Below are 283,042 nucleotides of genomic sequence, written 5' to 3'. Positions count from 1 at the left end.
CCATGGCAGTTCTTCTCTAAATAGTGACAATCATTGCTGAGCTATTCCACCACAGGTGGTAACATTTTCCAGTTTTATTTTCCCTTGTTGATCATTTGTATGTTTGGTTTTTTTTTTGCCCTCTCTCATTAAACATTGTTAATAATGATGGATGCAGATCAAAGCCAATCACAACAACTAACTAGAATGTTAATAATAGAGTGGTGCTGGCACCTCTCATATTCATTTGCATCAATCACCTGCTCCTGCATCACTAATTACATCTCCAGTGTGAAGAGGTAGTATGGCAGTACTAGAAATAAGAATGTTTTCCTGACTATAAAAACCTGGTACTACATTGCTTCCTTGTTAATTCACGATTTGATAATTGTCAAATGTTGTAAATTCTTGGTTAGGCCATGTACTACAATTTTTACTTAAGGGACTTCACTAAATTAATTATCTTCAGTATCTCGCAGCGACATTGTATTTCATATTTCTTGACTGTTTCCAATGGATATATGTAAGGAACTGTTGTACAATGTTCATGGTATGGTGTGGAGAAGTACACATTCTTTGCAGAGTATCGCTGTGCTTTGTTATAGTGACTGTATAAGGGCTGAGCAGTATGGTAATTATTGCTGTGTGTTTAAGGGTGGACTTATTTAGGAAAGTTGTCAGAAGCCTCTTCTTGGTTTATAATTCTCTATGGGTAGAGCATAGATGGCGAGTGAAGGCTTCTTCATTTTGGATAAATGAGTGCGTTTGCCATTTGTTTAGTTTATGTTGGTTAAGTTTTTCTAAAAACATTATCCTCTAGTCTCTCTCTCATTTTATTTGGATGTTTTGTTTATTATTTGCTTACATCGTATGCATTTATTTGAAGACATTGTGAATTCAAGGCCCCAGTATCAGATCTCCCATGTGATTTTTAAATTACAATCCCTGAATCAATTTAAATTAATGCAGGTACTTGAGAGGATATACTGATGGTAATCAAGGATCCAGTTCATAACATAAAGGACTTAAAATCAATGAGAAAAACTCTTAAAGTACAATTAAATTAACTTTGTGGGTGGAGGGATGGGGATTTGGAAAGCTGAAATGTAGTGCTACAAAAATCACCTACATTTTAAAAAGCTAACGTCACAGATTTGTGTAAACTAAGTAAACCTAAACCGTTGTTGAACACCAATTTGATTAAATGTATTGGGTTACCGTCGAACTATGATTGCATATAAGGTGAGTGCAATCTGAAGTGTATATCAAGAGGTTCAATAAGACCCCTAGCACATTTTAGAATTTTGAACCATTAAGAATTGCAGCTGAAGGCATTGCTCCGTGGTTACGGTTGTGAAGGCGCTGCTCCGTGGTTACGGTTGTGAAGGCGCTGCTCCGTGGTTACGGTTGTGAAGGCGCTGCTCCGTGGTTACGGTTGTGAAGGCGCTGCTCCGTGGTTACGGTTGTGAAGGCGCTGCTCCATGGTTACGGTTGTGAAGGCGCTGCTCCGTGGTTACGGTTGTGAAGGCGCTGCTCCGTGGTTAGATCCGCCACTTTTTTTTTTTTTCCGGCTTCTCTCGGCTCCTATTGGTCTCACTCGACCATTGAAAGGTTTTCTCGGCATTTTCCGGAGAAAAAACGACTAGAGACCTGTGCTTGACGTCTTTTCGATGATGTCAGACAGGGTCCAACATCGGACTGGAAAGGGAAAATTGTAATGTCGGACCAGGTCCAACATAGGACAGCAAAGGGTTAAATAACATGAAATCAAAACATATTTGCATTTTCTAGAAGCTTCTTTTGTGCATCTTTAAATAGCTATTATTGCAGTGTGGGTGAAGTTCTTTCAACAGCTTTTCAAAGAAAGAGCTTGTGCTCTGTATTTCTTGACTTTTCCTACTTCTCATTTTGTCCTTTTTTTAAGTGCAATCTTTTTTCTCTGCAAGTGGAAGGATACAGTAGATTCATAACATTCACTTTGATTGCTCATGAGTTTATCATTCACTCTGGTAACCTAATATGTATTATTAATTTCCCATTTTAAATTCGCAGTTAATTCCAGTTAGACATTATTATTATTATTATTATTATTATTATTATTATTATTATTATTATTATTATTATTATTATTATTATTAATTTCTTAGCAGACGCCCTTATCCAGGGCGACTTACAATTGTTACAAGGTATCACATTATACATTATACAGATATCACATTATTTTTACATACAATTACCCATTTATACAGTTGGGTTTTTACTGGAGCAATCTAGGTAAAGTACCTTGCTCAAGGGTACAACATATACATATATATATATATACACACAGTGCCTTGCAAAAGTATTCAGACCCCTGACCAATTCTCTCATATTACTGAATTACAAATGGTACATTGAAATTTTATTCTGTTTGATATTTTATTTTAAAACACTGAAACTCAAAATCAATTATTGTAAGGTGACATTGGTTTTATGTTGGGAAATATTTTGAAGAAAAATAAAAAACTGAAATATCTTGCTTGCATAAGTATTCAACCCCCACACATTAATATTTGGTAGAGCCACCTTTCGCTGCAATAACAGCTTTAAGTCTTTTGGGGTAAGTATGTACCAGCTTTGCACACAGTGTCGGAGTGATTTTGGCCCATTCTTCTTGGCAGATTTGCTCCAGGTTGTTCAGGTTGGTTGGACGACGCTTGTGGACCGCAATTTTCAAATTGTGCCACAGATTCTCAGTGGGATTGAGATCAGGACTTTGACTGGGCCACTGTAGGACATTCACCTTTTTGTTCTTGAGCCACTCCAATGTTGCTTTGGCCTTGTGCTTGGGATTATTGTCCTGCTGAAAGGTGAATTTCCTCCCAAGCTTCAGTTTTTTAGCGAACTGAAGCAGGTTCTCTTGCAGTATTTCCCTGTATTTTGCTCCATCCATTCTTCCTTCAATTTTAACAAGATGCCCAGTCCCTGCTGATGAGAAGCATCCCCACAGCATGATGCTGCCACCACCATACTTCACTGTAGGGATGGTGTGTCTTGAGGCATGGGCAGGGTTAGGTTTGCGCCACACATAGCGCTTTGAGTTTTGGCCAAAAAGCTCTATCTTGGTCTCATCTAACCACAAAACCTTTTCCCACATTGCAGCTGGGTCACTCTCATGCTTTCTGGCAAACTCCAGACATGCTTTCAGATGGTACTTTTTGAGTAACGGCTTCTTTCTTGCCACCCTCCCATACAGGCCAGTGTCATGCAGAGCTCTTGATATGGTTGACTGGTGCACCATTACTCCACTCCCAGCCACTGAACTCTGTAGCTCCTTCAAAGTGATTGTTGGCATCTCTGTGGCTTCTCTCACAAGTCTCCTTGTTTGAGCGCTGAGTTTTGAGGGACGGCCTTTTCTTGGCAGTGCCTGGATGGTGTGATGCAGCTTCCACTTCCTGATTGATCCAACTGTGCTCACTGGGGTATCTAAAAACTTGGATATTATTTTGTACCCTTTCCCTAATCTATGCATTTGTATTACTTTATCTCTTAACTTCTGAAGAATGCTCTTTGGTCTTCATTTTCCTTCAGATTCACAGCCTGACCAATGATCCTTCAACAGTGGGGTTTTTATCCAGAAAATGTGACAGCAACTTTAATGGTTCACAGGTGGAGGCCAACGGTAAGGTAATTGTGTCCTCGTTAGGGCAATTTCTTTCATCGGTGTAAACTGGTAGCTTCCACAGCATAGGTGTTGAATACTTATGCAAGCAAGATATTTCAGTTTTTTATTTTTACACCTTACAATAATTGATTTTGAGTTTCAGTGTTTTAAAATAAAATATCAAACAGAACGAAATTTCAATGTACCATTTGTAATTCAGTAATATGAGAGAATTGGTCAGGGGTCTGAATACTTTTGCAAGGCACTGTGTGTGTGTATATGTATGTGTGTGTGTGTGTGTGTATATGTGTATATATATATATATATATATATATATATATATATATATATATATATATATATATATATATATACAGTACTGTGCAAAAGTTTTAGGCAGGTGTGAAAAAATGCTGTAAAGTAAGAATGCTTTCAAAAATAGACATGTTAATAGATTATATTTATCAATTAACTAAATGCAAAGTGAGTGAACAGAAGAAAAATCTAAATCAAATCCATATTTGGTGTGACCACCCTTTGCCTTCAAAACAGCATCAATTCTTCTAGGTACACTTGCACAGAGTCAGGGATTTTGTAGGCATATAGTCAGGTGTATGATTAAACAATTATACCAAACAGGTGCTAATGATCATCAATTCAATATGTAGGTTGAAACACAATCATTAACTGAAACAGAAACAGCTGTGTAGGAGGAATAAAACTGGGTGAGGAACAGCCAAACTCAGCTAACAAGGTGAGGTTGCTGAAGACAGTTTACTGTCAAAAGTCATACACCATGGCAAGACTGAGCACAGCAACAAGACACAAGGTATTTATACTGCATCAGCAAGGTCTCTCCCAGGCAGAAATTTCAAGGCAGACGGGTTTCCAGATGTGCTTTCCAAGCTCTTGAAGAAGCACAAAGAAACGGGCAACGTTGAGGACCGTAGACGCAGTGGTCGGCCAAGGAAACTTACTGCAGCAGATGAAAGACACATCATGCTTACTTCCCTTCGCAATCGGAAGATGTCCAGCCATCAGCTCAGAATTAGCAGAAAACAGTGGGACCCTGGTACACCCATCTACTGTCCGGAGAAGTCTGGTCAGAAGTGGCCTTCATGGAAGACTTGCGGCCAAAAAGCCATACCTCCGACGTGGAAACAAGGCCAAGCGACTCAACTATGCACAAAAACACAGGAACTGGGGTGCAGAAAAATGGCAGCAGGTGCTCTGGACTGATGAGTCAAAATTTGAAATATTTGGCTGTAGCAGAAGGCAGTTTGTTCGCCGAAGGGCTGGAGAGCGGTACACGAATGAGTGTCTGCAGGCAACATTGAAGCATGGTGGAGGTTCCTTGCAAGTTTGAGGCTGCATTTCTGCAAATGGAGTTGGGGATTTGGTCAGAATTAATGGTCTCCTTAATGCTGAGAAGTACAGGCAGATACTTATCCATCATGCAATACCATCAGGGAGGCATCTGATTGGCCCCAAATTTATTCTGCAGCATGACAACGACCCCAAACATACAGCGAAAATCATTAAGAACTATCTTCAGCGTAAAGAAGAACAAGGAGTCCTGGAAGTGATGGTATGGCCCCCACAGAGCCCTGATCTCAACATCATCGAGTCTGTCTGGGATTACATGGAAAGAGAAGCAACTGAGGCTGCCTAAATCCAGAGAAGAACTGTGGTTAGTTCTCCAAGATGTTTGGGCCAACCTACCTGCAGAGTTCCTTCAAAAACTGTGTGCAAGTGTACCTAGAAGAATTGATGCTGTTTTGAAGGCAAAGGGTGGTCACACCAAATATTGATTTGATGTCGATTTTTCTTCTGTTCACTCACTTTGCATTTTGTTAATTGATAAATATAAACTATTAACGTCTTTTATTCTTTTATTAAACTATTAAATGTCTATTTTTGAAAGCATTCTTACTTTACAGCATTTTTTCACACCTGCCTAAAACTTTTGCACAGTACTGTGTGTGTGTGTGTGTGTGTATATGTGTGTGTATATATATATATATATATATATATATATATATATATATATATATATATATATATATATATATATATATATATATATACTTTTTTAAAAACAATTCTCAGTATCTCTATCGTCTGACAAGCATGTTGGTGACATTCATTCCAGCCTGTCAACTGGATACGTGGACCTCTAGATAGATAATGTAAATAAGAAATAAATAGTTGTATAGGTGCAGCCTCCATACATTGCCAGTTTATGATGCACCCCATAACATGGGCTAAAGAAGGTCTTAAGCAACTTTCATCACAGTAGAAGATGTGGTTCTCTAGATATGAGAAGTGTGTGATACATCTGTAATTAGTAATCTGAATCTGTAGACTGTTTCAAAAGGATACAGTGCAGTGTAGACTTGTAGGTAATCCTAATTTGAAGAGAGAGAACCATTCAGGGCACTGAATGCATGCTGGGTAAACCTATATTTTTTTCATATTGCATCAGGTTATGATTGTTGCCCTCCTTGTGATGGCTTTCGTGTGCAGCTATGACCTATGATGATTACACTACTTTGTCTGCTGCAGTGTTGTATTGCTCTGAATTGCGATGTAGTAACTGGACTTGTTAAACCCACCAACCTGAACCCATTGCTGCTACGCAAATGCATTTTCTAATTTACTCTGGGTAAGGCCCTGTTGTCTTAGTCTTTTTGTTGATGTTTTTTAACTTCAAATTATTCTTCATGATGAGTGGCTTAGCAAATGGTAATTTGCTTCCCTTTGAAAAAAAATTATTTACACTGCATATCTTGCTGCATCAACTTGCTTACTGGTACTCACAGCTGTAATTTCACAGCTGGATAGGACTCTAATATTGAAGGAAGGTCAAATAATTTGTCCCCTTAGACACTCAGTGAGTCATGTGGCTGAGCTGAAATAAAGTACAAATTAGGAAGAAATGTTTTAAGTGGCATAAACAACTCAAGTATTGAATCGGTAAGAAAATAATCCACAGCTTCTCATGCCTAACGGCACTCGAAACTGGATTGTTTTTACAGATTTCAACACTTGTTGTTTATCCTGTACTGAATATTTGAGAATTGAAAGAAATTTAGTATGCTTAACTTTTTGTGAGCAGAAAATATTCTAGACCTCAGAAAATATTCTAGACCTGTGGTTACCAACTTTGGCCTTTTGAGATTCATTCCAGTAAAGGTGTTTATTTCAACCAGGTCCTAAATTAGTCCATTGAACATGCAAAGTGTTAATTAACTCATTTTGGACTTGATTGGAACAAAGACCTGGACTGGAGTAGACCCTTAGGCTCTAAACCGTTTGATATTCAAAAGACCTGGACTGGAGTAGACCCTTAGGCTCTAAACCGTTTGATATTCAAAAGACCTGGACTGGAGTAGACCCTTAGGCTCTAAACCGTTAATATGTCTGCCAGAATATAAAGCCTTTGTTTATTTTGTGATTCTCTCCAAGTTTAATCATGAGTCTCGTACGAGAAAAATAAACCCTTTTTGTGGCAGTAATTTTACTAGACTGCACTGTCAAAACTGTTTCTTGGAGACTATTTACAGTAGTGGCTTGTTGGAACAAATATAGCATTTCTTTTTTAATCTGCTGTGTGATAGCAAGAGTCCACAAAATCCAGAACGTGTTTCCCACCCTTGAGCATTCAATTTGCAAGTCATTACTGAAAAGAGGTTAATCGTGTGCCAGTGATATGCATTTAAATTAAATTGAATCTACATAAGACAATTAGCCATCACATGCATTTAAATGTTGTATTTATCTCCGTCTTATCACAAATTGGAAGTTACTTCAAGCTTACCTACTCATAAATGGTCCCCTCACACAATACAAGAAGAAATTATACATACTGATATGTTTTTATTATTTAAATCTATAATAGTTGTGCACAAAATTAGTACCTGTATAATAAAACCTTGACAGATGGACATTTCCACTTTCTTAAATCAGACACCTATATAAGACTTTTGAAATAAGCACTAAAGTACAGTAAGAGGTGGATTTGGACATTTATTTCAGCTTGTGAAATGCTGAAGTGATGTAACCAAAGCTATATATATGGGTGGGTGGGTGGAACAGAAAAGCGCATCTATCGGTGCATTATTTCATTTGATACTTAACATGGAGGAAGCAATCTCTCTGAAGCCATTTCTTTGTGTCCCATTTGATTAACCCCTGAGTGCAGCAGAATCCCATTAAAATGGAAATTCAGGAATCATTTTAATAAGTGTGGCTGCCACATGCCGCCAGTAGCCAGTCCAGTGGTCCTTTCATTTGTGCTTTAATGTTTTCTTAGATTTCTTTTTCTTTTTTATTATTATTATTTTTATCTGCACTAGTAATTTGTAATTCACCAGCCCAGTCCCTGCTGCTGCTGCTGCTTCAAAGCGCTTATCTTGCTGCTCTCAAAAGAGACCCTTCAGTCAAGCAAGGTAAGGTTACTGGCAGCTCCATTCATTACAGGGGTTATGTTGCAGTTTCTGCACTTGACCTGGATTTGTTAACCCAGCATTTTAGTTACCCTATTATAGCAGAGGGCTCCAATTTAGCAAAGGTGTTTAACTGGTGTGAAAAAAAATAAAATAAAAGGGAAATAAACTGGTCAAAACAGCCATGTGCCAAAACATAGTCATAAATATATACTGTAGACCAGGGCTGGATACCTAACCATTCTAATTATATCAGGCAAGAGGTGGGAACTGTATATGGAACCACCAGCTAACATCTTTTTGTTAAAATGCTGTCAACATATAACATATTGCTCATAGTCATATAATGTTATCGCAATAGTATACCTACTCTCTAAGGGTCAGCCTTAAAATGCACAAGGCACCCTAAAGCCAGCACACACAAGGAAACTTCCAGAAATTATACACATTTTGGGAAACCTTTTTAAGCAACTCGCAATCATTCCTGCTGCACTGTCTATTCTTTGCTTTTCACACTGAACAGATATGGTTTGTCAGCGTACAGATCAATAGAATGCTTTAAATTCAAAACCATGTCATCTTCTGTGGAAGTTGCCTGCTTGCATAGTCACATGATCGATGAGTCACATGCTCAAAGACTGCAGATAGGCCCAAGGCAAAAAGTAGAAGCCAGGTCTACTCCAGGACATGTTTCCTTGTTTCTGTAAACACCTATCATCCAGCATACATTCTCAAAAGTTTTCTTGTGTATGCTGGGGTTAAGAGTAGATGTTTTGACTCTAACCTTTTTCAAGAACAGCTTAAAAATAAAAAGCACATAGTTACAGTTTCTGTTGGTGATTTGATTAATTATATACAGGCTGGAACATAAAGGTGATTGGAAGCCGGCTTAGATGGGAAGATGAGTGCACATGTGTACATTATTAGTCCAGGCTGCCTGGCTCATGCAAAATCCCATTTCCAGTTGAGCCTCTATCCAATTTTACAGCTGGGAGATCTGAGACACAGGTGTGTGACTGGCACAGAGATGCAGTTCCGTAAAGGGCAGTATAATGTAAACGTTACATAATGAGGCTTTGCTTTGCAAAGAAACTGGAGAACAAGGATATTTTATTTTTTATATTTGTTGGGTATGACATTGATTACAACTAAGCTTTGAACAAAATATAATGGATTCAAATATGGTCCTACACGTGAACTCCAGGGATGAAGACAGTTGCCAAAACATTGATCTTCTTAGTTCTTAACGTGGCTTTAATTTATGAGTTAGTTTTTCTATTTAGTAGCCAAATTAATACAGTATATGAAATGTTGGTTTTACCATTTACCTGCTACATAACAGAAATATGTAAAGTATATGTAGATTCAATTTAAATGCATACTATAAAACGTGCTTGCAGCCCTCAGTATATATCAGATTTGTATTGGACAGTTACACCTGCTTTAAACCCAATAAATCCAACCAACATTATCATATCAGAATATTAGTAAGCTACAGTATCTACAATACCTTGACCCATTAGAAATGGGCAGAGCAGCCAGTGCAGTCTCTAAAACTTAACCAATTTCAGCAATGCCATATCATCACTTTTTTTTTTTTTTAAACAATTATTTGTATTAATTTTCCAATTTTCTCCCAAATGTCCAGTTATTATTCAACATGGCTCACCGCTGCAACCCCCGAACTAACTCGGGAGAGATGAAGACGAGCACTCATGTCACTCTACAAGCCTTTGGTACGGCGTCGGAGCACCACGCAGTTCTGAATAGCGTACAGGCTGGCCTGCAGGCGCCGGCCAGCCACAGGGGTTGCTGGTGTGTGGTGAGCCAAGGACTTCCCAGCCAACCTAACCCCTACTCCTCATGGGCAGCGCTTGGCCAGCCCCTGGGAACTCCCGTCCACGGTCGGCAGTTGCATAGCTTGGATTCAAACCGGCGATCACTCGGGAGCCCCAATCACTTCACTCTTTTAATCTTTTTAGCGCTTCATGTTTATATGGTGGGAGATGATGATGATGATGATTATTGTTTTTTTTTTTAAATGTATCTTAACTAGGCTTGCTCATTTTAGACAAACTTTTCAGGTGTTTACAAAATACACTAATAAATCAATCAAATTATTTGGACACCTGTTAACAGGTGAGTTTATGAGTCGTTTCTGACCAGCTTCATTAATGACATGCTGTGATTGAGTTGGGTGGAAATTCTGGCATTCAATGTCAACAGTAGGAAAGCATCAGGTATGATTGACACATGTTTCATTTGCTATAATTTCAGTAATGAGCTGCCAGAAACACAGAACATGGCAAATATATAATCAAGCTAAAAAAAATAGATTCCCTTTAACCATTTAAAATAAGTAACATAAATACACCAACCACACCGATCATTTCCATAATACAACACAGTAGAAAACAGATTTTTTTTTTAAACACCATCTTCCGCCAACAGAAATATACTTGCTTGCAAATAGTGCTAAAACGTTATTCAAAATAGAAATACAACCACAGTATATATAAATCATAAAATTGGCCTATTGTATAAACATTACATGATGGCCTTCCGATTGTTATCACTGTTAACTCCACTTGTTATGAAAGGCCTTAACACTAACTCTTGGCTAACACCACTCATTAGTGTAGGTCTTTCATAATGTGTGGAGGTAACAGTGATACCAATCCGAAGGCCATTGTATATCCTTTATTTATAAAACTTTCTATGCAGTTGTTGCAATGTTCACTAAAGGTGAGATCAAATGTGTGACGGGGACATCTGTGTACTACAGGATTGTACAGATGTTAAATCAGGCATACAGTAATAAGACTCTCATAACAGAGCCGAGGGGTTTAGTGTAAGCAGGGCTTGAATACATTAATTATCCAAAATCAGTCTAACACTGGCACATCAAAATACTCATCCTTAGCTCTGCATTTAATCTTGCTGGTGTTCTCCCCTCTGGGGTGAATTACTGACCATCTTATCAAGAAAATAAAAACACAGTGGAATGAGGGCCACGAAAAAGTAAGTAGTTTAAAATATAATTTAATTTTTTTTTTTTTTTTTTTAACCAATTAACGATGCTTGCAATCTTTCTGAGTGGTCCTCTCACGCATAGGGAGTTATTATAATTTGTCTCTAAATGTGTCTTTATCTGACTTTTTGCTTTTGTGCTTGTCTGGAGAATCCTAAGTGCTGGCAAAGAATAGGTTTTCCTCATTCCATTCAAATGATCTGAGAATGAGAACTTCAGCCCCACCTCATCTCCATCTATGTACAGGGTGATTAGAAAGTAAGTTTACCACATCAATGCACCATATCGTCAACTTGTATATGTAGAGTGGGGGGGAGCTGGCAAAGTTGAAAGGTCATATTGTCACAATTTGAATGGGATGAGGAAGGCAAAGAGCCAAGTAAAGGCAGATTTACAGAAACATGTCAATAACTAAATAATGAATCAACAGAAACCAGCACCACTCAGAAATATTGCAAACACTGTAAAACAGTAAGGCAAATGACAGAGGTCCTTGGTTTCCCTGCTTGTAGTCAATGATAGAGGGTGTCCTGATTATTTTGGCGTCCATTATCACACCCCTTTCAAATACTGTCTTCGAACACTCCATGTGTGATTCAGCTTAATGGTTCCTAATAAAGTGGACAAGTGGTTCACTTTCATTTGGTATCCTTTGACCATTCCTTTTTTGTGTTTATTTCCTAAAGCCTGAGTTGACAACTCCCCCTTAGCCCTGAATTCTTAATACATCTGCACCTCTCTGACTTACTTTGGTTCTTTGTATTATCGCTTAACATTCTCAATTCAACACTTACAGTACGCTACAAACACATTCGTCCTTCTTCCACACTCCAGTTGCAGAGGGACTGGATTACAGAACTTCTGGAGCTGTTCACTGTGAGGCACAACTCTTCAGAGATCTGAGTGCTTCAAACAAACTGAAACTTCAAAGAAACTATTAAAAAGCAGCAGAGGACAAACAACAAGAGAGTCTTGTTGGATGTAAACTAAGAGTAGTCTTTAAATTGGGTTTACATTGAAGACCCTTAAGTGTAGCCATTTTATTACAAAAAATGAAAATGCAATTGTATATATTTTATAATATTATTTTATATAATAATACATACTGTTGCAGCATATAGTCTGTTCAACATAAACTGACTGGAACTGACTTGAAATCAGACTTGTTCATTCCCATCAGAAGCAGCTCGAGGTTAAATAGTTTTCAGTGTGGACTCTGTCAACCCCAGTCAGTATTGCAGGCTGGCAAAACTCGATCACTCCAACTTTGGCTGATGGTGGAAGTTACCTAATAAGCGTCCAATGCAAAAAAATGTGTAGGCAGAAAATGAGGGCTAGGAATATATTCTACTGTCAGAGACATATTGGAGATTTCTTTTATAAATACATATGGTGATTTGTGACTTTTGTGTAATGTTCGGTTTGCAGATTTCTGTAGATTGCAGACAAATACGAATCCAAGGCAGAGGGTATCAGTTGTGGATATCAATTGTACTAGTACATCCTAATCTAGATTTTTTTTTTTAAACCAAATAAACTTAAATACCCATTACGGTGGATTATTCTCCTGTAGCTGTATTCATGCAGATTATAGTAATTTTCTAACAAGCACCAGTGTCTACTTATGTGTCGGCTGTATCTGTATTAAAATGATAACAGGAGTTAAATGTAGCTGTGAGGCACACTGCTTATCTGAGGGTAGAAGTATGAGGGATGACGATCACAATAAATCAATGCAATGTACTCCAGTAAATGCAGCGTTAGTGTCTCCTTGACAGTAATTACAGGAGATGCAGTGATCTCATAAGAAGACTTGTATTTAAAATCTAATAACAATTTACAGGATTGTTACTTATTCAAAACTTTTGCTTGTGTGGGTTTGAGTTTGTTTTTGTATTCTTCTTTATTATTTTATTAGGAAGACCTACTCAGCTTCAAATCTCTTTTTACATTGGAGTCTAAGATAAAATCATAAAAACACACCAGCATTAGAGGTGCAGTGCTGGTAGAGCACAGCTGTAGCCACTCACACTGTGCAAGGTCTGTTTCATTTCTTAAGACTATCAGTGGTTGACAGGACGCTCAATGAACAAGATTTCTATTATTTTCTGTATTTCACTGGACATCTTCTGAAAACTAATCTGTCTTCTTACTAGAGTTTTTTGTCTTTTTTTCTGGACTGGAAAAACAAAGAAAGATCTTATCAAACCCAACAGTATCTGAAGGACCTCTATATATCGTGTTTCAACTCGTTACACAAGCTATACACCTCTCGGGTGCTTTTATAAACCGTTTTCCTGGATAACAATTGTATTGCTTCCCTTCACCAAGAATGACACGTCCATATACGATCCTGAAACAGACAGGAGAAGCAGTGGCAAATAACCAAGAGGATTGTTACTGTAGTTCTCTGAGAAGGAATTGCAAAATGAACCCCTTGCCTCCCACCATTCCTTAAAGGAGTAACAACCAAGGCTTCTTACCTTTTGTTAGCACTGACAACATTATTACTGGCCCCCATTATTTTGTACTAAGATTCCTGGTATAACTTCCAGTGCTGGAGGTCACATAAATAAAAGCAGACCACCTTAATGATGCTGTTTGGAGAAGTAACTAGTCAACCTGCATATCTCTTGTTGAACTTGCAAGTACAAGTCACAATAGTTGTTGTTATTTTTATATTACAAAAAAGTTAAGTTTAGAAATATAGAGCCAATGTCATTTTTTTACATGAGCACTTTACCATTTGTGCCTTATCATGATAGTCAATTTTCTAACCTCTTGTGGTGTTCCTTGCTTACAACATGTGTTTAGTGTTTATTATGCTTTTCTCTATGCTTCACCACACTGATATCAACATATGTGACATATTTGAACATTTACAGTAAACAACTGATAAAGGGCTGCATATTTTAATTTCAAGTTTATACAAGTGTACGAGTGTAACTTCCACCTCTCCTGTGTAAAAGCAATGACTTTTCCTGTTTACCAGTGATCCATGCTATTCTTTAATGCACCATAACAACATGCAATAATGGGGGGGGGGAAGGATTAATCACAAGGGCAAGCCTCTTTGCTCACGCTCATGAGTGTGTATGTGTGTATGTCAGTGTAGAGTGTATCTCTGTGAGTGCCCGGTTTCATTCTATAAATGATCTCTCAGCCTTTTCCCTTTTCTTTCTCTTCAGCACTGCTTTTTCTCTGTCAGTGAAATGGATATTAGCCACCTCAAGATCAGCACCAAGCACCCTAGCTTCGGTACAGCTGTGAAGACATGATTTAGACCCACTACAACCCTGAGCAACAATGATGACAGCAGGACAGATGGATTGTTAGAGTGATTCCCTTCTCAGATTTACAGTTTTATGTGATCAAGCCATAATAAAATTAATGCGATTGTGAGAAGTGCTGATCACTCACAAAAAAAGAAATTTATTGTTTGAGTGGCATGGTGCAAAATTTAAAATATCGTACTATATACTATATGTCTTGTGTGTACATTTACTGCATTGTAAACACATCAGCAGACTGTAAATCTCTTTTCACATGCTTGGCACTGCAATGTTTGTGCTAACATTTGATTCTTGCTTATTATCACTTTTAGGGCCATATGATAATGCCCTTTTTATTAACAGTAATAAAATGTTGTTGTTTTTTTTTTTAATGAACCACATATTGTGGTTAATTCATTTAGTAAAATCCAAAATATGTAGTAATTAAAGTAACAAAAATGACCTTCAAGTTTAAGTGAGTGAACAATGCCTGTGAGGTTTCACTTTGACCCTGAGATACTGCAGTGCAAGGATAAGATATAAAATAGAAACGAAGAGACATTTAATAATGAAGGGGCTTGCATCTTGAGAACAGCTGTTTACGCTCATTTCCCTGCTATCTTCAAGGAGGCTTTCAATTGCCAGGCATGCGAGGGCTGCTTTTTGAAAATATTTGGTAGTTAACTACGGGTCATTAAACCTGCGCTTTCTCCATCTCAGAAAGAAGTTTGAAAGAGATTTGAAACTGGTACAGAATGCAAGGAGACAAAGACATTATTATTCTGATGATTAGTATTGTTTGGACCTACTAAGGCAGCATAGTGACTCGTACCAAAAGAGGCTTTGCCTGTCACCTCCTCAAAAGGCGATGAACCTGCTCAGCAGAACCAGCACTCGGACTACATTTCAATGATGGAACCGCTATCATTATAGTGGCTTTTTAAAAAGTGCAGTATAACAAAACAAATAAGAATTGCAATGAAGATATGGGTTTGGTACTTGCAACATTAGCAATAAATAATTGCACACAGCTATCATAGTTTTTGTAATTTGGTATATTTTAAAAACTGCTATACAGATAATTGGCACATAAGTCAATTGAATCCAATGGTCAGCCAAAGTCACTACCTGGAAACAATAGCCCTAGTGCTCTTTTACAAGTGCCATTGGGTCTTTATCATTGTTAAAGCAAAAGGTAGAATTATTTTACTTTTTACTGTAGGCTGAAGGGTGATGAACTACAACACTGCCTACAGCTTACAAGAGAGAGAGAGGAATTTTGCCATTACTTTCTGTATGTTGCTCACTCAGAAGTCCACTATGATTTTTATGCATATATAATTGAATGGTTGTCTTTCCATATGGATGTTAAGTACCATAAAACCAAGTACATCATCATAATCATCATCACCATCACCCTCCTCGTCATCATTTAAATGTGTATAGCGTAATTCATGCCAGGGCATCAGAGCACTTTACAAATATAAGCTATATATATATATATATATATATATATATATATATATATATATATATATATATATATATATATATATATATATATTAAATTGAGTTGACACTCTTGGGGTTTGTTCTTTGCTTCCATTGACAACAGTGAACACTGAGTGAACTCTTCCAAGGACAGTGCTGTGCATGCCGTTTTGGCTGGGTGTATGACAGTGATCAATAACTAACCTGAGCAGTAGTTTGCACACCAAGCTCCCCAATGGATTGGAACCTTGTGGGTCTGAACCCTGCTGTCATCAATGCTGAGTTGCTGCCTTTTAGAGGGCAGGTATGTATTGCTTGGTTTGGTGCCATACCAGTTAACAGAGTTAACAGAACTGTATTTATTTAGTTTAGAACAAAGTAGAAGAGCAATCTTTAAAATGTTAACCCTAACCAATACTTGCACAGCACAGAAAGCACAACACAGAAACCAGGACCAGAGGACAGCTGGAAATTAAGTGCACTTAGGAGAATGGGTAGGAGCTACAGAAAGAGGAGAGGATATGGAATGGGTTAACTAGCCACCTTGTTGATGCTGAAGTCTTGGGATACTTTGAGATCAATCAAATGTTCTTATGTTGACCACAGTGAGACACCATATTGAATGGCATACAAATGCAGAAACCTAATGTGTAAAATAAAAAAAAACAAATGTCCAACCTAGTTGTTCTGCATTGCTAATAACTGCAGTCCTGTTGAATTTGTAAGAAGGGTAATTATAAATTCAAGGGTGCTAGGATATACAGTATACTGTAGTAAGCAAAGTGTCTAAGTAAAACAGGCAACAAATGCTCCACCCCACATGAAAGTACACCATGTTTGAAAACATGAGATTTTGTTACATTCCTGGTACTAAAATATATGTCAGCACATATAAGTTGTATATAGAGAAGATCATATTGGTATCCTCTTTAATTGATTATTTTTGAGTTACCCACAAAGAAGCATTGTGTTTTCTGTTTATACCACACATAATTACTGTTTTGCTTATGCTAGATTTAATTAAGTCTTTTCTTTTTTTCTATGGATTAAAGATTGTCGTTGCTATGGGAGCTGTGATTTAAAATCTGAACAAAGACGCTATTGTGATGTCACTGCTACAAGCTGGCCATTGAAATAATGACAAATAAATAAGCTTAGGAACACCGACACAGCACAGGTGTGAAGTCGTTTTTTTTTATATGAAAATGCTGTTAAAACACACACTTATAGTTTTGCAGCTGAAAACATTCTTGTTTCCGGTGTAGGGCCAGAAAGTGGTACATTGTCAGAATGTGGTAGCGTACCAAAACGTGACCCATGTAAGGTCAGAAAATGGTGCGCTGTCAAAAAGTGGTACGTTTGTATTTCAAGACTTTTAATACATGTGCCAGTTTATGTACCAGTTCTTTTTTTTCGTTTTCAATATACCGGTATACACTGATAGTGGTATAGCCTACAGTACAATGTGAAACAAGAAAGTATTGAATAGGCTACTGATGTATGCTTGCTTTATAAATATATACATTTCAGAACCTTTAGTTGTGTTTATAAGTTGCTACAGACCTAAAAGGGGAATTGTACTCAAAATAACAAGGCTCTCTAAATGCTCTGTATACATAACAAATGCATGTCACTGCACTAATTTTGTTAAAAAGTCAAGCGTTCGGCCAGTATTTCAATTTTTTTGTCAGCTTTCTGGATCAGCTGGAAATGCAGGCCGCCACCATATTGGAACCTTTCTGGCGCCGCTGTTACATCATATCGTTGACAGCCCCCCCACACCAGTGAACGCCGGCACGGTGAATTATGTCAGAATGCAAAGCGTTCGGGTGCAAAAATAACAAAAGGAAAAACAGTAACAAAAAGTATTTTTGTGTGCCTAAGCCTTTAAACCAACAAAGTGCGGCCAGGACAAAACAATGGCTACATAATATAGGAATGGGACATTCGCTCAATAGAATACCATGTGTGACTATAGAGCGAGTCAACGACAGGACGTCACACAAAGAGCGACGGAAGAGAGCTCTAATACATTCAATGTTAATTTAATGGTTTTTATACGATATACTGCTCAAGGAGAGGCTGAAAATGCGTCAAACGCTTTAGTTAACATGTTTTCTATTGAAATGGTTATATATTAATTTGCATTACAGTTCCCCTTTAACATTGCGTTAAAACAATATGCAGATTTAAGCTCATGGAACCTACATTATTTTCAGATTTTTACATGTGATTGTGTTCCCTCATTTAAACAGATGGATAAAATATATAGCAATCGTATTAAATGAGGTGTATATCCATGCTGCCTGTGTGCACTGTATATCAAGGACTCAACATTGGATATGTTATGTTGGCTATAGCTAGATAATAGAGTTTGGAGAAATAGTGTTTGTAGTGTACGTATTCACTCTATATTGGAATGTTACCATGTAAATGTAAAATACATTAATTTGTTGACCCTGGCTCTAATGGTATAACAGTGCCATTTAGTGCGACAAAGTGCCATTCGTTTTTCATCAGGGAAGTCTAGTGGGTATATTTCCTGACTCCCCTCACAAGAGATTATGTCATAAACATGACTGAGGCGAGTCATCAAAATTTGACTCCAAATCAAATTACCATCCTTTTTCACCTTTTACGGACCCTCCCTTTATGAAGCCTAATCAAAATGTTTGCACTACAGTATACTTGGCGGTGCGTTCGTAAACTCAGCCTGAAATGGTCTGAAAATGGAAGTCGTCAGGCAGAACACAAAAGTTATGGTTTTCTCAATGATTGAAAACACTTTTGGTAATGTTTTACAAGACCTTTAAAGGCCAAACTAGGGTTGCCACCTGTCTGGGTTTGACCAGGACAGTCCGCGAACTGGCACTGTTGCAGACGCAGATCTTTTTTGCTGGAAACTATTGGTTTTGTTGACAGAAGTCTTTATTTGAAGATTGGAACACTATTATTTCCTTAATGGATAAACAAACTGGCAGTTCACACATTTGCAAAATTATAATAATAGGCTAATAATAATTACATGTAACTGCCCCCAATACAAAACCAATATGACGACAGTCAAAAGTTAAGTGTCTTGAACTGAAGCCGAGGGGCGCATTATATATATATACATATTTATAACACGGCTTGGAAAAATAACAACCTCTGACTGGTTAAACAGCATCACATGACCGTGCATATATAGCATATAGCATGGCTTACATACTAATGAGCCGCTTCACACGGAATAAATCACTACGCACAACATCATAAAAATTCCACGACAAAATTCCTTGACAAACTGCCATTTTATTTATTAGCTATAAAACCACTGCAACAAAATGAGTGACATTCATCCCATTTCCTTTAATATATTTGGGGATAAAACTCTGGAGAACTAGTAAAGCACGAACTTTCCCAGTGAAGACTGTAATTCACCTGAAAAAAATAGAAATAAAGTGCTACAGAAACTGTCAACGACACATATGATTAAATGAGGCACAGCTAAATGAAATAGAAGAAAACAAAGATGAAAAAAATTCTAAAAAGACTACAACATGGGGCTGTTAATGTATTTAAAGACTGCTTAAAGAAAAAAATATGGATATTAATTTTAAAGAAATAAGTCCAGAATACTTCAACAGCATTCTGAGTGAATTTTATGCCAGTGTCAGAACTTCAACTGGTGACCAGTATTCAGTCTCCAGTTTTATAACACTGAGAGCTGGAATAAATAGATTTTTTTAACAGTAGGAATTTAAACATCTGTGTTAACTGCGAGTTTAACCAGTAATAACGTCTTTCTGTCAGTAATGAAAACTTTCAGAATAGCCGGTAAAGACAAAGCCAAACACCACCCACGCATTACCGACCTGGGTTTAAATCGCCTGCGGGTATCTGAAGCACTTTCATCGGACACCGCGATCGGCTTGGTATACAAGGTTTTGATCTTCAACTTTGAGGTACGAAAAGATGAAATCGGACTTGAATATGTATGCCTCGTATATAACCAGGACACAAAGAATCATAAAAAAACTAACTGATCCCGACAGTGAAAACCTACGGGGTTTCATGTTCGCCAGACCTGGCGACCCCAGTTGTCTGGTGCAGAGCTTTAAAAAATATTTGTCAAAATGCCCTCCCGATGTAACAGCCTTTTACCTGCACCCATTCCTCAGCAAATCCTGAACACTAGACCATATTGGTACTCCCATGAACCGATGGGAATACATTTCCTCGGCGAAATAATGCCTAAATTAAGCAACAAAGCCAGTCTCTCGAAACGTTATACAAACCACTGCTTGCGAAGTACAGCCGTGCTCCTACTTGCAACAGGTAGCCGTGTTATAAGCGGTAAACCACTTCGGGCCGTGCGGTTCCGATGATATATACCACATCTGGGGTGGTTAAAGGCCCCAGGCGTGGTATATATCATGGGAACCGCACGGTGGTTTATTCCTTACATATTTTTACTATGCTACTGTTATTATTCTAAGCTTAGCATACACCTACTAGAAGGATAACTAAGCAATCTACTATGAACTTGATTTTTTAATACACTTTAGAAGTTATGTGTGTGTGTTTCATATGTCTTTACTGTACACTACCCCGCCCCCGTAGCATGATTGCAGTCTGCGTTCTTTGCTTCCTTCTTAGCACTGAGATAAGGTATTATTAGCTACACGCAAATCACCAAAGCAGTTACAAAACTGTGATTGGATTATATTATTGAGGAGGCCACAGAACACACAATGCTCTGGTATTTGAATGCGATTTTAAAATGTATTTTTTCAGAGTAATTCTATTGGCTGCTGGCATTTCTGCCTCTTCCTTGCCTAGTCTGAAGGTCATTTCACACCCACTGACCTTCATTTCTCCTGAGCTGTTGTGGGGATTGCTGCAATGAGGAAACCTAAATGGACATTCTACATTTTTAAAAAAACAAACAAAACATCCCATGAATGCTGTTGCTGTCTCCTGTGAAATAAAGTTGTAGCAAATTTCTTTTTCCACACAATCAGTATTAGTTTGATATTTTCTAGCCACAAGTCCAGAGTCATTTATCAACATAGTGGTAAATGCTCCCAGAGCAATTTCACTGCCTATCAGTCGAACAGTCTTCAGAGAACATTTCCATTTTGTTGTCCAAACAAACACAATTTTCTCTTCATCTTGTTGCTATTTTCTCTGTTTCAGTAATATTGTAAAATGTCTGTACTGGTACTATATAGTAATGGAAGAGAAGTGTCCAATGACACATTTCCATAAATCATTTGTGTGCTCAGTGCATTGCAGACCAATGCATGTTCTGAGCATGTACCCTTGAACATATCTCCAACCATTTTAAGAACAGATTGTACATAATTTACAGAAACAGATCATGTGGACGGGCTGTGCCATGATTAATTGTGTGTCATGTAAGGCTCTGTCAAATTAAATTCAGTTGTGTCATTTTTTTTTGAGATTTTATGTAAATTAGACAAAGTGTGAGTTTTTTTTTTTTTTTTTTAATGACAGCTACTTGAGACATCCTTATCTTAATGCAGTGGCCTTTCAGTCAATTACTTTATTGCATGCAAATTATAGGAAATAGAGAGCGCTGAATGTGGCTAATATTATATTTTTATATTATATATTATATATATAATATATATTTTTTAATGGCTAATATTATATTGACCCTTTACATACAGATCCAACTGTTACAGGTCAATGTCATCACCCACACCTTCAGCAGCACAGTAACAACCTATTTACTAGCATAACATGCACTGCAACCCTCAGCACTAGAAGCCAGTGAAACAGTGATACAAGTAAGTTGTACATCCATAGTGGCTAATATCAAAAGCCACCTCGCTTCAGAAACGCAGCTTTCAGAAGAGGGTGAAAAGGGAAATGTTGTATCACTTTATATTACAGGGCATGAAATAGCCATGTAATTATATTGTATTAAATTGGGTAACTACTGTGTAATTACATGGAAATGGCCTCATGAGCAACACCTTGTTTTCTGATGGTATTATGTGGTACTGGAATAGTTAGTAAGCATAGTACAGTATTTAATGATCTAAGCAGCATAAAGAAAACTGTAGTTGATACAATGCTTTGCCACACTTTTGTATAAAAAGTACTATATAAATGCAATAAATAAATATAAAGTACTCCTTTAACCTTAACAGTACAAATGTGAGATCATAGGATTCATTAATGCAAAACCAGATTCAGTTATGTTAAAATGTTATTGTGAATCCGGTAGAACCACAGGTCTCAGTCAATAAGCACCTTGGATGATAAACAGCTGGACAATTCCAGACCTTTCCCTGGCAGTACTCTAAAAGACATGGCAATATAGGAATGCTAGAGAGTCGTTGCCTTGGCATGTACAAGAATGGCACGACCGAGGACTTTTCGAGCATTAAGCTTTAAGCAGCTTGTCACAAAGCCAACCTTGATGGTCACTATGTCCAGATGGCATGTGTTTAATATTTACAGGGCTCAAGGGGGTGCTGGAAGAGCCACATGTTAGAGTCAGGGTCTTCTTCTTATTCTCTTGTGTCGTGGTACATTTTGATCTGTCTCATTCAAAAGTACCCCTGTATTTTCTTTAACGGCATGCAAACTGTTCAAATGTGAAACATTAAAAATAAATTCAGGGAAATTTCGGGATTATTAAGATACTTGTCGTTATTCATTTAAAAAAAAAAACAATTAAAAAATGATATTTTACGGGTTGGTGCTGTGTTGATTGTTTTCATTCATAGCCAGCTGGTACAGAACCTACAGCTCTGGTCACAAGTTTTGCATCATCTAGAATTTTATGATTCAGACATAATTAAAACAAAACAAACAAACAAAAAAACTATATTAACATAATTTTATCTTTTATTTAACATCATGTAATCATAGAAACTACAAAATAATATTGCCAAAGTGTACCGGAAGTCATTTTGTGTTTTCTGGCAGTTTTTCGTTAAGTATATGTAAAACTACAACGTGGTATGTAATTCAATATGTTAACATGACGTTTATGAAGTAAAATGTGTTAATTCTATAGGGTGATGCAAAACTTTTGGCCATAGCTGTATATAATGTGTACAAGTTTTGGATTGTTTTTTTTTTTCATTAACCAGAAGGTGTGTATGAGTCGGGGAAAGGGAAGGGGGGTTATAAACTGCAAACACACAATAGGATTTTTCATGCTGCAAAAAATGACCCTTTGTTGTGTCTGCCTTAGTCCGAGATTAGAGTTTATCAACATCTAGCCAATATTCATCCTCAGCAACATTACAGAAAACCCTACGCTGAATTTTTATTGTGTACTTGGTTCCCTCAAAAATGTATCAAATGAAAGGCCATTTTGGCCTTGCCCCCTTTTTAGACAATTTAGAGCCCTGTTGTTCCTTATGATACTGGTAAATACTGTAGGTTTTTATAACACGACAGCAATGCTTTCAAATCAGCAAGAGGTTGAGAGAAAGTTGTTCTAGAGTTTAACTGGCTGCCTTTGTGTGAAGACGTGAATTGTTGGGGCTTCAATGATTTACTTTTCATTAGGACATTAAAGCCTTTGAGCTATTAAATGGTTGACAGTCAGCTATAGCCTGGCTAATGGACTGTTCATGCGTGAAAAATTTGTAGATAATGGGAAAAAAAGAGGGTGTGACCCACATGCTCCGTCTTTTTACCTGGCCGTGTATTTAATCAGTTCCGCATTCATCAAGTGAAATCGAGCGGAACACTTTCATTATTATGGCTAGGAAAAAAAAAAGTCCCCCCAAGATAATTGCTTATTCAATATCAGACAACAACAACAAAATAATTGATATGTTTAAAGGACAGCCCGTAGAGATCCATACAAGCCCAGCACTGCTTTGCCAAGTCAGATCACTTACTGTTGCGGCTTTCTGTGCCCTCTACTTAAACATTAAAGAACAAGAAGGTGTTCTCACATAATGGCACACCTGGGTTCCCCCTCAGATGAGACATTTCAATATGTACTTAATGCGCTCCTTTAAAGAGATTGTAGCTAACAACACATTTTCACAAATCTTCACTACTGTTTTTCACTACTCAGCTGGCACACTACAGGAATAACTGCTAATCCACTAGTGCTGCATTTGTGGTCATTATTTTAAAGTGTAACCTGGAGAACAAATCCGCTCCAGGCTTTATTGGTATCATTAAATAATTAACTGTTTAAACCTAGAAGGAGGCTAAATTGGTTCAATTAGGTAATTTAGAATACAGGTGTAACAAAGACCAGGAGGGCTCCGGACCTCAAGGAACAGAATTGTGCCCATTTTACAAACAAATGTACAAATAGAGAATTTCAGTGCATCTATTCTCAAGCCCTGTCACTGAGTGGAATGCCTTGCTCCCCGACGGGTTACGGTGCAGCTGTGCTAGAAGATTACCTTTGAGATCCCCTCCACAGCCCCTGGACACAGGCACTGCAGTGACAAGCAGCTATCAGCCAGAGGAAAGGAGCTCCAGGCTACTGATTTACTGTACCAGGAGGAAAGGGATGTTCTGTTTTATAGCATTCATTTTAGTTTATTTATTTATGTATTTATTTACCTAGTAAGACTATGGACTATGGAGTGGTGCTTTGAAAAAATTGAATAAACTAATAATCATCCTTTTAAACATTTGATCTACAAACTTGACTTAATCAAAATGGGCTTAAAATAATCCTTGAATTAAGCATTCCTTAAAGAGTATGTAGAGGGGTTCCGAAAAATATAACGTTACACAGGCCAATGTGTTGCTACAACTGTTTAAATAATGTACCTGTATTTTTTCCTTTTCATTGTTAACATCCTAACAACTTTTTACACTTATAACTTTAAAGTCTGTTTCAAAGCTCCTTTCAAAATGGCTGAAGTGTACACATATACACCCACTTCATGTATCCATTCCTACAGCACCAGTGGACCATGATGATGGGTGTCTCTTGTGTCATCTGGAAAGAGTTGCATGTTCTATGTCTTACCTGATGACGGCAGTCTGCGGTTGCTTGTGTTGTCTGGTTCCTTTGGCTGCTTGTGTGGGGGTGGGAATGGCGAGTTAGGGTTAAAAACCCTAACGCCACATTTCCTTGCTTTTGTGACAATGAGTTCAACGCTAATTCTGGATTAACATTGTTTTTTGTAATGAATATATATATATTAAGGACAAACACAGCGGTTCCGAATAATTTTCCTTTAAGGTTTCCCTGAACCAACACATTTCAATTGAAAGCCAGTTAAATTTTTAAATCACACAATTAGGTTATGATAAAAACAAATTGTCGCCTTTTAATCTGTAAACAGGGGAATTTCTTGTGGCCAGTGCAGATCCACATAATAAACACATAAGCATAACAATAGTGCGTAACATCTTCAGGTAGGGTTTAAAAAAACCCAAAAAAAAACACACATTTAATTTGAACATGGTGACGCTCTTAAATGATGTGGGTTCTGCAGAGTGCTTTCTATTCAAAGGGAATTGTCAGCTTTTAACTGGCCAATTATCATCATGTATGTTTTACCTCATCTCAATTTAAAATGTTTAAACCTCAACAGCAATAGATCGAAGAATTGTAACAAGAGGGATTTTTTTAAACCTAATTGTGTGATTTAAAAGTTTAACCGGCTTTCAATTGAAATGTGTCGGTTCAGTGAGACCTTAAAGGAAAATTATTCGGAACTGCTGTATTCATCCCATCCCTATATATATATTAACAGGGGGGACATTTTGGGCTGCGCATGCAATAACCTGGACAGCTGCCACTGACCCTAGCAACACATTGGATATGGTGACACAGTGGGGTCATATGCACAAAGCACCAGCCTACCAAGAAAAATCATGTCAGTCCTATTGATTTTCCAGTGTGCCAATGCTGTAGTAATATAGTTTACAGCTTTCAAATACTGATAACTGAACCTGTCTGCTTTCAATCCCCCCTCCCAACCCCAGCCCTGACATTCAATTTCATTATCACAAACTTGCACCAATCTAAACTGAGCAGGGATTTTTATTAGATACAGCTTATTAACTTGAAAACCAACCAACTGTGAACCCTGTCAAGGTTTAATTCTGTGTAATAGCTATGCTGATTAATTGTGACCTGTTGCAAATTGTTTACCACAACGTTCTGTTCTGGCTCGTGCCTTGGCCTTTGTAGATAGTGTGAAACTAAATTTATAGCACAAAAAATGGTTTATATTCCACTGATCCAACTGAATAATTCAGAGAGGAGATTGTTTAGTATACACAGTATACAGTGGGAGAGAGAGCGACAGAGAGAGAGACTTGAAAACCTTTTCTAGTGTAGAATCGGAAATGCAAAATGTATCAAGCGCAAAAAACGTCGGAGACAAAACATATTTTAAACAACAACAACAACTTCAAAATGTTAGTGCCTCCCAGAGCCCTGCACCGTGGCACGTGAGCAATTAAAAATACAACAAAAAAAAAATAATTTAAAAAATTAACATTCAACACACTATGAGTAAACTATTACAAAAACACACAACGCATCTATGCATCAGTTATCGTGCTGAAGAGAAAAAAAACAAACAAAACATTAATCCTATGCTCTAAAGTCTGTATCAGGGACAGAGCAGCCAAACACACCAGCCATCCATTTAAGTGTGGAATGTTTTATTTGTTGAGGTTTACTGTGCATGAATTTAATGAAAATGTGTGTGGGGCATTCCTCTTTGGGCTGCACTGACAGTGCACGGTGGTAAGGCTGTTTTTTTGTAAAATGTTACTGTATTATGAAAACAGAGGCCCAAAGTGGGGTAGTGGAAAGCTGGTTTCAAATGGAAGAGAAACTTAATGATAAGCTTCTTACAGGCAAGATTATATGGGGTATGTAAAGTAACTCGGCTGTCAACGAGGTATGTTTCCTGATAACAAAGCTAAACTAATACTTCTAAAATGGAAATAACTTTGAAAACAGAAATGGAACACTTTAGTGGGCGGGTGCTAGATAGTGGAGGAAAGCTGAATTGTGATTGGCGTAAGAATCACTCAATTAATGTGATCTTGGACAGCGAAGTGCATTGACTTTGCACAGACCTTGTTTTTATTTTTCTTAACAGAAAATGAGAATATAGTATTTTAAGCAAAGCTGAAATGGTATCGAGAGTGTCAAACTTTTCAGTCTAAAAATATTTTGATTATTATTTGTATTCAAAACTTTATTTATCCATCCCTCCCTCCACTACCTAGCACCAGCCCACTTAAGTGTTCCATTTCCGTTTTCAAAGTTATTCCCATTTCAGAATTTGCACTTATGGGCCACCTTTTGCTTGCATGTCGCAGATTTTTTTATTTGCTTGTGTTTTGCACTTCAGGGCCACCATACAAATAAACATTATATTTTGATTATTATTGTGGGACATGCTTTTCAAGTTGCTATACTGTAAAAAGCTGCAGGCAGTTGACAGCTGTCTTCAAGTGAATGTATCCTTAGAAGAAAGCAGCTGCTGTAAAACTGTGCTGGGATTCCATTAACCAGCTGTGTGACCAGCATGGGACCAGTAAGCAGGGTTTCAACTCCCAGCCAGAGGTGCTCAACACAGTGATCGGGGCCAAATACCAACCCTGCATTTGCATTCATAATGCATTCTTTTTGCAGTCTTGGTCAATTCATTTTACTGGTAGTACTCATTTATCTAAATTGTTTTGCAATGTTGTAGTATTTTCATTATTTTTTTATTGGTAAATTAAAAACATTATTTTGCCTCAGTAAAAAAAAAAAAAAGATAAAATGCATTTAAAAACACTTACTGGAGCTAAAGTGCATATTTTGTTTTCCAGGCACGCATTTAGATTGTTAAAATAATCCCTTTGTTACGAATTTGAAATCCAGTTATGTCTTCCTTATGCTTACATTACTTTTCTTAGACGTTCGCTTTTAATCTCTTTAATGACTTTCTGTATCGGCGCACTGCCCCCACCAGCTCCACTTACTTCTCTCAAGCTTTCCTGTGCTCTGCCTTCCTGTATGCTGTCTCTGCAGCTCTTTGGCTCTGCTGGTAAATCACTTTGCAATTCCATCTTGTGAAATGTGTTTTCACCATGATAATGTGATTTCAACAGTCTCAGGCCAGTCTGCCTGTTCTGTATTGACTGAAAAGCCATTTTCGAAATTACATTCCCGAGCTGCAGCATGACCTCACATCACTATTGTTGGACTTTTTAAGTGCAGATTTCTTCAAAGTCGCATATTATTTTAAATAATTTGGATTATTTAGAATATTTAAGGCTTTTTTCTAACATCAATTTCATATAGATTACTGCCATGATTACTGCAAATACTGGTCCATGATTACCGCAAAAAACTGTATTGATAGTAAATTAATATTATTATTAATGCCCAGGCGATATGCATTTATCTGTCTGTCCCAGTACATTGAAAGTAGTGCATACAATACAAAAGATAATGTATTCAGAAGGTTTACTCCAGTCTTTTATGATATTCTACTTTTTTAAACAACCAATAATGTATCTAAATGTATTAAGGATGGTATCAAAAATATTTGACAGTCATTATATGGATAAAAGACTGCATCAATACAGTGTTATAAGAACATGTTACATGTTATAAGTAACCTTGTAACTATCTAATAACACAACATGAAGTTTTATACTCACGCATCATTGTTATTGTATTAAACTGTTTGTTAATAAACATTATAACCTTTAATAACATATTTATAGATGTTTTCTAAATAGATTAACTAAAATAGATTAACTTAAACTAAATTAACTTACATGAGAAACAAAGAACCTCAGAGGGTTTATGATAAATTATATTACTTAGTTGTTTGGTTATAGTTCTATAACATTAACAGGTATTTTTTTTTTCCTTCCAAAAAAATATGCATTATTCATTCAATGAATTTAGGGAAAAATGCAGATTTTTACTTTTACATTAAAAAGAAATACCATAAATGCAAACATGGTAAACATACTGTAATGCACTGCACAGGTAAGAGTGCCACATATTTACCACGTTCTTATGCCAGCTTCCATAATACAGAATAAGGAACTCCAGACCTGCATGTAACTTTTAGCAATTAGCTTCAATGAATATGCTAATGAACAATGTGTCGTTTCATAAAATCAATAAAAAAACAACCACCATAAAGTAACATATGCATTAATTTATACATAAGATAAACTATGGTTCATATGATATTGATGAGAAGTATATACTGTATTCTACAAGTTTTACTGTACGACACAATTTATAGCATTTTCAATATCCTTGTTGGTAAAAGAAAGCTTTCCCTGTTCAGAAAAAAAGTTGTATGTAATTTATTAAATGGTTGAATTAAACAATCAATTGTGCCTAAGTGTCCCCAGTGCTGTTGATATGGATGTAGGTAATCAGAAGATTAATGCATAGTGCTGATGTATGGTAATGTTCAATAATACATTCTCCAGCAGCCAGCTCTATTCATCAGAGAGTTTCTCCCGGGGAAGACATTTGTTATTGGTTGTCTGTGGACCTCAAGGATAACAATTCTGTCCTTTTGATTGGCTGTGCCATTACTGCAAGATTCTAAAGCCTCTGGTTTTGACAAGGACTATGAAGCTGCTTTGCTGTGCTGTGCTCTGCTCTGCTGGCTTCGCACAGCTTTCTCTACTTTCCCTCTTGGTCTGGTTCAGAAGGGCTGGTTGCTAGTTGGTTAGTGGAGGGTTGTGTGTCCTGTTTCCAAGAAGATTTTTTTTCTTAAAGAAAGTTGTAATGCTCTTCTTCACCCAGTGTTTTGGTATCTTCACGGACCTCATACACCTCAGGTTTCAGCACACCTTCAAACATAGGGGGGCTTTCTCAGCTGCTGGAAAACATGTGTGTGTTGTGACCCCGGCCAATCCCCTCAGGGTAAGTTTCATATTGTTTTCTGTTAAGTGTGCATGTCAGACAATATCTGACATTGCTGGATATATAAATCACTATGCGGTTTTTGCATTATCTAAGGGGAAAAGGTTATTTTTTAAAATGTGTTTTATTTTATTGACACATGGATAAAACATCCTTTATACACTCAAACAAGAAGACGACGACGAGGATGAAACGTTTGGCCTGTGTAAATATATATTTGAACTGTTAGTTCAATAAAAAGAATCACACTTAAAAACTTCTTGGTAACTTTGAATATGAATTTAATAGAAAAACCTATGTTAGTTTGCACATAATTACATTTTAAATATCTCTGCATATGCATTCCAAGTACAAAGATCATTTAATGTTTTTCTTTTTGAAAGAGTTTAAAAAGCACAAGAATAATACAGCCAGCATTTAAACATAAAACACAAATAAACAATAATACTTTTAAAACAGACCCTTTTACATACTGGCATTCAATAACTGTTACCAAAAAAAAACGAAAAAAAAACGATTTTATTTTCTTCTGTGGATGACTAAACTCACACAGATGCAAGTAGTTGACAGAAATTAAGTAGATGTATTAAAGGGAGGTGAACAGTGAATCCTAAGGACAGGGTGGAGGTAAATAAAAGAAGTTAAAGAATTTAATATAGCCAGCTTTTTAATAGTTCCAGCTACAAGCTGTTAAATTTGGCTGAAGTAGAATTCCACATTCCATTGAATGAAACATATAGACATAAAGCCACACATGGTTGAGCTAATCCCAGTGAAGTATGCTGTCACCACAGTTGTCAACTTAACCATTGCAGTTCAACGTTCAAAATATGGGATGGAGCTGAGCTAAGCCTTCTTTTTTTAACCGGAAACTTTACATTAATTGGAGTCATTCCCTCACCTTGTAATAGGGCAGAGCATGAGCTGCATATTGGATCATTATTAAAGACTGGAATGTGGCTTTCAGAGATAATACAGGGTCATTGTAATCTACTCCCAACCAGCTGTACACTGTAAATGACATTGTGCACAGTACTGCCCTGGAGATACTGTTCTATTAAGGTTAGAGCATATATATATATATATATATATATATATATATATATATATATATATATATATATATATATATATATATATATATATATATATATATATATATATATATAGTTTATTTGTTGCTTTTTGTCACATTTCTTTTGCCACATCCCCTAGAAACGTATTAGTTTTGTGGAGGGAAGTTAATTTCAGAGGAACTGAGTTGGGCTGAATTGGAAAAAATAGTGATAGTGATAGCCCGTCTGCTTTATAAGCTGGGGTCAAAATATCACCAAACCGCCCCGTCAATTTATAATCTGGACAACATCTAGCTTTAGTAAATGTTACAAACTGGAATTCAGCTCACTTGATGCTCTTGTGTATTGAGTTTGAGATACTGTGGACTATAATTAATTAATTAATTAATTAATTAATTAATTAATTAATTAATTAATTAATTAATTACAGTTCTAAAAATCTGAATGGGTTTCTAATGGCACATTCATTATAATAATATTTATTACAAGAACATGTGTGGCTTGTGTAAACATATATTTTTGTTAATAAAACATTTTCTTTTGGGAAGACCATCTGTGATATAACAATAAATAAATAAGCAAATTAAAAACACAGATGACCATAGTTGCTCTTTTAGTTTGAGTAGTAACAAGCTTGCAGTTTGTACCACCTCACTTGGAATACTTTGTGGAGTTACCTTTAAATGAACCAATAACTAATAAATACAGCTCCCTACCTTTCCTTGAATTCGTGATCATTTGTAACCCACAGCCTCCCCCCTATCTGCTCTTACAGTTTCCCTTTGATCTAACTCATTTGCCAAAACAATATGTTGAGGGGTTTCAGTTGTCTTGTCCAATGGCCATGCAGCATGCACAAGCAATGCATTTAATATGCTCCATACTTATTCACTCAAGTTGTGGGGGTTCGTCAGAATTACTTAACAAGTGACTCTTGGTTCATTTCATTGCAATCTTCAGTAGTTTAGGGAAGGTTCTTTCTATGCATTTTGATTATCCTGTGTAACTGTGTAAGCGTTTGGTTGCTGTCACTTTGACTGTAAATCAAGGTGTTATTGCCTTAACAATGACTGCTACTAATGAATCAGAGAATAGGTCCATGTTTGCTTTATAAAGAAAACAGAAAATTGGTTCCTGGAGTTGCTGAAAATCACATCACTGTAACCATTTATTTTGTGTGGCATAAATACATTTAACTGATACACCATTACCCATATATTGCAATGTGCAATGATATTGCATTTCAGTTCCTTGTAAATAAACAGTCAACATATGAAAAGGGACATGTAACCAAATGAAAGTGACAGGATACAAGTATTATTCCAAAACTATATAACCAATGTTAGACATATGTCTGAAAAATGTGTTGGGACAGAAACCCACCAATATAATTGACTATTGCAATGAGAGTGTAATGCTGGATACAAGCACCACTGGTGCATAGGTATTGCTTTTTATAACATATCATGTCAACAAGCGGTTAATTGCATGTCAAGCAAATACGTTTGCCAAGCAAAATTCCTAGAAAAGAGATGGAAATTATTTCATCGGCCTAGTCCAAACATTGGCGCTCATGTTGTGAAAACATCAAATAGGTTGCTATGGAAACAATGTTAAATAAAGAAGTGTATCAATTCCCCAAATGGTTCAAACCCAAATGTTTGCATGGAGGAGTGCATCCCAACAAAGCAGCTCCATTGTTTCCATATTGAGTGGCTTACTCCAGGATCCATCCATCAAACAGATAGCATCACCGTGATTCAGAATCTTCTGGTGTCATGACACGGAATATTTCAACTGAGCTCTGTTTGTGTTTGGAGAGCAGTGTTACAGAGTGTTTTGTAGTTAAAGCTGTTGATACATTTAAATGAAATCTGTACAGTAGATCTTTACCTTTTTCACAATGCAGTCTGTAGCTGTGAATCAGGTATCTATTAGGTGATTCAGGCTGGCAAGCCACCATTTAGATAAGTAGATAACATATTTTACAGACAGTATTATACTGTGTCTAAATGTCTAAATAGTAAGTACATCAGATACTCCAGAGTTTAATTGTTAACCTATAGGAGGCTGTGTGGTCCAGTGGTTAAAGAAAAGAGCTTGTAACCAGGAGGTCCCTGGTTCAAATCCCACCTCAGCCACTGACTCATTGTGTGACCCTGAGCAAGTCACTTAACCTCCTTGTGCTCCGTCTTTCGGGTGAGACGTAATTGTAAGTGACTCTGCAGCTGATGCATAGTTCACACACCCTAGTCTCTGTAAGTCGCCTTGGATAAAGGCATCTGCTAAATAAATAAATAACCTGTCCACACTTTGCCCCTAGAGGCTGGAAGACATTCCACATACAGTACAGCATTTCCTACCCCTACCAAGTTGCTTTTTCTGTTGGATCTGCACAAAGAATTATAGAAACCAAGAGATGTGATCCAGATTTGTATTCTGGAAGAATCAAGAGGTTACCTAACACCAAAGTCCTGTGCAGTTATTTTTACACACATGTTTTTTTCTTAAATTAAAAATGCATGATGGAAATTACTTCTGCAGGCAGGATTAGTTCATACAGGAGTTAGGAGAACTCACTCCAGTTTTCCACTGCTGTGAAGGCAGACAGTAGCAAGTCTAACAGAGGACGTTCTTACTACCATATTAGCCTGGTCTGAAAACGGTATTAGATTTGGTCACAAAGTCTTTGACAAATGTTAGAAGCATTGCGGCACGCTATGCACAGGGTGCATATTGTATTCACGGGGCATACTTGACTGCATGATATATCACAACCTACAGCACATGAATATGGACCGATTTATCTTGCAGCTGTCACTAAAAACTGCTATGCCTTTATTTATGTTTGGGACCAGAGATTTTATATTGGGAATGTATGAATTTATAACAAGTGTAAAATAATGCACAATTTATATGTTTATAATATATAATGTATAAACACAGCTTAAATTATCATTGATCCTACTAAGTATTGTTTTTTGCTTTACCCTTCTGCTCTATACTTACCAGAACAGCACCTTTTACAAGGGGTGTGCATTAAACAAGGGTGGGGGTTCACAAGGGATGATAAATGAAATGGCTCAGGCATGCTCACAATGTGTTATATTCAGAAAATGATCAATGAAACAGATAAAAACAACATTTTAATAAATAGAGACCCAGACAGATATTTTTAACAGTGTAAAATGTTGCCTGTCTACTGTAGTATCCTGGAGTCCTCATGGTTAACTTTTGCATTGCTTATTTTTGTACTTAGCCGTGTTGAAACATGTCACATTGAGCTATCTATTGCCGTTCCTCTTCTTAGTTTGTGTTGTGCAGCTCTTTTCTCCATCTGTCAGGACCATCCCATGCAGAGTAAGAGGTTGCTGCTGGTCTTATCTAAGTCATTTGTCTTTCTCTTTACACATCCCAGCCCACACATACACTCATGTTTACAGCTCCTCAGCCATACTCAATTATTCATGTATTCAAGCTCAGGGTTTTGCAGCTGCAGAAAAACAATAGTTAAAGTAGGTATGTGTCAAAACCACAGCTAAAACACGCTTCATAAACACACACACACACACACACACACACACACACACACACACACACAGGTTTAAAAAGTCGATTAATATAAATATGACAAACAAGTCATTGTTACACTGACTGGACAACACATTGTAGAATGGCCTACTTACCTAACAACGCATAGCTCTTGGCATATTGTTTGGTATGTCTTGTCCAGTGTTGAATATTTCCATGATTTGAGCCACTGTAGCTCACTGTCTATTTCACATGTCTGCGAGCTTGATTTGTCATGACCCACTAGAGTTGTGCTTTTCAATGATGGTTTTCTGCAAACGTTAGGAACACCCAGTATTCTGTATTGCTGGAAGGTTATTCAATGCCACTGTATTGAGGAAGGAGCCAGTTGCACAAGCACTCACTATCATTCCTGTTGAGATCTTCCTGATTTCCTGTACTCTCACACTTAAATGTTTGAATCCCCTCAATGTGTCCCTAAATTCTCCATGTTTCATGCCAGTGTAGCAGAATGCATTTCCCATAAAGTTTGCTTTATGGGCATGTGGCTTGTTTTTATACTGTCTTGCACCAGTAGATGGCGCTAAGGCCTAATCCTCCAAGCTTTGCGAATGATCGAATGCAGCATTCAACTACAGAACTTGCTCTTTAGTTGAATGGTAAGATGTTCATTTGGTTGGCGGTTCACGTCCAGTCCTTGTTTTTCTATTCAATTGAACCTTCTGAGGTGCCAATTCATTACAGCAGCACCCTATGGGAAAGAATCCTGATCCCTGCTGTTGAAACAGGTAATGAAATGTCAGTGCTCTTTGCATTATTATAAGCAAGACACGCGATACTCTGAAAAAGTCGCTCTGAATCATTGAGGACATCAAGTGGTCATGACCCACGCAAGACAATCAACTTCCTGAGACTAGGTGGATGCCCATTTGTGTTTACGTTCAAGGGCAGGTTTTGATTAAGTGGGAGGAGAATGCAATGGATCTCATTCCTAGGGGCTGATGAGTTAATTCTGACATCAGCATATTTTTATTTGTGTAGTGATGTTAACAAGTAGGGGTGTGCAGAAACTTGTTACTCGTACTCAGAATTGTCTTTAAGAAGTTATTTATCTGCAGGTATTCAATAAATCCATTCATGAGCGTACTGATTTTAAAACAAGAAAAGCTATCCTTCCTCACGTTTACAAGTGTCAGTTTACAGGCTTGCTCAATCAAGTTAATTGCCATAGATTTCCTTTTTGTAAAAACAGATTGATCAGCCAAAGGCATAAAACAATGAAAAGTCGATACTTTTCATTGTCAGTTTACGGCCTTGGTACAGCAGTAAAAATGGGAGCACCAATATTCTTCCAATAGGCTTTTATAACACTCAATGCGGAAGTTAATTGCCATTGATTGGTACTCAATTTTAAACATGAGGGAGGACAGCTTTCTTGTTTTGAAATCAACATGTTAAGGAATGGATTGGATTTATGAAATACCTGCCGATAAGTACTTCTTAAAGACAAGTACGAGTAATGACTTTCTCCACACCCTTACTAACAAGACTGATAGAGAGGAAAAAGGGAGCTGTGTTTAGATTTGTTACTGTTAAGATCACTAAAATAGATCCCAAAACCTACATTTCAAAATCACTGGAAGACATTTTATTTTGTCACTTGAGCTGCTATCAACAAGGGCAGGGATACTCAGTACAATGACAGTGTGACCAGCAGGATGCATAAAGTGTGAGCTTCAACCAGGTGGATTTTTTGAAGTTTCATTATGGTATTTACAACCTAATAACATAGTACTTCCTTGGGTATTACACCCATAACTTTTTAGGCATTTGCCAATTTTTAGGCATTTGCCTCTACTTGACTTAGTTTTCAGGACCTGTGTTTACAAACATTTTTAGGCATTTGCCTTTACTTGACTTAGTTTTCAGGACCTGTGTTTACAAAAATGTACACAACATGCAATTGCATGCGTAAGAATGCAAGTAAAATAAGAACATCCCCTGGTCCGCCTGCATGCAAATTAATGTGGTCACATGACGTGACACATTTAGAAGCTGTGCGAGAGTTGTATGCAGCTATTCAGCAACAATCACTGGAAAGCAGAAGGATCTCATTGACTTCACAAGGAGCATGATAGCTGGTGCCCGTGCATTGGGTTCATTACTCTTGTTTCTAAGATAGACTCCTGGGTGTTCCTGAAATGTCAAAGTTTGTAGGAAACTAGGACCAGGAAGCACAAACTCCAGTCACAAGAGGGTCATGACGGATCAAGACCACAGATACAACAATATGTTGTGACAAGCAACAGATGTGCTACAGAAACCTTCAACACTGAACAAGCTACATCTGTTTCCACATTAAAGCTATTCATCAATTGTTTGCCCAGTCAGTGTAGAAGCTATAACTTGTTCAATGAGATGGCTGTGAAGGATTGTAGGGGAATCCAATATCAACCATTTAGCAAGACTGAGTACTAATATATTCAAATTAGTAATAATGATATTATTATTATTATTATTATTATTATTTATTTCTTAGCAGACGCCCTTATCCAGGGCGACTTACAATTGTTACAAGATATCACATTATACAATATTTTTACATACAATTATGTTATGTTATGTTCAACTTCCATCAATGTCTTTGAGCCTGGTGACCAACACTTATGAAACCATAGCGTAACTGATAACCAAAATTTGAAATGTGTAATCCTCCCTTGATATGCCATGGAACCGAATGTGAAATATTTTCATACTGTAGAGTGTAGTTGGAAATGCTGTAATTTGATGAGGCCCACTCACTGTCATTTTCAAGCGGATCAATTGATCTTGGAAAACAAAGTTACTGTCCACTGGCTCAGTTTATCAGCACTTAAGTCAAACCTGCAGGGACCTATTAAACTGTTACCTGCAATGGAGAGGAAAAGGCGGCCTGATTGGTATCCTCATTTTTCATCCTAATCAGTTTGAGATTATACATCATCAGAGAACTGTATCTCCAGAGCTGTAGAGGTTATGATATGACCTGAGTACTTCTGTTTTGCAAATTTTTTTTTTTTTTTTTTTAAAAGCACTAAACCTAAATGATGCTGGTATATTTTAGTGATGGATAGCCTGACAAGATAATTATAGGTCAGCCTTGGGACCAGGGAAGATTTCCTCAGTGACAAAGAGAGATGTGCCACTTTGCGTCACTTTACCGTTTGAAAGTACTTAACCTCAACCTCATATCAGACTCTCTCATGAAGTATCAGCTGGTTCTTACATTCAAATACTTACATTTTAGGCGTTACAGTATAATTACAAAAAGTAATTTCCAAAAACATTATTCCTAATCACACAACAATGGGCTACATTCCCAAAGCAATTTACTTCAAATGGCCATGAAAATAAACATTTCTTTAAAAGGACAGAATGCACTCGATTAAATTACAAAACCAGGGGCTTATAAGTAGTCTTCAGTTGATTTATAATTCATTTAAAATAATTGTAGTTATTTCCTGCACTTTTTTAAAAATGGACACGTTTTTACAGTAAGATCTCTCTTTAGCTTGCTGTATTTGACAAACAACAGTGCCGCTCATGTTGCACCCTTAAAAAGAAACACGCGGCAGTCCGCTTACTTCTTCTTTTTGCAACTTTATTAAGCCACGGTCCGAATCAGTTTTTAACAAAGCAAGGCGTATCACTTCTTTTGTACATACAACTCAGTATTTTTCTGCTCACAGATCTAGCATTTTTAGTTGTATTTTCTTATTTTTTCCCCATATGTAGCCGTTCACTGTTATCACATGCGCACACTTCTTTTTTTCGTTCGTTTTTTCACGCTGTGACCTTCAACCTCTCTACGTTCAAAACCGTCTACGTCTTAAAGGTACAGTGCTCCATTACAAACTAATGCTCAACATTCATATTTTTATTCCAAGCATTTTCTAGGGCTCAACACTCACATGTTCAACTAGTGGCTGTGTGTAGGGAGTAAGCTCAGTGAGCTGGAACAGGGCTCACCACCATTTGTGGAGAAGGGGTCATTTAAGTTGCCTAGTAAGTCTATTTCATACTGAGAATGCTTGATATGAAAGCAAAAAAATTGAATTTTGCTCACCCAAACTCTGAACCCCACATGATGGAAGCCTCACCTGAATATGTGTTTTGTGTAAAGGCTACATTCTTCTCACAGTGTAGTATTATAATGGAATAATAAGTATATAGACAGGCAAGGACAGATAGCTGGAGACATGTTCAGTTTGAAAACTGTACTAATAATAAAGACCGTCATGGTTCAGAAATTTGTAATAATACTCAAGCCAAGAAAATGCACTCTTTCAGTCCCTTGGATAGCGACACACACTAACAAGAGTCACAGTCTTCTTCCATTTAGTGGAAGTGGGTGGGTATCCAATTAGTGTTCAGAGATTTTCTTTAGTCTTTAAGCCAATAATGCCTGATATTGTATGGTTGGGCACCTGTTTAAAGCAATTTTCCTCACTATATTTAAATTGCTGTATGATGTCGTGCTCTGGTGAACTACAGCTCAGACATTACATAAATAAAGACATTTTGAAAGATCAAGTTCGTTGAAAGTACTGGTACATAAATCACATTAATGAAGAGGAAAATCCATACCTAATAATGATAATTGTTAAATACAAGTATATAAGTACTGTTTTAAGGGACTAATCTCATTTTTTTAAACACGACAAAGAATACTATGAAAATAAAAATGTTTTTTTAAGTAAAGTAAACACAAAGTTAAAAGTTAAAAGAGGTATGGCTAATTGGGAAAGGCCTCAAGATTTAAATAGCTAATTTTAGGTTACTTGATCAGTATACACTACAGCATAAGAACAGTCCATGTAAGTGCATATTTGATGTATGTTTTAATTGCTCTTTGATATATCTGAAGCCATGATGACATGGGTGACTGTGCAGTATTGCGATATGTTACATTCTATTAAAAGGCCTGTATACAGCACTGTATGATTAATTCACTGTAACTGAAATATTGATTGTCTTCATAAATCATGACATTCTTAGGTGCTTTGAGCTTTTAGTTTTATTGGCATTTATGCTTAGACCAAGAAAAAAAAAATCAATCCTTTAAGAAACAGCCAAGAAAGTAGATCTATATCAGCTTAAGTCAAGCCATTGGGATTAAATCAACAGGTGAAGCTTTTAGACAATAAGATTATACAATTTCACAAAGATTCTGTATCGCATGCAAATACATCAAGCGGCTAAATGTCATTCTACATTTGTAATAAAGCCTTGGGGGGCTGGCATTTCTAGACAGTTCAAAGAAAATAACCAGCAATGCTAAAGTATTGTTTTGGGAATCTGATGCTGTGTGGCTGGGAATGTCTAATTGACCACTGGTATTTATTGATCGCCTGTACAGTGCTCATGTACATTTAAACTCAGTAACCTCTAGTCTATATAGAACATAAGAACATAAGAAGAACATTTACAAACAAGAGGAGGTCATTCAGCCCACCAATGCTCCTCTGACTGGTTCTTAGTAGTTGACTGATCTCAAAGCTTTGTCAAGTAGGGTTTTAAGGGCAGCAGTGTGGAGTAGTGGTTAGGGCTCTGCGCTCTTGACCAGAGGGTCGTGGGTTCAATCCCAGATGGGGGACATTGCTGCTGTACCCTTGAGCAAGGTACTTTACCTAGATTGCTCCAGTAAAAACCCAACTGTATAAATGGGTAATTGTGTGTAAAAAAATAATGTGATATCTTGTAACAATTGTAAGTCGCCCTGGATAAGGGTGTCTGCTAAGAAATAAATAATAATAATAAAGGGTGCCATTGATTCAGCATCAATAACATGGCAAAGTAACCCATTCCATACCCTCTGTGTAAAACAGTGTCATAGGCTATCTACACATCATTTCCAGCTTTGTCCTCTGGTCCTGATTTCTGACCCCTCCAACAGAAAAAAATGACTTTCCACTTTGAATTACTATTTTACAGGGAACAAAACCATTTTATATAACTTTTTCAAGAACACAGTATTTCATTAATTATTTTTAACTTGTTGTTATTATTATTATTATTATTATTATTATTATTATTATTATTATACTGACCTCCAAATAACATTATATAATGAAAAACAAGAAATACTTTAAACAACGCATTATGCATTAGGATGTATCACAGTTCTAGTTACAGCAACACTGTAGCCGATGGCAAAATAAAACAAGCGAAATATATAAACCGTCTCTCTTGTCAGAACCATTTAATAAAACAGAATAACCCTGTATTCTAATAATCCAGTAAACTGACACATCCTCTTTCAAATCAGTACACCCCTGCATTTAGCAACCATGTCACATACATAACAGCAAGTAACAACTTCATAGTGACTCCAACATGGTTTCAATTAAGTGGGTGGCTTGCCCCAGGGGTCAGAGAAGTGACTGACAGTTATAGGGCATTATTATCTACTGTCAGTCACTCTTATTACCCAAGGGGCTGATAATTCGCTGTAAACAGATGAACTGCAGTGCCATTTTATGTTATTAAACTATTTTAAAGGAACACTTACCTTAACTGTCTGTTTGCTGTAAAAAAAATCCCTCTGATTTATTTTTGAGCATTAGCATAATTACACTGATTGCTACTCACCTACTGTCCCTTTTAAAACTACACCAGGGTAGAAGCATAGAAAAGTAAAGTAAAGCATAGTAATGGTAAAGCACATACAAGCATTGCCATAGTAACCAACAGTTCACAATGGTGAATTACTGGTAACTTGGTAATGCATTGTAAAAACCTTGGTACAGCCCAGTAAAAGCATGGCCAACTGCAAAATTGCCATTCCAATATACCTTGATAAACTAAGGGTTGGTTTATCAACTATGGAATGAAACTGTACATATATTTGAAGCTAACTGCAGCTCAGGCAGAATGTCATATTTAAATACCTGTCAACCCTTCTGTGGCTGCTGATTTTGTTTCTACACTCTGCCACATGTTCAGCATGGTTGTAAGGAGACACAGTGTATGTGAATAATAAATATCAACCATGATTATGGTAAGAAAAGATAATGTAGGGATGTATTTAGCACAGGAGACCGGTACGGTAAGTAGTGGGTTTGCTCTAGGGTTGCACACAATAATTCTTCACCAGTATTTGGTTTCCAATCCTTATATTGCTTCTGTTTTTCCATTACATCCTTGTCTGAGGACAGCACACATGTTTTTTTACTAAAGATAATTAAAACATGCTTCTAGTTAGTTCCCCACAGGGACTTTTTGTGTCATCAATGTTAGACTAAAGGTAAGCGATTGCGATTCATTGGAGTATTAGTCTCACTTTATTAGTCTTTCCATGGCAAAATAAATACATAATTTAACACAATAATTTAGCCGCAAAGGTGATAATACATAATGGCTATTTGCAATGCCAATTCCTATACTTGTTTAATTTTGGCAATCTTTTTTCTTTAGTGCTGCTTTCAGTTCATTGCAATCAGGAAAAGCAGCTGCTTTAGCGAAGAGACAATAATTCAATTTAGCTTGTGAAAGCTGGTAGAGATTTTCACTATAGGTATTTGCCCCTTGCATTTGTCATAGTCACATAGCCCTCACCAAACTATGACTTCTGTGGTATTCTGAAGATTAGTTTTTGAATTTGCCAATGAACAAGACTGTGGGTTCTGCAGCGCAGCATTCAGGCTGCAATAGCAATGTGAAAACAATCTCACTCCCTTCACAGCAGTTTTCAAAACCCTTGCCTGCCAGTTATGCTAAACATGCAATCTATAAAGGATCATAAGACTGCGGGATAGTAGTGACCTTCTCAAAGATTACTGAGAAGGTCACTACAAAGATTACTGTGGTAAACTGGTAAGAAGATATTTGGTCTTTATAATAGCACCTTTTGTGTGTTTTTTTCTAGTAGAACCAATTTTAGTTGGAAGGAAAAAACGACGGTGACAGGACAGCATCACTGGCCATGATGTTCCGACCAGGAAGCGAAACAGACACAGATGTTGCAAGTTTTGAAGCACTAATGCGCGCATTTAATCATATAAACAAAAATAACACGGACAAACATTAGACAAAACACATTAATCAAATAAAACGACACAAGGGCCAAAACAAAAGGTCTGCAAAACACTCCACCTCCACCTCTGCCTTCACCTCCTCCACCTCCACATCCACCTCCACCTCCACCTTCAGCTCCTCCATCTCCACCTCCACCTCCACCTCCACATCCACCTTCACCGCCACCTCCACCTTCAGCTTCTCCATCTCCAACTCCACCTCCACCTCCAACTTCACCTCCACATCCACCTTCAGCTCCTCCATCTCCAACTCCACCTCCACATCCACCTCCACATCCACCTTCACCTCCTCCTCCTCCTCCACCTCCACCTCCACATCCACCTTCAGCTCCTCCATCTCCAACTCCACCTCCACTTCCAAATCCACCTTCACCTCCACCTCCACCTCCACATCCACCTTCACCTCCACCTCCACATCCACCTTCACCTCCACTTCCACCTCCACCTTCACCTCCACCTCCACATCCACCTTCACCTCCTCCTCCTCCTCCACCTCCACATCCACCTTCAGCTCCTCCATCTCCAACTCCACCTCCTCCTCCTCCTCCACCTTCTCCTCCACCTCCACCTTCTCCTCCACCTCCACCTTCACCTCCACATCCACCTTCACCTCCTTCTCCTCCACCTCCACCTCCTCCTCCTCCTCCACCTCCACCTCCACCTCCACCTCCACCTCCTCCTCCACCTCCACCCCCACCTCTACCTCCACCTCCACCTCCACATCCACCTTCACCTCTACCTCTAATACCAACATCAATCGTAATCATTCCTAACTAACACCCGTGCTCACCCTATTTATACACCTACATACCCATGCTTCGGCAGAGCTTTCACCCTGCCACACAGCCACAAGCATGTACAAATGTTAACACTGTTTTAAGTTATTAATACTGTTTGGAATGAAAAGCTCTCCCCATAAAGCACCCTCCCCCCCCAAAAAAAATAAAAAATAAATAAATAAATAAATAGATGGATACATTAACTTTATATTAGAGAGGGTATTTTAGTGCTTGTCTGAAAGAAAAAAAAAACTGAGAGTGGTTTTGGATTTGGCCCAGATTTTGTTTTAGCAAGTAATTCCTTTTTACTCATTTACTGCAAGCCATTAGGGCACGGCACCACTGGCTGTCAAAACAAGGCAAAGAAATGTGGGTGATATTGAATGCTTGTTCCATTACAACATCTTTTAAATTAAAAAAATAATTATTAACAAAGGGTGTACTATTTAAAATATATAAAATAAAATAATGCACACTTACTAGTGGTCTTAAAAACATTTTGGATTTTCTTAATCAATGTTGTATGCTGAAGTATTGCAACAGTAGTGGGATGCACTGTTCCAATATTTTGTGGGTCTATATAATTGATCTAGATGGCTAATAGAGTAAATACTCCAACTGTTTAAATAATAATAATAATAATAATAATAATAATAATAATAATAATAATAATAAAGCGGCCAGTACACTTTAGTCTCTTTGGCTTATTTCTGCCTATTTAAAAAATATCTGGAAGGTTCATCTTAGAGGAAAGCATAATTATTGAGTGGAGACACATATATACAGGATACCCCATGAACTTTCAGAGAGTACCGTAGTAATGCCACAAATTAATAACCACAGCGCTATATGATCGTATATATACTTTGACAAAAATATTTGAGCAATCAACATATTTTGTATGAAACCCATTTGTTGCTAATTATTGACAATTATCATGATTGAAAACCAACACCTGATGATAATTATAGAACTAATAAATACTTAATCATCAAGTGCTGTAAAATAAATTCGAAATTTGTGATTCAACAAAAATGGTTAAAACTAAAGAGTACAGCAACGATCTCAAAATGGCAGTGATACAACAAAAAAAAAAAAAAAGACTTGGTTTATCGAAAAGCACTGTGTGGGCTATTATTGACAAACACAGGAGAACAGGAACTACTGCAACTAGCTCCAGGTGTGGAAGACCAAGAAAGATTTCTGAAAAATCTGGAAGAATAATCATTCGAGCACCCGGCAAAAGACACAAGAATTGAGAGAAGATGGTCAAGAAATTCACAAGCGAACAATTCTATAATATTAAACAAACTGTTTTATAACTTATTAGTGCATTTCCTTATTTTATTTACCTGGATGGCTTTATATTGAAGTTTTAATTATTATTTATTTCTTAGCAGACGCCGTTTTCCATGGCGACCCATAATTGTTACAAGATATCACATTATTTTTTACATACAATTACCCATTTATACAGTTGGGTTTTTACTGGAGCAATCTAGGAAAGTACCTTGCTCAAGGGTACAGCAGCAGTGTCCCCCATCTGGGATTGAACCCACGACCCTCCGGGCCCTAACCACTACTCCACACTGCTGCCCGTATAGTGTAATGAATATTAAAATATAAGTAATATAATTCATTTGCAGAGTCAGTGATACCTCGAAAAAAATGCGCTGAGCCGATAAAGGACCTTGTAGAACACATGCGTGGTTGTACCGTAGCTCAAAGTAACATTGAAGTTAAAATGGAAGGCTCAATTTTAATGCCTACCCCATTACCATTAAAGATTGTACAGTATTGAATCGAGATTACTTATGACTTCAAGGTAATGTTGCATTTTACCCCCTGAAACTACATTTTACTCTCTCAGTGTTAAAATTAGAAGGTAAGTTACTCCCAGACCCAAAACCTTATCTGGAGCGCTGATTACAGTTATGGATTGGCCATCTCAGTCCCCAGACTTGGATCCCATCGAGATGTTGTGGATTGACTTGAAGGCTGCTGTTGAAAAAAGGAAACCAAAGTCGATTGCAGAACTCAAAGCTGTATGTGTTGAAGAATGGACAAAAATATCTCCAGAAAGATGACAGGAACTGGTTTCAAAATACAAAAAAGACTGCAAGCTGTAAAGGAAGCAAAGGGTGGGCAGACAAAATACTAATGTAAGGGTGCCCAAATACTTTTGTCAAAGAATGGAATTAGTTTTTGCATGTTATTTTTCATTTTATGCATGTTATGTAATAATTTGATGTTTTATTGAATGTCTACTTTAATTGACATCTTTCAATAGAACAATTAGAAATTATAGAAACCACTTTCTTTGTGGTTTTTCTCATTTTTTTAACTGCCCAAATACTTCTGTCTGTGACTGTATATACTGTATATATATATATATATATATATATATATATATATATATATATATATATATATATATATATATATATGAATTGTATGCATTGAGTCTCCTCAACATAGAGAAATACCTCTTCTAAGATCGCAAAAAAACCCTGCTTTTACATGAACGTTCATTCATTCAGAATTCCTTGCGCTCATATGCCATAGCCACCTAGATAAACCTTAAGATTCAATTTTTTTACCATAATTTGCTGTAATTGTTTTTTTTTGCTGTTTTTGGTGCTTAAAATTTGAAACCATTGCAGTTGTGTGTGTAGTTTGTAATAAATATGTAAAGACTATTGCTTGCCGACTTTTAAGAATTAGACCTCAAGGGACCTGGTTAAACAAATAACTCAAATAGATTGTATTTCCTTTAAAGCCCTAGAAATGATCCTCGCCAAAGTGTTTAATGAAACCAAATTAATCACAGATGCATGCAGAGAACAGTTATTTTTTTAAGTTAATGAACAATAATAGCACTGCGCCACACACTGGTTTATTGTTCATTCCAATTTTACAGCCTTGGACTTCAAGGTATTCAATCTTGTGCATTAATATCTGGAAATATGCACAACGCATTAGTTAGCAAAGCATCTGCGAGAAGTAATGTTGTTTTTCTTTATCATTAATTGAAAGGCCTCCTCCTATGAAAGCCAATAACTGCATTAGTAGAACTTATTGCTGCTGATTACCATTTTCCAAATGTTACATTTGAAAACAAAATACAACTTTTCCATTAAATGAATTCTGTTGCACTGAATTTGAATCACTCTGTGTTCAGTAGAATATGTTGTTTACTATGACTATTAACATCAATACAAATCTGTTGGTAAGTGTGAGCTCTCTGTAGTGGTCATCTCACATAACAAAGTTCAATTGAAGTAGGACCTTAGGTACATGTTAGTAAAAATGATTTTACCATATATCTAATGAATTAAAGCCATGCATTTTACCTGTCTTGCATTTCTATTCACAAGTATCTAGGTCTTGCATGTGCAGCTTTGAAAGAAACACATTTCATTTTAAGTAATTATATCTATACTAGGTTAAAGAAAGCTTGCTATCATGCCTTACTTTTAGGTAGTCTGTTCTACTTGCACTTCCTAGGTCACCTAGTGTGACACTCTCAGATATCAAATAGTATATTTTAGCAAGTATTCTCCGTTTTGATAACTTATATTCAAATTACAACTTAAAAATAAACTTTGGGGACACAGTGGAGGTAGCACTCTCCATTAAAATATGTTTTTCTGTATTTCCCAGGATGCATCAGCCAGGAGTGGTCGCTACAGTTCTAGTTCCAGTGCGGGTCACACTGAGAACAGAGCCTCTCATCCCTGCGATGCAGGAGTAGCCAGCCCCTGCCCCTGCTCCTGCCCTCTGCTCTCCTGTGGGTGGCAGGGGGACCTGGAGGTGGTGGCGCTCCACCTCAAAGACACACACAGGGCCTCCACCCTCCAGGGACAGCGCATCATGTTCCTGGCATCAGACGTCCACCTCCCGGATGCAGAGGACTGGGTGACGGTGCAGTCCTGCCTGGGGCAGCAGTTCCTGCTGGTGCTCAAGAAGCAGGAGCGGCGACAGGGACACCAGCAGTATTTTGCTGCCGTCATGCTGCTGGGGCCCAGTAGGGTGGCTGAAATGTTCACCTACAGGCTGGAGTTGAGCAGCGAACGCAGGCGACTGAGCTGGGAGTCTGCTGTGAGATCCTTCTCCGAGGGGCTCAGCACTGTGATCGCAGAGAGTGACTGCCTAGTGCTCAATGCCTCTCTTGCTCACCTCTTCTCAGACAAAGGGAAACTGGGGATCCATATTTCAATATCTGCTGACAAACATAACACATCTTTTACACTTTAACCAAAAAACTACAGGCAGTATGGATCTATATGCTAATCCTTTACCTGGTACTGAAATGTTGAAGATGGAAAGCTGGGGTTGTGACTTGTCAGCAGGCTTCAGAGTCAATCCATACCTTGCTTTCAAAGTGTTAAAACCTGAAGAGAAAAAAACACTGCCCCTGTGAGATTGACAAATGTTGCATAACTTAGCACCGCATTGAATAACTCTTCAGTTACATTCAGTCCTGAAGAATTATGGGGAAATCTTTCAAAAATTAGGAAAAAGAAAGACTTGTTATTTTTTTTTAAATTTGTCATTACAGTTATATCGTCATCAATTGCTTTACATTGAAGAACTTAGATTTGATGTGAAAAAGGGGTGGTGTTTTTAGTGCTGCCAATGAAAAAAAAAATCACTGAAAAAGAAAGCTTCATAAAAGCAGAAGCACTTAGGTTAAGTACATCCAAGAGGAGGCGAACAGAAGCACTTCAGATCAGAAACTAGCTACTAAAGGACATTACCAAAGCACATGCAGATTGGGCATTTTGTGTAAATCTCCATGTTATTGCTGGTATAAAATGTATCTCCTCCCTTATTTTTATCACAGATCATTTGCACATTCATTTAGCAGTTTCCCCATGCTTTTCCCATGGTTACACTGTGCATTTACCATAGGTTTACCATGGTTTACCACATTTTTTTTTTAATATGGTTGCTTTGTCATTCCTGTGGTTTGTTATACTATGCTTTTACTATGGCAAACTTGTACAGGGGCTATTGGGGTCTATTCAATTCATCTAAACAGTGGCTAATTACAGCCATAGAGATTATTCAAACTGATACCAATTTATAAAAATCAAACGTGTCAGAGTGCATCTTTGGTGCTGTTTGGTATAATATACCTATTTGTTGAGTCAAAGTATTTAGCGAATTTAGATCAAATAAAATCACCCTACTCTGCAAGACCTACATGTATTGTTCCATGTATCATACAAACAAGGAACAGATTTTGATTTTGGGTCTGCAATAAGCTTTGCTTCTACTATAACACAGATGTGTTAATAAAACATATGCACCTAAAAAATGGAAGGTGTAGTTGAGAAGACTTCCCATTGACAAGAAGGGGGAGGCTTAAACCCAACTACAGTAGCTGAAAAGCTGGGTACAAGCAGGACTCTAGTGGAAACAAAATATTACAACTCAGTCACGCTCTCTGTTGCATGTATCGCACCTCCAGAGTCAGTACCGAGCATACATGCAGCAGTCTGGCTCTAGGGGTATCATGTGCACTACTTTTAAATGTGTGTCTTGTATTGTATAAAAGTATTTTTTTATATAATGAAAGGTCAAGCTTCTGTGAGGATGTCTATGATGTACTTCTGGACTGCACTTTGGTCTATTCTGTTCATTTTCTTTCCCGTTGTTCACAGAGCAAACTACTTACTAGCTCAATACAATGAGAAAATTAAGATGAAATAAAGTAAATCTGATTTCAGACTTGTAAGAGAAATGGGATTCAGAGGTGTAAGTACATGTTTTTCCTGCCCAGTGAACACAAATGGACTGTGCAGCTGACCTTAGTAAAATGTGATGGGACTGAGAGACGGCGTGCCAGCCAAATAGTTTTCTGTTAAGTTGCTCTTGGCAATGTAGAGATTTGGATTATGTTTTACATTTATTTTCTCCTTATGACAAGCCATCTGTAAAACAGGATCCACAGCAGTGAAGTCCACTGTGAACAATGACTGTGACAGAAATACAGAGCCAATGAGAATGTTTTTAAATTCCTATGAACTGTGAATGTTTTACCCCTAAGACTGTCTGTAATAAATGTTTAAAACCCTTTGCTGATATAAATGTTTTTGATGTTTTTTGATAAAGTGTTGCAACGATTAACATTTCTTAAGAAATAATTAACATATCTATCTATGGAAACGGTTTATCAAAAATGTATCTATGTGTTATATAATGTGTTATAAATGGTTTTTTTTTTTTTAATATAATATTAGACAGTTATTAATAATATAGTGTTATAAGAACATGTAACTAAGAAACCTTTATAACATAATCGTGTTTACACTCGTAAGGTATCATTAAAATGTTATTGTAATAAACTCCTTGTTAATAATCATCAGAATCTTTAATAAAACATGTATAGATGTTTTATATAAATGGATCCCTAAAGTACTATAAATCAAGTATGAGGAATCAACCAATCATCATTCGTCAAAATTCCTGTACATCTCATTCTGTGTATAGATCTCATCCTGTACACAGTTCTCTAATTAAAAAAACAAGACCAGTTTTTTAATGTTAAATAATAGCTTCTGAGCACATTGTTTTTTGTGATTTCTAATACGTTAGTATATCGTGTGTTGAATGTCTCTTATAACAGAAATCATTATGTACAGTTTGAGCATCTTCACTTGGCAGTCTTTTCATACAAACTGCATGAGTCTCTTACAATAAAAAGTCACATGACACTACACACGGCATAATAACTTATAAAGTGTGACCCTCTCGGGTTGGTAAGATAAATGTTTTTTCAGTTTCATACTGTAACTGTGGGCCCAAAACTCCATGTTAACATCCTGACAGCTTTTTACACTTATAACTTTAAAGTCTGTTTCAAAGCTCTTTTCAAAATGGCCGCTGTAGTGCACTGATAGTGTAAGGATTATTGCCCACATTGTGAAACAGGTAAAACCGCAATCATGATCCATGATGTGGTGCGGAATAGAAAAGCCAGAGCACTTGTTGTTATGTTTTTTTTTTTTTTTTTATTGCTTTATCTCAAACCCCAGTGCACTAGAGTAGCCATTTTGAAAAAAAGCTTTGAAACAGACTTTAAAGTTATAAGTGTAAAAAGTTGTAAGGATGTTAACAATGAAAAGAAAAATTACAGGTACGTTATTTAAACAGTTGTAGCGACATGCTATATTTTTCGGAACCCAACTACTTACTCTTTAAGGTTTATTCACATACACTGTTTTTGATGTTTAATTAGGTAGAAACAAAACACAACACATTTTGGTTTGTTACAAAATTGTATTAGATAGACATAGTTTTGGGGCAGTGGCTAAAAGATGTGTGGATCAGTGAATGAGCCATACGTTGTAAAAAACATATATACTGTCCCACCAGTCAAACACTTGTGGAATACGCTTGGTCATCTGGTCATCACCAAATTGATCTTTCTTCTTCGCTCTCTAGAGCAATTAATCTTGACTTTGCAAATGTAATTTAATTGTTGTGCAGTGTATTCCTCTTAATTAAGTAGCCCTTGGGACGTACAAGTTAAACAGAATAAAATAAAATAAAAGATGCTTTTATAACATGTCAAATGCAGTTATCAGAAACGTTTGTTTTTTTTCTTTTTTGAATCTTAATTTAATTACAGTATGTAATCAGTTGCATTCATCCATCAAGTATGCAAATCAGCAAAAACCATGATTTTCAAGTCCCAAACATCTGCACCTGTGTTGAAGATTTGGAATTCATATTAAGATTCTTATTTTATTTTTTTACAAAAAGACTGTAATTATCAGTAATTACAGATCATTTGCATTCACACATTAAGTGATGAAGAATCTTAGTCAGACAAATATATAGGAATCCAACTCGTTGATTAAATACTAAAGTCTGAGTAATGGGCAGTGTTGTGTGATGCACTGCCATTACAGATTCTGTCCCCAGTCAGTGAGATGAGATGAGATGAAATGCTCTAAAACCATGAATGCAGACGTGGTTAAGATGCTTGCATGCTGTGTACGAGGTCAGCAGTTTGCATCCGCCTCCACCCTTCTACATTTGCACTGACCATTTAAAGTGGCTTCTTTTTTATACACAGACAGATACAGTCTGCTTTTTATAATCTAAAATGCGACAGGTCTAAATATCATCAACTATATTAATCCAGCTGGTGTTTATTACCTCGTGAAATTCTATAAAAGCACAGTGAAATTGCAGCTCTATATTTGCAGGTTACATCATCAAATTAGACCCCATTATCTTTCTTGTGCTGAAAAACTGTCTCACTATCCTTCTAAAAATTCACATTAACATTTCCCCCCTGTGATATAATTGTGAAATGACATTTCTATTAGCACTTGGGTTTCATCTAAATTGGTCTGAATACAAGGCTTTTAGATAAAAAAAATGACAATAAAATTAGCAGCACACTCTACTGAAAACATATATGGTTCAATAGTCTCCCTTTTACAATCCTTTTTAAGCATTGTGTTTGTTTTTGAAGCCATAAGGACATTACAGATTCAGAGCAGTGTTTGCACTGAGTAAGCAGCTTTTCCATTTTTCAATAAAAAGACTCTAGATGCAAAGGTTGCTCACTCACACAGACATGACGACAGATAACCATCACAGGATTATTCTGAGTGCTGCTTGATAAAGCCCTCAGAAAACAAAATGATGGGTTTAATCATAGGATGTCAGAGTCACCATCATTATTATTACCCAGAATTGTATATTAGGAGAAAGGGTAAATCAGTAGAGGTTAGGACAATCTTTTAAAAAGGATTCTGGTAATCCCAATTTACCCTCATTTACTAACTGAAGTGACACTACAGTTGCAATGATTCTGGAGTAAGGAGTAAATGTAGCACAAGGAAAGTTACAATAGTATTAGGAATTGTACCACAATGGAACATTCTTTTGATATTACAATGGTACCATAATGGTATGAGCCAATACAATATCTGGACTGGTGTCCTAGAATAATATCTCAATGGTTCAAACATTTGACTGTTGCCAGGAGCCTGTCCTTTAATGTTGGCTCAGATGCCTCATTCATACACACACATCTAATTGGATTCAAGCTATTTGAGGAATTGATCCCCAAAGTATATATTCTGCATGTATACCAGTTTGGAGCTGGAATCAGGTTAGGGTTTTAATGGGATTTAAGTGCATGGGCTCAGAAGAGATTGCTATGGCCACCTCCCCACCCCCAACTTGTTTCCACAGATACATTAATCAGTACCATTGCTTAATAATCATTGAATAAAATGTCATGTTTCTACACTACTATTGTGCCATCAAGGCCTGGATTAAATCAAATAATGGTATTTATAAAGTATAGGTATGGTAGCACCATAGTAATTATTTCATTTGTTTTGGGGTAGTTTTATGTCCTTGCCAGGTGTTATTCAAATTGACCGTGTTGCGTTCATGTCAAGTAAAAAAAAGCTTTATCACACAGCTCATGAATACGTTACTATACTCCATGGGAATTACCTCTTTTGACGCTTAACCAGATCCTCATGAAAGTCTATAACCAGACCAGTCATTTATTTAATTAGCATGATTGACATTTTTATAAACCATACATTTAAGAGTGAACATCAATCGTGAATGGAATACATGTTGTCATTCAATCCTAGACCTCCATGAAGTCGAGACTGCTGATAAAGTCATTAACCAGAAGATATTAGAGAAAACCAACAGCACGAGGCAGCACTCATTGGATTTCATACTGTAATGTATGTGAAAACTTCTCCCCATTAGTCTGAATTTATCTCAACACCTCCCTAGCTGATGCTCTTCAGAACCCACCCCTCTTTAATCCCTAAACTCCCCTTTTAAACCCTGCACTGTCAGTGGCCGCTGGAGACTGAACTGAGAACAGTGAGACTGTCACACTGTTTACCTTTTTCTGCTCTACCTGCCTTAATAAATCGCTTTGATTCAGTATGCAGGAAGGGAGAGATTCTTATTGCAGTTCTCCTCTCCAGTTCATCAGTCTTAAGGCTATTTTTTATCCTCTACTCACTAGTTTATGTGCAGCACAGCCCATGCTCCAATCTGTCCTGTGTGGAATTAATCTTTATTTTGCTTGTTGTTAGTTATAAAAACCATTGCAAACCTTTCGTAATTTAGCAGACCTCCTCCCCAAAGGACATCAGATTAGAACAGTGTGGACGTGCAGCATGGAATTTTCATTTTTACACTGGCCAATCAGAGCACTCCAATTTTTCCAGTCCATTCTAGAAGTAGTTGGAATTTTTGTTAATTTAACCCCTTATGGCTCAGTGACCACTCCAAAAATAAGTGTGATTTTGAATTGTGTTATCTATAGGCTGCTTGAAAATTATGCTTGATGGTTTAGAAAAAATAATTCAGCAGTCAGTTCTGAAAAATGTATTTTTTGTTTTTTAAATGGTACTTGAAAGCACTGAGTAAAAACAAAACAGAAAGAAAAAGCTAAAATAACTACCAGGTAGGTATGAGGCAATTACAGGCAGAGTTGACCTTGGCCAGTCCATTATCTGCAGATTGACTGGCACTGACACCAGTGCATGGCTGTCAAGGAGACTCCAACACAGTGGCAGCTTAACCCCAGGTGATTATACAGCAGTCCTGGGTTCACTGGCATAAGGCAGAGCTGAATCAAGGTGCTTCAGGGTCCTGGCATAACACAGCCACTGCAAGGCTTTGACCTTTCTTCCTAATTCAGCCCAAGATATATTTTTTAGAAAATATCAAACAGGCAGCGCTGGCTTTGATATCGCATTTCAGGCTATTTACCGAGGACACTTCTAGAATAAAAATGTGTGTGGTGGGGGAGGGGTTTGTGTTTCAAGGTGTTTTGGAGGGAAGATGCTAGTGGACGGTTGAAAGTAATATTTCAATCAGCCCTTTTTATCAAGATTTTACATTTACACTTTTTTGTTTAGTGCATTTCCATACCACAACAATGTCTGGTCTAGGCAACACAAGTTAATGTATTAGGCCACAAATACTGTAGAATACAGCTCTTTTTTTACATCAACTATCTGAATGTTTTAAAAAAAGCAGTGTACATTTGGAACTCCTGTGCATATTGTAGATCCTCTTATATTTGTGTGCCATTCATTTTAGATAACTTCAAAATGACCATACAGTAGCAAACCATAAATAGGTCAAAGGAGGTTTACATTTCACTGTATATCTTGTACATTAAACAATAGTGAAATATTGAAAACAGTGAATCAGTGAAGGGCCAGTTTACAGGAAAATACAGGTATAGGACAATTTACCTTGATAGTAGGTCCAGCTATACAGTAAGGTCTTATCTTGGTGCCTTTTCAAAGCTTGACATGGTTAAAAAAACCAAAAAACATAATGCCCACCAATCAGGGATCTACTGATTCATTATATAACTTTTTATTATTATTTATTTCTTAGCAGACGCCCTTATCCAGGGCGACTTACAATTGTTACAAGATATCACATTATTTTTACATGCAATTACCCATTTATACAGTTGGGTTTTTACTGGAGCAATCTAGGTAAAGTACCTTGCTCAAGGGTACAGCAGCAGTGTCCCCTACCAGGGATTGAACCCACAATTCTCCGGTCAAGAGTCCAGAGCCCTAACCACTACTCCACACTGCTGCCCTTAAGAACTTCTTTCTGTGCTTCTGCTTGTTGATAAACGATAGAAAACATACACTGGCAGTACATTAAAAATTGTTTCATGAATTGCATGGAGTGAATAGTCTGACCAAGGGAACACAGTTTATTTGAATTAGAAATTAGACAACATAAACAAGGAATGAAAAGCTAGGCTGATGTCTAAACCATGACTGACTCCATCCTTTAGATTCTGGTAGCTCTGTTGCTGATCTATCCAGCATGAATGCCTGCTGATCTTTTTAAAATGCAGAAGTTTAAAAGCACCTCTGTGGCCTCAAATGCTTACGATTGTAAGTCGCCCTGGATAAGGGCGTCTGCTAAGAAATAAATAAATAATAAAATAATAAAAATGGGCTCTCAAACATGGCTTGTGTTTAAGAACAGCTGGTACTCCAGGGTGTCCATCTGCAACACTGCCCTAGCGGATGCAAGAACTACTTCAATGAGAAATTTCTTACAGGTTACTGGTTACATGGAAGACGTGTTTGACAGCCATTTGAAGGTCGTAGTGGTGCTTTAAACTTCTGAGTTTTAAAAAGTCACCAGGATGTGATGACTGAAACCAAAAATTATATAAAATGTGATTTTAAACAACAAGAAAAACACATTAGTCAAGATAACTGGGAAATGTTCAACCCTGTAGCAAGTTGCTGTGTAATTTGAGTTGGTATCAGATGATACACAGCGGCCCCCTGAGGGATGAGATGCTTAAGGTCTTGGAAAGCCTGGTTACACTATTTCTTGTTTATTTGTTTTTTTATACAATATTTTTTCATGGCTGCCAGATCATATCAATATAGTTTCTCTTTATCTTCAGTGCAAGGCTGGAAGACACAGCAATCTTTAAGACTGGCTTTAGAATAATTCCAAAGGGTCTGCCTTCAAAGACTTATTAAGAATATATATTTCAGGCAGTGCTGAAAGCGAATGATTTAACATTATACATTTCAGAAATTGGATGGTGAGGAAAGTTTGGTTCCGCATCATTGATTAACTATGCCATGCTATATAGAATGCTGAAAAGTTCTATATACTTGAGGCCATTTCCACCCCCTGGCGTTTACAGTTTCGATTGGAATTCATAATTGTAGTTATTAAGGCAATTTGATGAAGTATGGAAAAACATACGTTAAATTGTTTCTTGCAGTTGGAGGTATAAAATAAACATTGGCCCGTCCTGTCACAAGATCCAGAAACAACATGCATGATCAAACCTGTATGAAGTTGCTGTTTAATATCTGCAAATAGCTTGGGTTGCTATCAGAAGATACACAGCGGCCCCCGGGGTGATGAGATGCTCAAGGTCTTGGAAAGCATTTTTACTTGTTTATTTGTTTTTTTTAATTAATTTTTTTTTTTAATTGACAGCCCTTCTGATGAAAGAAATTAATAAAACGACTAAATCACCATTGATTACTCTATTTGTGACATCTGTTTGACAATCCAATGTGACATGTTTAATTTCATGGAGGAAATTCATTAAAATGCATGTGTTAGTCTGCAGTCCAGAGGTGACCAATTAAGACTTGTCTAGCTTGATTATTTATTGTTTATTTTTCATTTTATGAAAAACACTCTTATCTCGGTGATGTTGTCCCAGCATAATGAGGAACGTCATCTCGCACAGGCGAAGTCAGTGAAGCGCAATCTGTACAAAAACAAACATTATAGTGATTGTGGCTATCAAAACAATTCCATAAATCTTACCTGTTGTGCACTTTGGTTTGTTATATAGATCTCACATGTCCAGTTTTGAAAAAGTGTTATAAGTGTTATATTCATTTTAAAACATGATATGTTAAATAAAGCTCTGTTTCCAAGCTATGCTTGCTAATTTGAATGGCTTCTTTCCTGTCATTAACCAGTCAGCTGCTTCCTCTATGGACTGAAATGCTTCCAGACAGTAACATGCTTTGGCACAGAAGACACTGCTGAGGTGAAATGGCCCAGGAAGTGTAAAATATATACTGATAAAAGGCATAGAAGCTGAGAATGTTCTTTAACCTAATATAGTAACAGATATCATATTTTCAAGGGATAATATATGTTTGCTATAACATGTGACCTATGTACAGCTATAGCCAAAATTTTTGCATCCCCTAGAATTTTAGGATTGAGACATAATTTTAAAATATGTATATGAACATAATTCAGATAATTTATTTAACATCATGTAATCAAAGAAACTACAAAATTATATTGTAGAAGTCTACCAGAAGCCATAATTTCAGTATTTCATGTTAGATTTAGAAATGTCCCATGTTTCATTGGTATGGAAAACTACAAAGCGGTATGTAATTCAATATGTCAACGTAACATTATTCAGCAGGTTCCATCCGACTTTATGTTGCAAAACTTTTCGCCATAGCTGTAGTTAATGAAAGTGCAAAACAGGTAAAATTTATGGAATTATTTTGTTAGCTGCAATTACTTTAATGGTTTTACACCCTGGGCCTTTGTGACTAAGGCCACCTCTTTCCTGACAACCACATTTTTTATTTTTTATTTAAATGTCATTACTGTGTGGATTGTTTTGCTCTGGAAGTGTTTCTGACTCGGACACGGATCTTGTAGACACCTGTCAAGAAGGGATTACTCTGGAAGTATGCAAGAGTTGCTCTTTTACCCAGCTGTGCCTCAAAACTGTGAAAACCACGTGTGCTGAAAAGGTTGTCGTGATGTAGTGTTATAAACAAACAATAATGGCCCATTGACTTAGATTTTTGATGGGTGAACACAAAATCGAACTAACCAATCTCCCTCACGCTCATTATTTGCGTGATGACATCAATAAGAAAGAAGAAAATGCCTGTGCATCCCACTGAAGTAATAAAAGAAAATCAGAAGCATGCTCCAGTGAATAACAATACTCATTCATACAGAGAGAGAACTGTTTTTACCTTTCCTCCACAGTAGAGAGCTCCCAAAGTGCATAGGAGCCTGCAAGCATTATGTCCTCAGAGTCCAGCCGAGTCTCAAGTATTTTATAGAGATGCAGTACAGAGTTGAGGCTTCCAGCAGGTTTAGTCTCTAAAACAAGACACCTACTCTCCATGCTAATCCCTCCCGTGAAAATGAAACATTAGAAGAAACTGTGGAGCGAGGCAGTTAAGGGGAGAATTGAAACAACATTTTTTCCTGACTGCCAGATCACATCAATATAATTTTCTCTTTATCTTCAGTGCAAGGCTGGAAGACACAGCCATCTTTAAGACTGGCTTTAGAATAATTCAGGACTGCCCAGTCCCTGACCACATTCCGGCGCCTCCTTAAGACTCACCTCTTCAAAGAGCACCTGTAGAACTCCTCTGTTTGTATCCTGGGACACTATCACCCTTCATGTAAATGTGCTTTATTTTGCTCTTATCAGCCCCTATTTTACTGCATTTAATCCTGTACTTCAGAATACTGTAATCTGCCAAGTTTTTAACCTGTAGTACTTTGTATTTAATCACATCCTGATGTAACTATCACTATTTAATCATATCCTGATGTAACTATCACTATTACCTGCTGTATTATTGAATTGTGGTTTGTCAAACTTGTACTTTACTTGAACAAAAGTTATTGTATTTCTTGCTCTTATTGTATTACTTGTATTGTAACGCTTGAAATGTTTTTGCCTACGATTGTAAGTCGCCCTGGATAAGGGCGTCTGCTAAGAAATAAATAATAATAATAATAATAATAATAATAATTCCAAAGCATTTGTCTTAAGTGGCCTTAATACGGTACAAATCAAAACACTTCAGTGCTTACTAATATGTCTATTTTAGGCAGTGCTGGAAGTTAATGATTCATCATTACAAATTGCAAATAAAGTAATATAAATTGGAATAGTTTGGTTCAGCAGTATTAACTGTGAGTTATATTGGTTTGCTTTATAGAATGTTTAAAAAGTTCATTAAGTCTGTGTCTCTTCGCTGTTGAGGCCATTTCCACCCCCTGACCTTTCTAGTTTTGATTCATATCTTTTGTTATTAAGGCAATTTGATGAGGATGGTAAGGTATGGAAAAACATATGATACATTGTCTCTTGCAGTTGGAGGTATAAAATAAACATTGGCCCCTCCTGTCACATGATCCTGGAACAACATGCATGCTCAATCTAGCTACAGTCTGGTAGGTGAAGTGTTGCATTGCTCTGAGGGAGCAAAATGTTCATAAGCTTGTCATTTCAAAGATAGGATATTGAAGTAACAAGAGTGATTTTTTTAACATATTAACACATGGTGAAGTTTTTCATGCTGGATGCAATCAGTCATTAAAGTAGTAGTGAATTATGATTCATAAAACATTACATCCCTATACATATAGAGTGCTGCAATGCTAATTCTTTATGAATACAGTACCGCCTTTAGAGTCTCTACTAAACTCATCTTGTTAGTCTCATATCTTTTCTGAAATGAGCAGTCCTTTATAAATGTCAAGCCCTGTATATACTGTAATAAGCATAGTATATGCTTATTACAGTATATATTTGTAAAAAAGACTGCACTAGATAATAAATATCAAGAGTAAAGTAAGTTGGTATGTGACCCACAAAATCCCACTTTAATTGTGGTTTAGTTAAACTGTTATTTCAATCGACAAATAATTTCCAAGTGTCCAGTTTCAATACTTTCAAGGATTTTACATCTTGTATACATGCGTTTGAATCAAAAGGTCAAACTGGAAATGCAGGAGTGCCTTCAGTTTGTTAACAAGAAGCTACTTAACTAGTTCAGTCCACACTGAGAAGACGTTCCCAAAGCCTTTTTAACACAACACTCTCCAGAAGACTTCAGAGGCATCCATTTTTAACATTGTAAAAAATAAAACTGGAGACGTGAGAGGTTCTCCGTGCACGTCTGCGTTTCAGTTGTCTTGCTGCTTATCTGCACAAAGACAGCTGCAATTGTATGTGTGAGTGCTAGAATGGGGTTACATTCTCAGATCTTGAAAGGGTTTAATCCGCACACACTGACTGGTAAGCCATTGTTGTATCATCATACCATATCTGGCTCAGTGTGTATCAGAAGCACAGTGCAATATTTGTTATACTGTGTTTTATTCTCCATATGGGTATGGTTTTCATCACCTGCTTTTAAAAAACATACCATAACTGTAAATTCAATTGAAAACATTGACATCACAATCGGCACATACCTCAGCCGTTTAACGAAATTTGCTTCATCAACCTTTTGACTGAATGAAAGTGCCAAGGTTAAAAAAAATGCAGGGGTGTCACAAAGACGGCCGGAGTGGGTGGCGTCAGACCAGAAGCAGGAAGTAAATAAACAGAGAGATGTGGTTTGGTATAAGCTGGGCGCGTGATCGCGCTCAGCATTTAATAAACAGAAAATAAAAGGTTTGAACAGACAAAAACACGGGACACGGCACTTGCGCCAAAATAAACAGACAAACAAAACAGACTAAACAGTGAACAGACAAACGGACAAACACGGTGAGTGAAAACACTTCTTTCCTTATTATTATTCTTCTTCTTATTATTACCTCCTTCTCCACACTCGTTCTCCACTCACCGAACACCTAACCCCCAGTGACTAAAACGTGCATCTATATATACTGTTGTGCTGGGATTCAATTACTAATTATTTACTCACTTGAATCCCAGCACGTGAATTCATTACGTGCAACACATTATACACATTTTATCTGCACGTGAAGTGATGTGCCATCCTCGTGCCTAAATATAATTATACACTTTAAACACACGTGAAACACAGACCCGTTTATATCCCGTGTACCAATCTATACACCAACATTAACATACGCACGCATACATACACATAGATCACACAAATGCACACAGGGGCGGGGCACTTTGCCACATATACCCCCCCTTGTGCGCAGCACACATGGCCTCAACGGCCACCTCCCCCCTTAAAAACCCAGCAGTCCAGAACAAAGTCTCGGGCTGGGAAGGGAGGCTTCAGTGGGCCCTTGGCTGGCAATGCTGTCAGCACCCCTGCCGGTAGTGGCACGGCTGACAGCCTGTTGGTCCCATCCTGTAGCGAAAAAGCTGCGGGGGCAGGTGGTCCCCCGACCTCCCCCTTCTTCGTAGCCGGCAGCTCCCTCCTGTGGGGCTCCGGCCACAAGAACTCCTGCAGCGAAACTGCTGCTGGGGAAAGTGGTCTCCAGACCTCCTCCCCCTTCTTCGTGGCCGGCAGCTCCCCTTTCTGGGGCTCCGGCCACCGTACTCCCTGCGGAGGTACGGGCAGCAGAGGCAGCTCCTGCTCCTCTGCTCCGGGCGGTGGCGGAGGCAGAGGCAGCTCCAGCTCCTCTGCTCCTGGCGGTGGTGGAGGCAGAGGCAGCTCCAGCTCCTCTGCTCCTGGCGGCGGTGGAGGCAGAGGCAGCTCCAGCTCCTCTGCTCCTTGCGGTGGTGGTGGCGGAGGCAGAGGCAGCTCCTGCTCCTCTGCTCCTTGCGGTGGTGGTAGCGGAGGCAGAGGCAGCTCCTGCTCCTCTGCTCCTGGAGGTGGTGGAGGCAGAGGCAGCTCCTGCTCCTCTGCTCCTTGCGGTGGTGGTGGCGGAGGCAGAGGCAGCTCCTGCCCCTCTGCTCCTGGAGGTGGTGGAGGCAGAGGCAGCTCCTGCTCCTCTGCTCCTGGAGGTGGTGGAGGTAGAGGCAGCTCCAGCTCCTCTGCTCCTGGCGGTGCTGGCTCCCTCTGCTGTGGCGGCTGGGCATGTGCATGCCGTGCTGCCTTCAGCAGCATAGCGAGAGGCTGCTGGGGGACACCAGCATCCTGCCCTTCTCCCCCCAAAAAATTTTCAGGGGGTTGAGCCTGTAACTCCTCCCCTTCTGGCTCTTGGGGCTGAACCAGCAGGCATTTTCCCTCTGCTGGTGGCTTTGGTCCCAGGGCTGTGGAAGCCCCGACTTGCCTCCCTTTGGGCTGTGGACGCCCCGACTCCTCCCTTTTGGGCTGTGGACGCCCCGACTCCTCCCTGTTGGGCTGTGGACGCCCCGACTCCTCCCTGTTGGGCTGTGGACGCCCCGACTCCTCCCTGTTGGGCTGTGGACGCCCCGACTCCTCCCTGTTGGGCTGTGGACGCTCCGACTCCTCCCTGTTGGGCTGTGGACGCCCCGACTCCTCCCTGTTGGGCTGTGGACGTTCGGGCTCCCCCCACTCAGGCGTAGGACGTTCGGGCTCCTCCCACTCAGGCGTAGGATGTTCGGGCTCCTCCCACTCAGGCGTAGGACGTTCGGGCTCCTCCCACTCAGGCGTAGGACATTCGGGCTCCTCCCACTCAGGCGTAGGACATTCGGGCTCCTCCCACTCAGGCGTAGGACATTCGGGCTCCTCCCACTCAGGCGTAGGACATTCGGGCTCCTCCCACTCAGGCGTAGGACATTCGGGCTCCTTCCGCTTGGGCTCCTCCCATTTGGGCTGTGGATGCTCAGGCTCCTCCCATTTGGGCTGTGGAGGCAAAACCAGCAGGCATTCACCCTCTGCTGGTGGAGATGGGGACAGCAGGTACTCACCCTCTGCTGGTGGAGATGGGGACAGCAGGTACTCACCCTCTGCTGGTGGAGATGGGGACAGCAGGTACTCACCCTCTGCTGGTGGTCCTGCTACCTGGGCTGCTGTTCCATTTATGGTTGCCTCCAGGTAGTTGAGGACAAACTCCACACCTTCCTCCAAGGTGTTTGGGGTGTGTTCCTCCTGATAGGCCTCCCATCTCTCACTGTCCATCATCCACAGGGCCTGGACGACTATGGGCAGAGACTGGGCCTCCAGCCCAGCATTCTCCAGCATCCAGTCCCGCACTTTGATGGCGTCTTCTGCCATTTTTTTTTTTTTTTTTTTTCCTTTTTTTTTAAATCCAAACTGCGGTTCCTGCTCTGGCCTGAGTCCCGGAGGCGCTGTCGATCCCACGCAGGACACCACGTGTCACAAAGACGGCCGGAGTGGGTGGCGTCAGACCAGAAGCAGGAAGTAAATAAACAGAGAGATGTGGTTTGGTATAAGCTGGGCGCGTGATCGCGCTCAGCATTTAATAAACAGAAAATAAAAGGTTTGAACAGACAAAAACACGGGACACGGCACTTGCGCCAAAATAAACAGACAAACAAAACAGACTAAACAGTGAACAGACAAACGGACAAACACGGTGAGTGAAAACACTTCTTTCCTTATTATTATTATTCTTCTTCTTATTATTACCTCCTTCTCCACACTCGTTCTCCACTCACCGAACACCTAACCCCCAGTGACTAAAACGTGCATCTATATATACTGTTGTGCTGGGATTCAATTACTAATTATTTACTCACTTGAATCCCAGCACGTGAATTCATTACGTGCAACACATTATACACATTTTATCTGCACGTGAAGTGATGTGCCATCCTCGTGCCTAAATATAATTATACACTTTAAACACACGTGAAACACAGACCCGTTTATATCCCGTGTACCAATCTATACACCAACATTAACATACGCACGCATACATACACATAGATCACACAAATGCACACAGGGGCGGGGCACTTTGCCACAAGGGTTACAGTTTTGTTCAATGGCTTTCAGCACCCCCACTTAAAAAATGGTTCCAGTGCCACTGCAAGTGAGTGGATTCAACCGTAAGTTTAATTTAATTTAATTTAATTTAATTTAATGAATTTATTATTATAATTGTTTTTATTTAATTGAAAACCCTGACTTATTGGTCTCATTCTATGATCTATTAATTTGCTACCGCGTGCAGTTTATTCACAATTGACTATTGAGACGCCGGGAACCAACGAAGTACAAGAAGCTTGATAACATGCAAACTCAAGCTGTGCAGCAAAAAAGCTATGCGCATTCTTTACGCATTAAATTTAAATATCATACGTAATTTATATTTTTTACAATGCGTAAAACAGCCTGTACACAGCTTATCTGGAATACTGGTTATATGGTTATACTGACAGAGTGTAAACAACAGACCTTCCATTTCTCTTCCATCATACCCTATATTAGATTTATGAGAACACGCTGGTCTTTAAATAGCTTATAATACAGGTGTGAATAGGACCTGCAGTATTTAATTATCATATAACATTTACTGCAAAAAACCTTTGTATAAGTCTATTTTCTAGGTATTTTTAGGGGTGACTTATACACCAGTGTGACCAATAAGGTTTTTCCTGAAATTATTATCTCAAAGGGGGGGGCACTTATACACTGGTGCGACTTATACACTGTTTTTTACGGTAATTCGGAGAGAACATCTACTAATATTTTCTGTTTAAACACAGTTCCATTTATCTGGTTCAGTAGACATTTGCTGTTGTGGAAAACTTTGCAAGAAAATAAGCTTTTTTATTGCTTTAGATTAATTTAATTTGAAAGGTTAACATCTGCTCGAATCAATGAAAGAGCGTCTGTGATTGTAACTGCCTCATTAAATCTGGCTTGAGAACATTTTATTGAGAAGATTTTATTTTGTGAAAGCTAGTGGCTCTAGCTTTTCTGTAGCACAGATATTAATGATTCTTATCTGTGGTGGAAACACAACAGACTGCAGGATAGGGGTACAGCAGAAGAAGGTTCTTCGTTTGAACACAACCTTACATTTTGATTGTAATTGATTTTAAAATACAAAAACATAACAAAATAACTCCAGTAAATATTACATTTGTCAGGTCTCACATTTGCCTATATGAAAGATATACACATTTGATTTTGTGAAGAAACTGTATTGCTCGCTCCCTGCAGATATTTCAATGCTACCCTTCTCCTCTGTAGTCTGCTTCCAGAGGTTGCACAAAAGACTGCTTTCCAACAAAAAAAAGGTGATGGCAGTAAGTGTAGCTTGTGTAAAACAACAAAAACATTATACTTAAGTTGGTGGTCATTAAGAACATATTGCCATAATGGATGGACAGGAGTGTTTCTAATAATGTATCTGAGGCAGGGAATGATTATTAGCACTTTGTATTTGTGACAGAAAATCTCAACCAACAACATGTACAGCTATAGCCAAAAGATTTGCATGACCATATAGAGTTAACTGATTTTGCTTTAGAAAGTCGAATGAAACCTGATGAATATTGTTACGTTAACATGTTGAACTACATACTGCTTTGTAGTTTTCCATATACTTCTTAATGAAAAACTGACAAAAATGGGAAAATGTGGTATTTCGAAATCTAACATGAAATACTCTACAGTACTGCTATTATGGCTTCTGGTAGACTTTTGTGATATCATTTTGTAGTTTACAGTCTTAATGATTTTATTTGTATTTTTAATTATGTCTCACGCCTACAATTCTAGGTGATGCAAAACTTTTGGCCATAGCTGTAATCATTCAGTGGCAGTTCATACTATAGAAACTCACTTTGTCTCAGAGAGGCACAAAGAAAGCGCCAGTGCATCACTTACACTACTGAGATCACTTACCGCAGAACCTATTTTCTGTGTAATGGCATTGCTTGAGCAGCACAGAGTTTTTCAGGTAATCAAACACTTAAGTTGAAAGCAGTGCCTTTTCATCTGACAAACATTTTGGAGAGAAGAGAGAAAGGTTGACGTGGGCCCCTGTCTTCAGTGGCAGGAATCTCTGAGGCAGGATGTGATTAAAAAAAAAATAAAGTGTATTGAAAGCGAAGGTGAAGGACATTGATGCTGTCAGCCTGTCAGGACCCATCAGCTTTATTAACACACACACACACTCCACTCAATGGAGTGTCTCTGTGCAAAACATTTGTGTTTCTGACACTCCACTGGCAGCTCCATTGTGCAGGAACTCCATAGAATGGATATTTAGACAAACTGTTGAAAATACAGTCACTAAAAACATGTCCAGGTAAAACGGCTGTTTGGTAAAGGATACATCAGGTATACGACTGTCTTTTAAACCTGTTTGGATCAGTAACTTCAGTAACATGACGCTTATAGATCAACATCTTTTGTTCTTTAACAGCTTTGGAAGCAAGATAAGTGGGGTTTGGAGGAATCAACATTTTTTTTTTAATAATTTAGTCGTTGCTAATTATTTTTTATTATTTTCTCACCAATTTGAAATGGCCAATTATTTTTAGGCTCAGCTAACTGCTACCACCCCTGCGCTGACTCCTGAGGGCGAAGACGAACACGCGCTGTCCTCTGAAGCGTGTGCCGTCAGCCGACCGCTTTTTTTCACACTGCAGACTCACCATGCAGTCACCCAAGAGCTACAGCGTCGGAGGACAAGGCAGCTCTCGGGCAGCTTACAGGCAAGCACGCAGGAGCCCGGCCAGGCTACAGGGGTCGCTGGTGCGCGGTGAGCCAAGGACACCCTGGCCGACCTAGCCCTTTACTGGATGCGCCACTTGGGAGCCCTTAGTAATCAACATTTCTGAACCTATGCGCTTCAATTGGACTAAAACCTCTGCCCGATTCTAGTTCGAAACTGATGTTAACACACAGAACATATAGAGAATTTTAGAATCAATTCCTGAAAAAGGTAGCTTGAATCCAATTAGATTGTGCATATATAGACGGGGCATATAATACAGTATCTCTACACAAAGACACAAAGGCAATGAGACAGGAGAAGCTTTGGGGTTGATTTCTCCAACTGGTCAAAATTTTTAAAAATACTTAAAACCTTGAGCAAGTGAGTCTTGTTATGATGTAATGTGTTTTCTGTGCTACAGTATTTAGTTATATTTTTAAGTTAAGCAGGATTGGTTAGTGACAATTTAAAATTACGTAATAAAGTTACTTCAAAAAAGAGACAAATATTTTTAGGGCTGTAAACATGTATTCACTTACTGTGATTGCATTCTAGTCCTATGCATTTACCAGCATACTAATGTTTTTTTTTTGTAATACAGCCATTTGAAAGCTCACTTTTTGAACACTACTGTAAACAGAAAGTTTAATGTAAGATCAGAGTGTGCAGTATTCAGATTTGGAAATGGGCGTGGTTACCTTGAAAGTGGGCTGAAGTAAAAAAAAAAAAAAAAAACTCTATCCTTTACCCAGCTCCAATGAGAAAAGGCTACAAACTGTTCTCATTTTCTTTAACTGGGTTCCAGTTATTGTAGCCTTTTGCTTAGCAACACTGCATTTGAGTGCTTTTTTGTAATTGACTAACTGTCTTCCTCCCCTGAATCCTCATTATTCTAAGTGACTGGAAGGGTATTCCACCATCAGCTAATAGGAGTTATCCTTCTATCTTCTGGAACTTCATGGGTACTGTGAATGAGCCGACTCTCGCACACTGCACTGTGCACAGCCATCTGTCACCTTCTCTACAGCCATGATCAGAGCGTCCATTAATCCCTCTTCACTGTTACCACACCTGACTCATGTAGGGTTGCTGTGTGAGTGTGAGTGAGCAGGGAGCAATGAAATTAACAGCGGCCTTCTTGGGGTCCCATCACCAAACTGTATCATTCAAACACTGTACACAGTCAGCCCTACCCTACTCTGGCATCGAAAGTCAAGGAGCTATGGCCAGAAGATGTTTTATGTCCAACGCAAAAACTTCTAATAAAAGTATATTGGATTTATCCAAGTTGTAGGCAGTTTTTATTTATTTATTTTTTTATTGTCCAGGGTCAGGTCTACTACACTTGCCCATGCTCAATATCTGCCAACTACATGGAGCTCCCATAAACTTTTGAGTCATGGGGGTCAGTTAAAGGGGGAACAGTAATTTACAGTTAGCATATAGTTAAGTAATTCTTAACGTGATAACAGCAATATATATTAGGGTTTGTTACACTTGGTCGTAATGATATTCTATTCTCTAGCACAGACACCCAAGATGAAAGTACAGAAGGCAGTGGTGGATATATCTAACTGATACACATAAGCAGCCCTCAAGTGTTCAGTTTGATTTGTTTTACTGATGACTCTGCTCTGAGCCTGTTCTAATTTATACAGCAATCTTGGTCTTGAGGATTAAGACGTTGACATTCAGGTTTCATCAGATTAGTTTGATTGAAACACACCACAGGATCATTGCTATGCCTCATCTGCTGGAAGCGCACAGATAGCACAAACAGGACACACTCTTGTCATCTTTATCTCCGTTGTTTTTTTCTAAGCAGAAACTCATTGAAAATGCCTAATCTTATCATCAGATCATAAGTGTTTGGGGGTATGAATGTACAATCATGTTACTTGGAATTTCAATAATATAGCCCAAATATTGGATTATTAACACATGTTTTGAATTCAGTTACTTAATCTTCACTTCCAGTGTTATCACAGATAAGCTACTCTGAAAACAGGATTGTAATCAAAGTTTCGATTGCGTTCTCCGTTTATTGAATAGACTACAAGATCTAAGAGTTAGCATTGGTAGATGCTAACAATGCTAACCATGCTCTTGGCTGAAGAAGGCTGCAAAAGCAACTTTGAAGCTACTTATTTGTTTGAACCTATTTAGATTTTCAGTAGTTCCTTCATCAACATACACACTGATGCAACACCCCATTTTGGGCCACAATTATGAAGGTCTTTCCATCAAAATTGAATTTTAACCATTTTTGGTCAAGAAAAATCAAAATGTTAATGTTACAGAACTGAATTCAGAAACCCTTCTTCAAATTAACCTTCTGAGTTGACAAATGCAGCCGTCGTAATTTCAGCTCCCTCAAAAGTGGCCTGCTCCAGAGGGTGGTCTGTTTTTTGCTCTACTGTGAACGCATCGGTCCGTGAGCCGACTCACACAGAGGTATGCTGTGAGCAACACCCCCAGTGTCAATGTGACTCAGCCGTCTCCTTGGCAACACGACGCAGAAACTCACAGCAAAAGCAACAGACATGACAGGCTGGAGTGATCAGAGCCGGTGGTCAGAATCTTTTTTTGTTCATTCTCGACAGTTTCAGGCACAGGAACCTGGATATTTATTTTGCTAACTGCTAATAAGAGGCTACTAGTACTAGCACAAAAAGTACACTTCTGTCTGATAATATGACATTGAAATCAGAACCAACAAAATAATAGGCTCACAGTAGAGCAAAAAAACAGACAAAGCCATTGCAAAGCCACCTTCTGGAGCAGGCCACTTTTTGAGATGGCTGGAATTAGAAAGGCTGCATTTACACTATAAAAACAAATAAATAAACCAATACTAAAATCCGTCCTAAGAGCTAAGCCACCTCAAAGCTGGTTTAAAAGTGGCTTGTGTATTTTCCACGGACTGACGAATTGAAATCAGATTGCAATATACTGTTTATGAGGAGCACATACTGTGTAATTATTTTTTTAGCCAGGTATACAGCACCACAATAACCCCCCAAGGCAACTCATCACATGTACTGTAGATAATGACAACTCACCATTGGAACAACAACCAAACAGTGAAACGTGCATCCATATACACAATTGTGCTGGGATTAAATTACCAATTAATTATTCACTTGAATCCCAGCACGTGAACTAATCTGTGCACTCCTGTGCTCACATACTAATACACTTTTAATTTGCACGTGAAGTGATTTGTGCCACCCTCGTGTCTAAATACAATTATACATTATAAACACTCGTGCTTCACAGACCCATTTATATCCCGTTCAGCAATACCTATACACCAACATTTACATACAACCTGCAACATAAAACACAAAAATACACACAGGGGCAGGGCACATTGCCACAATTTCTGATTCTTCACTCACATGGCAAAGGCAGATGGCCCTGCAATGTTTGTCAGTTTAATGGTTTAGGAACCAGGATGTTTATGGAAGGCACGTAAACAGCATGGTAATTTAGAAAATGTACAGAATAGAAACTCTTCTGTGTCAAAAGACAGTATTATTGAATCCGTGGTGTTTTCACACCAGTTTCATGCAGATGCACTAAGCCCAGGCAGCATGGCAGAGGTTTGCTTTTCTACCACAGTAGATATTATAATATTTGATTTTTAAACTAAAGCATACTTTGCTTCAGACAAAACGCGAGGTGTCCTTAAGTAACTTTTTTTTTTTTTTTTTTTTTTTTAATCTGAAAAGTACCATATGGAATTATTATTATATATAAATCCTATAGTTTTTTTCCAGAAAATGCATGAAGAAATCTAAACAACATGCTGAACATGTATTGATGCTGCAGTCATATAGCTCTGAAAATCACCAGCATACCATCTTAAAAACACTAGAGAAGCATGTTTTTCATCAGTTACTATTTGTGGGTAGACTTCATTCTTTTAACACAGCTGAGTAAACTTGTGACCAGCCTATCTCCCTCTCAAAATAGCATATCTGTCACAGATGCATTGACACTTCCTTTTTTTCATTCTGCACATTAGCTTGGAAAAAACTTTTATCGTAGGCCCAGTCAGGAATTGAGAAATGAACATCTTCTTGTACTGAAGTGAGCATCCAAGAGCTTTTAAACTAACTGCTTTCATTCTGAGGAAACCCACTGAGGTGTGTGAGAGGTATGTGACCCGTCTTAACCTCTGTTTAATGGTGCACAATTCCAAATGGTTTCATTTGTGTTCAGTTTTTTTTTTTAACCTCTAGGCTTGTGCTGAAAATAAAAACAGCTTGTAGGCTTCTCCTTTAATAGTAAAGCAAAAGCACTACTTGGGAAATAAGGTGAACCATTTTTTAATTTCTCAGAACTACAACAGTGCTTGAATGTGTTGATAATAGCCTTCTACTGGTATAAATCGTAGCCGATCGATTGGGACAAATAGGGAGACAGCTTGTTTCCCCACATTCATCCATAACTCCCCTCTGTAGCAGTCAGTAACAGGATTGCCGTTTTGTTCACAGAGCAAAGTGTGGCCAGTAAGCTTCAAGGAGAGAGGAAGCTTGTGTGCCTGCAGCTAAATCTCAGGCAATGTAAACAAACTTGTAAGCCAACACAGATGGGTAATGAAAAATGAAGTAAACATTCACCCAGGAAAAAATATTTTAGTGTAAAATTGGAGATGCTTGCGGGACAGTGCAGCTTAAACAATCTAGTTACCAAAGATCTGCTTACCGAAACAGTAGAATGCACAGGAGGCTAACTGCAGCAGACTTTTGGAAACAAGAGGAATTAAGTGTGAATTAAACCTGACAGCAAGACATTGCACTTTTAAACTCTCAGATCTGTGTCATATAATCACTGGGCCATATATAAATCCTATAGTCATCTCCTTTTTGACATGAATTGCAATGATACTGGAAAAAAACATTCCTTCTTACAAGTTCCCATCTTCTGTTGCTGCTATTAGTTTTTAGTTCCAGTTATCTTTTACTTTAAACCCCCTTGTGATATTTGATTTTTTTTTTTGTTCTTGTTAACATATTAGCCATGAAGAGGAAAAAAATAATCTTGGCTGACTTTTGGCAGATGGATGCGAACTGCACATTTATTTACAGAACCGAATTAAATCATGGCAGAATGACAATGTGCAATTTACATAATCGGCTTTCTTCAGAGCTGCTGAGCTGGTTTGGAGGCTTTTGGGACCCCTTAGTCACAGCTGCTTTAAAGAGGCAAGGAGATTAAACAATTTCCTAAAGCTATGAGCCTTGATGAGAATCTATTATCCCACGTTAGAAACCTCTGATTTCTCCTGACGCTGGTAAGGGATCAAAGAGCTAAGCTTAAATTCTGGCATAGCCCACATCAAACGAAAGTGATGGCCAATTTGCATTTCCAATACATTTTTACCATTTGCAATTTTAGTGAGAAAAAATAACTCTCCAAATCATTAGGTATAGGCACAGAGCTATTAAAAATGCTATCGGCAGTAATACATGCTCTTTAAGAGATATTTCTAACCTAAATGAGTTTTTAATAAACTTTTTTTCCTAAGGGAAATATACTGTAAATAGATTTTTTTTAAAAAATCTGAATGTAGAGAACAAACTCAACCAATTGTAAGCTAGTGTGCAACCGTTTATACATAAATATGGTTTATGCCTTTGTAACAGACGTTGTATTCAGTCATAATATAAAAGCCTTGTTATTCAAACCTGGCTCTGGTGCCAAAGACCTGGGGTCCTGGTGTATTGCAATTCCCTTGCTTATTAAACCTAGATATCCGTGAATAGATCATGTTTCCCTCTTCAAATACATAACATTCTAAATATGGAATGAGCAACACATCCCCACAAGTGTAGCACTACCCAAAATATTATTAATTTACCACAAATGCATAGCAAATGGCTGGGAATTTTTTACTTTTTCAAAAAAAAAAATTCTTCCATGTTAACTGTCAAGATTGGTATACTATTGAATGTGGTGCCTACTGTAGTCATGATGTCAGTATCCATAGTGTCGATATTTAGGGATATTAGGGATATTTAGCACTTGTGTTACAGAATGCTCATTAAAATGTTGTAGAAAAGTATTAATATCTGCTTTTTTCTGAAATAGAAACCATTTTTTAAACCAGACTGAACACTCGTTCTTTTGATGGTGTAATCTGTTCTCCTTTGCATGCATTTTGTGTTTTACAATTTGAATGGTTCTTACTGAGTTATTTGGGATTTGTTACAGATTATTTAGCATTTTAAACAGGTCAACCAAACTTAATTTCATTTCACTAGCTCCGGTTTTTCTTACCTGTTGTCACAGTGAGGAATAATACTTTCTTTTAAACCAGATTTATTTTACTGAACAAATGACAAATGTGATGGACTTTCCCCTGTATTGGGGGGATTTGGCAGTGCCGTCTTTTGATTGTGTTGACCAAGTAACAAAGCAATATCTGTCATTACAAATCTCAAAATGTTTTGTTCATGCAAACCAGCATAGACTTCTAGGCAAAGGAGAAATACATTAGCTTAATGTAGTATGAATACAAGAATTGACATTTTGTATGAATGAGATGATGAGTTTTAAAATGGCATACCACACTGACTTAATAGATCTAATCACTACTGCAGTACAGAATGTGGTTGAGGCATTAATACTTTTAGATGGAAATTACAACTTGTACATAAGGCTGTGTGGTCCAGTGGTTAAAGAAAAGGGCTTGTAACCAGGAAGTCCCCGGTTCAAATCCCACCTCAACCACTGACTCATTGTGTGACCCTGAGCAAGTCACTTAACCTCCTTGTGCTCCGTCTTTCGGGTGAGACGTAGTTGTAAGTGACTCTGCAGCTGATGCATAGTTCACACACCCTAGTCTCTGTAAGTTGCCTTAGATAAAGGCGTCTGCTAAATAAACAAATAACATATAAACAGCTCTTTCTGGGATGACATGATCCAAAAACTACTGATATCTGACAATTCTACCCTATAAATGCAATGGCAAGTCGATGTACATATCAAGTTAATGGTTATCTAAGGGTCCATATAGTAAAACAGTATAGTATACAGGTCTATACAGATATACATGAAATAGAAAGCTGCAGTGTCCTACATTGATATTACATTTTATATATTTTCAAACATCTTTATAAAGTAAGAGCTAGAACATAGAAAACTTCTGTTTTCCTGAGATAATTTAAATGACGTGATCACGAGATAACAGAATGGTAATATTGTGATCTTGAGGTAAATGATGTCGTGATTATGAGATAACGGAATGGTAATATCGAGATCTTGAGGTAAATGATGTCGTGATTATGAGATAGCAGAATGGTAATATTGAGATCTTGAGGTAAATTATGTTGTGATCATGAGATAACGGAATGGTAATATCGAGATCTTGAGGTAAATGATGACATGATCACGAGATAACAGAATGGTAATATCAAGATCTTGAGGTAAATGATGACATGATCACGAGATAACGGAATGGTAATATCGAGATCTTGAGGTAAATGATGACATGGTCATGAGATAACGGAATGGTAATATCGAGATCTTGAGGTAAATGATGTTGTGATCATGAGATAGCAGAATGGTAATATCGTGATCTTGAGGTAAATGATGACATGATCACGAGATAACAGAATGGTAATATCGAGATCTTGAGGTAAATGATGTTGTGATCATGAGATAACGGAATGGTAATATCGAGATCTTGAGGTAAATGATGACATGATCATGAGATAACGGAATGGTAATATCGAGATCTTGAGGTAAATGATGTTGTGATCATGAGATAACGGAATGGTAATATCGAGATATTGAGGTAAATGATGATGTGATCATGAGATAACGGAATGGTAATATCGAGATCTTGAGGTAAATGATGACATGATCATGAGATAACGGAATGGTAATATCGAGATCTTGAGGTAAATGATGATGTGATCATGAGATAACGGAATGGTAATATCGTGATCTTGAGGTAAATGATGACATGATCACGAGATAACAGAATGGTAATATCGAGATATTGAGGTAAATGATGATGTGATCATGAGATAACGGAATGGTAATATCGAGATCTTGAGGTAAATGATGATGTGATCCCGAGATAACGGAATGGTAATATCGTGATCTTGAGGTAAATTATGTTGTGATCACGAGATAACGGAATGGTAATATCGAGATCTTGAGGTAAATGATGACATGATCACGAGATAACAGAATGGTAATATCGTGATCTTGAGGTAAATGATGACATGATCATGAGATAACGGAATGGTAATATCGAGATCTTGAGGTAAATGATGACATGATCACGAGATAACAGAATGGTAATATCGTGATCTTGAGGTAAATGATGACATGATCATGAGATAACGGAATGGTAATATCGTGATCTTGAGGTAAATGATGACATGATCACGAGATAACGGAATGGTAATATCGAGATCTTGAGGTAAATGATGACATGATCATGAGATAACAGAATGGTAATATCGTGATCTTGAGGTAAATGATGACATGATCATGAGATAACAGAATGGTAATATCGTGATCTTGAGGTAAATGATGACATGATCACGAGATAACGGAATGGTAATATCGAGATCTTGAGGTAAATGATGATGTGATCATGAGATAACGGAATGGTAATATCGTGATCTTGAGGTAAATGATGACATGATCACGAGATAACAGAATGGTAATATCGAGATATTGAGGTAAATTATGATGTGATCATGAGATAACGGAATGGTAATATCGAGATCTTGAGGTAAATGATGATGTGATCACGAGATAACGGAATGGTAATATCGTGATCTTGAGGTAAATTATGTTGTGATCACGAGATAACGGAATGGTAATATCGAGATCTTGAGGTAAATGATGACATGATCATGAGATAACGGAATGGTAATATCGAGATCTTGAGGTAAATGATGACATGATCACGAGATAACAGAATGGTAATATCGTGATCTTGAGGTAAATGATGATGTGATCACGAGATAACAGAATGGTAATATCGAGATCTTGAGGTAAATGATGACATGATCACGAGATAACAGAATGGTAATATCGTGATCTTGAGGTAAATGATGATGTGATCATGAGATAACGGAATGGTAATATCGAGATCTTGAGGTAAATGATGATGTGATCATGAGATAACGGAATGGTAATATCGAGATCTTGAGGTAAATGATGACATGATCACGAGATAACAGAATGGTAATATCGTGATCTTGAGGTAAATGATGTTGTGATCACGAGATAACAGAATGGTAATATCAAGATCTTGAGGTAAATGATGACATGGTCATGAGATAACGGAATGGTAATATCGAGATCTTGAGGTAAATGATGACATGATCACGAGATAACAGAATGGTAATATCGAGATCTTGAGGTAAATGATGATGTGATCATGAGATAGCAGAATGGTAATATCGTGATCTTGAGGTAAATGATGACATGATCACGAGATAACAGAATGGTAATATCGAGATATTGAGGTAAATGATGATGTGATCACGAGATAACAGAATGGTAATATCAAGATCTTGAGGTAAATGATGACATGATCACGAGATAACGGAATGGTAATATCGAGATCTTGAGGTAAATGATGACATGATCACGAGATAACAGAATGGTAATATCGAGATCTTGAGGTAAATGATGATGTGATCATGAGATAGCAGAATGGTAATATCGTGATCTTGAGGTAAATGTTGATGTGATCACGAGATAACGGAATGGTAATATCGAGATCTTGAGGTAAATGATGATGTGATCATGAGATAGCAGAATGGTAATATCGTGATCTTGAGGTAAATGATGATGTGATCACGAGATAACGGAATGGTAATATCGAGATCTTGAGGTAAATGATGATGTGATCATGAGATAACAGAATGGTAATATCGTGATCTTGAGGTAAATGATGTCGTGATCATGAGATAACGGAATGGTAATATCGTGATCTTGAGGTAAATGATGACATGATCATGAGATAACGGAATGGTAATATCGAGATCTTGAGGTAAATTATGTCGTGATCATGAGATAACGGAATGGTAATATCGAGATCTTGAGGTAAATGATGACATGATCATGAGATAACGGAATGGTAATATCTAGATCTTGAGGTAAATGATGATGTGATCACGAGATAACAGAATGGTAATATCGAGATCTTGAGGTAAATGATGTCGTGATCATGAGATAACGGAATGGTAATATCGTGATCTTGAGGTAAATGATGTCGTGATCATGAGATAACGGAATGGTAATATCGAGATCTTGAGGTAAATGATGTTGTGATCATGAGATAACGGAATGGTAATATCGAGATCTTGAGGTAAATGATGTCGTGATCATGAGATAACGGAATGGTAATATCGTGATCTTGAGGTAAATGATGTTGTGATCACGAGATAACAACGTTTTTTTCTTTTTCTTTTTGGATGGCCTCAACGAGCCGCCAAAAGTATGGAACAAATTAAAGTTGGCCGTGCTTTGGCTCTGGAGCCCGGAGCCAGCTTCAAGACTTGGAGCCGGAGCAGAGTTGGAGCTGGACTGCTGGAGCCGGAGCGGACCTGGATTCAGGCTCACCAGAGTGCTCCAGAGCCTGGAGCCGGAGCTAAGATCCTGGAGCTTCTCCACTCTCTCCTACCTTACTTTAAACACTCTGATATAGTAAGTCCAATTTACTTGAATTAACAGAATATGTAACTTCATAGGTATTGTTATGTGTTGGGGGTGATGAGATAAAAGCAGTTCTCACACCAGCTATTAGTAAATAACTGTGGCAAAGTGGTTAATAGTGTGCAGGTGCAGGTGATCAATGAACAGTCAGACAATTATAATCCAGGTGCAAAGTTTGTTTAATGATATTTTTATGTCCAGTGCCTGATGGCAAAACAAACAGTAAACAATACATGATGTTAAGTAATACAGGAGCATGTATTACTTAATTTGTAATCCCCGGGTTTGTCCCAAAATAACAGTCCAGTTTTTATTATACACCCACACAAAACACAAAACACATAAACAAGTCCGTTAGTGCATGAATTAGTGCTCATGGTGCAAATACAGTTATTTGTGATACAAGTGCAGTGCTGTTCCGAGTTTGTGCTGGCCTCTGACGACAGCTCCGGAAGGTGTTAGCTGTCTAATGATAACAAGAAACAATTAGACAAAACAAACAAACTCATGATACGGATACACAAAACACAGGTCTTTCTGGGTTATTTTCTATCAACCAAAACAAAGGAACAGATTACGTCGCTTCGTCCCTTACTTATATCGTCCCTCATGACCCCTTGGTAAATGATTGCAGCCGCTCCTCCCATCCGCGGCTGCCACACCATTTCCCTTCCGGGTCGATGAGTTAGTGTACTGAAGATCCGCCCCTTTTCTAAATGACCGACTTACTTTAAACCCTAGGAACGAAGTGTCAGGCCAAGCAGTCCAGGGTACTCTGTTCCCGTTACTTAGCACCCTCACAGGTCGGGTGGGAGATTTGCCACCAAGAATCATTGTCTTTCTGTCACAGTTACACATTATTTTCTATTTATTTTAATTATATGACACCTTCCCTTTCTTAGTTCCAGAACTGATTCTATCATCTCAGTGCACATCTCTTGTTTTCACTCTACATTCTATACTCTTCTAAGTATTTTCAAATGATGTCATTTTAACCAAACCTGACTTTTGATTGGCTAAAAGTTGGTTGTCGGGGAGTTAAGGTCACATGCTGGAGTCATGGGGCCCCTGCACCTGAATTGCCACAGAAATAAAGATAAGGCCTCTTTCTGACCAACCCAAAAATCGCCTGACTCCACAGACAACTTCACTACTTGTTTACTTAAGATGACAAACCTGTTTTTCAACTTTTGAGTGACACTCCCATTAGCCCCACCCCAAGATGGTCCAGTTTAACATTTTGCATCAGTACCACTTCAGTATTCTTCATATCAACATGGCTGAGGCACAGGGAGAGCAAACTGAGGAATATTATAAAGATGTTGCCAGTTGTTTTCAACATTTACAGCAGGGCAAAACACAATGCAAGCTGTGCCATGAGAATCTGATTGAGAAGTCTTTCAATCAGAAAAGGCACCTGGAAAGACATCACTCAAATGTTTACAAAAAAATTCTTAAGGAGCAAGAAAAAAAGAAGAAAAAAAAAGTAACCTCAGCTAAAAGATTTTTTTGGAATGCCATTTGGGAGTTTGAAAACGTCATCAGAAAAACAACGAGATGTTGACAAAGCTATACTGGAGTGGATTGCTCTTGATCTGCTGTAGAAACACCTTCATTTACGTAAGAAATTGTAAATCATCTCACTTTATTATGTTAAAGATCTTTTTTTATGTAGTAAATATGCCCAGTTATGTAGAAATACATATTGTTTATAGAGACATATTAATTATTCTATTACAAGATTAATTAATATTGAAATACTCAATCTACAATATTGTTACATTAGTGTATTAATTGTGAACAAGTCTCCAAAGCTTACTTATTTAATAACTAAAATTGAGATGAAAAAAGTTGCATTTTTATTACATTTTAAAAGTCTTTAAAGGTATGAAATCTGATTCTAAACACTGTACATTAGTAAAAGTAAACCAACTGAAAAATACAACACAACATTGTGTTTGTAAATATAAAAAGGATACAAGTTACATATTACTTAGTTTAAAAACTAATATGCACACAATTTACTGTATTTGCTGAATTGTGTAAGTAGTTTAATTTTACATTAGAACTTAGAACATAAGTACTTTATTAAAGATGTAAAACACGGCAGTGTGGATACTGGTTTAATGTTCTGCAAAACAATATATTTACCAATACTTTAAAAGTTATTTCTGTAACTAATCAGTAGTTTTGGAATATAAGTGTTTTTAAATGTTTACTGAAAAAAACGTTCAGCATTATTATTAACTAGTTGTTAATTAGAAAATGATCCATAAATATTAATTGTGAAAAACTCATTTTCATTTGTTATTTTCATCTTTAGATGAAATTAAGATTTTTTTTGTTTATTATCTCTTTTTTGTTTGCTTTAGAAGGGTAGAACTAGACTGTTGAATATTTTATCATCACATTTATTTATTTATTTTTTATAAAATTTACAAAGCTTTTCAATAGTAATTGTATTGTTAAGCATAGTAATATTGCATAAAACAATTCTAAGTATCACCTTTTAATATTTAATGTATTACTGTTACTTATGAAAGCATTGTTTTTAAAGAACAATTTTTTTAACTTTCATTTTGCATAAGAGATTTTATATAAAGTGTTTGATTGGAACTTTAATCTCAGAAAGATCCTGAACCTGCTTTGTCCAGGATACCAACCACTCTCAAGAAAAAATAGTTTCTGGAACACTGTTGAGCAATGCATACTCAGGCATTGTGGGTACTTTAAAACAAGAACCAATGTCTACATCACATGCTGCCACTACTTTTGATATGTGGACCTGTACCAAAATTCAGAAGCATTGTCTTGCAATGACATGCCACTTTGTTCACCAGGAGTGGAATTTAACTGTAAAATGCATGGGCTGCATTCCTGCTGATGAGTCCCATGTAGGGGAGAACATTGCCTCCTCTGTGCAAAATGTGCTGGACTCCTTTAACTAAAAGCAAGTGGTATGTGCTGTCACTGACAGTGGAGCCAGTGTTGTATGTGTCTGCAGTCTCTTGAAGTTGAAACGCCACTCTTGTTTGGCACACAGCTTACACCTCTGCCTACAGCAAATTATTTTTCCTAGGGAAGGAAAGCAAGTTTCAGTACAATAAATATCTTCAGTGATTGGAAGATGTCGGTCTTTAGCTACCCTTTTTAAGAAGTCACTGAGTGCTTTGCATGCTTATGCTAAGGTGTATCTGACTAAAACTGGATCTGAACCACAGATAATTCCAAGGGGCTTTGTTACAAAACGAAAACTCAAGGTTGCCAATGATTGAAAAAGTGGCCCAGCAAGCAGAACAGTTAGAGATTGCAGCTGTGAAACTGAAGAGGCCGGCACTAAACATTACTGCTGAACATAAGATGCTCCTAGAAGAAGTGTGTGAGATGCTTAAGCCATTCCAGGAAGCCACCACAACTCTCTCTGGAGTAAAGTATCCAGCTGCATCTCACATTGTCCTGACAGTGGTTGGAATTCACAGACCACTTAGAAAGCTTGAAACTAAATCTGAATCTGGCTTGAAGGTGAAAGACTGTCTTTTGAGTGAAATCTCAACAAGGTTATCAAGCTTAGCGAATGACCTTGATTGTCAGATATCAACCTTCCTCAATCCACGGTTTACAACCCGGCTCTTCGACAATAAGCAAAAAGAAGGTGTGACCAAAGGCTTCTCTGTTCTATGTGGACCTACTGAAAGTGATCCAGTTCCACCCAAGAGAGCATGTACATCTGAAAGCATCTATGCGCAGCAGCCCTGAAGATGATGATAACATGGAAGGATCTGCTATGCACAATGAGCTGAAGGTGTATGCAGCAAAGAAGAGGGAGCCTTTGGACTCCTGCCCTTTGGCCTATTGGAAAAATTGCAAAGATGCATTGCCTTTGTTGGCACAGCTGTCACACTGTTTCTTTTGTGTGCCTGCAACATCAGTGGAAAGTGAAAGACTGTTCTCCAAAGCAGCGGACCTAATCACGGATCGGAGAACAAGACTGAATTCTGCAAATTTTTATTTAAAAAATCATTCTGATAAACCGTAACCTATCCTTGAGTAAGGACTGAGAATGGGGAAACTGGAAAAAGTCACTCAGTGTCAGACAAAGGGAGTAACTGCTAGAAGGCACCATAATTGAACATGAGTGCAAAAAAATAATAGGTCAAACTAAATGGAAAAAAAAAAGTTTAATGTTAGTATTTCCAATTAATAATCTCATATAAATATGTTTCTTTCTCCAGCATTTAATATTTTACTTCCCTAACAGGAAAAATATTTCACTGTTTTTTGTTTCTTAGTAGACACCCTTATCCAGGGCAACTTACAATAGTTACTAGATAACACATTATTTTTTACATTAAATTACATTATTTTCTACACACAATTACCCATTTATCAGCTGGGTTTTTACTGGAGCAATCTAGGTAAAGTACCTTGCTCAAGTGTACAGCAGCAGTGTCCCCCACCTGGGATTGAACCCACGACCCTCCGGTCCAGAGCCCTAACCACTACTCCACACTGCTGCCCTATTTATTATACTATTTTCTACTTTCTTATGTTTGAATGGTTAAACAGATGTTTTAGGTACCTAAAAAAGTTGCACAAGAAAATAAAACAGTGAAGCTTTAAAATCAGATTTCTATATATATTTGTCTATTTTATTCAAACACATATTTAATCTTCTTGGAATATTTATAGACAAGCAACATCAATTAAAAAAAAATTATAAATAATGATACCACCCTCATTTGCACTATTTTTTGTGGCTCCGGAGGCGGAGCCAGGTAAAAGCAGCTGGAGCTGGAGCAGGGGTTGCCAGAGCCAGCCTGGAACTGGAGCAGGGGGTCTCTTTCAGCTCTGGAGCCAGCCTGGAGCAAACCCAGAGCACTGCCAACAATTCAAACCTAATTTTTTTTAGATAAAGACATAAAATAATATACAACTGCTATTGTTATTTTTATGTTATTTTTTAGTAGTTTTTAATATATGTATATATCAGTCATTCTACAGAAAGGGGACAAATTGGGGTTCCAAAAATTGAGAAATTTATATGATATTTTTTTAGCGAAACAACCGAAATTAAATAAGAAAAAGTCTTATAACATAACTCAGCCAAGCTGAAATTGTAATGTATTTTTTTTTTAAATATTTTTGTTCAAAAATGTTTTAGCACATAATAAATCATTACCATAACACAACTAAAAGCTGCTGACAACTCCAACTCCAAAGTTGTATTTCAAATATGTTTATTTATAGCAAATGCAGCACTCTGACTAAAACACTTTACAGCATGTTGATGCAGAGTCGTTATCGGCATGAGATGAGATGGGATGTCGGTGTGGTTCAGTTGTGCAGACCATGTGAAAGATTTCTGGAGGCGCGCCTGGATATATACATACATTTTTTTATTGTTTTAAGTGGCAAGCAAGCAAGTGTAAGGCATTGCAAAATAATATGGCAGGGGCGGTGCTATGATGCGCTATAAACAGATATGCTATGGTTTGAACTGTAAGATTGCACTGTGTCTATGAATTCGGGACAAATGCTGCTCCGGAGACATTAAGGCTGGGACCGGGACTTGAGCTTTACATTTCGGGATTGTCCCGCCCAATTAGGAACAGGTGGTCACCCTATGTGTCTGCCCAGTTCTGAATGCTGTCTAGATCATTTTGAATGACCTTTCCTGATGCAACGGTGTTTGCCACTCCTCATACTTTTGTGTCGTCTGCAAATTTAACATGTTTGCTTACTATACCAGAATCTAAGTCATTAACTTAATGTAGGTTCGGAAGTGCAGAGGACCTAATACTGATCCCTGTGGGTCACTATTAGGAAGAGCAGAGGACTTAATACTGATCCCTGTGGGTCACTATTAGGGAGAGCAGAGGACCTAATACTGATCCCCGTGGGTCACTATTAGTAAAGAGCAGAGGACCTAATACTGATCCCTGTGGGTCACTATTAGGAAGAGCAGAGGACCTAATACTGATCCCTGTGGGTCACTATTAGGAAGAGAAGAGGACCTAATACTGATCCCTGTGGGTCACTATTAAGAAGAACAGAGGACCTAATACCTGTGGTACTCTAGTGGTTATCATATGTCAGAGGAAGGGCAGCAAAGTCCTCTTGACACACGGAAAATAATAGTGTTTTTTTTTTTTTTATTGTCGTGGTGCGACACATTCACTTGTCGCATTGTGTCCGGTGTGTAGAGGCCTTTAAAAAATGTGTAAATACAGTAAAGCATTAGGATATGCAGTGCCTGGCCACTTTATTGTGTCTTATTGGATTTTGGGGGGTTGAGGCCTTTATTGATCATTTCGCCTTACATAACCCCCTTACTGACAAAATATCTTGGCATTGTTAATAGAGTAAAATATTTATAATGAAATTTATAATTAAAGTTCGGGAGGAGGGTCAGACACCAATCTCCGCATCACCAAATTGAATCATTCAATTTACACATTAGCTCATTTAAATTGTTAGCACTATAAATACCCTCTTCACTTATCTCTCAGTTGCGTTTTGATTTCATCGTACATGCACGCATCATGGTCTGCAGTCTGGATTATTCCGTTTCGACGGATGACGATCTGTTTGCTGTTTCCCCGGAGCCGAGATCCACGCAACCAGTTCAACCAGCCCTTCCCGGGCCAACTCCACCACAACTTCGGTCGGCGGTATTACCACTCCAAACTTCTCTGCCCAGATGTCAGCTTCTCCTGTCTGCTGTGGCTCCCGCCTGGCCACTCGTTCCTCCGCAACTCCTGAAATCAGAGACTGGACGATCTCCCGGCTCCAGCTTTATCTTCGTAGCAACAACATCCCATTCAAATCTACAGCACGTAAGGATAATTTGTTTACTTTATTTCATCCTTCCCGTCGCAGGCGCTATGACGTCAGCACTGATCGTTGCTTTACCCAGTGTTGCCAAGTATCACAAAACAAGCCCAACCCATGTCAGTATGGGTGTTTTTACAAATTCCAACCCGCGACTCAAGAAGCAAGCCCAATTTCCGCGTATTATAAGCGGACTTGAAACACCTCCCCTGCACCGACTGCATCTCCACGAAGCGCTTCTACTACCGGAAAAATCCGAAAGCAGGACCATCGCACCTGTCAATCAAAGGCTCATTTAGCAGTTCCTGAGCATTCTGGCTCCAACTATAACCTTTCAGGTTACCTCCCCTCACTGCAGGCGTCCAGCAGGCCCCTGCAGTGACCTCTTTTGCCACTATGGGCGTCCAGCAGGCCCTCATAGTGATCCTTTCTCTGTGAAATGCTTTTCTTTCTGTGCTTCAGCAGTTTTGAGCATTTGTATCCAGAGATTGTTATTACAGTTAGGAGCGGCTGCTCCCGCGATCTATCCTGGGGTTTCGACACCCGCCACTGTTGTATAATATGCATCTGTAACCTTCTGGTTACACCCCCTCATCACTGCAGGCGTCCAGCAGGCCCCTGCAGTGATCTCTTTGGCCACTATGGGCGTCCAGCAGGCCCCCATAGTGCTCCCTTCACCTCCAAATATAACCTTTCTGGTTCCTTTCCCTCACTGCAGGCGTCCAGCAGGCCCCTGCAATGACCTCTTTGGCCACTATGGGCGTCCAGCAGGCCCCCATAGTGCTCCCTTCACCTCTAACTATAACCTTTCTGGTTCCCTTCCCTCACTGCAGGCGTCCAGCAGGCCCCTGCAATGACCTCTTTGGCCACTATGGGCATCCAGCAGGCCCCCATAGTGCTCCCTTCACCTCTAGCTATAACCTTTCTGGTTCCCTTCCCTCACTGCAGGCATCCAGCAGGCCCCTGCAGTGATCTCTTTGGCCACTATGGGCGTCCAGCAGGCCCCCATAGTGCTCCCTTCACCTCTAACTATAACCTTTCTGGTTCCCTTCTCTCACTGCAGGTTCCCTAACCTTTCTGGTTCCCTTCCCTCACTGCTCATCGGCAGTTTTGAGCATTTGTATCCAGAGATTGTTTTGCCAGATTTGTAATAACTTCATTGAAGGAACCTGTGCTATTCTGCCTGTAACTTCCTTCATTTTCGCTCACCGTAACTCCACCACACCCAGCATCAACAGTCCCTCACGAAGATTGCTCCCTGCAATATGCAAATCGACCACGCCATATTCCTAAATCAAAATTGCTGGGAAAAACGCATGACTGGCTAAAGCCAATATATCAAACACATTTAAAATCATGCCCATTGAGCCTGTCCTCAGGGGATTGTATTTTTTATATTTCCACTTTTCTGTCCGGTCCGGTCCGGTCCCCCCCCCCCCCCCCCCCCCTACTAAACGCAATCTTCTGTCCCTCCTAGGCCATTTAAACTACATGGGAGCATGGGAGGATTTGCAAACAAGAGGATGCCATTCAGCCCATCTTGCTCGTTTGGTTGTTAGTAGCTTATTGATCTCAGAGTATCATCAAGAAGGATCAAGAAGGATCCCAGGGTGTCGGCTTCAACATTACTAAGTTGGTTCCAGACCCTCACAATTTTCTATGTAAAAAAGTGCCTCCTATTTTCTGTTCTGAATGCCCCTTTGTCTAATTTCCATTTGTGACTCCTGGTTCAAAAAGTCTCCTGGGTTGACGTTGTCAATACCTTTTAGGATTTTGAAAGCTTGAATCAGATCACCGCGTAGTCTTTGTTCAAGTCTGAATAGCTTCTTTTCTTTTGGCCTGTCTGCATACGACATGTGTTTTAAATCCGGGACAGTTCTGGTTGCTGTTCTTTGCACTCTTTCTGGAGCAGCAATATCCTTTTTCTTTTAATGAAGTGTCCAGAACTGAACACAGTATTCTAGGTGAGGTCTTACTAATGCATTGTACATTTTTAACATTACTTCCCTTGATTTTAAATTCAAAACTTTTCACAATATATCCGAGCATCTTGTTGGCCTTTTTACAGCTTCCCCACATTGTCTAGATGAAGACATATCTGAGTCAACATCTACTAGGTCTTTTTCAAAGATTCCTTCACTTTCAGTATCTTCCATATGATATTTATAATGCACATTTTTCTTGCCTGTGTGCAGTACTTTACACTTCTCTATTAAATGTCATTTGCCATGTGCTTGCCCAGTTCTGAATGCTGTCTAGATCATTTTGAATGACCTTCGCTGCTGCAACAGTGTTTGCCACTCCACCTATTTTTGTGTTGTGTGCAAATTTAACAAGTCTGCTTACTATGCCATAATCTAAATCATTATGTAGATTAGGAGTAGCAGAGGACCTAATACTGATCCCTGTAATACACCACTGGTTACCTTGCTCTATTTTTGATGTCTCCTCTAATCAGTAATTACAGTTGGGTGCGGCTGCTCCCGCATTCCCCACCCCCCATCACTGCAGGCCCCTGCAGTGACCTCGCTGGCCACTATGGGCGTCCAGCAGGCCCCCATAGTGCTCCCTTCTCTGTCAAACGGTTTTCTACCAGCTGCGAGCTTCAACAGGGCCCCACTGCCCCCTTCTATTCCTTACCTCCGCGGTCTTCCAAATGTAACCTTTTAGGCTACCCTCCCCTCACTGCAGGCATTCAGCAGGCCCCTGCAGTGACCTCCCTGGCCGCCATGGGTGTCCAGCACGACCCCATAGTGGTCTCTTCTCTGTGAGATGCTTTTCTTCTTTCAGCTTACCGGCAGTTTATTCAAACACTTTCAAAACCATTCCCATTTCTTTGAATATCAGTCAGGGCCGCAATACTGCATACTCTGGAGGCCTTCTGTTTTCTACATGTTAACTACTCCCTAATCCACGTGCATGCATTTCATTGAATCCCTACTGCGTTCAATATGAGAAATTAATCTTTTATGTGGGACTTTGTCAAAAGCTTTCTCGAAATTTAAATAAACCATGTCATATGCTTTGCAATTTGTACGCAATGAGGATAAATCCTCGAGGCAGAGCTTTTATCTCCTACCTTCTCTCTATTTGATCCTTTCTGTCGATTCCCTCAATGATGTCGTACTTATGGTTTGGTTCCTTTTTTTTTCGCAAGGAACTCCGCCTGTGGGAGCTCCTACTAAAAGAAAGGAATGGCAGTACTTTCTTTTACGACAACTGTCTCCTGCTGCACAAAGACATTCAGCCGTTCAAAGATGCAGCTCCCTCTCTTGGCTTTGGAGGATACTACAAGGGAAAATTGGTTTTCTGCTCCATGGCCCAACGAATTCAGCATTATTCCTATAACCGATCACTCCTCGTCATTGCGCAAAGTGTGTCCATTTGCTGTAGCCGCACTCCTTTTGGGGGTCTTCCTGGGCTCAAAATCCATTCTTCTCCACTCACAATTCACCTTCAGTCTAAATTTTTAACAAGATCGTTCATTCTCCCACCATATAATGAGAATATTCAGAAGGATTACCTGTTTATCTGTTACTCATCAGTTCATTTTCAGAGCTCAACACATTCTCGGCCACCTGAATATAATTGATTCTCTTTCTCGTTTCCAAACGCAGAGATTCAGAGCATTGGCTTCCGAAGACTACCTCCTGCAAACTCAGATTCCTCATTTTTCAGACCTGACATTCATGTGAGCCACCTGCTGCATTTCCTGATTTCTGCAGGCTCAAGAAACAACTCTTCTCAGCATCACTCCCCGCTCACTGCAAATGTACCGGTCATCCTGGAATTGCTTTAAAATTTCACTTTGCATTCAACATTCCTTTCCATCATTTTCAGTGCCCGTAGTGTCATCCTGTTTTATGTCCCTTAAGAACAGAGCTATAAGATTTGAATTTCCGGCATCAAGTTTTTCTACAAACTCAACTCAATTTCAGTGTCCCAGCTCTACACTCTGCAACTCACAAATTTCACTAATCCTGAAAGGGCTTCAACTATCAATCTCTTTCTCCTCCTGCTTGCCTACCTATTGCCATCAACGTACCCTCTTGGTGCCTCTCATCTGCTCCAGCTACTCCTGCCTGTTTTAGGTAAAACCTTACAGCTCTTTCTCTTAGCCTTCTTGGGTTCCCATAGGTGCTGGGAGGCTACATCGCTCTCAAATTCAACCCCCAGATTCACCCCTTAATCTCTGACCTAGCAATCCCCTCATCTGATACCCTTTCCTTCCTGCTCAAAAGAAGTAAAACGGACCAGGAAGATTAGAGAAAGCTTTTCAATTTTGTTTATAAATTAAACTCCCATGTTGGCCCATATGACCCCTTTCTCTCTTGTCCATCTCCATCTTTCTCAGGACGCATCACCCTCAGGCCCGCTGTTTATTAACGAAAACTGAACAATCGTCACCCAACATTTGTTCTTCTTTCACCTGATTTATTTCCAGGTCCGGATTCGCAGCTGAGCAGTTTTCCAGTCCTTCCTTCAGAATCGTAGCAGCTTTTTCCCACTGAGTTCCAGACTCTCTTATCAAACGGTTAGGTCGTTGATCCTCCAGTGCTTACCAAGTTTACATTATAACAAATATTATGGAGCCTAAAAATGCTTTTACAGAAATGTGCTCTTAAGCGTTAGTAGCCTGCCTGGAGGAAGGGCAATCGAATCAGCCATGGATTCCCAGAGGTTTATTTCCCAAAAATGGGTTTTGTTTTCCTCTCCTGCGTGCTGATGATCATTTGTTAAAGGTTGGCTAAACCTTCAAGTGGGCTATATTCAATTCTAATTGTGGCATTGAGACTGGCTTGTTCTTTTTGGGGGTCTCAGCCTCGTCCAGTTGGCCAGGCAGCAAACCCTCAAACCAAGTTAGGTTTGATGCCAAATGAATGTGTATATACAGCATACTTTTCTGTTAAATCGCATACTCCGCATTCTCTACAATAAATATTTGTACTAAAACATTTTGTGATTGGTGTTTGTCCCGAACTACTGAAATGAAATTTATAATTAAAGTTCGGGAGGAGGGTCAGACACCAATCTCCGCATCACCAAATTGAATCATTCAATTTACACATTAGCTAATTTAAATTGTTAGCACTATAAATACCCTCTTCACTTATCTCTCAGTTGCGTTTTGATTTCATCGTAACCCACCACCTCCCCATCTCCACCTTTCTTAACAGTTTTTATGTTTTATCAAATGGGGGTCTCAGCCTCGTCCAGTTGGCCAGGCAGCGAACCCTCAAACCAAGTTAGGTTTGATGCCAAATGAATGTGTATATACAGCATACTTTTCTGTTAAATCGCATACTCCGCATTCTCTACAATAAATATTTGTACTAAAACATTTTGTGATTGGTGTTTGTCCCGAACTACTGAATTATATGTTAATTATTATTAATAGGCAAATATTTCAATCACAAGGCCATCTTACAAGGGAATATGTACCCCAAAATACAATCAATTTTCGAGTAATGCAGATGGGAGTAGATATACAGTATATATATTAATTCTATACACAGCTAATAACTCCCCATTACAGAAACCCGTGACCTTTAATGGTTTATTACCTTTAGCCATAGTACAGGTAGGTGCATAAATATTTATATTGGGAACAGCTCGGAACAACAGTACAGAGAAAAATATACGTCACACTGACTTTAGAGATTGTCTGCAATAACATAGAGGTCGCTGTTTTGACAGTCCGGTTACCTTGGAGAACTATTAAACAACAAGCACGTTTTCTTCTTCCGCAGTTTTTCTTCTTTCTTTCTTTTTTCTCGATCAGTAAACTTTGGATTTACTGTAGAATGAATGAATACCAAATGGTAAGCGTTTGACAATTATGAGACAAGATTATTCTTATTTAATGTCACAAAGTTCAGTCAAAAACTAAATCTGTGTGGAAAATACTGTATGTAGCTGGTACTTTTTCTGCATAGCAAAAAACAGATTACGGGGAAAGTTACTACACTATGTAATTTATGTTCAGTACGTCGATGAACGTGTTAGTGTTATATTTTATTAGGAATGAATAATAAAACAAGCAGAGTATATAATATATGATAAAATATGCTACTTGTTTCAAACTACTCAAAATGTACAATTATGTTCTGTTTTTTTTTTTTTTTTTTTTTTAGCATGCCGTAGCAGACAAAAACGCAAGCCATACGAACAAGCTACACTTCCCTTTAGCGATTGTGACGAAATAAAGATATCGGTGTTGTCATATCAACGTAATAATGCTTATGCTATGATAGTAATTCCGTTTGAAATTGTATATTTGGTTTAATTAGAGTAAATTGCCATCATCTGAGTCTTGTGCTATACACTGGTCTAATTGATGAGAACCGTACTAGAAGAAATCAAGTCACGTTTTACTACGTTTGTTTACATGTTGCGTTGATGTGGTAATCTTACTTTGTAATCCCCCTGGATATTGTTTTATGATTTTTAGTGGCTCAGTGATGATAATGCATTACTTGCTGTTGACGAGGTATTTGAAATGTGTTCAAGCCTAATGAAAGCTGTGTCCTAATAGTATACAGTGGCGATTATATTATTATCGATAACAAGGTACCAGATAGTCCTCACTTGAAGAACTGCAACTGTCTGAATGTGTTATTGGTAGCTACCTACAGAAGCTCATGTGTACCCGTCGATATCAACGTGTCAGAGTGAATGCAGTGGCATATCTTTTATTGACGATTATTGACCTTGTTACCTGTAGCACTAGCATTTGCTTGCATGCTCCTATGAGAAATAATATTGAAAGAATCTGAGAGGGTATTGCTAACCTATGCTTTACCATGTTTCTATTGTGCTTTATTACGCTTTGCCATGGTCTTACTATATTAAACTTTTATAAGGGTTGCATGCACTAATATTAAAGGGATTCAACATTACACAAAGTATGTGTCCTCAACACGTACTGGGTTTGTCAAGAGCGGTGGTCTTTAACACGGGGTTGACTGTATTTATAAACTAGCGCACGATTTGCTTTTTAAAATCTGTTTATGATGCAGTTCACACTATAATATTAATCCGCTTGAATCTTGCATTCTAATCAGGCTGCAACTGTGTTGAAGTGTAACTAATAAGAGTATAGCAATCATGTTGTAGCGTTTCATCTGTTTATTCCGCAATATTACAGGACGCAGCAGGAGACATTTTCAAAGCTTTTTTTTATACTTGACAGTGAAACTTCACAAAGCATTACATTGATGACCAAGCTTTTTATGTTAATAGTTTGGAGCTCAAATACATGTTTGGTCAGTCAGCTTTCCCTTCTTCGCCTACAGCAATGGCTCAGTTTTTAGTATGAATCATTATTTTTCCACTCAACAATTGAGGGTACCTCATTGGATTCCCCTGTATTTTATTATTGATGTTTTAACAACTAGTGATGCTCTGCATGTTTTGTTGTGGGAAAAGAATATCCAGAGTTGCAGTATATATTCAGGTCAGCGTCTTCAATCCGGAACATTCTGTAACCAGGGAGACTGCTGGATTAACATTAACTGGAATAAGAAAAGGCTAGACATTGCAGTTTGTAGTCAATGAGCTTATCAGTCTCTCACAGTTGAGAAATACTGTATGAGGGCCTTGTTCTGGAGAAAACTTTGAAACCACCTAGGCCTGGGAGAGCCAGGCATTCACTAGGAGCATCACAGCTTTCTTTCAACAGTTATTATTAATGTTTTAAAAGCTTATTATTTCTCTTTTAATTTGTGTCTTAATAGTAGGTTTGGTATACCATCTGCTTAATAATGGCCAGTTCAGTAGTTCGGGACAAACACCAATCACAAAATGTTTTAGTACAAATATTTATTGTAGAGAATGCGGAGTATGCGATTTTACAGAAAAGTATGCTGTATATACACATTCATTTGGCATCAAACCTAACTTGGTTTGAGGGTTCGCTGCCTGGCCGACTGGACGAGGCTGAGACCCCCATTGATAAAACATAAAAACTGTTATTAAGAAAGGTGGAGATGGGGAGGTGGTGGGTTACGATTAAATCAAAACGCAACTGAGAGATAAGTGAAGAGGGTATTTATAGTGCTAACAATTTAAATTAGCTAATGTGTAAATTGAATGATTCAATTTGGTGATGCAGAGATTGGTGTCTGATCCTCCTCCCGAATTTTAATTATACATTTCATTAGAAGTTATTACCCTGTAAACAGCTTATACGTGAAAACAACAAGTTATTTTTTATCTATCTAAACCAGACAGCACAAATGTTTGCTGTTTGAAAATCTAAATCCATTAGGATGTATACTTTGGGGGAAAAAAAATGAGGTTGGCGTTTACATGGTTTCTGTTGATTGAATATTTAGTGTCACATGACATGGTTCAGCTCCTTTACCTAAAATGTCCTAATGAGCTAAACAGCGGTGCATCGAAATACCACTGCCCTTTATTTCTATAATCCTGCTGGTGTTTTTCTCCTTGGGGTGATTTATCATTAACATCACTAAAGCAATAAACAATACAGTAGAAAGAGGCCTGGGATAGAGCAGAGATACAAGACTGAGGGGAACAGTATTGAGAAGCCCCGTTCAGAGCATTAGTGTCCGCAAGGGGTTCCTAATGTTTTTTTGTTTTGTTTTGTTTTGTTTTGTTGTCAACAGAAAAATATGTCTTTATAAAGGAGAAATTCAAGGCAGAAAGCATTCCGAGATGAGTAAAGAATCTGGGCACTCCAGCTGTAAAGGGCGGCAGTCTGCAGGGTCAGAATCTCCTCAGCCATGTCCCGTTCCTGAGAGCCTCACTGTGGAGAATGTGCAGAGGCTGGAGCGGCAGTATGAAGCAGATGGGCGGTACAGCCCAGAAAAGGCTGTGGAGGAGTATATCCGGCAGACACACCTGTACTGCACACAGCAGAGAGCCAAGAGTGGGAGGACCGAGCAGCGGGAGAAAGAGGGGAGCCAGGGCAGTGCCAGAGCACAGTCCCTGTCAGGAGCCATCTCAGTGGGAATTGAGAAAGCCTCTGATGGAAGCTGTGATGCTGCTGTGGGAGGCTATGGTACATTGACAGGTACAGATGAGCCTCTTCTGTCGGAACATGTCTAACTTCGCAAAGTGTTTCCTTTGTTTCTTTAACTATAGAATCTTATTTTTCCAATAGCACCAGTGTCTCTCCCTGTTCAGGAATTGTCTGCTCCTTTACTGCTTTCTGATCCCTTGTAGTTCCATGTAGTCTGGTAGAGTTTCACTTCCAAGGTCACCTCAGCAGTGTCTTTGGGGTCAAAGCATGTCACTGGCTGCAAAATCATGTCAGTCATTAGGATAACTAGCTGGTTGGTTAAAGACAGGAAAGATGTTAGACTGGAGACAGTTTGTTCAGATTATCACTTTGCTGTCAGTAAAGATTGACAGAAGGTTGTTTATCAGTGGCTATTGCAATCAACTCTCTCTATTTATATATATATGTAAAATATAAGTACTGTATATATATGTTTTTCAGAAGCAAAGATATTGAGCTGAAGAGAAGATTTAACAGTCCGCATGTCAATTTACACATGATAATATGCTTTATTTCAGATGTCAGCGTAGCAAGTGCTTACAAGTTGCAGGTTTCAGACCCAAACCAGAGTGGAGCACCTTCATCCACCAGTCACAAGAAAATGTAAGACATTTTTAAGATGGGCAAAAGAAATGTGGCCTTATTCTTCTACATCAGGCATTCAAAACACTGTCTAGTTACCTACAGTATTTGTGCATTTTTAATACACTGCTGAAATATGTGCGGACTGACTTTTCTTGTCTTTTTTATTTATCTGTTATATAAACTTTGCACTTTCCCTTCATGTGGTTGGTCCTAGTAGAGGCATACAATGTATTTGCCAGGATTCAGTCAAAAACACAGCCCTGCCTAATGATCTGTGAACAGTATTTTCCCTGTTTTATCCAGTTTTCAAGAAGGATGGTTTATTCAGGGTCCAGGTGTCATTTGATCAGTTTAGATATCCTGCAGATATAGCCATACACCAAAGAGCAAGATCATTTGGTGGTAGAGCAGAGGGTGGTATGACTAGGACCCTGTGAAAATCGCGATTTCACGGGCTGCGTGGAAATCGTGAAATTAGACCAATACTGTGATTTTTACTATATTCTTAAGAAATAAAAATAATTTCATAATTATTTGTATTTCATACAAAAAAAAAAATCACATTGACGAAACTGTACAGCTCTGATATGTGCCTGCGTGTAATATTCGCCATACACACAGTGCTGTGCAGTGATTATGTCACGTGACTATATGGAATATAAGCGGGAAATTAAAATACTACACACTGTAAAAAAGAAAATGGATGTCTCTAAAAAGGCTAAAAATGTGTCTGCAGCAGATCACGTAAAGCAGTATCCAGCAGGATTTCAGTGATTTTCACAGGGTCTTAGGTATGACATGGGATCTGAATCATAGCATCCTCTTCTCTATGGCTTACTGTTACTTCCTGCCAAGCATCCAGGGCATATTATTCTGTTCCTGGTTGATGATTAACTAGTGCCACAGAACACAGAAATAACACATGCTCTGTATTTTTTAATCCACCCAAAGAAGATACATGTAACAGCAGGGTTGACAGATCTAGGGCAGTTGTACCTATTTGCACAGTGGGGCCTAAAATAGTTTCAAGCTTGCACTCATCTGTGTCTCCTTGGATACACCCCCTATTAGGCTTCAGTGGCTCCATGTGTCTGGGCCCACAAAGAAGTCTCGAGAACCGCAAGGTGCAAGGATTTGCCAACATGCATTTAATCTTTCCATTGCTTTGAATTCTTTGGCCGATCACTTGAGTTTCCTTTACTTTCTACTTAAAGTTTATCCTGTCTCTGCTTCAGTAAACTCTATGGATTTAGAGTCAACCCTTTTTGCAGTGAGCAAGAACCTTAATAATATCTTTCACAGAGTGTCACCTTTGCAAAAGATCAATGACATGCCTCACTGTTCCTTAACCATTGTATCATACTGGAAGTGAGTTAGCCAACAAAAAAAAAAGAAAACCGCACTCTTAATTTCTCTTCATTCAGGCTTTCACTCGACCCCCCCAGTGATTGCTCTATTGAAAGTCGAAGGACCTCTTTACAGGGCTATGGATTGTTGATTTTGGCTGTAAACATGATTGATTACACAGGTCTGCTCTGCTGGTGTGTAGATGCTATCTACTGGATTGAACACAGTTGCATCACTATGAAGAATTACATTATGTTCCCACACAGCTGCAAATCATATGTGTGTAATGAACATACTTGTTTGCAAAAGACTTAAACAAAACATGTGCACTGATATTTCCATATAACAGTGACAGAGGTTGTCTGTTTCTGTTTTTGTGCTGTATATAGCCAAAACACTAACATTTTGATATTTCAGTGTGCTTATTTATCTGTAAAATATCAATATTGTTTACTTTGCTTATTTCAAAAAGTTATCTAACAGATAGTAATAAATAAGTAATTAGTAACAGACCTTGGTAGGGCCTGTGCAGCATTTCGACAGTCCTCTACATTTCTTTATTATAATATCATAAATACAGAAGAATAAGGGTAAGGCCTATTCTTCAATTTGCACATAAACAGCTGAATCTCAGACCTCATTATATGTTTCATTTTGTATTTTATTAGCTGCAATAGTTTATTTTGCCCGTACAGTTTTAATTAATCAAATTTACCATCCAGTAAGGCCCATCTCCTGCAGTTAAATGTGATCGCACATTATTTAGGTATTGCAGATAGGATATTTGTTCTACTTTTTAGATAACACAGTTTCACAATACCAGTGTTCGTAGCTTCCCGTTGTACATTTTGCTGCAGATCTACTTGTCAGAAAGCAGTAAAGCTTCCTGCCAACCAGTCCTTTTTCATTAAACTGGGGTTAGTCAACAGGGCTTCTTTAATTTGGAGTGTATTTCTTAATAACATCAAGTCATCCACCATCCCCAGCTTTGCTGTTGGGCTGTGTGAGACTAACAACGATGCTTCCACAATGACAGCAGTGTAACTATTACATTCGGATTGATTTTTAATTCATTTCTGATGTCTCCCAAGGCACAGGAAATGAGATGGTTCATGCCAGTGAAAATAATAAAATCTCTCTATTTCTGTGTTGCTGGGTCTGTGCAGACAGCAACAGTACGCAACCCAATCCCTATCAAAATGGGAAGATGCATTTAAAAAAAAAAAAAAAGAAACAGTGGACTTCCACTAAATACTTTTGGAAGAAAAGGCTTTTCTTTGAGCTTTTCGTTAGACGTTTTCATAATGCTAGGGAGCAGCTACATTATGAATGCAGGATGTTTTTTTTTTTTTTTTTGCTTTGCTTTGCTTTTTAGCACCTGAAGTTGTATCCGGTTTTTGCTACTGCCTGATCACATTACAAAGTGGTTTAACATGACAATTTGCATAATAACTTTATTTTTAATGTCGCTGCACTGTATCACCTTACTGTAGGTTTCCTGCTGTATTGTAGCCTATAGCCTACACATTGCAAGACACGCCAGTATGTATGTGCAGCATTACATTTCAATTAAGTGTTTGTACATAAAAGCACAAGTCGAGGCATACTTGATATCCCTTGGCAGAATGTTCCAGAGTGGGTGCAGATTGGCTGAAAGAATGACCCTACCAGTAGAACAGAGAAGTCAGCGTCAGGTGACTTCACTTGGCACTTTGCGGTGTAGGAGGGTCCAAATCTGAAAGATGGCAGCTAAGTGTGTTGGTATCTCACATGCTTCAACATGGACATGTAAAAAAGATACTGATGGATCGCAGTATGGACTATTGTTCCCACAAGTGCAGCAATTTAAAATTCCAGTTGATCCTTTTTTTATGCCTTTCATATTTGCCTTTTTTTAGACTGGCATCAAATGTGCCTTAAGTGAAGGGGTATTAAACACTTTACAGGGGGCAATGACATTTCATAAAAACATTCACATTTTTACGTTCACAACCACAAAGCCAACATTACAAAACCCCCATAAAACATACAAACAGTACTATAATTACACAGTATCCCATTTTAAATATCATTATTGAAGCGTCTAATTGTATTAACTTATTCCTAAATCATGTATAAGGAATAAACCAATGACACCAACTTTTTTGATATATTAAATAAAACTTCCTATTCATAAAACTGTTATAGACTGTTGTTATAACTCAGGAGTTAAAGCTTTTGTAAAACAGTTATAGTAATAAAATACAATAAATACCTATTATTTTATAACATATACTGCATTAAAAAATGTATACCATATTTGCATGCTAAATCTCTGTTTACTAGACTATTTCAACTGGAGAGTAAAATGTTCCCCACTCCTTCATCATTTTAGACACCATGTAGAAGTCTGGCTGTGGAAATATAACTTAAGGTTCTCATAGTGCTTTATTCAGTGTTGTTTGCTTACTGTCCATGCTTGAGTTAAGCAGTGTAATAAAGTCCTTGAATCTCTCCACAGAACATCTCCAGGTAGTGGAAGCAAATGTACATCTCCAGAGGATATTGGGGGCCAGGCACATGATAGCAGGGAGTGTGCTGCTGTGTGCTCCAAGACCCAAACTGGCATGGACTGGAACTGGCATCAGAAAACAGAGCCTGACGATGGTAAGCTTTCGAATCCTCACATAGCATGGAATTCACAGGTTGACTATTTGATGTGATAAGAAGATTTGATGCTGTTTATTAAAATAACTAAAATAACTATGTCAATGATTATAAAAACATATATACTATCACTCTGCTAAATCACTCTACTAACCTTAAATAATACATAAAAAATGAAAACTAAAACCAGTTTACCAGACTAGAAATGTCTTGTTTAAACAGCTGTTCTTTATCCAACAGAATAACGGCTAGTTTAAATTACCAGTGGGTCGTGTAGCTGGTTATCACTTCATCCTGGTGGCTTCTGTTACATACCCTGTCTGGTATTAACTGAAATGAAGAAAAAAACAAATAAAAACAAAACTGTATCCTACTTGAAGCTTTTGACGGCAAAACTATCAGCCTACTTTATTTGTATAGAAAGAAATAACATGGGATAGAGCTTGCTCTGTGGGGGATACAATTAATGCCTTTATTACCTCCTAATATTACCAGCATGAAACTGACGATGATTTATTACACATATCCTTATCAACAGCAGCAGCATACGGGCAATAAACAAAACAACCAAAAAATAAAAACCCTCCACCAGGGCCAGGGAGTTTGGAATGTTTATTTTAGGAATCGTCAGGGAGTAATGCAGTAATAATGAAGGCAATGAGGCAATAATACACAAAGTAACTGAACCCAGTATAGATCCGCTGTCTGGGACTCCTTTCATGTAATCACTGGAGCATGCTGTTCAGATCTCAGGCTGTGTATTTAGAAAAGGAGTGAGTTAAACTGACTCGACAACACCAGAGATGAGGCTAGGGGGAGATTACCAGCCAAAAAGCTATACATTTAGCATTTCCTTATTTTACTCCCGTACTGTAAGCACCCAGTCTTAATATACTCAGTAGAACAATGCTTAAAAAAATCAAACAAACCTTTCGACAATAAGCCGTTACCAGTGTATTATATAATATTAATATTATTTGGAAAGACATTAACAGAATTGTCTAGTCGAAACGTGTGAGACAGTGACGTTTTTGGCAGGTGAAATGCTCCAAATGTTTTAACTCAATATTATTGGTACAAATGGAATCTCTGTGCCATTGACTTCAATTGGGATCCCAGATCTGCATATCCTGCCATACACAGGACACTGTCCACTTTGATATACAGGGACAGCACAAAGACTTCCGTTGACAGCATAGCACAGCAGCCTGTTGCCGAATGACTGGTTGGGTTGAATCTTGGTTAAAAAAAACAAAAACATCCACTTTCAGAGGTTATTCCCCAGCATCCAAGCGATTTGTTTTAAACAAATGATGTGTCTTTCTGACTGCCTGCAGGTAACGTAATGAAGGAAGAGTCCCAACCTGACTCTACAGAGTTGGAAATCCAAGAATTAGAAAATGAAATTCAAGGACTAGTTGCCAGCCCCAGCTTCGAGGTTAGCGATAATGCATTAATAAAATATTAAGACCTTGCTCAATTTGACATGGTTTGACAGCTGACAGACTATTGCTGAAAAGTATACACTCACTTTGTAGTCGGCTCTGCCAGACTGAAGAAGGCCGAGTCTTGTTCTAGTCTGCCAGATCAAAATAGAGGCCAGTGCATAATGAGGAGTGTGAACGTGGGTTTCAAACATTCTAGGTGCAACGTTTTTTATTTAAACTGAAATATATTTTGCAGTAAGGTCTGGTCATAAGGGAGCCTCTTTACCCCCATATTATAAGCACAGTTATCTCTATGCGCACTATTTAAAGGTTCTAAAATATTATAGCTATTGCTATTTATTCAAAGAATAGGTTACAGTTCTCCCACCTTATTTCCCAATCGGATAATTCAAATCCCTAAGAGAATGATCATTTCATTGTGCTTCCGTCCCCCTCAAGTATGAAGATGTTCGATCTGAAAAGCTGGTAGCAGATGGCTTATACCTTTTCCCAGATGTTGGTCCGCCAAGTGTTCTTGCCTACCATCCAGAGTCCAAACAACTTCCACCTGGTTATGATCCGGTAATTATTATTGTAATTTATTATATACTTTGGATTTTAGATTTTGGATTTTAGATATATGCCCATTGTTACGGCTGGATTGTGAATGGATTATGAGAAGTTCAGGTACTTGACTGACACCCTGAAGTCACCCAGAGGGTCAGTGGTTAAGATGGGATCAGAACCCTTGCTCCTTTCAGTCTATCCTTTAGACCAAGGGTTTTCAACCGAGGGTACGCGTACCCCTGGGGGTACTTTTAAGGGTCATAGGGGGTACGCAGGACAACTCTTTCTGCATTTTTTAGAAGTATAAATGCTCCTGTAAACATAAATAATAATCAATACTCATACTTTGACAGTTTTTGTCTTATTTATTAGGCTCGTCTGCATTTTATTAACAGCAATAGCAACTGGTTGAATTTGTTTTCGAGGAGTACATTCAGATTATACTGTGTATCGTTTATCTAGTGGATACATTTCTTACTTGCAAAGGAAAAACGAAGGAAGAAAACACAAAAGAATCTACAGAAAGTGCAAAGCGACAGAAAGATATAGCGAGTCCCTATGGATTATTTTTATGTTGGCATTAATAAAAAGGTTTATCACTGTTAGTTATTATAGTTTTATCTTGAGGTTAATGGTTTTGATGTTGCAGTCGTTTTAAAAGGCACACATAATTATGCTGAGATGGGAAGTAAATGGCAACGTAAACGTTTACAGTGCAGACTCTTGTATTAATTATAATAACGTTGCTGAATGGAAAGTGAATACGAGTGTTTCTGAAGAGATTCACAAATACAGTCTTTTGATTCTGTGCATCCAAAGACTTAAAAGTTTTAAGAATTACTGTTTGGCATTCTGTCCTAAACCAGCAGTTTGTCAGTTCCAAACAGTTGTGACATAAATTATATACTAAATAAACAGGGACAAAAATTGGTACCATTCAGTACAGCGAAAAAGGGGTACTTGAGGTGAAACCTCTAGACTGAAGGGGTACGGTTTTTTAAAAAAAGGTACAAAAGCACTGCTTTAGACCAATCTGTGTTCTAAGCCTGATAATTCAAGGTTGGAACCTCTGCATTGTATCTGTTGTGATTTTGTGGAGAGATGTCTTTCCAAAACAGGATCTGAACTTGTAAGGGTGCTCCGATATGTACTAAGACAAACCTGCACACCCACGTAAATCACCCCACAGGTGAATATTTCATTTTACCAGAAAGTCAAGAGTTTCTATTGTGTGGATCAGGGAGTAAACTCTAATGCACATACTGAAAGAGCTCTTGTGTAAGGCAGTGATGTATTTATTTTATATGACAGGCGTCCGTCAACTTACTGACCTTGACAGAATGATTTCGAATTACAGATAACCTCCAAGACTATGAACAATGCTCTTATTAAAACAGCAGTGATTTCTTTTCACTAGTAACCTCGTGTTATCACACCTGGATTTAAAGCCATATTAGAATCTTACGGTTTTATAACATCACTAAGATAAGAAAAAAGGGTCGGGTTTATCAGTGAACAACAGTGGCTTTGGTTGTAACATTTTACAGGGAATGTAAAATAGATCACTCAGTGAATGGGTAATGGTATGTTGTTCTTCCTTTGATGTCATCACTTGTGTGAATGGACAGTTCTTACTAGTCACTTTGAAATGAAGAAATCAGAGGGGACGCATGCCTTTACTTGAGTGTTGGGGCTTGGATGTTGGAATGGAACGCGGGGGTCAAAGGAACCAGCACTCTCTATTCTAATCACCAAGTGCTTTATAGACAGCTGGCCTGACCTGGTCTTCAGTAGTAATATTAAAAAGCTGTGGTGAATGTAGGTTATGGTGAATTTTTCACGGTAACTGATACTGAGCTGTTAAAAGCTATATCTTCAGACCAACTTGTCCGATATTAATTAATCTCTGTATGGGAATTTGCTATTTGCCAGAGAGTAATAGTGTCAAAATCATTTCCATGTGTTTGATTGCTTTTCAGCATAAGCATACGTGACACAGGATATTGTTGTAAAAGGCAGCGCTGTCTAGTGAACAGGTACTATGAATTAACAGCATTACAAAAAGAAACTTGATTCACTAAATGGTGTTGGCTCTTAAACCTAAAAAATATATAAACACATCCTCTGACCTAATATGGCTGCAATATTGAGGTCATATATTTAATTTTTTTTTAAGTTACAGCAACATTGAGACAGTACACTGTGTTAATGTTTTGTACACAGTTGTATTTTTTGATTTTCCTACTTATGTTCCATGACCAGAGTTGTCCAGTGAAACCGTAAAACTTTCTCAGCTGCATTGCTTTAACTTCTGGCCATATCAATGATACAAACCACATGTTTTGACATAGGGTCTTTATAGTTGGTACACAGTTGTATTCTTTGATTCTCTCAATCAAGTTACAGGTGGTGTCCAGTGAATAGTAACCACTTCAGTACCAGATTCTTTTAACCTTTCGTTCTCTCTCCTCAGTCTTATGCAGAGTCGTCTATGGGCAGTGATATGGATGTCAGTATCTGTGAGTTCTGCCAAATGGAGATCAAGCCCTTTGTGACGAGGGAGCAGCTTAACACAGACCCCAGTCCAGAACATGTGAGTGCATCAGAATCTACTGGATACTTTTCATGCATGCCATGCATTCAAAAGATACAGCACTGGCTTAGAAAAAACACTGGTGCTGGTGCTTTAAACATTTGCATTTAATAATATAGACCGTACTTGTTGAAAATTGTTTATTTTATCATATCTGGTGAAAATCTCGCCCTCTGACTGAGGATACCTTGACTGACACCCTCCTGAGACAGACCAATGGATAAAGCAGTTGCCATCCGCTAGTCAAGGAAAAATTTACAGGTACTAAAAGTTTACCGTAGTAAAGTATAGCAAAGTGTCTGTCCCGTCACCGTTACGCTCTGAATGGCTAGGGGTCGCTGTCAGTCAAATCAGTGGTTCCTTAATAGGCTATTGTAGTTTCACCGTCAGTCATTTCATCCTGTCCTGACAGATCTTGCTGGCTGAAGCAGCACTAGACTGCTCTCAGTCGTTTAAATGATCAGACCGACTGCATTTTCATTTGCCAGCTATAGCCTGTCATTCAAAGTGCCTACTTTGAAATTAGCGGGTTAAGGTGTAGGTAAGCGTTTGCTATTATAGGTATATACGGTGACAGTTACTAGTTTGATTTGAAAATGGGGTGCAAGAGGAAAACACTTAATGAGTATTGTGCACAATACCCTAATCAATGGCAGAAGTCTCTGCGGCAGGACGAAGCGGGCCAGTCTGCCTTGCCTCCAGTGTGTCCAGCTGTGCTTAAGGAGAGGGGCGGAGCTCGGAATAAGTGCAAGTTAGTTCTGTTCAACTCTCTATAATGTTTTGTTCTGTCTGTGCATATTGTTTTTACTTGTAAATGTATGCTATAAAAGTCTGTGTAATACACTTTATATGCTGCGTTTTCTACGGTTTATTTGAGACATTTTTTTAAATTGGTGTAGGATCTATAGCTACAAGGTATAGCTATGCTGTGACCAAATGTTATTTCAATTAGAATGTTGGTAACCGTGGTTTTGTTGCATGTAGAATATGATAAAGGGGTTTCTCTAAATGAGACGTTTCTCAATGGCAAAAAAAAGTCTGTTTTTTTTTTTTAAAGCATAAAGGTCGATTTCACCCATGAATTGAAAAATAAAGATCGAAAAAAAAACCCGGTAAATTCTTTCAAAAAGAAATGTCGATATTAATTGTCGATTTGGCAAAAAAATAAAAATCGAATAGTAGCAATAAAAATAAAAAAAACCCATCAAAAACCATGGTAAACTATGAAATGCATTGGAAAACTGCAAAATAGCTGTGCAAAGTTAAAATGCTAAACCGTTAAAAGGGCTGTAATAGAATGTTAATAATCTACTAGTGTATCTAATTCCGGCAAATTGCTGTTGTGGATTTGAGGACCAGCCTATCCTCAATTTGCCAGAAAAGTACATGCACGTGCATATTATCAAACTAAGTCCGAGTCGGTAGGCTTCAGCTACACAGAATGTTTAAAAAACCATGCACCATGTAGAAAAAAACATTATCACGGAACATGTGCAGTTCACATGCTGTTTTTATGTTTGGATGGATGATTGTTTCTATCAAAGCTTGTGAGGATTCTGAACGCCTTGCTGGATTCATCTGAAAATGTGTAATGATAGAACAAGAAAAAAGCACTGTTACAGATTCCAGTTAGCTAAGACATAGCCATCATTTTGGGTTTGTTTTGTTGTACAGTCTGTAAATGATCATGTAGTATAACATACAGTATGTGGTCTCAATTTTTAACGTTTTTTGGATGCGTAAGTCAGATCGTGAAATAAAATGTAAAATATATTTTATTTATATCTTACTCTTCAAGTCAGTGTAAATGTATATATCCTGGACAAATAAAAGATGGCTCCTGCATTGCACCAAAGTTGCACTTCACTGCCTCGCTAGGTCACAAAGGCAGGTCCCGGCAGCACTGCTTGAGCAGGGAGCTAAGTTCCGCTTGACAGTATGGCAGCTACTGACCTTGATTGGCAGTGTGGATGGTTCTCTTCAGTGCTGAAGTGAGCATGTATAGATGAGTTCAGGGCAGGCCTTTTTAACTACTTTCATGGCTCACTTACAAAGCAGAGTGAACCTCATCTGATATATGAATAGCCACATGCCTAAGTGAACCAATTCTCCTGGCAGAAATGTTGAAATATTTTTAATGCTTTGAATATTCAATATTAATTCGGACAAAAAAATATTTAAAAACTTTACATCAAATGCAAACAAAAAATGATTATTATGGAATTACTGCAGAACATGAGTGTTGGCATGTGAGTATCGACAGTTAATGTGTAGCAGACCCTGATATTGAGCTTTGAACCCTGCAGTAAACCCTGCAATAGCAAGTGTTGTCTCTGCTGTATTCATAAACTGCATCAGTGAGCTGGACTATTTGATGTAAAAACTAAGTAACACAGTTGTTGGTATTTTGACCCTGGATTTTAGCTGTTCTGCTGTGAAATGTACCACATGATGTGGATGGAAACACTGGATAAAGAGGAAGCCCTCCAAGCTGCAGCAGTACAGAAGAAGATCAACATCCAGCCATCCCCACCATTCAAGAGCAAGCAGGAGAAGATCACAGCCAAGGAGAGAGCCGCGCAAAAGTGAGGCGGTCACTTATAAACGTAAAAGCATAGCAAAGTGTAATAAAGCATAGTGAAAACATGGTAAAGCAGAGGTAAGAATCGTAAAGCAAATTTAAAAACATGCTAAACTATGGTGAATGCACAGGATGGGAAAACTAACATATTCAAGTTGATAAAACATGTTTATTTACTTATCCTCTTAGAAAACAAGTAGCCCACAGAAACAACTAATCACACAGATACATGTGCTCCTCTGTATTTGCAGAAGAGTATTGGGTAGTTCATTGTATCCCTTTCATTGAAATATTGTGTCTGCCTTTGTCAAAATAATGCTGGCTGAGAGCAAGTAACTTTATAAATGATAGTTTTCCGACAGAAGTGATTAGAGTTTTAATTTTGAAACAAAAAACGGCCATTAGATGTTTATTTTTTAAAAAAATTTTGTAAAATGTGTTTGTAATATTCTTGGTCAGTTTTAGCATAAGAAGCTGTGTCTAACTGGTTTGTTGGTTGCAGAATGCGGGAATGGGAGCTAGAGAGATACAAGAACTCCAGTGTGAACCAGGGCCACTTCTTCTCCTGTACGTATCAATCAATCAGTCTTTATTTTATATAGCACCTTTCATATACACACCTAGCACCGATCAACTCAGAGCTTTCCAAGCTGATAGCACTGTCGGCCCTTGACCCTTTTATCCTTTCAGAACAAACTTCTTTTTTGGTCAGTCGTCTGCAGTTGGTCTTAAATAAACCTTTCCTTTATGACAGGCTGTTGAAAGTTTTTTTTTCTAAAGGGCTGCGCAGAGCTACAAAGGTACAACTCCGCACCGGACATTAAAGGTTTAAGCAGGTCCAGTTCAATCCACATTTTCTTTTCTTTTTTTTGTTTTTTTTAATTTAGTTGTCGCCAATGGTTTTTACACCGGTTTTCTCCCCAATTTGGAACTCCCCGGCAACTCAGGAAACGGAGGCTGAAACACGGGTCCTCTGAAACGTGTTCCTGCCAATCCGTCATTTTTTGCACTGTGGATCCACAGTGAAGCCACCAGACCTATACTGCCGGAGGGCAACACAGATCTGAATGGCTCCACTGCAGACCCGCAGGCGCCCTATCAGCCACAGGGGTCGCTGGTGTGCGGTGAACTGTGGATTGCCTTTCCGACCTAAACCCTCCTTACCCATGCGGCGCTCAGCCAATTGTGTGCTGCCCCCTAGGAACCCCCAGTCATGGTCGGCAGTGACATAGCCTGGATTCGAACCTGCAATTCCCAGGCTATAGGGCGCATCCTGTGCTCCACGCGGAGTGCTTTTACTGGATGCACCACTCAGGAGCCCCTTTCAATCTACATTTTCAACGATGAGTTAATTTAATTTAAAGAAATACTGTACCGTATTGTACTACATATACAGTACAGTCCGTTTGTTGCATAGAGTTTTCAAGAATTTTCTTTTCCAGCAGAAAATGTATTGAATTGTGTTCAGCTCTACAAGCAAAATTACGATTACAGTTCAAAACAAAATCGAAAGAATTAGGAATGAGCTTTGGGAATATTCTTTAAAATGCTTTGCCATAATTGAGGCCACAAATGAGTGAGACTTGTCTGCTACTGTAGTTTGATTGGCTAACTAAATATGAGCATTTATATAGCATGAAAGTTATTTGTTGACGCATAAGGCAGGGTTGTTTGTTAGTTAATTTTGCATGAAGTTCAGTTTGCTAAACTCTTATTCCTAATAACTGCCTACCGATTATATCGCATCTTAACTTTTTGTTTTGTAACACTGCAGTGGGTCACCAGATGAAAACCATTTCCTACCGCCTGTCTGCTATGAAGTCCCCGGATCAAGAGGGCATGTTTCCCACAGCTGAAGAGCAGAGCGACATCTTTACTATTGTACCAAGAGGACTGAAAAAGGTAAAGTGCCGGGGTTCAGTGCCGACACTAGGATTTATTGGTCCCTGGTGCAAGACTGTAAAGTAGCCCCCCCCCAGTGGAGTGTGATAGAAGTGTGAATGATCGTGGTCACATTGTGATAAGTGGATGTGTGCTTTGATTACATCAAAAAAAGTTTACTTGTCTTGCAAGTCTATTTTCAATTGGCAGTACAACCAATGCAGACAGTCTCTCCCGTGACATTGTTGACCGCAGGTAATTCCTTATCAAAGACAGTTTACTGAAGGATCGCTCAGCACCAGCAGCTTTGGAATTGTAAGCAGTGCTTGCAGTTCAATGTGGGTGTTGGGGAATCCTCTGCTCAGGTCTTTCTGAACCAGATACTGCACCACTTGAAATGGAGACTTAACATCATCAGGTCCATGTGAGAAAAACATTTAAACTTGAAATTTCAAGCTTTTTATTTTTCTTCTGTAGGGTAAGAGACGAGCAAGCAAGGTAATAAAAAAAAAAGATGCGTAAAATAACCCAAAAAAATGGCCCACTCTTAAGACATTTGCAATATTATTTTTTTTTTAGCATTTTCTACTTCTGTTTGACAAAATTGTAGCTGTCTTTTTTGCTCTTTACGCTTTGCACAGCCCGCTTTGCAATCACATGACTCTAACACTGACCTATTGCCAGAGCTCTCGCTCTCCATCCCGCCTACAGATAGACAATCTGTTAGCTATGATTTGTGAATTTGTTTTTTGATTGACAGTCCACCAATACTACCTTGCTACGGTTTATTTGTCTAATCCCAGTAGATTAGACGGCACCTATATATTTTTAACACTTAGTCATTAAAGTGGGCTCAGAACAAATCGAAATGGACTCGGGGCCCGGGTGCAGCTGCGTCCCTTGCACCACCCCTGATGCTAGCCCTGCCTGGGTTTTTGCATCAATCAGTGTGGTACTGAAGAAAGACTGTCAATGACACCTTACATGAATAAGAAGAAAATTATGTTTAGCTTTGTAATTGTGGTTATAATACCAAACTGACTGAAGCCCTTGTACGTTCTTGTTGCTAGTTTTATTTAACACAGGGCATTTTTGTCCTGAAAGGACAGTTTTCCTTTATTTTTGTCCCATAAAACTCAGTAGATAGTTTTTGCCTTCTGTGATTCTACAGTACTGGCTTATGCTGCAGGTGGTACCAAACTACTCAAATTCTGAATCTATTGTAGCCCTGACCGCTCACTACACTGCTGTAGCACTGTGTTGATTCCTGAACCAGTCTCTGGTCCTAACATGTGCAGTCTCTCTGAAGTTCAGCAGAGCATGCCCTCCCATGCTGTCATGTCAGATCAGTGCTATCACTGCTTCACAGCCTTCCTGATAGGATCTGGGAGTTGAAGTGATAGATCATCTGATTGAGCAGGACTTCTGCTGTCAGACTGTGAGTTGAAGAGCTGTCAGAGTGACAGTGGAGAGACTAGCTGGCTTGGCAACTGGTTATTTAAGGCACTTCAAAATGCCAGAGTCTGCAAGCTGCCTCTCTTCAGGACTGAACAACTCAATTCAAGACATTCTGATATAATCCCTCTTGCATATACACCGTTTTAATGAGCAAGCCGTCTCACAGTGGTACCCCAAAATTCATCCATTTTCTAGGAATGATGAACAACTTGGTTGGAAATATATTGCCCATTAAACCAAAATCAGACCCTTTGTTAACTAAACAGCCAAAATATTTCATTGGTACTTACTTATATGTTTAAGAACATATAATTTGGGGTAAAACAAGAAGAGTTGGGGGGGGGGGGGGGGGGTGGTCAGATCACAAAAGCCTCTGAGATGCATTCTTATGAACAGGATATCTCCCATGTGCACATTTTCTGTATTCCTCTCACACATGCCTCAGCAATGTAGTCTGAAATCTCATTCATATGGATATCATGTAGGTCAGCAGCATCAGCATGAGCCATTCTTATACCAGCTACAATATGTGATCAGTAATTAATTTAAACTATCACTAGAACACAACACCAGCAAAGTATACACAGGGAAAAGCAATGCATCCCAAGTGTTTTGCAATATATAAAGACACTTGTGTTTAAAATTGCACCTTTGTTATCTATGGAGTGTACCTTACTGTATATTTGAATCTCAACTCAATGAATAACAAGATGTTATGTCCTTAAACTTCTGCTCCTAACAAGAAATCAGACCAGTATCTCTTCACCCTGCCAGGCCATTTGACACTAAAGCAACTTTACAAACGAGAGGATGCCATTCGGCCCATCAATGCTGGTCTGTTTCCAAGTAGCTGATTGATCTCAAAACTTTGTCAAGGATCCCAATGATTAGGCATCAACAACATGACTAGGTTAATCCATTCCATACCCTCACCCTTCTCTGTGTAAAGAAGTGTCTCTCAGTAAGTCTATCTTGGGACAGAGGGTAGGAGACTTAATTCTAGAGAGGCTCTGCCACCTCAGGTTAATTTAGAAGGTTCAATTACATTCCCTCACTACAGCAATTGCCCACAACAGCTCAGGAGAACTGAAGCTCAGCAGGTGTCCTCCAATCCCACTACCAAGCCAATTGCCTGTTTACACCAAAGAACTCGGGAGTGGATGTCGGTCAGCTACCAGCCTCTGGAGGACAAAGGCCAGCCCTGCAGGTGTTCGCTTAAGCTCACTAGGCACCTGGCCTGTAGGCTGCACTTTAGCATGATGAGGAGAAACAGTCCATGCTGGTTTTACATCCCTAACCCGCAGGAACATAAATACGACGTTTTAACAACAAATAAAAACTGCACATTTTAGATCTATGTAAAGAAAGGAAGTGCACAACCAGCAAGATTTATTGCATTATTTTGTTAGCTGCAATCACTTTAAACAATTATTTTTATTTTAAAAAGTTTCTTCAAGCCATTTGTGTAAACCTTTCCCCTTGTTTTTCATCTATTGAGCATTCAATAGTGCTTAAGTTAGAAATACTAAACTTAACTAGCCTTCAATGATAAATGTCTCGATGTCTTTGAATGTTGGAATGATTGGAGATTGACTCTATATATGTTATTTTGGAGTGTGGACTCGGTTGACAGAAGTGTGAATGATCTTGGTCACATTATGATATGTGGATGTGTGCTAATTATCCTTGAATGGGACATTAACCTTGCAGAGGGGTGAGTGGCTAGTTAGTTATGTAGGCAAGAGTGACACAAGGCAAAAGTAGGAATAGATAACAAAATTAAGGCATGAAGTAAATAGAAAATAAGTGAAAAGGTAAAGAGGGTGGGGGAGGAGGGGATTGTAGAGTGTGTGGGCTGTGAGGTTTTAGTGGAAAATACTTCTCTTTTCCATAACTACTTGTAATATATAGTAACTGTGGATAGTGAAACTCAATGTCAATCTCTATAAATTTTCAGCAAGGCAGTGGCTGTAGGCCATTTCCCTGTTCTTGGTCGATAACGCAGTCTACTGAGAGTCAAACAAGGTTACTGTTTGCTGAAGGCACTGCCTGAATGAAACCAGTCAATGGCTAAACATGTCAGGTTAATGGCTGTATCAACAAGGCTTAATTTCAGAGGCATCCACCCACCTTCTGGCCCCTACCATTGTGATGATGAAATGTTACCAATTCAGTACCATTTTACCAACTGTTCATTCCATTGGCTTTTAGGAAATAATTACTGCTTTACCATTGTGGCAGTTTCAATGTTGTTGCCTTCTAGTGACAAAAGACAGAGATAACTAACCGTTTGTGTATGTGGTTTGAAAAAAACCTCCACAATTTCCAAAACAGCCTTGGTGGTGGATGGAAATGATTACCAATTTAAAATGCATTTGGTGATACATTCAGGTAAACTTCACAATGTAAAGTTCTGACCTGCCTTTGAGATGGAACAGGATCCTTCAGCCTGGTAATCACAAATCATAATTTGGTATGTTTCCTTTCTTTTACAGAGACATCACAGAGTTCTTCAAAAATTCTATCCCAGTGGCAAAACTTTTCTCACTATATTCCCAGATGGGACTGGGAACGTCTTGTATCCTTGTACACCAGATTAATCATCCCAGTGAGGGGAGCTTGTATGTTTTGTAAACCTACCGCTTCTTCAACTTCTTGTATCTCATAAATCTCACTATTCTATGACTATGTCTAGGTCAAGGTCGGTCATGGGTATAGTAAATGAATAATTACACTTTAGTGGCCATCATTGCTCTCTCAAAGCCTCTCAGAGACCATTTGAGGCAGTGACTTTGCAGTTGATGAAACATTTTAGATTTCTACTGTCTTGTCAACACAGATATATATTTTTCAGTTCCATTACAGGTGTTGTCCAGTAAAAAAAAAAAAAAAAACACATTACAGTATATAAAAGTGTAGCTAACAAAATAACTATGTAATTCTTACCTGTTCAGCACTTTCTTTTGTTATATAAATCTCAGATGTACAGTTTTGATGCAAACACATGTTCTGGTAAGCATGCTAAAGCATGTAAATATGTAAACATGATTTCTGATACTACACCAGGTAAAATAAGTCTCTGTTTGCAAGCTTTGCTTTCAGATTGTCTTGCGCTTCCTTGGTCATTAACCAACCTGCAGATTCCCCTATTGCTTTCCACCAGTAACACGCTCTGTCCCAGAAGACACTGCTTAGGTAATATTACCCAGAAAGTGAAACAAATTCCCTGTGAATAAGGCATGGAAACTGACAACTTTCTTTAATCTTATGTAGTGCCAGAGATTGTGTTGTAAAATGAAAACACGTTTGCTGTAACATGTTTGCAAGTGCAAAGTGGAAAACAGGTAGGATATGTTAGCTACAATCCAATTAGCATCAGATATTTTACTTAAGAAACAATAAAACAGTTTTATTATGTACTGAAACAGAATAGTGTTGTCTTGTCAAGCGTGAATCTCACATAAGTACCTCTGGTTAAAGCAATTCCATTTTTTATGGATGTCCTTAATTTCTAACCAGTTATCCATCGGGTAGGGTTGCTGTTTTGATCTCTTCTGTGAATGCAGCTCTCTATACATACATCATCCAGGAAGACTGTTCCACTAATCGCATGCAAGCAGTCTTTACAACCAGGGGTCAGTCGACGTGCTACCATCCCAACGGGGTAGTCAGGTAGGTAAACGGCATCAATCTGGATACATAGCATATATGTATACTGTAAAAAAAAAAAAGATGTAAAGCTGGTACATTCATATCTCAGAGAAACGGATAACGACATAGAATGTCTGTACAGCACTGAAACACTACATTTAAAAAAACGAACTGAACAGCTGAACCTCGTCTTTAATATTAGCATCACAAGGGTATCCATGTACTATAAAAATAATAGATGGGCCTCTTCAGTGAGTTACAGGAAAACAATTCCATCTTGGGTTTCTGTGACAGTTTATAAATGACTCGACCTTCGGTCTCGTAACTTATGACGTCACAGAAACCCTCGATGAAATTATTTTCCTGTAACTCTCTGAAGCCCATCTATTTGATATATATATATATATATAGATATAGGTCTACCTAAAAAAAAAAAAAAAACTTTTAAGGTTCCAACACACAGGTCAATCAACAGATGTCTTCTCAGTCCTGCCTTAACACAGACATGAGACACACATTACAGACCTGTTTAACACACCTGCCTGCTTAATTACTGGCAGGTGTTTCTAATTAAACAATTTCACATGTTGCTGTGTACAAACAGCCGCAACACCTCTGCCGTGTCACTATATATTAGGTAGACAGATGCACCTGGGTTTTAAGGTACGCAAATTGATAGTCTTTTTACTACTCAATCTTTTAGTTTACCTCATAGTTTTCCATAGAAGAGGCAACACAAGAGAGGAAAGGTATGTGTACAATATAAAGTATTTACTATTTATTATGCATGTAAAAGATCAAACTTTGTGATTTATTTAATGCAAGGCTTTTTTATTATTACCTGGACAGGCACCCAGTTATTTTTCACAGTGGACACTGAGTTTTAGATTGTTGTGTTCCCTTTCCAACCCTGCAGGATGAATTTGCACAAGTTTGGTGGCTCGATCTCGGATGAGAGAGGAACGCACAGGAGGAGCTGGAGTTGGCTGGACTGGAGGCGGCAAAATCAAGCAGCTCCCTTTAAGCCCCTCTTCCTGTCTCTAAACCCACAGACTAGCATCCACGTCTTCTCCCAGGAACAAGTTGTTATGACCTTTGCTGTCAAACAGAACAGCGTGAAGTTTAACATGGGAACCAGACTAAAGGTAAGTTTGGGGTTTTTGGCTTTGCCATGGAGGGCATAGCGTCAATTAATCATTGAGTCTCTTCCACTGCTGCCAAGGGATTGTTGCTCAAAAAGGAGGTTTAATGACTTGGTGTCGTGTATTTAAAACAAAAACAAAAAACTTAAGTGTTTGATCTGGGATCAAATCTAATTCATGGCAGCAACATAGGTTAATGTTAAAAGTTAAGTACTATGAGGGTACCATAGTGGTGTTCTGTGCAGTGTGAGTCATACAGGTTTGTGTCCCAGCTGTGCAAAGTTGCCTATCTTCACTGGGGATTCCACAGGGAGCATTGCATTGACTCTGGCACTCCCCAAGGTTAGGAAGGCAAAATCAGCAGGGACTGTATCTTCTCACTAAAACAGAGAACCCTACTGGCCAGATGCCTGGAAGTCTCACGCTCACACCTGCAGAACTGGCCTTGGTCCTCCATGTGCTTGTAGTTCATCACCATTCAATCTCGATCCCCTGGTTATAGAGAAAATTCACTTGGTTGCGGGCTTGGAGGATGCCTGCTGAACTTTTTCTCTTGAGCTGTTGTGGTACAATAATTGTGAACTCTAAATTAAAAAAAAAAAAAAGTTATGTACGATAGTAGTTTACGTACTAAAATATGACCTTATAAAATATGGATTTTGTATGCATTCTATATATTATAAAGTGATAATTTCATATGTGAAAGTCAAATTAAAACACACAGAACCAGGTATTAACTCACTGACATTCTGTGTGATTTTTGTAACAGCTGAAAGATCCTTCATTGTTACGGAAACCTTCTCTAGATGTGCATCGCCAGGAACTCAAAGACAAAACTCTGCAGATCTACAACCTTCTGGAGAAGATCCGAAACGCTGTGAAATACCCACACCGTTCACATGCCGAGAAGATCCCATCCCAGTACAACCTCACTGCTCAGATTCAGAGACCAGAGGAGAAAGCTGCAAAAAAGCATAAACTTCATCCATCAACTAAAGCCGCCATAAAACAGAACTGTGCATGAATGTACTTCCCAAGACTAATGACTATTTTGTATCTTTGTCCATTACATTTCTTCTTGCAATTGATATTTCAATCCATTTATTCAGGGTAATTTGTTACCTTTCAGCGATCATGAGGCAAATATTGAGTCCTCATCACGTTCCACAGGTTTTTACTACCCAGGTAAAGCTCATAGCGCCACATGTCCTACTCTGTATTTTCTTCATTATTGTGTTAATTTTCCAGCATTTTTTTCAACTAAATTTGGATGCCAGTCTAATAAGACTATCTGAACTATAATTACTTGCAGTACATTATACAATACATACTCGTAGTTTGCTATGTTTTGTTTATAAGGGATACTCTATAGAAACACTTACTTGGAGTAAACTTTAAAAAAAAAAGCAGATCAAATCCACTTAAAATACTTGCAGAGCTTGAAAATAAGAGAATTATCTTCAGTAGGCATTTCCCTTTTTTTTATTTAAATGTATAAATCCAAACAACCAACCATCTGGATAGACCATCTTGTATCTTCTAAATAGAAAGAAGGAAAGAAAAGCAGGACTTTAATACAAAATTAGTATCATAAAAAGCAGAACAGATGACTGACAGGTGCCTTCATAACGTCTATCCCCAGATTTGGATAGTGCTAGAGAATGTCCAGAACAAGTTCCATCACAATTGTACATGAGGTTTTCAGAAGTCAGTGGTCATTAGCCTCCCTTCAGGAGATAAGGTGCAACAGGTAGAGATTTGGCTCTGGCACTCCTGCGGTGGAGTGAAGCTAAATGGAATCATCTCACTTTTTTTTTTTTTTGGACAGAGCCATTAAACACACTGCTTATAGTCCCTATGGACATAGCATAGAATATATTGTTAAACTAGAAGGGGGATTTCATAACACAGCAAATCACACCACATGTATGCTAACAAATCCAATAGTCAGTGATTATGTTTTCAGGATTTGGGGGAATCCTAGAAAAATCTGTACCTTTGCCCGTTCCATTCCCCCCCCATCATTGATAAGCTGTATACAAACCAGCAAGACGATCAAAAGTTATGAGCGTCACAGTTTGCACAGGCTCAACAAACATCCAAAGAGCATGAGTATGTAGCTGGCACATAATTACTGTGTTGGGCATCTTCATTGGAGTGTAGTAGGAATTTAAAGAGTCATGCTTATAATCAACATTCTGGAAATAGCACTAGGACAGGTAAAATGACTGGTTTGTCTATACACAACACATACAGCAAGCCAAGTACATATTGCAAAAAAGGGGTTTATTTATACAGTTAAACTTTGTAGCAGTAGGTGTTATGTACATTTTTTTTTTACATCAGTTGTTTAAGTAAATGATAAATAACAAATCATGCATATCTAAAAGTTGATACACCTTTATTTCATCCATTACATTATATGTAATGATTAAACAAGGGAAAACATCCCTATCGAATCTTTATCAAGGTTCTGACAATCAATTGAATTATTAAACAGAGAAGCCAACCCTTCAAATATTATAAATGTGATGCACTCAATCTATAGAATAGTTGTTTTGTGCAGACATTTGTCCTCTTAGAAATATTATAGTTTTAAAACACCTTTAATAAAATATACAGCTATTTCACAAGAATACAAAGATTGTATTTTTATATAAACTGCATGTGGGGCTTGTGCTTATATAGAACTGGCTGGCACTTGCTAGTCAACGGCTTTTTCAGTAGTAGGTTATTAACTTTGTACATAACAGGCAGTCATCTTTTGGTGGCTTTAAAACAACATAAAATAATATTTTTGCCATGAATAGACTTGGAAATATGTATGTGACCTATTTTAAGGCTCCAGTCAGTTATATTTGTAGATTTAACATATTTTTCTTTTTTGTTCTACAAAAACACACACCATAACAAAAACTGAATAAAATAGCTTAAAAAAAGATATCCCACAAATAAAAGTTGGAAGAAACAGGTTGTAGAGTAGCAAACAATCAGATTCCACAAGCCTCATTACATCCCAAAAGAAACCATACCGCTTGTTAGTAGTAGCTAAGAACCCAAGCCCTAAAGTAGGTTTTAATAACAAAAAGAAACACAAAATTAAGTAAAGCATATACACCAACTAAAAAAAAGAGGAGCTAATTTTACTGTGCTGAAAGGATTCACTTTGCCAGAAGTAATTTAGTGGCTTTGCTTTTAAGATCAGCACACAAAATAAAATGCCACTTACTTCACACACAAAGCAAAAGCTGCAGAGTGCAAGATCTTTTCAAAACAGGGTTCGTAGGTAGGTTACATTTCACAATGGAGGGAAGGAAAAACTCCTGTTATGGTTTTAAAACAGTCACCTCATGTATTGTTTTTTACATCAGGACCCCTGTAAACACTTACAACCATTAGAGGTTGTCTCACCCACCACAGGTAGAAACAAAACAGAAGTCACCAATTCTAAACAAAACTAAATCTGAAAATATAAAACGAATAAAGATTAAACCAGGTTTTGGTAGCGAATGGTTTATTTGGGAAGGCTTTGAGACTTAAGTGTCGATATTTAAGTAAATGAATGGAAGGAACTGATTCTTTATGAGAAAAGCTATTGAAAGTCAAGGTAATACAGTTTAACTTTCTCAGCAGCATCAGGAGGATGACAGAATTTTAATAAGCAATACACATCGAGAGCTGTTAAACTACTCAACATAATTGTATTTAACTAGTTTCACAAACAATAATTTTCACATTTGGAAATATAAATTAGCATCCTTCACAACTACAGTGGATTAAATCAGCTTTGAAGAGCTGCTTTAAAAACATTGAGCAAGATGACACTCTGCTAAATAAAAGGTGCCAAGACCCTTTTTGAATGGATATGCAAATATTTAGGGCAATCAAAAGATTACCCCACCTCAACTGATTCTGAACATGTAAGTATGGGACACGACAGCCGCACACAGACTGATCACAATCTAAAGCAAACCTTTGTATAGTATACAGCAGTTTTCATTTTTAGATTCAAGGCCGTGTCCTGCAAAGACTGGTCCCTTTTCAATATTCACTGAATCTCTAGACATAAAAAAAACAACCTTTAGCAACTCCTTTCAAACAATCAGTGCGGTGGGAAGGAAAGTGAAGATTCTTGGAAGGCTACGGTCAAGACAGTCAGTGGTCTTTAATGTATGTAAAGAAGGTGGGACCCCAACTTTATTTTATCTCACCTACAGTAAAACCTCTATTTTCAGAACTAACTGAGACCAGGGAGTGTTAATCGACTTGTTTGGATAATTGAATTACAACTGTAAATTCTTTAAATTACCTGCAAATCTAGAAACCTCTTAAAGATAGACAACAATAAAATGTATAATATACAGTACTGCACTGTAAATCCTAGAGACGGAGGGCTGGTTAGGGCACGTTCTAGGACAACAGGGAAGAACAGCACAGTACACAATAAGGGGCTGTTCAGATCACAGACGACACCTCTAACAGCTATGTGACCCTATGCAAGACCAGAACCGAGGTGACATGCCATGTTCTGTGGGTTCCAGCTTTGCCACCTTTCAACAGCTCAGTCAGAATTTGAGCTTCCAGTTCTTAGTACAAAATCATTAGATTCCCTGGCATTATCCCTTAATTTGGTTCTCATTTACCATAACAGCATGAAGGGCAAATTAGCTCTACAATAATATAATCTTTAGATAAAATAATCTTGAGGCAATATCCACTGAATAATAACAGATATGGAGGGCTGTGATAATAAGGGTGCGATACTGCCTGGATGTCATTACTATATTAAAAACATAACCTTAGCCAGTTCAGTTAACCCTGATCTATCACCTGTCATGAACAACGCTTTATGAAAATCAAGAAACAGGGCTATGCCTTTGAAATGATCACAAGGGCAACGTTCCACTTTGTCAGCACAGAATTATCTTTGGTAGTGTACTAGAAATTCCCAAGAAACACAAGGTAATCCCTATGAGACTTGAATTAGGCTTGCAGCAGTTATGAACAGATTGACTTTTTTTCTGGAGACAGAACCTACGCAAGCTTTCCTAGGTCTCCAGGTCAAGTCATTTGGAACAATCTGCAAAAACAGCAGGTGATCTGGAAGGCAATGATCTGTAACCCGGCTTCTTAGCAAGTAACCCCTCACAGCAAGCTACTGCTTCTTCCATGGATACAGACTTGCATTACTTCACACCGGTTATTTATTCACGGACAACAGCAAGTTGATCTGAAAGAGAAAATAGAATTATAGTATACAATACACAACCAGAGCTGGTCAATTCCTCAATTATTCTATTTAGATCACCAGTTTCTTGTACAACAAGAACAATCATTTTCCTGTGTTGGGCTACAGTGCATCTGTGGATTAAATCAACAACATTTTCAGAGTTTGACAGGAACAGCTGCTATTAACCCTTTGCGGTCCTATGTCGGACCCTGTCCGACATCATCAAAAAGACAAAACAGGTTTCTAGTCGTTTTTTCTCCGGAAAAAGCAGAGAAAACCATTCAATGGCCGAGTGAGACCGATAGGAGCAGGGGGAGAAAAAAAAAATTAAAAAAGGGGCGTATCTCATGAATACAGATAGCCCCGACACCACATAGATAACACGGACATAAACAAACAAGATAGCTGCTTCTGCATCCAGCACTCAAAGAATATCACAGACATTTGCAGAGCTTTTTTTTTAGATGTTATAGTAATAAAATAATGACTTGGATCACATTATTGAGGAGTTTGGTGATAAAACGAGTGATCCGGAGATGATTTATCGGTATGCACTATGTAGAGGTATGTGAAAAATACAGCGAACAAGGGGTGGGGCGGGGCTGGAGCTGCAGTACCGAGTGTCCTGTTGATATGCAGTGCCTTTTAAACCTGTTTTACTGTGAAAAAAAATACTTTAAAACAACGCGTCTAAAATAAACTGCGCGTGTGAAAATAAATTGGACCTGACATGCCTGAGATGCGCTGAATAAATGGACCGCAAAGGGTTAAATGTACTGTCTGTGGCAGGCCAGTATGATCTCTACCTGCTCCACGGAAGGACAGGCTATGATCTGGAGATCTTCAACACTGTACTCTTCTTGTAACATGGCATGGAGCTTCTGGAACACCTGCTGGATGTTGTTCTGCAACAACAAGAAAAGGCACGGAGATCATTTCTGCATTCAACTGAGCACACAGGGAATTATATTTATTTATATATACAGTCAACCCTCTTTATACCACCTGGTAAGGGCCATGGGCAAAAACGGGCAATAAGCGAGGCTGGCGTTATAGGGAGGGTCAAAAAAACAAAACAAACAAAAAAAAAAAAACCCACCACACACACACAATCTTCTATGTTTGCAATAAATTCAAACGTTTTATTTTTTTAGTTATACAATTACAGTATCTCCAGGCCATTTTAATAAAACATTAATCTTTTTTTAAAACTACAGTACTAGTTCTTAACACAACAGTAGGTCTACTAGTGATGTTTTGTCATCTTTTCCCAGTTGTATAAAATATACATGGTTACTTTTGAGGAACAGTTTATACTTTAAAAATAAAATAAAATAAAATAAAATAAAATAAATAAATAAAATAAACATTGTGTCATTTAGTGTCAAATCACCCAAACAATTCCATAAAAACAAAGCGTACGATTTTTTTTAATTTTTTTTTTTTTACTGTACTGGTCATTTGAACTTTAGTGTTTGTTGCACGACTGTAAGCCTGCTGAATACTATCCCCCATTGAACGATGCCATCTACATTTCACAAAGAAATTTAAGCTCAACAGCATTCTTTTTTAAGGAGTAAAAAAAAAAATTGAATATGTACAGGCAAACACTTTTTTTTTTTTTTAAAGGAAAAAAAAAACAAAAAACGAATTCTGCTGTTTACAAAACCGATGCTTTAGTTTAAGTCAGCCTTCATTTGTGTTTGTAAACAAACAAACAAACCTCTTACTGTACTTTTTTTTTTTTTTTTTTTACTGTGGTTTTTAAAAGTCACTTAGTTTAGACTGCATCAAGCCTTTTTCATGTTAAACAAAATCGACCCGTTCCATAACGGTAAGCCATTTGTTTTTATCCACTACAACGTCTCCAATTGTCCTTTGATTAACAGTATGCCTCACTTAGGTGAGAAAACATTTTTTTCTTTTGCTCTGGTGTTTAAATGTAGGGTCAACTTGCCATTTTGTACCTTCTGTTTTGCTTTGGGAGCGGGAGTGTTGATGACATTGGTACGGACGTTCAGTTAACAACGAATTAGGAAAGTGAGCCAAAGGTTAACTGCATAACTTTTATGTTTTAATTGGCCATGATTATTTCGCTGGCGCTACAATGAGGGAAACTACAATGCTTATATTTATGTTTGCTTGGCTTGGGAAGTTGGCGGGTGGTGGACAGCGGGGTGGCGAGATAACGGGCAAAAACAGCACTGTTTTTATATTGGTGACATTTGTTCAGAGAGGATAGCTGGCAGTATGCGAGGGTGGCGTTATAACGCGGGACAACTAACATTGTATATAATTTATTTATTTAAAAAATATATATTTTGAAGCATATGTTGCTTGTCTCCAGATAAAAGCAGGCATTACAAATCTGAGTCTCACGAATAAACGATTTAGACATGTACATTCATGCACATTAGATACAGCAAAAAGGTTATGTAATAATAATAATAATAATAATAATAATAATAATAAACTACAACAACAACAGGTATTCTCAGTTATGTGCTATAAAAGGGTTACACTTAAACAAGAACATGACTGACTTTAAAATAAACTAAATTAAAAATAAATTAAAAAATGACTGCCCATGAATACCATTGAGCTTACTGCACCAGGACCATTAACCTGGTTAGATATTTCGAATCCACCCCACAAACAAAAAGACACACCAGGCTCTATTGTACGCACCCTGACTGGTTTGAACAGGATAAACTCGGTGTCTTTGTTGGCCAGGTACAAAGACATGCTCTGCAAGGTTGCTGGAAGCTTCGTTTTTAATGTTTTATATGTCGTGGCCAAGATATCATTGATCTTTGCTGCAAGGGAGAGAAACAACTGCAGTAAGTAACAGCACCAATCTCGGTATAAACAATGTCATTTGTTATGTGCCAGAATCAAAAAGCACTTGACCGAAAATCAATCTCCTCCTACCACATACATACATACATAACTCAGTGGAGGTTCCTAATGCACCAACAGCAGAACAGACACAGCCCTCCTATAGAGTTACAGGGCATCCATATGAATGACACGTAGCATCTCAGGAGAACACAAGGTTTTCCCTGAACTGTATATAAATATCTGATCATTCGTTTCTGTAACCTTCTCCTGCTTTTAGAAACTGCATCAAGAAAAAACTGTGCAACTTAAAGTCAGTAAAACAGACGACAGAATATATGTTAAACCATGATAATGATAAAGTAAACTAACTATTGTATTTACTTATTACATATAAAGGCGGATCTGTTGTATCCATTACTATCAAATACATTGTTTCATAGGCATTAGGAGGGCTGTTATACAAAGAACACTGGAGAAGCACTCCTGTATTTCAGGCACTAGCTGACCACCTTCTGATTAAAGCAATTAAAATGAAGCAAATTGAATCCAAAATGTTTTTCAGTGCACTATAGACTGATAACACATCATATAATGTAACAATTGTTGAACAAGATCTGAAGTGTTTCCCTGTATCCAATGCCTGGGAAGCAAACTGGCTGCTTAACTAACATGCCCAAAACTCAGACTCACTAATTATTGTGAATGAGCAAGTCAATTACTTCCATTGGAGTGGTTACAGGAAAGGAAGAGGCACACTCTTCCACTTAACAGGTAGTAGGGATGTTAACGGTTCAGAGTGTAAACAGCAAACATGTTAAACTTTCAGATTTTGTTAATATATGTCAAGTACAGATGTCCGCTCTAGTGTTTATTCAACTGGATGCGTTCAGTGTATGGTTATTTTTTCAATACATATTCAAAGTCTTTAGGAAGACTTACAAAAATATCAAATATGTCGAAGTTTACACGTTTAAGCATGTTTAATCCTGATTGATATTGCTATTGCAATAACATTGTCTCTGCCTTCATTTTTTATGATCACATACTGTATTCTTTCAATATTTAAATCAACATTGTTTAAAACTAAAGTGTAATTCATACCATATTACAGTAAGTATCTCATATTACCTATTAAAGAAATGGCAGGAACATGCTTGGGTATAGTAGAATGTGTTATTTGTCAGATCTCATTAGAAACCGTCCTTTTTGCCACAGAATACATTTCAAGCAGTACTCGTATACTTAAATCCTGCATGTTTTTTTTCATACCTGGCCAGGCCCATGGCTGGAGTGAGAGGTTATTAAAAAAAAAAATGCAGCACGTTTCTTTTCTTACCTGGCTGGGCCCATGGCTGCTGAGAGAGGTTATACTTTGGCCCTCCTTGACTTGCCATGGTCTTCAAAGCTGCCACCTTGACCGCAAACACAAAGAAAAAACAGAGATCTTTAGTGTGTCCCGGTATCCCATTCATCACACAGCTGAGGCTCACACTGCTGCAGGGCATGCGATATGCAGAAACAGATTTCCTTGTTAATGCCTCTTAATATGAGATCCCATTTAAAATCATAAGGCATGCTGTTTGCAATCTGCTGGCACCTGTTATTCAGCATGTAGGTCATTTTTTATTATTTTTTTTTAAAACACATATCTAGGGAAGAGACGAACAATCTGGAAGCAGCTTCTTAAACAAATGTTTCTACTGCAGAGACGAAAGTAAGCCTTTACAAAAAACAAGTTTTAAGAAGGGCTGGGCGTAAGAGTACATTTTTAGAAATTTGTAAATAGGACCCTTCAATTCAGTCCTTCCTTAGACAGCACAATTCTTACAAGAGCTTCACTTCAGAAAAAATAAATAAACCCATTTGTCTCAATCTGTCTAACCACGTAGCATGGTATATCAGGTCATGTAAATGTTCTTCACAGTACATATTCATAGCAATGGCTCTGACCTCGGACAAGCTCACGTCATGCCACTGAACTTTCACAAACACATCACAAAGATGTTGGAAGCACTTATTCCTCAGCTTCAACAAATGCTTAAAAACTCTAAAAAACACAAAAGTTGCCTTTAGCTTTCAGCTCTAGCACCCTTCTCACCTTGGTCAGTAAATCCTCCAGTTTCCCCACAAAGAGCTTGGTCTGCTGCTGGATGAAGTGCTCACAGCTGGACTTGAGGTGGCGATCCACTTCCTTCTTCGAGTCAATGTAATGTTCCTTTATCTCTGGCGTTCCCTGCAGCAGAAACAAGCAGTCGTTGTCTACAAGCAATAGAAACTGGGTGCATGCTTACACGACCACAACACCAACTTTAGTAATTTGGCAATTGGAAAAAGAAAATGTTCATCTTGCTGCTTGGGTTCACAGCTTGGAGGGACTGAGCCACAACAAGGTACAGTGTCTTAAATCAGGGATCTAACCATTTTTTCCCCATCTTAGTTATTTGCTCCTACTTCTTTAATAAAGTGTTACAGAACCCCCTGCAGTGTTTAACAGAAACACATTACTTTACCTTTGGTGTATTCCATGTTGTCCATATCACTGTCTTATTTTAACATATTTTTATATTTATACATTATATTGTATCCAGTTCGTGCTCCCTCCTGCAACAATGCGGCCACTCTGATTGAAACGAGCAGCTCATTGTGGGAAGAGAAAACCAGCATTGTTGCAGGAGGGAGTGTGATCTGGATACACTGCCATCCTTAGAAGGCATTTATTTTTCTCCTGGCAAACGCTCCCATGTAAATGTTGAGAAATGTGTTACCCAGCTGATTTAAGACCCACAATGTGTGACAAAAAAATTCAAAACAGGTCGACATTTATATATAGCATAATGTGTTTCTTGTCAACTTTGTGGGGTGTTCTGTAACACTTTAAATGTATTGATTTGTTTTTATATATTAATAAATAAAAAAAAACTGATATATGTGCATGTCTGAACTAATAAGTTTACAGTACAACTACATGCTGGAAAATATATGTTCACTTCTGTTGTATAAACACTTGAATACTATGGTACTCCATATGCAGAATTATTTCCAACACTGAGTAATAATGAAAGAAACCTCCGATTTACCTCCAACAAAAATTCAAGTATGGCATTATGGCTGTTCAATCTGAAAAATCGAGGCACAGTCTTGGGATTCAGTATTTTAAAAGCTGCATCTGAAAAGAAACAAAATACAAAAGCAGGCAGATTTACTTAGTTGAAAGGCCTTACAACATGGAGGGAGCCCCCTCTAGTGGGCTGAGAGGGAAGCACAGATCCCATTTCAGAGCTTCCATTCCAGGTCTTCAGTGCTTCATCAATAGCAATTGGGTGGTCCATTTTCAATCAGCATAGTTTTTATTTCATTCAGTCTGAAAAATCAGATGCGATGTTAAGTGGAAGTGTTAAAGGTCAGAAGACTTTACTAACGGACAATGTTTCATATCTTTCAACGTAAATTAGGAGTCAATTTGTGTATCCTTTCTTTTTTAAAATATATAAAATATAGTTTCAGATTTCTTTTTCAGGTTTCTGCATTGCATATAGGAAATGTTCAATAATGTGATGTGCAAGTTATGATTTGATAAAGATCCACAAGGCTATCCTAAGGTCATCACAGGTTCAGTTTATACCTTTTGAAGTCTGATGGCCCGGTGCTGTAATGCAGAGATAAGTGAAGGGCAACAGGACAGCTTTTAAATTCAATTCAGTTTGTTCCGTAATTGTTTTTTAATTCACTAATATTGGCAGATGCACTGAGCCAGCTTAACACTTTTGAGGTTACAAAAGGTTTGATATAGAAAGTATTTGGAAAAGTACTTACCACCCACGCCAGTGATCTAGCTGGCACAGAGTTTTACACCTTCAGAAGAGAGAACAAGGGCAAACCTTTGTGTCAGCCAGATCACAAAACCATAAGGATATATCCCCCTTTCTCCTCAAACCAGGCTAAAGGAAAAGGATCTTATCATTGTTCAAATGCAAGGAGAGAAACGTATTAGTGGACAGACAGACTAAAGAGATTTTTACACCAGTGAGCAGAAAAGAAAAAGCATGCTCAAGTATGTACTGGCCATTTTAACATACCTCTACATCTGCAATATTAACATAAACAGGCACTATCACACAGAACTACAGCCATAGTTCAACCATTAAAACAGGGCCCTCCACTGTCTTTTTGTTTTAAACACAAAAATACTACAAACAGATTGCATGCACTGTTGGAAGAGGTTAGTTTCATAACTTTGGTACACATAATGCCCTAATGATTTCTTATAGAAGTATTAGTAAGTAGAAACGCAGGGATTTAGATCAGTTGAATAGATATTAGGAATTAACACTGGATTAATAAGTGCGACTCTTAGACTAGATGACCCAGTAATTGGATGTAGTAAAACTAAAGCCTGATAATATCTATCAGAAAAACAAATCATATGACACATACTTAAGGATTACTCTATACTGTATATACAAAAATAGGCTCACACACACACAAAAAAAGCACATTCAGGACAATTTAGAGCATGAAAAAAAAGTGAATGAGATTAGAAATCTACCTACCATGCTGTTGTAAATCAAATCTGTAAATTACATTTTTAAACATCTTGACCCCAATTGTCTTACATTTACACTCCACTTCAGCCATGTGGGCACACGGACTTGTATACAAAACTAAGAGAGTAACTATTTTCACAGAACAGAACACAGCATACAGTATACTGTGTACAGTATATACCCAATTATAAACTTGGACATTTACAGATTTACAGGGACTATCATTGCGATAAATGATGTGGTGCAGTGGTTTCAAGTCTTCTAATTGCATAAGATATAAAGTAAATGTTAACGTGCACTTTACTGGCATAACATTGTTTACGCCAGTAGAAAATGTAACACCACATGTGGGGACCTGCAAACTGTCTGATCACTTCCCTTCCAGAGAAAAATGTGTTCCACCTAAAAGTCAATAGCAGCAGAATGGTTCTCATAGGGAGTCAACTCAACAGATAATGGAGTAAGAAACAGCAGAAAGGCTATGTTAGTGCAGGTTAGCTTAGTTACTGGAAAGAAAATAATCACAGTGCATGCAAATGACTGCAGGTGAACATGATAGAAACCTGTAACCAGCACTAAATCAGCAGTGTCTGGGCAGGACCAGCCCACCCACATCTGCCAGCCAGTACCTCTAGTTTTCTTAAGGTCCAGGGAAATCTCCTTAATGGCAAAGTCGGCGTGGAAGGGAGCGATCTGTTCTCGCAGGATCAGCAAGTGTTTGATGAGGAACAGCTGGCCATCGATCTGGGTCTGAGGAAGGAGCACAAACACAAAAGGAACAGTTTTGGGGGCATAGCTTTAAATATGTTTGACCTATTTCAATGTTGGCACTGTATAATGAAAGATACACGTCTCTTGGTCAAAAATTGGATTTAAAAGCAAGCTCTGTCTTAGGCCCGCTTTTTCCAGGGCAAAATCTACAGTATCTGCTGTCCAAAGAGGTCCACTTTTATTAAGTATTTGGACTGTGCCACAAGGAAGCAACAGACCTGCCTTATGTCACTTCTACACAGGTTCAGGGGATTAACCTGGAGTCTTCACAGACCACATTATAACAGGGTCTGTAAAAACATTTGATATACACGACCTTTCTTTTCAAGAAACGCCAGAACTCAACAGGTAGAACTTAATCTATTTTCATTCCTTCTGTTACCAAATACTATTTACCGTGCAATTAGACATTGTAGACATTCTGGGTAAATTGATCTATTTTTCTTGATATTAATAAGGTATCAATAGGCACTAAATTGTGCATACATTATAGTATCTGTACCTACAGTAAACGGTACTGACCTTGTTTTTCATTATGGCGTCTGCAGCTTTCAATGATGACTGGATACACGCAGACAATGCCTCTTGTGATAAACCTTGAAACACTGTCCTCTACAGGTAAATGAGAAGAATGGCATGTTATTGCAACATTCTGTCCTACTTGGGGGACGCACACATGAATAAAGCTAAATCAAGCGATTAGATATCACCCAATTCAAACAAACGCTCATACACAATGTGAAACGCTTTTTACCATACCCCCAACATTTTCCTTTTTTTTTTTTTACAAAACAAATGAAGCAATTATTTTATATGCACTTGGCACAAGTTCTTGTATCAACTCACATCTATACATCGGTACAATTTGGACAGGCAGACCAGAGTCCTCCTCACTGTGGGATACCACATGCCGTGCAGATCTGCTGGAGAAATTGTAGTTTGCAATCGCGTTGTTGGTACTTCTGAGGCACCTACAAAGAAAAAGATCCTACATTTATGCATGCGGTTAATGCCAGAATTCCTTCCTATGAAGATGCAAGCCGTCTTGGAATAAGACAATTGGAATCCTGTTCCTTACTGGTCTAAGAAAAACAAAATCAAATCATAAACACAAATGATAGAATCCATGAGAGGTCAGAGCAGCTAGCTACAAGTGGGCTTACTGGCCATGGGTCTGTCTGCAGTGAGGACGACACACTGAAGGTCCTAATAGTTCAAGAGGGTTAAGTAAGGGATAAACAGCGATGTGTTGAATCGGTAAAAATAATTTAGTGTGTCGAGTGCCGTTAACCATGAGAAACTGTGGATTATTTTCTCATGCCATGTCGTTTATGTCACTTAAAACATTTCTTCCCAACTGATACTTGTGTGATAATGAGATTCAGCTCATTGTTAATTGAATTTGTTTGTTGCGCTTTTGTTACACTTCCTTTAAACAGTTAAAATGTTTGTCTCTCATACTGTGGTAATGCTGTCATGAGTTCCTCGTGTTTTGAGTTTGAAATTCCACTTACACAGACAAAAGCGTCTGTTGTAAGTGAAGACAGTAGCAAGGCCTATGTTTTAGATCTAGAACATGAAAGTGGCTTTAGAAAAATTTAAATGCAAAAAAGAAATGTGAACCAGGAATGGAAAAATTAAGTTATTGACCGTTTGCCAAACCTAAATATCAATGGCAGCGACTGGTTTTCGAGAAGTACTCAGGCAAAATGGCTGTAAGCTTGTTTGAACAATGAAATGCAAAAGCTGAGTTTACATCTAACGCCCGTGTAACTGATAAAGGTTTACTATGTGATAATGAAATTGCTGTTCCTGGTCCTGTCCAGAAGAAATGCAAAATCAAAATTATTTTATGTGGAAGTGAATTTGTAATTTAGAAAACTTTTTTTTACATTATGTTAATGTACAATTGTATTACTTTTATTTAATAATATGAAATTCTAAACTGGAATCGTAAGCCCTTTTCTAAGTGTTACGTTTGAAACGTGCAATACTATAATTAAGTAATTGTTGAAATGACTGTTGCGTAATTAAACGGTGTTTGCTTTTCTGTTGAATTGTTCTGACTGTGGTGGTTTCGTTGACGAATCAACAGTTTTTTGTGGATTTGTAGCACAAACTGTGGATTTGTTAATCAACAATATATCTGCCCTTCTCTTCAAAGCCACACAGACACTTTTAGTTAGAAGATTTGTAGAATGAATCAATCAAAAGATCGAAGGGTGATGTCCCTGTATGTTTGAAAGGTGAATATACAATAGCTGTACCTGATTTGATGACACTCTTGGAATCTGGATCTTCTAACTGAATGTCTGAAAATGAGGAATCTAATGCCGGCAATTTCTTCTGCTCTTCCTTTAAACTCTGTGCTATTTTCTGGAAAAAAATCAAATAATCCAATGAACAGTTTAGAAGACTGCAGTCAACAGATAAAACAATAGAGCTTTCAGCCAGTAACAGCTTTGACCCAGAGACATTGCTGAGGTTTAAATGATCCAATGGCAATATCATTAAGTCATGAAACACCAAGGCATTCAAATAAAATAGGATAAATAACTAGATGAAAGTAACCAATTTATTTGTTTTGAATGTATTTATTAATTAGTGACTAGTATGTCACACTGCCAGAAAATAAACTTTCCCTGTCAGCTATGTTAACGTTATAGGAATGGGACAAATTAAATTTAAATACAAAATGCCATTTGTTCTTGGAAACTTGCCAATAATTTTTCGTCAGCAAAAATATGACAGTAAACAGTATCTTGTAGTAGTAATGAGTGTGCTTTAATATTGCAGGCGTTTAATCTCTGATGTTATGCTTTGTGCAATAATATTTTCAAATGAGAAGGATGACATACGTAAAGTGGGTATTATACCTCCATCATTTCCAGCTTGTCTGGATAGGCCAGGTCCCCTGGTGCTGGGTTGTATCCGATGATGTCGCTCTGGATGTACATGTGTGTTCTATAGACAAGCCGTTCTTGTACGTCCTCCAGCATCTGCTGAACCAAAGTAGCAAATGCGCCCAGCTGCTCCACTGAAAAGAGAAATGCAACCACTTGATGCAACCTCCTGCATGCTTGAGTGAGGGTCACCTGAGGTGCTGCAGGGGTGCCCTGAACAAAGAGGATTATCACGTCTTTGCCATCTGGATTACAACTGTGATTGATCGCAGGTCTGATACACACAGTGCATATCTATCTATCAGAGAGAGAGAGAGAGAGAGAGATAGAGAGAGCGAGAGCGAGAGAGCGAGAGGGAGCGAGAGAGCGAGTGCGAGAGACTATAGACTTACAATTATTCTGGACATGGTCTTCTAGCATTTCATTTTTCAGGATCCCACAGAGCTCAGAGAGAGTCTCAAGGTGGATGGCATGGATGATTAGTGGTCTGAGCACATCATACAATGACAGACACAACTTCTCCAGCAATTCACTGCAAGACAAAACAAACGCGTGAAAGAAAACCAGGGAAACAGATATGTAAAGTTACACTAACACCTGAACCAAGAAAGGGAAACATAGAAAAATATCTACTGAACATATGAAATGCTGTATTACACTGAACAGATACACTGTTCCACGAATCTGACAGTATTTATGATATATCAATATCGCTTTAGCAACTACTTACTCTAACTTGGCTGTTGGCTTGGTGAAAAACTCGTTGTACAGCTGGTGCTCATCCTGACAGACGTGGACCATGAAGGCACAGCCACTGCGGACCTGAACAATGAAACTTCTACAATTAGCTCTATAATGGTACTCCACCTGTTCGGCCACTCCTTTAAAAAGATTTGTTACAATGATAAGTCACTGATTACAGACTAATGGCAAGCTCAAAATTTTTGTAGTGACCGGTCTAGCCTAATACATACATTGATACATTTACAGGGAGGGGCCCAAGTGATCTGATCTTTTAAAAGGTTTCATGTGCAAGATCAAGGCATATTTTTGCAGGCCTGAATTAAATCCAAAAATATGGCAGTGCCATAGCTATTATAAAGTAAAGTAAAACTACGGCACTGCCATAAACTTTGATTTCATTCAGGCCCCAGTCTTCATAGTGACTTTAAAAATGAACCCTATCCCCGGCCTAAAAATCTGTTTACAATAAAACAGCTGATTATTTGTGCGTTTCAATGGGGCACTGTGAATGTGCACTAGCACAGTAATGGAAGGCAGTATATTTCAATGCAGGTAAGTGATCATACTAGAGCGCAGTGATCTCTGTTGTACTGGCTGGTCAGGTCTGTTATTGTCGAGGTTATGCTGGGGCTCAGCAACTGCTCCCTCTGGTCCAGGTAGCACTGGTGGATTTCATTCAATAGTTGCTGATACCTGACAGGAAGAAGAAAGCCAATCCACTCACACCAGATGACCAGCACGAAAGCGCAGAGTGTACTCATCATATGACTAAATAGGTGCCATTTGTTACATCTAAATCAAAAGTGGCTCTATTCACTTGAACATCAATATCTAACCAGAAATCAGAGCAAAATATCACTGTGAGCTTTGAAGAACTAGAATGAGCGTGTACAAGACAAACATTACACTTTGTTTAACAAAATGCTAGGAGTTTAGCTCTTGTTTCCAATTCCAGCTATAAATATTTCTTATATGCAACACCCTGTTCCTAAATATTGAATTGTAGTAAATACAAATTATTTGTCACTGAACTTTTACATGTTTTATAGAAAATAGCAGACATTCCGCTTACTCTGGTATCTTCTCAGATCTCTGTTCTATCTGTTCAATCAGCGTCTGCAAACCAACAAAATATTGTTAGTACGAAAAAACGAAAGTATGGCAATATGCACACATGCTTCTTCACCCAAGTAACATCCTAAATGATATCCTCTGGAAAAAATAGTTGTCCTCAAAACGCAAAACAGCAAAATAATTTCACAATATTATAAATTGTAGCAGGCCAGAGTTTGCTTTCACCTTTCTTTTAGTGAAATCTGTGGGATTTTTAATGTCAACGTCTCACACAAAATCCAACACAATGCGTCTCCTACAGAGTCAACACCACCTCGGAAAAGTAGCACCAACTTCTGATCAGGGCCAAACACATTCCAAGATGTTATGGCTGCGGGTATGAATTTAAGCTGACAAAGTAACTTTTGTCATTTATATAAAACAGGGTTAACAAATACATATATAGACATACTTACTCTGACTTTTGGTGCAGAGGCTCTGAACCTTACATAAAACAATGTGAAGGCATTATCAGCATTTGGCAAACCTGATGGATCCTAGCAAGTAATAAGTGAAGAGAAAAAAAAAAACATTTGTTGAAAGTTTGCATTTCCAAAACAGGTAATGCAATGAAATCCAAGTGCAAATTGAGAAAGTGACTGTTCCACCTACCCTTTTTGTTAGCTGGTTGGTAAGGTTTTGTAGTGTGTTCACAGTATACGTTTTCATGAGATGCATAGCTTTTGAAAGGCATTGTTTAAACTTTGCTAAATAAACAGGACAGTCTTTAAAATTGGGCTGAAAGAGAAAAAAAATGCCATTTAAAGATACAAAGAGGACAATATAAAACTAAGAATAAAAAGCATTGTTTTTGTATAAAGATTCAAACAGCATCTCTCCATTTACCTTCAAAATGTTAACATAAAAAGACAAATCCAAAAAACAAACACAGCATATGCCATTGTTTTCAATAGCTCTGTGAGAACAAGCCCTCAATGCTTCTTCCTGTTTACAGTTAATTCAAAACTTAAGCTGACCAAATACTTTATTTGCAACGGATGGAAAACTTAATTACTTACATGTGAGGACACATATTCTATACAATCATCCAATTTAGCTAGCATTGGGACAAATCCTTCACTGTTCACAGATAACGTGGATGAATTCAATTTCTGAAAAAGAAAAGGTGAATTAAGGCTGAATTAATCTCACAAAACAGTGAATTCCAAATCTTAACAGAAAAGCAGCCAAGAGGAAAAGCCACCCTGTTTGAAACTTACCGTGTTTATATTTTCTAATTCATTGAAATAAGAAAGCTTCTGCTGTATGCTCTCTGCCAGGTCAACCAGCTCGGACTGTTTAGAAGAAAAAAGAAAAACATGAAATATATACTGCTTTGTTCTCTGCATTATTGCATTCACCCATTTTACCCAGGTGGCTTATTGAAGCTGGCTTGGTGTAATTCATCCCAAATGAAAAACATTTTTCCACTGTTTCCAATGGGGACCCCATACGTATGCCATGTCTGCACGGGGAACACATTAACTGTATTGATTTTGCACCATTCTCATACACTCCTAGCCCCCTGCAGACATTTCATATTGCATTTTCCTCTAACCTGATAAACTCAGTTTTATATAAATCACAAAATACATGTTGATGATAAAAGATTGATACAAATAACAACTTTGTGGCCATATACAGACAGCACCAGCAAATTGAATAAAATGTAAGAAAAAAATAATTCTGGTCAAACCTGGTTTAACAGTCACCCCTTAATCAAACTATGATAATGTGTCTCCTGTACTGCAAAGCTGTATCCGAAACAAAGGGGGCAAAGGGGTTCAATCCTTTGAAGACACTGTATTGCAGTTAGTCTGCAGTTTAGTGACTCAGCTTCTTAGGTTCCCAATTAAAAACCTTGAGCTGTAATATGTCAACTGCAATTTAGTGGCCAGGCTAGAACACTAACAATGTTCTACAGTAAACTAGGATTCTGGGGCCCCAGTCTGTAGAAATACTAAACCATTCTGTCTGGGAGTTTGGGGTGGGGTTACACTTCTAAATGTTTACCACCATATATCTGCACAGTAATCCACACCTTTCCCATTGCTATACTACAGTAAACATATACAGTACATAGTTTATCATGCTTTACCAAACTTATCTGGGCTTTACAATACTTATTTTATTATTATACTTTTTTTTTTTTTTTATTACAGGGAACTTGCAGAGGGTTACTTATGTAACCCTGATGAGTTATCCCTGAGAATGACCAATTCACAATGAAGATACATACCTGTTCTTTTAAGAGCTGCTCACAGGCTTCGTGCAGCGTCCCTGTCTTCATAGACACAAAGAGATACTGCTTCTGCAAGGACTCCAGGTGCTGGAGGGCGGTGTTCACGTCATTCAGTATGACGTCACACTGCTCCTGAAAACCACCAAGGAAATCCCTGGTTTGTCTGGAGGGAGGGGGAGGGATTTAAATGCAAAAAAGAAATGTGAACCAGGAATGGAAAAATTAAGTTATTGACCGTTTGCCAAACCTAAATATCAATGGCAGCGACTGGTTTTCGAGAAGTACTCAGGCAAAATGGCTGTAAGCTTGTTTGAACAATGAAATGCAAAAGCTGAGTTTACATCTAATGCCCGTGTAACTGATAAAGGTTTACTATGTGATAATGAAATTGCTGTTCCTGGTCCTGTCCAGAAGAAATGCAAAATCAAAATTATTTTATGTGGAAGTGAATTTGTAATTTAGAAAACTTTTTTTTACATTATGTTAAAAAAAAAGTTCAGCTGGTGAAGAGTTCTAAATGATTTTTGATTCCGACAATTGTGGACTTTGTGTACAAGTGTGGTTGCTAAATTCATACTTTGGATTTGGATAAAACAATAGGTAAGTGTGAAAATGAAAGTGTGACATATGTACACACAGACGCAGCCACCATATCAATGCCCTGTAACACTTGGGATATTCAATAAATTCATGTCCAGGAAAGAAGCACAAATTTACTGAAGTTATACAATTGATGGGGCCAACAAACAAGGGACCATTCAAGTGCCTTCCTACAAACCTGAACTTAGCTCCTTCATCCTGATCCATCTGTGACTGCAGTTTGGAAAACCAAGAAAAGAACTACAAATAATAGAAAACACACCGTCAGCATTAGTGTGTACATATAACAAAAAGCAAAAAGTAATTTTAAAGTGAACATACCACATATCTCACAAATGGTGGCCAAAGGTAAATGTCATGTTTCTGTTATTTGAGGGTCGTGGGTTCAATCCCAGGTGGGGGACACTGCTGCTGTACCCTTGAGCAAGGTACTTTACCTAGATTGTTCCAGTAAAAACCCAACTGTATAAATGGGTAATTGTATGTAAAAATAATGTGTAAAAAATAATGTAATTGAATGTAAAAAATAATGTGATATCGTGTAACAATTGTAAGTCACCCTGGATAAAGGCGTCTGCTAAGAAATTAATAATAATAAGGGGGGAGTGTGGGAGTATTGTACCTGTTGAATGCAAGGGGGCTATATTGAAGGGGGGGCTGAGGGAGGACTGTACCTGCTGTGCAGTTTCTATGCGCTCATCCTCCATCCCCAGGGACTTGAAGCCCTGGAGAAGGATATCCTCAGTAGAGGCCGGTACTGTCACAGTCAGAGGAACAGAGATGGAGCGGGACGTCAGGCTACACAGATCTTCAATGGGCAGCTGGGACAGAAAAGAAAGGCACACATTGTCATTAAAGAATACAGAACAAAAATAGCAGGGGACAGGGCATGTTTACGGCAACTATGTACGTTTGGAAAAGAAAACAATGATCGATATTTTCGGTATCGATATTCTTGTGTCTTGAATATTTATTGTTCTGAAAAATGATTATAGACAATCGTATTATTGGAGATAATCCTGTTTCTGACAGACAGCTAAAGTTAAAAGCCCCATTGCTACTGATTACTTTTACATAATAATCTACTTGATGCAGGCTGATGGTCTTTACTGAAGCTGGTCTCTCCATAATGTCACAAAAGGCTTGCATCAATGACTCATTCAAAACAAACCAAATACAGGGAATACATTTGTCAGTTAAAAATCAAATCACTACACTTGACCCTTTGACTGCAATATATGTAACTGAATCATTTTCTAATGTTGAGAAAGTACACTGAAGTAAAAAGATTTACCATTACAGGTAACAATTATCTACATGGTAAAACTATAAGATCAGAAGAAGTGAAAGATGTGAAAACAGTTTCATATTTATCCCAGGGTTTATGTGGATTCTACATGAAAAAATGGTGAATGGGCTTTATTCAGGTGATCTACAGGGCTCACCAAAATCCTAGTTTAAAATGCATTGTTTTATAACAGGTTTCTTGTTTAAACATTTTGTCTAATTGTTTTAGTTTTCTGTAGTACAACCTTAAAGGAATTACTACTTTTTTGCCTGCCCGTTGTGAGCAGAAAACTAAATCTTAAGACCTAACTATTTTAGGTCAGCTATCTATTCGATTAAGACACCTTGTTCGGTCCCTGTGGTGTATCTGGGATTCCAGCACTTTTGTGGAGGTTTTTTTTTTTTTTTCGTGCAATAAACAATTTACTATGCGACACAGAAAAACGCTTAATTTGATTGTTCTAATGTAATGTACTCTTTACATCCTTCGTTATTGTGTTCGTTTTCTGGTTTACGTGACATACAGACACATATACCGTGTGTACGTCACAGCATAAATCCAACCGAGTGTTGTCCATCACGGTACTGAATCTGATAACAGTTCGACACAGTCCCATGCAGAGAAAAATAAAGTTACAAATTGCACATTCAGCTATTGCCGTAGCTTACAACATTGCTCTTTAAGAAAGTCTATACGCACATGTATACGTGGCAGTTGTTTTCTTGTGTGTGTGTGTGTGCTTTTGTTTTAACCAAAATAAATTGTTATTTTCTGTAAGGTTTTAATATTTTGCGAAGTAGAACAAAAAACGATGCGTACTAAGAAAGTGTGTTCTTTCAAAACTGCGCCAACTGAAATAGTGCCGTCTTATTTAAATACATATTTAAATTAAATGTCAGTATTTTACTCTAAATCACATGTGCATACCTTATTGCAAGGCTAGTATGTCCAATAACGTGCAGATATGCAAATGAATTACGATATTATCCAATTTCTAAAAAGTGCATTACAGAAGTGTTTGTTTTGATAGCTCTGTGCTGTTCAAACAGGACTCGGCCCCGTACACGAACAATCCCGGGGTTTATCTCACCTCTGTGGGAATGGGAAGGTTCTCTGCAGCGGCTTGGATCTCCAAAATGGAGTCAGTCTGCCTCTCTGTCAGGGGAGCTAAGGCGTCGGACCCGCGGTCCCAGAGAGACAGCTTCTCCCTGGTTCCTTTCTCATTCAGATCCAACTGGGACGGGTCCACCGCCGCCATCATCATCAACACCATAACGTCAGCACTGACAACAGATCCTGTTCCGGGGGGCTGGAATTCAGTGTCAGATTCCAGCCAATCCAAATAGATTTACTACATTACGCTCCTTTTACATGTTCGCAGTCGTTGTGAGTTTCAATAGTTTCAAAGTTCCAATCCTTTCCCCCCCAGTAACTGTCTCTAACTTTATTTCTGCTTAATAAACTACTGATTTGCCATGATCGTATAATTGCATTTTCTTTGATTGCCTGTTTACAACTTTATACAACAGAGTTGAAAAGTCAGTCTTGCACGTCTGTCTGGAATGAGGAAACCAAAGACCAGGTAGTTAAAATTCAACTTTTCCAGTTTCTCTGAAAGCGAACATTGCAGTTTAGGTTTCTCTGGAGAAAGTCCCGGTTGTTGGAACTGTTCAATAACGTTATACATTTTATTTTCCAGATACATATACAAATATTTAAGCCATGGTCACGCTGGTTCAGTAAAAAACGTAAATTGCTGTAAAGTTGTGCAGGGTGGTTATATGCAAACTGGGTTTCCAGTAAGACTGTGTCTCCCAGCTCTCCAAAAGTCGAATGACTTCTTTTCAATATGGATGGACTGCAAACAAGGCCTGCATGCAACCCCAGCACAGTAAAACCTTGATTTATTACACAATTACCCAAACACCTCTCTTCTAATAGACCCCTAACCTGTCTTGTTCTGCCCTACTATCATAAAAAAAAAGTGCTATATGTCATGTACTTAAAGTAAAGCAGTTGAATAAAATCATATTTTAGGAAGTTTCCAGATTTGAAAAGTCATTTAAACAATTTCAGAGTTCTAATTTGATTATCCAAACAATTTGATTACCAGAACAGCTGCAGGTCCAAATTAGTTTTGGATAATACACGTTTTTACAGTATGTGATACTAATGGACTCTTGTTCACATTCCATCAATGTTAAAACATATGTGATCCTGGTAACTGTGCGCACTATGGGGTTATTGCCAGCATGGGGCACAACTTTCTGCTTGACTTTCACTAGGAGGTGGAATAGCCAAGGCTTTAAAATGCATTTTCTTACCTCTTGTCAATAGTAACCCCATGTTTTATCTGCTGAAGATGTATTGATCCATTGCTTGTTTTATTTCTGCTTTAGTATGTAGACTTTTTTTTTTTTTTAATACAACATAAATTTAAACATGCTGTTGCTTCCTGGTGGTACCCAATCATTTCCTGTGCTGTAGGGCACAGCCAATGCTTAATAAAGGAACTGAGGACTTGACACTGTATATTAAGCATTTTATTCAGTTTAACACATTGGTATAAAGACATAGAAATATATTTGTACATACAATTCAGAACATTTCTCAACGCATTTCTTTTTTGCTGATTTCACAGTTCTGTCTTCTCCATACAGCACTGTCTAATAGCGACACCTACTGGTAGAGGCAAGAGGCTCAGTATGATTAAAACAAGGTAACAAGGCATATTGGTGGAGTGATGGAGTCATTAAAAGCATATACAAGAAATATATTTAACAATATGTGCATATTTTGTTCAATTGTGCTTTAGAAAATAGATCTTTACTCTCATTTTGAAAACAAAAAAATGTGATTTGATTTTTTCAGCTTTTTTTTGCTGCGATTTATTTTAAAATCTGAAACACTGATCTCATACAGTCCGTCTGGTTTATAGACTCCTGTCTAGCTATAGGTTAGATCTGAAGCAAAAACAACTGCATCTGACATCTTGTTTGTACTGCAGGCCCTGCTTTAGAGCTGGGTTGGACTGAAGCACAGTGGAGGCTTGGAGACTTTCCCCAGGTATGGCTTACAGGCAAGCAAACATCACGCAGACTTTTTTTTTAACATCAGAGCACTGCTTAAGGAAGTTAACCATAGTATATTTACAGGTTGTTTATACTGTGCTCTTACTGTAATTTAACTAGATTACCCATGTTTTTATTATTATAAATTTTGTTTTTACCATAGTTCCCAGTTATACACCATGCTTGCATGTGCTTTCACTACGCTTGGGCTATACAACACTATTCTTTTACCACAGTGTACTGCAGTAAATGTTTGCTATGCACATTGCCCTGGCAGTGAACCGGTAATAAAATTCATATGTCTGGTCTCTTTAGGGCATAATATTTTTTTTACATGTTGTTCAGGCACCAAAACCAAACAGGTTTAAAGCTTATACATACAACAAAAAGAAATGCTACATACACTTTTCATTGTAAAAAAAACTCAGTACTCTGTGTGCTCATTAACACCTGGCCATAAAACTACAAAAATCCTTCCTGCCAGTGTCCATTGAAATGCTGTCATACAAATATACACCATTTTAAATTTACAATAAATAATAAACTGTGCAAATAGATGAACATTGATATTTTACGTCCAACTGAACAGGAAAATTATTATTGAAAGATTGTGCGCTTGACATCATCATATTCAAAAGGTACAGAGCTTTTTAATCAGACGAAAAGGCCTTTTAATCTATATTAAAAGTGTGTGTATTTCTATATCTCATAAAAACAGTAATTATAAAACACATCCAAAATGTTTCTTTGGTATCAGCTCGGCGTATGCATACTTAAATAGTTAACTCTTTATGACCATCCCCGTATAGAAAGGTCAGATCCTTTAAATCTCAATATATCCATCTCTCAGTAACAATCATTTACTCGGCCCCTTTGTTGGTCATACTAAAGAGATTCCACTGTATCTGATACATTATGATTTCTCTATGGAGAATATATTGTTATAATAAAGTGCAAGTGTGACGTCAATAATCCGCTCATTGGAAGATAGGAATGACAAATACAACAAGGAAACAGAAGTGTTATCAAGAAGGGTGATTCTGGAATGACAAAGAACAATAAAATCCACATGGAGTGAGAACTGAACTGGCTTCCTATTCTGGATTTATCTTTGACCTGGTTAATTTTTTTTTTTTTTTTTTTTACATTCTTTAGAAAAAATAGGTTAAAGATAATAGTCTGGCATAAAGTCTGGGTTAACCGCTCACCTGAGCCAACCCTGTAACAGCTGAACTTACTAAACAGAACTGTGGATAAAATTAGCAAATCGTCTGTTTCAACTTGCTCATCATCTTCTTAATTTAAAAGCAAAGGGCCTTATTTGAAAAAAAAAGGTTTTAAGAATGTTTTTTTTTGTTGTTGTTGTTTTCTTTAAACATTCTCAAGTTTAAAATTGAATTAACTGCTAACCCTAAAACAGTCAAAAAAAGCTTTGAAGGCTCCCGAGTGGCGCATCCAGTAAAAGCACTCGCTAGAGTGCAGGATGCGCTCTATAGCCTGGACGTCGCCGGTTCGAGTCCAGGCTATCCCACAGCCGACCGTGGACGGGAGCTCCCAGGGGGCGGTGCTCAATTGGCCGAGCGTTGTCCGGGGGGAGGGAGGGTTAGGTCGGCCAGGGTGTCCTCGGCTCACCGCGCACCAGCAACCCCTGTAGTCTGGCCGGGCACCTGCGGGCTTGCCTGTAAGCTGCCCAGAGCTGCGTTGTCCTCCGACGCTGTAGCTCTGAGGTGGCTGCACGGTGAGTCTGCAGAGTGTAAAAGAAGCGGGCGGCTGACAGCACACGCTTCGGAGGAGAGCGTGTGTTTATCTTCGCCCCTCCCGAGTCAGTGCGGGGTGGTAGTGGTGAGCTGAGCCTAAAAATAATTGGGCATTTCAAATTGGGGAGAAAAGAATAAAAAAAACTAATTGGCAACGACTAAATTTAAAAAAAAAAAAGCTTTGTAAACCTTTTTCAATCCTTGTGAACTTTCATTAATCATAATATGTATCATGGTAGCAATACCAAATTAACAGACAGCATAATACTATAAAGCATTAAGCACTCTCAGTCAAGTGGAAAAAGGCATTATTTTTCCTGTATCATAGTTCAGAGCAGTAAACTCTGAAACCTTTCAACAGCAGCTGCTATGCAGATAGTGCATACAGCTCACCTTGCTTAGCCTCATGACAGTTATGTAAAGACTGTTTTTGTTAAAAGTCTTTTTGACAAATCAAATACATTTTCGGTTCCTTTTCTAGGAGGCTTTTAGGGAACTCAAGAACAGTCTAGAACACATTCTAGGATTATTAAACATCATTAATCAAAATAGACTTTAAAATAACTTATGAGTTAAACATCTGTGAATAGGACCCAAGAGGTATAACAACAACAATTATTCTCCATATACATGGAAACCATTACCATTCCCCATCAAATGAAAGCTTACTATGCAATAAATAGAATTGAAGGCCACTTCAGTTACATTACAAGTGCATGTTACGGCCTCTTTTCAGACAGCAATCTGTATTCATCACCTTTCAACCTTGAAGATGTGCAGGTTAAAACATCTACTACAGCTTTGGTCTCTGTTGAGCCTTCTTCCAAGTCAAGTAAAGCATCGTTTTTACACCTCAATCTTTTTCAGCTGCTCGTATGTCAGGAAGAACTGGGATAAGCAAGTTAAGAAAAAATCATTATTAAAAAAGGATGAAATAATTTAGAATGCGTGCCCCAGGAAATACTGAAGAAATACTGAAGAGTATTATGATCATAGGAAACTAGTGGAACTGAATGTGCTGTGGCCCCCTGACCTCATCTTGTGCCCTCCCAGGGGTCTCCAGTTTGGGAACCCTGGACTAGCCCTCTACATAGATGTAACATGCATTACATTTCATCACTCTTGACAAATCATTATTCTTTTGTAGTAGCAATTACCTTCCCTCACAGTCAAAAGAATTAAGAAAAAGTGAAAAGGATACAATGATGTTCCATGGACCAAGTCTCAGCCAGTTTGGAAAAAAACCCTTGTACAGTGCAAAAAATCCTTCTGTCCTCCAAGTCTGAAAAAACAAAACAAACAAAAAAGTGTTTTTAACAACATTTTAAATAAGAAGACATGCTAAGGCTGGTGGAACACTAGGATACATTTTGCCTGTGAGCTGTTACATTGTACAGCAGTAACTAACCTCAATGACCTGACAAACTCGAGTTACTTTTCAGCTGTCATCACAGTGCCAGACACTGATTGAACTTGCTGACCTGCAGTTCAGGTAAAAATAGCGTTGGTTGTCATATTTTTATCTGTTTCTTTTGCAATGTTGACTGACATTTTATAAAGTCAAGTGCAAAAACAGACTCATATTAATAAACAGGAGCCACAATCACAATTTAAATATTAGCACAGGCTGTAAAAGGACATAAAGTACTGTAGTCTTTATTGCTGATTATGTTTGACAGTAGATATTGGGGTCTATTAATTACCTAATATACCATCCACAATTAACTCACGATTATATTAACCTCACTGGTTTTATTCACCCTGTTTTAACACCATTGAAGACAATAAAAAAATAGTGAAAAGAGGATGGCAAAAGAGCAGGGATATACATTTAGAGCAGCGCTGTTAAGATTTGCTACTGTTTATATCATTAAAAAACAGCCCCCCCATGCAGAACTCTGACGTGGCTTTTGAAGACAGTCTGAATGAAGTGACCTGCAGTAAGCAATCAAGTGTGCCCTTGTAGCCTGCACAGGTCCCGCCCCGAATGCTTCGCTGGTTCATCATGCGAGTCCGGACTACATCAATAGGATTGGAAGTCAGAGCTCCTGCCAACCCACATACGAAGCTTGAGCTGCAACAAAGCAAACCCGCAATACCAAGTTAGTACGGCTTACCTGGCAGAACTTATCAACCTGAAGGAATTATTACCTGGGCTATCTTGCAAATGTATTGAATAATTCAAATTAGATATAAGTGATCAAACCCAGTTATTTTGCTGTTTGGCGTTAACCCGATTTTACCGGACCTGTTTTTAAACCAGTGCACCTACAGTACTGTGCTATGTATTAGTACTTATCTGTTTTTTACTGCAACCCGCTTACTAATCATGAGGACTAAACATAAACAGGTAACCTCCATTCCCCCATTGTTCTCCCCAATTTAGAAAGACCAATTCTGCATCTGCATCCAGCAACTCCCCACAACAGCTCAGGAGAAATGAAGGTCAGTAGCCAGTAGCTTGACAAAGACCAGCCTTTAAGTATCCATACTGAGCTCACCAGGCACCTGTAATTTTTTATTTTTTTTTATATACTGTATATGTTATGATGAGTATTTAAAAGTTGCAACTGAAAACATCCACTTTATTATGGTATTGTAAATGTGTTGTATACATAATAATGCCACACCTTAAAAGACCCAGTTACAAATGACATGGTCTTATCACACCCAAGTGTTTGGCTTGCAGGATTTCACAATCAGGAAGAGTGGAATATCACAAACTCTGTTATAGTTGCTTTTGGGAGTCAAAGTAACTCGCTCTTGCACTTAACTCAAGTCTTTGGCTGGGATACATGCAAATTCGATTTTGTTTTCATTACAGTGGATTATAAAAGCCTGATGTTATCAAAGTAACTCTATGCTGTGTTGCTTGGAGTACATTAATATCCTATAGACATATGTCTCATGAATTACAGCTAAAGGGTTTCTATTGGCTTCTTGGAGCTTGTGTTCTGTTCAGTAAACCGCTCTGCTATCTGCAGTGTAGGACGTGCCATTGCAGAAAGTGCTGAACATACTACTCTGTCCTCACAGAACTGATCGAGTGGAGCAATAACAGATAGACAGCTCATCAGATTAGAGAGCAATGACTAACTTAATCAATGCCACTTGGTACAATTTATTTTAAGCTATGCAAGGTGAATTTCTCGATTCAAGATTTAATTGCTAAAAGAAATTAAAAAACACCTGCCACAACACTGTCAACAGGGCAGCCAGGATGCAAGATGTTTAAAATGGTCTTACAATACTATTAATATAGCGCCTTCCATAACAGAGTTATCATAAAGCGCTGAACAATTAATAAGCCAAATCAAAAAGGTACAAAAAAAACTCGAAAGTGATTCAGCCAAGCAAATACTTAGGGAGTCTGGAAGTGTAATTTGAAAAAGCTCTTCCACCCCTAAAAACAAGGCAGAAAGAAGGAACAGAGAGTAGACCTGAGTTAGAGGAACAAAGAGAATGACATGGAGTGTAGGGCATCACCAGCTCACAGATGTAAATCAGGGCCAAGTTCACAACACGCTGTATGGTGTACAGCATCAAAAGCAGCAGTGAGATCAAGCAGTACAAGAACAGACAATTTACCAGAGTCTGCCTGAAACAGACGATCCTTAGTGGCCTTTAGCAGCTCAGTTTCAGTACTGTGTGAAGATCTAAATCCAGATTGAAATCCAGATTGTTATGTTCGAGATGTGGGATTGAAAGGTCTGTTCTCCAGAATATATGTGAAATTTCAACAACAGCAAAATCAAATCAATCAATCCATTGATTCTTCACTACCTGGCATGGGACTGAACCTTAAATCTCTCTTGAAAAGGAGATTTGAATCTCCGTGGCACCTTTCTTGTTAAATAAACAACGGTACAAAAGACTATTTCATATGTGTTTTTAGACATGTAGATATTGGGAGCGACACAGATGATTGCAATTCTTATCAAACTGCAATATCTCCCAAAAAGCACTACCAATGTTTCTGAAACACCACTAAAAGAACAGCAGTGTAATAAAGCATAGCAAAGCATAGGCAAGCACTGTAAGCACAGAGAGGAATGGTAAAGCATATAAAAAACATGGCAAAACTGTGGTAAATGCATAACATAACCCTGAGAAAACTGCAAAATCACAGTGCAGATTACCTTAATAAGGGCAGCGCTGCTCAGTTAAAAGATTACTCACACAAAGTGCGTGTAGACGGTGTCTCCCATGTGCCCAGACTTGATGAGGTGCTTCTTTGTGAGGTCATACACTGGCAGCTCCACTCCTACCACAATGGCTGCTCGCTGAGCGGTCAGGGACACCCCCTAAAGCAGAGAGCAAAGTGGGTTCCTGGTCACATGGCCTGAAACGGCTGACATTGTGTTGCAACAAAAGGAGCTTGTCTATCAAACTGCATATCATGCTACACTGGGCTCAAGAAATCTCTGTTTGCAAGACATGCTTTCCACCTGCTGAGATGAAATGACCTAGGAAGTAGTCACAGACTTTCCAAAGCAAGCAGACTTTTCTTCAACATACAGTAGTGCCAGATATTTTAAAAAGAATATCCATTCTTCAAAGCTGCACATTTGAGTGACGGACAAGTACAAAGATTATTTTGTTAGCTATAAACCACTTAAAGCCCATTTATCCGCTCTTGGTGGTAAAATTCTGTGGTGTACTGTGGGTCATTTTTGTACAGGTAAGTATAGCTAAGCCTACTGTATAGCCACAGCTTCCCACTCTTTCTACAGAAATGTCTGAGAATTGAAGAAAGACACTTACTTTCCAAAGGCCGCGAGTTCCTTCCTGCCGATAGATATCGATGAAATTGCCAATCATTCCTCCCTGCATTATGCGTCCCTGAGCCTGCATTCGTATCTACAAAGCGGAAACAAAGAATACAAGACAATACAATCAATAAAAGGACAGGCATACTGAAGAACTGGTTTGTGTTTGAATTGGTTTGAATAATTTCATATTCATCCTTCCAATGTACTATTGGATATCAGCAAAATGACAAACAATTAAGACAGTCCAAATTGATTTGAACCTCTTTATAAAACAGCAGAACACCAGAAATATTCCACAAAAATACAAAACGGAAGTCAATCTTGGTGGCAAAAATGAAAGTGTGACATACAGTGTGAATGGACGGGCTCCTCCACTACATCGCTGCTGTAACGGGGTATACCCCGCCCCTGGGTATATACAGTGCTCCCTTGCTATAACGCGGGTCTCGGGGGACACACAATATGAGCGTTATAACCAAAGAGCGTTATAAACGGGGGAGGGGGTGGGGGGCGCCATAGGACACAACACACAACTGACAAATACAAAATAAAATAACTCCCTCTCTAATGCACATATAGTGAAGCAACAATGTAACTTTTTTTTTTTTTTCTGGCTAAACAGCGGTCAGGAGTTCAGTCCGAAGCAACAGACAAGCAAACCAAGTGCGAGAAGGAGAGTGGTTCAGGTGAGGGGAAGAGGGAATGGGCTCGCCCCAGGTTCGACTGCCGCAGCAGGGCTGAAGCGTCTCATCTCCAGGAGAAAGCTGCAGCTCCTCTCGCAGCAAAACAGTAAATACATTAGGAAAGATAACCACGTAATAGGCCTAATATTTATTTAGTTATAAAATGAATGCTGAATAAGATGTCTGTGTTATAAAGTGCCAGCGCAGCTTTTCTTCAGTTCAGATACTGTATCGAAAGGGAGAGACAGAAACGGAAGTTAGACTGAGAAGTTGTTTAGTTTGAACACCGGTACTGTATTTACTGTAAAAAATATTGCATGAAATCACCAGTACAGGGAATTGGGGGACATGCTGTAGGAGTTTTATATCTGAGGCGCGTTATAACCGAGAGCCTTATAGCGAGGGAGCACTGTATGTATTCTTCTTGTATTTGTGTTCTGTTATTAATTAAAATGTATGGTATTGTGTTTTTAAAACACCAAACCATACATTTAAATAATAACACAAACACAAATCAATACATATATACACAGATATATACACAGATAAAATTACTGTGCTTATTTAGGCACTCTACGATTTAACTGGGGAAACGTAGATTTATTGGAGTTCACAAAAAAAAAACGGTAGCCTTTGCACTTCCTTTTTACCTTAATTACTGAGCTTATTGCTTCATTTAAATTGTTTTCTTTATGTTAAGTTTCCAGGGCATTTTGTTAATGCACATCTATTTATTTTTCACTGTTCTCCATTTTTTGAATGCAACTGTTCATTTGAACCTTTTTTTTTTTTTTACAAAACAGTACTCACACACATTTGGTCACCATCATAAGTGTTGCATGAAACCGGAATGTAATAATCCAGCACCGCTGCACTTAAACATTTGTATGTCAACTGATATCCCATCACAACCTTCTTCTTAAAGGCGTACAGTCTCTATACATGAACCCCCAACATCTCTCACAAGCACCTGGGTACATATTGTTAAGATATCACAACAAAAGGAATAAGCTTTCTTTTTTTTTTTGGTGCACATGTACAGCTATTACGTACTATATATCACCTTACAGTACAATAATACGACAAAATTAACTGAATAATACCCGAAAATAATCTTAATATTTTTTTTTAATAAAGTAGCCAATATAGTATTAGGTGGTGGATTGCGCCAATCGCCAGCTTATTTTGACCCCCTGCATTCATTGTTATAATTTTTGCTTTGAAAATAATTGGTTATTTTTTTAGCAGTCATTTTTAACGTTTTAGCCTCTCGAAGTGCTTAACACAGAAGACCCGCCCCTTCAACTCTCTGATTGGTTAAATGTTGTGTCAAGACGTAACACAGCTGTCACGTGGTTCCAAGATTTTTTTTTTACGCAGCAACGGCCTGCTAGAAGCGAAATCAAACCTTATTGTAAAGGCACAGTAGTATCTGCAAGACGGACAGGGCGGGTTTTTTCAGCTGGGCAGCCCGTCTGGCTGAAAAGGCCTGGGTAGAACCCAGAATAGGGGGCGGAGTCACAATGCCCAAAGTCATTGCCCTAAAGCGGTAAGCGACGTATCAGTCATGGATTGGAGGAGACGTGACTGAACTAGCTATCGTAGGGGGCGTGACTAGGGGTATAATTGGGGATGTGTCGATGTAATTTGTTCCTTTGATGTGGTTATGAGAATGACAGAGAAAGGAAACTGACTGTGATAAGCGTATCGTGAGTGTTAAGTGTTTTGTTTATTTCTAACTGTCTGTGCTTATTATAGAAGGCTAACCTCAGGGAGCCGTAGCTAAACCGCCAGCAATTAAACTCGGACTCCACTTCACCATTGTACACAAATAAACCTGTAAATCACCACTTTCACTAAGAGCACTCAGTCCGGACTTGTTACCATGTTGTGTTTGTGTCTTGTTTAGTGTGTTATTTTGGGACTGCACCCCATGGTTTGCCTCAGCGATACACATCATTGTATAGAGCCAGGTATTATTTGTCAGCAAACAGAGGTGCTTTTTCACCGTGAACTGTCTTGTCTCTATCATTCCTGAGCACCGCATCACCACGGCACCTGTGCACTACAAACCACTTTGCCACAATCCTATAAAGAGTTACTTGGTTAGCCTGTGGGAATTTTTTAACATGAAGTTCAAATGTAAAACTACCACACATTGGTTTTTGAAGCATTTTATCCCCAGTTTTCATCCTAGTACAAGTCAGTACTCCCAAATACTATCAATCAATCATATCAATAAACACTGCAACCTGAACATACACAGCACAGCATTACATCTGTCTTGACTTTGATGCAACTTCGACTGTTTTACATTCAGGTTAATATTTTATTTAATAACTGTTATCAGACTATTATACTTTTGCTGTTCACTTCCCAGGCCAGTATTTTTTTTTTTCCTTGTTCCGTTCCACAAACTAAAAATGTCGTATTCCTTTGAATTTAAGATGCACTTCAACCAATTTTTTCTTCTAAAAAAATGATTTGCGTCAAATTCGAGTACAGTATAGTGATGTGTGTTAAAAATCGCCAACAAAAGACGTGACAGCCTGAGTACACAAACAGCAATGAGACTGACTGGCAGTTGAAGGGTTCCCTAGTAGTTATCCAGCCTGTGTAGCTATGCAGTCGCCTCGAACTGGCGCTGCTGCCTCCCAATCAGCTCCGAGCAAGCCTTCCTGTTTACCACAGCAGCAGCGTTTCGTTATTAGGCTCAGTTCTAATCAAACCCCCATATTTCTCTCCTTGCCAAGCAATATCATAGTTCACAAAAAAGGGAGAACAACATGTGTAGGTAATCACAACTGAAAATGAGAAGCTACGCATAACTAATGCTCTGTGTGACAGCAGACGGCTGCAAACTGCCTCCATACACCATTTTCTTATGAGCAGACGCATCTTTATTTGACTTTTTACACGCACCCTGTGGTAGGAAGGATGTGGCCACCAACATTCCTGACTGTGTGACAGGATAGCGGCAAGACAGATACTCAGAAGCCAGGAAACTGCAGTACAAGCGCTAAAGCATACTTTAATAAACAAAAATAATACAAAAGTACAAACAAAGAGGCACATGGGCAAAATAAAGGTTTAAACAAAAACTGTTCAGGCTGGGCAGAGCCTTCACTGAACTTTTAAAAGACAATACAGACACAAAAACACCCAGGTTCTCTCACCAAACTCCTCTCCCCAAATGGAGCCCTGTGCTCTCCTTTTATGGGATATGGAACATTCTCACATGTTTTTGGCAGGGAGGAATTAACCCCATCCCTGCCAACCACCAACAACTGTCACAAACTAACATTTCAAAAACAGCACTGGCTTACTGTGTAGATGTGCTTGTGAGAAACAAAAAATGCAGACCATTGCACTGAACTGCAGTAACAGCTTTTAGAAGAGTCTTTTGTAATGGTGTTTAGGGACTACGATTTATTAAGCCTGAGCTCCACTGTAAAGTTTGCAGCACTGGAACATGTTGTTTTATACACATTTATATCAGGATAACTGTAGTCTCTGCATGTCGCCTTGGATACAGGCGTCTGCTAAATAAACAAATAATAATAATAAATAAAAAAAAATAACACTAACCGATTGCTTTTGCTTTAAGAAAACCGTAGCAAATACTTGCCAACATTATCAAACTGCTGGCAAGACCAACACTTTCTGTGTATTACAATAAGAGCCATCACCACAAAAATCATGAGTAATCCTATATCAATATTAATCACTATGTAACACAATTTTTGTTCCTGGGTAGTAAGTGTTATTTCCTAATTGCTTATGCCTCAAAAGTATAGAAAATGGCTATTATTCCCCACAAACTTTGCTTTTGTGACCAGGACAGTGATATTTTGAAATTTACCTATTTCCAACGAGAAAACGGGTGAATTTGTGTCTTTTCGTTCACATAAAGTCAGAAAAAAACAACATGTAAATCCAAATTAACATGTATTTATACTAAAGTAATACAAAAATGACTACACAAGATTTAGAAGTGAGTAGTTTTTCGAGATTTACGATTATACTGTAAATCACTTTACTCAGCACTGAATCTATCTGGAATGTTCTGGAAAATAGGTAAAATTTCAAATTATCACTGTCCTGGTCACAAAAGCAAAGTTTGTGGGGAATAATAGCCATTTTCTATACTTTTGAGGCATAAGCAATTAGGAAATAACACTTACTACCCAGGAACCAAAAAAAAATAAAAAATTGTTACACGGTGTAATTAACAAAGTGTGCAAGCGCCACCTTTCTTATGACTTCACAAGCACATGTTCATAGATCAGTGAAACAAACATGCCAGGAATGGCCGTGTTTTTACAGACAATACTCTTAAACTCCAGAACATCTAATTCAGTGTTCAGCGTTTAATGTTGGTTTTACAACAGAAAACAAGTCCAGAACTACTCTGCTCGTTTTGGTTTTACAGTGTAATCATCTCCTTCTTGTTTATATTTCCCAACTCCCAAGTGCTGCCACAATAACATACAAACATAATGAAATGCTGTTGTGTAACTTGTGCTGGCATTCACTCATGAATTCTGGCTTCCCTTTCTAATTTAGGCTCAGCTTTCCCTTTTTAAAATTGTAATTCACCCCACGTGAGCCAGAGTACAAAGTGATAGAACAGGGAACAATCAAGTGATCGGAATGTGTAGAAAACCTTTCAGTTGCTTAGACAACAACAACAACAACATGATGCCTGGAACAACTTGTAACCAGGCCTGAGAGAGAGTTTATACATTTCCAAACATTGTGTAATCAAAGACATTACAAAATGATACTGCAAAATTCTACGGGAAGCCATAATAGTAGTACAGTATTTCATGTTAGATTTTGAGATGTCACATTTTTTCATTAAGTTTATGGAACACTACAAAGCAGTATGTAATTCAATATGTTAACGTAACATTACTCAGCAGCTTTCATTTGACTTTCTGAAGCAAAATGTGTTAATTATATAGGGTAATGCAAAACGTTCTGTAAAAGCATTCTTAGTGGTCTGGGTTACTAATCCAATATTGAGTTATTCACATTTTTATAAAAATCTGCCTTTAAAAGGACTGAGCTCATCTGGAGAATCCCAAATGCCAGGACTGTCTTCCTTATTCTATTCAAACCGTGTTACAATGTGACCTTTCAGCTTAGCCCCATGTACTCCCAAGTATATATGTACAATGAGGAAGATACACAGTCACAGCAGAAGGATTTCTCAAGATAAGCTCAAAGAAGCTCAAAGCTAGGAAAAGCCATATTTAAAGTGCTAATAACATTGGAGCAACACTAGCCATAGGTGCAAACACCATAAAATGGTTAAGGTAAATGTACCTACTCTTTTTTTCAAAGTAAAAAGTACCGTTACATCCCTAACATAAGAAGTATGGATCTGAAACGGTTTGTGACGCAAGAGCTGTAACGGTTTTACAAACCAACTTGAACCATACCAGTGGTGTTCAGAAATGCTCTTCTGAAGGTAAAGAATGAAATGAACAGGTCTTACAAATACTAGCACCCAACCAACACAACCAACAGGAACACAATCCTCTCCTTACTTTCAATACATCCGTGGGGTTAGCAATGGAAGATGAGATCACTCCAGACAGAACTCCACACAGAACGTTGATCAGCAGGGACTCCTCTACAACAAAAAAACAACACATATTCCGTTAGTTATTTATTCAATGGGTAAACAGTGCTTTATGATCAAATGATTAAACCCTGGGGTGGAATTCAGCAGCTATTTTGCATCTGAACACCGTATAACACTCTCGAATTACAACATGCTATTTGAAGCCTATTCTGCAAAGTGGATGGGGTGGTGATCTCTCCACCAGGGGGTAGGCTGACCAAAAAACGCATTTAACATTGAGATCCCAGATCAGACTCTATCTCTGGTCCCAGAGATGAATGGTAACTGCTCTAACCACTGAACCACTATGAATGAGATTGAACACAACAGACCAGCGGCCCTCATATACAGTATTTCTTCCAACCAGGTCCTAAATTAGCTGAACAAGGCCAATTGACTAACTTAGAACTTGACTGGAACAAAGACCTGGTCTGTAACTCAAGGCACAGAGTTCGGAACCATTGCAACAGAACAGCAGGACCACAGAGGCATCAGCAAGCAGGTCTCAGCTTACAAGACTACAAGTAAACCATTCCTTTGTTGTCCAAAAAATAAAGAAGACTAGCAATAGAATTGTGAAAACTTTACTGGCGTGCGCAGTGCAGCATATCATCCTAACACAACCTCAAGATAAAACACCAACTATCAGTACTTTGAAGAAGTAGATTATACAGTTATACCAAGCAGCCATGTCATCGAAGGCTGACTGTCCATACAGGATTGTCATAGAATATGTACCATTATGTCATATGTTGCTGTCCTGTCCTCCCCTTTACAGATACAGGAGAGGGAACAGTTAATAGAAGCAGATGTTTCCCAAGGAGAACCAGTTTGAAGTGCAGTGTTGGAAATCATTGGAATGGGAAGACAAGATCCAGAAGCACTGGGAACAATGCCAGTGTTATTAATAGAGTAAACAATGAAATTGAGGAGTGTGTCAGGGCAGAGTATATAGACATTTCTCTCATTACCTTCTGGGTTGTCAACGAACAGGCGTTTGAAGCTCTGGTATGTGCCAATCTTTATCGTTCCATAGGAAGCCTGCCGCAGCACAGCAGGGGCAATCCTAAAATACATTAAACACTGTCAACTGAACTTCAGAAGTACTGCAATTATAGTTTAAACATTTTGTCTCAAGAGCTTACAGTAGCTATGCTCCCTGTGTGTGGAACGCTCTGCCAGCAGACATAAGGAACAATGGCTTCATGCAAACATTAATTCTAAAACACATTTGTTTAGTTTAGTTTAACATCTTTCTGCAGGTCCTAGGTTTATTTGTATAGTGCTCTGAGAAGCTTGTTCATTAAAGGCTCTGTATATGTGCATATGTTTGATTGACTGATCGATGGATTATTCAGTAGTTTATGTTTTTTTTTAGACTTTGTAGGTTGTTTCCTGTTCTGTTTAAAAAAATACAAAAAAAATTAAGAAATGTTTGTTCTGAACAACAAGCTTCCCACCTATATAAAATAAAACAAACACAGCACCAGTCACATTCATTCTGACAATACCCAGTCAAAAAAAAGGATGTTTGCCAACTTCAAATAATACTGATCTGGAAGAATGAAGAATAAAACAAGGAATGCCCAGAGATGCCAACTTATCAAAGGAGAAATTAGTAGCATGTGCCAAGCGAAGCAAGGTTCTTAGGCTCTGGCAAGCCATTGACCTAATTTTTGCTGTTCTATAATTTTGGTAATTGTAAACACATGGGATTTAGAAATTTAAAATACCCAATAAAAATACTTAACCCTTTGCGGTCCTATGTCGGACCTACATTTTTTGCTTGACTTCTGATTCCTATTTTAATTGATAAGCAACCAAGTAAACATGCGGATGATAGATAGCAAGGTAACATTTGCGCAGCAGATTCTGAAGAACCTCTAAACCAGTTACTAACAAACCAGGTTCAGAGCTTTTAGTATCTCATTTAAAATGCCACAATAAACCGTCAGTGAAATACAGTATTAAGAACAATTAAACAGGAAAAGATGCACATTGTATTGAAATAATATTTCATAAACATTTAGGGAGTATCCAGCATTTCTTTATTTAATAAAAATCGTAGCATTATACCCAGTCGACATAGCGCCATAGCAGAACCTCCAAAATAGTAGTTGCTACGGCCAAATTGTAGCCGTTGGCATCTCTGAATGCCAGAAACAGTTTATATTTAGACAAGTGGTCCCAAGATATGGCCAGTGAAAATATGGGCCTCAGGGACTAACAATCATGTATATCCATAGAATGTAGAACTGATTCTTGGTTGTAAAGATTTGTGTTTGAAGGTACGTTGTATTGTCTATGAAGGTACAGACTGTGTTTAGGAATACCTTTTAAACAGCCATCAAGACACAGTATTTTAGTACAGATTGCAGCACAGGGCTGTGAACCAATGGTCGCTGCTATGAACCAATGTATGCAAGCTGCCTACCCAGAATATAATGCTTTCAATCCTTCTTCTTTGTATATCCGGACAAGGGCATGAACCATCCCTCGGTATCGAATCTCTTTGTGTTGGGCATCACTGACCTGGCCTTGCACCTGAAGTCGGGTCTTGGTGAGGTCAATAGGGAAGGTACCTAGAATAAAGAAATTGTGTTTGTTATTTAAAGGATAGAATCTGCGTAACTGTGAAGTGTTTCAGTGTATAGTATGCCGCTATTGCCAAAAGTTTTGCAGCACTTAGAATTTTAAATATATGAATATAGTTTTGATATTTTATTTAACATCATGTAATCAGACACATTATAAAATGATACTGCAAAAGTCTACCGGAGACCATAATAGTAGTACAGTATTTCATGTTAGATTTCGAAATGTCACATTTTTCAATTGTTTTCAAGTTTTTTGTTAAGTATATGGAAAATGACAAAGCGGTATGTAATTCAATATGTTAACATACCATTATTCAGCAGGTTTCATTTTACTTTATGAAGCAAAATTAGTTAATTCTATTTGGTGATGAAACTTTTATAGTTCATGCAGTTTTTTTTTTTTTTTTTTTCAAATGATGTCTCAATCCTAAAGATTCTTGATGAAGCAAAACCTTTGGCCATAGCTGTATGTTTCAAACCTGCTTGTAAATGAGACCATTGACTCAATTTTGTTACTCCACATTCAAATTATAAAAACCAAAGAGAAGAGGTCAAGCTTACCACATTCAGCAGTTACGGAAGCCAAACCTCCATACACAAAAGGCTTCCAATTGAAGTTAGACATAGTAAATGTTTGAGGGAAAGTCTTTAGCTCTGTGAAACAAAGAAAGGAAAACACTTAATTTGTAACTCACTTGTATAACTAGTTTTTAGGTGGGTAGTGTATGCTGAAAAATGTGTTTATCTCTGGAGGAAGGGTGTTGGTTCTGTGGATAATTGTAGCCCACCAGGCATGGCCATATATTGTGTGGCAAGGTGGGGGAATGGACAGAAAAGTGTGTGTGTGCATGGGTGTTGGCTGGAAGGGAAAAAGGGATCCTGCCTGGAATGTGGCAGGCAAAAATGGGTAATTGCCTATCAAGTAAGCCTCAGGCACATGGCACAAAAGCAGGCCTTTGTTCTTAGTATTAGGGTGTTGGAGAGATAGGTTGACTGATTGAAGCACAAGATGAGACCTGTGTGGTCACAGGGAACATTTAAAAAAGTACTGTGTAAACTTGTTTGTATTAACCGCACCTAGCAGCATCTCCACTGGCTGCATATAGTGGGAGTCTATTTAAGGCAGAGTAAAAGTCAGGGCATTATGATCCTGATACACCCGATAGACACCATCTACTTGGGAGGGGGAGCATCCGGGATATTCTGTAATATATCTTTTGTTCTGCAATTAGACTTCACTGTAGACTGATAGTGTATATGTTGGCATTTTTTATATATCAAGCCCACTATGATTAATAATTGTTAGTAATAAAAGTGAACTGAACCCAAGCAATGAGTTACAGTAATCCGTTGTGTATCCGCCCGGTCACATATCTGCCCTAACGGTGTATCCGCTAATGCAAAATAGCTACTGGAAATGAAAGCAAGTTGTGCTTACAATTGAATTTTTATTTTTTTCAAATCAAGTCTCCTAGAAGAGCCAGCCTGCTGTGTGCGATTACCAGGTGTGGAATCTAATCAGACGGTAGGTGTGTTCCAGCAGGGCATCAGGTTAAAAAGGTTCCATTTATTCACTTCAGGTCTGCTGCAAAGCCAACTGGGCTAAACAAGCTGAAATTTGCCTGCAATCTGAGAGAGAACCAGGGTTGGATATCGAAGACCGCCGACAGCCAGGCGAGTGCCGCAGTTTGTTTATTATTGAACAGAGAAGATTAGTTCAGCGATTGTAGATCCCTCCAAAGTTTTCGTACACTGTGTTGTATGTGCTCCGTGCGTTCCCATTGCTGGTAGTGTCGCGTGAGCTGTTCAGTGTGTTGATATGTAAGTAAACCCTGTTTGCCTGCAGGGTGTATCAACTTCAACCTCCGTCTCGATCTCCTGCCTGTCACTCAGCAGCGAATGCACGCACCCACATGGAAGACGGCTACCTTGTCACAAGCATTAATCCCCTATATCTTTCAAAACAAGGGGTTTTAGGCCAGCTCCCTAATAAAAGCTGAATCTCAAAACAATAATTGTGTGAAGTAATTGTTACAGCTGTGTAAAATGAATCCTGTTTTAAATACCATTAATCTGACTTTTTACATATCCGCCCTTACTCTGGTCCCACCATGATTGTATACGCGACAGACTACTGTATTGTCTATTTTATGCTTGCATATTATGTCACCTTTATTATCTCATATTAACTGTAATATGATGTTGGATCATTTCATGCCAACTCAACTAGTGCCGTTGCCCGTCCGTCTCAGATTTTCCTAGAAATATTCACATGGGGGTTTTCAGACACGCTGAGTTCAGAAATGATAGCCATTATTTTTATTTATTTATTTATTTATTTATTTATTTTTAAAAATGTCCCCTTCGACCTGTGACCTTGCAAAGGTCAACCTGAAGTGAGAAAGGGACCTTGACCAGAAAAATCACCCTGGGTGCAATTTAGATGCTACCAGCATGTGTTGCACCGTTTTCTACGCTACTTTTTCTAATGACCTAGAAACTATGCAACTAAACATTGCAATCAGTCAGTGGGTCATTACATTGTTTTCAAGGATGGCACGGGTGTGACAATAGATGAAAGCGTCAGGTTAAAATTGTCACCCATACAAATACAATAAACCTAGGAAAGTTGCTCTCTTTGGACTAGTTTGCAATGGTTGAAATGGAAATAAACATAGTACATTAATCGTGAGAATTCCCCAAGATTAATATTATATTTAAAAATGCATAGTATGGAGGACCAAATATGCTGGGATAATGTTAGAAAACTGGTCTGGGTGGGCATGTATGCAAGCCCATTGAATTCCCAGATGTATTTAAACGTTTTGTCAATCTAGCTTCTTATTATGCTGAAAGGGGCGCATTGCTTAACGTTTTTTCCTGGCTTATTTCACCAGTTTCGTAGAACACAATTCAGTTCTTCTTCACAAAACTGGTCTGCCATCTCCTGCCGTGGAGTCGTAAGTCATGTAACAAAACGATAACAACCTTGTACAAAATGAAATGGTTCAACGTCATGTGTCTCTCAATCGACAAGCAATTCTAATATTATGGTGAAAGAAAAGAAAAAAAGTTTGACAACACGGTTGTTCAATTGTGTATAGCACCACCGCGCACGAATTCCATATATGCATTTATATTACATTAATTTTGTGAGAGCATTTAAATCAAATTTCGAATTCCCTGACGCATTCCACCAAATTCACAACCTTTAAAAAATATATAAGGTACAGTTAAGGCGACGTGCAATGTTGAGGACTGTCGGGACATATCACAAGTGTGAAGTATAGTAAACAGTAAGTTTAACAAACTACAGTTAGTACCAAAATAGAGGTCTCAAAGTCGGCTTAGAAACCAGTTTCTCCGTGAAGTATAACTTAACAACAATTTTAAATATACAAATCAGTAAATTTGGGGATGATGTCATGACGGATGATGATTGCACTTTCCTTTATCTATGTGTTTCTTTAAAGCGTCCCTTCAAGAATACTGCACGTATTTTAATTAATACATGTTCGTTTTCTCAAACAACCTTATCAGACCCCATGCCCCGGCTCCTCAAAGCATCACAGAGAACACAGAAATCTGCAATGTCGGTTTTGTACTTACTTCTGTTCTGGTGAAAAATTAGTGTCTTGTTCAATGCTTCCGCTGTTGCTCCCTCAGAGACTATCGCAGACACAGTCCGATCTTAACAACGTTACAATAATGTTAAAAGAAAGAAAAAACTTAAAGTTAAAGATTTCTAAAACAAAATAAAAAGGTTTCCTCGGGCAAGGCACAGTTATGCTTACTCTACCTAAGTGGTAATCAGAAGGAAGCAACTCGTGGTATAAACTCTGAACGTAATTTGGAGACATTCGTGTGCACGAAAAAAATACAACAGACTCCACCCTGCCCTCCAAGTCTGATTGGACCATCAAATGTCCCGCAAATACATTCTGCAGCATGATCTGGAAAGGAAATTTGCTTCTTTTTTTAAACACAAAACAATTCCTACTTATCCCTCTAGGAATCACATTGATTATTTTTTTTACACTGTACCGAATGTATGTACGGTATTTGTTCATTTAACCAGGAAATGTACCCATTGATACGAGACAAAAAATACTGAATAAATATGACATCTCTATTTGTTAACGTAGACTGAGGGAGAAGCATTGGCAGGAGGTTCTAAGCAATTCCCAAATACGATCTTTATAACCAAAGAAAGAAAAATGATCACATTCCATCTTCATACTATGATGTGTTTAACGGATTCTGATTCTGTACACTCCTCACATTTCCCCATCTTTGTTTCCAACTGTATTATTATTATTATTATTAGTCATAGAATGTCAGTCATTGATTCCAACACCCTTAATTACAACTTGAGTCACTAATGTGGTGGAGTTGAAAGTGTATGATATTTTGACATCACAGAATGTGTGAAAATTGTACAGCTGATCTGCATCCATCAAACTTTGGTGTCTTCAACAGATAATTGCCACAGTATGACATGTTGACAGTTCACAAGCAACAATCAAATTGTTACCTTCATACATTGACTTGCCAAGGTATGCCATTTTGACAGCAGAGCAGCAGCCATGAAATGTTGGTACCTTCAATAAAGAACATTATCAAAGTATGATATATTTTAGGCATCAATCAATTTATAGACCTAGAAGTTTCCAAATGAGTGTACTACATTTTCACAGCACACGTGTATTTTATTTATTTATAAATTATTATTATTATTATTATTATTGCTATAGATATGGTCATGGTGTGAGCTCCGATACAATTTGTCATGTTGTTGATATTAGTTTGAAAATAAGTAATGTTAATTGGATTACATCATTTTAGTTTGCTATCAGTATATCATTTTCAGAATCTGTATATATATATATATATATATATATATATATATATATATATATATATATATATATATATATACACACACACACACACTACCGGTCAAAAGTTTTAGAACACCTCAATTTTTCCAGTTTTTATTGAAATTTATGCAGTTTAATGTCTCAATGTACTCTGAAATTAAAGCATAGAACAAATAAACAATTGGAGATAAAAAAGAAATCATGGAATTGTTTTGTTTAACAAAATTTAATCTAAATTTTTGACTCATCAAAGTAGCCACCTTTTGTAGATATAACAGCCGAACACGCTCGTGACATTCTTTCTACAATGGAAATCAAATATTGTTTGGACAGTTCTTCCCAACACTGTTGCAGAAGTTCCCACAAATGTGTTGCACTTGTAGGTTGCTTTGCTTTCACCCTTCTGTCCAGTTCATCCCAAACCAGCTCGATGGGCTTTAAAGTCTGGAGACTGTGCTGGCCATTCCATGATTTGAAGCCTACCGTCTTGTTCTTTTCTTCTAAGGTAGTTCTGACATAGCCTGGAGGTATGTTTTGGGTCATTATCTTGCTGTAGGATGAACCCGACCAACCAGGCGTATACCAGAGGGTATTGCATGGCGCTGCAAAATGCTCTGGTAGCAGTTTTGGTTCAGGGTGCCAATTACTTTGTGCAAGTCGCCGACTCTGGATCCAGCAAAAGAGCCCCAGACCATCACGCTTCCTCCTCCATGTTTGACAGTTGGTGTCACACACCGAGGAACCATCCTTTAGCCTACTCGACGGCGTACAAAAACCCTGCGTGATGAACCGAAGATTTCAAATTTTGATTCATCGGCCTATAAGACCTTCTTCCAGTCTTCAGTAGTCCACTGGCGGTGCTTCATGGCCCAGGCAAGCCTCTTTTTCTTATTTTGCCATCTTAGCAATGGCTTTCTTACTGCCACTCGACCTGTCAAACCTGCAGCTCGAAGTCTTCTCTTCACAGTTGAAACTGAGACTTGCTTACTTCGACCAGTGTTAAGCTGTTGTCCTGTGAGCCGCCTATCACGCAAGCTGTTGACTCTCAGAAACTTGTCTTCTGATTCTGTTGTGGCTTTGGGTCTGCCAGACCATTTCCAGTTTCCTCTAGTTTCCAAGTGCCTTTTGATGGTGTAGGAAACTGTACTCACTGACACCTTAGCTTTCTTTGCAATTTCTCTAAAGGAAAGACCTACACTTTTAAGGGTTATAATGGTCTGTCTGTCTGTCTTCCTTTGTTAATTGCCTTTTTCTCGCCATTATGAGAGCAATATACTACTTCCTGCAGTACAATACTGTCCAAATAATGCTTAAGAGGGTGTAGTAACACAGTCTGTTCCAACACTGCTTTTATACAGACAGAGGGTTTGTAAGTAATCAACAAAAGTTGGGACACCTGTAGGAATTGTTAGCATCAACTTTCAAGGCTTAATTTACTTCCACTGCTGCAGAACAGCTGTAAGTTGTTAACCCATTACTTGTTCCCTGAAAAAGGCCTTTTTGTATAACTCTGAAATGTACATTATTTTTCAGTTTTTGGTAACCTAAACTTTTTTTTTTTTAAATTTCAATAAAAACTGGAAAAATGGGGGTGTTCTAAAACTTTTGACCGGTAGTGTATATATATATATCTTTTTTTTTTTTTTTAACTATTCTCTTATAACTACCTAGATGAATTGTTGGATTACATTTTGATGCAGGTACCAGATTTTGACAAAGTACCAAAAATCGAAGTTTATGTATATCATAGTCATGATTCTATATGGAACACCTGTAGCAAAGCTGAATGTTACACTGGTACAGCAAGCTACAGGAGAAAAGTTATAGTCAATGTGAAGTCCGTATAGATCTCATATAGATCATCTAAACCAGAAAATCCAGTGTATTTCACGATGATGGTGCAATTACATGCGCTTAAGTTAAACATATAACACTATTATTTTAAGAACTTGCCTATATACTCAATTCATGAACGAATGGCAACGTTTTGGGGAAACTGGGCGCTTCTTATGATAGGGAAATTACAAGGCTTATAAAACGGGTACTGTTCTACCTTGTATATCTTTAAATGTATCCCCTAAAGATACAAATTGGTTTAAACTTGTTACTTAGGTATCTCATATTGTATTCTAGTTGTATTTGCACTTATTGTAAACTATACTGTGTTTAAATATTGTTTTTGCACTGTATCATCATATAATAATAATAATAATAATAATAATAATAATAATAATAATAATAATAATAATCACTGCTCTAGCGCCGTTTACACAAAGAATATTAAAAATGATTTCCATTACATGAGAGTAAACTCAAAATAAAATACATATCAAGATTACAGTACAATTAAGAGCAAGGTACAAAATACAATGACTTAAATCCTAATAAGTAATAAGAGCAAATACAAAACACTAGGATATGATATCGGAGCAATTCAAGAGCAGATAACAGTGTTGATAGTTACGTCAGGGTTAGATACGAGTGCAAGTGAAATACAAAATACAGATTGGATTACGTGCAGGATTAAATAAAAAATGATTTCCATTACATGAGAGTAGATGTTAAAACATCATGCTGATTTGAACTCGGCTCTCACCAAGATAAGCACCAACTAAGACGTAGCTTTACAGTAAACTAATGTGATCCATCTGTGTCTCCATCCATTTTAGTTTCCTTCCATATGATGATGTAGATATCGTTCTGCCTGGTGATGGCTTAAGTGTAATGCTGGCTCCAGGGATCACCTTATTTTGCCTCCCCAGTGCATCAGCACACACAACGGCTGCGATGCTGGCTCCGGGGATCAACCACAGTGCGGTCTCCCCAGCGCATTAGCATGACAACCGTCTGGATTGAGCTAAGTAGGGTATATCTCTGGGGTCTTCAAGTGGGCACCTTCCATCCTCGGTGTTTCGTCGACTAGCCCACGACACCTCAAGAGGGCCCGAGTGTTGGGAAACATGAAGCCGTAAAAAGGTACCTACCCTAGTTTTGCAGACTTTGGTAGAATGCGAGAATATACTAAATGAACAAATATAGTTCCAGGGAAGAAAAAACAAACAAACAAACAAAAAAAACAAAAAACAGAAGGAACCTAATCGTACCTATAGAACAACCAGGAAGGAACCGTAGGGCCACCTATACCGACGCGTTAACATCGGTTTGCTGCAGACACATACGGACGAAACCTTTATGAAGAGGATTATTTTGTGTTACTCCCATGGCGTTTTAACATTTAAAACAGCTAAGCAGAGTCGTCTACATTACTAGTTGTTTTGGGTCTCCTAGGCAGTGGTGTAATCAGACCGCGCTGGAACGGTACCTGTTTTCTATTGGCAGAACCTTGACTTAAAAATTAACTTAAGACTCTTTACCGATTTGTTATTAAAATGCTTATATGGCGCCCGATCGCTTTTCCCGTGGGGAAATCAAATTAGTCTTTCTGCGCCTTGTCACTAGGAACAAAACAATCAGTGTCCAGTTCCATACATACCAGTTTTGATGGTACACTTCGAATCAGTCTCTGATAACCGGCGCGTATTTTATGTTTGCAGACAAGAGCACACTTCCTGCACAATTGTCGGATTTCAGTCAGTCGTCCTTGTGATGCCATGAAGAAAACATAAGGGACTTCTATTACAAGCCAGTAGTACTTTAAAAAGGCTTACAATTTTATTTAGTAAAAATGCTGAAGACGGCAAAGTGCATACGACTGTGGACATAGGGGTTAAAGCTGCTTTGTATATCAGTCAACTGGCTTAGTATGGCACTTTGTGCCCTGGGGGTAACATTGTAAATGTACATGGAAAACGCGCAGGTAATGATGTTATAAACTATTTATTTATCTTTGCTTTCTCTACAGTACCAATTGTCGGCAGATAGTTTTTAAAAATACACTTTAAAGCAATTCTAATTGTACTGATACAGTTATTAAATTGCTAACGAATAAAAACATAAATGAGCGTTTGTAATTTTATTGGATGCAGAGCTCCAGAAAAAAAAGACAAACCACCGAAGACAACATTTACCCGCTATAGATGCTTTCAGAAAAAGCCAAATTTGGCTGCACCGATCAAGGGGAAGTAGCCTAAAAGTCGCATGCAGTACCTATTAAGTGTTACCTCAAGTTAAATGTACAGCTTTGTTTGAGAAAAAAAAACAACAACAATATGTGCCGGTGTTATTCAGGTATGAGAGTAAAAAGTGGTACTTTATTGCTCGGCCATGCCTAAACAACTTCCGCTAAGAAAGCAGGAAAATGCCCATTCGTTATGCTGTTTTCGGTCTTTTACATCGTTGTTAATGTAATTTATCATATTTTTCCACCATCAAGAAAATGGTATGCGAATATTTACCATATGCAATACACTGGTTGTACTTTTTTTTGTTGTTGCTTATGCAACCTTCCTGTGGACGCCTCATTTTGTCTTGTTCTTCATGAATAGTTGTTTTTAAATTATTATTATTTTTATAGAATTTGATTGTCTGTTTCCAGTTTAGGTTTGCAAAAAAATAATGTATAATTCATGATAAATGTACCTCTGTTTGACAATAGAAAAACACAACACATCGCAATTGATTGCACCTGTACTAAAATCTCACAGCGTACCGCTTTCTAGCGCGTACCACATTATGACGATGTACCACTTTATAACACTACACCGCATGGGCATCCACAGAATTAATTCTAGAGGGGGGGGGGCAAGGTGTTTAAAAGTAGTCGGGTAACGTGGTTTTGTATTGCATAATAATTCTTCTAAGCTTCATTTACATTAACAACTCAAACAATCTAAAATCCCATGAAAAACAATACTGTACATGTGCCCCCATTAGGGTTGCCCAGGTGTGTGTGTTGGGGGTTCAGTTCGTAATTTTATTCAAATATAGATGCACAGAAATCGTATCCTGCGAAAAAAAAAAAAAAACTTTGCACAGTGGAGATTTTGAGAGTAGCTCATACCCAAACGGCAATGAACAGTGGTAACCCTGGCCTCCATATTGACTCCGATTATCAAATTCAGACTAACGAACGTCAAGAAATAGAGTACCATTGTTTAATCTAATTAGTAGTAAAGTACCTTACTGATCCGGGGTTCTTTGCGCTCCTGGTTGTTTGAATGTGTGAGTTCTTTAACATGGCGCTGCCTTTCTGTCCTGTAATCTGCACACTGAAAGCAAGTGATTTCCCGCCAGCGAAAAAAAAAAGGTCCTGCCCAAGAATAAGATAGATTTTTTGGGGGGAGGGGTCTCACTATTTATTATTTATGACGTGTAAAGTAAATTACTAACAATTAATAAATATAAACATGTTATATGCATTGTGAGACCAAGAAAAGGTCAAATTTCAGGGTAATGCATTTTAACAAGATCTATTTACATATTTGTTCTTAACCAATTTTTTGGTCTGAAAAAGATGACTGTATATTGAATTGTGTTTTGTGAACTTTAGCAAAGACATACCTTATTGGTTTTTGCATACAAATCTTAGAAAAAACTTTTTTTTTTTTAATATATAAATTTGTCTGCTTTCTTTAGCCTTCTATGGCATACAGAAAAAAAGTAGTATGGTGACCTTTCAGTTTCATGTTTTTAAAACATTTCTTTACATCTGTTCTTTTGAAACAAACAAAAAAAATGCATGTCTTATCGCAAAATGTTGCTATTATGAATTACATGCAGTAAAAAGCACTTGTAAGGGTCAGTCAACACACGGATTTCCTAATGGAAATCTGTTTTTAGGAATTCAGAAATGTTCTCGATCTGTGTGCCTCCATAGTTACTCTGTGTTTAGAAGCAGTGTTAGCCCATTTCAGTCCATCGTTTCTGACCACTTTACACTTAGACAGGCATACACGGGATTGAATCGCTCGTTGTGATCAATTCAGCTTCCTCTGTTGGTACATGTGTGATCGAGGATGTTTTATAAACAAAATGAGGTTTAAAACACATTTGGAAGCAAACATTCCTTTCACTTTGAACGCTGGCATCTTCACGCTCGCTGTCAGAACTGCAGTAAATGATACAAAACACGACGCAAAACGTATGCAAATGAGCAAAATGGTACCGAGTCGTCAAACACACGTGACCTTTCCTTAGCCCTACCTTAAATTAACATAATTTTTGTCTGGAGTCATTTATTCGCCAGCATCTGTGTTTTCGTTGTGTTTAACAGTAACTCCCCTTTTAAAATGACCGAACACTCTTTAACGTGTTGTGGTTTCTGAATTAAAACAGCAACTGTTAATTGTGAAATTAATTCGTAAAGGAGAGGCGAAAAGTCAATAGAAAACACGGAAACAAAAGCCAGAAGCCCAAGTGTGTGCGTATAACTTGTCTCGACACGTAGGGAGGCTGTCTCGGAGAAAATTAGAGGTAGTCTTTTATTTTGTTTATTTAAAAAAAAAACTATGTATTTTTAAAAAATGCAGATCTAAACACAGTATCACCCTTACACCTACAAGACGCATGTATATCGTCAACGCCATCTGCGTAAAACGTAAGCCAATTACACGTCTGTGGAACACATAAAGTGGTGACGCACTGCTTATGGTCCTGTCTATAAGTGGCAGAAAAGCGCACAGCAGTCCTTTTCAACTCAGTCCCTCTTTGAGGATAGAGCTTGTGTCGTGTGAGACCGACAAACACAATCCGCCAGAATGATCATTTACAAGGATATCATCAGCGGTAAGTTCGCGCTTCCTTTGGGAACAAATATTCTGTCATTTTGGAATCTGAGATACGCTTTCAGTTAAGGGACGACTTTTTTGGTTTAATTGTGATTTTGTTGTGTGTATGCCGAGGCCTAGCTAGGCCGTAGATTTAGCTGTAGTCTATCTCTTCTATTGTGTGTGTGTGTTCAGATCGGATGGTCCAATGTGTTTGTTGGTAGCTGCTGATTGAGGGGTGTTGTAAGAGATTTTTTACGAGCTCGTTTGTTATAATTTAAACTTTGTATTGTGTGTGTACTAAAAGTTATTTGAGCAGGTTATGTAATGTAACCGGGCAGAGCCATTTCACACAGTCCAGGCTGAAGTTATGGGTGGTGGCTCTGTAGTCATACTTTTATACTCCCTAGTAAAGTACTAGTCTGAACTTTACAGTAGCGTCGTACGTTTACAGCCTAGTACGACTACTAGGTCTAAGTTTAAATACTACACACAGTTAATGAGCCAGCGATCACCTGAATAACATTTGTGTAAATATATTTAAATTGTCTGTATAGAAATGGTATGTAACCAACGTTCTACCGAAACCAGACAAGCCGGATGTAGATATGTGCTAATATAAGAACTGGATATGAAGAAACAGACTTTTGGAGTTGTGAAAATTGTATCTTGTTTACCGACTATATTACGAAGCAATCCTTTTTTTTTTTTTTAATTCTGATTTCTCTTGCTGCAGGAGATGAGATGTTCTCCGACATCTACAAAATCAAAGAATCTGCCAACGGTCTCTGTTATGAAGTGGAGGGGAAGGTTAGGCTTTTCTTGTTTTTTAAATTTAACAATTGTATTTAAGTTACAGCATATAAGTTAAGGACCGAAGCGCTGTGCCCTAGGGGGAAAAAAAATGCTGCAGGGCGGAGATTTCTATCCGATGTTTCTACGTCACTGGATGGTACAAACAAAAAAAGAATGTAGTGAGTCATCATCACTTCCGTTGTCATGTAAACTTTTTGGGGATTCATATAGAGCAGTTAGCAGGGGCTGATTCAATTTGAATATGGGATAAGCAATACTGTGTTTTAAAAGTTAGGGAATGGGAGGCCATATAATTTCTGACTAGCTTTTACTGTAGTCTGGTCACGAAATGCCTAACGGTGAACAGCAGTGATTCTTAAAGTTAAAGGGGTATGTTGGGCACCATTCTCTACTAACCACTACTGCATCTTTTGACACACCTGAAGCAAATCAAGTGTTCTTGGGTTTTGAATAATGATGCAAGATCAATTTCCTCGCGCTTTCTGTGTGCTTTGTATTATAGCAGCTCGGATTGAATAGGGGAGTACATTTAATGATCTAAAGGAAATGGGTTCTTTTGAGTTTTGAAACTTGAAGCATTTTCCAATGGGCCAAAGGTGCTATTGATTGATTTGATTATAATAACTTTTCCATATGCGCATATTGAATGTCAAGGCATGCAGCCAATTGCTATGTGCAGAGGTCCATACAGCTTTAAATAAAATAGATCAAGCACCATCAACTCCATAGATTTATTTATTTTTACTTTTAGAGACACTGCAGCATTTTGACTAGAAACTAGTCAAGCAGTATGCTGCTTTTGCAATGGCTCTGGTTGCTTGGATCTTATGCCATCTCTTTGGGTTTCAGATTGTCAGCAGAACAGTTGGCGACATTGATGACTCTCTTATTGGTGGCAATGCCTCAGCAGAGCTTCAGGAGGAGGGAACAGACACTTCAACAGTCAGTGGAGTAGACATCGTTTTAAACCACAAACTGTCAGAAACGGGCTTCACCAAGGAATCGTTCAAACAGTACATCAAAGACTACATGAAGGCGTAAGTGTCTTTCTTCACAGTCACAGTGAGTCTGGGAAAAGTTGGAAGTACTAAAGTTTCCTGCATCTCTTGACAAACCTGGAGCAGAGTGAAAAGTGGCTTCTTTGGGTTTTAGATAATGATGCTAGATCAATTTCCCTGCGCTTTCTGTGTGCTTTCATGTAGCAGTTCAGATTGAATAAGGGAAGACATCCCCAGTAAAAATGAGGAAAGGAGGAAGTTTAGTAAACAAATGCTACTTTTGTTGCAAAATAACTTCTGACTGCATGGCAGCACCAGTATTATTACAAATGTATTTCCTCTGTTAAACACCATGACTGGCATCAGATTTAGTGTCTTGTATCTGTAGGTTGATTTTATTGGGAGTTGTTCACAAAGCTGTAAGAGAAGGAACACTGTTTTAATAGGGGCTGCTCAAACTGCTGGGTAGTGAATCATTTAAAAAATATACTTCATTGATGGTAGTTTGGAAACCCAGGACTGCGTACAAGGCTAGTGTGAGTTTCTTACCCTGTACAGTATATCTGGAGAACTGCCTATGCATGTTTTGACTTGTCTTTGCAAAGACAATGGACACAAGTGGAGTATTGGAATCTGAGATATCAAGTCAGATTTTATTTGTATTGTTGCCTTAACATAGATGGTACATGGTAACAATTCACAAAGATGTTCTAAAGTAATTTAATTGACAGATGTGGCAGGGATATTTTGACAGATTTATCTTTTGACAGAATCAAAGCAAAACTGGAAGAGACTGCCCCGGACAGAGTAAAACCATTTATGACTGGCGCTTCAGAACAAGTTAAAACTATTCTTGGAAACTTAAAGAATTATCAGGTAAGAAAAACAAGAATTAATGTCCCTTCACTTATCGTGCAAATACTGAAATGTTGCTGTGATGAATAACTTAGGACACCTTTGGAGGATTAAATCCTGTGAAAATAACTCTAATATCTGAGCACCTTGCTGTAATCTAAGTGTAGTTGTTGGACTCCTAGCTGAGTAGAACCCTGAAGGTGTTTTGTTTTGGTCTTAGTTTTACACAGGTGAATCAATGAACCCGGAAGGTATGGTGGGCTTCCTAGACTACCGTGAGGATGGGATCACTCCATATATTCTGTTCTTCAAGGATGGTCTGGAACTTGAGAAATGTGTAAGTTAAAACATTTATTCATTCTTTAACCAAGGAAAAACCCATTTTACAAGGGTGTCCTGGCAAGATGACCAGAAACACAGCAGTCATTTCGCATTAAAAACACCTCTTTAAAAAACCAATATCCTACATTAAATCTGGGATCAGAAACATTTACACTTTTGTTGGTTCTTGGAACCTACTCAAAATAAATCTAATCTTGGTCCTCATTCTGTGTTTTAGCTGATGCATTTTGGGTTATCTATTGCACTCATATCCCTGGACACTAGTCTAGACTATTCCCATGCCATAGGGGGACACTAACTAAATGCTGATCGGCCAAAGCACTTTAAGTATAAGACTAGATGGTAAACTGTACTTGAGTATATTTACCTGTAACATCGAGCCTCGATAACCTGTTAACGGTCCTATTACAATTCACACAAAGTACCCAGTGCACTTGCCTTCAAATTTTAAATAAGATAGTAACTTGTGGTGAGTTTGAGGGTGGTAATCTAATACAAATCTGGCTGTTTATTTCATTAGGTGATCAAGGTTTGCTCAGTAGAGGCATGTAAAAACAAAGTATCAATGATTTGACATTAATTTGTTTCAAGCCTTAACACTCCTATTAGTTTTGGGTCTATTTGACCCGACTCTAGTTTCCAATTAGCTTAAATGCTATTTCTTTTCATTTTCTGTAATATTTTGACTTTTTTTCTAAGTTGGGGTCATGCACTTATACACAGAAAACAGAACCTTTTGAGATGTTCATATTTTTAAGAACAAGTCATGTATACAAAGAAGATGTTTTGGGTCACTGTGACCCGTGGCATTTATCTATGTAGATTTGTGTGCAGGAATAAAACAAACTTCTTTCATTTGTTTTATTATATTTGTATTTCTAGAAATGGCTGCACCTGTCTGGAGATACTTTATATACAAAAAACAAACAGTATATCTACAGTATCAAGTAGTATACACGGATTATAGTGTTCTAGGTGACAAAAGGCTCCATTCAGATTCTGGCACACACTATTAATATATAGTGAGAACAGTATCAGACCCAAGATAGAAACCTGTAGTAAACCCTTTTTTTTAGCTCTAAAATAGAAGACAACATGCATCCACTGATAGACCTGAAGCAAAATGCAGTGGCTTCTTGGTTTGCACAGCGATGCAAGATCAAATTCCTCTCTTTCTCCATCTGCTTTTTTTGTGGCAGATTGGATTGAATTGGGGAAGACAGTGTAAAAAGCCTTTTGTTCATATTTTGGCTGTAATGTTGTCCTGTGACTTGTAATGCCTGATACCATAAACTTGCTTCCCAGTGGTTTATATTTTCCTCAATTCTGGGAAGAGGCTTTCCTAGCACTCAATTTACCCTAACTAAATCTAATTTTAGTATGACAATTAAAAAAATATATATAAGTACAACAACATTTACAGAAAATGACATTTACACATGCATAAATAGGTTAGTGAACAAAAACACTCAAACTGCTTTAAACATGGGGACATTCTTTGCTTTAAAAGTAAGCAAATTGCCGTTTTACAAGCCATCTCCATGCAAAGCTTTTAATAAATAAATAAAATTACAAAATGGTAAATGTACAGTAACCTGCCTCCCTGGTTCTGCTTTCATAATATCTGTCACGGTACTTTGCACTCCTTGATATTGTCAACAGCCAATAAGAAGCTTGGTTTACATAAGAAGAAAGTTTACAAACGAGAGGAGGCCATTTGGCCCATCTTGCTCGTTTGGTTGTTAGTAGTTTATTGATCCCAGAGCCGTTTTACTCGTTAACGGCCAGGAAGCATTGCGTTTACCAAGCTTGCTTTGTTGAATTCAAATGCATTTAAAAGCTACAACACGCTCCATCATAAACACACATTGCACAATAGAGTAAAATGCAAAGCTTTCTCAGCTGGTGTATTGAAACATCACTGCTGCACATAGCTGACTGACATGCATACAGCCCGTCTCTCTTGAAGGGCAATGCACCAAAAGGCTTATTGCTGTAACGCTTTCTTTGTTTCCATCGCGGACGCTGCACTTGCTGCCAATACCATTACTCTCGTAGCCTAATTAATATTTAGTTAGCAAGGTGGTTAATTGATCAGGGCGGTTATGTGAAGGTCAGAGATGCAATGTTTCACTGTGTGTGTGTGCGCATATAATATAAATTAAGGAAATCCTATAATTCATGTAGTGTACTACAATGTTGGATGGTTTTGCATTTGGCACAACTATTGAATTGAATGTGTTTTGTCTGCTTTTGTTTTCAGTAATGCTGCAGGACATCCACTCTTGTTCCTTTGCATCTAACTGGCTGCTTATCAAGAATTTGGCACAAAAATGGACTGGTATCTCAAGCTCTGTTTTGAAATGGAGGAATTGTTTTAAATTGTGTTTGTGGTGTTGTAATAAAACTCATTTGACCCACACTACATGCTTTTTGGCCTGAATTGCAGTTGGAGGTTCTCTTTGGAAACATGCTGGAGTGAAGACTACAGTCTGAGCTACTTGACGCCAATAAAAGTCCTGGGTTTGATCCTGAGATTCACACATTATGTCTGCTGTTGCATCCCATGCTGTATGAAGTTAACCTTTTTGAAAAAGCAACTTTCTGGTGTTGTATGTTCTCATCTGCTTCAGGAAAGAAAGGCATGGGGCTATTATACTTTGCCAAAAAAGTCCAGTTTTAACCTGATTTTATGTTATTAAAGGATTTCCCAGCTTTTCACACATTGTAAAGAAATAGAATAAACCACTGGGCACAAACAAAATAACCCATGACTTTGTGTCTTGGTATTGCTTTGAAATGAATGAATTGTTGGGTGGGGTGTTAGACAAACTTGAATCCATAGACATTAAAAGAGCAGGTTTCACTTTATTAAAATATACACATGAATTGGCTGATCCACATACTGGGTTTCATGCTTTGGCTATCAAATCTGCACTTGGGATGCAGATTTTACTAAATAAGAGGGCAATGAATTAAAATCTATGGTAAGGTTGAAGAGTGTATCTTCTTATTTCTATGACCTAGAACTTGCATGGGGGGGGGGGGGTCAGTGACTTAGAAGTAGTGTACAGTTAGGAAAAACAAGTGTCATGTTAAACATGCAGTTCATTGTGCCATAGGGGTTAAAACTTCCTGGAGCAATTCATGAGATGAACCATTTATTATGTACTAATCACATTCTTTATGTATGGTACAAGTTAGAGACAAATCACAACGTGGTGTATAAGACTGTCTGTCTGCTTGTATGTACATGTAGATAAAATCACTCTTACTGGAATGGATGTAGTTCATAGTGACTTACTCTTTCATGATGCTAAAAACAGGTGTGGAAGTGCTGATAAATTTATAGATTGAAACCATTGTTATTTGTGTACCCCACCCCAAACTACTTAAAAAACAACTGTCAGCAACATACATCTCGTCACAACATTTTAGAGCTCTCGGTATGATGAACAAGTTGATAACCATGACTTTCACAGTATGTACATAATACAATAATAATTCCAGTAGTTTCATGACAATTTGCAGTTATCCAGATATGCAAAATGTATGACATCCCCAGAATATAATACTCTCAAAAGCTTGTGCTAAATAATGTTAATGCCAAGTTTTATAAGATAAGCAGTTCTCTAGGTGTTTTAACATGCATACTATATTCTTTTCACAGGAGATTCATTTTAAAAATCAGAAGACCTCTGAGAATGGGTTTGGGTTCTTCTGATTTCACTTTGTAATGCATTATCTGGGAACTCCTCTATTTATATTAATATTCACAAACGAAAAGGCTTTTGCAAAAATAAAAAAAGTATTCAGTTTAGTAAACCTATTTTTATTTTATGTAAAAGTCTACAAATATTTAACAAAAAGAACAGCAGAATGTGTGTTAATTTCAGCCATAAAATACAAAACGGTATGTAAATTACATTTAAATTTGTGACATCAGTAAAGGTAGGAAGACCACACTTACTTTGCACCCAGTCTTTATTAAAACAAGCTTGTTGAGGTTTCCCAAAATGGTTAGGTGACTTCAAAAAGCCCCCCTTCACGCTCTGTTTTCCTGCATCAGAAATAAACAATAGATGACCTACAGACTCCGTTAAGACTTCTAACTGAATAACTCCTGGAAGAACTTGTCAGTTGAAAGCAGACTTGCTGACACCAGATCATTTTAGTAACACTTACCAACTTAGTAATTCTAATCAGACTGTGCAGGGCAGTTCTGAATTTGACTGGGTTTTCTCATAACAGGTGTCGCACACTTTCTTGCAAACACAAGTGTTTGAAACAAAGAAAGGGTCAGGGACAAGTGTACACAATTTGAGATGCCCAATTCAATACTTGCAGCAACTCACTTTCCGATCAGGTGGAATGAAAATCAACAGGCAAGCTAGTCTTGTTTCACCTGCCAAACAGATTGTTACCAAGCTATTGAACCATGGAGGCCAGGCTGGTACAAAGCACAATGAGGTGAACTATACCCACCCCACTGAACTCACTAACAGGATTCGAATCATGCTTGAAGGCTCACCCTGCACTCTATAAGCGGTGGTGCTTTAAACAGGTGAGCCACTGGGGACCTGAGGCAAGTCCCTTTCTGTTGTTTTTTTTCCCCCCAGAAAGAATAAAAAGTTGAGTTGAGTTAATTGTTAAGGAGCACGTAGAGAACGGTATGCTAGGCTGGAAGTAAATGTGCAGTAGACAAAAATACTCTTATGGTGCATAAACTACAATAAATAGGTCTGTAAATATGTTGTAGTTGGATGGAAAAGTTATGTCATTAAAAACAGGGTTTAAATGAGTTAAGTATTATTATTATTATTATTGATTCTCAACAGCAAACCCTTAAAATAAACAACCCAAGTTATCTGCATTTACAGAACTACATTTACTGAAACCTGAAAAATACACACACAAAAAAATAGTAACAATATTAACATTTTTATTCTTTCCACACCTAACATAATAGGTTAAACTGGGAAAACATGGTTTTAAAAAAATAGCAACAATATTGCCATCTTTACAAAAAAAAAAAAATGCCTTAAAATGCAAGAATAATCAGTCCATTTGCTCAGACCGTTTCTATGAGGCCGCCTCAATGCAGTTCTCCTAGTCACTCTTTTCTTCTCCCTGGTAATGCCTGTATTCAGGCATCAGTTCCCAAGTGTTCTTGTGGGTTCCTTTAACATTGTAGACCCCAATGTCTCGCAATATCTCCTTCAAGTAAGTCTAGAATTAAAGAAATTCAGGCAGGGATGAAAATTTTCAAAAAAAATAAATCAATAAATAAAAAGAGGGTGTTGCCAGAGGTGAAACAACGCTCATTTGTATTCTCCCTAAATAAGGAAAGCAAAAGCTAATGTAGTGCTTCATGAGTGTCCCCAAACCAAAAGTTTGATGTGGTAAGAGTTTTACTGATGTACAGTTATACACACTCCAGGTGAGCTGCGTACTGGATGTTTTACACACTGAAAAACGGTTGATTCACTTGCAGTGCGTGTTTGTGAAGGGCGAATACACAACTGGATTCTTGATCTTCATGATTTCTCGTGCACGTCAGTCCCCCTCAACCTTACCTACCAATTTACCCATCTGTCAACCGAATTTATGGAAAGTAAATCTATATGATAAACACAATATGCTGGTGTTTGGAATGAGTTGAGATGCTGTAGCAAGGCAATCAATAAGGAATACAATATTGTTTATTTGCATTACTGCAGTATCAATACAGTAAAATATTTCTTGACTTTTTTGTTTAATTTTTAGGGAGCGTGTCTGTCGACTTGGAAAGGAAGATTTACAGAAAACAAAAAAACAAAAACAGCCGAGTACTAATGGGAGAAGACTCAGTGAACGCAGTAGCTAACTACACTGAGAGTAGCAACTTCTCTGACTATAATAATAACATTAATTAAGGAGGACTAAATAAAACCAAGTTTTTGTACAGTAGTTCAAATTAACATTAGTTAAAATGCAATACTGTACTTAATGGATACCCCATAAGTTAGTATTACAGTATGTACTGTATTTATTGGAAGTACTTGTGGCTTTAAGGTAATGTTGCATTTTACTCACACAAAATACAATTTACGTGTTTAAATTGCAGAGTAAATTACTCAAATGACCCAAAACCTTACCTGGAGTGCTAGTTATACGTTCTGGAGAGCTAGTTATACATATTCTCACATGCAGGTCTAAAGTAAAAATCTGTCTTTCAAAGCTACACCAATAGGGGGCAGCAGCATATGGGCTGTAACAGCACAGGTCCAAGCTAAACAGTACACAAATACTGACAAAACAAGAAACCAGACTGCGAGCAGAGGGTCATTCCACAGGTAAAAAGAATACAGGAATTACTATAGGACCTGAATACATGTTTATTAGTTCAATAAAATACCATAGAACATGTTGGGGAAAATATCGGGCCAGATCTATTTGTTTAGCAATCTTGTTGCATTGTTTAATCCTCGGGCAGGCAATACTCACCACAGGCTGTTTGGTGATATCCACCAGATCCTTGATATTGTAATACTGGTGCTTCTCGAAGGCAGAGAAGAGCATGTCGAGCACTTGCTGTTTATCAGCCCGGGCACGTTTCCCCTCCTCCTTTTTCTTCTTGTCGTACTCCACCTGCAGGAAAACACCACAGAAAGCAGCTAGATCACACCGTTGCTGCAGTATAGCGCAGTCACTTGTATCCGTAGATTGCATATATTCCACAGGACACACATCTACCACTAGATACTAAATATTGTAGAAAATCAATTATAACGTCGTCGACATTGATTTACTGTTTTAATATTCCTCCTCCTACAGCATGATGAAAGACATCTCATAAAAATGTTACTGCTTTAATGGCACAGTAGTATTTTGCTCTTACATTATAAATGTGATTTGCCACTGGTTTATAGTTGGTTGTTACTGCCTTATCCAACTGTTGTGACAGACGAACAGGCTTCGATGACTCTTCTATCTGTAACCTGATTGAGAGAAACAAGAAAAAACAACAACTTCATTAATCATTCAGGAGTACTCAAAAAAGTATGTACTGTAGAAGTATGTCTTATAAAATCAATCTGTCCAAGAAATATTTCTCTCAAGTTCAGATGGCGAATTGCATGAACTTAAAAGTAATTTTTGATGTAATGACAACTAAATACTGACCAACCTTTTAAAATATCTTTTTCGTATTTTTATTACAAAAATATATATAAAAAGTACATGGTGCAAGTGTGGTTTACAGATGTATATCCATAGACACCTGGTTCCTCCAAAAATACCCCAAGGTTCTTAAGCTCTCAATAAGTTTATAGCAGACCTGGTTCTCTGTTTGGAGGCAGACAGTGAGCATATAACGGTTAGTCTCTACTTGAAAGCTAGAGACACTGGTGCTGCATTCAATAGGCAGAGTGCTGTGCTGTGGTGCTACGTAAGATAAGCTAGCTCTTATTAAACTGTGTGTTACAAAGAGAGAACTTTCAGGATGGCGGAAAACACAGCACTAGTGTTGTTTTTGGATGAATTTATAGAAGATTGTGTAGAAAATCTGCTGTTTAATGCCTCTATTGCACTTGCATCGAGAGCCAACACCATGGCTTTAGCGGCAGTGAATTCAAACGCATGCAACAGTCCAGTACGGATTGAAAACTATGTTGAGAGCATTGTTCCTCAGTACTGTGATTGTTGCACATTGTGTGTTTTATTTACAGGTGGCTACAGTGCAGTTTACGTTTGCAATTAAAATGTTTCTATTGTATGTAAGTATTGTTGTACAGCAAAATACAATTAAAAACTGTCCAAAAATAGAACAATTGATTTCAACAATTAGTCAACCCACAGCAAATAATAAAAAAAATAAAAAATAACTTTCCAAAGAAATAATTTCTTCAACGATCCTTTTAATACAGCAGTTAATTTCTTTGTTTTGCAACCTTCTGCATTTCTGTGAGCTCCTGCATCTGCCTTTTCTGTTCCTCTGCAAAGCCTTACAATTGAAGTACTTACTACTGTTTGTTTGTTTTTTCTCTCCAATATGATTTAAGCCTTCTAATACAAATATAATTTTGTTTATAATGTGTTCTTGGTTTGATAGTAATGTAACACTGTAGAAGTACCTAATTTTAGTAAAGTTCTCTTATACTAACGTCCCCTTTCTGCCATGAATAAAAAGGGTTTAAAGAAATATTTAAAACTCCAAATAAAAACACACATATTTTAGCATGTAAAGAGCTGAAAAATCTTAGTAAAACTATAAAATACCAAACTAGAGTTACATCCTATTAAAAATGTTAACTATTAAAATTACTAAAACACCAAGCCAGCCCTGTCTTTCAAACTATCCAATCACATAAGACCCTTAAAAAACACGCCCTGCATTTCAAATCATTTTGGCATGTAAACAGGAGTGCTGCTATTCACTGGAAGTTAAGTTTTACTTGTGTGATTGGCTGTAGTCCAGTTACAGCTTTTGGTTGGTAATAAAACAATGTTTCTCCAGGAAAAACACACTCTGTACTCTGTACTGCTCTCAGACATTCTACAGGCTCTCTACATGCTTAGAATACTTTTTATGGCGCATCCGATAAAGGCGCTCCACGTGGAGTGCAGGATGCGCTCTATAGCCTGAATGTCGCCGGTTCGAGTCCAGGTTATTCCACAGCCGATCGTGGACGGGAGCTCCCAGGGGGCGGCGCACAATTGGCCAAGTGTCGCCCGGGGTGGGCAGGGTTTAGGTCGGCCAGGGTGTTCTCAGCTCACCACGCACCAGCGACCCCTGTAGTCTGGCTGGGCGCCTGCGGGCTTGCCTGTAAGCTGCCCGAGAGCTGCGTTGTCCTCCAACGCTGCAGCTCTTGGGTGGCTGCATGGTGAGTCCGCAGTATGAAAAAAAGCGGTCGGCTGACAGCACACACTTCGGAGGACAGTGTGTGTTCATCTTCGCCCTCCCGAGTCAGCGCAGGGGTGGTAGCGGTGAGCTGAGCCTAAAAATAATTGGCCTTTCCAAAATGGGAGAAAATAATAAAAACAATTGGCAACGACTAAATTTATATAAAAAAATAAAATAAAATAAAAAATACTCTATTTTTGAATCTACACTCCTATATAAGAAGAATCACCACCTGTTCAAATTTACACAATAAAAAGGATGAGAATTATGCATTTTTATTGAAATTCATGGTGCATTGATCTAGAATTATGTTTAAAGACTTTCGATGCTATTTTGATATATAAACTTGTAATGTTTGGTGTAAGTTTTTACAGTTTTGTTCTCATCTTGAAATTATTTTTCAAGATGAGAACTTCTGAATAAATATTACTTTTTAATCTTAAGTAGTGTATTTTCTTTTCTTTGTCTGTCCAATAAGCACTGTCAGCCATTTTGAAAGAATCCTAGGAATAAGTTATAACATTAAAAATTGAACCATATATTTCTATAAAAATAGATTTAGTTATTTAGAAAAATTCAATTCCGCCTTTAATATATATATATATATATATATATATATATATATATATATATATATATATATATATATATGGTGGACCATAAAAACCGAACTAATAAATATGACTCACAGTCTCGCTCATCATTGAAAATCACAAACAAATTCACAAAAACTATTAACAGTCTCAAACAGAACTGTAAACATGATTTCTGGAATGCAAACTGTAGACTTATCAATGCAGAAATTACGCTGATGATTTTTGGGGATTTGTTGACTTACATCTGCCCAAGTGATTTTCCAAGTAATGACATTATTTAAGGTCATCTTCATGGTGCACAAATAAAGTAAATTACAAGCCCTACAAAACTAGTGCTGGGACAATTAACCTAACACCTAATCCTTATCCTAATCCTTTGTTTTACATGTATTCAAAGTATTAAAATGTATTAAAAAAATTCTGTGTCCGTCAGAAATGAGAAATATGTATCACAATGTGTTTTGCCTTGCTGATTTACCTTGTCATACAAACACACAAACGCAGGAATCTTGGAAAATCGGGAGTATTTGTGCACCCCTATTAAATACATAATGTTTAAAAACTTGCACGTAGTCTGGATTGTTTACAAAGTCCCCCCACCAACCTTTTTAATTTCATGTAATTCTCGCTGACTGCGGGTCTGCATTCGGCTCGCTGCACCACCACCCCTTCCAATGCTAGTTTGTCTTCAAGAGAGATAAAAAAAAGAGGGGCGAACATTTTAAAAAGTTACATTTTAAGGCCAATTTCAAGCAGCTTTAGAAATCTGTCATAGCTCAAGCTAAGGAAATTAAAATGTTACGCAGAACACCATAAATTATGCAAACAGAAATATAGCCAAGATATCCAAATACTCTCTGTGTCACTGAAGAACATGAAGCATGTAGAGGTTCTTCTTGAGTCTGACATTTATAGTGTTATCACTGCTTTGTAACAGTTTGGGTATGATCTGTGCAATAGCAATAGTGAGATATACTCATTTGGGAACACAGTTGCAAACATTAGGTGAAAGAGAAACAGTGCGGCAGATAGTTATTTATTGTTTAAGACTACATGTTTAAACTATTTGTATACTTTAGTATATAGAAAATACTTGCACATTCAAGATAAAAATGCAGATTTGACAATGCTGAAGAATGTGTCAATAATTAAGTAAGCAATGAGACCCGACAGGGCAGGTGGTATTGGGCAGTACCGGACAGCCCAAGGGTGTAATGAGGCCTGGTGCCGTAGACCCCTGGAAGGTCCAGTATTTCCCAATACTGCCCACCCTGGAGGGTCTTACGAAAATGAGCATCTTATGGAAAATAAAGACAGAAACAAATTTTGTGGTTTAAAACTCACCGAGTAGGTGGCTCAAGGATATCTGTCCAGGTGAAAAGGCACTTATGCTGGTACTTTCTATTTCCTGGTCATCTATTGAAAGTTAATGTACCCCCTGCCAAGGGTACTAGCCAATGAGATGCCAGGAAATAAAAAGCCCATGTTCTAAAATTCTGTACAATACCCATTTACTGGCACCATAATGCATTACCAAAACAAGGTTAAAAATAACGACGGCTTGGTGGCCGGTGGACACCAAATATTTCGTTGGGCCCCCAGGATTGCACCACCAGTAGCACAGTAAGTCACTAACTTTTTCTCATTAAAAAAAATTGAAAAAAACGGCAGAAATTGCAATCTGTTAGCTGAACTACTACCAAGGCAGTATCCTGACTGACTTCCATTCCCCTGCTATCATTGGCTGTTTTTTAAAAGCTACACAAATTGGGCAGCCAATAAAACAGGGGAAGGTTACACCCACCAGTTGGAGACTTCAGTCTCCCAGTCATTATCTGCAGTTTCAAGAGCTGCTCAAATAAAATATCACTGGCAGGGATCGTGCTCAGCAAAGGAGCAACTAACTGATAGGTGGCTTATGACTGTTTCTGAAAAGTAGGCTACTTTTTTTATAATACTAATTAATTTGACACTAAAATGTTGTGTTTTACAAATTATATATATATATATATATATATATATATATATATATATATAAACACATTTATTTTATTTAACTATTTTAGTTAAATTTAACAGTAAACCTCAATAACACTATTACACAAGAAAATGTGTCGTTTGCCACGGTTTAGCGCCAAGAAATGACAATGTGAGGGATAAAAATGTAATACTGGAAAGAATTATCAGAAGTTCAGTTATGGTCTAAAAGAACTGCATATATATATATATATATATATATATATATATATATATATATATATATATATATATATATATATACACACACATACACATAAAAAATGTCTTATTTGGGGTGGGGGGTGGGGGTTATACTACCATAGAATCAACCTGTGCCATTTACAGAACTACAGAACGTCATGTCACATTTTAAATACAAGAAAAAAAACATTTTTTTTGGATGCTTCTCGCACCCCCCCTGTTGAGAACCACTGTGTAAATGTGATGGATTAGCTACAACACTTCATATTAGCTGCTCATGTATAGCTTACTTTGAGTTGTTGGGATCACAAGTTTAAGATTCTGATCAATGTGAATTAAAGATTGCTAAATGACAAGCTTGGCTTCTTCTCACTCAGACTAAGCTGTATTAACAGTCAAAGTTGTTATAATAGTAGAAAACACTGATGGAGGCTTTGAGTAAATTGTTGATGCCCATAACATTGATATTGTAACTCCTGAATGTGTCTGAGACTTTACACACACACACACACACACACACACACACACAGGTGTAACATTATGTCATGATATTCTGCAATATAACTCAATAACATAGCCCCCATCAGTCACTTTAATTACACACAGCTGAGCTATTTTGTTCAGATGACAGAAATTTAATTACACTATGGTTAATAAAGGATAGTTGTGTTTTGCCTGCTGCATTTTCTTACAGTCCAGCCTTTCTTTTAATAGAACTGGTCTACCAAGGTTGAGGGTTGGAATTGAGAGGAAAGAGAAAATATGACGTCATGATGGTTCTGCCAATAATAACACAGTAAAATCACATTGCTGTTAATAAAAAAGAAACCGCTTCTTGGGACTAGGAAACCTGCATCCACTTAGCTCTTGAGAGGTACTCTCTGGTGAGAAGGTCAAGTGAAATGGAATATGTGTGTTGGAGACAACCCCTTTAAACCAACCTTCACAGCAAATTAAAAAGTCATGGGGTGTAGGTTACTCCATCTGTACCATTTGGTACCGTAATCCCTCTACAACAATTGACCTTTCGAGATCTCAAAGTGTGACAGGAACACAGGGACAGAGAAGAGCAAAAGCTACTACATAGTGTTACAGTATAGAATATTAAAAAGCAGTGCTGTAGAAGCCTGTGGCGGATTTTATATACATGGGCAGTACAAAATTCACAAAGATCAGACATCACCATCCAAAAAATATTCTGAAAGACTGTTGCATTTCAATCCTGTTACAAAATGTGCAGCTTTGTTCCTGAAACTGAATTATTACAATTAGATTTTGAATGTCTGTACCTTTGCAGCGCAGACTCAACAAAATCTAATATAAATTAAAAAAAGACTGGCTCTGAACAGCACTGGAAATACATTATGCAGTACAAAATACTCAGCATACAGACTTTTTCTAATGAACCACTAATGAGCAACACTATAAGAAATGTCACTGAGGCCTTTCACATTTCACAACTCGGGCTGTGCTACAGCAGCAGCGTTAAAAAAATAAAAAAAATAATTAAATACTGGGAGAAATGGATAAATATTCATTAGATGATGCCCATAAATCACACATCAAAGGTGATTCACTAACGCTGAAAATATGAAGGCTGTATCTCAAACATTTAATGGAGACTAGATATCCTGAGTGGTAGATTACTTATATAAGATACCTCTTAGGTTAAACGTATTATTCAACACTAAAAATCTTATTACTGTAGACCTAGATCTTGTGAGCGGGACCGTATTAAAAAAATAAATAAAAAAGCCAAAATGATTCCTTATTTTATCTTGACATGAATAGTGAAATGTTTTGTAGTGCTGGGGATAAAATAGAAAGAATAAACTTGTCAGCACATCCACTTTAAATCAGCATCCAGGTCAGTTTACACGTTCACCATGAAGAGTTTGAGACACAATAAATGGTCCATTTTTTGACCAAGGACCCTAAAAATGTTTAACATCAGGGAGAGACCCTATTAGCATGAGGTGCATGTCTGCAGGTGATTGAACAACATGACCACATTATTTTACAGGACTTGGCAGAGCTATACAGATCTTTTATCTAACTAGATAATGATTCATAGGGTAATGCCCTCCTCATTTCAGCACGGATAAGCAATCCGTCTCACGGATGAGCGATTAAAATCCACATGCTTATTAGAGTGCTGCAGAGATGAACCGCAGCACTTCTGAGCCGAAACACACACATCAATCTAATTGCATTCCTTTATTAGCTTCTATTTAAAAGCACCTTGCTCCTCTAATTTCTCTGCTCGGGGCTGGATGTGTTCCTCCATCTGGTATTACTGAAACCACAGTATCTAACACACGATATACAGTGAGACCGCGTTGCTCTTCATAGCTTCTCCAGAGCTTGATGAACAAATGTAAGCCTTTCAAAAATGCTTACTAATACGTGTCCAGTTTCTATTAGGATTACACAACTCTGTCTAGTCATCTCTTAAAAGGATCCCAATGACTCAGCAGCAACAACATGGCATGGTAACCCTTTCCACATCATCACTACTCTGTGTATAAAAATGCCTTATACCTTCTATCTGTCACCAATTTCCAACTGTGTAAGTCGAGCAAGGAGTACAATCTCCAAAGCCGCATTATCCTTTTTAGTTTGCGCCAATCTTCATCATGTGACCATACAAGTTGGTAACTCCTACATGGTTTTGACAGCTTAAAAGTAAAAATGTTATCGATACGTACATTGACAGACCATGTGCTTGGTCAGTAACATTTTTTACAGTGCCAATTACAGATGAAATGGGGAAGGAATGGTCATTTGTTCATTCCGGTGAGTGGATGCAGAGCTAACACTGGACAACATTTGAACAATCAATGTGATGCCTTCTGTCTGGGCTTCGATCATTGCTCATACTCCAATTATTTCTTCACCACCTTTCAGTACTTCAGAAAGCTGAGCGTCTAAGAATAGGTCCAAAAAGGGTAAATAAAAATCTTACTACACTACCCTAATTAAACAGTTCCACTCATCTTCCTGGTGGACCCTGATCAGCTGAATATGATAAGTCGTTAGAAAATGTTGAAGCACCAATTAAGAAGAAATTGTAATCTCATTTCACAGAGTGACCTCCCTGCAGAATTACTGTGCTTAGGAAATGTGAACAGCTTTAGATGCTCAAGTGTGTTAATTTAGGTTAACAGTTTTACTATAAGCAGAACACTGAACAATATTTAAAAAGGACTGTCAGAGGGAATCCAATTATCAATGCAGAACAAAGGCATTATTTTAGGTGCTGTTGCCAGAGAAGTAAAATTTTGTAGAAGAAAAAAATTGCAATTGCTGACAATATTTCCCATCTATATGCACCCACCCCTCGTTCTGTCATCCCTCGCTTTACTGCAGGTTCGGATATATCGCGTCCTGGAGTTGGCTCCCCATTTTTACAGTTTAACTGCGCATGCCTCTGAATATTATTCACCGTATTAGATCGATCATTTGGTGGTTGAATTTGTTGTACGGAGCTTAAACGTTATTGGCTGCGTACAAACTGCATGTAGGACGAAAAAGTCAAAACGAAAGAATGTAGCTGTAGAAGAAAAGCTGAAAGCTATTGAGCGAGTGAAAAGTGGAGCTAAGCAAGTCGATGTTGCTCGTGATATTAAAGTTGGCGAGTCAGCTGTATAAAAGATGAAGAGAAACTCAGAGCACTCATTCACAAAGTTGACAGTAAAGAAAGCTTATTAAGAAAACGAACACGAATGGCAGAGAATGAGGACATTGATGAAGCCCTATACAGCTGGTCTGTACAACAACATGCACAGGGGAGATGTCTTTCAGGCCCAGTCCTACAAGCAAAAGTACAAGACTTGGTAAATGACTAAAGTGATCAGAGTTTGAATTTAAGGCTAGCCGGGGTTGGTTTTGGCGCTGGCAAAAGAGACACTGCATCTGTGAACGTACTCTAAAAGGAAAGCAACAACCTGTAGAAGAGAAAGCGGATCTTAATTATCCAGCAGAACTGAAGAAGATTATACAAGCCAGTGGATACGATGAACAACAGATCTGTAACACAGATTAAGGTGATGTTTATTGGAAATTGCTGCCCTGAAAGTCACAGTGTTCAAGAGAAGATCAGCAAAAAGAAGACTACAAGCAAAGGAAGGATCGCGTCACAGTGCCGTTTACAGCTAATAAAACTGGGGAGCCAAACTGCCGCTGCTTCTTATCGGAAAGAGTAAAACCCATGTATCACCATGTTAATATGCACAATCTGCCTGTGATCTCTGAAGCAAGTAAGAATGCCTGGATGACCAGCCACATATTCAAGTCATGTTTTTTTTTATTCATTTGTGCCTCAAACTCGTTTGTTTTTGCAGCGTAAAAATCTTGAAGAAAAGGTGATTCTTCTGTTGGGTGACTGCCCAGCACATCCTCATGCAAACAAACTTGTTATGAATGATAGTAAAATGAAGGTTGTGTACTTACCAAAAAATACAACCAGCAAGATCCAGCCAAAGGACCAAAGCGTGATTTCAAGTTTTAAAGCGCACTACCGCCGAGAGTTGCTTTGCAAACTTCTTGATGAACAGGTTACTCTCCAAGAAGCCATCAAAGCTAACAGTAAAAGATCTTGTGTATATTGCTGCCGATTGCTGGGGCCGGATAAGAATCAATCAAAGTGCTGGATGATAGGTTTGGGAGGTGGCTTTGACCAAGACGTGATACTGATAAGTGCAGATACTGAGGATACAAATAAAGCAGCTGTTGCACAACTCGCAGAGATCCTAACTAATGCAAGTGAAGACTGTGTGTGCAGACACATGTTTACATTTTGATGACAACTGTGAAGCATTTGCCCCCTTGAGTGATGCCGACATTGTTGCCAGCATGATAAAACCAACACAAATGGATACAGAAAATGACAGCGAAGAAGAAAACATAGAGACTGTGGTGACTGTGCCAAGTGCCAGTGGAGCTTTACAGGGTTTACAGACAGCCTTGCAATTCCTTGAGAGCTGCAATGGTTCAGAAGTCGACACAATTCAACCGACACAGATCCGGGAACATGTTGTGCATTTGTCAGAAGATCCACGTGAACGAGAAAAACAAGCAGAGAAAAGTTAGCGATTACTTTCCCCATTGTATCGACTGACTGTACTGTAACAAAAGTCACTGATTTTATTTTGTTGTTTTACTTCTGATTTGCTTATGTAATTTTGTTTAGTAACACAGGTGCAGTATCTAATGAATTACTTTAACCATTTGCCATGTAGCATACAATGTTTTTTTCTATGTGTTTCTCAATGTAAAGCTGCCCGCGTTATAATATAGCAGATTTATACTGGACCCTGACACCCGCGATATATCGAGTGGGTAGTGTACTACAATAACTACAAATTTGTTTTCCAAAGTTCACCATAAGAATTTGAAACTTAACCTTACATGGCAACTCGCTTTGTAATTCTTTATGAGTGTATGATCATTTTAAATGGTAAAGATGAAATAATACCTGCAAACGCTGAATTAAACAGTAGCGAGTCCTGGAGCCTGCTACCGTACATCAGACTAATCCAGGAATTAAATATGTACAGAGAAAACGACTCCACTTCTTATCTGATGGGTGAGTCAGGTGAGATTGAGGACTCAGAGGTCATGTGCGCGTTCCAATGGTAGGATCTAGGCATAATCAATTCGGTCAAATAGAGCAACGATGAGCTTCACAACGCCCTTCAGGACATGCCTGAATGATTTGTCTTGGTAAATTCAGCATGTATCTAAAACTTAGAAATTATAGTAGAGTTTGATTGGATTACAACATTTATAAGTGCATATTCCACAATGTGCTCCATCCACAATTGTACGAGTGGTCCGTTTTAAGATCTGCCCCTAAATTGTGTATCTTGTTGCAGATGCCACTCAATAGACTTGTATAGGTACAGCTACTGTATACAGAACATAAATAATGCTTGTTATATGCATTATTCTTGCTGGCTCTCCTGTGGTATACTACACAAACAATAAATGAAAACGCAGCAAATTAAACTTATCAGCTTTCCACACAAACAGATCACCGATTCCTTATACACAAAACATCTTCCTTTCATTAAAAAACACACACACACTGCAGTACTTGTTTAATACACAAAACCACAAAAGGGCAACATGACAACTTTAAAAGCTTAAAAGGGAAGGGGAACCTGCTTATAAAGGCTCACATTTACCTTCCTTCTCACCAGCTGAATATCACCTTTCATCATCAGGAGAATCTTAATCGCTACAGTGTAGCAGAAAAACATAAGCGACCAGGTTCAACCATCCTTTTTGAATAATGGGTTAAAAGCTTGCCTCCCCACCCCCTACCTCTTCATCAGATTCTGATTTTGACAGCACACAGCTTAGTCTATGCACCACCTACAGTGCAGCTGTGTTGTCAGCTCAAGAAATGCTGCCAGCATTTGCATATCTCGTTTACTGCCAGCACTGTTCTGCTCGACACAGTCGCACATAGGTACTGCTGCTTCACAGTGCAGGTTGGACTCCTTGCACTGCTTGGAAGCACCAGGCAACCCTGCAATGGAATTGAAGCTCAGCAGAATGGAGAGTGAATTAAACCACATCAATCCAGATGTGCTTCAACCAAGCAAGAACTGCAAGGTGCTCCCTTTGATGGTTACCCTCAACATTGGTGGTTGCTTGTACATCACACAGAAGCAGACTTTATCCAAGTACCCAGGATCTTTTTTGGAAGAAGTGGCCAACAGGAAAAGACAGGGTGTGCCCATTGACTCCAAAGGGAACCCCTTTATCGACAGAGATGGTCCCCTCTTCCGGCACATCTTGAACTTTTTGCGAACTGGGGAGCTAATTCTGCCAGAAGGATTTCAGGAGTGTGGCTTGCTTGTGAGAGAGGCTGAGTTTTACGGTTTGGAGAGGCTGGCAGAGGCAATTAAGGAGCACGAGCGGACAAGGGGGTCTTCTGCAGAGACCACCTTCCTGGAGGTGATTGATAGTCACGAGCGCTCTCAAGGGCTCAAGGTGTTCTGCAGCGACCCAGATTTCATCGAGAGGCTCAAGGGGCGCATTGTGCAGGTGTCCAAGAGCCGACTGGACGGCTTCCCGGAGGAGTTTGCCATCTCCTCCAATGCTATCCAGTTCCGGCACTTCATCAAGTCAGAGACAGGAACGCGTCTGGTACTCAAGGAGGACAACACCTTTGTGTGCACCCTGGAGACACTAAAGTTTGAGACCGTCATGATGGCTTTCAGGAGAGGCTTCCGTCTGATCACCAGCCTGGACAGCAGCAAAGGGTCAATCGTCCACTGCGAGGGACTTCATTTCATTAAGTAAATCCGATGCGACAAATCAAGAAAATAAATACAGAACAGAATTTCTTCTACGTGCAGTAAAGCAGCAGAAGCCCCATGTCAGGGCTATACAGTTTCCAATAGCTTTCAGATGGGACTATCAATATTCTCTCTCTCTTACCACAGTGGCATTCTGACATTGGCATCTGTGGTTCGAGATGTATATATCCTTACTAAGCAAAGATAACCATTTTAATAGTTTATTCAGCTTTGAATACCAGCTCAGAATTATTCAAAAGCCCCAGTTCATACTAACGCAAGCAGCAACAGATAATATTTACAGAAAGTACACTGCTGAAGTCAAGACAGGATTACCAGGCTGGTTAGCTTGCAGCTGCAGCCGAGGACTGCAGGATGAAGAAAGGTAGTGAAAACTGGTATAAAACATACAGATTAAATCGTCACGTTATAAAAATATAAATTTGTTGTGTTCCGTATTCTGTAACGCTATTTGTATTTGCTGTGTAATAAAATGCCTGGCAAAAACTGCTGAACTGTTTCTCATGCATTTGAGTATGTGCAAAAATATTAGCATATTATTCTTAAATTAGGTGCACACAAACACAACTTATTTATGTTTTATATTTTAAAAAGTATAGGTTAATGCATGCCCTTACAGTTCAAAAAATCTACCCACTGATTGGTTTTGTTAGGGGGTTTTTTTGTGTTGGTCATCAAGAATATCATTAAAGTGAACACGGATAGATTTTCTTACTACATAATTCCATTTAAAAAAGACAAAAAGATCCTTTTAGGGAACAGATTTGGTTTTGTTTAATACTCTACCATACATGTATGTTTAAAGAAATTACATTTACATATGTAATGATGCATAGAGACTGACGGGTACTTTAGCATTCAACCATTAAGAGCAGTAAGAAATATTTTATTCAAATCAATTTGTGGGTAAACGTATTAACAGCATAACCTACACAATGTTGCATACTATTATAAATATTCAGTCATCATCGAGCATATATACATCATAGTTGTTTACAGCAGTTTACCATTTTATATATTTTGGCTGTCTCCCCCATGTTTTCAGTACATCTAACAAGTGACTTATTTTTAGGATTTGCAAATGATCAGATTGTTCTTTCACTGCAACAGATGTCTGCCCAGCAATCCAAGCCTCAGGGAGAATAATATGACACCTTGTTTTTCTGGGCAAGCCCAATTCTGCTGGCAGAAATAAAGATCACACCTCCAATATCTCACCCAAAATAACAATTATTTCAGTGAGCAGAATCATGTTCAAACTAAAAAAAACAAAAAAAACACACACTTTGAGAAGTAATAATCTGCAGACCATCCTAAAAGGTTGTTGCAAGACTGTAAATGGGATTAAATACTCCAAAAACAGAAAATGACCACAACAGTAAATGATGTAAACTAGACACTTTTTATCCAGAGAGTGGAGAGTATAAGTAACGGGTTACCAAGCTATATTATTGCTTTTGAATCATTAAGATCCTTTAAGAACTGACAAAACACATTTCTGGGATCAATCAGTTACTAGGAATCGAATGAGCATTGATTGGCCAAATAGCCTAATTCCGTTCCTATTTTATGTTCTTATGTACTGTGAACAATCAACTGAAAACAGTGGGATTAAACTAGAAAGGCCATGGATAAATGCAGAAACTCTGTGGCAGTAATGAGTGTGGAAAAAGATGTTCCTCAAACAGACAGGCAGCAAATTATTTATGAAAACTTACTGGAAAGGGTGTCTCATTAAAACAATTATCTTTGGTTATTTTCTTTGTCCTAAAAAGAGCAGGATAAGCCGTCTCTTTCATTCAGTTCTTATGTAGATAACACAAAGGGCTTTTATTGAATGGATGGAAAAACAAAGACTGATGAAACACCTGGGGTGCAGAGCACACCAGAGCGTTATGTGGCGCTTTCTATTGAACGACCTGCACGCGACAGCGCTTCGTAACGTCAGCTAACACTCTGAGGAGCTTACTCAGAGGGCGTTTCAAAATGGCAGAGGTACAATACCAGTGTGGCAACTGTGGTGTAATTCACCCACATATTGGACTTTGACCAACATATCTGTATGCATTCTTTTTCGTAACAAATGAATATGAGAACTTTACTAAAATTAGGTACTTTTGCAGTGTTACATTTCTATCTAACCAAGAGCAAATTATAAACAAAATTATATTTGTATTAGAAGGCTTAAATCATATTGGAGAGAAAAAACAAACAAACAAACAAACAGTAGTAAGTACTTCAATTGTAAGGCTTTGCAGAGGAACAGAAAAGGCAGATGCAGGAGCTCACGGAAATGCAGAAGGTTGCAAAACAAAAAAATAACTGCTAAAGTCATTCACAGATGTAGTCAAAGGATCGTTGAATAAATAATTTCTTTGGAAAGTTTTATTTTTTATTTGCTGTATAAAAATGTTACTGAGATTAATAATTGTTGAAAAAATAAATTGTTCTATTTTTGGAAAGTTATTTTTATTTTTTATGTTGCTGTACAACAATACTTACTTAGAATAAAAACATCTTAATTGCAAGTATAAACTGCACTGTAGCCATCTGTTTATAAAACATGCAATATGCAACAATCACACTACTGAGGAACAATGCTCTCAACATAGTTTTCAATCCGTACTGGACTGTTGCATGTGTTTGAATTCACTGCCTCTAAAGCCATGGTGTTGGCTCTATTGAACGCAGCGTCGGTACACCTATATTAATCCTTTAGATCTAAGAACATACAAAATGTTTGGGAATTAGAAGAGGCCATTTGACCCATTTGGGCTCTTTCCTTCCTGGTTTATCCAATATATAATTACAAGATTGTTTTGAAGTTGACCAACGCACAAGGTACAAATATACAAGCTTTCAAGACTTAAAAAGGGTTTTAAACTTTGCAAAATGGAACACAGGTAAATAAAAAGTTTGTTGGCAGCAGTCTGTTCTATAGGTATGGTACAAAACACAGAACAGCAGGCCAAATCCATGCCTATCAAATTCTATGTAAAATATATCAACTTCATCTCTGGACCAATATACAAGTATCATATTAACTGGGAATGCATAGTGTTTTCCATATTCTTTGTTTATTCTTATTATGATCACAAACTACAGCAATAAATTCCTCTACACTTGCAGTAAGGGTTCTTCAACTTCTTAATAGTCAGGTTACGCCTCTAAAATGGGCAGGTCTATCCCGATAAACAATAGGAAATAAAATGAATTGGATGGAAAACATCGATCAGCTTTCAAATGTAAACCTTGTGTATTACTTTAATGTTATTCAATTGAAAAACATATCGCTTTACAAAATGCAGAACTGTTTTCATTTCTTTCTTATGTCCCTCCTTATGGCCTAGATGACTTCCTATAAATTTCTGATTAACTGGAAGGCTGCCCCTGCTGCACTAAAGTCTTGGTGTGTTTCAGCTGGTCAGAAACAAAGACCATGAATTGAGAGGAACGATAGTTCCTCGCGCCAAGTTATCAGCGAACTACCAGACTCTCTATAACCAAGGATAGTTTATGTGTTTTCAGGGTACTGGCGCAGCAAAAGTAAATCAGCCAAAAGCACCATTTCACTTTTAATTTGTAATTCCCAACACTCTTAGGTGATATGTAGAACAAAAAAGGCAATACCGGTCTTACAGTAAGAGAAATAAGTCGCCAAAGTAAGGTAAAATGTCCTTCTTTTTCTACCAAAGTATTTCGTTGCAGACCCAAGGCACTTTTATCCACGCATACGTACATTACAGGACATTCAAGTTTAATGACAATTAACTTGTTTTGTCAATAATCATTTATATTACATTATTTATTTCTGTTTTAAAATGGAACATCTGGCATCTGTGGGATTTGAAACTATAACCTTCAGTTTGCAAGTGTGTTGTGTTATACTGTCAGTGCTACACGATTAGTTGAGACAAGAAGTATTTTGAAAGATGAAGTCAGTCAGCTGAGACTTTGAGATTTTATTATATTTTGGAGATTCCTCGAGTCATCATTCATCTTCATTATCATCATCATTTTGAGATTCTGATCTTGAGCTCTGAAAAATTTTGGTTTCCTGTCAGTGTAACGCTCATTGTGGTCTCTATTGGCGCAAAGTACGGTTTCTCTCTGGTTGATGAGAGTAACGCTATTTGTGGTCCCCACTGGACAAAAAGGAACGTACATTTTTCTGAGAATTAGCTATGCTGAAGGATAGCCTATATATTTGGCAAAAGTAAAACATTAATAAATATTGAAATAAATTAATACATAAATCAATACATAAACATTTCTTTCTTTATCTACCTTGATATTTATTTATTTCTTTTTCACCATCATATAAACACTGCCATTTAATACTGTATGAAACGAAAATAAATACTCAACAGTTCTTATTCAATTGTATATTAGTGAAGATTTTTGTACATAAAGGCCATCATGCTTTCATATATTTTTACTTTCAAATTAAAAAAATATATTGTAACGGCCCAGACAATTGCTTTGTTGCAGGACTTGTTGTCTGTTCAGTTTGTCTTGTCTGTCTTATGTTACATGTATTGTAAGGGGAACAGGTCACGCCGTTACTCAGCATGGGAAGGGGGAGTGAGTGAATGAGTGCGGAGAATGTGTGTTGTTTTCGGGGGTTGCAGAGCATGGACGTGATTGGTTGATGAGCCGGACAGCGGGGCGATGGGAGGTTATATAATAAGGGGGTGCATGACACTGGAGACTGGAGGCAGTCCAGCACTGAACTTAAATGAGAAACTGTGGGTGGGACTGAGCGAACGTGTGAGCTGTAACCAGAAAGTATATGCAGTGAAAGTGACAAGACTAAAATGTAGGGTTATTATTTTGGTGCCGTGAATTCCGGCCCCTGACAGAAATTCTCTGTAGTTTCAAATAAAACAAACATTTTGAGAATTCAACACAGTCTCCCTGAGTACTACTTCCTAAACATGAAAACGTTACAATATAGTAAATCATGCTTATTATGATAGGTTGCAAAATCAGATGAAAGCTTTCAATACAATCGGGATAATACATCATCATTATTATTTACAAAATCTTGTTCATCTCGTTACTTGTTAAAAACTGTAATTTCGCTGCTATACTACTTGCAAATGTTGTGAACAAACTTTGTTACAAACTCTGTGGCGTGAACGCTAGGGCGTCTGTATTGCAAGCTGCATTGGAAGCATGTCTTCGGTTTCGATTCCCACGTGGGGTTTACATTGCAAACTTAAAAAAATAAAAATAAAATTGTGTGTAATTAAAATTGTGTTTTGTGTGAAAAAATTGAGTTGATATAAATGACACTTTCATTGAACATACATACTTTTGCACACATTTATGCTGAATATACTGGCTTCTCGGGAGGGTTGAGCCCCGTATATTCGACATATATGGACACCCAGCCAGGCCTTATTGCATATATATATATATATATATATATATATATAAGGCAGAATTTGAACCGTGATTAGTCATACTTTCACTCCAACTACATAACCGCTACACCACACAGATTCACATCTTAACCCTTTCACCAGACTAGGCTACTATTTACATTTACTCTATCCAAACAGAAATACACTGCCTCAATATAGGTTGAACAATTTTGTTATTCCAGTAATGTGTGTGTGCGTTATAAATGAAAAAAGAAGTGATATCTGAAAGAAAAACACATTGGAAATGTGAAAAAACTCCAATTGTTTCTACTAACTTGGCTTGTGTTTTTCAGGCACAATAAAAGCGGATCGAACTTGCATCAAAAACACAAGCCAAGTTAAAAACAATTTGGGTAACCTTGGCCCTCATTGGTTTTACAGTTGTGCCTATTTGCTTTGTGCTGGGCAAGGTTGCCCCTATGTTTTCTTGAAACTTGGCTTGTGTTTTTGATATCTCCACTTTAAATGGCTGGGCACTTTTGATAACTCGACGTTTTTTCACATTTCCAATGTGTTTTTGTTTCAGATATAAAATCACAAAGCAGCCAAGCCTCCACCTTTACCAGCAACCTGCTGCACTACTAACCAGTTAATTTATTTTGTTTTGTATTACTCTAAAAAGGGTATGTGCTGTATTACAGTATTTTGTGCATTACTCAAAAATAAAAAGCAAAAACACAGAACCCTAATTAAAACCCAAAGGGATCAAAGCAGCTTAGGCTCACTACACTTACCCAAACTGCTACCGTCAGATTTTTCTTTCTGACTGCCCATCTAAAGAAGAATGCGATTCTGTTGCATAGGAATTAACAACAACAACCACCCTAACAAATAGTTTTTTTTAGATGCAATAAATTTGTGATTAATTACTATAACAAACACTGCCTAATTGCACATCACAAGTTGAAATATGGAAACCCTGAGAATACTATGGTGATTTTTATAGGGTAGTACACAAGAGATGCTCGTTAATCAAAGTGCACGATTTATTCAAATTAATCTGGTCATCTTGATTTAACCTTGTTTTGAATCCCCTCCCCCCTCACATTGAGACTGCAGAAAAACCTTAGTTTAAAGTTAGTACCTCCTAAATTAGGGATAGGGCTTGAAGTTTTGGGGTTTTATTTTTGATCACGACATCCCTTTAAACTTATTTGAAGCCGTTTCCTAATTCAGAAAAGGCTGTTAATTACAAAACAATTTCACTTGTTTTTACTTTCATATCTTGACTGATCCTGAGTCAGTTTCTCTTAATTTTTATTTCAAACAGATGTGAGAAATTACATGAATTGCTCATCGCTGATCCTAATTGCATTTAATTCTTGCTGTCGCCTAGTTTATTGCTGTGCTTTTGTTATTTTCACTTGTTTAACAGAGTTGTCCAGACAGATTCTGGTCGTGTTCTTATAGCGCAGATTTCCACAGTTCTGCACAGAATCGCGGAGATGCGCGTTCTTCGAGGGCTGCTGCGTGACCTCACTCAACTCCACCCACAGAAATCTGTGCAGATTCTGCACAGCCCAGCGCAGCTCTGAAAAGTTACTGCAGGAGACTGGCTGCGGCTGTGAACCACAGAGACGATGCAGAGATCACGAGTGACCTGCTAATCGTAATGCAAATAACCACTAAAACTACTGCTGCCCCCTTGTTAGTGGAGGCAAACGACATCTTATCATAAGAAAGGTTACAAATGAGAGGAGGCTGTTCGGCCCATCTTGCTCACTTGGTTGTTAGTAGCTAATTGTTCCTAGAATCTCTAAGCTGTTTCTTGAAGGATCCCAGGGCGTCAGCTTCAACAACGTTACTGGGTAGTTGGTTTGAGACTCTCACAATTCTCTGTGTAAAAAAGTGCCTCCTATTTTCTGTTATACCCATTTATATAATCTACACACACACATAATTTAATGAGATGTAAAATAATAATAGTTTTTAAAAAATCCCTAGACAATTTTATTTATTTATTACCTTAAAAGAAGTACTACATAAATAAATATATAAATAAATAAATAAAGAAAGAAAGAAAGTGTGTTGTCATGGCAATTGGTGATCAGATAAATAATAAAGTAAGATAAAACAAAATCAATAAATAATAATAATGTCATAGCCTTAAAGTCATAACTTTGAAGTCATAATGCATTGCAAGTGTTATTAGGGAATGTTGTGCTGTGTTTTCAAGCTTTGTTGTTTTCAAGCTCTTCACTGTGCTGCGCTGCAAGGTTTGGAGACGGCGTTTCTCTAGAAGCTGCGCGCGATGTCAGAAAGAGCAGCAGGCACAGCAAACTCTGGGTAACAGAACGCAACATTTATTTTAACAGCATAAAATACCCAGTATGTGTACACTGATAGCAGGTCCATCACTCAAAAGCTCCTTGATTTGTAGAAAAAGAAAACAATTCTTAAACCCAGTCTTTAATTAGTATATTTCTCTTCATTAAGATGCAGAGACAGCTTAACGACTACTAATTAACATTTAAAGGGAGGTAGATTTGGAAAATAAAACCCGAAAAGTTCAAGTCGTAATCAAGGAGCATATTTTTAGTAAAGCTGTACAACACATTTTAATTTAATAGAAATACCTAAACAAACCTGTCTTAGTTGTACCAATGCTGTTAGTGCTTAACCTATGGGGTTTACAATTAAGCAGCATTTACTGTGTCTTCTTAATTATTTACTGTGGCATATAACACAATTATGTTCACATGGCATTGGCTATGCTCCCCAGTTTCTGCCAACCTGCAATTCTAAGTCCCACTGCAAAACTATGACTGATGGAAACAAACAGGACTGGCTTCAAATCGCATTCAAAAATGGTCTGGGCGACAGGTTGAAACGTAGCAAGTGAGAACATCATATGAGCTAAAATGAAGGCCCTTGGTTATGAAAGGATAGATTTATGCACTGAAGTCACAGATCAAAGGGAATCAAACAGAGGCTGAAATGTGAGTGAGTGGAGCAATTACACATAGATCATCATAACCTACTGCTTCATTGATATGAGGTGTAGTTAAAACAGAATAGAGCATGCAAACCAATCTTTTGCACCGATTCAACAAAAGGTTTATAGATAAATCAATTGTACAAAAATTATTCAAATATAAGCAGACACAGTCGTGTCTCTGCACTAATAAATTACACAGTATCAAACTGCTTTGGCAAAAATATATAAAAGCAAATCCGACACAAATAGAAAAACAGAGGGATAGAAAAATGTTTCTTTGAACAAGAATTATTACTGTGCAATTATGCAGCATACAAGAAGCAGACACAGCTTAGCGAAAGATACCAGCAATAGTGTCTGTAGTCATCAATTATTAACATACTGTAGACCTTCAAACAACTTCCCAACATCTAGCTAATCACTTCATCAATTTCTCTTTCCATTAAAAAAGACGATTCTACTGATTAAAGTATGCAATTCATTGCAAAGGATTGCAAATTAATATGAAAAAAAAGTCAATGAGAACTATTCTTAAACTTAGGAAAACAGAGCTAACAAAATAATTCCACACTGAAGATTTCCTACCCTCACATTTTCCTATATGATAAAATCAGTTACTTTTATGAGATCTGTTAAATGATGGCAATACATATCAGATTTACTCGGATTATTTTGTTAACTGATACTTTATTTTAGCAGTATTACTGCTGGTGCCCCTATTCCTGTGTTGGACATCTTTTGGTTCTTTGCTTATCTTCTGTATTTCAGTATGTACAGATTTTGAAGTACAAAGCTGCATATATTCAATTAGAAATTCAATTTAAAAGCTTGGCTAACTACTTTCAGAAGCAAATTTGAACTTGAATCTGTAGAAAAAGAAATACAAAAATGACTTCACTTATAACTTGTCATTTTACCAGATGGATCAACCTGATAAATCTCACATAAGGCTAGTTAACAAACATAGTTTTTAAAATGTTACTGATCAAACCTTTTACATGTATGCCCAATTCACATATTCATTTTATAAAACCTCAGCTGTAAAAATACATATATATAATCTCTGCTTAACTCAATCAGATATAGTAAATACAGGGTTCATACAGTTTTGTCTGAGTTTGACATCATTTTCTATGTTGATAACTAATAACCAACTGTAAAAAATAACGTTTTTGCATTACTGTAACAAAACATAGAATAATAGTGTGTTTACGCAGAGCAAAAGAAGTGGAGGGGCCAAATATATAGTGTGCCTCCCCTGTGCTCTATGGGTTAGGTGCCTATGGTCTCAATCAAGTTACAGTTCAACAGGAGAAAAATATCCTAAAAGGTCACAAGTCATCAAGTATGTGCGAAAACACTACAGTTTTCCACCTTCCCCCACCCCCCACTCCCCATTTTATTTGTGAACTGCAAAAACGTGTAAAATGCCAGAGAGTGTCCTAATATTTAGAAGGTCAATGAAGATCTCCCCAATGCATTCGGGACAATGGGCTCTATTCAATGGATGTAAATAGTGGCTGATCTAATTTGCTACCATTTAAATATTTAGTGAACCTGGAATCTTTTAAAAGACAAAACTACACAAAGCAGACTCAAAAGTGGTTACCCCGATGTTTGTTTCCCCATTTTTTTAAAGTTTAAACATTGTTTTTTTACAACTACCACACCGTATAGGTCAATTTTTTTTTTTTTTTTTTTTTTTTTTTTTAAGTAGAATTTTTAAATAAACGTCATGATTTTGCTACAATTACAGCAACCACCCCAACACTAGCCTGCAGGGCCGATTTCTTTCTCTGTATACTGAACACAACAGGACACCACTCACAGGCCTAAGGAACTGATTGAGCATCATCAATGCTGCTAATCAGAGCTGATCCCAAATCAGTCACTTTCGGCGATAAGCAAAGGAAAACCCACTATGGTGTAAATTACTACTGATTTACACACACCTGCCCCCCACCAACACATTCACACACAGTAAAAAACAAAACTCTATCACTTCATTTACTCCCACTGAAAAAATTGTCTAAAGAAAAAAACAAACAGATGGTACCCAGTCATGTTCTATTAATGAAGGCAACAAAAGTGACATTCATCCTGATAAATGTCAAAAATCTTTATCAAAGATCGTCTGAAGAGACCAGTACCCCTTTTTCACGCTTACAGAAAGCACCCACTGCCTTCTTAATGCAGGCTTTCATCTTTGTTATTTTGTTACCATGATAACCTACATCCATTTTACATGAGGTTCCTTTCAGCATCATCTTGAAGTCAGACACACACACACACACTTCACTGCTCCACCCACATTCATTTTTCTCCTGGTACTTTTGTCCGGTTGCTTTTTGGGCATCATTTCCCTGCAGTGTACAGAGTCACTGCATTTAGCTCACAGGAGTACCTGTTCAGTTTGTTTTATTTTATTCCCATTTATTTAGTGATTTTACAGTGTTGTGAAGCCCATCCTGTTGAGGTTCTGTGGCTCGAATTTAGCATCTAAATTATGGCCAAGCAGAAAATGCATCACCCAACGTCAATCTAGTGTCTACTGTGAGTTAGCAGTAACAAATAATTGCGTTTACAGAGCCTGCTGACTTTGCTGAAGGTAAAACCTATTCAGCTTGGAATCAATCCAATGGTTTTGTCCCTCATAAGAGTCAGTGGGTGGGTAGTAAAACTCATGGAAATTAGGACCTATCACTATGACCCCGTTCACACTATTGTGCTGGCCCAGGACCGCCGCATATGTAGGTCTGCAACCCCGGTCACATTTGTGGTTTAATGCACCTTGACGTGTTCACATACAGTGCCCTCCATAAGTATTGGGACAGTGAAGTCAAAATTGCTATTTTTTCAGTACACTCAAGCAATATAAAAAATATGATTAAAAGATGAATATGAGGCAAAAGTACAGAATGTCACCTTTTATTTCTGGCTGTTTCAGCACATATTTGTTTTACCAACTAAGAATAACAGCACTTTCAGAGTTCCATCCCCCCATTTTATGTGAGCATAAGTATTGGGACATTTGGCTCACAGGTGTTTCTAATTGATCAGGTGTTTCCTGTTGCATTGATTGTTCACACATAAAAGAGCTTTGAATGTGTAGTCTCAGTTCTATCCTTTGCTTTTGCCTTTGGAGTCTGCGTTTGGTGTCAGTAGGCATAATCCAACATGAAGACTAGGGAGTCTATGAAAGAAAAGCAAGCGATTTTGGATGCTAAAAGAAAAGAGGAACTCAATTAGAACCATAGCACAAAAGTTGGGCATAGCCAAATCAACAGTTTGGAATGTCCTGAAAAAGAAAGAAACCACTGGTGTCTTCAGCAATCGGCAACGACCAGGTCGGCCAAGGAAAGCAACAGCAGTTGATGACAGAAAAATGACCAGAGCTGTGAAAAACAACCCTAAAATAAGTGTCAGTGAAATCACCAACAACCTCCAGAATGCTGGGTTGAAAGTGTCACAATCTACTGTTCGCAGAAGACTTTGGCAGCAGAATTGCTAATGCTGCCCTGCAAGATGCAAACCTCTGATCAGCACCAAAAACAGAAAACAGAAAGGCCAAATTAGAATTTGCTAAAAAGTATAGAGATGAGCCAGTAGAGTTTTGGAATAGAGTTTTATGTACAGATGAGACAAAGATGAACCTTTATCAAAGTGATGGGAAGGCAAAAATGTGGAGAAAAAAAAGGAACTGCAGATGATCCAAAGCATACCACCTAATCTGTGAAGCACGGTGGAGGTAGTGTCATGGCATGGGCATGCATGGCTGCCTCTGGAACGGGCTCACTCATCTTTATTGATGATGTAATGAATGATGGCAGCAGCAGAATGACTTCAGAAGTGTACAGAAGCATCTTGGCTACCAATGTACAAGAAAATGCCACCTCATTGGGCGCTTCACAATGTAACAGGACAATGACCCAAAACACACTGCCAACGCAGTTCATCAGGGAAAAAAGTGGACTGGCCAAGTCAAATCTCCTGATTTAAATCCAATTGAACATGCATTTCACTTGCTGAAGAGGAGACTCAAGTCAGAAACTCCCCAAAACAAGCAACATCTGAAAATGGCTGCAGTAAAGGCTTGGCAAAACATCTCAAAGGACGATACCAAGAGTTTGGTGATGTCAATGGGTCGCAGACTCACTGCTGTTATTGCAATTGCATGTAATACTAACTTTTATACTTCTTATATTTACTTTAAGTTGAATTGTCCCAATACTTATGCAATACAATAAAATGGGGGGATGGAACTCTAAAAGTGCTGTTTTAGTTTGTAAAACACTTATGTCTTGAAACCACCAGAAATAAAAGGTGACATTCTGTACTTTTACCTCATATTAATCTTCTACTCGTATTTTCATATAGCTTGAGTGTACAACAAAAATAGCAATTTTGACTTCACTGTATGTGACTGAAAAGCAGGCCTAAAAGGTGGCGTAAAATTGCTTTTTTTTTGTTTTTTATGGAACGATAGCCTGCACACAGAATATTTTTTCAATGCAGCACAGTAGCAATTTTACAGTATACATAAAAATATATATACATATTATATATATATATATGCATATTATATATATATATATATATATATATAAATAGTAACACAACTGCACCAACTCAGGTTCTTTGCCCCTTTAAAACACTGACCCAGGACACAGAAATTGAGTTTTCCAGCGCTGACGTGCTATTTTTTCTTTAATAATAAACAAACACAAAAACAAAGCAAACAAAACAAACACATAGCTCCTTCAGAGCACTTACTACACAGTATGCTGGTCCCTGACTAGCCTGCAGGACGGCTAAGCCGTTTACCTGGTATACACAAAAATAGACCACACAGTTTTAACACAACACTTACTTTTTCAATTGAATGCTTGGACACAGAACACACCACCTGTCTCCTTCTACACAGCAGCTCTGAACAGACTGGCTGCTTCGTTTAAATACCCTGCACCTGGTTCTAATTTACAAGGATAGCCAAGTGCAGGGGATAATTACTAATCAAACAATTAATAAAAATAATTAAACAATAAAACAATTAACAAAACTAATTAAACAAAATGTGTATATGAACATGTTTTCTGCAGAGAGGAATTAACTCCCTCCCTGCTGTCTAACTATATATATATATATATGGGTAGTTGACGTGGCGTGTTGTTTTTGCGTTCCATGGAGCAAAAAACAATTATAACTTAATTTTATTTTGATTAAAACTGTGTCATATAGTAAAAGGCTTTTGTATTTAATCTAAACTATATGAAAAGTTGCAAAATGCACAACAATTTTGGGGGGAATTTTGAACTAAACATGATCAATGTCCACTGGTGTGACTGTTATGAAGAGCCACAAAATTGGAAAAACATTGATCATTTTAAGAATAATTAGTAAAAGTCCACTCTCAAATTCCTGGCATATCAACACAGAAGTGTATTTATAAGAATGATATTCCTCAAGTCTATACATGACATTTTTAAATCGTTACGATAGGTTATGTGTTGTCCGCAAAGAGGACGTCCCACGGTGTGACACCATAATGTGATTTTAAAACGTGTATTTACTTGGACACCATTGCAGAGAAGAGCGTCCTTACTCAAATCAGGAAGTATAGACGACATCGCTGGAGCACATGGTGTGGCCAGAGGGTGAGTTTTTTATCATAAATGTATCGAAATACTGCACTTTTCTAGCACTGCCCTTTGCATCCATCTGTTACGTCCTTTGGTGTGACACCTTTTAAATGAGAATGCAAAAAAAGTAAACCTTTTTAATCATTAAACTATGAAAACCAATGAGAAAAGGAGTCCAGTGAGTTAAAATGGGATGCTTGAGAATCACCACAAGGCCCCAAAATGGCCAAACATCATGAGAAGTCCATTGGTGTAACAGATATGTCCACTGGTGTGACACCATTTTCATGTCACTCCAGAGGACACAGCGGTCACACCAGTGGACATGTTCTCATAATAAACCAGTATAAATGGTGTTTTACACATTTCAAGTTCTTTTGTTGAATTGTTACATTTAAAAGATTGTATGGTGTTCACAGACTTTTGAAAGTTTCATAAAATATTTTTGAAAGGGAAAAATCTCACTGCTTCTTGTTTCTTCCTTTGGTGTGACATGGTGTCCTTTGGGGTGACGCTTATGAGAGGGCAAAAAAGGTTGAGTCCAAAGAAATATGAAAATAACTGTAGAGTATGTGGCAGGTAATGTCATTATACCACACAAGTAAATTCATGGATTTTTAACAATGTGCAGAAAAATCACAGGAAATCTTACTCAAAATTTAGTGGGAGACACCTGAGTTTCACCATTATAACAGCAAATTCTGTCTCATTTCACTTGATAATCAAAAGATAGTCAATGATCTAGAAACAGGAGTAGTCAAGGATGAAGATAAACAATTTTGTTATCAAAATGAGATTATTTGAAATGTTACATATAGATATTTTATGGTGTCACTGCAGGACAAATTCAAGTCACTGATGCATTAAAAGGTTCATAAAATTGGACTGAAACATTCATATATTTTACATTACACGTTTCTTCTCATTTATACGCATTTGTTTATCCTGCATGAATACCGTCTGTGTTTACAAACATGATCGTTAATCTATTCTATTGTTTACTCGTTATTATTCTCTAGTCCCTAACCATTACAAGTAAAGACTGCACATCAGCATTACCCCTTCTCTTGGAAGATTACCGAACATATGACTGTAACAAAACCCTTGTTCCATACGTACCAACGGCAACTTCATTCAGCAAAGCGGCCTAATCTAAATACAGCAATACACCGTCACATATCAAATACACTTTGCTCAACAAAATGCACGATACATAATAAACCACTGCTCTAATCGCCAGTAGAATAACATTAACAATAATAACAGGCATTGAAATATCAGTAGGGTCTCATCCTCACATGGTGCATCAACGTTAATATTTGTGGATGAGAACAGTAAGTTTTTGTGTGTGTAAAAGCAAGCAGCTAAAAGAAATGATCGCCATTTTAATGTAAAGACACACATTTTTGCAGCTATGTATATCATTGCATGCAAAATAAACAATGGTAACTGAATATGCCAAGTCACCAGCATTACTGATCATTATTGAGACCCACAATCCTGCAGTTTACTGATCGCTTAGTTACTAAATAACAGGAAGAAAAGGTATTTATGACAAATTAAGCTTCATTGTGAATGCACTGCAGCTCATATGTTATGTGAAAGAAACAACTTGAACCCACTAGATTTTTTTTTTAATTTAATATTTTTTATAATTAAAGTTGTATGATGCAGAAATAATTACCATTCAATATTGATCCACTGCCGTCTTGGCTAGCAGAGCATTCACCTTTCTATTTACCTTTCGCACGTGTGGGAGTACGGGCGTGTCAACTGAGCCACATAATCAAATTGGTCACGTGATACGAAAATGCGCCCCTTAGGCTGGCCCTGGTCCTGGATTGCAGGCCCTGGGCCACATCGAAATCGTGGCCTAAATCTAGGCCGGCCCTGGGCTGCCTTTTCTTTTTTGAAGCGTCCACATATTAGAAAAGCCCTGAGGCAGCTCTGGGTCACCTTAAATCGCAAGTGTTAAAATGGGGTCTACGAGAGCCAAATGCTTCTGCTGTTTAATGACATCATAAAGCTCTGTTAGAGAGAATTTCAAAAACCTGGAGTCAATTTTCAAATGTCGTGTTTTATGCTGTTAACATATTTGAAACCCGGCTGTAACCTTTTGGAATTTGAAGGTCTGTCTAGATACAGTGCTTTCATGTCCATTATTTGTAGAGGGCAAGGCAAGTTGTCACAAGTATAATGCGCACTTACTTGAGAGCCACAGTAGACCTGGCAAGAAATAGACATGATTAATTTCTATCAACTGCTGCCTTTCAAAAAAAATACACATTAAATAACAATAAATCCCCCGAGGTGACCTTGATAATGACCTTTTCTTCTGCACTACTAACAAGAGGAGGCTTTTGATTTACCTGAGGAGCTTTCTGTAAAGACTGCCAGGGTCTGTCCTCCCACGCTCTGCATTGTAAAGGGATGGTCACGCGGTGCTTTGACTGTGGTAGCCTTTTCTCCTGTATCCTGAATATTAGTCAGCTCTTCATTTAGTGTGAAGGATACCTGGGGGAAATCAATTACATCATGGTCAATTTACTGCAGCAATCAATTAACCATAGCATTCCAATTTCATTTACTAACTGCTACATTTTCAATGAGGTGCAAACAGTAAGTTACGCTAAGCAATTACAGCTTGATGGTGAAACAGAAAATACAGAAGCTTCATGTATTGGTAAATGCTTTTGGGAGACATGTCATGGAATAACAAACAGGGTTTGTCTATGACTTCAGATTTAGCTGTGTAATTTTATTTATATATATATATATATATAATTATTGAAAAGCTGTTTTTTTATATAACCGACTACTTCAATTTTTTTAAATATAAGTCTTCTGAAATTAAGCATTTTAGGAGGTCTTTAAAATGCCAGTCCCAGCTATATTTAAAACAAGGTTAACCTTTCCAACACGCTGACTCCACTAAGCTGCACAGACTGTCCCCTTTTCTCAACAGCAGCAGTAGCTAATTACCTTATTTGTCTACTGTGAAGCAATTAAAATGTAACAGTAAATCGACATTTCCGCATTTCTGAGTCTGCCAGTGGACTGCAAGCTGTTCAAAGTTACAGACAAATGTAAACAATTTACCTATAAGAATTGGCAAGCATTTTCAGTACTCTTACAGATTAATCATGCAGAATGGAACTCATGACAAAAGCCTGAGGGAAAGGGATGGAGGTTCTCTCTGATATAATAATGCTGTGTTTTATATTCCATCATCTGTGGATCGCACTCAGTTTCTGTTTTTAATTTAGTTTCTTTCTGCTTAATCACCCGATACAAATCACTGGCTATGGTGACAATATAAATAAGAAAGGGTTGCTAAACTGCCAGCAATTATAATTAATTATAATTACATTTGACAACAGTGACATTCAGTGGCTAACAAAACACCATGCAATAAAGTACTTTCCTTAAAGTAATTCCAACCACTATTTTAAAACCCATTTTCTTTCATTTTATCAGCGCCTATCGTCCGATTCACTTCTTACCTCTGTTTTTCCTTGATTCCTGCAAAACAGAAGTAAAGAAACCTTGTGTTAATACTGACTCACAACCGAGGCTTTCAAAACACTAAGCACAATATCAATGTAATAGAAACTTAAATTCAATGACAAATGTTTTGACTAGAAGTCTTTTTCGTTTGGCAGTGAATTTATGACATTTATTTTAATATTCCTAAATTTCGGCACTATTAAGTGTTTAAGTTACGGATGAGAATCTAAAACATCCTGCAAAAAACATTAAAATCAGGATGCACTTAGTAGTTTGGCAGTCATTATTTACCACAATTGTGATATTCCAATAATTAGTTATTTTGTCCATATTTGATCATTACATTTAATAAAATCTACTGTAGAAGCCATGATCATAATTCCTCTTTGGAATGTCCCAGCTCAGTACAGCCTCATACAAGACATATTCTTTATTTTTCTTTGAGCTAAATAAACATTTGGGGCTTTTTATTATTTTTTAAATGTATTTTCAAATGTTCCATACTGTTTCACATACTCTTAAACTGGTCCACAATACAAGTAAATGAACTTCACTAAATAACGCAGATTAATCTGAACCACCCTCGAGACTATCTCAGGAGATGGTTTCAAGTGCAGTTCTAAAGACACTGTAGTGTAGATAGTAACTGTATTAACCCATTTGAAAGAGGGTTTAATCACTAGTGTGGTTTAATATGCATAGTGTGGACAGGGCCTTACTTGGCGATCCTTAGCTTTCCCACTTCTCCTCTTCCTGTTGATTTGGCCCATTGCTGGGAAAGGTACTTTGGAACCTATGAAGGAGAAAACAAACTCATGTCACTAAACTATGAAAAAATAAATCAATTCTTAACAAATAATAAACCTCCAGACTCAGGTGATGCTTATCCATGCTATAGCAAGTATCTTTTTGTATAATTGCATTAAAAAAATGTTTAAATAATAATACAGTAGAAGGCGCAGATTCAGACTAGTTCACATCGGTTCACGTGAAACAGAAAAAATAAAAAAAAATCAAGCCACACTTTTGACATTCAAGACTATTTTAAGTATGTAATAGTCTGAATGTGATGTGTTCCTAAAAACCATATTATGCTGGTGCTTTTTTCACTTTTAACCTCTTCCTTCTGAGACAGCTGACCTAGGGAGTGTTTACGTCTCACCCCTATCACTTCTGATTGGCTTGCTGTGGAAGAGAAAAAGACTAACAGAAGTAGATTGGAGTACAATAGAGAAAACATCCACAGAAAGAGGATGGCTGTTTTTTTAAAAATGTAGTACTAGAGGCGCAAAACAATCACATCCCAAAAGTAGACAAATCTAAATCTAAAACAAAATGGCCAAAATGGTTTAATAGATCAATTAAAAAAAATATTCAGCGAAAAAAGGCACTTTACAGAGCGTTTAAAAGGGACCAAAAACAAAGTACACAGAAAGAGTACTTGGAACTGCAAACACAAGTCAAAAAGGCCAAGAGAGAGATAGAAATTAACACTGCTAAGGGGGCTAAAACCAATTCCAAAATGTTTTTCCAATATTATAACAGCAAGAGAAAATTCAAAAGAGGAGGTTAAATGTCTAAGAGACACAAATGGCAAAATCATAGATGAAGAAAAAAAAATAGCAAATATATTAAATGATTACTTATCACAAGTTTTTACAAAGGAGGATACGGACAACATGCCCCACATGTCAACCTGTTCCTATCCTGTTTTAAATAAATTAAATAAGTTTACTACAAAAAAAAAACAAACACACAAAGCGCAGCCAAAACAGCCTCTGGCAAGGCTCAGACTAATATTTTAAACTTTTGCTCCTTTAAAATATTATTTCCATTTTTTGTAAATTAGCAAATAAGTTGTACTGCCTTATTATTAAATTAGCCTGTCATTTAAATAGATAAATCTTGTAAACTTACTTTGTGGTCAAGCACTTGTTAGGATATTTGGGGATATATATATAAAGGCAGGTTTACTAATTAGAAGCATTTTAAGACGACAATGTTTGTTTAAAAACATATATATTATTTCGATTTAGTTTTGCCAACCTAGTTTGCTATTTACCATATTGAACGCTATTTTGGAATATATAAAAATGATTAAACTTTTTAACTAGATCTGAACTTCTGCTGAGAATAGCCACCCAAATGACAGTGGACTGTATTGTAAGAACACACACTCTGTCAGATGCAAAGCACTGTGAGCTTTTCAAGCAGCCATGGGAGCCTCATGAGAAATTTGAATTCCCAAAGCAGAAGACATCAGGCAATAAAGTTGGGTCGTTTAGGAGGGAATGGCGCACACAGCTTTCTTGGTTGCTTTACTCAGCAGTTGATGGTTATACATGTCCTTTAAAAATCTGGGGGTCAAGAAAAATCAGAATTCCACAAAACAGCAGTAATATTGGTAATAATTTAGTATCTGTGATGCAACAAACTAAAACATCTGTACATCAGCAGTTTGATTCAGTTTATAGACAAAAAGTAGAAAAAAAACAGGCAGAAGCTTTTTAAAATGTTTAAACTATTTTCACATTTTAGTAGCTCCAAGTTTTGCTCATTATAGTTTTATTCCTAGTGTTTTAAGTAAATATACTTGCAAATATGTTCCAAAGAAACATTTCCTCAAAATAGAAATGTGTTGAGGTGAGGTGGGGTCACAGGGATTTTGTGTATTGAAGAATTTAGTGAACCAGTCAAGCTACAAGCCCAGATCTACCCCTGAGTAGACCTGTTATTTCTCTTTTTTTTCCCTCATTTGGGGAATGCTGGTCTGCATGGGATAGTGCACAAGGATATTTTCTTGATTTAACAATCACAATTTAATTACCAACCTGTGTTCTTGAAAGTGACAAAACCTAGTGCAGTCCTGCACATTTGAGACCTAGCTATGGCAGATTTCAGATTTATGAAATAATTTTATTAGTTTCAACCACTTTAATAGGTATCAGTACATGTTGCTTTATTACAGACTAACAAAGTAGGCATTTATTATAAGAAATCGGTCCTTGTTTTCCGTTTTTTTTTTTTGTTTTTTTTTGTAGAATTTCAGCATAACAGATTTACTATCCATTTAGACCAGTGGTACTCATCTGACTAGAACTATGGATACTGTGGAACTATGGATACTATGGAACAATGGATACTGTTATACCAGATTGCAACATGTAAACCCAGTGATAGCAACATGTTGCAGTCTTGTAACTGTATCCATGGTGTTACAATGGAATTCTCTGCTGAACACATGTCACACAGGGATAATGATCGTATTCCCAGCACATCTCCACTCTGGCACGCACTTGCCGATTCTTCCTGAGCAACATCCGAAGAATCCGACCCTTCCTCACCAACTATGCTACCCAGCTCCTGGTCCAGGCCCTGGTACTCTCCCGCCTAGACTACTGCAACTCCCTCCTGGTGGGCCTCCCTGCGTCCGCCACCCGTCCGCTCCAGCTCATCCAGAACTCTGCTGCCCGCCTGGTGTTCTCTCTGCCTCGCTTCGCCCATGCTACTCCACTACTCCGCTCGCTTCACTGGCTCCCGATCACCGCTCGCATCCAGTTCAAGACTCTTGTACTAGCCTACAGATGCCTTGACCAGACTGCACCCAGCTACCTCCAGACCCTCATCTCTCCCTACACCCCCACTCGACCTCTCCGCTCCGCCTCCACTAGAAGACTGGCTCTACCTCCGCTACGCTCCCCTGCCTCCAGAGCCCGCTCCTTCTCCACCCTTGCTCCGCAGTGGTGGAATGACCTTCCTACAGATATCAGGACTGCCCAGTCCCTGACCACATTCCGGCGCCTCCTTAAGACTCACCTCTTCAAACAGCACCTGTAGAACTCCTCTGTTTGTATCCTGGGACACTATCACCCTTCATTTAAATGTGTTTTATTTTGCTCTTATCTGCCCCCTATCTTACTGCATTTAATCCTTTACTTCAGAATACTGTAATCTGCCAAGTGTTTAACCTGTAGTATTTTGTATTTAATCATATCCTTATGTAACTATCACTATTTAATCATATCCTGATGTAACTATCACTATTATCTGCTGTATTATTGAATTGTGGTTTGTCACACTTGAACAAAAGTTATTGTATTTCTTGCTCTTATTGTATTACTTGTATTGTAACACTTGAAATGTATTTGTTACGATTGTAAGTCGCCCTGGATAAGGGCGTCTGCTAAGAAATAAATAATAATAATAGTATAGTAATAACAGGGAACATACCCAAATCAAAGTTGCATTGGTGCCATTATTAGTTTATGTTTCATCTAATCAGTGATGTTTGTGCGATACAGGGCTATTTATATGACCCATACGATGATATGAGGTCTTACCTGATTGCATTGTGCAGCATAATGCAATCCTATGCTGGACTGTCAAGCGTGGAGGGTCGTTATGTTTTGTCAGATTGCATATAACGTGTTCCTCCCTGTATCTGAATCTCAAAGAAGTAATGGAATCAAGTTATATATTTATACACGTATGAGTTCTTATGACTGCTTCAAAAGACGGCGAAAATAAATAGTCCCATATTGTTCTACTACGACAAAACAAGCTAGAGGTGATGAAGTAACAAAGAACTACAAGTTAAAAACAGCACAACTGCGTTTGATATAGAGGATTGTAGTAGTATGTAAAGTTGAGATACGGATAACTATTGACCATTTACTTCAAACATTTAGAAACGCTGTTTTCGCTCCAATTCTCACGTGCATTTGTCAATACTGCACCATACCGACGTACGATCAATTGTAACATTAATGTTGCTTCATGCACGTGGATAGTTTTAAATTGACGATAAGGCTTGCAAAATCCTAAACTAAGTAAGTGTAGTTTAAAAATATATACGGTATTATTATTAATCTCCTGAATGGTATGGATTGTAAAGACACAGTACCGCTACAGTCTAGCGCATATCTGTTCAACACACACAGAGTACTTGAAAAATCGCGCCTTACTAAAAAAAAATAATAATAAATCGCACATCTTACCTTAACCAGCCAGACTCCCGTGTTTTGTTTGGCTCCTGTTAAATCGACTTCTCCTTTATCCGACATTGCGGTTTCGGCTTATTCGAATAATTCTTTCGAGTAAACAAGTGTAGACTGCCTTGTGTTTCTACACTACCGCTTGGAATACAGAATATGCGTAACAAAGCTCCCAGCTACCGTGGCTCTGAATGGACATCTTCTGATCCGTAAATCTAAACGCTTAAATCGATGTCGATATTAGAAAATACCGCAGAGGCGCTGTTGTAACCATTTCTTGGTCACTTAAACTTCAATCATTAAATAATAATAATAATAATAATAATAATAATAATAATAATAATAATAATAATAATAATAATAATAATAATATAGATATTATTAGCTTATTTCTTTTTTGTAAATACAACTCAAACTAAAAACAAAAAAAAAACATTTATCATTAATATATATCTTTAACAAACTTCTTTTAGCGATACTGATATAATGGTTATTGAAGTTTTGAACTGCCATCTTCAAAATCTTCATTTTTAGTAAAATATACAAATAAAAAAATTACATAATTATTCCACCTGGTCTGTTTATAATAACTAAAGAATAAAAAATAAATAATTATTTAAATAGATACATAAATCACATGTTCATATATATATATATATATATATATATATATATATATATATATATATATATATATTAATTGTGATTTGGAAGAGTACACTACACAGTAATACTTGGTTTCCATTACACTTAGTGTTGTAGTGCAATAGGTGTATTGCTTGATTCGATATTTATTTTTAGCGTGAATAAAATGGTATGTGCGATGTACTGAATACTAACGATGTACCACTTCTGGCCCAACACCGATTCATATATTTTGGAATCTCGCCAATCCATAACGGTGAAGAGTCCAGGTTGGTTATATACAGACCTAATCGATTTATTTGTATGGTTTTGACTACTTCTTTTCAATCATTGTTTGTACATCATGTTCATTTGCGCTATGCAGTTGCTATGTACAGGACTCTTTTGACTTTGCAACTGCAGTTGCTGGTTCGTGGCTGTACGTGTCGCTGTACAGATACCCGTCTTTGAACTGACGATGGACTTTAAAAACTTGGATTTAAATGATTTTTGTCGAGTTAAAACTGTCGATTTGATCAATGTATACCCCGGGTTTGTTTGTTTTTTTTAATTAATTTTTTTAAGAGCGTTTTTATAGGAACGGCAGTGCATCCACCACCTATCCGTGGTTATCAAGAGGCTACCCAAGAAACATGCAGTTGATGCAATCCAGGCTGATTCGCCATATATGTGAATTGCTCTAATAAAATCCAGCCAGGTGTGTTTTATACTAGCGTGGTATGATTTGATCGATCTCAACGCCTTAACGTTCTAATAACGTTCTCCTTTATCTTTATATGTATACATATATTGACTATATGTAGGTATATCCTAGAAAATTAGAAAATGTACTTAACTTTCTAAACAACCACACCCAGTAGCTGGGTTGTTATTACTGTTTTTCTCACCACAACACATTAGAGTACAGTATTCATGTTTGTGGATTATGTAAACTAGTGCAACAAGTTGATAACAAATAGGCACCCGCCAAGGAAATGACAGAAGAGAACAAGGGCGCGTAATGCTATATAATAACGTTGTTGTTAAAGTTGATTAGAAATTTATTTTAAAAAAGAATCACAAGAATCGTATTAACACTGTTTTGGCTGGTGCTTCCAAGTTGTTCTTTTTTTCTGCCTTTGAAGTGGTGCTGATACAGTCTGCAGAGCAAAATGAATAAAATAGTCACGTTGAATGACGCAGCGTTTTAAAACAAAGATGCACTGTCTAAACTACAGGATTCGTTATTGTAAATGTTTTGGGTTTTATTGGGGTTTTTTTTTTTTAAAGCCAACATTTCCTCTTTGCAGCCACACAGATGGAAACAGACTCGGGAAGCTCAGGGAGGCTGGCAGGCAGAGTGACAGTGTATACGATCGTGGGCTGCACGCACTGTCTGCGAGCTAAATCCCGTTTAAAGGACCTGGGACTATATTCAAGACTGATGCATAGTCGTCAACATGATGTGGAAATTATGAGTGTCTTTTCTGATGGTATTTCAACATATATGGCAATAAATTGACTCCCATATATTATCTTTCATCTGTGTATCTTTATAATTGTGATGATCTTTGTCAAAGCACTGGGTATTTTTCCACGGCAAGTATTATTTTTGGATACTTCTTCAACCTGGTGGACCACATGCATTGAAGCTGTTCTATGCTCAATTCCTTAGTTGTCGCGCGAAGAAATCGCAAAACATAGGATTCAGTCCTATTTATTTTGTGTAGCTCCAGTGTTGCCCTGGCGTCGCCTGTCATGTGAAAGATACTTTCAAAAGTATAAGTTTTATTAATTTTGTCGCATCGCGCCAGGTGTGTGGGCCTTTACATGATTTTGAGAGACAATTATTTTTTCACGAGGATGTGGACAAAGGACAAAGTAATCCAAAGTTAATCTAAACGACAAGAACACTGCATTAGTTATATTTTAATATTTCAGGCCCATACCAAGTTGCTGTTTGAGTTTCTGTCTTGATTTGTCTTCACAGCCACCAGAGGCGCTCCAGACGCTGATAAGAGAAGAGCCTTTGTTATTAGACGCACCTCCTCTGCAGGTCGAAGGAAGCAAAGAGCATGATGGAGACCACAAAGGGGGTTTGTATTAGAGGCAATAGAATGACAACACCTCTTAGAGATGCGAAGCTCTGAATTCAATTTTTTAATTTAGGTTTCAAAAGACTTCCTTTTCCATGCACCATACTTGATATATCAAAAGTCTACTCCAGGCATGTTTATAGAGTGCTGTGGTTATTTCACAGATGAGGATAGGGGTCGAGTGTGTTTATTACAGCCAACCTCATGAGTGAAATAACCACAGCACTCTATAAACATTCCTGGAGTATTATTTTTATATAACAAGTATGGAAAATAAAATTAAACCTGAACTGAATTTGGAGAATTGCTTTCCTTAGATCAAAGTTTCCTTACACCGTTCAAGGTGTACCCTCTATGTAAAAGAGAATGATACTTCAGATCCCAGTGAAAGGATTACAGCCTTCTACGAAAATGACCCCAAATCCAGTGTAATGGAGAAACCCACTCAGTATACTGTGTGTCATGTCATCCCATTACTGGAACAGTGGGGCTTGTCTGTGTACCACTCAGCCTGTCGCATAAGACTTTCAAGTTGTTGTATCTAAATCAAGCAACTGCTGTGTTTCACTGAAACTGTGTAGCATGATGGAACCTATCAGGGGGACAATCTACAATGTTAAAAAATTAAAAAGAAGGAACAACAAAATCTGGATTTAAGCTTTGATGTTAAACTGTAAGAAACTCATGGAGATATCTCAGCTAATGCCTTCATATGCATTGTAAGTTTCTTACAGTTATTTATTTTTATTAAGGAAGGGCAAAAGACCCTTTAATGAGTGATTGATTACTTTAAAAAGTTAATAAAAAATACCGCATTCAGCTTAAAAGTAATTGATTACCACCTTTTAAAACCAACTGCTGGATTTGTCCAATGCAAAGAGTTAGTTGTATATATTTTCAGACTAAATCTAACATATTGTGAGTGGTAACTATTGCAATTTGTCAAATATATATATATATATATATATATATATATATATATATATATATATATATATATATATATATATATATATATATACACACATACTGTGTTAAAGTGCTTTGACTTTAATTCTGTTGCAGATCATCAATTCTAGGCTAGCTATTCAAAGTAGCTGTATTGAAAAAGCCAGTGCCATGTACTGAATAGGTATTGTGTACGTGTAGTGCATATGCACCGCAATAGAATATATGTACAGCAATAGAAAAGCTACGTTGATTGACTAGATAGCACTGGCTGTTATACCTAAAGATATACTTTGCTGATCAAGCCTGTGTTACATGTCAACAGTGTAAGAGAATCTGGCAACTACAACTTGAGAGCTCCAGAACTGAGATCAAAACACTGGGTATACCAAGTACATCAGAAATAGAATTAAACACAGAACTAGGGTAGTTGCAATAGTAACCACTCCGATTGATTGGAAATATGATAAAGAGAGGAGACACAAACCTGGGAAAATCTAAGTTGATGCTACTTACTCTAAGCAATTCAGATCGATTGAGGTCTGTGTACTCTGTGGGTCTTCGAGGAATGTGTTCAATACTGTAAAGCACCTTTTATCTTTATGCCATTTGAGCGGATTTAACTTTGTACGTTATACTATGTTTGTACTGCTGTACACTTTACCTTTCATTGATTAAATAAATGCTGTCTAAATCTGAGTTTCTCAACAATCACTAATAAAAAAGAGGCCATGGCATATTTGCCATGCCCTTAAAAGCACTGACTTACAAAGCGGTATAATAGGAAACCACATGCACTGAAAGTACACAAAAGTATGTTCTCTGGGAAGGAGATGGTGGATTGGCTGATGAAGGGAAAGGGTCTGGGTGAGTCCTGAGTTAAGTTCTGAAAACTGACAGGGCACAGGTGTTGCTGAGAGATATGAAACAGATATTGTTAAGGGATAAGGCATTGTTGGGGTGTGTTGAAAGATAATAATGGAAGTCCTGAATTAATACATTTGAACAAGGATTATTTGAACATGGAGCTTTATGATGTCTGAGGAGCATGCCACAGCAATTGTCATTATCACTATTATACTACAACTTTTTAAAGTTATGTATTTATTTACCAGGTAGTCTGATATAATCATTGTGTTCCACTGAAAGGGTCTGCAGCATCAGTGCTTTTAGAGCAGGAGTCACCGAATTATACCAGAACGGCCGACCCCATATAAAACTGTGGGGGAGCAGGGCCTGGTTGTTGAGCAGTATAATATAGAGATAACAATATATTAATGAGGTATTTTGTTCTTTGGCAACTAGATGTCATATCTGGCCCAAGAAATTGTTGCAAATGATGGAAAGACAGACATTCATTTCATTTCTCAGAACCTGTGTGAAAAAAATGTTTATTAAGTTTTTGCGTCACTGTTTTAATTTTACTTTTAGGCAGGGATTCTTCATGCACCTCCAGCAAGCTCTTCTTGCTACCATATTTATGAAACATGAACACTTTTTAATCAGAAATAAAGTGGCACAAACTTTGTACTTCGCTTATTGATTATTGCCAAATAGTCAAGACTTCAATCAATAAGCACAGTATATGACCCACGTTCTTGGCCTGTTTTATGGCACTGTTCAGTTTGCACCATTTTGTTTTTGATTAACAAACCAGACTGTTAGTGGTACAAAAATGAGAGCAATAACATACCTATAACCTTGCTGCTGTAAATGAACCTTCTGGGATGTTTATTACTAGTTTTAATGCGGTATGGTTGTGGCTCCCATTTGCCATTACACTTGTATTCTCATTATAAGGTAGAACACAAATTTCTTCCAGCTACAGCGGTATAAAGGGGTAGCACTATGTTGACGGTTTTGAATTTTCTTTATCAAAATAATGGGGCAGATTTAATTTTGGTGTAAAATCCTTGATACATCTTGGCCATTCTTTTCTTAAATACTAACTGGTCTCCGCTTACACCCTTTAGAACAAAGTAAGGCTGTTAACACAGGGAAAGTTTTAATGGACAGGAAGTTCTTTAATGTGGTGACTGGGAAGGAAGAGTTCGGAGAGAGTAATTTCCTGTAATGATTAGTGGAACGTGATCCAAGCTCGGCACTAAACACTGGGAAAACCGCAGAATGTAGTCCTGTGTTAGGTATGTACAGCAAAAGAGTACAGATGGGACAGCTAGCCACTCTATGGATTGTGTGTATGAATGTGCAAACTGCAGCAATATACTGTACTCTCTTGCAATTAAACAGAAAAAATACATTCTAAAATCAATTTCCACATTGCATGTATTTCTATATTGATTGCTGTTTTAATAACTGTCTGTTTTAATTTCTTTGTACGCACTGGTGTAGCAGTGTGATATGCCAAAGCTTTTGTTCTTAGTTCCTTTAGCACCGTGGTTGTACATGCACACGTTTCAGTAATAGCTATCTGTGTCTTTGGGGTCTTCTCGTTTGAAACTGGTTTTGTGTATTGTACTGAAACACTGTTAAAGATTCACCCTGTGGTACAGTATAAAATGCAGATGTGTGAGATGACACATTGTTGTATTCTGAATGGCTAAACGGCCTACAGTAAAGCTCACTCCTGTTCTCGTTTAGCTGCTGAACTATGCGAAGCTTTGCGACACTTGATTCTTAAGCTGTATGCAGATTGCCTCTCAGCTGATGGCAAGGTAAATCGTGTGAGCATTAAAGTGGTTGTAGCTAACACAATGCTATAAGAAATCCCACCTGCCATGCACTATATTGTGCAAATTCGAAAGAAACACATGATAATGCATATTTAAAATGAAATGTATTTTTGTTGTAAAACAAATCTCTGGTTCTGTACTAGGTAAAACAAAGTTCAGTTTGCTTGCCCTGCCTTTCAGGAAGTCTGTTACACTTGACTTTTTTTTTTTTACCATACTGTATATTATGTTTTAAATGAAAATGCATGTTTGATGAAACAAGTATTTATTTAAAAGCTACAAATGAGAGACTAGTGAATGGATGTGCATGGCACGGACACTTTATGGAAGTGTCTTGTTAGCTACAATCACTTTAACCTGACATTTACAAGGTGAAAAGCATTTGGGCTGATTTGTGGAATTGTGTGAAACTGTTTTGTCCTAGTTTGTAGATTATAAGGCCATGGCCAAAAGCCAGACGTTTGAGAAGTATTGCGAGCTGGCTATTCAGCTGCAGCACGTGGAACTGGAGATTATGAGCAGGGAGGAGAAGCTGTCTTTCTTCATTAACATCTATAACACCCTGGTCATCCACAGGCACATGAAGATGGGCTCTCCAAAAAACATGTGGCAGAGGTACAGAGTGAGTATGTGAATAAATACCGCTGTATAATCAGAATAGACTGGGAAATGACAGGGGATCACAGCATCTGATCGGCCTCAGTTAATATGCACAGTGACCTCAGCACTGATGCAGGTAGTGCTAACTTGAACCGAGATTGATTTTGTACAAAGAACTCCGGTAAGGCTATGTAGACCTTTCGTACACATTCATAGATTTTCTGCTTAAATGCAATAAAGCAAATGAGGTTACTTGTTTTGTACAAATAGGGATTTTCAAACAACACTGCATTGAACAATGACCGGCTGTTTTTTCGATTGTTATCTCTGGTTGCAGTTTTTTTAACTATGTAAGTTACCTTATTGGAGAAGCAGTGTTTACACTTCAAGACATTGAAAACAGGATTCTTCGAGGGAACAGGAAAGGTGTTGCCTAGTTGATAAGGCCATTCTCTAAGGGAGATCCTCGCCTTCAGGTCAGCTCTTTGGGAGTTTTGCTGCTTGCTTTTTCAGTCATGAGTAACTGTTTAAAGCCATGGTGGGATCCAAAATATGAAACATCTGTTATTGATACAGCTGTTCTTTGTTTCGAAACCAGCAGTGGAAATACTATTCAGAGTAGTCATGTTATAGTGATCTAAATGTTGCAGAATTGAACACTATGGCTTTGAAAATATTGTCACAGCACCAATCTGGGAACTCAACTTGCATGTCATGTTTAAAACTACAGCAAAATAATGTGAATTATAGTGCAATATCTAGCCAATTATAATGCACACTTTGTCAATTCATAGCTGGTAATGTTGTTCTGTACAATCCCTCCAATATGGTGGTGACTTTATCCCTTCTGCTTTCCTTACAGATTGCTCTCCCCGATGCCGAACCTCTTATTCACTTTGCTTTAAACTGTGGTGCAAAGGGGTGCCCCCCTATTAAAACCTATACCGCTAAGGTAAGTAATTACCTTTGAAAGTCAAAGGACTTTTATGATCGTTTTAATATTTCTATTAGAATTAATCTGACAACAGTGCTTGTCTCCAGCATTGTACTTGCAACTTGGCTTGAAAATCTTGCTATAATATTAACATGAGTGAAAACATGCGTGTAATTCTTTGAGTGCAGGATATTAATATTAACATGCATGGACATAGCGCTGTAGAGTTTGGATAAACAAATCACAGACCTGGGTGACTTATTTGGTTAAAGTCAGACTTGGACTTAAAAAACAGCACCTTAAAGACTAAAACACTTGTTGTAAAAATAGCTAAAACTAGAGAGTGCAACTGGTGTACTTCAAGACAACAGGCTCCCATGCCATAGCTGTGGCCAAAAATTTTGCATCGCCCTATAGAATAAACTAATTTTGCTTCAAAGTTGAATGAAGCCTGCTGAATAATGTTATGTTAACATATTGAATTACATACCGCTTTGTAGGTTCTTAGAATGCAAGTGACAGAGTAATATGATTTCCAGTATATGTGTAAAGCGCAATAAATCTGTATACTCCACTGACCAGATACTGTAGTCTTTTGATGATTTTATAATTTTCTGTTTTTCTTTATTCCTGTTTCAGTGGATCTTGAATCACATGGGAAATTCTCCAAAGAAAAAGGAACTGGATGCCCTTCTACAGGCAGCTAGCTACACACTTGTCAATCTACCCTACGATTGGTCTACTAACGGAAAGGACTGAAAAGAAATACAGCATGCAACATGAGCTCTGAATGCAGATATCTGGCAAACAACTATATTCCTGATGCATGATAGCGTTGGGTGGCAGCAGAACACACTGAAGCACAAGGCAGAACAATTAAGAAAAACAAAAAAGAAAAACGCCTGGCAAGTCATACACTCTAGAATATGCACACAGATATAAAACTCCTGAAATCAGAGTCAGTATGTGAAACAAATATATATAACTCTTTCACTCTTCAAAATACTGTAAATGCAACACAAATCACCTCTTTAGACCATTCTGATAGTAGCTAGCGGGCCTGTTTTCCAGGCAGGAAGATGTCAAACCTCTTTTAAACTCGACTCCTTCCTTGTTTGTTTATTATTATTATTATTATTATTATTATTATTATTATTATTATTATTATTAATATTTTATTTAGCAGATGCCTTTATCCAAGGTGACTTACAGAGACTAGGGTGTGTGAACTATGCATCAGCTGCAGAGTCACTTACAATTACATCTCACCCGAAAGATGGAGCACAAGGAGGTTAAGTGACTTGCTCAGGTTTACACAATGAGTCAGTGGCTGAGGTGGGATTTGAACCGGGGACCTCCTGGTTACAAGCCCTTTTTTTTAACCACTGGACCACACAGCCGCCGAAGTTTATGGTCCGTTTGACTCAGGAAAGAACTTTCTACTGTATATTGTCTTTGGTAAGCAGGTTTTAAAAACAAAACAAAAAAATTGGTTTTACTTTGGCAATAGCGTTACTTCCAGGGTCACTGTAGAAAAATATAATTCTTCTGGCACAGATAAGGAAGGTACTTGGTTAAAAGTGATACTAGTGCTACTGCTCGCATGTTCATTGGCATGTATTCATTGGTTTCATCTGTGCCCATTGCATGTTTTATTATGTCCAGCTCCGTTAGGATCTTCTTTAACCTGTTCTATGATAGTGCCTTCTTATTGACCTGCATGACAGTTAATAAATACCTCAATGATATAAACCTGAATTGATATAACCACTTTAATTTTCTAGTCCAGTGAGTCTACATTGTATAGATGATTTGTTGGGTGTTTCTGTGTTGATGCATTTAATTTCTTTTAGGAGGAAGATTTGTACACGTTTCAGATTTTAGGTATAAACAGCTGAGATTTTGTCTTCCAAATCAGATACAACCGTCTGGCCGTTCAGAAGCATAGCACAACTGAATTGAGTTTTAGATGCTGAGCTTTATGCAAGTCTGTCTTTTTAATTTACATTTTTTAAATACAAAATATTCTATTTCGCCTGAATGCCACCTTTTGACTGCAAGCCTAACATATTTAAATTGTCATGACAAAATGTAACTAATTGTCTAAAAGCTACAGCATCTACTGATTTTTATTCCACATCAATATTAATCTCAGAAGGGTTAGTAAATGAAGTTGATCTGAGGTAGCCTATTGACTAGATTCAAAATCTATTTTTCTAATTAGAAATGTTTAAAAAGACAAATTTTAATGATCTAAAAACTATGGCAGATCTTAATACAGTCAGCATTGTCTAATCGGGATACTGATAATCGGGATTTCTGCTTAAATGAGATACATCTCTGGGGGACGGTTCTTCCCAATGCTATTTATGTCGTTTAATTGGGGTGTAGTATTGTCAAATGATGAATGGAGATAGTTTTTCAGAGCAAGACTGGTTCGGATAGCACAGGGCAGCGAGTACGCGATTACACTGACTTGCGTAAACCACCTTGAACTCCTGAAGGAGGAGTCTCCTGGGGTTTCTCAGGCTGCTATTGCAATGAAAGTTGGCATATCAACATCGCAGGTGGCCTCGCCTTGTGATATGATTTAATTATTTTTCATTTCAAGTAGAAATAAAAAACAGAAATTCATTTTGTTTAGGAATAAAAATCTGTATTTAACATTTAATCATAATGTGATTTAATTATTTTTCTTTTCATTTAAAAACAAAAAAGTGTGACTAAGGTCGTCTGAAATGCCTCGTTTAATTGGGACAGCCAAGGTGTCCCGATAAAGTGGCGCCGACTGTACCAATGCCTCCCAACAATCATAAACGGTCTCTGTAATACTTCTTTCCACCACATTTTATTGATGAGGGTTGTTTTTTTTATAGTTGTTTTAATTATGATGGCAGTAATAATGAGATCTACTGCTGTTTGAATAATTAAATGTAGCTTAACTTTTTACTTGTTTCAGTTATAATACTCCTGGCATGCAGATTAGTATGATATTATTTACACATCTGTAAACTCATAAGCGATATACAGTATATGGTGCTTTTTCAATTGTAATTTATATATATATATATATATATATATATATATATATATATATATATATATATATATATATATATATATTAGTGCCTTGCAAAAGTATTCAGACCCCTGACCAATTCTCTCATATTACTGAATTACAAATGGTACATTGAAATTTCATTCTGTTTGATATTTTATTAAAACACTGAAACTCAAAATCAATTATTGTAAGGTGACATTGGTTTTATGTTGGGAAATATTAAGAAAAATAAAAAAACTGAAATATCTTGCTTGCATAAGTATTCAACCCCTGTGCTTCCCCATTGGCCTCCACCTGTGAACCATTAAAGTTGCTGTCACATTTTCTGGATAAAAAACCCACTGTTGAAGGATCATTGGTCAGGCTGTGAATTTGAAGGAAAATGAAGACCAAAGAGCATTCTACAGAAGTTAGAGATAAAGTAATACAAATGCATAGATTAGGGAAAGGGTACAAAATAATATCCAAGTGTTTGGATATCCCAGTGAGCACAGTTGGATCAATAATCAGGAAGTGGAAGCTGCATCACATCACCCAGGCACTGCCAAGAAAAGGCCGTCCCTCAAAACTCAGCGCTCAAACAAGGAGACTTGTGAGAGAAGCCACAGAGAGGTCAACAATCACTTTGAAGGAGCTAGAGTCCAGTGGCTGGGACTGGAGTAATGGTGCACCAGTTAACCATATCAAGAGCTCTGCGTAACACTGGCCTGTATGGAAGGGTGGCAAGAAAGAAGCCGTTACTCAAAAAGTACCATCTGAAAGCACACCTGGAGTTTGCCAGAAAGCATGAGAGTGACCCAGCTGCGATGTGGGAAAAGGTTTTGTGGTCAGATGAGACCAAGATAGAGCTTTTTGGCCAAAACTCAAAGCGCTATGTGTGGCGCAAACCTAACACTGTCCATGCCTCAAGACACACCATCCCTACAGTGAAGTATGGTGGTGGCAGCATCATGCTGTGGGGATGCTTCTCATCAGCAGGGACTGGGCATCTTGTTAAAATTGAAGGAAGAATGGATGGAGCAAAATACAGGGTAATACTGCAAGAGAACCTGCTTCAGTCCGCTAAAAAACTGAAGCTTGGGAGGAAATTCACCTTTCAGCAGGACAATGATCCCAAGCACAAGGCCAAAGCAATATTGAAGTGGCTCAAGAACAAAAAGGTGAATGTCCTACAGTGGCCCAGTCAAAGTCCTGATCTCAATCCCATTGAGAATCTGTGGCACTATTTGAAAATTGCGGTCCACAAGCGTCGTCCAACCAACCTGAACAACCTGGGGCAAATCTGCCAAGAATGGGCCAAAATCACTCCGACACTGTGTGCAAAGCTGGTACATACTTACCCCAAAAGACTTAAAGCTGTTATTACAGCGAAAGGTGGCTCTACCAAATATTAATGTGTGGGGGTTGAATACTTATGCAAGCAAGATATTTCAGTTTTTTATTTTTCTTAAAAATATTTCCCAACATAAAACCAATGTCACCTTACAATAATTGATTTTGAGTTTCAGTGTTTTAAAATAAAATATCAAACAGAATAAAATTTCAATGTACCATTTGTAATTCAGTAATATGAGAGAATTGGTCAGGGGTCTGAATACTTTTGCAAGGCACTGTATATATATAAGCAAATTATTTATTAAATAAACGTCTGCTTGAATGTGTTGTTTGTGTCTAAATGGTTAAAAGTGCTAAAAGGCGTTCATAAAGTCACACAGCCTCCAATTGCCACAATATTATGTACTATAAAAAACATAACAAAATCGTCAAATGAGAGGATGTCATTTGGCCCATCAGTGCTAGTCCAGTTCCAAGTAGCTGGATGATCTCAAAGCTTTGTCAAGTCGTACCTCAAAATAATTATTTAGATTTTCTGTCTATACTTAAGATCCAACTGTCCTCTGGTCCTGCTCTTAGTATTGGTTACAGTTATCTTTGTCAACCTCTTTTAAGATTTTAAAGACTTCTATGAAGCCTCCCCTAATTCTTTGTTCCAGACTAAATAATCCACTCAACCTTCATAGTTAATTTCTTTAAGCCCTGTGATTAGTCTGGTTGCTCTTTTCCAGACTCTCAAGCAAAGAGCAACCAGATTTTTGTATTGTGGGGACTATCTGGAAAGAAGCTGCAACTGTGATACAGGTATATACACCAAGCAGCAGCCTTTTATTCCTGTTCTTAAACAATTTCACTCCGGATGAATAACCGTTTACCATAAACAGCAAGGCAGCTTCCTCTCATTGAAGATTTGAGGAGATGATCACCCTGTGAAGGTCAGCCAAGAGGGAAATGTTGACATGTTTTCATTGTCATTTTTGCAACATGTGCAAATAGTGGTCTGCCATGTCTCCCTGAATTAAATGTAAAAGGTAAAATCCACCATTTTTAAAAAATATATATATATAAATTAATGCACTTTAAATAACTTTCTTTAGTTGAGAGCATTAAGAGTTCACAGTATAAAAAATGTATTTATTTGATCTGTCTACAATGATCCATCCTGCCTTAAATGTTGGAGAACATCACACAGCAAAATATGGTATCACTACAATAAATAAGATATTCTGCTTTTTGGTACAGTATACAAGGCTTTCCAGATTCTCAAACACAATTAGAAAGAATCCACCTGTATCAACAAAGACAGTTTATTAAACAAATTCAAATAAAATATAAAACTGTCATTAACTCGCTTGGGAAAGTTTAACTTTGCACAAAATGAACATTGACCTTAATCAGCTGTGACTACTGTAGGTTTATTGCAGTTTAATGGCTCAGTCCCAACTTAGTGCTATATTCAATGTGGAAAAAAGAAAAGAAGAAAGTATAATACTTAAACATTGCACAAGAAAGCCCACACTTTTTAAAGGTTTCTTCTAGGATTAAAAATATTTATATTCTTACAAATTGCCAGTGAAAATAACATTAGAGTGTGAAACTGCAGTATTTATAACAGTAGAAATTATCCAAACCTTACAAAGTACAGTACCAAATCACCAGCACACCACAGCTCAAGAGGTTCTCTGTCTTTTCTTTTAGTGCCAAAGACCTTAAGGAGAGCAAAACTTTTGGTAACCACATCAATATTCTGTAAGAGCTTTAAATATATATGTATATATTATATACAATTATTTACAAGGGACATCCACTGAAATATCAATTATTTTGACACACTATCAATTAACTTTGATATTTCCAGGTACAGTGGCAAGCTACAATTCTGTCTAACACTGACATCCCCACTATCCTAAATACAGTTGCACCACCCACTCCGCTAAGGTTTGGAGCCCTTTGTTGAGCACATTATTTTACTGGGGAAACAACTGCACAATGAATATATTTCTGACAAGAACACAAAATGACAAGCACCTTCTGGTTTATACAGTGAAGAGATGTGTGTAGTGAGACTTTGTATAACTTATCTTGCTCCAATCACTCCTGTAGCAAGCTAAAATGCCATTTATTAAATGGAACCATCACGGCTGAGTTCACAGATCCCAACTTGCACTGATCTTGGACTTCCTTATCTAATGCAACATGTTCAGTACATTTAATTAATTAATTAATTAATTAAATTAATTAATTGGAGAAATTTGTACTTGCCTGTTAAATCTACAGGAATTCCTTCTTTAAACATTATGGCTATAAAGCAGGAGGAGACGAGAACCAGTCAAACCAGTAGACATTTGTGTTCATATACACACTATTATAAATTAACAAAAAAAACACAACACACCAGTTTACTCCTAAAGAGACCTGGTCATTTTAGACATTAATTTGTTAATACAGCATACATGTGTCAATGCTTCAGTAATGTTTTAGTTGCCAACGCATTAACCTCAGTCTTCCAAGTCTCTCAAATTACCACATTGACATAATACTGTACAGTAGGTTTTAATATACCTTTAAAATTACTCATCATCCATGTGTTTATTTTTTTTTTAATTTAACATTGTTTTTCAAACATAAGCCAGCTGATTCATATTAAATTGAAGTCTGTAAAGATGATTATCTTTCTTACTGAAAGAGAAGGGTTCGCTGCTGTTCCTGTGTATATGATTTGTGTCCAATATATAAACATTAGTTTTGTTTCCCAACCTTAACAGCTAATTTCTGTGATCGCTCAATATTTCTGATCACTGAGCAATCGGAAACCCACGCCACCAACAGTCCTGTTTTTTTTTGTTTGAGCAAATTTGAGTGCCCTGGAAAGCAGCGAAGACGGGGGCAATTACATTTTGTATAATTAAAAGCAAGGACTAAAGGACTACAGGCAAAGATAAAGAACACTACAGTGTTATTTAACCCAAGCAGTACATACTATAGGACTTTCCAGATCAGATGTTTTCCAAGGCAGTCCCATTCTGCATGTCAGCACAATTCCTGCTACATCCCAATTGGTTCCAATCTATTACAATAATTTACAGCAGCACCTGATCAATTGGGTCTAGGCACTTTACAGGTGGTTATCCCCCCCCCCCCCCCCCCAAAAAAAAAAGAATAATCTGATGGGGTCAAGCTTTCAAATTAATCTTTTCTCCCATTTGCTTCCATTTAAATTTTAACAAATGTCAAACAGTGGACATGGATCTAAAGTTAAATACTTTTAATATTTAAAATATTATTTGGCTATCTGCACACAGAGAACTTGGGTACCTCTAAGGTTGTGTGTGTGTGTTTTTTTTTCTTAAATATGTCTTTTGCAGTTCCCCTGCTCTCCTTGCTGTGGTGTGTTATTTGAAAAAGTGCGCTTTTTGTTATAGTACAAACAAAGATCTCCTGTAATATGAGACAGTTCTGTGATCAAAGGCCAATTCTGAACCAATAATTAATTATGGGGCACAGCATCTCCAGTCTTGGCTAGGCATGGCTCTATCAGACACCTGTTAAAAAAAACACACAAAAAAAAGAACACAAAGTTACTGCACTGACCATCACTTTACAATTTAATCATATTTAATGCTGTAAAGTCCCACTGCTGTGTTGACCACGAGGCTGGGAATATGACTGTAGCACAAAATAAATGATCTGCCAATCAGCTTTAATGGAAAGCTGTGGCAAGAACAGATGAAACTCCAACCCAAACCAAAAATTCACAACCATGATTCCTTACCCATCACAGCCATAATTAACAGTTTATATTCTGCACAGTGCTAAACCAGAACAGTCATCTACAGTCCTAAACACTGCATAATTGTGTGGTGGTTTCATCGTACAAGTTACGACAACCAACAGGAAATCGACAAACAAGGGTAGCCTGTTTGGGAAAGAGGAAAGATATATAAATTCTTTCAATAGATTACCAGAACTTCATTCAGTCAGCTGTTGCAAAATAATGTGATGAGTGGGGTGTTTGAGGGAAGTTTTCTGGCAATATTTAGAAAACCATTTGTTTGGAAAGTGCCAAGACTCTCGGGGACGTGGGGACCCGCATCCTTTACACACACAAGGTTTGTCAGGACTCCGGTTTGCAGCGGTCTGTATCCCCGGGACACGCGTCTGTCTGTCTAAATCATGCAGATAATACAGTTGCATTGTGTGAAGTGCAAGCTTCAGAATGCTGGCGGGCTCAAACTCTGCATTGTACAGCAGTTCCCGCTGTGGAGAACTGGAAAACATGGACCAGGGTATGTCTTGGTTCACAGCAAACAAAGACTGAACACTATACTGAGTTGCATCCCTTTCCCGAGACCTCCTGTATGCGGTTGCATGTTTTACTGAAATCCATTTCAGGCTTTTTTGGATTCTACCGCTATGCCTTTGTTCCTCGCACTTTGATAGAAAGAAATTCTGGTTGTGGCTTTTAGCATTTGCTCTTTTTTTTGTAAAAAAAAAAAGTCAAAACTTTGATAAATTAAGAAAAATAGGTGTGTACCACATTAACACTTTGTACTGGTGTTACGAGACGTCTCGGGAAAAGTGAGATTGTCCCAGTTTTCAGCCTTCATTTTTTGTCCCAGAAAAACATAAAACAATTTGAATATAATAGCAAAACCGGGACAATTTAACAATTCTACAAGAAGAAAATTGTGGCACTGTGCTTAGCAAGTCAACATCAGATCAGTTCATTATTTTAAAATAAAATTAAAAAACCTTATGGATTACTTGTTTAATAAGTCTGATTATCTGTTCAATAATGGATATTCTATTTACAGTGCTGTGAAAAAGTATTTGCCCCCTGTCTGATTTTCTGCATTTTTGCATATTTTTGACACTGAATGTTATCAGATCTTCAACCAAAACCTAATATTAGATAAAAGGGACCCTGAGGGAACAAATAAACATTTGATACATATTTCATTTATTTATTAAAGAAAGTTATGCAACAAGCAATGCCCGTGTGAAAAAGTAAATCGCCCCCTTACCCCCTTAGAGTAAATCGCCCCCTTACTCCACCTTTAGCAGCAATAACTGCAACCAAACGCTTCTTGTAGTTATTGATTAGTCTCTCACAGCGTCGTGGAGGAATGTTGGCCCAGTCCTCCATGCAGAACTGCTTCAACTCAGTGACATTTGTGGGTTTTCGAGCATGAACTGCTCATTTCAGGTCCTGCCACAACATCTGAGTGGGGTTTAGGTCTGGACTTTGATTAGGCTATTCCAAAACTTTAAATTTCTTGTTCTTCAACCATTCTGATGTAGACTTGCTTGTGTGTTTTGGATCATTGTCTTGCTGCATGACCCAGCTGCGCTTCAGCTTCAGCTCACGGACAGGTGGCCTGACATTCTCCTGTAGAATTCTCTGATACAGAGCAGAATTCATGGTTCCTTCAATGATGGCAAGGCATCCAGGTCCTGATGCAGCAAAGCATCCCCAAACCATGACACTACCACCAACATGCTTGACCGTTGATATAAGGTTCTTACTGTGGAATGCAGTGTTTGGTTTTCGCCAGACATAACGGGGCCCATGTCGGCCAAAAAGTTCCACTTTTGACTCATCTGTCCATAGAAGATTGTTCCAGAACTTGAGGATCATCCAGGTGCTTTTTGGCAAACCTGAGACGAGCATTCATGTTCTTCTTAGTGAGCAATGGTTTCCGCCTTGCTACTCTGCCATGAATCCCATTTTTGCACAGTGTCTTTCTGATGGTGGAGTCATGAACACTGACCTTAGCCGAGGCGAGAGACCTGCAGATGCCTGGATGTTGTTCTAGGGTTCTTTGTGACTTCCTGGATGATTTTACGCCTTGCTCTTGGAGAGATTTTGTCAGGACGGCCACTCCTGGGAAGATTCACTACTGTCCCAAATTTGCTCCATTTGGAAAATATGGCTCTGACTGCGGTTCAGTGGAGCCCCAAAGCCTTAGAAATGGCTTTGTAACCCTTTCCAGACTGATAGGCATCAACAACTTTTTTCCGGAGGTCTTCAGGAATTTCTTTTGTTCGTGGCATGATGTGCCTCGAACCTGTGTGCTGACAACTTCACTCTGATGGTAAGGGCCAAAGTTAGTCAGATTTATATTGGTCAGGGCTGGCCCAAATCAGGCCTGGTTGTTACCAAAGTACTCAAACAGCTGACCCTAATTATCCCTTTAATTGGGTTGAGTTAACTAGGGGGGGGGGGGGGATATAACTTTTTCACACCTGAAGATTGCATGTTTGATTACCTTGCACGCCAAACAAATGAAAGAAGCACCAAACTTTGGTGTCATTTCTTCTCTCAGACTCCCTCTATATACTACTACAACCCACAAAAAATCAGACCAAATACAATGTGAAAAATGTGCAAAAATGCAGAAAATCAGACAGGGGGCAAATACTTTCATGGCACTATAACTTCCTGGACCATGTTAAGTTTTTTTTTTTTTTTTTTTTTTTTTTTTTTTAATGTTATCTTGGTAGTGCCACCAGCAAAGTTAGCCTTTTAAGTTAGTCCCTATTGTGTTTTGATTAACACATTCATTTACATAACCAATTAAAAAAAATAAAATAACAAAGTACCTATAGAAAGTCTACACCCCCTTTCAATTTTCACCTTTTGTTGCCTTATAGCCTGGAATTAAAATGCATTAATTTTTTTTTTTTTTTTTTTTCATTTATCTACACATCCTACCCCACAACTTCCAAGTGAAACTTCCATCCCTACTGTGAAGCATGGTGGTGGCAGCATCATGTTATGGGGATGTTTCTCATTGGCAGGGACTGCGGCACTTGTCAGGATAGAAGGGAAAATGAATGGAGCAAAGTACAGATAAGTCCTTGAGGAAAACCCTCTGCTGCCCTCTGCAAGAAAGCTGAAACTGGGACAGAAGTTCACCTTTCAGCATGACAACGACCCAAAGCACACAGCCAAAGCTACACTGGAGTGGCTAAGGAACAAAAAGGTTAATGTCCTTGAGTGGCCCAGTCAGAGACCCGACCTAAATACAATAGAGACCTATCCCAACAGGCTCACAGCTGTAATTGCTGCCAAAGGTACTTCCACCAAGTATTAACTCAGGGGGGTGGAGACTTCTCCAATTGTGATCTTTCAGTTTTGTATTTTTAATATATAACTTTTTTCCCCTTAACAGTGTGTAGATAAGTGGAAAAAACCCTCATTTAAATGCATGAAACTCTGAGGCACTGACACAACAAAATGTGAAAAGTTCAAAGGGGTGTAGACTTTCTATAGGCACTGTACAATTATATATATATATTTTTTTTCTTTGCAGAAAACTTTGTTAATTCATTTGTTAGGGTTGATCTTAAAATGACAAAAGTAGGGAAAAGCGATGCATTCCCCCTCCCCCTTACAAGCAGTGGAAGGGCCAAGGCAACACAAGCAACTACAGATAGCCATGATCAGTTAAGACAAACAACATACGGCGCTCTGCAGATAACACCAGGGACAACTCTTGGTTAATCCATGTTATTGGTGCTGCGCCTCAAACTGACATGACACAGCACATCCTACTAGCTCATGTAAACAGTTTCATAACAGTGAATTTCATACACCCATTTTGCTGGTGGCGATACAAGACACTGACCACAGCAGTGAAATTCTTACAGGTACGGTGTGTTGTTAGTACCACTATTATGACGCATGTGTCTCGTACTAGACCTGCCTAAGCAGTGCCCAGGTATAAACGCGTAATTTGCCCCTTCTACTACTTGTAACTGATGCATTAGCAAAGTTTTTGGCAAATAATGTCCTTACTTTGAGGAGAGTGAGTGAGTGAGTGAGCGAGCGATTAGAAAGAGGATACCCTGTATATTGAATCTGCCCAATCCCAACTCTATATGTTTGACCGGCCTACTTCTTGCCTCAGGACTGGTTAATATGGGGATTCTTGCACATGATTGACAATCACATGCATTTGACCGGTGTTCTTGATTGTAAAAAGTTATTTTTTATTTGTCACCAATTTAAGAACTGTATCAGTAAAATTACAATTGTTTTTTAATTCTTTAAAAGACACTATCCGCTAGCAGTTCTGGACAATTTATTTTTACACTAAATTCTCAATATTTTTTTTCCCCCCTGGACCTACTGCATTTGACCTTATTAAAACTAGTAACCTTACTTTGTACTTCATTGGGATGCCCAAAATTTCCTGTGGGACTTTCAGTTTTTTTTAGTTGCGAGTCCTGGACCTTCAATGGGAAAATACTAATACTTATTTATTAGCGGTGTTCAATTCATGACCACTCCTTATGTACTGAAGACTAGAGACATGCATACATATATAAAGGTACCACATGTTTGTGTGCATCATAGGTGCTAGTTAAGCTCCTTACACAACATAACCCTATCTCTTTACAGCTTGAGGGAAAATTTGAAAATCTGTATGGAGGCATACAAACCAAAATAAGGAGAGCAAATCTAACGCAATCTTAATTCAAATCTGTTGATCCTTAGGCCGTCACTCCGATTTGCTGAAACTGGACATTCTTGGATTATTAGTACTAGACATTTTCCCCATCCCAAATGCTGCAAACAAGTTTACAGTGTAAAACTAAGCTGAGAAACAAACCACTCCCAATTATTGTTGGGGATTCCTAAACACAATATATTTTAGTATACTGTAAAGTCTAAATATTTGTGACCAAAATATTTGGAGAATCACACTTATAAAACTTATTTTGCTGCAGAGATGCTGGCAAGCTGTTGCAGTATAGAAATTATTTATTGTTAGTGGAATTTGATTTTCGTGCCAAAAATGTTTGCGGTTTTTTTTTTCCCCCATATGTGAAAAATACATAATAAAAGGCTTGCAAATATTTGTGGATTTACAGTATTTTCATACTGCTGATACAGTTCACTACATTAGGGAAAAAAAGATTTACTTACTTTCTTCATCTGAATCAAATCCAAATAGCGTCTGACATTTGTTTTGTGCTAGATGACTCTTCAGTGTTTCCAAGTCACTGAATATAGTGAAGCATTTGCTACACCTGTGCCTCTGAACACTTTTACTCACTACCATTTCTGGTCTAGTAGCTTTAGATTCTGCCTTTGGAGACAATGTTTTCCTCCGTTTAGGCATGCTAATGTACTGTTCATCAAGGTAGGCTGAAGGTGGCGGTCTGACAAATGGCCTATTTGAGACACAACCATAGAGGGTTGTTTTTTCCCCGCACGTCTTCTCCTTTCTGGATTGTGCCTTGGATATGGGACTGGTATCTTTTGGAGCACTGTCAACATGGGGAGACTGATGTTCAGGTGTCTTTTGGGTAACATTCATTTGGGTAACATTCATTTGGGTTTCTGGATGATCTGGTTCCTTTTGTTCTACTTCCACTTTGCTTTCTGGTTGATCAGGTTTCTTCTCAACCGCATCCACTTTGCTTCCAGTTTGATCTTGTATGGAGGTCTTCTCCTCTTTGCTGTGACCATTCAAGAGCTGCTCTCTTGAAACAGATGCAGAACATCTATCTTCCAATATGTCGGTTTGGTCTACAGAGCTTGCCACTGGCAAGACTTTTTCGTTTAGATTTGTACTGGGTTTCATGATTGTACATTGTAAATAAGTCTTTGCAGACTCTTTTCGCACCTTCCAAGTTGGGTCCTCGACTGGTTTTGTTTTATTTTTCACCAGGGAACTTTTACGCACATGAGAGCTGGGTTCTGAGGTGGTTTCAGAGACAGTTTCTAAGACAGGTGGCAAGGTTTCCTCCGAGGCCCCTTTTACTGTTTTGTCAGAATAATGCCGACACTCGTGATCGTGAAGTGAGGAGAGATCAGAAAAAATCTCACAGCAGCCATCAACTGTACACTGTGCCTGTAACACTGCGTGGCTCTTTATGTGAGCCAGAAGTTCACCAGCTGTCTTGAACCGCTCACTGCAGTTTAAATGCAGGCAAAAGTACTTCTTGCTGTCTGTGTGTCTGTTGAGGTGGTCAAGGAAATGGTTAGAATCCATAAATTCTCTTTGGCAGTACCGGCACTTTCCTTTGTGTAACTTCATGATATGCTCCTGGACTTTCAAGTCTTCTGGATGTGCCTTTCTTGCATGTTTAATGACAATCCACCTTTCATTATAAGACTTTGAACATCCCTGAGCAGGACAACTAAATTTTCTTTTCTCTTGCCTAGATTTCTTTTGCTTAATGACGGATCCGTTAGCTCTTTTAACTAGACACAGATCTTCATTGGATTTTGCATCTTCTGTATTTTTGTTATTTGAGTTTAGTGGGGGACTACTCAAACAGCTGTTTGGACTACTGTCTGGGTTTTTAGAAACAATGTTATTTTGTTTATCTATGTAGTTTTCAACAGCAGCCACTGACTGCCTATGATTTTTATGCTCATTTTTTGGTAGTACAAGTTCAGAAAAGGTATGTTCAAAGTCCTCTGAAGTTCCATTTTCAACGTGAGTGCATGCATTTGGCAGTTGGCCATCAGTGGAGTGTTTTAGTTTTATTTTCTTCATATGATCTTTCAGATGTTTTTGCAAGCATACCCGCTGTTTAAACTTTCGGCCACACATCGCGCATGAATATGTACCCTTACGCACATGAATCAATGCATGCCTTATGATATGTCCACCAAGAAATTCCCTGTTGCACAATATGCAGAGAGTCTTTGGAACACTGTGGTCTGTTTTGGGTGAATCAAGATGAGACTTGTCTTTCTGGGCATTTTTAATGGCTTTCTGTCGATTCCGCAGACGCAGTGCAGGTTGTTCAGCACACAGAGTTTCTTCCTGTTTAACAAGGTCATCTGCTGTTTTATCTGGTATTATAACAGCACTTTCTTGTGACCTTTCAGGTTCTTCCACAGTGTATTTTTTTGACTTATCTGGTTCTTCAATACTGCATTTTTGAGACCTATCCAGTTCAGCCACAGCACATTCTTGTAATTTATCCGGTTCTTCAACACTGCATTCTTGAGACCTATCTGGTTCAACCACAGAGTATTCTTGAGACCTATCCAGTTCAGCCATAGCACATTCTTGCAACCTATCCGGTTCAGGTAAAGTGCATTCTTGCAACCTATCCAGTTCAGCCACAGCGCATTCTCGGAACCTATCCGGTTCTTCAATAGTGCATTCTTGAGACCTAATCGATTCTGTCAAAGTGCATTCTTCTGATGTTTTCTGTTTTGCCACAGCGTATTCTTGCAACTTATCCTGTTCTAAAAGGGAACTTTCCGGTTTTACATTCAGATTTAGGACAAAGCCTTCTTGTGCCCTCTTTGTTTCCATCAGGAAAAGTTCTGGTTTAGTATCCGATTTAGTGACAGATCCTTCTCGTGTCCTTAAAGGTTCTAGTTTTGTATTTAGTTCTAGAACAGGGCCTTCTGGATTCCTGGCCGATTCTATCACTGGGCCTTCTAATTTTGCATTTGGTTCTATGACAGCTAACTCAGGTGCCACATTAGTTGGTTTCTCAGAGTCATCTGGCATCTTATCTAGCTGTTTGATGGGATCCTCTACTGTCTTTTCATCTAGTTCTTTGACTAAAACTTCTGGTGCTCCATCCAGCTCCTGAACAGGGTGTTCTGCTATCTTAAGAAGTTGCTCGACATGATTTTCTGGTGCCTTCTGACCAGGTTGTTCAACAGGTCCTTGTGCGCTCTTGTCTGACTGTTTCATGGAATCTCCTGGAGTCACATCCTGATGTTTTGGTGACTTTGTATTCAATTGGTTGATGGAGACTTCTGGTGTATGCATTTGTTTGACATGGTGTTGTGGAGACTTATTTTCCAGATGTTTTACAGACTCTTGTGCTTTATCAGGTTGTCCAACAGGGTGTTTTGCCGACTTTTCCATTTTTTGGACAGGCTCCACTGCTGTCATAAGATGCAGTCTGACAGGATGCTTTTGCGACTTTTTAATACGTTGATTGGCAGTGTGTTTCTGTGTTTTCTTGTCGTGCTGCTTGGCTTGGCCTTCTTGAATTATATCAAGCTGTCTGAGTGAGCGTCTTAGTGATTTCTTATCTGTTTCTTTGAGTCTACGTTTTCGCGACTTCTTTTGAACTTTTCTGACATTGTCTTCTGCAGGTAAATCAAGTCGTCTTGCCCATCGTCTGGATGACTTTTGATCTGCTTTTTTAACACAGTGTTTCAGCAACTTGTCCTCTTTGACACGGTGTGGCGGTGACACTCTTGGGTACAGCACATTAGGGTCCGCTAGAGGCAGCTCATCCTCTTCTACAGTTTCATTGAAGGCAAACAATAATGCTTTGTCACCCATTAGGGACATGCATTTTTTCTTCAGCATAATAAGGCTCCAAAACTCTGGGTCAAAGTACAATCCTTTTTTTAAGATTTGGAGTAACTCAAAACGTACTTGATTTTTAACCAAATTGTTATCCACATGATACTCCTGATCTGGAAAAGTATAAAGATTATAGACTGTGATATAAGCTTCCACACTGCGTTCCAGAAAAAAAACTGCAAGGGCACACGCTCGACAAACTTCCAAGTCATTTGGCAAAAGATAGGCAATGATTTTATAGACCAGGGATTTAGTGTTTGGATCATCGTGGTGGTCCATATTCAGAGTGCAAGCACACAGTTGCACACAAACCTGCAATCCTTCATCTCCAAGCTGAAAAACAAACAAATATGAACAGCACTTAAAATTAGCTAATGAATATAAATACACAATTGCAAATTAAATCACAAATTTATTTGCACCTCTGAGCTATAAACGTGATGAGCAGCTTTGTTAAGTGAACTGAAAAGTCAGAAAATCCATCAACATTAACAATTTCCAGAAAGATTCACATAATTTCATACCCTACAATTTCTTTCCAAGTTTAAGAAAAAAAAAAAACAATTATAAAAAATAAAGAAAAATCACAAAATAGCACTTACTTCAGTTTCAATGGCCTTCATGAAAGGAAAAATCATTTTAACATTCGTTGCTGACAACAAAAGCTGTTGGCATTCTTCTAAGAAGTCCTGTTTGGAAGAATTAGCTCGAAGCTGAAGCTTGCTCCATATGAAGATAAGGTCCCTGCAAGCAAGCCAAAAAACAGGTTTATTTATGCAGGCTAACTTAGGAAAGTTTCTTGCAGAAATCTGGTCAAGCAACTGGATCTTTACAATATGCAATGCAGAATCAACAATCTCAGAATGTCTGATCCTCCTAATAGCACATTCACTAGGGTGTTACAACATTTAAACATTACAGGGGTTTAACATTTGGAATTTGACTTTCTAAATGTTGTAAAATTTGAATACTGAATATATGTTTTTGGGAAATGTTAAACAATCCTACACCAACACCACAAACAGGAGTTTGTGGTGTTCAAGCCCTAGATAGAATGCAAGTGTTGTGCATGGAATTGTAACTGCACTTTTACTTGTGTACAGTTGTAATATGAGATATAGCATGCTATAGCTGGCATGCTAGTGTTAATTAGTGAAGTTCTGATCTGAGAGTATGTAACACAGCCAACTATATTTACATCACTTTTTTTGTAAAAACAAGTTTAAGTTTCAGTGAGTTTGTTCTGTTATTTACAATATTAAATACTCCACAGCAAACACATTGTCACTTTAGGTATTATTGTTCATTATCACAATTATTTTTCATGACCACAATCTAAATTTAGTGAATGGCAGTTTTTTTACTGCAATCAAGTAAGCTGTAGTACACTTTATTTAATTCCCTAAATGTTATTTTCTTTCTCTCAATAGTACACTACCTAATTACTGTCCCAAGTATTTCAATGCATTCTGCTTTCACCATTCAAGTTTGAGAATTAAACTGTTTTCCCTGCAGCAGCTGACCCTGCTTTAGTACAAAACTCACTCTACATTTACTGTTTTTCAACATAAATTATCATGCCTTCATTGGCTTAAGAGATATTATCAGCTTATCACCTAATAGGGAAGCTGCTGGGCATCCTCACTCTCCTCATGGTAAACAATGTAACCACATCTATTATATATCTGGGATCAGGGTGCGATTTGTCAAATTTCCAGTGGGGGGGATACAATAGACAAACAACAAAACATCCTGGCAAGCCTTGATACATCTGTAGTACACAATTTAAACAGTTAAGAGAATCACAGAGTTACTTATTTATACTGAATCAACTGCTAAAAAATCTTTAGGAATCACAAATATGCCAAATCTGCCACCATGCAGGACAAATGCAGTTATTTTTATGGATATGGTATCAAAAGGCAAGAACAAAAACTACCTACGCTTACAGCAACTAAAATAATGTTAAAAACGCACTCCTGACAAGTACTTGCATTGTTGCACATAACCTCATTGACAACTACACAGAGTGTAACAAAAATAAATAAATCCCCCCCTCCAAATCAAATCGCACCGTCTGGGATAGATGCAGCTGCTAAAGAAGGTGCAACAAATGACAAAAATCTGTTCATGTTAATTTTGAATTATATTTAGGCACCCCTACAATTTGACTGGTGATATACAACATTTATTGGTTTATTGGCAATCAGACCAAACTTTTTCCAGCTTGATACAGTAACCTTTTCACTTTCTTTTCTGTGTAATTATTGGGCTTTTTGCTGCATTACAATTATTCTTTATTTTAAGTGAAGTTTTCAGGACATTTTGTTAATGCCACGTGTGCAACACACAAACCGTAAGTGTATTTGTATTTTTTTTTGTTCTTGGTCAAAATTTCTTGAAAGCAACTGTTCATTTTAAGCTAATTTTTTACACAACAGTACTCATATACGTCACCATCACAACTGTTGTATTACATGAAACTGGGGTTACCGTATTCTGCTGGTGTTATCATCCTTCTTGCACTTCAGTTTAAAACATGATGATATGCTGGCTTTTTTTCTTTACATACCGACATCATATTGACATTGTTTTTAAAAGAAAAGGCAGCATTTTCTGTGTTACATGCACCAATGCCACATAACCTCAAAAAAAACAGTTGCCAAAATGTTTTTTTAGTTTCACTGGCAACCATTTTAGTCGCAGTCTGGAAAAACTGCAATGATTCACAGCGTTACACAATGCAAGTCTTACACAACTCCCTGGTAGTAATTTAAACTGTGACAGTATTTTGCGGTCTTGGAGCAACATGAAGTGGCAATAATGCTGATTATAAACACATACCAGATATAGTACATGTTTCCAGTCTCAAGCTGCTGAATGAGGAATGCTCTGCACAGACCCAAAAGCACTTCATCCTTCTCCTCTCTTTCAGCGTTGCAGATGATTTCAACAGCATCCTTACTGTCGATCCTGGCCATCTGTGGGGACAGAACAGGTGGTTTAGATGATAGAGAATGTTCTGTAAAGTTTGGTGTGGATATGTAGCACTAGTGTCATGACCCCCAGCTAAACTATATATTCAAAAGTGGTTTCAATAAATGTAGCATTAAAGTGTCATACAAGACTACTGTTTCTAGTTCAGGTCCAAATCTATTAACAGACAACAGTTCTCAGCTTCTAGCTTTACTATTTTGAGAGATATGGGTCACTAAAAATAAAATATGTGATTTACGGTGGCATCCATTATTCCTCAAGTAACTGAAGTAGGGTCAAACTATTTCTCAGTCAGTACATAGATAGGATGCATGACCTGACCATGTCTCTTTGCAGATGTGGCACTTAGAGGTTACTTTTATTTTAGGAGTGGAAGCAATGACTTATTCGTATCCAACTACTTTGGACATCTGAACTTTTATGGAGCTCTGAGGTGGCTCAAAATAAAAGGCCCTATTATGAATCTTTTTGACTATTGTGTCTGTATAACATACACACCTCCTTGTGAAGATGGTCACGTAAAGATGCCTTGAAAAGGCACGTTAAATATGCCTGATGGAAGTAGAGGTTTGTGCCGACTTCAGGATGGGGTATGCAGCACTTTGAGAGAGCCACTGCTTCTTGAATACGCTCGCAAGCAAGCAAATATCGGACTCTGATTTCAAAAAATGCTGGGATTTCAGAGTTCAAGTACATGTCCACTGTTAAAAGAATACAAATAAGACATACAATTTCAGAACAGTAGTGTGCAAGCATAGAAAAAAGTGGTGGGTGTTCCAAAGTAAAATTATTGATAAACTGAATCATTGTGAGAAGACCTAGAGTAAACCCTAACCGGCCTAGCAGAGTTTCAATGGGCAGTTGAATCAAAAGATTTCTTATTTTCCAAAACATTTTTATATTTTATAGATAGATAAATAGATAGATATTGATTTTCAAGTAGTAAACAAAATCATTAAGGGTTCTACAAAGGAAGCACTAAAATGATGAATTTCATGAAAAAGGTATGACCAACTTGATTCACACACATTTTCAGTACCCCACTGTCTCCAATAATCACTAATCCCTAACACATCTAACAAACACAAGAGTTAAGCAACTATAAAGTGGTTTAAATGCTAAGAAACCATACCTGTTTCCTGAGGTTGTGGAGTTTCCTTGAGGACTGCCTTCAACACTGGGTTTTCCCACGGACCGCCTTCTTTAATTATTTGCTTCACCAGCTTTAAGTACACGTTTTTGTATCTTTCTAAAGTAGTGTAACATTCCTGAAATATATTAGATAAATGGTTAAAAAAATTATAATAATCTTAATGCAAAACACTAAGAGGGTAGTCAAATTTCAAACAGCTCAACATTACTCAAAATGCACATCGTTATACACTTGGGGCCATATTCATAAAAGATGCGGGTAATTCCCGGCCTTACAAAAAATTACTGGGCAGTATTTAACATGTGATTTATAAAACTACTGCCTGGTTATTTTACTGGCCAGAGGTATGCAAATGAGCCGTGTCCCCTACTTAAGACGTCAATGTCATACACTGTCTGTTTACACCGTCACGTTTTGCCTATAGGACATGTCTGGAGAAAAAGTTTCCCAAAATATGAAGTCATCAGGTTAAAAAAAAATATTGCGCACACGCATATATTTATAGTGCTGGGCTTATTTTAAATGTATAAATCATTGTGCTGAAATTAATGTATTCTCCACAGAATACAAATATAAATCTGCACATTGGGCATATACAGCTATGGACAAAAGTTTTGCATCACCCTATACAAATAACATATTGCTTCATAAAGTTGAATGAAACCTGCTGAATAATATTACGTTGACATATTGAATTACATACCGCTTTGTCGTTTTCCATCTAACAACGAAAACCTGACAAATTAAAAAAATTGACATCTAACATGAAATCCTGTACTACTATTATGGCTTCTGGTAGACTTTTGGAATTTAATTTTTCTTCTTGTGTCTAAACCCTAAAATTCTAGGTGGTACAAAACATTTGGCCGTAGCTGTACAGCATAGTAGCAAAATCAAATTAGTAACCTAGCGCACTTTTTACTTTGGCCTATAGGCTACTGGTAACACAAAACAAATCATGCTGCTGCAATAAACATACTGTACATAAAAACCGTAGCCTATGTCGTATACAAAACAGATCATGGTGCCGCATTAACACATTATGATACTATACAATACCTTACATATACTGCAGACACTTTACAGAAATAGCCTACCTACTACTTTTGTTTTCTTTTGGCATGAGTCAAACTTTCTTTTCTTTGCAAAAAGCAATTAAAGACTTCAAAATTCAGAATCTTGTAGTCCACATCTTGCATTTCAAACCATTGGAGTCCAGCAGTATTTCTGAAAGCTTCTTGCCCTTTTCCAACCGATCGATCGCAGTTTGTTTAAACTCTGTAGAGTATGTTTATATGCCCTCTTTTAATCATGTTCTTGACTTTAGTGATTTAGTAGGCTACTTGTATCTGTTTGGTTTATTTTCATCCAGGCAGTACAACAGTCGTTTTTATTTTCAAAGGGTCTCTTTGGATAATGCAATTCCTAGAGTCACGCTAAATTGGTTATGATCAAGGACATATCAGAATGTATAGCATAACGGTGTCTGTATAGCAAGGGACTCCTGCACTAAAAGGTGCTGGATGCGAGTGAGAGGTTAAGAAAACCTACATTCACGCCCCAGTAACTCGTAGTATTGAAAGAATACATACTTGTCAGCGCAGATCAGCTGTTCAAAAATACAAGGTTCTGAGGCTGAAATAATGTGTCAGGAGATTGCTGATTGGGTTAATGCATTTGGTATTGTAAAATGGGAGATCATATCCTGCCAAAAGTGCTAGCAAGATGAATGTCACATTGTAAACAAAACTGCTCTTCTGGATCACGTTCTAAGACATCTCCCCTCTCTTGATGTACAGTACACACAAGCACACTGAAGCCTGGCATTTTCTTAGAGCAACGAATTGGCTACAAAAGTGATTCATAATATGTTTTCTAACCAGTAAGTAGACTATCCTGTTCAGACGAGTTAATAATGCAATTTAATGTATGTGTTACTGTGACAGGGTACACCCCGCCTTTGTGTGTATTTTGTACTATTTTGCATTGTCTATTGTTTTATTATTTAAAATGTATGTATGTATTGGTGCACAGGGTGTGGTGTTATCAGTGTTTAAAATGTATGTTTGGTGTGCATTGAGTGTTTTAGGTTGGCAGGGAAGGATTGATTGCCTTCCCTGCCAAAGTACTTCATGTGCAGACTGTGCCTGGGCTTGATTGAATGATTTAGCAAGCAACTGAGGTCAGGCACAGCTGCATAAGAGGCAGAAACCTCTCAGTCTACGTTGGGTGTTCAGAGGAGGAACTTAGAAAGTGAGAACTGAAATACAGAAAAAAACAACTGCTAGCGAGCTGATCGCTGTACAGCACGGTATTTGTTTTGATTACTTAGTGTTTATTTTGGCCACTGTGCCGTTGTTATTTAAAAGTGTTTTATTTAATTATTTTAGAAACAAGCGCATTTGCATCTCGCCCCACAGTACTTGCCTGTTGTGTCCATTCTCTTCCTGGTCTGACGTCACCACCAAGCTATCCGTGACAGTAACAAATAACAAAATACTTAAATTACGTATTTATTGGACAATTAAACAGACTTTTTATCATTACTATTGGCTTAACCCTTTGCAGTCCATTTATTAAGTGCGTGTCAGGCACGTCAGGTCCAATTTATTTTCACACGCGCAGTTAATTTTAGACGCGCTGTTTAAATATTTTTTTCCACAGTCAAACGGGTTTAAAAGGCCCTGCATAACAACAAAGCACTCACTAGGCATCTCCAGCCCCGCCCCACCCTTTCGTTCGCTATAGCTTTCACCTATGTAAGAAATAAATAATAATAATAATAATAATAATAATAATAATAATAATAATAATAATAATAATAATAATAATAGTCGTACATACCGATCAATCATCTCCTGATCACTCGTTTTATCACCAAACTCCTCAATAATGCGATCCAAGTCATTATTTTATTACTAGAACATCTCAAAAAAGCTCTGCAAATGTCAGTGTTCTCTGTGCGCTGTTGCACTATCAGCCAGCTTGTTTACTTATGACCGCCCCGTTATCTGATACCAGGGCCATGTATGACTATTCATGAGATACGCCTTTTTTTTTTTTTTTTTTTTTTTTCGACTTGTCTCGGCTTCTGTCACTCCCACTCGGCCATTGAATGGTTTTCTCGGCTTTTTCCGGAGAAAAAACGACTAGAAACCCATTTTTTGCATTTCTATAATGATGTCGGACAGGGTCCGACAATGGACCTGATAGGAATAATTGCAATGTCGGACCAGGTCCGACAATGGACCTCAAAGGGTTAAATACATGTTCCTAAACACAGAAATTATGCTAGGACATGATACCATTAAGGCACATCTCATTCTCCGCCTGGTTTGAGGCACATGTTAATTATGATTAAGGATGTGATTTTGTCACGGTACAAATATGTAAAAATCAATGCGGTACAAATGTAAAAATCAATCACGGAATGGTCATGGCTACAAAGATTTAAACTTTTATTTATGTAATATACTGTAATATTTTAGTATCTGTGCAAAGTAAGCATATATTTAGGGCTTCTGTTTTTCGTTTTTTTAATTGTATTTTTCGGTGCTTATTTTTAGCTATTTTCGATTTTTATATAAATCGTTTTTTCAGGGCTTTCGTTTTTGATATACTGTATGAAATCAGTGTTTTTGGTTACTTTCCAAAATGCTGAGAGTTTTTTCCTGTCAAAATATGTATAGTAAGTCAACAGTACTTGCACACTTAAGTTGTACCTTCTTTCCTTTGCTGTCTTCCACAATGAAATCCCTATGGTCACGGGTACATTCTTTGTGTGTGTAGGCATCTTTGTACATTTCGCCACAATTGTTTTAAATCCTTATCAACAGTCATACAGCTTTAAATACCGCGAACAAGCCTCCATTCCCGATTACAATCTTGTTTTAAATCTTGCAAGCGGAGTCTCCAATAGAAATGTAGGAATGTGCTGTCACTCAGTAATTGGGGAGGATTTAAAGTATTCAGAACGAATCAATCAGTATGTATACATGACAAAGCGTTTTCTTAAAAACTGAATTTCTTAAAAACGTCACTTTTCTGTGTTTACATGATTAACGATAGAAAATCTAATTAGAATTCAACTGTATACATGGATTGAAGTTTTTGGAAACGCAGGATATTAGCCTAAGTATGATTTGAACAGACCGGACATTTCTGCGATAGAACAGAGACCAGTCCAATAACTCAAGTGCTTTATCGAAGTGTCAGGTCTTAAATTCAAAGATTACTATCCTATACCTCTATTCAGATTCCCCAAAATGTGCAATCAGCCTTTCCAACAGCTCATCCTGTTCTATATTACCAGTTTCTTTTGACATACATTTTGCTAGTTTTCGGAATTGAATCGAAAATTTCTAGGTGCTGTTTTCCGAAACCTGACTTATGAATATTCCAATACATTTTCTAAAAACTGTGTTTACATGACTTTTGATATCGGAATTAGTTTTCCAAAAAATATCTGAATTCTTATGCTCATGTAAACAAGTCAGGAAGGCGGGACATTGCCCAGCAGCACTGGGAAATGTATTTATTATTTTTGTAGTAGGTTTTATTTTTTAATGGGAAAAGGGTAAAAGTCAATGTGAACTGATTAACCATTTCCACAGTTTTTCTGTATCGGGTGCTTTTATCGGTTAAATCCAAAAATCAGAAGCCCCACATATATTTAATGTGTTTTCTTTTAACACACGTTTCTAGTCTAAAGTAAACATAGACTTAAATAAACTGAGACTTTTACAACATCCTTTTCGTCAATTTAAACACAGCTGTGGTTTTGGTATTTAAGATGTACATTAAAAGATTAGAAGGATCGTACTGCATTTAGACTGTTGACAGGTACTGTTAAGCACTGCAAAACGGGGTTTATGCTTCTCCAGAACTGTAAACCATCCTCCCTTTAGGTTTTGCATTATTAAGTGTATGCAGAGATATATTTTCTGCTTAAAAGGCTTTGGTTAATTTGAAGTTAGTTTCTCATTAAAGTTGCTCCCTCCGCTTTCATGAAATTGTTTAGGATATTGCTCTGCTAGTTCCTTAGAACTTAATTTTGCCACTTTTTATAGTTCTGTGTCAGTATTCACTTTTATTTGACGTAAGAATTTGGAATAAGAGGAATGAACGGTTCTGTTCGCTGAAAAAAAATAAAAATAAAAAAGGTTCACCATTGTTCTTTTAATTTATTCTAGGAAGTTGAAAATGAGGTTGGGTCAAACAGAGCTGATACCTACGGTATTTGTTGCCTAGAAGAGATCAAGGGCTAAAATGAAAAGTATTTTTCTGAAGGCAGACTTGGAGCAGTAGACTGAATTTTAATTAAATTAGAAAACACACTGTACCAGAAATGTAGCTTTGCCTTGGATTGTCAGATGCATCAGGAAATGCATCAATATTCATATTGAAATCTTCCTAAATGCATCAAGATTTTGTTTGCTGCACTACTATATTCAGTCCTATTCTTAGTGACTCTGCATATAATGCACAGTTCACAGACTACCTCTGTAAAGCGCTTTGTGATTGTGGTGGTCAACTATGAAAGGCGCTATATAAAAATGAAGATATTATTATATATATTATTACTATGTAATACTAGCAAATCAAAAGCTAGCTCTTCATTGTTACAGTATACTAAAAACAAGATGTTATACTTTGAGCACATGCCACAAACTAAAAACAAAACATTACAGGTTTTTAATGAAATTCATTGCACAATTTTCAAGAGGTCAGAAAAAGCTAATGCATGTAAATACTGAAGGTGAGAAAATAGCAGACTTTAATGTTTAACATTTTATCAATATTATGAGCATAGAGTAATAGCTCATTAAGTTATTAGATTAACTCAGCCAATGCTTTTATATACTTGGGGTTAAGAATGCAATGCACAGCTTTAACCATCTTAACTTTTGCTTTTTCCAACCCTTGCAGATTTATCCCAGCAGAACAGAGTTGCGATGGTAAAGACCAGATGCCATTTTTCAGATACATCAATCTGAGCCTGCTCTGTTTCTGTAAAGAACATACATACATACATACAAAAAGCTATGGACAAAAGTTTTGCATCACCTAGAATTTTAGGATGGAGACAATTTATAAAAAAAACAAAAAAAAAACATAATATGAACATAATTTGGATCTTTTATTTACCATCATGTAATAAAATAAACTACAAAATGATATCACAAGTGTCTACCGGAAGCCAGAATAGTATTACAGTATTTAAATGTTAGATTTCGATGTAACATTTTTCAATATGTGTCAGTTTTTCGTTAAGTATATGAAAAAACGACAAAGTGGTATGTAATTCAATATGTTAACTTAACATTATTCAGCAGGTTTTAAACAATTTGTTAATTTTATAAGGGCGGGGGGGCGGTGCAAAACATTTTGCCATAGCTGTACATACATATATATATGTCTTACCTGAAATGACTCAATAATATCTTTCAAAGGATCCTCAAGGAATTCATCCTTGCCAAAGAACAGCAGCAGCTCAAAGAAGCTCCTGCCAAAATGACCAAAATAACTGATTATTTTCAACAACCCAATACAGTATTTGTTCATTTTATTTTATTTAAAAAAAAAATAAGTCCTATACATATTCACAAAACATGAATACAATAAAATGTAAAAAAGAAACTAAAATTACAGAAAAAAAGTTAAACTGATTATTGTGTGCTGGATTTCAAAGCTATTTACATCAAATTACAATTGGTTATCAAAACAGAAGCAATGGTGACATTTGATTCAGGGGTTGCTAGTATTCTTAATTTGTTTTTATAATTGTAGTTGTTGTTTTTCCTTTCAGTAGAAAAAAATTAAAGCTGTAATAAATAAATAGTTTTTTGGTAACATGCCCTTCCCATTGTTTCTTGTGATTTTATTACAAAACAGAGAACAGTTTCATTTGTACTTATACAGAAAAAAACTTTTGTAGAACTCTAGTCTGGATGAAGCTGCAAGTGAACCAAACAAACATTTGAATTTGCTTGAATTTTTCTGGTGTAAAATGAACCGAAGCAAACCTGAAAACAATTAGGGGCCTTTCACACCTAGTTCGTTTGGAGAGGATAATTTGCACTTGAGTTCAGTTAACACCTAAGTTCGGTTCATTTATGGAGGTTTGAAACGTCAAAAATATTAGTTTTGCATCAGAGTGCGCACCAAAGAAGCGGACTAGGATTCACCAGAAAGGGTGGTCTCAGCTCGACTGAGGGGGAACTGTAATGCGTTTTCCCCCTCAAAGTAAGCCAGCGAGAAAGCAATCACATTAGAATTCACAATGCAACAGAAACCGAACCAACTGGTGGTGATGTAATGCATAACCCACAGTCCACCGCGCACGCGAAAAGTACGCACACGTGTGTGTACTGTGGTGAAACAACTCTAAATTACTTCCAGGGGACTGACATGGAGCCATGCAGAGACTCATTTGTCACCTCCTTGCACATAATGCAGCATGAAAACGTCGGTGTTACTCAATATTTATTATCCAGCTTCGTGCTGACATTCTACCAGCAGATGCTGAATAAACATATGTACACAGTACTAATGCACGGGCGGAACTGTTTAGTAATGAACATCCGTCTGGGCATTAACAGGAAGATATCACTGTGGTCACGTGCACAAATCCAGACGATCAGATTCACTTAAATTGCAGCATGAAAACAAACGCATTCTGGTGCAATTACAGTCGAGAAGGTGAACTTGAACTCGCTTGGAGGAATTGCAGGTTGTTTGAGATCTTCTGGTGTGAAACCAATCAAAGCAAAATTGCAACATTTTAGTTGGTTTGCAAGTTAATTCTAAATCTGATCATCAATAACGAACTAGGTATGAAAGGGCCCTTTGTGAACCTCGATTTGAATCACTTGCGCAAGTGAACTAGGTGTGAAAGTGCCCTTTAGTAAAGGATCAGTTCTATGGGCAATGTTCACAAGGATGTAACAGACTGGTTGGAGTATAAATGGATCACATCAATTTGGTTAAGAATTGGTCCACAGAATTTACACGTTTTTTTTTTTTTATCCTAGGGTTCACTAAAAGCAGGGCTGGACAAATCCACCACCCCAGTTCGACTGTTTAAATACCTTGTTTGTATTTACTACTATAGTGATCTGATGCCAGTATTGTAAACAATCAAGCACTGGCTAAACCAATCAGAAATGCACTAGTTGCATATAATCTGTTGTATGTACAGTTAAAGCTGAATGGCTCATACCCTATAGAAGGACATAACTACTGTATCATGTATTTTCTCAAATACACAAAGCATAATACAGTAAACCACATAACACCTCTGTGTAAACCACTTTATCCAAAGGATGTGCGTTGGCAAAATGTATATTAATGTATATAAAAAAAAACCTCTGTATTGAGGAGCTATTCAACTAGTAATGCTGCTAACTGGGTCTTCAGATCATTAAATGATTATCTGCTTGCCAAAAGGTAACTGTGGATGAAAATAACCTGTTTCTCTATTCATAGCAGATTAATGTATGTACCAATGCAATGTCTATTGAGTGTGCATCATCATGCAAGTCTTGTAACATATTCAAAAATATATAGCAAGTGTGGAGTTAACTTGATCAAGCACAGCCTTGAATACTGCAAGTATTCCATTTGAGACCTGCTAAAATATACTCTAAATATTGTGCAACAGAAAAATAAAATAAATTGTACTTACAAAGCCAGGCTACTCAAAACATACTGTATTTGCTCACATTCAGCTGGAAAGGTGGCAGTGCCTTTGGTGAAGCAGCAGAGAGCAATTTGGAACACCTGCAGCTGAGGCAAAGGTACCTGCCATCTCCCTGCATACTCTTCAACTACCTGTTTAAAAACAGACAAGAAAAAAACAACGTTATACAACCAGGCTCCTGCATCTGGCCTTTACCGGCTAGATGTATTAGCTACACCAGGCATTCATTTTATACTGTAGCTTTATTTTGGGGGGGGGGGGGGGCGGTGGGATCTGTTGCATGCAGTTGTCTGCAGATGCAAGATAAAAGCTGAACCATTATTGTACAACATCAGAAACTAAGTTCTTCCATTTCTAAGAAGTCTTTATCAGTCTAACATTTCAAAATACTGTAAGGACACCAGACAACCTCCGCGTAAATCCATTTTATCCAATGTATTTTTATATTCGTGCTATATTATAATACCAGATTCTGCCGAGTCAGTGCCCCGGGGGCGTAGAGTTGATAAGGCAAAGTGGGGGAGGGGCGTTGACACAAGACAGGGGCGAAATAACAAGCAATATTACTGTAATTTTTAACATTAGCTAGATAGATTATGTTTAGAATTAAGCATCTTTAAAATTCAGAAGGCACAGCACACAGTTATGTTAAAGAATCAAGAAATGCAGTTAACATTTATTAAATGGTGACATACTAAGTAAACGGTTTGCCTGAGAAAAGTGTGCTGCACAATGTCTACGTTTAGGCATTAGGCATGTTTAAAATTCAAAAGGTAAAGCACAGTACACAGTTATGCCAACAAACCAAGAAGTGCAGTTAATATTTATTACCACTAGAACCGCCACAGCAGTCATTTTAAAATGTAAATTACTCTGCGTGTGTGAAAGATACGCAGTTCTTGACTTTCCTAAATACCCTGATGGCATCTGAAATGCAGTATCACAAAAAAAAAATTATAATCCCTGCTACCGCTGACTGCATTTTACAATACATATTTTTATTTTGAATATAACCTACAATATTCTATTTTATTTTTATATACAAGCCTGTTATCTCTACTGGACTTGGCAGCCATCAATTCCTTCATTTCGTACAAGGAATGCACCGGGGAAAATATCAGTAGGAGAGATTTCATCTTGAAGCTAGCCACAGCGCTTCGGCAGAAACATTTCGATCAGAAAACTGCAAAGCAGCAGGCTGCTGCAGCTCAACCTGGATTCAGTGCTGCACTAAGTGACACACACAAGAAAACATACTTTCGTTTTTACAGTTTTGTATGTACAGATACCTGTTTATACACTAGTTTCTTTTGAAATGTTTATTTTATTACAGTTTTTATTTTTTTTAAGTAGTGCTTTATATGTGGCAAGTTAGAAAATAATCATTTTTATGTTGAATTGTTCATTTAAATAGGGCATTTCGGCTGTGGAGATGTTTCATATGATGTGCTTGAATAAAACTTTTAAAGTTTTATCCGATAAGTTTGTCTTTCATTTTAGTATTGATGTTGTTAAAATGTACCAAATCATAATGACTGCCGGCGGTGGTTTTAGGTAGGAGTGTAACCGTGGCGGTTCTAGTGTTAAATGGTGAAATACAAAGTAGGGTTTGCCTGTGTAAGTCCACTGTAATGTCATTTTAAATCTTCATAAAAACACACATTAACCTTTAAAAGCTGAAGTCTATTGTTAAAAAAAAAATGGATTGTATCTTAGGAAAGTGTAATCAAATCAGACTCAGAGTCTGTATTGTCGGATCCAAAATGAAAAGTGCTTACAATGTATTCAATCAATGCACAGAGCAACTACTGTACTGCACAGCTTGTTCTACTCACTTGAAGCGCGGGATTTGGAATCTCAGGCATTATTTGCACATGGTTATTGTTGTTTTATTATTTTTTTGCGCATGGTTATTAGAAACAGTGAAAAACTGACATTCAGCTAAAAGTGGGGGTGGAGCGACAGTTCAAACATGGGCGTTGACTCGGCAGAATCCAGTACAACAAATATGTGCTCTTGTTCATATTCTATATACAGTAGTAACTGGCTTATCAAATGTTCAGAAAGTGCTTAAAACAAATGATTACTCAAGATTAAATTCAACCACACCGAACAAAAAAAAAAGAAACAATTTTAAATGTTACACGCCATTCCCATCACTACGATGCTACACGGCTACAATATGACACTGGTGCAAAGGAGAAAGTACCTAAACCTACAATGTAAATGCAGTGTATTACAATATGAAATATCCTAAAAGTGTACATTCCAGACAATAAATTCCACTTTATACCCTTTAGTGTTTCTGCCTTAGTCATCCAATACCTAGAAATATTAAAAGTAGTAATTTTATGTATGTATATAATTGAATAACCAGCATGGCATACATACAATGGGTTTTTAAAAATGTAATTCTCAAAATACTGGTTATATCTCCCGAATATGCACATGCAATAAAAAAAAGTTTTGTTGTTAATGGTTTAGTGGTAAAAGGTCCATAATTACTTTACGTAAATGACTCCTAAACTTCATATTTTACATATGGTACAGTGGCTACAACCGTTTGAGGAAACCTGTGGAGCAATTCCTGGAGCATTTAAGGGCATGTAATAGTATAATCAATACACAGGATATAAAGCTGTAAAATGGAAGAGGGGTCTACTTGATACAGTTCCGAAAAAAAATACAACCAGTAAAACTGAAAGTATTTTTTTTTTCTGTAGAGAACTCTTATTATGGGAGATGATTAGTTTGGGGCACCACCTACACTTTTCTCCAGTCAGACCCATACTAGGGGTACTAGATTCTGTTTAATGTAATAAACGTTTAAACTTTAAAAAATACAGTTTAAACGTTAAAATAAAAACATTTTGAAAAGACGCTGTGTAAGGTATGCATCCTCCTCGATGTTAGGTCTCGACAGCAGGAGAAAACCGGAAGTTAGCCATCTTGGGGGAAGCGTGTTACCTGCAAGGGTTCTGAGCATTTTAAAATGAACAGCTTTTTATAAATGACTGCATATGCGTATATAAATAGGTATTTTACATCAGCTTTTCTACTCTCCTTAAATACCTGTTAATCCATTCATGTATCTTAATCACAACTGAGAAACACGTTAATAGTAAAATTTTTCACTTAAATGCCAAAGCGACTCATCATTATTCATTTAAATACAGCTACTCGTCATAACGATTGTAACGTGTCCACCAAAACGCTTTATTTTTCATTCTAGCTTTAATAAAGATTAGTCGCTTATTAACATGTGGCGATCTCGTTTGAACGTTCTGCTTGTCATGAAAAATGAAGGGCTTAAAAGCCCAGTTTGACAGAAAAAAATAACTAAATTAAATCAAATAAATTACTAAATTAAGCCCTATATATAAATAAATGTACAAAAACAGTGAAGCAATATTAAATAATAATACCATCGGCAGTACGATAATGGTCTGTTTTGATTAAAGGGCAAGCATTAATTGCAATATTACAGAAATGTTATGAAGTCTAATTATTCAAACAGTGCTAAAATCCAAATCGCTAATTTATCCTAATTACTGTATATAAGAGACAAGAACTAGTTATGTTCACACCACACTGACTTTATTCCAAGTACAGTATCACGTTAATTCAAAGATCAATATTTAGTTTAAAAAATAATACTAATAAACTAATAGCAATAGTTTGTACTTATCTGACTGACAGCAGTTAAAAAAAAGACCAAAAATAAACATAAAATGGAAGCAATGTTCTGTTTAAAAAATATATTAACATCACTCGAGTCTCAGAATAGCAAAAAAAAAATTAATTAAAATAAAATGAAAAGAAGATCAACGCAGTCTTCTGTAATCTGGCTCAACAAGACATAAAAGTTGAATCCGGTATCCTGCACAATTGAAATTTGTTGCGTGCCATTTGCGATTGTCTCAATAATCAACCATGTTATGTTTTCAGCCTGAATTTTATCATATTTCCTAACATTTCGCTTGCATGTCAGTGTCCCACCTCCGCCACTCTAGATCAAGTAGAAGACTAGTCAGGTGAACAAAAGCATGCTGGACATTGGGAGGTGAATATCCAATGACAATGATGCCACGTGACAAAGGTGGGAAGTAATATTATTATTATTTATTTCTTAGCAGACCCCCTTACCCAGGACCACTTACAGTTGTATACAAAAAATACATAAAGAATTACAGTACAATTAAGAGCAAGATACAAAACACAATGACTTCAGTCCTAATAAGAGCAAATACAAAACAGTGCGATTTTATATTGGGACAGTTCAAGAGCAGATAAATGTTGATAGTTACGTCAGGGTTAGATACGAGTGCAGGTGAAATACAAAATACTACAGATTGAGTTAAGTGCAGGATTAAATACAGTAAAATAGGGAGCAGATAAGTGCAACTTAAAGTGCATTAAAAGCAGAGTGCTATATTGTCCAGAAGGTAAGAGTTGAGTTTTACAGGTGTTGTCTGAGGGAAAAAAAAAAAAAAAAAAAAAAAAAAAAAAACCACTGGAGTAGCCGTTATTTGCAGACACCTGCTTCTTATTATTTGACCTGCACATTTTTGACCAAGTTTAAACGATGAAGCAAAATTTAAAAACATTTGACACTTTACTAACGTTTAAACTCTAAATGATTTACACCCCTAAACCAAACATTACACTTGTTACCCCAACATTACCCCTTCACATACAAATTGGGTCCTACACACAAATATTTACAGAATATTCACTAAACTCATGTTCTAGACTAATTTAATAGTCTAGAACAGGGGTTTTCAACCGGGTGCACAAAAGGGTCATTGGGGGTATGCAGGATGACTCAGAAATGCAAATAAAAATTAAAGTACAAAAAAATAAGAATCTTGAATTGATTTTTTTTTTTTTTTACAGTATTATATATTCGTTCTACCACTGTGCATAAATGTTTCACTTTTGTTTAGCAGCTTAAAGTGAACCGCAGAAGAAAAAAAAATGTCCATCTGTACGCATGCGTGACTTTGATTGAGTGGATTTTCACCCTGATATGGGTGGGTGAAGCCGAGAGTTGGTGATTCCGCCTATGGCGAGCGCTCTGAGCTGCTCATTAACTTTGCTGTTTTCAACTTGCAGTATAATTGAATACTAATCAGTGAAGCACACTCATTCTACATATTTTAGATGTATGAATGCTCTGGTAAACATATATAATAATCACAAAACTCATATTTGTTTTTTATTAGGGACGTCTGCATTTTACTACCAGAAATGACAGCTGGTTGAATTTGTTTTCGGAGTCTGAAATGGGTTTGCAAAAGAAACGAAGGAAGAAAACAAAAACACAGAAACAGCAAAGTGACAAAGTTATGCCGGATCCCTTTGAATAACTTACATTGACTAACAAAGTGTATCAATGTTAGTTAGTATAGTTTTATCTTGATGCTAATGTTTTTGATATTGTAAACATTTTAAATGGCACACAATTATGCCAAGATGCTTGGTAAATGGTAGCGTGATAAACATTTACAGTGCAGTCTATTTTGTATTATTTATAATAATGCTGAACAGAAAGGGAATACAAGTGTTTCCAAAGAGATTTACAAATAGTATCTTAATTCTGTGCATCCAAAGACATGTAATTAAAAGTTTTAAGAAATAAGCCTACTGTTTGGTAGCCTGTCCTAAACCAGCAGTTTGTCTGTCCCAAACTGTTGTGACATAAATTATATATTAAATAAACGGGGGGAAAAAAGAAATGTGTTAAATCTGATTATTCACCTTTTATTGCAATTGTGGAAAAATGCAATCGAGTGAAAATTCTACAGGGATACTTGAGCTTAAAACTAGACAGAAGGGGTACAGTTTGAAAAAAAAGGTTAAAAACCCCTTCTTTAGAACATTTTCAGACTGAAAAAACACTCTTCATATAACTCAGGCGTTAAAACTGGTGCAGAAAAAAATGACTTACAGCAAAACTATATGGGACCTGTGAGAATGCCATTACAATAGCTGGTTAATTTAAAGTTGTTTGTGTTTGTTTTGTGCACAAAAACACAATAACACTCTTTACACTGGTGAATATTTAATCTGTGGTCACCATGGCAACTCATGAAACAATTTCGACTTGGGACTAGTTCCTGACTGACACATGTAGGTTATCACCATCTTGAACGGATACATGTCTTAATTTTGATATTATAATACCAACATCTGAAAAACCGACTTGTTCATCTAGATCACTTTTTTTATTTTTTTTGTTCAGTCTTCGAACTGAACCCATTCATAATTGTTTTTATAGGTTGCATATTTACCTGCGTGCAAAATTGCATTTCAACGTCAGATATCGGTATACCAATTTGCATGACGTTTCCTGCTAACACATTTTTTATTATTATTATCATTGTTCTATATATCCTAGTATTCAGCTTCGTGTAGACCAACAGGGTTGAAATGCGCTTTCTATTTATAAATAATGACAAGTTTGTACCTAATTATTAAAGTTATTTATATATTAATTTTTAAGAATGAACACAGTTCAAGAATAAAATCCGTTCCATGTAAGCTGTCGCACCATTCAAAACAAGAAAAAAATATAGAAAACAAAAATTGCAAACCATTAAGAGTTCATCAGACTATGTTTAGAAATAACTCCTACTTTTGCAACAGTGATAATTTACAGTCAATACGATACTGCCCCCACACCGTTGCAAACAGACACAACACTCAAGCAAAACAAACTGCGAATACAGCGCAAATCCAACAGAGTAAATCGTATGAAAGCAATTTGAATGGTCTGCTTCTCTTTACGGCCAAAATGTGAAGCTAAAAAGCTTTTATCCGGGTATTTCAGTACTCTTCGAGCATTACTCCACATGACCACAGCCTCACAATAAACGTAACAAACTTGACCGTTTATACACACACACTCAAAATTCAGAATGTTATAACAAACAAAAATAGTTTACATCTATAACTTAGTACAATCTCGAGTGTGCTACCGACTACCCTTGGCCCTAAAGTTAATAACCAGGCGTGAACGAAACAAACAGTGTAGGGGGGCTTTTAAATTTGGGCAATGGCATTTAACTGTCACAATCCACTGTTTTTTTCTTTCTCCACCAGACTCTGAGACGAGGGTAGTTATACTGTAAAAAGTGCAATTGGAAATTTTCAAGGAGGAGGTATGTGATAATTAATTAAACAAAGAAGGGTAAAACAGCTTTAAAAAAATGCAAGATAAACTACAAAAGGAATCACAAGAAAGTAAACATTAACAAGAACCCCAACAAGGGGGGAGGGGAGGAAAGGGCTGTTAAAATTGACCAGTCTTGGCCACACAGACCGCGTTCGCTGTTTATGAATTTACCTGGCAGAATTTGAAACAGTAATACTTGCTCGGCAGCCCGTTTTCGTCCCTCACGCCATGTTCGAGTGAACTCTCCAGTTCCTCTCTCAGTCTCTCAGATTCATGATCACTCTCCTCTTCCGCCATGCTGCTCGACCCAGCTTGCGCGTACAACAACCACCTAAGCCCTCAACAAACCTCACTTCCGTACCGCCCACCTGCAGACCTTGTAGTGGACTTACGAACCATCAGTCAAAAGAGTGTGCTCGCTGTGGTGGCCATTGATTGGACAAAACTAGGCATCAATCACCAAAAGGGCGTCCTGCTATTTGCTGCCCTGCGTACGAGTAATCTGATTGGACAGAACTCACACGGAACCCCCGTTTTGCCCCGAAGAGCCGAACACTTTATTAAAAGCGTCGTATTGGTGGATTATAAAGGTCAATCAAAATCTGGCACTCAATTATTATTATAAGTATTATTATTTTTACATTTTACCTCCCTTGTGATTGGCCAAGATTTGTTAATTGATTTAGTAGTTGTAGCCTACTACAAAGTAAGGGGGATGAGGTCCAAATTATTTGTCTTGTTAATCATAATCAAATGTGTTTTTCCAACAGAAAAAATTAATAAAAATGCATTTAATAAAAAGTAGTTAATGGAAATAATGATTTATATGCAACAATGAAACAATTTAGCAGTTAAATTTCTACGAGGACCAGTTGTTTCCTGCTAGTTCTTGTAACTGTCCATTTTCATTTTAAACAGAAATGGTCCACGGTAGTAAATGCTTTGTGAACTATGATAAGTTATCTTCTGTGTAAATTACCTGCTCAGATAAAAGCACAGTCAAGAATAATAAATACACATTTCCTAATGCAAAAAAAAGGATTCTTGATCTGATAATCATTATGTCATTGCACACAGGTGTAGCATCCTCAATTTGTGGTACTGTCTCATCAGTTTACCTTCTTCATGCGTATCCCCACATAGGGTTGCCACCTCTGACTTAAAAAAACAGGACACCATAGCCATTTTGTTAAAAAAAAAATTTAAAAAAAAATACACACACACACACACACCATCATGTACGTCGATGAAACCAATATTCAACTGACCACATGTATTACTATACAAGCTTCACAGCAATAAAGCAGATGTACTGGCTGTCGCTTGACTCGCTTCAGGTTGACCATTTTTCCTAAAATAAATAAATGTACGCTTCTTTGATAAGGGCTTTTTTATGCTATGCTATATCATATATCTATATACTAAATGTAAGGTCTTTTAGTTATGAAAAAAAATATTATCTGCCATTAGCTGTAGCACTACATGCCTGATAATGTGATTAAGCTTTTTGGAAGTAAGGAAAGCAATAGTGTTGTGCCTCCTTACAGGGTAATTATTAATAATATTGTCTCTGAAATTACTTCTGTCAATAAGCAGCAAAAGCTAGTTTTTAATAAAATGTTAAAATCAGGTTAAAAACACCATATGCTAAATAAATGTGCAATTTAGTAATATGATGTGCATGAATTTGCCTACTCACCCTGTTTCCACTTGTATTTGTCATTTCTTTTTGCAGCACAAAGGTCTTTCTGTTCTTCGATAAATGTTTTTAATTCAGTGCATGTTAATTTTCCAAAGTTTAAAAAGGACTTCAAGTTCTGACTTGACCACAGCAACCGACAACCTGTTCCTTTTATCTGACATCTTCCATGCGACTAAAGACACGTTCTGCAAATGCATTACTGACAGGAACTGAGAAAACAAAAGAAACAATCTTTAGTAATTCAGTTGCTTGAGCTTCCTTGCGAAAAAAAATAAACCCATTTTTTGTCTGGTGTCAGATCTTGAGGTATGGTTGTGATTACATCTAAGTACAGTAAATTCTCCATAGAGCTTGTCTCTTCATGTTTCACTAAGATTTTTCCGGGCATAAAACACAGGTCGCTGAATAGGGATCTCTTTGGGTAGGCCTTAACCACTCTCTGAAGGTTTCTCTTATTTCCACATTCTTGACTGTAAGACGTAAACCGCTTACACTTCTTTTTTGGTGGTTGGGATGTCTCAGACGTTTCGTCGTTGGTTTCTCCACCCATTGTATTTCTGTACACATAAATCCTCGAAACTCCACTAAGTTTTCTACTAAACGATGTAGTTATAATAAGCAATGTAACGCTTGAACATGTGCACAGTTAGGCTAATTGACTAATGCTGCTGTGTAGCTAGCCAATAAAAAGCAAGAACTGTATGATATGACATGCAGAGCTCGGCAGTGTGAATCCCAACGCATTTCGTGAAGCGCCTGAAGACGTCTTTCCCATTTGAAGTCCCTTCTGCTTTGGCCATGGTATCCTTCTGTATTTTTTTTTAAGACAGTGCTGCGATGACTGTTGGCATGGATGAATTTATACACGTTCTGGACATGTCCAAAAAAGTTATTTGACACAGTATTAGAGCTCACAGTGTCGACCACAACTAAATTTACACAATGCGCGTAGTAATGTGTGTAAACAGCACGTGGTGGCTTCTTCTGCACAAAAGTCTGTAACCCTGATACATGGCCGCCTACATTTTTGCCCCATCGTAGCACTGTCCTCTTGGCTTGTCAAAAAACAGGTTTATGTTAACCAGCATATTCTCTAAAATATGAACAAGTTGTTCAGCTGTTGTACTTGCTGTATTGCAGATTTACCATCCTTACAATAATTTCACAGTCACTATCGTTAACACACCGAAACGCAACCGCTACTTGTTCCCTACCAGCAACATCGGGAGTTTCATCCAGCATCACAATCAATATCTGGCAGTGGCTAATTCATTTCTGATCTTATTCTGTATAACAGTAGCTAAGGTAGATATCATGTCATTTTGAGAACGATTTGATAAATAGGTGGCATTTTTCTGCACACAAGTCATTCTTTCTTGCATAAAGGGCTCCCAACGATTAAGATAATCAACAACCGCCAAGTGTCACCGAAATGGTAGCCAAGCTTCCCCAGTGTAAGACACAGATCTAGCAGACGTGTAATATACTCCTGTGTATGACACAGATCTAGCACACGTGTAATATACTTCCGTTTTTTTCTCATTTTCAGTCATTTCTTTTTGGTGCTGTGCTTGCATTGCTTCGCTTAACATCAAATCAACATGTAACTTTTCACATTTCAAATGTCTGATACGTTCAACAACGGTTCTGTGCTGTCTAGATGTGTGTTCTTTAATTTTATCGGGTCCTTTTTTTCCAGTTGCAACAGCCAGATGATATCCAAGCAGGGTCATTTGTGGTGGTTAATTTTCTCGCAATCTGCATGCAAAACAAAACATCCTGTCGTTTTTTTCGGAATAGTCCAGCCAGGAGGTATTACCTGATATTATTACCATGCTGCATTAACTTATTTCCAAACATTTGTTGTTATTTAGCACAGGTTGATGTGGCCCTAAATTTACAATACGCAAAAGCTGTATTTCGTTATCCAAAAAGGGCAGCCCGTTATCAGGATAATTAGCGTACTCACTTTGAAAAAATGAATCTGCACATGATGCAATCAAATCTTCGGTTCCCTTGCCTGTGATACTAGTTGGTGCACTATCCTTCGCCTGAAGGCTTTGGTTTTTCTCGGTTTAACTGGTAGTTGAGGAGGGTTCTGGCTCTTCATTATCAGATGGATGAAATGTCTTATATACATTGTTATTTCGCGATTTGTTCGGCTTTTATTTAAATACAGTAGGCCTATGTTGTTTTCCTCTCTGTGCTACAGCAACCACCTGCTGGTAGCTGGATTTGAACGTTAAGTAAGCGCACATAAGCACGCGTTCTTTAACTGCACGTTACGTCGGTGCACGTGCAAACCGAGTACACGCGCGTTACTGCATGTTATGGAAGGCCATCAGGTCAAAAACGCATTGTGTAGTACACGTCTCATTTTGACCAATCAGAGCACAAAAATTATTATGTGTACCAATTTTAATTGGTACGTGTTCTAAAAAAAAAAAAATGACACGAGCTACGTATTTCCTACGTTGGTGTCTAGTCATTTTTAGGTTAGTGGCTTATCATGACAACGTATTCGCTTGCAATCACTTCTTATTCAAAACGTAATTGGCACAGTGTCAGTAGCCAATAAACGTTGGTGTATCATTTAGACAAGAAGACATCAATTTAAAATAAGGAATATTTCAAATATGGCGGTGAGAGAATTTCTTCTGCGGTGCAAGCATACATTTGCTGAGTGCAGCCCTCTCATTGAGGTTTGGCATTTGTTATTTTATGGCGAGGTCCTGGCCCGGACAGGGACCTTGTAATACATTTGTTTTCTCTCAGTCTCCTGATTTACTGTCAAAAAGGGGTCATCACAATCTAATATTATTATTTTAATAATTTTATTTTGTATATGGCCGGGGTCGTTTCTTTACAATATTTGCCTGAAGCCCCGCCGACTATTCAGACCCAGCGTTATTACGTATCATCACTAACACCTTCAAATACTTCAGATGCAATCATGGAGCAGCTGCTAACATACAACCTAGCATTAACATAACTAAATTGCAACATTCCAGCAACGTCGTTAAAAGGTTGTGTCAGTGGGTATTACAGTTTTATTTTATAACAATGCCACTGCATTGTACACCCCCAAAGTATAAACTGAAAGTAAACAAGGAAAAACTGAGTTGAATCTACCACTGTTAATAATAATAAAAACAATAAAATCCACTAAAAATGTCACATCCAGTATGACGCGCATTGTATTATTACTGATTACTGCCGTTTAAAAAAGACCCTGTGATTACTGGGTTTTATGGTGACAGAAATAATAATAAAAAAAAACATAATGAAAAGTAAAGGCATATAAAAACATTGTACAAACAGAAGTTAAAAAATTGGAAAAGCAAGATTAAAAAAGTATGTTTTGAGACAGCTTTTAAAACTATTCAAAGGCTCGATTCCCTGATCACTTTGGAAGAGCATGGGAAATGTGAGGCGACTTTTCATTGGATCATTTAGTACAAGTACTGTTTTCATATTTAATTTCTAAAGAACTGATTAGCCCAAATGTGTACGTGTGGTAAAACATAGTATGTGTAGTTAACAACATTGAACACGTAATGTATCACAGTACAACACGTAGTAATTTATTTGAAACCTGTACTAACAGCACACGTTTTTGATCCAGATCATGCCTTCCTTAGCATGTTATGAAGAAATACGTTCCGTTTTTGAGTGTCAGTGACAGAAAACAAACGCGGTATGTTTTGGGGGGGGGGGGGGGGGTTGGGGGTTAGTTAGCAAGTTACCTAGTCATCCTAGAGAAGACAACCACCAAAGACATTACGTATGGGATATGCCTGACCATTGGGTGGGTATCGCTGAGCTCTCTATACCAGAGCTGCCGATAGGCCCCTTCCTGGGATGATGGACTCAGTCCCGCCCACCGAGGGGATAAAACTGCCATCCAAAGAAGCCATTTTTCTTTTTCCGTCAAATCCGTGAGGACGACCTATGCGACCTCGCGGTTGGTGGTCATCGTCTTTCAGTGAACCAGGGTTACGGTAGGTACCCTCACGTTCCCTTTCAATTCGAAGACGACCACCAAAGTCATTACGTATGGGATAATGTATACACAAAGCTGTCGCGAGGGAGAAGGAACGGCAGCATATGAGGGACGCACAAGCACTGTCTAACCCAGAGGTTAGCGGTGTGAACTTACACCCTCAAGGACCCTTGTGACTACAGAAGGCAAGGCAGGGTCTACCACATTAAGACGGTAGAACCTGGAGAAGGTATACGGCATAGCCCAGCTAGCTACAGTACAAATATCAGTGTGAGAGAGGCTGTCCTAGGGTCCGTGTCCCTTGACAGACGAGGAGCTGGTCAAATTGATGCAGAGCTCTTGTCCTATCCACGTAGCATCTCAATGCCTGCACTGGGTAGAGGAAATTTAATCTCTCGTCCTCTGTTGAAGCAAATGGAGATGGATGGAAGGACTCCAATTCCACACACTGATTAACATGGAAGGCTGTGATCACATTGGGGAGGAAGGCAGGGTTGGTGCGCAGAGACACCCTGCTGCCATCTTCCCAAATACGCATGCTGGAGCTGTGCACAGACAGCGCCTGCAGCTCACTGACCCGCTTAGCGGAGGTGATAGCCAAGAGGAAGGCTGTCTTCATAGACAGGTACTTAAACTCTATGGAGTGTATGGGCTCAAACGGTTCTTCGTGAGAGCCTCCAGTACAACATTGAGGCACCATTCGAGGAGAACAGTCCTCCTAGGAGGGTGTAATCACCAAGCACCTTTAAGAAAACGGCTAGCCAAAAAATGTGCGCCCGGAGACATAGAATCTATGGGGGCATGGCAAGCAGAGATACCCACTAAATACACCTTCAAGGTGGAAGGTGACCTACCAGCATCAAGCAGTTCTTACAGAAACTGTAAGATCACTGGCATTGGGCAAGATATAAGGTCATGGCTTCCAGCCAGACACCGTTTGGAAATACCTCCACTTATAGGTATACAAGGACCTAGTGGAGTCTGCCCTAGTGCTCTGCAATGTACCCACAACAGCATCTGATAGCCCTAGGGCTAACTAGTGGTCCCTTTCAGGGGCCAGACCCATACCCGGAACCTGTGCCGGTTCCGGGTGCCAAAAAGAGCCTTTCATCTGACCGAGGAGATCCAAGCGAAGTGGAATCTCCCAGGGCTGGCCGTGCAACAGCTGGCACAGGGTCAAAAACCAGACTGTCCTGGGCCATTTGGGGGCCACTAGGCTCCCTCCCACGACTGGGTACAGATCAACCAGTTGCAGGGGAGCCAGGATAGCATCCACTCACTTTGAGAACGTACAAGGAGCTAGAGAGAGGCCAAACTGGCAGCACAGCAAACTCGTAAACGCTTCCCTGAAAGGAAAAGCGGAGATACTTTCTCTGCTCTGGACGAATGGGAACGTGAAAGTATGTGTCCCGTAAGTCCATGGTGGTGAACCAGTCACCTGGCCGGATGGACTGGAGGATGTGACGGTGCGTCAGCATTTGGGACCTCCTTTCTTTTAAGAACCTGTTGTAAGGAAAAATTGATGAAACCTGAAAAACAATATTAGTGAAGCCAAAAATATGTTTATTGGTGTAATACAAGAATAGAACTATTTGAAGAAAGCAGAGACAAATGCTCTTAGTCACAGCGGATGGAATCTGTGCAACAGACAATGGCTGCAATCACTTTTAAATAACATAGAACACTCCCCAATAAGACATCATTTGAGACCCTTCCCCACTTAAACCTGTGTACGGGGCCAGTCCCCAAGCCTCACAAACTTTCCTCTAGTCTCTGATATCTCTGAGATTCTCCCATCTCCCCATGCAACTAAAACAGAGCAGAACAGAGGACCCTTTTCACAAATGCCCATAAATGGTCATATTTGCACTCTCTCTAGTCGATCTGGAATTTATTGAGACAGACCCTGCATTCCAGAATACCCCACCTAAACTCTGTGCTCAATATCTCTCCGTTAAAAGTACAATACATTCCAAATATTAATATGGACTATCAAATTTCCTTACACCGTTGAGGAGCTTCAGGTCTAAGATGGGGCGAAAACCATCGTCCTTCTTGGGTACCAGAAAATACCGTGGGAGGAGGGGTCTACGAGACAAATGGCTCGCTTGCACAGCAAGGCGGCCACTTCCTTCTGAAGTACCAAGGCTGGAGAGGGTCTGTCACGAAAGTATTCGTGATACCTCAAAAAGGAGGAGGTCCCAAGCAGAACTGAAGTGCGTAACCGTTTTGCACGGTGGCGAGCTCCCAGGAGTCCGAGGTGCAAGCGCGCCAGTACTGCAGCTGTTGTTCCAAAAAGGGGGTCTGAGGCCGTCAGCCTTCAGGGGCCCTGCTCGGGCTGCCGAGGCTGAGGCGGGACAGTTTGGGGTGGCTGTTTAGGGCGCTGGCCCTGAAAACGCCTCCTGGGACACTGGTGTGTGGATTGGCCACGTCCTGCGTTATCCTCAATCTATATCATCTGTATAACATGTATTTTCAATCGAATAGCAAGTCTTCATACATGTGTAAAATCAGTACCAACTGGAGCAAAAGGAGACTCCACATGACTAAATTGTACTTTATATATTAAAGACCTAATATTAGTATCTGTGGTCAAAAAAGCAATAACCACTAGGTCTACCTTGCCTTCTGATTATATGAAACCTGGTTAAATCAGACATCAAAGGAACATTAAAAACATTTCCTTTATTAACACTTAATCTTGATTGAACAACATAAATTAGATTTACAGTGCTACAGTACAACCACATCTCATTCCCCAGGCATGTGTGTGCATTTAAATGTATTTAGTTAATATTATTGTTTGGCCGTTGCTCTAAAACTGCAATACTTATTTGAATGTTATTTTAAATGGATCGAGTTTGCTGTACCGAAACACACGTTATAGAATTGTACCATTTGGAATAGTCATGACAACGCACTCAAAGTTTGGTTGCATATCTTTCCAGTCTGAATTTTACTTGACATGCTGCGATAGCCCGATATACTGTCTGGGGCAGGTAAGTGGCACAGAGCATTTTGATGCTCCAAAAGAAACTGGTTATTTTAGCTCATTTTCCTAACCATGATACCAGACCTTGCATTCACATAAGCATTTGTTCAAATCACCAAAATAAAATGTGCTGACATCATAAATAAAGGTTCCAAAAGATAAATGGCTTTAAGGGTTTTCAGCGTTTCTTCATCACAAATCACAAATGATTTCGGGGATCAAAGATATTAATGCTGATAGGAAACATCAATATCACAAATGACTATATATATATATATATATATATATATATATATATATATATATATATATATATATATATATATATATATATGTGTGTGTATATGTATATATATATATAATGTGGGATTATATAATATATAATCAATTGTTTGTTTAAGACATGGTTATTTAACCAAATATTAATATTAAATATGAATATGCATTTTAGAATTCATTGTGCAACTATGCTTATTTATATCAATAAATTAGTATTTTTCATAGGGTATTCTCGATCGCGTAATCTGTATGATAGGCTGCAGGTGCGACTCTTCGGTATGTTCTTCAGTGTTCCCCACAATCCTTTGCTTCAAATAGAGTAGTTAAATAGCTGGCACCGAGCGTGCAGTTTAAATTGTACACTCTTCTCTGTGGATTGAACAAGGCAAGTGCATTGCTTATCGCTCCAGTGTAATACACGTTTCAGCAAGAAGGTGAGTCTGGATACAAGTGTATAGCTGGGCGTACTGTATTTTTTTCTGCATATCGAGGAGGTTATTATTTTATTTATTTAACATGTTTCATGAAACCCTTTCATCTTTCTGACGATAGTATCTTGTCTTTTAGTAAGTAGTACCAATGTTTTTTAAAGCTCCGAAGAATTGCAAAACTCGGCAAGTTTTTTTTTGGTTTACACATCAATAACTCTGTCAAGTGGAAGCTCAAATTGATTCATTATTTTGGTATTGATTTTTAAGTGGGCTTTTCCCTGTCGGATTTTATCACGAGTCTTGATCTTACCTGAATCCTTTCCCGAAAAGAAGTGTTTTTGGATTTGGATCAATCAACCTACAGTGGTAGCCAGGGCTTTGCTGCACCGTTTTGTATTTTGAATCAATATGCTATTATTAAATTGTTTAAAGGCATGTCCATAAATAAGCGAACGTCTCCTCTACTTCAAATCAGATGTGTGCAATAGTCTAAGCATTTGCTACAGTTGATTTGTCAGTAAATATTAAATACGTTAGTTTTGTTACATGAACTGATTCCAGTTGTCAGTCTTAACGTTTCAAATGGTGTGTGTTTTATATATAATATATATATAAATGGTTGGCTATTCTAAACGGGGTTCTGTTGTCTGCGTGTAAACCATATGGTTATCACACGTGTTGTCCCACAATTTATTACGTTTGTCCATACCTTTTATTTATTCACAGTTTTGCGGGAGACCGTTTTTATAATGGCTGTAGAAACTCCAGTTTTCTTTACACCTGGTTACTGTGCCATCGCTGAGGAAAGTTTACTAAGTGCTCTAAAAGTTATTTTGTATAGTATATTTAATCTTCCATGAGGTATTCCTACAGAATGATTGCCAGATGATTTTTTTTATTAATCACATTGCTGAAATGCGCCATCTAGTGGCCAAACGAAAGTAGTCTTGGTTATAATTACATCGAAGATTAGCAGAAGTCCATGAACCCATGTGGGGCACAATTTTGGTCAGGTTCCTTTGTACACTTTGTTCACTTTGTTCAAATCTTCTCGCTGGTCGAGACCATAAAGGTAACCCTAAAGAGCATGCTTGGTGTACTGGCTAGAGAATTATTAGAATTGTTTCCTACCACTTGCCTTTTATGTCTTGAATTTTGAAATGAGCACAAAAATACATTGAGCTCCTTTTGTGTGTGTGTGGGTTTTTTTTTTTTTTTTTTTTTTGTTTTTTTTTTTAAATAAACTTATATAATGTGTGTGGTGGCCTAATGTGTATTTTTTAAAATCTTTAATTGCAGTTTCCAGCTCCTCCCTTCCCCTCAAGATGGTATCTGCTGGCCTTCAGTTGCTAGGAATCTCCCTGGCTATGGTAGGCTGGGTGGGGTCTATCGTGACCTGTGCCCTGCCCATGTGGAGAGTCACTGCCTTCATTGGAAACAACATTGTGGTGGCACAGACCATCTGGGAAGGCCTGTGGATGAACTGTATTGTCCAGAGCACTGGTCAGATGCAATGCAAGGTGTACGACTCGCTGCTGGCCCTCCCTCAAGACCTGCAAGCCGCCAGGGCGCTCACTGTCATCTCTATCCTGCTGGCTGTATTGGCACTGTTGGTTAGCATAGTGGGTGCCAAGTGTACCAACTGTGTGGAGGAGGATTCTGTGAAAGCCCGTGTTAGCCAGGTGTCTGGGGTGTTGTTCCTCGTTGCCGGGGTGCTCTACCTCATCCCAGTCTGCTGGTCAGCCAATAGTGTCATCCGGGACTTCTACAACCCCCTGGTCACAGAGGCACAGAAGCGTGAGTTGGGGGCCTCCATGTACATCGGCTGGGGTTCCTCTGCCTTGCTGCTGCTGGGGGGTGCTCTGCTGTGCTGCTCCTGCCCACAGAAGAATATGAACTACTCTGTCCGCTACACTGCTGCCAGTTCTCATCCTCGCACGGATGTCCCTAGCAAGAATTATGTGTGAGAATTCAGCTTTCTAGGAACTTGGAATAAACACTTTTTTTTTTTTTTTTTTTTGGTTGGAGGTGTTTGTTTTTTTCTTTTTTCTTTTTTTTTTTTTATTACAGATTTCTGGGTTAGGGCACTGAAACGCTGGTGTTTCGCAGGCATAAATGTTTGTATCTAAAGGGTTCCATTGTGTTCTAACAGGTGGATTTTAGTAATTTGACACAAGGTAGTTTTTTAATATTTAACGTTTGTCATGTAATGTCTCCCTAAATGTTTTACATTTAAATAAAACACTTAATTACAACAAATGTTTACATTTCTTGGTATACTGCTGTATGTAATGTACAGTTGAAAAAGATGCATAACTGTCTCAATTTTACAGATTCCATATAGATTAGACCTGTCCTTTGTATCAGTGATATCATGGGGAAAGTATAGCATGGAAAGGAGGCCTTGGTCTCAGTTCAGCTCCTCCTACATGGCCTCCTACAAAGCAGCCCCAGCTCAATGGAGGAAGCTGGTAGTCAACGAGGTGCAAAAGCAGGAGGAGAGGATGAGGTGCGTAAAGGCTGTTTCCCAGGCCAAGCAGGTAGAATGGACAAGATGGGAGAGTGTGGAACAAGGCAAGATCTATGGACAATGGAACAGATGGGAGAACACTTATGATGTTCTCCCATCACCACAGAATCTTAATCTATTGGGTAGGAGAAGATCCGTGGTGTCCTTTGTGTTCATAGCCAGCTACATTAAGTCACACATTTTGACAGGATGTAAGGTGGGTCTTAGTCTTGGCTTCATGAACTGGTGCTGCAATGTTTGACCTTCGCACTGGAAGACAACAGCATGAACAACAGGTTGCCACCAATTCCAGCAATATATGACACACAAAGAACAACAGAAAAGGTATTAAAATCAAAACTCGTCTAGGACAACTGGAAGCTGCTAGAGACTAGACAATGCTGCTTATTTTCCCACCGGAGACTGCCAACACTAACCTTCAACTTGATATTGTCTTGTGGTCTGGATCAGCATGCCTTGTTCACCTGGTAGAGTTAACAGTGCCATGGGAGGATGCTGTGGATAAGGCGTATGAAAGGAAGAAACTTTGGTACGCTCAACTAGCTGCTGAAGCAGAACAGCGAGGATGGAGAGTCCAGGTTTACCCAGTGGAGGTGGGTTGTCAAGGATTTGTGGCACACTCCACAACCCAGTTTCTCAGAGAGATCGGTCGTCAAGAGTTGCGACACATAGTGAAGAACTTATCTGAAGCAGCACAGAGGAGCAGCAACTGCCTCAAGCATAGTAGAAAGAAAGGAAGGTAAGTAAACTGGTCTTAGCTGAGTGGGGGGCATGATGCTGGGACGACAGAATCACTGTAGAGCCCTCTTAAGGTGACGTGGGCTGGTTGACGAAACACCAAGGATGGAAGGTGCCCACTTGAAGGCCCCAGAGAAGTACCCTACTCACCTCAGTCCAAATGGTTGTCATGCTGATGCACTAGGGATGCTGCACTGTGGTTGATCCCTGGAGTCAGCATTACACTTCAGCCATCAATACCAGGCAGAAGGATATCTACTGTACATCATCAGATGGAAGGAAACGCAGATGGATCACATTAGTTTACAGAAAAAGAAGCTATGTCTTAGTTGGTGCTTATCTTGGCGAGAGCGGAGTCCAATATCAGCATGAAGTTTTAACACCTACTCTTATGTAATGTAAATCATGCGTTTCATATACAGATATCGGCACACTACATTTCATGTGACTTTCAGGTCACTTCTTTCTTTTATTTATGATGTCAACAAAATAGGAACTTTGTTTAAGATTAGAGCGTTCTGGAAAGGTTGTAAAACGGTCTTTGTTATTCAACAGCTGGTGCTAATCTTGGGACTATTGTAGCATTATGTTGTGCACTAAAGTACGTTCCAAGAAGTACTATATGCAGATCTTTTTCCACATGATGGACTTGGGCTCTGTGGTGGCATAGCTGATGTACCGCCGTGTCAGCCGAAAGCAACAGATATCTCTTTTCACCTTCAAGACTGACATTGCCCAATCCATGTGCTGGAAGGGCAAAGTGAAAAAGAGGGGGAGACCAAGTGCTGAGCTTGAAGTACCCAACAAAAAGAGAAGACAGACATCTGTAGCCAAAAATGAGTCCAGATTATGTTCAAAGGACCTAAATAAATAAATATTGACATTTAAAAAAAAAAAATTCTGATGTGTTTTTTATGGTGCGTACCATGGATGGTTTTAAGGAGTCATGCTTTATCTGTAGAAGACTGTGACCCGGATGGCTTGTGGGTGATGTCAGACCAGGAAATACACAGACACAGTACTAGGAGGATGAAGCGCTGGTGCTTGTTCCCTGCCAAACAAAACAACAAAAAATAAAACCTAGTTAACAATAATACAAAAATAATGCAGAATATAGTTATTGATGCACTTCTTTTTCCAAACAATAATATTAAGTAAATACATTTAAATACACACACATGCCTAGGGAATGAGATTTGTTGTACTGTAGCTCTTAGGAGCTGGCCTCACAGACTACATCTAATTTATGTAGTTCAATCAAGATTAAGTGTTGATCAAAGAAATGTTTTCAATGTTCCTTTGGTGTCTGTTTTAACCAGTTTTCACAAAAATATTTTATCAAAAGGAAAAGTCGACCTAGTGGCTAGATGCCAATGAAGCAGTGTTAATTTGGCTATATGAATTGGGGGTGGGGGTGGGTGGGGGAGAGAATACAATAAATACATGCATCATGTCTTGCATGGTCATGTATAGCTTTCTTTTAAACTCCCTTTGCTTCAATTGTATGAAGACTTGTTAGTAGAAAATACATATTAGACAGATGATATACTTAAAGAACACCCTCAAAACAGTGGTCTAATGGAAGCAAAATACCAAAACTTGTTAAAAATGAATATTTATTAAAAATCAAATGTTTATTTTAAGGGAAGTACACTAATAGTTAAAATATTTTGCAATAAAAATACACCTTTATTCCAACTCAACATCTGTATTATATAACAGGGCAGTATTTAAGGCAGCTGAACAAAACTAAGCTATTCTAGCATAAACCACTTTCATAGACAAGCTATATTCACCCAGATATTCAAGATGCTTTCTAAACAATTCAGAAGAGTTGCTGGAAGTCCAAATTCACACATCATTCTTGCTTGGACGTCTGTGCAAGGACGAGAACTGGCAGCAGTGTAGCACTATGCTAACCAACAGTGCCAGTACAGCCAGCAGGATAGAGATGACAGTGAGCGCCCTGGCGGCTTGCAGGTCTTGAGGGAGGGCCAGCAGCGAGTCGTACACCTTGCATTGCATCTGACCAGTGCTCTGAACAATACAGTTCATCCACAGGCCTTCCCAGATGGTCTGTGCCACCACAATGTTGTTTCCAATGAAGGCGGTGACTCTCCACATGGGCAGGGCACAGGTCACGATAGACCCCACCCAGCCTACCATAGCCAGGGAGATTCCCGGAAACTGAAGGCCAGCAGATACCATCTTGAGGGGAAGTGAGGAGATGGAAACTGCAATTCAAGACAGAAAAAGGTCACCAGTATGATCCAGTTCAAGTGGTTTTCTTGTCAGTAACCAAACATACCAATTTAAAAAGATAGTTTGTATTACAACATCTCTCCAATTGAGAAGTGGGTCATTTATTAAAAAGAAAGCTTCAATTTTGAACTTGGTGTACCCCAGCATGTCATTTAAAACCAGCCTATTTATACAAAATAAATACACGGCAGCGAATATGCCCAAAATGTGTCCAATCTTCCTGTATTTAAAGTAGCTGGTCAATGTACTATTTTTAGATTAGTCAGCCTAAAGGGTAGTACTTCGATTTGACCACCAGATGGCGAATTCCGGTTAATAGTAGGTGAATACAAACTCTCACTTCACGCTGCAGTTAAACATTTAATGTGCGGTTTTCACGGACGGCTTTCACAATTGCAATTTGTTGACTAAAAATAACAATAGGAATAGACTCTTGTGGTACCACACAGCAAAAAAGAAAATGTAAAGATTCGTATTAAACTAAAACATTCACAAGTGGGGTATTGCCTTGAATAACACGGACAAAACACAGGTGCTGTCAACCATACAGATTACAAGAGACCCTTATGAAAAATTATAAAATGTATTAGTTCTGAATTCAGAAAATTATATATTTTTTGCAACTTTGATATAAGTATACATATATTTAAAATATTTTGAAAAATAAAGTCCAAAATAAACCATATATATTCTTACAAACATTGACATAATTGTCGATAAACACAGGTTGAAACCACGTGCATTGCAATTCACAATCACGATTAGAAAACTTGAAGGATCTGATCGGAGTGCTCTATCATTGGCCGCAGGTGTGTCTGCTAAGACTGTGCAGAATGATACAATTCCATCAGAACTATAAATTCCTTTTAGAGTCTGTGACATATTCGCCTTTACGTGACTGTGGAACGGTTCAGCGAACGCGTAAGTCAGTAGGTTTTAGTAAGATGATCGTTATGTCTATCGTTTCTTTATTTTATTTGTAGCTATATGTTTTGCATTTTAATTTGTTTAGTGTAACGTTTGGCCTTTTCAAAACTTTCTGGTTTAGCACAATACTATTCTAATAATTGCTATAAACAGCACGCACAATTGTACTGCTTTTACAACATACAAACCATCTCTGATGGTCCCCATGTTCGCAATTTTATTCTGTGCCCTCATACGCTAAAAGAAATAAAGAAAAATAGGCTAGTTGAACGCACTTGATTCAGCAACCTTAAATTAATGCTACTTAAAGCGTTGATTTTAATATAAGGAATGATGCAGTTGGATTGTGTATCTGAGAACAGCATACCAAATAGAAAATGCATTTTTGGTTATGCTGTGGTATATGAACTTGTATGCATATGTGTGTGTGTGTGTATATATATATGCTTTGCTGCCCAACAGATCACACATTTGAGTAAAGACAAGTCGCAAACAGGTTGTAAATGCCATGACCTCAATCCAGTTGTCAAACTAGAATTATCAATAAAAACTGCTGGTCTTTTTTTGTTCTGACCAAAACCATAAAAAAGAAAGTTCCATATAGGCATTTGTCAACCCCAACATATCTTGCTTCTATAGATGTCTTGGTTTCCTCAAATGTGATTTAAACTTGTCTTGGACAGCTTTCTGTATTGCATGTTTTACAACTGGTTATCCAACTGGGCTAAACCTGAAGGTCCTTCAGCCTAAATTGAGCCAGAGTAATCTGGGGATGTATAGAGGCTGTGTCTCTGTGGCAGTATATCAAGTGTGGTGGTTTTTTTGTTTGTTAAACCTTGTATATTTATTTAGATCACTGTGCTAAAATGCACAGTTTTACATGCCCCCCCCCTCCCCCCCCACCTGTTCCTGATGACTCTTAGTTTGAATTTGACATTTTGTTTTATCTATTGCAGCTTTTCAACTCCACACTCCCTCTCAAGATGGTATCTGCTGGCCTTCAGTTGCTAGGAATCTCCCTGGCTATGGTAGGCTGGGTGGGGTCTATCGTGACCTGTGCCCTGCCCATGTGGAGAGTCACTGCCTTCATTGGAAACAACATTGTGGTGGCACAGACCATCTGGGAAGGCCTGTGGATGAACTGTATTGTCCAGAGCACTGGTCAGATGCAATGCAAGGTGTACGACTCGCTGCTGGCCCTCCCTCAAGACCTGCAAGCCGCCAGGGCGCTCACTGTCATCTCTATCCTGCTGGCTGTATTGGCACTGTTGGTTAGCATAGTGGGTGCCAAGTGTACCAACTGTGTGGAGGAGGATTCTGTGAAAGCCCGTGTTAGCCAGGTGTCTGGGGTGTTGTTCCTCGTTGCCGGGGTGCTCTACCTCATCCCAGTCTGCTGGTCAGCCAATAGTGTCATCCGGGACTTCTACAACCCCCTGGTCACCGAGGCACAGAAGCGTGAGTTGGGGGCCTCCATGTACATCGGCTGGGGTTCCTCTGCCTTGCTGCTGCTGGGGGGCGCTCTGCTGTGCTGCTCCTGCCCACAGAAGAATATGAACTACTCTGCCCGCTACACTGCTGCCAGTTCTCATCCTCGCACGGATGTCCCAAGCAAGAATTATGTCTGAACAGATTTCTAGCAACATTATTTGGAATGAGTTGTCCCCAACTCTTGTTTTTGAACTCATTGGTGAGGGTAGTGTTTAGTTGGTTTTTGAAGACTGCCCTGATGTGTATTTTTGGAAATTTACAGTTTGTATTTAAGTTGGTGTTTTTAAATCTTATGATTAAAACTTCTGATCACACTTCTATTTTAATAAACAATTACTAAATTAACCCCTTTTGTAATATATTTATTTATACAGATAATGGTAACATGAATGGCTGCTAGTAACTGCTGTTTCTGTATCCTGGTTCTCTTTTATGTTTTGATGGTCTCCTATGTACATATTGACCCACATTCTGCAAGTAACAAGCATGCATTTAGAGACAGTATTGTCCATTTTCAGAGTGCCACATGTCAAGGCATTAACATTTCTACCCTACAAAACAGTAAGATGCCAGAAAGCTTCTAAAAAAAGGGGGGGGGGGGGCAAGTGTCTTTGCAGTTGGTAATATAAACTAACTGCTTAAGCAAAAAGATATTTGCTTTGCGGAGTCCATGGTATGATTTAACCATGGAAGAATCCTGTTTATGGTGTCAAATTGAACAGGATTCTGGAATACTAGGGCTTTAAGTACATTTCTTGTAAAGCAATAAGTTGTCTTGTGTCCCTCAGTAACTGCAAAACATGACTGATAGGCAGGAATTAGAAATTGAGACAGAAGCTACAGTCAAGCCCTGTTATGCACATTTGTTACACACATAAAACAGAAACGAACCAAACATGGCCCGAGGGCCAAAATAAAAGGTTTAGACTCAACACACAGTGAAGCTTGGGCCATATATAAGCAGCGTGATATCGTGAGGAAAAAGCATTTTGCCGCATATATCTCTCACCATTTATTTTTATGAGAGTGAACTCGCAGACAAAAAAATACTGTAGCAGAAAAGTATCTCTGCGTCAGAATTTCTTGTACTACTACATCACACACATAAATAACAAGAAGACATGTTAATCCCAAATTATTTAAAACATTTTGGCCTGGTTTTATTTGGGGCCTGTTAGGGTTTTTACAGTTCTTGATATTTAATTCTGTAAAAACAGAAAGTTAAGGGGGAAATTAAGGTAATTTTTTAAAAAGCGTAATGAAGGGTTGCTCTACTAAATTAACACCTTTTTATTTAAAATGTAACTATGAAATCTCAAACATAGAGTGAAGCAATACATGTACATTTCAATTTTGTAACCTTTAAATAAGCTCACTATTCATGGATGACAAGGTGGCGTTGAGATAATGGGAAACATACTGTTGCACAATCAAATTTCCTGGTCCGTAAATAACAGTATTTTCTTTAATAAATGAACTGCATGTACTGGACTTATACTGCTAAACAGCATGTCATTTGGTTTGAAATTCTTCCTCATCAGCACTGGAACTCCTGTCCATAATTTTTGTTGCCAGTTTGGCTGTATCGGTAAGGCCATGATTTACTCTGGAAACCGCAGCTGCGCACATTGTTGTGTTTTCACCAGTTTTGCAGTATCGCCCCTCACCGCTCCCTGCTGGCGGTGCCACGCCACTCATGTGTCCCGGGCTTTACTCACCTAACACCCTCCACCACACAAAGGATTTCTCCTTTTATACAGGTGTCCACACTGACCTTATTGTGTTTATAATGTGTATTGTGGTGTTGTACCCACTGCTTACTGCAATTGTATCGAGAAATTTGCCAGCCTTCTGCTTGGTCACAAACCTTTTGAATACTTCTTGCATTGTGGCACTAATCACTTGAATGTGTTTGCCACATCCAGTATTGTTGTCCCTGTGAATCTTTCATTTGCAGGAACAGCATCCTAAATCCACTTCCTATCAAGCTATTATTGGACAACTAAATAATTAACACTAATATAGACGTCTAGTGCTTTTCAATCAAATCGACAAAATGTAAACATTGAATACAATGTTTTCTGACATTCACAGCTTCCTTTAAGCATTTAAATGTTAGCTTGCGAGGTTCAGGGGGCGTGGAGCTGGGGGCCTCTAATCTTCTAATCTTTTAATTTTCTAATCTCCCGTTAATTAGCATCTATTTACTATTTAAGACCTGATCACCTGCACCTTTTCTGTCTAGTGTTTCGTTTTAGTAGCAAACGCTCAGACGCCGTTGTTTCGTGCTTCACCGCTAATATCTAAACTTCGTTGTCTCGCTCACTGCAGGTCATTTCTCTGCACATCGCTGCCAAGATATTATCAATAATTTTCCTACCTGCTCAGGTGATCTTTCTTTTCATTCAGCTTCTCTTTTCGGCTTCAAGAGCTCCAACGTTACTCTTTCCTGTTCCACCCGGTCTCCACCTCAGCATCAGAGCTGTCCGGGGCGCAGCTTCATTACTCAACTTGTCTGCAACTTTATCAGAAAGTCTGGTCCTCCGTTAAACTTTCAAGCTACTTCGACAAGACATCGACATTTCCGTTATCTGCGATTGCCTTCCTTTAGCTCTATTTAATTTCCACCACAAGGCCTTGTCTGTGGAATCTTTCTTTACTCCTCGTCTGCAATCAGACGCTCCCACAGAGCCAGCACAATTACCGTTCCATCAGAAGATCCTGCCCTGGACCTCCATCAGCTACGTTCAACCTTTTATAAGACGTATCCAGCCCATTATAAGCTCCATTTCAACCAGTGGCGGCTCGTGACTTGACTGGTCACAACATGCTCTAACAACACTATTGTACTGTAACTTTTCTACTGGCGCCTCACAGACCATGGTTACCACGGCAACGCCCTCATTGAGTGACTGCAGGGAGTGGTAAGGTGTCATGGTGACCAGGCAGCTTCATCAGGCTCTGTGTGCTCTGTGTCTCGGTACTGCAATCTTCTGGCTTCCTGTTGCTGCTCTTTCACAACTGGCGGAGACGAATTCAACGCTCCGAACCATGACATCTAAATACTGCGTTAACTTATCTATATTCATGACTAACTGTCCTAAAACATGTCTAGAATATTTATTATTCAAATCTAAAGCAAATGTTGTTCTACATAGACGAGGATTTAATCGTAATAACTTAATAGATTCTACCCTGCTTCACTCAAGTCAATGGTTTAATTCCAATCATAACCTCTGGATGGCAGTATAATACCATAAGTTCTCTCTCTATATGTATTAAACCAGTTTGGTATCGCTGCGAAGCTCGGACACTACAGCTTTTCTATCTATTCTCGCAGTTATCACTGTGAGGGATTATCGGGAATTCCCCTCCTGCCTCATCCTTTGTCTATCTATATCAACTGACATTCTTCAATTTCAACTCTACCTGCCCCCCCCCCCTCCACCGCCCTTCGAGGACATGGTCATGAAGCCACGCACTTGTCGGCTTTCTGAGATGCTCCGAATCTACCGTCACATTAACTTCCAGCTTCCCTGCACCAGGCTTCCATCCCAGCGACCTCTTCCTGTTCCCGGATTCATGCTTCCTCATCTGGCTTCTCTCCTTCAAACCGACAAATTTCACCAAGGCACTTTATTCAACCTTCAAGTTACCATTTCAGCAACGTGAGCTGCCAGTCAGAAACGGAAACCATGTCCTACAACTATCATCATTTCAGTCAAGTGTCCTCCTACCCTGCGATTAGACAATACACTCAGACTGCTCCCGAACAAATCAATAAATTTTGCAATAGCCTCAGAGCAACGCATTCTTCATCCTCTCAGGTTCTACAGCGGCCTCAGCTCTATGCATTCTTCATCTCTGGCTTTATCTAAATCACTTTTCACTCAAAGACCAATATCCACCGCATTCAGCAGATCTCTGTGCTCTACAGCAGACCACCACACTACCGATGGCAGTCCACCGTTCACCATTAACACATCACTGCTTCAGCAGATCTCTGCACTCTGCAGCAGACCACCACACTCTACCAATGGCAGTCCACCATTCACAATAACAGATCACTGCTTCAGCAGATCTCTCTTTCTACAGCAGACCACTGCTCATCATTGACAGCGCTTCATCGTTACTTCTTCAGATCTCTGCACCGTTTAGCAGATCCCGTCCTCTCTGTTAATTGCTCCTCACTGCAGCAGATCTCTGCTTCCTCTTCAGATCTGCTCACTATTATAGCATGCAAAGTTGCTTTAGTTTACAGTTTAAATCTGTACCTGCACTACTCCAGAGCTTCCAACGCTTCTGCTTTCCTCCAATATGCAGATCACGGCAGCATTCCACAATCAAGGCTAATGCTAATCCTCATCTAATCAAAATACGAGGTGCTTGACCTTCTCAGCAATCTATTCGGATGTCCTCACATCCTCTCAAATATTACAGCATTAATGCATGGTGAGAGACGTGGTATGAGACTGGAAATCTGTCTTGATTATGAGTTAAGGAGTTCCACTACTAGGAGAATGACTGGAGTTGTGAAACCCAATCTCTGAATGTGAGTTCACCTTTTCCATTTCAAGCAGACAGGATAGTAGCAGACCGCTGATCGATCCTGTATTAACTAACACATAGGATGGTCGACATCTCCTCTCTTCCCTTGTTTCCAGAAAATGGAGCACAAAGGGTGCTGAGCTTCCCCAGCAGTCAATTTACAATGTTCGTTCAGTTCCAGCCGCTACCTCAACCCTCAGTTCCAGCTCCCCTTCGGCCTCTACTTTCGGTATCCAAGTTCCGTCAGCTGGTCCCGTCTGCTGCCCCCCACCCCCTCCAGACTCCCCAGCTTCATCAGCTGCTATTTGACTGAATCCTACTCTCAGTAACCTGCTTCAATCTGCTCCGCATTTCATGTCTGCAGCCCTCGCCCTTCTTCGAGAGCTTCATATTCTACAGCTTGATCAGTGTTTTCAGCCTTCTGTGCCCAGAATCAGATTCATCCTATTCCTTCAAACAAAACCAGATACTGGCTTTCATCATCCATGGTAGGGATTCTCTCTCCTCCCCCCCCCCCCCCATTTTCTCCATACCAGCAGTTCGCCTGACCCTCCGTGGGATTCTTAAGAGCCTTCCCTTCTGCCTCACCTTCCCGCCTGTCTACATCAATGAACATTCTCTGTTTGCTCATTCTATTCTTCGGAAACGCCACTTCGCCCCATACAAGGATCTACCTATGGAGATTATCTGCATCTGAGCCCTCTTCTGTCTTCTCAGGAGCTCAGAATCCACAGTTTCTTCTACTTCTAATTTTACTCCATCATTCAGTTGTGTACCTCCACGACGGATCCATTTCAGCATGGTCACTTCATTCAGTGGTCAAGCAGAGTCCCCTATCTGCCCATTCTTTTCAACGTCAAGGTATCTCTCTGCATCTCAGCCTTCTTCAGTCTCCTCAGAACTCGCAGTTTCTTCTGCTTCTAATTTACTTCATCATTCGGCCGTACCTCCAAGATGGATCAATTTCAGCATGGTTAGTTCATTCAGCTGTCAAGTAGAGTCCCCTATCTTCCCTTCTTTTCAACATCAAGGTATCTCCCCAGCAAGAAACCTTAACCCCCCCCCTGCCCCCTAGACCATCAGTTCATTGATTTCTCTCGCTCCTATCATCTCTCATCGCTGGTTCTCAACCCACCTCTCCACCCTCCAGAGCAAGCCTCCTTCCTCTACCCCCCAAGGACCCTCAGTTAATTGATTCCTCTCGCTCCTATCATCACTCATCACTGGTTCTCAACCCACCTCTCCACCCTCCAGAGCATGCCTCCCTCGTCTACTCTACCCCACTCCTCGGATCACTCGTCACTGGATCTCAACCTACCTCGCCTCCAGAGCACGCCTCCCCCACCCCACCCCCCAAATCATTCTGTAGGCACAGCCCCCTCTGCTGCAAGGGCCAACATCAATCACAGCCAGATCATGAATGTGGGGAGCTGGCCCTCTTCTGCAGTGGATTCTTTCATTCATTCATTCTCCTCTCATATAGTTGCAGCCCATTTTAAAATCGCTAGCATGCCCGGAGTGGGGGCTACCTGTCCGCCGGGGCCACCAGAGGTTTTCCCCTAATCGGCCTCAAGGGGTTTTTTCCTCTCCACCGAGCGGCAGGTATACACATAGTCACATCCTACTAACAATTACTAATCTCCCTCTGTTTGTCCTGTTCGTCCTCCTGGTCTTTTGTTTATGTTATGCGTTGGCATGTGCTGTCTTTTGTTTGTCTCACGGTGTGGGAGTTTTCGTGAGGTGCCGGGGGTCCATCCTTTGGGGGGCAAGTGAGTCTCACTTCCCCAACCTCAGGGTTAGGCATCCGCCTCCCTTACCTTCAGGGGGGTTCTCACCACGTGAGTCAGAGCGGACCCCCGGCCAAACTCTGTCCTGTTGCAGCTCCTGCACTCATCTTATCTCACTCGAGGCTCTGTTCTATTCTGCCTCTCTTCAGGACGTGGTCACTCGTGCTGAGTCCTATACTAACCTCTATGCTTTGTCCTTATTTTCAGGTCCCAGGCAGCGTGACGTCTCGGCCAATCAGGGGTTTTACGAGCGCCCCTTACAGAAGCCTCAGATGCTGGATACCTCTCTCATCTCCTCTCGAGGGGTGGCTTTCCAAGTCATAACCCTCATATGTGTTTTCGGTTGCTGGGTCCTCCGCCCCTGGGATGCGTGGCATCGTCGCCCTCAGTCAGTGACCTCTTTTCTATCCCGTTTCGGTTGCTGGGTCCTCTGCCCCTGGGATGTGCGGCATCGTCGCCCTCAGTCAGTGACCACGTTCTGTCCTACTAACTGCTCCTTGCTGCTTCTTCTGCCTTATCCTTCACCCAAGCTCACGCCCAGTGAATTTGTGTTGATCAAAATTATTATAAAATATGGAAATAAATGCATCTGAAGCCAGAATGTTATTCTCTGACACAAACGTAGAAAGATGCTGGGGAGGGAATGTACTTTTGTGTCTTTTTTTTCCAGACCTAAAGACCCCCTCAATTAAAAAAAAAAATACAATAAAAAGCCTGGATGCATTCAACTGCGGTCACCGCTTTCCAGCAATATTTTTCCAGTCTTTCTCTGCCATTCAGTTTTGTTGAAGGCACCTTTTAAATCCTGTCCTGAAAGTATGAGGTCAAATGGTTTGAAAACCTTGAATGCATTATTGTGTGCAGTGACATGTAATAGACTAGTGCCATTCCCAGTAATTAACAGTGAAACTGGGCACATCATCTCGGAATTGATTACGTTCTTTGTGCCCTGTTGTAAAAGTTGCTGTTGCTGGCTTTGCCAACATAGTAAAACCCAGCTAGAAATTGCACCGAGAAATTGTCAGAAAAATACATACAATAAACTAGTTCTTAGATATTGGACCACATGCAGAAACATCTTATGCTTCACATTTTACATATGGAAAGGTTGCTGCAGTGATCATGGTAGATTGAACTGCTAATAAAAATATGAATTCACTACTAGACTCCGTAGCTGGGTGAGATTAAGACCCTGCCTTCCTGCCCTTATGCCCCAAAAGTGCCCCTTTTCTCAGTCATGCGATGCTTGAAAAGTGCCCTTTTTTCTCAATGAGCCCTGGCTCTTTTAATGTCCTCTGCATGTTACTGCCCCAGTAATGTATATAGTTATCAGTCTTCTAAATCTGCTGTACAATATTTAAAATGGTGTTATGTGTTTTTTTGTTATAATTTTTGTAGTCAATCATAAATGATATTTTTATAAAATAAAACAAATAAAGTTGTGTTTATAGGCATGTCTTTCAAGTTAATAAGATTTTTAATGGACTGTTTTGTATTTTTTTCAGTAGGTCAATATACTATGTGTATGTTTACAGTTCCAAACTCATGGACCCAGTGATCAACTGATGACAATCTATTTCATTCAGCCAACGCTAGGACAGCAAAACTCTTGAGTGTCAATGACATTTTTCAAGTTTGGATTCATTTTATTTCTTATGTCTATCCTGTTATGTTTTACATCTGTCTAACTTTATTTTGCTCTTGAATGAGTAAGGGCAATGTACTGTGCCTGTGTGTAGTGGGTTTGATCCATCTTAACACTTCCTGTCCAGGCATTTGTTCTAGTTGTCCCCTTAAATATAATTAAATAATCCACTGACCCAAGTCTGAAAATACTTCTCAATCAAAAATCTAAATTCAAGTAATGTATTTTATAATCTGATTGGTGTTTATCTTGTGACGTGATCATGCCGCTTCTGGATTTTGGAATTCCAGGAAAGTTCCGGGCAGTAGGGCTAAAAGGCAGAGGATAGCAGAGAAGTGGTTCCAAGCTTTAGGGAGAGGTGGTTTTGAACAGAGTTGTACTACTGGTGTTGATTATTGAAATAGTTTAGCACAAAGATTAGGATGACAGTAATAAACTAAAGCTTATTTATTAATGTTCTTTTGTTTATTTTTGATTTAAAATGGTCAAGATGAGTCCCAGCTTCCATAACAGAAAAGGCAGATAATTCTTTAGTTTTGGAGTTTAGAACAAAATGCCCTTTCTCTCATCACTTCAGGAATACACTAGAGCCCTGTGTGCTGTGGTGACTGTGCAGAGTAAAGACATGCCATTTTTTAAATCTTGAACTGAAAAATCAAGTGAGACACAGTGGTATAGTCTTAATTAAATCAAAAAAATTCAAACTAGATTGATTTGCATCTTTCTAAAATGTAATGAAAACAGAAGGTAATAATCAGGCCTCCGTCATCTTCCTGCGTATTCTCTCTGGCAGTTTTAATCTCAGTCATGTTTTAAAGATCCCAAAGTTAAACAAAAAGGTTATTTCAATCTGCTGCACATTGTCATTCCTAAAAGGAGATTCAAATTACATTTTCTTTTTTTTTTTTTTTTTTTTTTTACTACCCATTTTATGATGCTCGGAAACATTAAAAAGGGTTCTTAACTATAGAGCAGCTAGTCTTATTAAGGAACAAGTTTATTTTTGTATTTCTAGTAGTACACAAAAAAATGCAGAATTCAGGTCAAAGCATCTTAACACAAAAATATTAAAAAGTACAAAAAACACCACATTTTAAATAGTTTCCAAAGGGTCTCAAAATGATCGGGTTCTGGTCATGTTGCTCAGTTGATAACCAGGAAAAAAATAATAATTTGAGAATGATAATATCTTTTCATTTGCTTTTTTTCCCCTCCCCTAGGTGTCTCTGTCAGACCTAAAATAAATGTTTTCTGTTCTACGTACCAGCTTGAAAGAGACTATACCTTGACAATGTCACTTTGCATTTCTTATTGTTCTGGATGATTTAAAAGGATGTTCGATTAAAGAACATGTTGTTGGCGTTGTTTTTATTAAGATATTCTTAGTTTTGCATAATCCTTAATGGCCTGTTTTGCTGTTGCATTTGTTTTGTGCAGTAGGTCAATATACAACACCATGTGTATGCTAATAGAACCGGTTTGCCTCAGTACACATGTCACTCTTTGGGCCCAGCAGCAAGCTTGTTCGACTACTTGCAACAATCAGGTGACAGAAATAAAGCAAAAATAGCTATAAATGTCCATATTTTGTCCCCCTTTCTCTTACCTTCCACTTACCGATCAGTACTGAAGATAAACCTAGACATGCTGGGTGCCCGACCAGTAGCGATTGTAGGGGCTGGATAAGTTGAACTAGGCCAATCTGATTTTGAACAATAACCCCTCAGGAGCACAAAGGCTGATGCAGCATTGCCTGAAAGTCAACTTGGCCAAGCAGCAGTGCTTTTACTAGCTTTGACACTCGGGATCCCATACTTACAAAACAGAGACACTGTACAGCTAATATTTCAGCGTGGCTTCACCTTATACAGAACAAAATAAAAAAATAATTTCAAATCAGAAGAAAGCAACTATTTATTAATAAAAGCAAATATACCCTTTTTTATTATTATTTTAACATGACCTGTCCGCAGTAAAAAAAAAAAAAAAATAGCTGAATGATTTAAAATGAACACAGGTTTATTCAAATTGTGACAGACTTCAAATTGTGACAGACTTACAGGAACAAAAACATTGACTATAAATATTTTTCAGTACAAGAAAAACATTTGGATTTAAATACAATATTGAGCAGTGCTTGATAGCATATCAAAGGTAATAGCACACTAAACCCTACCTAACCAAATATAATAGAAATGTGTTTAAACTGGCAATATTACAGTAGGTGTCAAGTTGGTACAACAAACAGAAATGTTTTAAACAGTTTATATTTTAGATACTGCCACCATGTTTTAAATCAATATGATGCTGTTTATACTCAAGCCAAATTTAATATGAACTAAAGGATTTCACATGTTAAATCATATTTAGGATTGAGAATGATTTTTGTCCTTTCTCATTGGATTTACAGAGTATTACAGGTAGGTTACTTTATTGGGTAAGTAAACTACTGCTGAAATGTCTTCTACCTCTTGTCAGTGCAACATGGGCTTTAAAAATGTTTGCTCTATTGCAAAATATGCATCCCTTTTGAAACAATGCTTATTACGGTATCCTTCATCCACTTGAAACTCAGTGTGTTGCGCACAGAGCTCAGAGTAGCAGTTGAGTTGGTGCAGCTGATGGAGCGGGACGGAGCAAGAGAGGGGGTATTGCAGATGTGTGAGGGTTAGGTGGAGGCAACTGTATTCGGAAGCCAGTAAATAAACCAGGAAAGGCTTACGTGTATTTGGTATGTGTGTGTCTGAAACTATGTCCAAAGCATCCTGGAGATTTTACAATAAATCAGACTGGCTGAAGCTTCTGGGTGTCTGTCTGCTTCTCATGTGCCTTCACCTGCAAACACAAACGTTAGCGTTTACACCATCGTTTCACACATTGCATATACTTCAATAGCCCTATGGACAACAGAAGCAGTGTATGACTTTAATCAGTAAATGACCACAGTCTCATTAAGAAAAGTGGAAAACATCTGAAGCAGACCCAAGAGAGATAAATCACTTAGTATTCGTTTTTCTGAAGACCACAGGCATGAACAAAACAATGAAGCCATGTACAGAACTTTATTCTGCATAGACTATTCTGTGCTTTTATGCTTGACACATCAAAAAAGTAAAATAAGAAAGCAGCATTATTCATCTACTGGTACAATACAGTTTTCACACAGGCACATAGTTCTCTAAGAAATCATTTTACTGTGTTAAAAAATCAGATCTGTAAAATGTTATTAAATAAAGAAAAGGACAAAAGTCACTGGTGATTTCTAATTGATGTCCTTCATTATCCTTCCCTTTTATCTTTAATACACTGGAACTACTTGTCCTCCCCTCTTGTAACTCAGACTGTAGTATAAGTCTCCCTTGCTTTTAAAGGACTTCACTTGTGGACCCGCACTGGTCCAGATCCTATTGGTTCTGTTTTTCATTTACATTATAATCATGGAGGTGAGATCCATAGATCAAGCTGAACCCATGTCAAGAGAGTGCCCCTTTCTAAATGTTTACTGTGATATACCATGATAAAAGCATAGTAAAGTGTTTTACACACATTACACAAGTGTGTACACCAGTGGAATTGACTGTCCCACTTTTTACAGGGATTTAACTATGCCTATGATATAGTGACTCAGTATAGAATAGCCTTATGCTGTGGCGTTTCACACTACTTGGACTAAAGAGCAAGCAAGGACAAATGCTATTGCACCTTGCTGCAAAA

General features: G+C 38.1%; 10 protein-coding genes, 1 long non-coding RNA gene, 3 other non-coding genes and 1 pseudogene across 19 annotated transcripts; 10 read left to right on the top strand and 5 right to left on the bottom strand.

Annotated features, from left to right (window-relative positions):
• The first annotated feature begins 29,347 nt into the window (after positions 1-29,347).
• On the top strand, positions 29,348-50,217 carry LOC117407027 (seven in absentia homolog 3-like). Its single transcript, XM_034011559.3, has 2 exons — positions 29,348-29,734; positions 46,859-50,217. The coding sequence occupies exons 1-2, from the start codon at positions 29,597-29,599 to the stop codon at positions 47,450-47,452; spliced, it is 732 nt and encodes a 243-aa protein (XP_033867450.2). The 5' UTR covers positions 29,348-29,596; the 3' UTR covers positions 47,453-50,217.
• Positions 50,218-76,509: 26,292 nt separating this feature from the next.
• On the top strand, positions 76,510-113,876 carry LOC117406932 (glutamate-rich protein 6-like). 3 transcript variants are annotated; one of them, XM_034011355.3, is made up of 14 exons: positions 76,510-76,744; positions 92,215-92,621; positions 93,128-93,212; positions 97,042-97,187; positions 98,525-98,625; positions 99,074-99,196; positions 101,655-101,774; positions 104,199-104,359; positions 104,858-104,922; positions 106,130-106,257; positions 110,190-110,272; positions 111,214-111,366; positions 112,262-112,490; positions 113,257-113,876. In XM_034011355.3, exons 2-14 carry the CDS (start codon positions 92,264-92,266, stop codon positions 113,509-113,511), a joined length of 2,007 nt encoding a protein of 668 aa, XP_033867246.3. In that variant the 5' UTR covers positions 76,510-76,744; positions 92,215-92,263; the 3' UTR covers positions 113,512-113,876. The 3 variants fall into 3 exon arrangements, with proteins under 3 accessions (XP_033867246.3, XP_033867244.3, XP_058884834.1); XM_034011353.3 differs by lacking the exon at positions 76,510-76,744 and adding an exon at positions 89,290-89,406; XM_059028851.1 differs by lacking the exon at positions 76,510-76,744 and adding an exon at positions 89,981-90,074.
• Positions 113,877-114,754: 878 nt separating this feature from the next.
• LOC117406931 (conserved oligomeric Golgi complex subunit 3-like) lies at positions 114,755-136,109 on the bottom strand. The gene is made up of 23 exons (XM_034011352.3): positions 135,854-136,109; positions 134,150-134,296; positions 133,654-133,715; positions 132,873-133,038; positions 131,854-131,928; positions 131,653-131,745; positions 131,246-131,371; positions 131,050-131,130; positions 130,593-130,636; positions 130,087-130,213; positions 129,507-129,598; positions 129,169-129,308; positions 128,750-128,910; positions 128,141-128,249; positions 126,720-126,844; positions 126,396-126,485; positions 125,732-125,852; positions 123,636-123,724; positions 122,657-122,791; positions 121,895-121,970; positions 120,406-120,533; positions 118,524-118,622; positions 114,755-117,717 (listed from the first exon to the last, which is right to left on the bottom strand). The coding sequence occupies exons 1-23, from the start codon at positions 136,034-136,036 to the stop codon at positions 117,688-117,690; spliced, it is 2,499 nt and encodes an 832-aa protein (XP_033867243.3). The 5' UTR covers positions 136,037-136,109; the 3' UTR covers positions 114,755-117,687.
• Positions 136,110-137,288: 1,179 nt separating this feature from the next.
• Positions 137,289-163,374, bottom strand: LOC117406798 (kidney mitochondrial carrier protein 1). 3 transcript variants are annotated; one of them, XM_034011117.3, is made up of 10 exons: positions 163,234-163,374; positions 153,837-153,929; positions 153,113-153,260; positions 151,650-151,744; positions 150,602-150,687; positions 144,356-144,451; positions 143,771-143,895; positions 141,527-141,665; positions 140,793-140,873; positions 137,289-140,479 (listed from the first exon to the last, which is right to left on the bottom strand). In XM_034011117.3, exons 2-10 carry the CDS (start codon positions 153,898-153,900, stop codon positions 140,438-140,440), a joined length of 876 nt encoding a protein of 291 aa, XP_033867008.1. In that variant the 5' UTR covers positions 153,901-153,929; positions 163,234-163,374; the 3' UTR covers positions 137,289-140,437. The 3 variants fall into 3 exon arrangements, with proteins under 3 accessions (XP_033867008.1, XP_058884832.1, XP_033867007.1); XM_059028849.1 differs by having other exon boundaries at positions 163,239-163,374; XM_034011116.3 differs by lacking the exon at positions 163,234-163,374 and adding an exon at positions 156,885-157,182.
• Positions 163,375-164,687: 1,313 nt separating this feature from the next.
• On the top strand, positions 164,688-170,256 carry LOC117407040 (translationally-controlled tumor protein homolog). The gene is made up of 6 exons (XM_034011579.3): positions 164,688-164,839; positions 165,557-165,630; positions 166,486-166,673; positions 167,405-167,510; positions 167,710-167,826; positions 170,095-170,256. Exons 1-6 carry the CDS (start codon positions 164,812-164,814, stop codon positions 170,095-170,097), a joined length of 516 nt encoding a protein of 171 aa, XP_033867470.1. The 5' UTR covers positions 164,688-164,811; the 3' UTR covers positions 170,098-170,256.
• LOC117407545 (small nucleolar RNA SNORA31) lies at positions 166,038-166,167 on the top strand. Its single transcript, XR_004545070.1, has one exon. It is a non-coding gene; the product is annotated as a small nucleolar RNA SNORA31 (small nucleolar RNA).
• On the top strand, positions 166,734-166,867 carry LOC117407544 (small nucleolar RNA SNORA31). Its single transcript, XR_004545069.1, has one exon. It is a non-coding gene; the product is annotated as a small nucleolar RNA SNORA31 (small nucleolar RNA).
• LOC117407542 (small nucleolar RNA SNORD58) lies at positions 167,564-167,636 on the top strand (annotated as a pseudogene).
• LOC117407543 (small nucleolar RNA SNORA31) lies at positions 168,927-169,056 on the top strand. Its single transcript, XR_004545068.1, has one exon. It is a non-coding gene; the product is annotated as a small nucleolar RNA SNORA31 (small nucleolar RNA).
• Positions 170,257-172,756: 2,500 nt separating the features above from the next.
• On the bottom strand, positions 172,757-209,582 carry LOC117407039 (general transcription factor IIF subunit 2). Its single transcript, XM_034011578.3, has 8 exons — positions 209,373-209,582; positions 205,095-205,168; positions 204,372-204,390; positions 203,238-203,382; positions 177,916-177,997; positions 174,712-174,811; positions 174,318-174,461; positions 172,757-173,060 (listed from the first exon to the last, which is right to left on the bottom strand). Exons 1-8 carry the CDS (start codon positions 209,436-209,438, stop codon positions 172,941-172,943), a joined length of 750 nt encoding a protein of 249 aa, XP_033867469.1. The 5' UTR covers positions 209,439-209,582; the 3' UTR covers positions 172,757-172,940.
• On the top strand, positions 185,980-187,347 carry LOC117407038 (BTB/POZ domain-containing protein KCTD4-like). Its single transcript, XM_034011577.2, has one exon. The coding sequence runs from the start codon at positions 186,072-186,074 to the stop codon at positions 186,843-186,845; it is 774 nt and encodes a 257-aa protein (XP_033867468.1). The 5' UTR covers positions 185,980-186,071; the 3' UTR covers positions 186,846-187,347.
• Positions 209,583-215,322: 5,740 nt separating the features above from the next.
• LOC117406896 (uncharacterized) lies at positions 215,323-220,279 on the top strand. The gene is made up of 3 exons (XR_004544995.3): positions 215,323-216,806; positions 217,193-217,282; positions 217,904-220,279. It is a non-coding gene; the product is annotated as an uncharacterized LOC117406896 (long non-coding RNA).
• Positions 220,280-222,766: 2,487 nt separating this feature from the next.
• Positions 222,767-254,385, bottom strand: LOC117407231 (zinc finger protein 654-like). The gene is made up of 9 exons (XM_034011965.3): positions 254,168-254,385; positions 246,805-246,950; positions 244,542-244,623; positions 238,098-238,233; positions 237,464-237,666; positions 236,813-236,949; positions 234,571-234,712; positions 230,596-234,301; positions 222,767-225,202 (listed from the first exon to the last, which is right to left on the bottom strand). The coding sequence occupies exons 1-9, from the start codon at positions 254,291-254,293 to the stop codon at positions 225,195-225,197; spliced, it is 4,686 nt and encodes a 1,561-aa protein (XP_033867856.3). The 5' UTR covers positions 254,294-254,385; the 3' UTR covers positions 222,767-225,194.
• An 8,930-nt stretch (positions 254,386-263,315) lies between these two features.
• On the top strand, positions 263,316-271,693 carry LOC117406784 (claudin-4-like). 2 transcript variants are annotated; one of them, XM_059028847.1, is made up of 4 exons: positions 263,316-263,406; positions 264,703-265,200; positions 270,235-270,248; positions 270,844-271,693. In XM_059028847.1, exons 2-4 carry the CDS (start codon positions 264,729-264,731, stop codon positions 271,483-271,485), a joined length of 1,128 nt encoding a protein of 375 aa, XP_058884830.1. In that variant the 5' UTR covers positions 263,316-263,406; positions 264,703-264,728; the 3' UTR covers positions 271,486-271,693. The 2 variants fall into 2 exon arrangements, with proteins under 2 accessions (XP_058884830.1, XP_033866985.1); XM_034011094.3 differs by lacking the exons at positions 263,316-263,406; positions 264,703-265,200; positions 270,235-270,248 and adding an exon at positions 269,751-269,854 and having other exon boundaries at positions 270,817-271,693.
• On the bottom strand, positions 268,508-268,879 carry LOC131737764 (claudin-4-like). Its single transcript, XM_059028848.1, has one exon. The coding sequence runs from the start codon at positions 268,877-268,879 to the stop codon at positions 268,523-268,525; it is 357 nt and encodes a 118-aa protein (XP_058884831.1). The 3' UTR covers positions 268,508-268,522.
• Positions 271,694-283,042: the final 11,349 nt, after the last annotated feature.

This window comes from Acipenser ruthenus, chromosome 8 (genome assembly GCF_902713425.1).
Source record: "Acipenser ruthenus chromosome 8, fAciRut3.2 maternal haplotype, whole genome shotgun sequence".
Classification (NCBI taxonomy): Eukaryota; Metazoa; Chordata; class Actinopteri; order Acipenseriformes; family Acipenseridae; genus Acipenser; species Acipenser ruthenus.
The sequence above is the reverse complement of the archived record's forward strand: the minus strand, read 5'-3'. Positions and strand labels throughout refer to the sequence as shown.

Excerpts from the sequence above, each read along its gene's own strand:
- LOC117407027 (XM_034011559.3), top strand. The coding sequence starts at position 29,597 with ATGCTCTTCTTCACCCAGTGTTTTGGTATCTTCACGGACCTCATACAC. Across the intron at positions 29,735-46,858 it reads CCCCGGCCAATCCCCTCAGG|GATGCATCAGCCAGGAGTGG; the intron begins GTAAGTTTCATA and ends TGTATTTCCCAG.
- LOC117406932 (XM_059028851.1), top strand. The coding sequence starts at position 90,025 with ATGATTTTTAGTGGCTCAGTGATGATAATGCATTACTTGCTGTTGACG. Across the intron at positions 97,188-98,524 it reads GAAAACAGAGCCTGACGATG|GTAACGTAATGAAGGAAGAG; the intron begins GTAAGCTTTCGA and ends GACTGCCTGCAG. Across the intron at positions 110,273-111,213 it reads GATGGGACTGGGAACGTCTT|TTATCCATCGGGTAGGGTTG; the intron begins GTATCCTTGTAC and ends ATTTCTAACCAG.
- LOC117406931 (XM_034011352.3), bottom strand. The coding sequence starts at position 136,036 with ATGGTGTTGATGATGATGGCGGCGGTGGACCCGTCCCAGTTGGATCTG. Across the intron at positions 133,716-134,149 it reads GCATAGAAACTGCACAGCAG|TTCTTTTCTTGGTTTTCCAA; the intron begins GTACAGTCCTCC and ends TATTATTTGTAG. Across the intron at positions 131,929-132,872 it reads AGCAGCTCTTAAAAGAACAG|TCCGAGCTGGTTGACCTGGC; the intron begins GTATGTATCTTC and ends TCTTCTAAACAG.
- LOC117406798 (XM_034011117.3), bottom strand. The coding sequence starts at position 153,900 with ATGTCTAACTTCAATTGGAAGCCTTTTGTGTATGGAGGTTTGGCTTCC. Across the intron at positions 150,688-151,649 it reads GTTCGTTGACAACCCAGAAG|AGGAGTCCCTGCTGATCAAC; the intron begins GTAATGAGAGAA and ends TTTTTGTTGTAG. Across the intron at positions 140,874-141,526 it reads CACTTGATTGCTTACTGCAG|ACTTGGAGGACAGAAGGATT; the intron begins GTCACTTCATTC and ends TTGTTTTTTCAG.
- LOC117407040 (XM_034011579.3), top strand. The coding sequence starts at position 164,812 with ATGATCATTTACAAGGATATCATCAGCG. Across the intron at positions 165,631-166,485 it reads GTTATGAAGTGGAGGGGAAG|ATTGTCAGCAGAACAGTTGG; the intron begins GTTAGGCTTTTC and ends TTTGGGTTTCAG. Across the intron at positions 167,511-167,709 it reads GAAACTTAAAGAATTATCAG|TTTTACACAGGTGAATCAAT; the intron begins GTAAGAAAAACA and ends TTTTGGTCTTAG.
- LOC117407038 (XM_034011577.2), top strand. The coding sequence starts at position 186,072 with ATGGAATTGAAGCTCAGCAGAATGGAGAGTGAATTAAACCACATCAAT.
- LOC117407039 (XM_034011578.3), bottom strand. The coding sequence starts at position 209,438 with ATGTCGGATAAAGGAGAAGTCGATTTAACAGGAGCCAAACAAAACACG. Across the intron at positions 177,998-203,237 it reads CTTTACAGAAAGCTCCTCAG|ACAAACTAGCATTGGAAGGG; the intron begins GTAAATCAAAAG and ends TCTCTCTTGAAG. Across the intron at positions 173,061-174,317 it reads ATATCACCAAACAGCCTGTG|ACTTACTTGAAGGAGATATT; the intron begins GTGAGTATTGCC and ends CTTTAATTCTAG.
- LOC117407231 (XM_034011965.3), bottom strand. The coding sequence starts at position 254,293 with ATGGCGGAAGAGGAGAGTGATCATGAATCTGAGAGACTGAGAGAGGAA. Across the intron at positions 244,624-246,804 it reads GTTTTGAGTAGCCTGGCTTT|GAGCTTCTTTGAGCTGCTGC; the intron begins GTAAGTACAATT and ends TCATTTTGGCAG. Across the intron at positions 236,950-237,463 it reads GTGACCATCTTCACAAGGAG|ATGGCCAGGATCGACAGTAA; the intron begins GTGTGTATGTTA and ends CTGTCCCCACAG.
- LOC117406784 (XM_059028847.1), top strand. The coding sequence starts at position 264,729 with ATGGTATCTGCTGGCCTTCAGTTGCTAGGAATCTCCCTGGCTATGGTA.
- LOC131737764 (XM_059028848.1), bottom strand. The coding sequence starts at position 268,879 with ATGGTATCTGCTGGCCTTCAGTTTCCGGGAATCTCCCTGGCTATGGTA.